This window comes from Drosophila suzukii, unplaced genomic scaffold (assembly GCF_043229965.1).
Source record: "Drosophila suzukii unplaced genomic scaffold, CBGP_Dsuzu_IsoJpt1.0 scf_22, whole genome shotgun sequence".
NCBI classification, from domain to species: domain Eukaryota; kingdom Metazoa; phylum Arthropoda; class Insecta; order Diptera; family Drosophilidae; genus Drosophila; species Drosophila suzukii.
The window spans coordinates 21,187-283,790 of NW_027255909.1; the positions used below are offsets into that span (position 1 = coordinate 21,187).

A 262,604-nucleotide genomic window follows, 5' to 3' on the forward strand; every position below is an offset into this window, starting at 1 on the left:
TTGTATTTTTACTCAAAACAGTAAAAATTATGTAGTCGGATATTTTTCGCTTTATGAAGGGTATAGGTGCAGTGGCACGCGCCAACAGCGAAGAGAAATTAAAAGAAATCATGTAAAGGGGTGAGGGGAATACTTGGTTCATTCTGTTTGAGTTATTGAAAGGGAAGCAAGCCATTTAAATTGTGCGCAGCAAATTTACTTCTTTCGTTTTTTAACGTGAAAATAATAAAGTCAGGTAAGTGTTACATTAAGTTGAAGATGTTGTGCATTGATCTTAGTTTAAAGTATTAAGGTATTCAATGGGTTCCGTTAGCCGAAAGTGGATGATGAAATGGTTTGCGCCAATAAAAATCCTGCAAAGGATGAAACACAGCTCTAAAAGGTTAATATGCAAATAAACAAATAAAATGCATTTTTAAGCATATGACCATAATTTTTATCTGGAGCGTTGGCCAAGGATTCGGAGGACCCGGACAAAGGTTTAAGGAAAGTAAAAAGCAAATTAACGTAACATAAAATAAGGCTTACTAACAATAATTGTCCTTTAACAGAAAACCTAAATAACATTATTTAATTAAAATATATTTAAAAGTATATACAAATTTATGTATTTTAAATTCTATAAGTAAAAATTCATGGGAAAAATTCTGATTTTCACAAGTGATTTCACTTGGGATGTGTCACTTGCAAGTGATTTCATAAGTGAAAACTCATGGACAAAATTTGATTTTAACAAGTGATTTCACTTGGGACGTGTCACCGGCACGTGACAGGCCATACGAAAAATGAGTATAAGGAACAAGTGAAATCCCGTGGGACTTCGAAAAATGTTCATTTGAATTTTCACTTGTGAAAATGCGGACATCCCATACAATTTTCTATATGGAGCGTCACTTGTTCTTCACTTGCTCAAGAGATTCACGGGATTCACTGTTTGTGAACACGGGATTCACAAGGTGATTCACAAGTGAAACTTTTTTTTTGGAACTGAAGGGTGGCGACACATATCTACCCAATGTACAAAGAAGGAAGCTGATAGGAACAGGACATTCAACCGTTAAAAACGAGTGGAGCAGTACAGCGTTGCAGTACCTAAAGCATGAAGCATGAACCACAGAGGACACATTTTTGAAGTCACCTTTGATTCCGGACCGGAATGCTCACTGATGAAATAAAAGCTAAGTGCTAAGTTTTCTGGTAAAAGATTAAATAATATTGTTATGTTAAAAGGCATAGGCAGTAATGGAATATGTATTACTGTACAAGTTTTAAGTAACTTTAAGATTAATGACAATTTTATTGAGATTTTGTTTCATGTAATAGACGATAATCACATGCAAAACGATATCGTCATTGGGCGTGAAATACTTAAGCAGGGTTTTGATATTGTCATTTCATCAAACAAATTTACAATTTCAAGAGCCAAAATAATTAATTTGTGTACCGGTTCTGAGCCAGCCGATATTGATACCGAACTTGACGAAGAAAATAAAATAAAACTTTATTCATTGTTGGCAAAGTACTCAGATTGTTTTATAAAAGGCATTCCATGTACTAAGGGTAAAGTTGGCGAAATGAAAATTAGATTGATTGATCCAAGAAAAACAGTTCAAAGAAGGCCATACCGATTAAACCCATGCGAACGAGATTAAGTTCGGGAGAAAATTGAAGAGCTGTTGAGGTGTAATATAATAAGACTAAGCTGTTCACCTTATGCAATTCCTATATTGTTGGTAAAGAAGAAAAATGGTTCAGATAGACTCTGCGTTGACTATAGAGAGCTAAATTCGAACGCAGTCGCTGATAAATACCCGCTGCCACTCATACAGGATCAAATAGATAGACTTCGAGGAGCTAATTATTTTACATGTTGGGTTTTCGTTCAACATTACAAAGTGTTCGTTCCTGAAAACATCCGTTCAATTTTTAGGCTACAGTGTTAGTGCTGGTGAAATTCGTCCCAACCCTCAGAAAATTTTAGCGTTAACTGCCCTTCCGCCTCCACAGTCTGTAACAGCACTAAGACAATTTATTGGATTAGCATCGTATTTCCGGCAGTTTATAACGGGCATTTAGCAGTTGATGAAATCGTTATATTTATTAACTTCAGACTAAAATAAATTTATTTGGAAAGCAGAACATGAACAGATACGGAAACAAGTTATTTCTATTCTAACCGATGAGCCAGTCCTTGTTATTTTTGACCCAATTTATGCAAGTGACACAAAATTAATAACAAACCACAGGTAATAGAATATTATAGCAAAACTACTTCACCTGCAGAGTCAAGATATCATTCGTATGAGTTGGAAACTTAAGCGGTTGTAAACTCAATTAAAAATTTTCGACATTACTTGTTGGGAAAGAACTTTACTGTTTATACCGACTGTAACTCATTGAAGGCGTCAAGAAATAAACAAGATCTGACTCCTATAGCACAGCGTTGGTGGGCTTTCTTACAGTCATTTACATTCGATATTCAGTATAGAGAAGGGAAAAGGATGTTGTTGACTTTTTGTCGAGAAATCCTATCTCACCAGGCACTACTTTTTCTCCAAAGGTAATTGAGGAGAAGAGAGTTAACTTAGCCGAAAATTCAAGTAATTGGCTCATTGCTGAACAGCGTCGAGACCCAGACCAGATTATTCTCTTCATGAAGATATTGCGAAAAAATATGAACTAAGGGCACAGGTTCTTCACCGAAAAATACAGAGGAATGGCAGAACCCGTTGTTTACCGGTGGTGCCCCGTGCTTTCAGATGGTCCGTTATAAACCAAGTTCATGAGTCGATAATGCATTTATGTTTCGAAAAGACACTGGATAAAGTTTACGATTTTTACTGGTTTGACAATATGTTAAAATACGTAAAAAAATTTGTTGACAACTGCATCACTTGCAAAATGTCTAAATCAACCTGAGGAAAAATTCAGGCTGAACTGCATCCAAGCCCAAAAGTAAATATTCCTTGGCACACAATCCACATCGACATAACAGGGAATTTAAGCGGCAAGAGTGACCAGAAGGAGTATGTTATTGTTCAAGTTGACGCGCTTACCAAATAGGTCTATCTTAGTCATACCCTTAAATTGGACAGTGAGAGTTGCATAAAGGCTGTCAAGTCCGCTGTTTCGTTGTTTGGAGTACCAAACCAAATAATAGCTGACCAGGGAAGGTGTTTTACTAGAGCAAAGTTTAGTGCATTTTGTTCAGATCACAAAATAAACTTGCACTTGATTGCCACCGGTGCTAGTAGAGCCAATGGCCAAGTGGAACGAACAATGAGAGCACGTTGAAAAATATGTTACCGGCGGCTGAAACTGGAACACATCCTGTGCTAGGAGAGGTGCAGCTAGCAATTAATTGTACAACTAATCGTGTGACGAAGACAAGTCCTCTGGAAACGCTATTGGGAAAAGTAGCACGGCCATTAGGTTTACTCCCACCTAAGTACACAGAAAATGAAAGTGTAGATCTATCGAACGTTAGAGCACAAGCTGAAAAAAATGTTTTAGTTACTGCAGTGTATGATAAAGAACGGATTGATAAAAGTAAGGCGAAAGTACGTAGACACAATGTTGGAGATTTTGTACTACTTAAAAACGAGGAAAGGCATCAAACCAAGCTGAGTCCAACATGCAAGAGCCTTTTGAAATAACACAGGTTCTAGAGGGTGACAGGTACATTTTAAAGTCATTAACTAGTAAACGAACTTATAAGTATGCTCACGAAGATTTAAGAAGATTGGGAAGTTCCCGAGGAGCTTAATGTGTGTAATGACTATAATAATGTTGAGACCGAAAATAAAAATATTTAGAATGTTGAAGATGCTGAAGAAAGTGAAGTGGCAAAAAGATGTAGTACTGCTGGCCAAAAGGAAATGGCAGAGTACAGAAATGAAAGCACAAATAAGCAAAAGTGCAGAACAAATGTTTGCTTTGATCATGGCGTGTGGTGCATTAGATATGAGAATGTATGAACTGAGTAAAAGAATTGGTCTAAAAATAAGTTTGTTTTTGTGAGATTGAAACATAATTCTTGAAAACCTGATTTGAAAATGAAAACCAAACAGAATGATAAAGTTTATGTTAAGAAGGTCTGACTGTTTTGTGAAATTAGTCATTAATGAGTTAACATAAATTAAGAAATTTCGTTGTGGAAATATTTGTTTAAGTTGTAAAAATAAAAGGTTGTTAAAAAAAAAGAGAAATAAAAAGAAAGCAAAAGAAAAACTAAAAATATAGTCTTTTATACACGAGGTCGTGTTAGAGTCAGTATGGCCGTGTCGGCGATTGGTATATCTCAGTGTATAAGGAATGCTAGTCTCTTGGAATGCTCAGTCGTAAATGACAGCATTCCAGCATGCGTTCTTTCATTATGAAATGGCATCAAAAAGGTGTTCCGGAAGTGATGAGTCTGTCCATTCTTTTTACACGGGTGCGGGACAAAAAAGAATGCACCCGTTGCATGCTTCTGGAAGCATATATTTGGAATGCACCTGGAAGTAACAAACTGAACACATTCTGGGTGTATTCTTTTTTAATGCTCCTGTAACATGTACCCAGGAATGCACCTAGAAGCATTCAAAAAACAAATATCTGGAAGTTTTCCCCAGGAATACATAAAACTGGATTTCAATTTCATATTTATTTTCATTTCAATATTCAAGAACGCAACTAATTTTTAATCGGAGTAACTCCCTTTCTGTACGGTGCTTTGGTGCTTCCTTCTTGTTTATGTACTTTTGTCATTTACGCAGTTCAGTCCTTGGTGTGCCCATTCATTTTTTGCGATTCTGAAAAATATAAAGCAAATTGAATATGATGTATTTTGAAATATGTGTATATACATTACAAATATACAATTAGGGTATTTAATTGCGTTGCAAACGTTTGAAAAGTGTAAAAGTGTAAGCAGTTTCGACAACAATTTCCATACAAAATAGTTTTCAAGGCCTACAACACCCCAGCCTATGTATACAAATCTGTTGTACTTGTGTAGAAATAGGGGGTTAATAATGGGAAGGAACTTTATCTAAAATACTAAAAATATACTGAAAAGTTGGGTTAAAATCCATGGTAATGACAGTAAAAGGAAAGGAACAAATTTGAATTTTAAATGCAAAAGAAAAATATTTGTCTTCTGTAAAACAAAATAATTGAATAACAATTTCAATTAAAGAAAAACCCTCAATGAAGAGAGCCAGGGAGGTCGAAACTAAGCGATGGTCATAGCCTTCTTCTCACAAAAATTTATAAGTTAGCTTTCTTTTTTACGTCAATATCCTACAACGATGTTTTAAAATAGAGGGCGTTCACAATTCTCGTCTGGCAAACTTACAAAGTTTACACTTTTGCAACGCAATTGAATACCCTAAATATGTTTATTTTGTATGTACAATTTACACACAAATAGTTATTATTTTATTTGTTTAATATGTTTTTAGTTTGAATGTTCAGTGTACAAGTTATCCAACCCGTGAAACGGTTCCACTTATGGAATTTATAACAAATTTTTGAATTCAATCTCAGCTATGTTACCCTTGCCTTCAGCGACATTGCCTTTGCCTTTGTCTAAGATTCTGCCTTTGCCTTTGCCATTCACTTCGAGGGCCGCACTTGACCGTCCTGCTAAGATAAATAAACCAATCGTAAAGTAAACACAAGCTTCCGTTTGAAGCCCAAACTTTTCCGTTCAAAGCCCACAGTATTGCGTTCTAAGTTCAGAACGAATTGTGTTCCGATTTTCAATCAAATTGCATCGGTCAGCATAATTTCATTTCACATCGAGATGCGACAGTTTCAGCATAAGCTTTTATTTTAAACAAAAATTAAAGTTCTGGAAGCTTAAGAAAAGGAAAGCTTCTGGCTGAGGTTCATTGGATAATTTTTTAGAATTACGATTCAGTCCTATTTTATCCGAGACCGCGATCGGTTCACAATTTTTAAAAAGTGTCTTGTATTAATTGCATTTAAGAATAAAGGTTTATCACCCAAGTTTTAAAAATAAAAAATAAATTTTTTTAATTCATCTATTAACGACGAATTTAATTTACATGTACTGTGTTATTTTATTGTGTTCATATTGAACTAAATTATCTACACTTTACTTACCTGTGAAAATAATGATGTAAAATTGGTGGCAGAAAGCAACAAACTTTTTCAAAACACGTGGCACGAACTTCACTTTTCAGAACTAAAAATGAAACTGACGAGAAATGCAAGAGACAAGAAAAACCGCTCGCTTCCTTGCATGTTCCCTTTTGTCTTTATTATTTGTTTGTCAAGAGAACAGTTCCGAAAAAAGAGGATTGTAAAAAAATGGGCATCGGCAACCTTCGGGTTTGAGTTTGGTTTTTTTACATTCCCACTAAAATGCACCTGGACGAACTATATTGAAATACACCCAGATGGCACCCAAAAGACTGCCCCCAGCACGCACAGTTGCTAGTTAAATTTGCATGCGTGCTGTTTTGCGTAAAAAAGATACGACCCAGAACTATTTCTTTCGGAATACGTTCCCGAAACGAGTGTTTGGGCATGCTTCTGGATGCATTATTCTGAAACACTTCTAGAAGGCACCGCAATAGAATGCACCCAGCACGCACATTTGGTACGACCCAGAACTATGTTTTTTTTAAAACACGTTCCGCAACTTACGACTGGGATGTCCTGCATTTTTGCAATGTCATTGTTTCTCTCTGCTCGCCTTGAAAGGTACCGTCAGAACTGTTGCCTGTGCGGCGCTACAAAAAGTGTAGCGCGTCACACAGCTGCGTTGCAGGCATTGTGGAATTTGTGGAATGTCCTATTTGAGAGGAACCGTTATAGCGAGGCGACAGCGTTGTGTCGTTGTCGCCGTGTGTGGTTCGCAGGAGCAGGATAGGCAGTTACAAGAACGAATAGTCACTCTCTGTAAATCGACGCCTGTGTCCAGACCGAATCGCACTCCGCTCTAAACCCGAACGTAATTCGACAAATATCTTTGAAATAATAACAAAATAATATATGAAAAAATAATAAAATCATTTTAAATAAAACTGTATGAATATTTATGAAATAATAACAACATACAACGTGATTTTATTGGGTTTGGGATTTTTGGGATACCACAAAAAACAAAATGGTATAAATTTTATACTATAGGCAACGGGGAATCGAATAAGTCTTATACGAAATAGTATAAAATGTATACTAACGATTTCGATAAATAGCATAAAAAGTACACTACGGCTCTCTAGATTAGTATAATATGTATACGAAATAGTATAAAACAAAGACTACATAACATAGCTTTTATATTAAATAGTATAAAAAAGTAAACTATCAGCATAAATTTCAGTACACTGAGTGAGTATAAATTGTATACACGTTAGTTTAACTTTGATAACTTCGAAAGTTTCAGTTTAATACTTTCGGAGTCATAAGGTTAATACGCATCTTATCAAGATATTTTTGACACTCAACAGTTTAGTTTTAATGTACGAATAGTTTAGTTTCTATGATCATTTTTTTTTTGGGTGTATGCTTTTTTGCGCAAACTGAATATACGAGTACTTAACGATGATGTAAAACTAGACTACCCAGATATGTTAAAGCTCGCCAGAGAGGAAGCCAAAAATAACATAAATAAGTCATTGGAATTGAGTGCCAGAAAATATAACCTTCGCAGTAGAAACATAGAACTCAAAACCGGCGACGAAGTTTTTGCACGCAACTTTACTCAAAGCAACGCCAGTTAAAAATTCAGCTGCAAATTAGCCCCTGTTTTTATAGCAGCTAAAGTTTTAAAAAATAGGAGTACGTTTTATTATGAGTTGCTTAACGCAGACGGGTAGAATTTTTGAGTTTTATCACCTCAAAGAAATTCAGACCAAAAATAAGTAGAATCCTTTCAATTCAGATAATGCTCTTTCGAACTGATCTTGTCCCATTATCTGCGGTTATAGTGTCCAACTTAGGTACATGAATATACAAACATTTCGGTCGGCCCTCGCCATGCAGTTCGTCGGTAGTTGGTGGAATGACAGAGACCGCGTAGATCATACGATATCACCGCTATGATAAAGCTTATAGTTCAGCACAAAATATTGGAAGTACAGACCCCAGAAAATGTTCCCATGGAATCATTCCACTTATATGCCTTTTATATTATATGCTTTTATTACCGGCAGTGTCAGTACTTCAAGTGAAAATAGCAAGGTTACCCACGTGGAGTTCACGTAAGCTTTATCAAAAGTGAATTGGTACAAGACCCGTAAATTAATAGTGCACCATTTAAAACAGGGAACAAACAAAAATCCGAGTGAAACATTCAGAAGGCGTAAATTCCGAATTCAGCTACCGAATCGATCGCAGAATTCTTCCACCGTCCAGGCACGCTGACAAGTGGCTAATTCGATCCGAGATTATTTTTGAACCAGCTAGGAAAACCCTTCAATTTGTCTACGGTGAAGCGGGCGGCCCACTGGACCTAGTCAGTGCAGACACGTGGGAATACGGATTAGGCAACCGCCACAGCCTTCAGTTGTCAAGAACTAGCTACCTTTTTACGAGTTCTATGCCTACGACAAAACGAAAATATAAGCAATTGTAGCGAAAACAAACATATTGCAGCAGTCATAACTGTATTCGAATACCTGCTCAAGTTCATACCTCTGTTTTGATCCTCGTTTCGTGGAACTCCAGTTTTGATTCCTACACTGCCGCTGTTGGTTGGATAAGCTTTTGTTGCGACTAAAATTTGATAAAATTATAAAAGATAACTTACTTAAAGTAGCGCATACTTGTTTATTGCCAGGTAATTATATAATTGTTTTGATTATGATTAACTGCATAATTAACTATAACTAAAATCTATAAGTACAGTGAGCAATATGCATTTGGGAAGCTAGATCATATACATAAAATATCGGAATCATCACCTAAATATATATACATTGATTTGATACCATATGTTCCACCTCAAGCCCCAAGTAACTAGTTAGTAACTGAAAACTTATAATGTTATAAATGAAGGAAGAGATATAGGTGATTAATGTTAAATATCAAAATTAAAATGGAATCTATAAAATTGTGAAATGATGGCTTAAATTATTTTGTTGTCTCTGTCGGTCGAGTACTTATGCTTATCTCACCCAAAATTCAGTAATAGAACAATAATCTGTGCATTGGGGCAACGCCACTTAAATGATCCCAGTTTCTTTTAACAGTGAGTTAGAACCAACATTATTGGCCAATGTAATCCTTGTCCCATACTGAACACTACAAAGCATCAGCACATTTTCTTACAACACAGCTCGGTACAAGATCAGGGCCCGAAGAGAAAGACAGCTTGACTGTGTGAAGGTTTTGAAAAACATCATCCTCGCTAATAAGTGGCATTAAAATACAGTTGGAGTGAGGGAAAGGGTATGGATAGGATATCGTAACTAATAGATGAGTACGTGGACTGAAAAAATTTGGCAAATAAGTTGCCAATATCGCAATCACAAGAGGTGGATGAAGTATCAAAGTGAAAAGAAGATGGAAATTGTTGTGATTTTTGATTCGAATTAAAAAAAGTGCAAATACATTTTCTTCTCAAATGCCGAAACTCCATACATGGAAATCACCTATATTCTTATAAAGTGTTGTATAAATTGTATTAAGGTTATTCAATAGAATTACAAACGTTTGAAAAGTGTAAAAGTGTAAGCACTTCCAACAACAATTTCCATACAAAATAGTTTTTAAGGCCTACAACACCCCAGCCTATGTATACAAATCTGTTGTACTTGTGTAGAAATAGGGGGTTAATAAAGAAATATTATCGAAAATACTAAAAATATATTGAAAAGTTGGGCTTAAATCCATGGTAATGACAGTGAAAGGAAAGAAACAAATTTGACTTTTAAATGCAAAAGACAAAAATTTGTCTTTTGCTACGCAATTGAATACCCTTATCGTATTGTATTGTATTGTATTGTATTGTATTGTATTGTATTGTATTGTATTGTATTGTATTGTATTGTATTGTATTGTATTGTATTGTATTGTATTGTATTGTATTGTATTGTATTGTATTGTATTGTATTGTATTGTATTGTATTGTATTGTATTGTATTGTATTGTATTGTATTGTATTGTATTGTATTGTATTGTATTGTATTGTATTGTATTGTATTGTATTGTATTGTATTGTATTGTATTGTATTGTATTGTATTGTATTGTATTGTATTGTATTGTATTGTATTGTATTGTATTGTATTGTATTGTATTGTATTGTATTGTATTGTATTGTATTGTATTGTATTGTATTGTATTGTATTGTATTGTATTGTATTGTATTGTATTGTATTGTATTGTATTGTATTGTATTGTATTGTATTGTATTGTATTGTATTGTATTGTATTGTATTGTATTGTATTGTATTGTATTGTATTGTATTGTATTGCATTGTATTGTATTGTATATCGTTGTTGAACGTTGATGCACTAAGAGCAGTACAAACAAGTGGCCCATAATTCTACGGCTTACTAGAGTAGGCAAATTAATTAATAGCAATCTACTCGAGTAAGAAGGCAACCTGACGTTTTGATCCCAGTTCAAACCACGTAAGGCAAAAAGAAGAAATCGTTTCTGTACGGACTCTATCAGTCAATGAGCACTTGATACTGAGGACTCCAAACGGAAGAACAGTATTCTAAATTAGGTCGGACAAGTGAGGTAAATAATAATTTGGTAGTGTATGGATCATCAAATTCTTTAGACCAACGCTTTATAAACCCAAGAACACTCATAGCTTTATTTACAGTAGAGGTTATGTGGGAGTCAAATTTAAGTTTAGGATCTAGGAGAACACCTAAATCGTAAACCAGATTCAATATTATAATATGAAAAACAAAGCTTAACATCATCAGCATACATTAGTACACGAGAGTGATTTACGATAGAAGGAAGATCATTTATAAACAGAGTAAACAGCAAAGGGCCGAAATGACTGCCCTGAGGCACTCCAGATGTCACGTTGATCATCTTGGAAACAGCGTTTTTGAATAAAACCCTCTGAGATCTACCATTCAAATAACTTGAAATCCAAGTTAACAGATTATTCGGAAACCCAAGCTGATCTAATTTGAATAAAAGAAGAGAGTGGTTAACAGAGTCAAAGGCTTTACTAAAATCTGTATATATAACGTCCGTCTTCAATTTTTTGTTAAATCCATCTAGTACAAAAGATGTCAATTCGAGCAGGTTAGTGGTGGTCGCTTAACAAAACCGTGTTGACACGGCGATATTAAAGAGGAGCACAAATGTTGCAACTGAGAGGTAATAATGCGTTCAAATGTTTTAGGAATTGCAGACAATTTGGAGATTCCTCTATAGTTCTGAACATTAACCTTCGCACCCTTTTTGTGGAGTGGAATAATAAAAGAATCTTTCCAGATAGTAGGAAAAACAGATGATGAAATAGACAAATTAAAAAGTTTAAGAATGGGTTTACAAATAGTTCGGGCACAAAACTTAAGAACACACCCAGGGAGTCCATCTGCCCCCGGAGAATAGGTTGGCGTTATAGTTTCTAAATCACTTAAAAGAGAACTCTCGGTGATTACAGGAAAAGAAATACAATTTGCCCTGTTTAAGTGATTAGGGTAGCTAGACTTAGACCATGAAACAGAACTGTAAGTAGATTGGAAGAATTCAGCAAATAAATTTGCAATTTCGGGATCCGTAGATGCCTCAATAGAGTTTAATCGTACGGATGATGGCAATGCTGAAGACTTTCGCTTAGCATTGACAAAGTTATAAAGTTGCCTCGGATCCTTTGAAAATTCAAATTTACATCGGTTCAAATACATGGAATAGCAATGACTGTTAAGTACATTAAAATTAGTACGAGCCATTGTATTGTATTGTATTGTATTGTATTGTATTGTATTGTATTGTATTGTATTGTATTGTATTGTATTGTATTGTATTGTATTGTATTGTATTGTATTGTATTGTATTGTATTGTATTGTATTGTATTGTATTGTATTGTATTGTATTGTATTGTATTGTATTGTATTGTATTGTATTGTATTGTATTGTATTGTATTGTATTGTATTGTATTGTATTGTATTGTATTGTATTGTATTGTATTGTATTGTATTGTATTGTATTGTATTATATTGTATTGTATTGTATTGTATTGTATTGTATTGTATTGTATTGTATTGTATTGTATTGTATTGTATTGTATTGTATTGTATTGTATTGTATTGTATTGTATTGTATTGTATTGTATTGTATTGTATTGTATTGTATTGTATTGTATTGTATTGTATTGTATTGTATTGTATTGTGTTGTATTGTATTGTATTGTATTGTATTGTATTGTATTGTATTGTATTGTATTGTATTGTATTGTATTCGTACCCAAAAATACTCAACATGACCACACCCAACAAATCAAGCAGAAGCCAAGTAGGCGCTCATTAGCACTCACTGCAGATGAGAATTGCTGATCAGCATATTATACGTCGCACTAACTCACCGTCTCACCGAATCTACGGCGCACTGACCCGCCAATGCAGTCAGCATATGTTACAGTGTCAGTACCAGCCGCTCAGTAGCACCCACTGCATATTAGAATTGCTGATCAGCATATTATATGTCTCACTAACTCACCGACGCACTACGACCGCTGAAGACAGTGGACGTGTCTTGTGCGAGCTAAATTAAATGCAAACAAAACACAAAAACTAAACAGGTTAATTTCAAATAAGCGAAAAGACGCTAAAACCCAAAGAAATTTAGGTTTCAACCCACAAAATCGGTGTAATGTCTTAAACTAGCACATAATTATTTTATCTTATAATAATAAATAAGTGCCACGCTAATAAAGCTCAATGAGCTACGAACAGAATAAAGAGCGACTCAGCTCCGCGAGCCGAAGAGACGGTTACTTTTCGTATGTCTCAACGCGTGATAGCGAAGTGCAAAAAACGACCCTACTGTCGGTCGATAGCCAAAGAGCACGATCTTGCCCACCATGCTTACTTACGGCTACCCCTACTCCGACGGCGTGGAGTCAACAATGCAAAACCCCCCCACCATCAGTTTCGACCCCTGGCGCACCAACAACATGCAACGGTAAAACTTCTGCATCCGCACTAAATTTGTCAGCAACAACTACGGCTACGGCAAAAAAACCAACGACAACCACAGCTACGACTATTTTTTTGGAATCGACTGCAACCGCAGCTCTAAATACAACGGCAACAAAAACAACGACAACAAATCAAAACCAAAACAAAATTCAGCAAGCGGGTCCGGCCATACAGACCGGACTAGATCGGTACATCCATATCAAGCGTAAGCTTAGCCCGCAGAACACCGCGGTAGGTAACTAGTCAAAAATAAACCGTGTCCAAGTAGAAGATATATTACCCGGGAGATCCGACAGCAATCGATTTGCGCTTCTAGCAGAAAATGAATCAGGACGGGCTCAGGAGACCCAACCGAAACCTAAGCCCCCACCAATTTACATTAGGGAGAAAATCTCGAACGCCCTGGTCAACAAAATTGTTGCGCTGACCGGAGACGGAAACTTTCATGTTGTTCCGGTCACAAAAGGGGATATCCATGAAACCAAGCTTCAGACCAAATCTGAAGAACATTTCCGAGCAGTATCCAAATACCTGGAGGAAGCTAGGAAAAGCTACTACACGTACCAACTAAAAAGCAGCAAGGGCCTGCAAGTGGTAATAAAAGGAATCGAGCCCGACGTAACCGCCAAGGAAGTTATCGATGCTCTTAAGGAAAAGGGGTTTTCTGCAAAGAACGTCAGTAACATTATAAACAGGAACAAGGAGCCGCAACCACTCTTCAGGGTCGAGCTGGAGCCAGACAGCAGAGTCTTGAAGAAAAATGAAGTCCACCCCATTTATAACCTGCAATACTTATTGCACCGAAGAATTAACGTGGAAGAGCCACATAAAAGGAACGGCCCAGTGCAATGCACAAATTGTCAGGAGTATGGACACACCAGGGCATACTGTTCGCTTCGAACAGTCTGTGTAGCTTGTGGAGACTTCCACAATTCGGCTAACTGCCCTGCCAACAAAGAAGACCCCAAAAAGAAAAAATGCGTTAACTGCCAAGGTAACCACACGGCAAACTACAGGGGCTGTCCGGTCTACAAGGAGATGAAGGACCGCATGCGAAAAGTGATAGCAACGCGTCATCAGAAAACCCAAAATGCGTACACTTACTCGCGTACGACGCCGGAAGTATTTTTCGGCACGGCTGCAAGATCCTCCTTTGGTCAACTAAATACCCTGACAGGATTCTCATACGCCGATGCCCTTCGATCGGGGACGGAAAACCCACTCCAGTCTAATCTAGGAAACGCTCAGCAGATCCAAGAACAGTCGCAAAGCACTCTGGAAACTATGATGGTCACCATGCAACAAAGTATGATGGAACTCATGTCATTCATGAAAACGACCATGCAAACACTGGTTCAAAACCAGAACATGGTGTTACAGCTACTTGCAGCTAAGCAGTCCAAATAATCAGATGGCAAACCTACGAATAACAATGTGGAACGCCAATGGCGTTTCACGGCACAACCTTGAAGTAACACAGTTCCTGAATGAAAATCATATCGACATTATGCTACTGGTAGCGACGCACCTCACAAACAAATACAACTTCCAAATAAGAGGCTACACTTTCTACCGCACAGACCATCCAGATGGTAAAGCCCACGGCGGAACCGGCATCCTAATCAGGGAACGCATCAAGCACCACTTTCACCAAAGGTTTTCAACTAATTACCTGCAAGCCACGTCTATCAAAGTGCAGTCAGGCAACGGAAACCTCACCATAGCCGCTGTCTACTGCCCGCCTCGCTTTACAATTTCTGAAGGACAATTCATGGACTTCTACAACTTGCTTGGAGACCGCTTTATAGCTGCAGGGGACTATAATGCCAAACACACGCACTGGGGATCACGCCTTGTGACTCCCAAAGGAAGGCAATTATACAATGCAATCATAAAACCGAACAACAAATTAGACTATGTTTCCCCTGGCAGCCCCACATACTGGCCAAGAGACCCCAGGAAAGTTCCAGACCTAATAGACTTTGCGGTGACAAAAAACATTCCCCGCAATATAATAAGCGCCAAAGCGCTTTCGGACCTGTCGTCAGACCATTCGCCAGTGCTAATAACTCTTCTTCAAAGCATAAGAACCACAGATCACCCCCTCAGGCTGACGTCGCACAGAACCAACTGGTTAAAATATAAAAAGTATGTAAGCTCACACATCAAATTAACCCCTCACTTCAACATCGAAGCGGACATCGACTGCTCTACCGATGCTCTTGAAGAAGTATTCGGAGGCAGCCACTATCTCAACACCACAAGGCAGGGACGCGCAAACCAACCACTTCAAAACTAATCTGCAAATTGAACGGTTAGTCCTAGAAAAGAGGCGCCTGCGACGTGCCTGGCAAGCCAACAGATCGCCGTCATCAAAACAACGTCTTAAGGAAGCCACTCGCTCACTAAATCGAGCTCTAAAGCAAGAAACAGAAAATGCACAGCTGCAGTACATTACAAAACTATCGCCAACCAGTACAAAACATCCTCTGTGGAGGGCTCACCCAAATCTGAGCTCTCCAATCGAAACAGTGACTCCGATAAGAAACTCATCTGGCATCTGGGCCCGCAGCGACGAAGATAGAGCCAAAACTTTTGCGTTACATCTAAGAAACGTCTTCCAGCCGAACCCTGCCACTGGTTCATTTTTCCTACCACAAATCGAATCTGAATCTATTTCCCTACCACCATTGTTTCAGCCAAAGGAGATCGCGAAAGTCATTGGGGAACTGAAACCAAAAAAGGCCCCTGGCGGTGACCAAATAACCCCAAAAATGTTAATTGAACTTCCAAACTCTGCCATTGAGGTTATCTGTAAGCTCTTCAATGGGATTATAACTCTCGGCTACTATCCGAAAAAATGGAAAAAATCTATTATCATTATGATACCGAAGCCCGGAAAAGACCACACAATTCCGTCATCCTACAGACCAATTAGTTTATTATCGTGTCTGTCTAAGCTGTTCGAAAAATGCCTTCTAACTCGCATAACACCATATCTAGGAGCACACAATGTTATCCCTGCTCATCAATTTGGATTTCGTCAAAACCATGGAACAATCGAACAAGTTAACAGAATAACATCAGAAATACGCACAGCCTTTGAGCATCGGGAATACTGCAGCGCAATATTCCTCGATGTATCTCAAGCCTTCGATCGAGTATGGCTAGATGGCCTCATGCAAAAAATCAAAACACACTTACCTGATTACACTCACAAGCTTCTTGAGTCGTATCTATACAACAGGACCTTCGCAGTAAGGTGCAATACAACAAACTCCGACGACTACATTATCAAAGCTGGAGTCCCGCAAGGAAGCGCGCTAGGGCCTACTCTGTTCCTCCTATACACAGCGGATATTCCCACGAACGAGCAGCTAACAACATCTACGTTCGCTGAGGACACCGCAATTTTAAGTCGCTCGAGGTGCCCAGGCCGAGCCACAACACAGCTAGCAAACCACCTCCTCGTATTAGAGAGGTGGCTATCTGATTGTCGGATTAAAATAAATGAACAAAAATGTAAACACATAACGTTTACTCTCAACAGGCAAACATGCCCTCCACTATTATTGAATAATACGCAGATTCCCCAAGTCAACGATGTAACGTATCTCGGCGTCCACCTTGACAGACGACTAACCTGGAGAAGACACATCGAACGCAAGAAAGTACATCTAAAACTAAAGGCCAGCAGCTTCCACTGGATTCTTAACGCTCGTTCGCCCCTGCGTCTGGACTACAAGGTTTTGCTCTACAACTCCACTCTCAAGCCCATCTGGACATATGGCTCCCAGCTATGGGGGAACGCCAGCAGAAGCAACATAGACATTATACAGCGCGCTCAATCGAAAATCCTGCGAACTATCACTGGGGCACCATGGTATATTCGCAACCAAAACATCCACAGGGACCTAAGCATTCTTACCGTTAAAGATTAAATAGACAAACAAAAAGCGTCCTACAACGAAAAACTCTCTGTGCACCCCAATCGCCTCGCAAGAGTCTTGACTTGGGTTTCCAGCCGATCCCGTCTACAACGCAACGACCTGCCAAGCCAGCTATAACTTTCGGGCCCCTTTAGCACAACATCAGTCATATGACTGTGAGTTAGATTAATTAGTCTAAGATTTGATACACTTATTGTTAGTATCCAAAGGGAGAAGATTCAATAAATAAATAGCAAAGCATTTAAAAAAAAAAAAAAAAAAACTTACTCGCCGTCTCACCGACTCAACGGCACACTGACGCGCCAATGCAGTCAGCACATGTTTTAGCCGAGCGAACTGCACCATAATCATAATTCCCTGACCTACTTTAGAATATAGCTTATTTCACTAATCATTACACTAAGCTTCCGTGTTCCAAGTAGTATATAAGCAGGTATCAAATGAAGAATAAATCAGTTATCAACACACCTCATAACTCCGCGGTTCTACTTCATACCTCTGGGGATAGGGTTCGTAATACACTATTTCAACTAGCAGCTAACCACGTTAGCTTATCCTCAGCGCAGCTCAGCATCGCCTGTGGTCCGGCATCGCAGTAACCATCGTTACCATTGCCACGACGCGATCGTCCTGCCATCAAAGCGTCCCCGTGCCAACGACAAGTGCTTATTTCCCTCTTGTCCCGCGGTGTGACCCAGAAGTGTCTACTTTGGTTAGGCACAAACATTGGTGACCCCGACGTGATCCACCAAAGGCCGAACCTCTGACTGGTGATAAGACCCGTTAAGTTCACCACATCCACCCGCCCTGGAAACCATAGCTCATCCTGCTTCACAGCATACGCTTCGTCATCCAGCGTCAAAGGATCGTCAGCTTAATCCAGCTTCACAGGATAAGCTTCCTCTTCCAGCGTCACAGGATCGTCAGCTTTATCCAGCTTCACAGGATACGCTACTTCATCCAGCGTCACAGGATCGTCAGCTGTAACCAGCTTCACAGGGTACGCTTCTTCTTCCAGCGTCACAGGAACTCAGCTTAATCCAGCTTCACAGCTTCATCCAGCTTCACAGGATACACTTCTTCTTCCAGCGTCACAGGAACGTCAGCTTCATCCAGCTTCACAGGATACCCAGCTTCATCCAGCTTCACAGGATTCTCAGCTTAATCCAGCTTCACAGAACTCAAAGCTTCATCCAGCTTCAAAAGATACGCTTTTTCTTCCAGCGTCACAGGAACGTCAGCTTCATCCAGCTTCACAGGAATATTTGTTTCCAAGACACACAATATGCCTACTTCATTCATAGAAGAAACAAGTCACACATGAATTGATTTACACAATTAAGAATGGCAAGGATTCTGCCGACCGACGCCATCGAGATTCCGGTAAGCTAAATCAGTTAAACGATCTCTGGCAGCAGTTTTGCGACCTAGATGAAGAAGTCCAGCAAGCGGCACTACCCACTGGAAATGAGTACTCTTCACGACTAGTAGCACTTAAGGAGCTGGTAGAAAAATATCAGAATATCTTTCTGGACAACATGCCGACTGGAAGCGGGCTTCCGAAGGCCCCCAGACGAACCTCGGTCAACATCAAGATCACAACAAGAGATCAAGTCCAAGAAGATTCCGCAACTGACACGGGGATCCGACAGTTGCAGAGAAGATGCAACGAATTGGAGTCATCATTAACATTACCCTCGAACGCCCCAACTGTCACCCCAGCCCTACAAAGGCACCTGGATCTCCATTGGGCGTTACTGAGGCAAGCCCACGACGAATTGGATAGCACACCTGGGGCCGCAGCTCTGGCAGAAGCAGAGCTAGCTCAATTCCACACATTATACGAGGAATACGAAATGAACCTACTTCGAGAAAACGATGCGCCAATGAGCCTAAACTTGGCACTTCCGCCAATTAGCATTCCGGAGTTCAACGGCGAGTATCTAGACTAGCCACGGTCCCATGATCTCTTTGTGGAATTGGTACATAATAAACCATATTCGGCCAGTCAAAAACTGAATATTCTACAGAGTTCGCTTCGTGGTGAAGCGAGGATCGTTTTGACAGACACAGCCTTCTCACAGGGTGGCTATTACGACACCTGGCTGCATTTAAAGGCCAAGTACCAGAACGGACAAATACTACAATATATAGTAGCCAGATACTAAACAGCTAGTAAACAACTTGTATACATCTAGTAAACAACTTGTATACATCTATTAAACATATAGAAACCAGATACTAAACAACTTGTATACATCTACTAAATATATAGTAACCAGCTAATCAGTATTGTAATTAAAGAGTTTATTAAACTTATTCAGAATCTTAGACAATGATGCCTTACTCATACAAATAGTATACAAATAGAATAGAATTAGAAAACTAGAACTAGAAAAATAGCTGACAACAAAAACCGATATTACCAGGTCCCAACACCTGTATCATAAACTTCAATCAAAAATTAAATTGAAAGACGCTCCTATGCTAACTAACGAGACTTTCGAAATATATTACAATATTATTAAGGGATGGAACAAATGAATGCTTTAAAAATAATTCAACATCTGAGAAATATTAAATTGTGAGAACAACTTTACATCTATCTATGGGAACCAACCGAAAATATGCGTTTGGACCGAAGGTTAACAACCCATATATTTCTTACAGAGGGAGGAGTCAGAAAATTAATTATATAAAAATATATATAATATATATTTAATTATTATAATATATATTACTACACCGGGTAGTCCACACTTGAAACAGAACACCTTTAACACCTCCGATTCACACGCGTTGAATGGGTGTCCCACGGATCCACAATTAAAGCATGTAAGTGGCTGTCGTTCCCTGTTGTTCTCCCAGTGTCTAGCTAATGCCTCCACTTCCTCTTGTTCTCCAGGTAAACTCTCTTCTCCGACTGATTCTGGACAAAGCTCATCGATCCTCGGTGAGTTTCGCGGTTGCTTAGATGTCGGGTACATCGAGTCGCCAATATTCCCTCCGCATCGTGGCATTCATGTCGGAGTTGATCCATGTTAGTGATGTATATCGGGTATATAATTATCGAAATCTGATCCCTAATGTTCATTTTTATCACTTTTATCAGGTCGAAGTCGGAAAACGGCGTCTCTAGTCAAGATCTGAGCGCTAGCATGGTCTGGATGTACGCCTCGATGGTTCCTCCGGGCTTTTGCTTCCGTTCTCGCAGCTCATACTCTCGCTCGAAGTTGGATCGGTGACTCTGAAACTGCTGTTGCAGCGCGTACCTCAGGTTAGTCCACTCTTGCTTCTCCGTCGACCTCACGTACATCCAGTACCACTCCTTGCCTTGTCCTTCCACTAATACGTGAAATTCTCTTAGGACCTCCTTCCACGGCACCTGATACGACCTTTGGAGATGTTCGAGGCGGAATATAAATTCTGACAAGGGCATACTTCTGGGACTTCCATCGAAACTGAGCCCCCACTTCCGCAGCTGGCCGACTTTAAACGCAGAATCGCCTGCTGCACCGCTTGACTGACGCTGATCTGGTCCTGGATTGAAGTTGTACTGTGTCCCACCGTTTCCAGGAGGATGTTCTGGGGGCGTCGTGTGAGACCCATTCCAACTTCTTGGTTCCTGCTCCGTCGACCAGGCGGTTTGCCGATACCCTTCCGATGCGTGACGATTCATCTCCTGCTTCTCCTGCGCCCCAGATGTTGGCGGCGGGAATCCCATATAGGAACGTACCCCTGGCAGTGTGATTGGCGGAGGTGGTTGTAACATCCTCGGGTCGAATGTTGGCATCTGACTCGGTTTCGCCCGCGGCTGCTCTGCAATGCCTTGAGGTGGCGGCATCGGCGTCCCCGAAGAGGGTATTTGGCCCTGTCCAACTTGTTGTCCTTGGGCCTGGCGAACCTGCGACATCTCTGCGCCACTCCGCCATGCAGTCATTAATGTCCTTCATGAACTGCAACATATCCTGCTGCATCTGCTGTTTGAACATTTCGTATGCCGTCGACATTCCCACCTGGTACGTATGTTGTGCTTGAACCAGTGCTGCGTTAACCCCTGACTTTATTTCAGATGGCAAAGACTTTGGTATGGCCCCGGTTCCGCCTGCCGACTGAAGACCACTCGCTTCTCCTGGACTTCCGCTTCCCATTCCTTCAGGATTCTGCTCCCTTACCGACTCCATGCCTTCGGGTGCCGATATGTTCTCCAATTTCTCCTCTTGATTCGCTTGTGAGCGAGTTACTGGCGGAGTCATACCTGCTGGTACCCTATTCCGGATGAACTCCAAGCTCCTCCTCAATTTTCTATATATATCCTAATTTCTTTCTTATGTATATTTGTTTTTCATATCTCTTTCTACAAATTCTGGGGGTATGGGACGTAGCTATTTACATTACCCACTAACTTTTCTCTCCTTTCCTTCAGTTCCTAATCCGTTCGTGTCAATTTTTTATAATTATTTAAACGATTTTACTAATTTACGTGATCTTTATCTTTCAGCCTCGACTTAAAATTTGCTGGGCAACGATGTCACACTTTATTCCAGTGTACATGGACCACACCAACTCCAAGCATAGACAATAAATTTAGATAAGTTATTACAAATTTACTTTACCACAGACAACATATTAAAAAGACAGTTGTTTTCTATTTCTTTCACATACTGATGTACCTCCTAGCCTGGCTTCGCATGTCCCGCCTTTACTCGGTCATGGGTCCACTTGTAGACGGTCTCCTCTCTCTCAGCAAGGATTGTGCTCAGCAGAAAGGACATTTCGGAATATCATTCACTGTGGCTACGATGGGTTCGACCCTCTAAGCCCGCCCACGGTCCAAAAAGCTGGTTTCCGATGTCGTTTTCTGTTGCCACATTCCCTGGTGAGTATTTACATTTTATGTTATGCTTGAAATATTTTACTTTTATTGATTCCATTTCATTAATTTTTTATATTTTCATTGGGCGCCATTTGTCATGTCCTGTTTTTCGCGCAGTGTAGGTGCCGGCTAGTCATCGACCGTCCCAGGGAGGGGAACAACCAACAATGTTGTCTACGCAGCGGACACAACAAAAACAAAACGGAAATTCAAACTCGGGCGACAGCAATTTCACGACGGATTTTTCTTGAACAAATGGACTGGACAACACAGCTCTTATCGTGGTCCTGGAGTCCCTCCCAACCATGAGTGCATCCTTCAACATTTTGGACACATCTCCCAAATCTGTTTTGTGGGTCATGCTACCTCGCCTAACTCATCTCACCCCCAACACGAATTTTTATTCACAACACTTCATTATGTTTTCACATTATAATTCAGAAATTTCACTTAAATTTTAACATTTAATAATCCTACCTACGGTACCGAACTTTTACAGGGAGTACATATATATATGAATAAATAAATAAATAACAATAAACAATGTTCCAATAGTTTTGGGTTTGTGTGAATAAATAGGTTAAATAAATAAATAATTTAAATATATATAAGTATGAATAAATTAATTTGGGCGGGTTACATAATCTGAGATATCAGTCTCAATTTTTATATTTTAACTTTCGGCTTGCTGACTTGGTTTGTCGTTTGCAGTTTTCGGGAACAAGTTTTATTTTTCTGTGGCAAATATAATTTTAAGGGGCGAATAAAAACCTGTGGCCATCCGTGGATGAGTGGCCAATTTGTCGAAAATTTGGATCTCCTCCTGGTGGCTGGTCTTCGTCTCTCCTTATGTAAGTCTCTTTTCCTGATCCAGGCTTATCCCTCACGGAATATAGGGTAGGAACTTGACTTCTGCTAATATTATAATTTTTTCCAACAGAACCGTCTGCGACCAGTTACTTTTGCCCTTTAATCACCCTTGCTTGTTTTATTTTTCCAAGCCTCTCTCCGCACAAAAACCACTCAAACTTTTCGAGTTTAAACCTTGGTTCATTTTGGAGTTATCCGGTTTAAGGAACCAGTTCCATGACTTGATTAAGCTGCACGACTCCCTGAGCTCACGAGTCGTCGATAGTCGTGTATCGATTTTTCGCCTATCGTTATCAGTCTTAATGTAAACATATTTGCTAAATTCCCAATTTGTGCATAGTTTTGTCGTTTAGCACATAACAAGCACACTACGGTTGCGATGCTCGTCTCGGAACAGGAGTGGAGGATGTGCGTGTGCTGCTGGTTGTTCTGCTCTAGGTAGGCCACCGCCCACAACCCTGAGATTAAAGCTTGGTGAGTGTGATTTGCTAGCCGGGCACTATTGTTTCAGATCCTTTGCATGGAAAACTCCCAAAGGATTGCCGCGCAAGTTTTCCAAAGCGTACAAAGAGTTTCCCAACGCTTTTGTGACTCGACATTTAGTATACTTTCTGCAAAATTTAGAATTCTTATTCTTGCTGAAGTCACTTAGAACAAAGTTTCTCTTATATATTTCTTGTCCCGGTGAGTATTGAATCTCTCGGGCCTTTAAGTTGTCACTCTTCGCTGCTTTCTCGTAGGCCTGATGTATCCTTTTTTTATTTTTTCTTTGGATAGCTGTTGTCGTTCCGACCTGGGCAATTGGGCTATCTCAGCTTCATTCAGGGCATTCAACTTGCGAGCCAGCGAGTAATATTTCCCATTCGTAAATATGTGCTGTCCGAACATGGCGAAGTACGGCGAAGTTCCGGTGCTGCTATGGATGGATGACCTCAGCGACGCTTGTATGTCCGCTAAGTGTTCATCCCATCGCGTGTGGTCGTCCTGGATGTTTACTCGAATTGCTGCTAACACGGATTGGTTTACTTTCTCCGAAGGATTGGATTGTGGTGCGTATCACCCTGTCTTCATGTGTGTAATCCCATATTCTTGTAGCATGTTCTCGAATTCCTTGGAGACAAATTGTCTTCCGTTGTCCGTTTGGACTGTTTCCGGAACTCCGAATTGTGTGAATATTCCTTCTTGTAGGAATCGGGTTACAGCTGTCGATGTGGCCTTCGGCATGGCTTTTAGCCACACAAACTTGGTCAAGTGATCCAACGCGATAAATAGCATGGTATTTCCTCGGCGAGACCGCGGATACTTTCCTAAGAAATCCAGGTACAACTTTTGAATGGGTCGATCTGTCCGTACTTCCTTCCCCATCACTGGTCGCTTTATCTGCGTTGTGTGCTTGTTCTCTTTGCAGTTTTCGCTTGCTGCTACAAAGTCTCGGACTTGAACTACCATTTTGGGCCAGTAATACATCTGCTGAAGTCTCGCTAAGGTCTTCGCCATGCCCCTATGCATTGCCATGTCGCCGCTTGCTGGATTAGAGTTGTCGTCAACGCTTCCGGAATCCACAGTTTCCATTCAAATTCCTCACTTTCCTTCCTATTGAAGTGTGTCTTCTTGAATAGAACTCTTTCTTCCACACGTAAGTCCGGATATTTATCTCTTCCTTGCTCTTCAACCAACTGCAGTCTTTCCAGGTATTCAGGACTCTCAAATTCCGTTGTTTCAAAATCGAAGAACTCTACTTCGGCGGTTTCATTCGGCCGAGATAGCATGTTGGCCACGATGTTGTTGTTTGTGCCTAACCGAAGTAGACACTTCCGGGTCACACCGCGGGACAAGGGGGTAATGAGCACTTGTCGCTGGCACGGGGACGTTTTGATGGCAGGACGATCGCGTCGCGGCAATGGTAACGATGGTTACTACGATGCCGGACCACAGGCGATGCTAGAGCTGCGCTGAGGGTGAGCTAACGTGGTTAGCTGTTAGTTGAGATAGTGTATTACGAGCCCTATTCCCAGATGTAGGAAGTAGAACCGCGGAGTTAAGAGGTGTGTTGATAACTGATTTATTCTTCATTTGGTACATGTTTATATACTACTTGGAAGACGAAAGTTTAGTGTAATGATTAGTCCTGTGCGCTATATTCTAAAGTAGGTAGGTAGGTCAGGGAGTTTTGATTATGGTAGCAGTTTGTGTAGATGGCTCGGCAGACACTGCAGAATGTGCTGACTGCATTGGCCGGTCAGTGTGCCGTTGAGTCGGTGAGTTAGTGAGACATATAATATGCTGATCAGCCATTCTCATATGCAGTGGGTGCTACTGAGCGCCTGGTACTGTTCCCAACTTGGCTACTGCTTGATTTGTTGGGTGTGGTCATGTTGAGTACCTTTGGGTACGAACATTCTCCCCCCCATTGAGGGGTACCCTCAATTAAGTCGTGATGTCGGTCAGCCCTTGACCGAATTGTATAGGAAGCACCTAACAAATCATTGACCAAGGTGGATCATTCCTTCAACTGCGGTTTGTGATTCAGGTCCTTCACATCTTCTTGATGCTGCTTAACACTCTCCTTTGCGATAAAATTGACATTACCGTGGGGACTGAAATTGTGCTCTCGTAGAACTTGATCATTTGGCACGTCTATGGTATGTGGACATTCTGCAATAAAACTAAGATATTTCTTGGTTAGGTTTGGACATGTTGAACCAAAGTCAGCCTTCTTGTCGGTTTTGAATTGATGAGAAGTCGGTTCTATATTCATCGGATTTTTATCTTTTGTTGACCCATAAGCAGCGTTCGGTCCTGCAAAATCACCTCTGCCCTCTACCAGAATAGGGTTGATTTCCGTATCAGATGAGGTTTCTTTATTGAGATAACCTATGATTACATAACCAAGCCTAGTGCCTTGTGCCAAAGGTTTATTAGGTCCTAGTTCAAGAAGTTCACCGGTTATTACACGAGAATACACCTCAGACCCTAAGGTTAGGTCAATGGGTCCAGGTTGCCGAAAGTCAGGATCTGCTAATGGCAGTCCCCCGGGAATATTAAGATCGTTATCAATCGATACTGACGGTTGGTCTGGAATGACTGTGGGAATAATATATACCTCTATTAGTCTTTCAAACCCTGATGTAACTGATGAGAGCTATAGTGTTGATCTAATTGCTGTTGATATTTTTCCTCCGATTCCAGATATTTCAATCGGTGACCTTTCCTTAAGAGATAGCAGATCTGCCATTCTCCTTGAGATAAGATTCACCTGTGATCCACCATCTATTACAGCGCGACATGTTTGTAATTGACCGTTTGGCCCTTGTAATGAGACCTTGGCGGTCGCGAGCAGAGTATATCCTCCTACGTCGTCGTAGCCTGCAATGGTTACTGCGCCGGCCACTGGATTGCTAGTCGGTCATTGGTGTAACAGTGAATGATGCCGTCGCTGGCAGACTCCACAAGCGGTCGGTGATCCACAGTTTTCAACCTTATGAGCTGTAGACAAACAATTTGTGCATGCTCCTACTTGAATAATGGCTTGGCGCCGTGCTTTGGGGTCCATTTGCTAGATCCGGCTACATGCTCTAAGATTATGTTGTCCTACAGCTCTCTTCGTTGTGAACTGACTGATGGCGGAGTGTTGCTGTCGGTTGAGCGCTTATCGTCTCCAGCATGCAAGCGCGCCGCTCAATAAACGTCAGTACACTCCATAACGTTGGAATTTCCGTTGGTGCATCCGCTGAATTTTCTAGAGCAGTTCGAGACTGCTGGTCTAGTTTTCTTCTGATAAGAAAACACAGGATTGGATCCCAGGATTTTGTGCTGATATCGAGGTTTTGAAGAGTACTCATTGAGTTTTTTATAGTGTCATGTAATGCCCTTAGTTTGCGCGAGGAACCGTCTATAGGCGTATGGTCAATAATTTTTGCTATGGCGGCGAATACTAGTATTTTGCCGTTCTGGTACCTGGCCTTCAACCGCAACCAGGTGTCGTCATAGCCACCCTGTGAGAAGGCTGTGTCTGTCAAGACGTTCCTCGCTTCACCACGAAGCGAACTCTGTAGAATATGTAGTTTTTGACTGGCCGAATATGGTTTGTTATGTACCAATTCCACAAAGAGATCATGGAACCGTGACCAGTCTAGATACTCGCCGTTGAACTCCGGAATGCTAATTGGCGGAAGTGCCAAGTTTAGGCTCATTGGCGCGTCGTTTTCTCGTAGCAGGCTCATTTCGTATTCCTCGTATAATGTGTGGAATTGGGCTAGCTCTGCTTCTGCCAGAGCTGCGGCCCCAGGTGTGCTATCCAATTCGTCGTGGGCTTGCCTCAGTAACGCCCAATGGAGATCCAGGTGCCTTTGTAAGGCTGGGGTGACAGTTGGGGCGTTCGAGGCTAATGTTAATGATGACTCCAATTCGTTGCATCTTCTCTGCAACTGTCGGATCACCGTGTCAATTGCGGAATCTCCTTTGACTTGATCTTTTGTTGTGAGCTTGATGTTGGCCGAAGTTCGTCTGGGGGCCTTCGGAAGCCCGCCTCCAGTCGGCATGTTGTCCAGAAAGATATTCTGATATTTTTCGACCAGCTCTTTAAGTGCTACTAGTCGTGAAGAGTATTCACTTCCAGTGGGTAGTGCCGCTTGCTGGACTTCTTCATCTAGGTCGCAAAACTGCCGCCAGAGATCGTTTAACTGATTTAGCTTACCAGAATAGTAGCCGTCTCGGTGGCGTCGGTCGGCAGAATCCTTGCCATAATTCTTAATGAGCTGTTGGATTTTCCCTTGCAGTTCGTTTTGTGTGTCTAGTAATCGATTGTGTAAATCGATTCTTGTGTGACTTGTTTCCTCAATGAATGAAGTAGACATATTGTGTGTCTTGGAAACAAAGAATCTTGTGAAGCTGGATGAAGCTGAGTATCCTGTGAAGCTGGAATAAAGCTGAAGTTCCTGTGACGCTGGAAGAAGAAGCGTATCCTGTGAAGCTGGATTAAGCTGAAGTTCCTGTGACGCTGGAAGACGAAGCGTATCCTGTGAAGCTGGATTAAGCTGAAGTTCCTGTGACGCTGGAAGACGAAGCGTATCCTGTGAAGCTGGATTAAGCTGAAGTTCCTGTGACGCTGGAAGAAGAAGCGGATCCTGTGAAGCTAGATGAAGCTGAAGTTCCTGTGACGCTGGAAGAAGAAGCGAATCCTGTGAAGCTGGAATAAAGCTGAACTTCCTGTGACGCTGGAAGAAGAAGCGTATCCTGTGAAGCTGGATTAAGCTGAAGTTCCGGTGACGCTGGAAGACGAAGCGTATCCTGTGAAGCTGGATTAAGCTGAAGTTCCTGTGACGCTGGAAGAAGAAGCGGATCCTGTGAAGTTGGATAAAGCTGTGAGTCCTTTTGTGGGAAGGGGGTTGCTTGAGTGTGATCCTTTGTTGTTAAAGGATCACGTCGGGGTCACCAATGTTTGTGCCTAACCGAAGTAGACACTTCCGGGTCACACCGCGGGACAAGGGGGTAATGAGCACTTGTCGCTGGCACGGGGACGTTTTGATGGCAGGAAGATCGCGTCGCGGCAATGGTAACGATGGTTACTACGGTGCCGGACCACAGGCGATGCTAGAGCTGCGCTGAGGGTGAGCTAACGTGGTTAGCTGTTAGTTGAGATAGTGTATTACGAGCGCTATTCCCAGATGTAGGAAGTAGAACCGCGGAGTTAAGAGGTGTGTTGATAACTGATTTATTCTTCATTTGGTACATGTTTATATACTACTTGGAAGACGAAAGTTTAGTGTAATGATTAGTGAAGTGCGCTATATTCTAAAGTAGGTAGGTAGGTCAGGGAGTTTTGATTATGGTAGCAGTTTGTGTAGTTGGCTCGGCAGACACTGCAGAATGTGCTGACTGCATTGGCCGGTCAGTGTGCCGTTGAGTCGGTGAGACGGTGAGTTAGTGAGACATATAATATGCTGATCAGCCATTCTCATATGCAGTGGGTGCTACTGAGCGCCGGGTACTGTTCCCAACTTGGCTACTGCTTGATTTGTTGGGTGTGGTCATGTTGAGTACCTTTGGGTACGAACAGTTGTCTTTCCCTTTCCTATGCTCTATGTTAAAGTCGAGTGCCTGTAGCGCTAACGACCACCGCGCCAGCCTCCCGTTCAAATCCTTAAGCGTCATAAGCCATTGCAGGCTTGCATGGTCGGTAACTATCGTGAACGGTTTTAACTCCACATAGGGACGGAATCTTTCCACGGCTTTTACTGCTGCGAGACACTCTTTTTCCTCTCAGCTTCGCCGAAAAGAATGCTATTGGCCGGTCCGATCCTTCTACGTCTTGCTGGTATAATACTGCCCCAATTCCTACATGGCTGGCGTCACACTGTATCCAGAAGTGTTTTCCAAAGTCTGGATGAGCTAATACCGGCGCACAGGTAAGTGCTTTCTTCAGCGTTTCGAGTGCCGTAGTTGCTTCCTCCGTCCACATAAATTTTGTTTTATTTTTAAGGCAGTCAGTGAGCGGCGCACTTACACCGGAGAAATTTTGGATGAATGTGCGATACCAGCCTGCGGTTCCTAAGAAGCTGCGTAGTTGTCGCGTATTTTTGGGCACCTCTATCTTCATAATCGCCTCAACTTTCTTCGGATCCGTCCGCAAGGCCCCATCACCGATTATGAATCCCAAATATCGCAAGTATTTAAAACAAAATTTTGACTTGTGTAGGCCGATCGTCAAATTTGCTTTTTTTAAACATTCTGCCACTTCTTTCAGCAACATGCAGTGTTCTTCGAAAGTCTTGGATATCATCAGCAAGTCATCCAAGTATACAAAGACGCGGCTGCGAAGACGCTGTGGAATCACCTTGTCCATTACCCTACACAACCTTTGAGCCGAATTACATAATCCGAATGGCATTCGTCGAAACTGATAAAGTGGCCTTCCAGGTATTGTGAAAGCGGTCAAGGGACGACTTTTACTCATCGAGTTCCACTTGCCAGAGCGCATGTTTCAAATCGATACTGCTAATGAAAATCGTCTCATCCGCCCGGCTTAAAATCGACTCAATGTTCTGTAGTGGGTAAGCATCCTTCACTGTAAGTGTGTTCAGTTTTCTCGCGTCTAAGCACAGCCTGTTCTTTCCAGGTTTCTGTACCAGCGTCGTTCGGTTGTTCCAGGGACTTTCACTTAACTCGATGACTCCTAACCGTAGCATTTTATCGACTTCTGCGAACAGCAGTTGTTGTTTCGCCGGAGACACGGGAAAGAATCTCTCCTTGACGGGTACGGCTCCTTCAACTAACTGGATCGAGTGTTCTTCTACCTTGGTAAGTTTTAATCCTTGACTTTCGTAGGACAGAAAACGTCCTTTTGCTTTTTCCAGTTGCTCAGTCTGTCCGGGGGATAGGACATGTGCCTCTATCGGTTCTCCTTTGGCCATAAATTCGGATTCCACCTAATGTAAGAATTCTACACCCACCACCTCTGGTGCCAATTCGAATCTTCTCCAGAAATCTATACCTAGGTATAATTTTTGTTTCAAGGAAGGACAAAGGAGTATCGGCAATCGATGTGTTACCCCATTATACGAGATGTTGGGTTGAATCTTCCCCACTCCCCGATGCTGCGTACCTCCTGCTGATTTCATTATCGATTGTGATCTCTCTATTATCAGTCCTAACCTTTCCACTGTTTCTAGGCAACCTTCCCCAAGCAAGCTTACTGATGCCCCGGAATCCAAGAGACCCACGACGTCCAGGTCTTCGATCTTTACCTGTGCGAATGGTCTGTTGTCGCCTTCCACCGCAGCTCTGATGGCCGAACAAATCATCCTTCTTTCTGCCTTTCGCTGCTGACTTCTCCTCCGGGCTCTTGCAATTTTTGGCGAAATGTTCCGGTCCGGATCATGTTTCCCAAATATTCGGTTCCTGACCTCTTGGTAATGTGCTTCCCGGACTGCTATAGGTTCACGTTTCGACCATTTAATGGTATGTACTGGTTTATTTATATTTATCAGTATCTTACTAATTTTATTCTCCTTAAAGCTATCCTTATCATTGGGCATGCAATTTGACGAGGTTTATTTATATTTATCAGTATCTTACTAATTTTATTCTCCTTAAAGCTATCCTTATCATTGGGCATGCAATTTGACGAGGCTTTCACTTGTTCGTAGCAAACGGATTGGAGCGTGGTTCCTCGTTCTTGCCCAAGCTCCTCACAACGTTTCCCGTTTGGCATCGAGTACATCTTGGAGTCCTCACACCGGGTAGTCCACACTTGAAACAGAACACCTTTAACACCTCCGATTCACACGCGTTGAATGGGTGTCCCACGGATCCACAATTCCAGCATGTAAGTGGCTGTCGTTCCCTGTTGTTCTCCCAGTGTCTAGCTAATGCCTCCACTTCCTCTTGTTCTCCAGGTAAACTCTCTTCTCCGATTGATTCTGGACAAAGCTCATCGATCCTCGGTGAGTTTCGAGGTTGCTTAGATGTCGGGTACATCGAGTCGCCAATATTCCCTCCGCATCGTGGCATTCATGTCGGAGTTGATCCATGTTAGTGATGTATATCGGGTATATAATTCTCGAAATCTGATCCCTAATGTTCATTTTTATCACTTTTATCAGGTCGAAGTCGGAAAACGGCGTCTCTAGTCAAGATCTGAGCGCTAGCATGGTCTGGATGTACGCCTCGGTGGTTTCTCCTGGCTTTTGCTTCCGTTCTCGCAGCTCATACTCTCGCTCGAAGTTGGATCGGTGACTCTGAAACTGCTGTTGCAGCGCGTACCTCAGGTTAGTCCACTCTTGCTTCTCCGTCGACCTCACGTACATCCAGTACCACTCCTTGCCTTGTCCTTCCACTAATACGTGAAATTCTCTTAGGACCTCCTTCCACGGCACCTGATACGACCTTTGGAGATGTTCGAGGCGGAATATAAATTCTGACAAGGGCATACTTCTGGGCCTTCCATCGAAACTGAGCCCCCACTTCCGCAGCTGGCCGACTTTAAACGCAGAATCGCCTGCTGCACCGCTTGACCGACGCTGATCTGGTCCTGGATTGAAGTTGTACTGTGTCCCACCGTTTCCAGGAGGATGTTCTGGGGGCGTCGTGTGAGACCCATTCCACCTTCTTGGTTCCTGCTCCGTCGACCAGGCGGTTTGCCGATACCCTTCCGATGCGTGACGATTCATCTCCTGCTTCTCCTGCGCCCCAGATGTTGGCGGCGGGAATCCCATATAGGAACGTACCCCTGGCAGTGTGATTGGCGGAGGTGGTTGTAACATCCTCGGGTCGAATGTTGGCATCTGACTCGGTTTCGCCCGCGGCTGCTCTGCAATGCCTTGAGGTGGCGGCATCGGCGTCCCCGAAGAGGGTATTTGGCCCTGTCCAACTTGTTGTCCTTGGGCCTGGCGAACCTGCGACATCTCTGCGCCACTCCGCCATGCAGTCATTAATGTCCTTCATGAACTGCAACATATCCTGCTGCATCTGCTGTTTGAACATTTCGTATGCCGTCGACATTCCCACCTGGTACGTATGTTGTGCTTGAACCAGTGCTGCGTTAACCCCTGACTTTATTTCAGATGGCAAAGACTTTGGTATGGCCCCGGTTCCGCCTGCCGACTGAAGACCACTCGCTTCTCCTGGACTTCCGCTTCCCATTCCTTCAGGATTCTGCTCCCTTACCGAATCCATGCCTTCGGGTGCCGATATGTTCTCCAATTTCTCCTCTTGATTCGCTTGTGAGCGAGTTACTGGCGGAGTCATACCTGCTGGTACCCTATTCCGGATGAACTCCAAGCTCCTCCTCAATTTTCTATATATATCCTAATTTCTTTCTTATGTATATTTGTTTTTCATATCTCTTTCTACAAATTCTGGGGGTATGGGACGTAGCTATTTACATTACCCACTAACTTTTCTCTCCTTTCCTTCAGTTCCTAATCCGTTCGTGTCAATTTTTTATAATTATTTAAACGATTTTACTAATTTACGTGATCTTTATCTTTCAGCCTCGACTTAAAATTTGCTGGGCAACGATGTCACACTTTATTCCAGTGTACATGGACCACACCAACTCCAAGCATAGACAATAAATTTAGATAAGTTATTACAAATTTACTTTACCACAGACAACATATTAAAAAGACAGTTGTTTTCTATTTCTTTCACATACTGATGTACCTCCTAGCCTGGCTTCGCATGTCCCGCCTTTACTCGGTCATGGGTCCACTTGTAGACGGTCTCCTCTCTCTCAGCAAGGATTGTGCTCAGCAGAAAGGACATTTCGGAATATCATTCACTGTGGCTACGATGGGTTCGACCCTCTAAGCCCGCCCACGGTCCAAAAAGCTGGTTTCCGATGTCGTTTTCTGTTGCCACATTCCCTGGTGAGTATTTACATTTTATGTTATGCTTGAAATATTTTACTTTTATTGATTCCATTTCATTAATTTTTTATATTTTCATTGGGCGCCATTTGTCATGTCCTGTTTTTCGCGCAGTGTAGGTGCCGGCTAGTCATCGACCGTCCCAGGGAGGGGAACAACCAACAATGTTGTCTACGCAGCGGACACAACAAAAACAAAACGGAAATTCAAACTCGGGCGACAGCAATTTCACGACGGATTTTTCTTGAACAAATGGACTGGACAACACAGCTCTTATCGTGGTCCTGGAGTCCCTCCCAACCATGAGTGCATCCTTCAACATTTTGGACACATCTCCCAAATCTGTTTTGTGGGTCATGCTACCTCGCCTAACTCATCTCACCCCCAACACGAATTTTTATTCACAGCACTTCATTATGTTTTCACATTATAATTCAGAAATTTCACTTAAATTTTAACATTTAATAATCCTACCTACGGTACCGATCTTTTACAGGGAGTACATATATATATGAATAAATAAATAAATAACAATAAACAATGTTCCAATAGTTTTGGGTTTGTGTGAATAAATAGGTTAAATAAATAAATAATTTAAATATATATAAGTATGAATAAATTAGTTTGGGCGGGTTACATAATCTGAGATATCAGTCTCAATTTTTATATTTTAACTTTCGGCTTGCTGACTTGGTTTGTCGTTTGCAGTTTTCGGGAACAAGTTTTATTTTTCTGTGGCAAATATAATTTTAAGGGGCGAATAAAAACCTGTGGCCATCCGTGGATGAGTGGCCAATTTTCTTGTCGAAAATTTGGATCTCCTCCTGGTGGCTGGTCTTCGTCTCTCCTTATGTAAGTCTCTTTTCCTGATCCAGGCTTATCCCTCACGGAATATACGGTAGGAACTTGACTTCTGCTAATATTATAATTTTTTTCCAACAGAACCGTCTGCGACCAGTTACTTTTGCCCTTTAATCACCCTTGCTTGTTTTACTTTTCCAAGCCTCTCTTCGCCAAAAACCACTCAAACTTTTCGAGTTTAAACCTTGGTTCATTTTGGAGTTATCCGGTTTAAGGAACCAGTTCCATGTCTTGATTAAGCTGCACGACTCCCTGAGCTCACGAGTCGTCGATAGTCGTGTATCGATTTTTCGCCTATCGTTATCAGTCTTAATGTAAACATCTTTGCTAAATTCCCAATTTGTGCATAGTTTTGTCGTTTAGCACATAACAAGCACACTACGGTTGCGATGCTCGTCTCGGAACAGGAGTGGAGGATGTGCGTGTGCTGCTGGTTGTTCTGCTCAAGGTAGGCCACCGCCCACAACCCTGAGATTAATGCTTGGTGAGTGTGATTTGCTAGCCGGGCACTATTGTTTCAGATCCTTTGCATGGAAAACTCCCAAAGGATTGCCGCGCAAGTTTTCCAAAGCGTACAAAGAGTTTCCCAACGCTTTTGTGACTCGACATTTAGTATACTTTCTGCAAAATTTAGAATTCTTATTCTTGCTGAAGTCACTTAGGACAAAGTTTCTCTTAAATATTTCTTGTCCCGGTGAGTATCGGATCTCTCGGGCCTTTAAATTGTCACTATTCGCTGCTTTCTCGTAGGCCTGATGTATCCTTTTTTTTTTCTCTGGATAGCTGTTGTCGTTCCGACCTGGGCAATTGAACTATCTCAGCTTCATTCAGGGCATTCAACTTGCGAACCAGCGAGTAATATTTCCCATTCGTAAATATGTGCTGTCCGAACATGGCAAAGTACGGCGAAGTTCCGGTGCTGCTATGGATGGATGACCTCAGCGACGCTTGTATGTCCGCTAAGTGTTCATCCCATCGCGTGTGGTCGTCCTGGATGTTTACTCGAATTGCTGCTAACACGGATTGGTTTACTTTCTCCGAAGGATTGGATTGTGGTGCGTATCACCCTGTCTTCATGTGTGTAATCCCATATTCTTGTAGCATGTTCTCGAATTCCTTGGAGACAAATTGTCTTCCGTTGTCCGTTTGGACTGTTTCCGGAACTCCGAATTGTGTGAATATTCCTTCTTGTAGGAATCGGGTTACAGCTGTCGATGTGGCCTTCGGCATGGCTTTTAGCCACACAAACTTGGTCAAGTGATCCAACGCGATAAATAGCATGGTATTTCCTCGGCGAGACCGCGGATACTTTCCTAAGAAATCCAGGTACAACTTTTGAATGGGTCGATCTGTCCGTACTTCCTTCCCCATCACTGGTCGCTTTATCTGCGTTGTGTGCTTGTTCTCTTTGCAGTTTTCGCTTGCTGCTACAAAGTCTCGGACTTGAACTACCATTTTGGGCCAGTAATACATCTGCTGAAGTCTCGCTAAGGTCTTCGCCATGCCCCTATGCATTGCCATGTCGCCGCTTGCTGGATTAGAGTTGTCGTCAACGCTTCCGGAATCCACAGTTTCCATTCAAATTCCTCACTTTCCTTCCTATTGAAGTGTGTCTTCTTGAATAGAACTCCTTCTTCCACACGTAAGTCCGGATATTTATCTCTTCCTTGCTCTTCAACCAACTGCAGTCTTTCCAGGTATTCAGGACTCTCAAATTCCGTTGTTTCAAAATCGAAGAACTCTACTTCGGCGGTTTCATTCGGCCGAGATAGCATGTTGGCCACGATGTTGTTGTTTGTGCCTAACCGAAGTAGACACTTCCGGGTCACACCGCGGGACAAGGGGGTAATGAGCACTTGTCGCTGGCACGGGGACGTTTTGATGGCAGGACGATCGCGTCGCGGCAATGGTAACGATGGTTACTACGATGCCGGACCACAGGCGATGCTAGAGCTGCGCTGAGGGTGAGCTAACGTGGTTAGCTGTTAGTTGAGATAGTGTATTACGAGCCCTATTCCCAGATGTAGGAAGTAGAACCGCGGAGTTAAGAGGTGTGTTGATAACTGATTTATTCTTCATTTGGTACATGTTTATATACTACTTGGAAGACGAAAGTTTAGTGTAATGATTAGTCCTGTGCGCTATATTCTAAAGTAGGTAGGTAGGTCAGGGAGTTTTGATTATGGTAGCAGTTTGTGTAGATGGCTCGGCAGACACTGCAGAATGTGCTGACTGCATTGGCCGGTCAGTGTGCCGTTGAGTCGGTGAGTTAGTGAGACATATAATATGCTGATCAGCCATTCTCATATGCAGTGGGTGCTACTGAGCGCCTGGTACTGTTCCCAACTTGGCTACTGCTTGATTTGTTGGGTGTGGTCATGTTGAGTACCTTTGGGTACGAACATTCTCCCCCCCATTGAGGGGTACCCTCAATTAAGTCGTGATGTCGGTCAGCCCTTGACCGAATTGTATAGGAAGCACCTAACAAATCATTGACCAAGGTGGATCATTCCTTCAACTGCGGTTTGTGATTCAGGTCCTTCACATCTTCTTGATGCTGCTTAACACTCTCCTTTGCGATAAAATTGACATTACCGTGGGGACTGAAATTGTGCTCTCGTAGAACTTGATCATTTGGCACGTCTATGGTATGTGGACATTCTGCAATAAAACTAAGATATTTCTTGGTTAGGTTTGGACATGTTGAACCAAAGTCAGCCTTCTTGTCGGTTTTGAATTGATGAGAAGTCGGTTCTATATTCATCGGATTTTTATCTTTTGTTGACCCATAAGCAGCGTTCGGTCCTGCAAAATCACCTCTGCCCTCTACCAGAATAGGGTTGATTTCCGTATCAGATGAGGTTTCTTTATTGAGATAACCTATGATTACATAACCAAGCCTAGTGCCTTGTGCCAAAGGTTTATTAGGTCCTAGTTCAAGAAGTTCACCGGTTATTACACGAGAATACACCTCAGACCCTAAGGTTAGGTCAATGGGTCCAGGTTGCCGAAAGTCAGGATCTGCTAATGGCAGTCCCCCGGGAATATTAAGATCGTTATCAATCGATACTGACGGTTGGTCTGGAATGACTGTGGGAATAATATATACCTCTATTAGTCTTTCAAACCCTGATGTAACTGATGAGAGCTATAGTGTTGATCTAATTGCTGTTGATATTTTTCCTCCGATTCCAGATATTTCAATCGGTGACCTTTCCTTAAGAGATAGCAGATCTGCCATTCTCCTTGAGATAAGATTCACCTGTGATCCACCATCTATTACAGCGCGACATGTTTGTAATTGACCGTTTGGCCCTTGTAATGAGACCTTGGCGGTCGCGAGCAGAGTATATCCTCCTACGTCGTCGTAGCTTGCAATGGTTACTGCGCCGGCCACTGGATTGCTAGTCGGTCCTTGGTGTAACAGTGAATGATGCCGTCGCTGGCAGACTCCACAAGCGGTCGGTGATCCACAGTTTTCAACCTTATGAGCTGTAGACAAACAATTTGTGCATGCTCCTACTTGAATAATGGCTTGGCGCCGTGCTTTGGGGTCCATTTGCTGGATCCGGCTACATGCTCTAAGATTATGTTGTCCTAGGTGACAAATCTTACAGCTCTCTTCGTTGTGAACTGACTGATGGCGGAGTGTTGCTGTCGGTTGAGCGCTTATCGTCTCCAGCATGCAAGCGCGCCGCTCAATAAACGTCAGTACACTCCATAACGTTGGAATTTCCGTTGGTGCATCCGCTGAATTTTCTAGAGCAGTTAGAGACTGCTGGTCTAGTTTTCTTCTGATAAGAAAACACAGGATTGGATCCCAGGATTTTGTGCTGATATCGAGGTTTTGAAGAGTACTCATTGAGTTTTTTATAGTGTCATGTAATGCCCTTAGTTTGCGCGAGGAACCGTCTATAGGCGTATGGTCAATAATTTTTGCTATGGCGGCGAATACTAGTATTTTGCCGTTCTGGTACCTGGCCTTCAACCGCAACCAGGTGTCGTCATAGCCACCCTGTGAGAAGGCTGTGTCTGTCAAGACGTTCCTCGCTTCACCACGAAGCGAACTCTGTAGAATATGTAGTTTTTGACTGGCCGAATATGGTTTGTTATGTACCAATTCCACAAAGAGATCATGGAACCGTGGCCAGTCTAGATACTCGCCGTTGAACTCCGGAATGCTAATTGGCGGAAGTGCCAAGTTTAGGCTCATTGGCGCGTCGTTTTCTCGTAGCAGGCTCATTTCGTATTCCTCGTATAATGTGTGGAATTGGGCTAGCTCTGCTTCTGCCAGAGCTGCGGCCCCAGGTGTGCTATCCAATTCGTCGTGGGCTTGCCTCAGTAACGCCCAATGGAGATCCAGGTGCCTTTGTAAGGCTGGGGTGACAGTTGGGGCGTTCGAGGCTAATGTTAATGATGACTCCAATTCGTTGCATCTTCTCTGCAACTGTCGGATCACCGTGTCAATTGCGGAATCTCCTTTGACTTGATCTTTTGTTGTGAGCTTGATGTTGGCCGAAGTTCGTCTGGGGGCCTTCGGAAGCCCGCTTCCAGTCGGCATGTTGTCCAGAAAGATATTCTGATATTTTTCGACCAGCTCTTTAAGTGCTACTAGTCGTGAAGAGTATTCACTTCCAGTGGGTAGTGCCGCTTGCTGGACTTCTTCATCTAGGTCGCAAAACTGCCGCCAGAGATCGTTTAACTGATTTAGCTTACCAGAATAGTAGCCGTCTCGGTGGCGTCGGTCGGCAGAATCCTTGCCATAATTCTTAATGAGCTGTTGGATTTTCCCTTGCAGTTCGTTTTGTGTGTCTAGTAATCGATTGTGTAAGTCGATTCTTGTGTGACTTGTTTCCTCAATGAATGAAGTAGACATATTGTGTGTCTTGGAAACAAAGAATCTTGTGAAGCTGGATGAAGCTGAGTATCCTGTGAAGCTGGAATAAAGCTGAAGTTCCTGTGACGCTGGAAGAAGAAGCGTATCCTGTGAAGCTGGATTAAGCTGAAGTTCCTGTGACGCTGGAAGACGAAGCGTATCCTGTGAAGCTGGATTAAGCTGAAGTTCCTGTGACGCTGGAAGACGAAGCGTATCCTGTGAAGCTGGATTAAGCTGAAGTTCCTGTGACGCTGGAAGAAGAAGCGGATCCTGTGAAGCTAGATGAAGCTGAAGTTCCTGTGACGCTGGAAGAAGAAGCGAATCCTGTGAAGCTGGAATAAAGCTGAACTTCCTGTGACGCTGGAAGAAGAAGCGTATCCTGTGAAGCTGGATTAAGCTGAAGTTCCGGTGACGCTGGAAGACGAAGCGTATCCTGTGAAGCTGGATTAAGCTGAAGTTCCTGTGACGCTGGAAGAAGAAGCGGATCCTGTGAAGTTGGATAAAGCTGTGAGTCCTTTTGTGGGAAGGGGGTTGCTTGAGTGTGATCCTTTGTTGTTAAAGGATCACGTCGGGGTCACCAATGTTTGTGCCTAACCGAAGTAGACACTTCCGGGTCACACCGCGGGACAAGGGGGTAATGAGCACTTGTCGCTGGCACGGGGACGTTTTGATGGCAGGAAGATCGCGTCGCGGCAATGGTAACGATGGTTACTACGGTGCCGGACCACAGGCGATGCTAGAGCTGCGCTGAGGGTGAGCTAACGTGGTTAGCTGTTAGTTGAGATAGTGTATTACGAGCGCTATTCCCAGATGTAGGAAGTAGAACCGCGGAGTTAAGAGGTGTGTTGATAACTGATTTATTCTTCATTTGGTACATGTTTATATACTACTTGGAAGACGAAAGTTTAGTGTAATGATTAGTGAAGTGCGCTATATTCTAAAGTAGGTAGGTAGGTCAGGGAGTTTTGATTATGGTAGCAGTTTGTGTAGTTGGCTCGGCAGACACTGCAGAATGTGCTGACTGCATTGGCCGGTCAGTGTGCCGTTGAGTCGGTGAGACGGTGAGTTAGTGAGACATATAATATGCTGATCAGCCATTCTCATATGCAGTGGGTGCTACTGAGCGCCGGGTACTGTTCCCATCTTGGCTACTGCTTGATTTGTTGGGTGTGGTCATGTTGAGTACCTTTGGGTACGAACAGTTGTCTTTCCCTTTCCTATGCTCTATGTTAAAGTCGAGTGCCTGTAGCGCTAACGACCACCGCGCCAGCCTCCCGTTCAAATCCTTAAGCGTCATAAGCCATTGCAGGCTTGCATGGTCGGTAACTATCGTGAACGGTTTTAACTCCACATAGGGACGGAATCTTTCCACGGCTTTTACTGCTGCGAGACACTCTTTTTCCTCTCAGCTTCGCCGAAAAGAATGCTATTGGCCGGTCCGATCCTTCTACGTCTTGCTGGTATAATACTGCCCCAATTCCTACATGGCTGGCGTCACACTGTATCCAGAAGTGTTTTCCAAAGTCTGGATGAGCTAATACCGGCGCACAGGTAAGTGCTTTCTTCAGCGTTTCGAGTGCCGTAGTTGCTTCCTCCGTCCACATAAATTTTGTTTTATTTTTAAGGCAGTCAGTGAGCGGCGCACTTACACCGGAGAAATTTTGGATGAATGTGCGATACCAGCCTGCGGTTCCTAAGAAGCTGCGTAGTTGTCGCGTATTTTTGGGCACCTCTATCTTCATAATCGCCTCAACTTTCTTCGGATCCGTCCGCAAGGCCCCATCACCGATTATGAATCCCAAATATCGCAAGTATTTAAAACAAAATTTTGACTTGTGTAGGCCGATCGTCAAATTTGCTTTTTTTAAACATTCTGCCACTTCTTTCAGCAACATGCAGTGTTCTTCGAAAGTCTTGGATATCATCAGCAAGTCATCCAAGTATACAAAGACGCGGCTGCGAAGACGCTGTGGAATCACCTTGTCCATTACCCTACACAACCTTTGAGCCGAATTACATAATCCGAATGGCATTCGTCGAAACTGATAAAGTGGCCTTCCAGGTATTGTGAAAGCGGTCAAGGGACGACTTTTACTCATCGAGTTCCACTTGCCAGAGCGCATGTTTCAAATCGATACTGCTAATGAAAATCGTCTCATCCGCCCGGCTTAAAATCGACTCAATGTTCTGTAGTGGGTAAGCATCCTTCACTGTAAGTGTGTTCAGTTTTCTCGCGTCTAAGCACAGCCTGTTCTTTCCAGGTTTCTGTACCAGCGTCGTTCGGTTGTTCCAGGGACTTTCACTTAACTCGATGACTCCTAACCGTAGCATTTTATCGACTTCTGCGAACAGCAGTTGTTGTTTCGCCGGAGACACGGGAAAGAATCTCTCCTTGACGGGTACGGCTCCTTCAACTAACTGGATCGAGTGTTCTTCTACCTTGGTAAGTTTTAATCCTTGACTTTCGTAGGACAGAAAACGTCCTTTTGCTTTTTCCAGTTGCTCAGTCTGTCCGGGGGATAGGACATGTGCCTCTATCGGTTCTCCTTTGGCCATAAATTCGGATTCCACCTAATGTAAGAATTCTACACCCACCACCTCTGGTGCCAATTCGAATCTTCTCCAGAAATCTATACCTAGGTATAATTTTTGTTTCAAGGAAGGACAAAGGAGTATCGGCAATCGATGTGTTACCCCATTATACGAGATGTTGGGTTGAATCTTCCCCACTACCCGATGCTGCGTACCTCCTGCTGATTTCATTATCGATTGTGATCTCTCTATTATCAGTCCTAACCTTTCCACTGTTTCTAGGCAACCTTCCCCAAGCAAGCTTACTGATGCCCCGGAATCCAAGAGACCCACGACGTCCAGGTCTTCGATCTTTACCTGTGCGAATGGTCTGTTGTCGCCTTCCACCGCAGCTCTGATGGCCGAACAAATCATCCTTCTTTCTGCCTTTCGCTGCTGACTTCTCCTCCGGGCTCTTGCAATTTTTGGCGAAATGTTCCGGTCCGGATCATGTTTCCCAAATATTCGGTTCCTGACCTCTTGGTAATGTGCTTCCCGGACTGCTATAGGTTCACGTTTCGACCATTTAATGGTATGTACTGGTTTATTTATATTTATCAGTATCTTACTAATTTTATTCTCCTTAAAGCTATCCTTATCATTAGGCATGCAATTTGACGAGGCTTTCACTTGTTCGTAGCAAACGGATTGGAGCGTGGTTCCTCGTTCTTGCCCAAGCTCCTCACAACGTTTCCCGTTTGGCATCGAGTACATCTTGGAGTCCTCACACCGGGTAGTCCACACTTGAAACAGAACACCTTTAACACCTCCGATTCACACGCGTTGAATGGGTGTCCCACGGATCCACAATTCCAGCATGTAAGTGGCTGTCGTTCCCTGTTGTTCTCCTAGTGTCTAGCTAATGCCTCCACTTCCTCTTGTTCTCCAGGTAAACTCTCTTCTCCGACTGATTCTGGACAAAGGTCATCGATCCTCGGTGAGTTTCGAGGTTGCTTAGATGTCGGGTACATCGAGTCGCCAATATTCCCTCCGCATCGTGGCATTCATGTCGGAGTTGATCCATGTTAGTGATGTATATCGGGTATATAATTCTCGAAATCTGATCCCTAATGTTCATTTTTATCACTTTTATCAGGTCGAAGTCGGAAAACGGCGTCTCTAGTCAAGATCTGAGCGCTAGCATGGTCTGGATGTACGCCTCGGTGGTTTCTCCTGGCTTTTGCTTCCGTTCTCGCAGCTCATACTCTCGCTCGAAGTTGGATCGGTGACTCTGAAACTGCTGTTGCAGCGCGTACCTCAGGTTAGTCCACTCTTGCTTCTCCGTCGACCTCACGTACATCCAGTACCACTCCTTGCCTTGTCCTTCCACTAATACGTGAAATTCTCTTAGGACCTCCTTCCACGGCACCTGATACGACCTTTGGAGATGTTCGAGGCGGAATATAAATTCTGACAAGGGCATACTTCTGGGCCTTCCATCGAAACTGAGCTCCCACTTCCGCAGCTGGCCGACTTTAAACGCAGAATCGCCTGCTACACCTCTTGACCGACGCTGATCTGGTCCTGGATTGAAGTTGTACTGTGTCCCACCGTTTCCAGGAGGATGTTCTGGGGGCGTCGTGTGAGACCCATTCCACCTTCTTGGTTCCTGCTCCGTCGACCAGGCGGTTTGCCGATACCCTTCCGATGCGTGACGATTCATCTCCTGCTTCTCCTGCGCCCCAGATGTTGGCGGCGGGAATCCCATATAGGAACGTACCCCTGGCAGTGTGATTGGCGGAGGTGGTTGTAACATCCTCGGGTCGAATGTTGGCATCTGACTCGGTTTCGCCCGCGGCTGCTCTGCAATGCCTTGAGGTGGCGGCATCGGCGTCCCCGAAGAGGGTATTTGGCCCTGTCCAACTTGTTGTCCTTGGGCCTGGCGAACCTGCGACATCTCTGCGCCACTCCGCCATGCAGTCATTAATGTCCTTCATGAACTGCAACATATCCTGCTGCATCTGCTGTTTGAACATTTCGTATGCCGTCGACATTCCCACCTGGTACGTATGTTGTGCTTGAACCAGTGCTGCTTTAACCCCTGACTTTATTTCAGATGGCAAAGACTTTGGTATGGCCCCGGTTCCGCCTGCCGACTGAAGACCACTCGCTTCTCCTGGACTTCCGCTTCCCATTCCTTCAGGATTCTGCTCCCTTACCGACTCCATGCCTTCGGGTGCCGATATGTTCTCCAATTTCTCCTCTTGATTCGCTTGTGAGCGAGTTACTGGCGGAGTCATACCTGCTGGTACCCTATTCCGGATGAACTCCAAGCTCCTCCTCAATTTTCTATATATATCCTAATTTCTTTCTTATGTATATTTGTTTTTCATATCTCTTTCTACAAATTCTGGGGGTATGGGACGTAGCTATTTACATTACCCACTAACTTTTCTCTCCTTTCCTTCAGTTCCTAATCCGTTCGTGTCAATTTTTTATAATTATTTAAACGATTTTACTAATTTACGTGATCTTTATCTTTCAGCCTCGACTTAAAATTTGCTGGGCAACGATGTCACACTTTATTCCAGTGTACATGGACCACACCAACTCCAAGCATAGACAATAAATTTAGATAAGTTATTACAAATTTACTTTACCACAGACAACATATTAAAAAGACAGTTGTTTTCTATTTCTTTCACATACTGATGTACCTCCTAGCCTGGCTTCGCATGTCCCGCCTTTACTCGGTCATGGGTCCACTTGTAGACGGTCTCCTCTCTCTCAGCAAGGATTGTGCTCAGCAGAAAGGACATTTCGGAATATCATTCACTGTGGCTACGATGGGTTCGACCCTCTAAGCCCGCCCACGGTCCAAAAAGCTGGTTTCCGATGTCGTTTTCTGTTGCCACATTCCCTGGTGAGTATTTACATTTTATGTTATGCTTGAAATATTTTACTTTTATTGATTCCATTTCATTAATTTTTTATATTTTCATTGGGCGCCATTTGTCATGTCCTGTTTTTCGCGCAGTGTAGGTGCCGGCTAGTCATCGACCGTCCCAGGGAGGGGAACAACCAACAATGTTGTCTACGCAGCGGACACAACAAAAACAAAACGGAAATTCAAACTCGGGCGACAGCAATTTCACGACGGATTTTTCTTGAACAAATGGACTGGACAACACAGCTCTTATCGTGGTCCTGGAGTCCCTCCCAACCATGAGTGCATCCTTCAACATTTTGGACACATCTCCCAAATCTGTTTTGTGGGTCATGCTACCTCGCCTAACTCATCTCACCCCCAACACGAATTTTTATTCACAACACTTCATTATGTTTTCACATTATAATTCAGAAATTTCACTTAAATTTTAACATTTAATAATCCTACCTACGGTACCGAACTTTTACAGGGAGTACATATATATATGAATAAATAAATAAATAACAATAAACAATGTTCCAATAGTTTTGGGTTTGTGTGAATAAATAGGTTAAATAAATAAATAATTTAAATATATATAAGTATGAATAAATTAATTTGGGCGGGTTACATAATCTGAGATATCAGTCTCAATTTTTATATTTTAACTTTCGGCTTGCTGACTTGGTTTGTCGTTTGCAGTTTTCGGGAACAAGTTTTATTTTTCTGTGGCAAATATAATTTTAAGGGGCGAATAAAAACCTGTGGCCATCCGTGGATGAGTGGCCAATTTTCTTGTCGAAAATTTGGATCTCCTCCTGGTGGCTGGTCTTCGTCTCTCCTTATGTAAGTCTCTTTTCCTGATCCAGGCTTATCCCTCACGGAATATAGGGTAGGAACTTGACTTCTGCTAATATTATAATTTTTTCCAACAGAACCGTCTGCGACCAGTTACTTTTGCCCTTTAATCACCCTTGCTTGTTTTATTTTTCCAAGCCTCTCTCCGCACAAAAACCACTCAAACTTTTCGAGTTTAAACCTTGGTTCATTTTGGAGTTATCCGGTTTAAGGAACCAGTTCCATGACTTGATTAAGCTGCACGACTCCCTGAGCTCACGAGTCGTCGATAGTCGTGTATCGATTTTTCGCCTATCGTTATCAGTCTTAATGTAAACATATTTGCTAAATTCCCAATTTGTGCATAGTTTTGTCGTTTAGCACATAACAAGCACACTACGGTTGCGATGCTCGTCTCGGAACAGGAGTGGAGGATGTGCGTGTGCTGCTGGTTGTTCTGCTCTAGGTAGGCCACCGCCCACAACCCTGAGATTAAAGCTTGGTGAGTGTGATTTGCTAGCCGGGCACTATTGTTTCAGATCCTTTGCATGGAAAACTCCCAAAGGATTGCCGCGCAAGTTTTCCAAAGCGTACAAAGAGTTTCCCAACGCTTTTGTGACTCGACATTTAGTATACTTTCTGCAAAATTTAGAATTCTTATTCTTGCTGAAGTCACTTAGAACAAAGTTTCTCTTATATATTTCTTGTCCCGGTGAGTATCGAATCTCTCGGGCCTTTAAGTTGTCACTCTTCGCTGCTTTCTCGTAGGCCTGATGTATCCTTTTTTTATTTTTTCTCTGGATAGCTGTTGTCGTTCCGACCTGGGCAATTGGGCTATCTCAGCTTCATTCAGGGCATTCAACTTGCGAGCCAGCGAGTAATATTTCCCATTCGTAAATATGTGCTGTCCGAACATGGCGAAGTACGGCGAAGTTCCGGTGCTGCTATGGATGGATGACCTCAGCGACGCTTGTATGTCCGCTAAGTGTTCATCCCATCGCGTGTGGTCGTCCTGGATGTTTACTCGAATTGCTGCTAACACGGATTGGTTTACTTTCTCCGAAGGATTGGATTGTGGTGCGTATCACCCTGTCTTCATGTGTGTAATCCCATATTCTTGTAGCATGTTCTCGAATTCCTTGGAGACAAATTGTCTTCCGTTGTCCGTTTGGACTGTTTCCGGAACTCCGAATTGTGTGAATATTCCTTCTTGTAGGAATCGGGTTACAGCTGTCGATGTGGCCTTCGGCATGGCTTTTAGCCACACAAACTTGGTCAAGTGATCCAACGCGATAAATAGCATGGTATTTCCTCGGCGAGACCGCGGATACTTTCCTAAGAAATCCAGGTACAACTTTTGAATGGGTCGATCTGTCCGTACTTCCTTCCCCATCACTGGTCGCTTTATCTGCGTTGTGTGCTTGTTCTCTTTGCAGTTTTCGCTTGCTGCTACAAAGTCTCGGACTTGAACTACCATTTTGGGCCAGTAATACATCTGCTGAAGTCTCGCTAAGGCAATGCCCCTATGCATTGCCATGTCGCCGCTTGCTGGATTAGAGTTGTCGTCAACGCTTCCGGAATCCACAGTTTCCATTCAAATTCCTCACTTTCCTTCCTATTTAAGTGTGTCTTCTTGAATAGAACTCCTTCTTCCACACGTAAGTCCGGATATTTATCTCTTCCTTGCTCTTCAACCAACTGCAGTCTTTCCAGGTATTCAGGACTCTCAAATTCCGTTGTTTCAAAATCGAAGAACTCTACTTCGGCGGTTTCATTCGGCCGAGATAGCATGTTGGCCACGATGTTGTCTTTCCCTTTCCTATGCTCTATGTTAAAGTCGAGTGCCTGTAGCGCTAACGACCACCGCGCCAGCCTCCCGTTCAAATCCTTAAGCGTCATAAGCCATTGCAGGCTTGCATGGTCGGTAACTATCGTGAACGGTTTTAACTCCACATAGGGACGGAATCTTTCCACGGCTTTTACTGCTGCGAGACACTCTTTTTCCTCTCAGCTTCGCCGAAAAGAATGCTATTGGCCGGTCCGATCCTTCTACGTCTTGCTGGTATAATACTGCCCCAATTCCTACATGGCTGGCGTCACACTGTATCCAGAAGTGTTTTCCAAAGTCTGCATGAGCTAATACCGGCGCACAGGTAAGTGCTTTCTTCAGCGTTTCGAGTGCCGTAGTTGCTTCCTCCGTCCACATAAATTTTGTTTTATTTTTAAGGCAGTCAGTGAGCGGCGCACTTACACCGGAGAAATTTTGGATGAATGTGCGATACCAGCCTGCGGTTCCTAAGAAGCTGCGTAGTTGTCGCGTATTTTTGGGCACCTCTATCTTCATAATCGCATCAACTTTCTTCGGATCCGTCCGCAAGGCCCCATCACCGATTATGAATCCCAAATATCGCAAGTATTTAAAACAAAATTTTGACTTGTGTAGGCCGATCGTCAAATTTGCTTTTTTTAAACATTCTGCCACTTCTTTCAGCAACATGCAGTGTTCTTCGAAAGTCTTGGATATCATCAGCAAGTCATCCAAGTATACAAAGACGCGGCTGCGAAGACGCTGTGGAATCACCTTGTCCATTACCCTACACAACCTTTGAGCCGAATTACATAATCCGAATGGCATTCGTCGAAACTGATAAAGTGGCCTTCCAGGTATTGTGAAAGCGGTCAAGGGACGACTTTTACTCATCGAGTTCCACTTGCCAGAGCGCATGTTTCAAATCGATACTGCTAATGAAAATCGTCTCATCCGCCCGGCTTAAAATCGACTCAATGTTCTGTAGTGGGTAAGCATCCTTCACTGTAAGTGTGTTCAGTTTTCTCGCGTCTAAGCACAGCCTGTTCTTTCCAGGTTTCTGTACCAGCGTCGTTCGGTTGTTCCAGGGACTTTCACTTAACTCGATGACTCCTAACCGTAGCATTTTATCGACTTCTGCGAACAGCAGTTGTTGTTTCGCCGGAGACACGGGAAAGAATCTCTCCTTGACGGGTACGGCTCCTTCAACTAACTGGATCGAGTGTTCTTCTACCTTGGTAAGTTTTAATCCTTGACTTTCGTAGGACAGAAAACGTCCTTTTGCTTTTTCCAGTTGCTCAGTCTGTCCGGGGGATAGGACATGTGCCTCTATCGGTTCTCCTTTGGCCATAAATTCGGATTCCACCTAATGTAAGAATTCTACACCCACCACCTCTGGTGCCAATTCGAATCCTCTCCAGAAATCTATACCTAGGTATAATTTTTGTTTCAAGGAAGGACAAAGGAGTATCGGCAATCGATGTGTTACCCCATTATACGAGATGTTGGGTTGAATCTTCCCCACTACTCGATGCTGCGTACCTCCTGCTGATTTCATTATCGATTGTGATCTCTCTATTATCAGTCCTAACCTTTCCACTGTTTCTAGGCAACCTTCCCCAAGCAAGCTTACTGATGCCCCGGAACCCAAGAGACCCACGACGTCCAGGTCTTCGATCTTTACCTGTGCGAATGGTCTGTTGTCGCCTTCCACCGCAGCTCTGATGGCCGAACAAATCATCGCTGCTGACTTCTCCTCCGGGCTCTTGCAATTTTTGGCGAAATGTTCCGGTCCGGATCATGTTTCCCAAATATTCGGTTGCAGTCCTCACACCGGGTAGTCCACACTTGAAACAGAACACCTTTAACACCTCCGATTCACACGCGTTGAATGGGTGTCCCACGGATCCACAATTAAAGCATGTAAGTGGCTGTCGTTCCCTGTTTTTCTCCCAGTGTCTAGCTAATGCCTCCACTTCCTCTTGTTCTCCAGGTAAACTCTCTTCTCCGACTGATTCTGGACAAAGCTCATCGATCCTCGGTGAGTTTCGAGGTTGCTTAGATGTCGGGTACATCGAGTCGCCAATATTCCCTCCGCATCGTGGCATTCATGTCGGAGTTGATCCATGTTAGTGATGTATATCGGGTATATAATTCTCGAAATCTGATCCCTAATGTTCATTTTTATCACTTTTATCAGGTCGAAGTCGGAAAACGGCGTCTCTAGTCAAGATCTGAGCGCTAGCATGGTCTGGATGTACGCCTCGATGGTTCCTCCTGGCTTTTGCTTCCGTTCTCGCAGCTCATACTCTCGCTCGAAGTTGGATCGGTGACTCTGAAACTGCTGTTGCAGCGCGTACCTCAGGTTAGTCCACTCTTGCTTCTCCGTCGACCTCACGTACATCCAGTACCACTCCTTGCCTTGTCCTTCCACTAATACGTGAAATTCTCTTAGGACCTCCTTCCACGGCACCTGATACGACCTTTGGAGATGTTCGAGGCGGAATATAAATTCTGACAAGGGCATACTTCTGGGCCTTCCATCGAAACTGAGCTCCCACTTCCGCAGCTGGCCGACTTTAAACGCAGAATCGCCTGCTACACCGCTTGACCGACGCTGATCTGGTCCTGGATTGAAGTTGTACTGTGTCCCACCGTTTCCAGGAGGATGTTCTGGGGGCGTCGTGTGAGACCCATTCCACCTTCTTGGTTCCTGCTCCGTCGACCAGGCGGTTTGCCGATACCCTTCCGATGCGTGACGATTCATCTCCTGCTTCTCCTGCGCCCCAGATGTTGGCGGCGGGAATCCCATATAGGAACGTACCCCTGGCAGTGTGATTGGCGGAGGTGGTTGTAACATCCTCGGGTCGAATGTTGGCATCTGACTCGGTTTCGCCCGCGGCTGCTCTGCAATGCCTTGAGGTGGCGGCATCGGCGTCCCCGAAGAGGGTATTTGGCCCTGTCCAACTTGTTGTCCTTGGGCCTGGCGAACCTGCGACATCTCTGCGCCACTCCGCCATGCAGTCATTAATGTCCTTCATGAACTGCAACATATCCTGCTGCATCTGCTGTTTGAACATTTCGTATGCCGTCGACATTCCCACCTGGTACGTATGTTGTGCTTGAACCAGTGCTGCGTTAACCCCTGACTTTATTTCAGATGGCAAAGACTTTGGTATGGCCCCGGTTCCGCCTGCCGACTGAAGACCACTCGCTTCTCCTGGACTTCCGCTTCCCATTCCTTCAGGATTCTGCTCCCTTACCGACTCCATGCCTTCGGGTGCCGATATGTTCTCCAATTTCTCCTCTTGATTCGCTTGTGAGCGAGTTACTGGCGGAGTCATACCTGCTGGTACCCTATTCCGGATGAACTCCAAGCTCCTCCTCAATTTTCTATATATATCCTAATTTCTTTCTTATGTATATTTGTTTTTCATATCTCTTTCTACAAATTCTGGGGGTATGGGACGTAGCTATTTACATTACCCACTAACTTTTCTCTCCTTTCCTTCAGTTCCTAATCCGTTCGTGTCAATTTTTTATAATTATTTAAACGATTTTACTAATTTACGTGATCTTTATCTTTCAGCCTCGACTTAAAATTTGCTGGGCAACGATGTCACACTTTATTCCAGTGTACATGGACCACACCAACTCCAAGCATAGACAATAAATTTAGATAAGTTATTACAAATTTACTTTACCACAGACAACATATTAAAAAGACAGTTGTTTTCTATTTCTTTCACATAATGATGTACCTCCTAGCCTGGCTTCGCATGTCCCGCCTTTACTCGGTCATGGGTCCACTTGTAGACGGTCTCCTCTCTCTCAGCAAGGATTGTGCTCAACAGAAAGGACATTTCGGAATATCATTCACTGTGGCTACGATGGGTTCGACCCTCTAAGCCCGCCCACGGTCCAAAAAGCTGGTTTCCGATGTCGTTTTCTGTTGCCACATTCCCTGGTGAGTATTTACATTTTATGTTATGCTTGAAATATTTTACTTTTATTGATTCCATTTCATTAATTTTTTATATTTTCATTGGGCGCCATTTGTCATGTCCTGTTTTTCGCGCAGTGTAGGTGCCGGCTAGTCATCGACCGTCCCAGGGAGGGGAACAACCAACAATGTTGTCTACGCAGCGGACACAACAAAAACAAAACGGAAATTCAAACTCGGGCGACAGCAATTTCACGACGGATTTTTCTTGAACAAATGGACTGGACAACACAGCTCTTATCGTGGTCCTGGAGTCCCTCCCAACCATGAGTGCATCCTTCAACATTTTGGACACATCTCCCAAATCTGTTTTGTGGGTCATGCTACCTCGCCTAACTCATCTCACCCCCAACACGAATTTTTATTCACAACACTTCATTATGTTTTCACATTATAATTCAGAAATTTCACTTAAATTTTAACATTTAATAATCCTACCTACGGTACCGAACTTTTACAGGGAGTACATATATATATGAATAAATAAATAAATAACAATAAACAATGTTCCAATAGTTTTGGGTTTGTGTGAATAAATAGGTTAAATAAATAAATAAATAATTTAAATATATATAAGTATGAATAAATTAGTTTGGGCGGTTTACATAATCTGAGATATCAGTCTCAATTTTTATATTTTAACTTTCGGCTTGCTGACTTGGTTTGTCGTTTGCAGTTTTCGGGAACAAGTTTTATTTTCCTGTGGCCATCCGGGGATCAGTGGCCAATTTTCTTGTCGAAAATTTGGATCTCCTCCTGGTGGCTGGTCTTCGACTCTCCTTATGTAAGTCTCTGTTCCTGATCCAGGCTTACCCTCACGGAATATAGGGTAGGAACTTGACTTCTGCTAATATTATAATTTTTTTCCAACAGAACCGTCTGCGACCAGTTACTTTTGCCCTTTAATCACCCTTGCTTGTTTTACTTTTCCAAGCCTCTCTCCGCCAAAAACCACTCAAACTTTTCGAGTTTAAACCTTGGTTCATTTTGAAGTTATCCGGTTTAAGGAACCAGTTCCATGACTTGATTAAGCTGCACGACTCCCTGAGCTCACGAGTCGTCGATAGTCGTGTATCGATTTTTCGCCTATCGTTATCAGTCTTAATGTAAACATCTTTGCTAAATTCCCAATTTGTGCATAGTTTTGTCGTTTAGCACATAACAATATGTTGCAGTGTCAGTACCAGGCGCTCAGTAGCACCCACTGCATATGAGAATTGCTGATCAGCATATTATATGTCTCAGTAACTCACCGTCTCACCGACTCAACGGCACACTGACTGGCTCCAATGCAGTCAGCACATGTTGCAGTTTTAGCCGAGCCAACTGCACCATAATCATAATTCCCTGACCTACTTTAGAATATAGCTTATTTCACTAATCATTACACTAAGCTTCCGCGTTCCAAGTAGTATATAAGCAGGTATCATATGAAGAATAAATCAGTTATCAACACAGCTCATAACTCCGCGGTTCTACTTCCTACCTCTGGGGATAGGGCTCGAAATATGTACACTATTTCAACTAGCAGCTAACCACGTTAGCTCATCCTCAGCGCAGCTCAGCATTGCCTGTGGTCCGGCATCGCAGTAACCATCGTTACCATTGCCGTGACGCGATCGTCCTGCCATCAAAGCGTCCTCGTGCCAGCGACAAGTGCTTATTACCCCCTTGTCACGCGGTGTGACCCAGAAGTGTCTATTCGGTTAGGCACAATCATATTTAGGGTATTCAATTGCGTTGCAAAAGTGTAAACTTTGAAAGTTTGCCAGACGAGAATTGTGAACGCCCTCTATTTTAAAACATCGTTGCAGGATATTGACGTACAAAAGAAAGCTAACTTTTACATTTTTGTGAGAAGAAGGCTATGACCATCGCTTCGATTCGACCTCCCTGGCTCTCTTTCTTGAGGGTTGTTCTTCCATTGAAATTGTTATTCAACTATTTTGTTTAACAGAAGACAAATATTTTTCATTTGCATTTAAAATTCAAATTTGTTTCTTTCCGTTCACTGTCATTGTCATGGATTTAAACCCAACTTTTCAGTATATTTTTGGTGTTTTAGATAAAATTCCTACCCATTATTAACCCCCTATTTCTACACAAGTACAACAGGTTTGCATTGTATATTTTTAGTGTTTTAGATAAAATTCCTACCCATTATTAACCCCTTATTTCTATACAAGTACAAAAGGTTTGTATTGTATTGTATTGTATTGTATTGTATTGTATTGTATTGTATTGTATTGTATTGTATTGTATTGTATTGTATTGTATTGTATTGTATTGTATTGTATTGTATTGTATTGTATTGTATATTGTTGTTGAACGTTGATGCACTAAGAGCAGTACAAACAAGTGGCCCAAACGACACCAAGCACGTGCTTGTTACGCGCGGGCCCATTTTTATTTCGGGCAAATACGGTTCGCGAGGAAGGTACATAGAACAAATAAGACAGTTTTTAGTACAGGGATAGAAGTTGAGGAACAAATTAAATGATATAGGTTGTTATAATATTAGAAAGAACGCGAAAGGGCTCATGCTGACTAAAATTAGATGAGCATCGTGGCAAGTTGATAGGATGGTAGTTTTGCATTAGTCTAACAGGAACATTGAAACTTAGGCGGCTTACCAAATCTACAGAATCAATATCGCCTCTGATAAGATTCTTCATAAAAAGCAAGCATAATTCTACGGCTTACTAGAGTAGGCAAATTAATTAATAGCAATCTACTCGAGTAAGAAGGCAACCTGACGTTTTGATCCCAGTTCAAACCACGTAAGGCAAAAAGAAGAAATTGTTTCTGTACGGACTCTATACGGTCAATGTGCACTTGATACTGAGGACTCCAAACGGAAGAACAGTATTCTAAATTAGGTCGGACAAGTGAGGTAAATAATAATTTGGTAGTGTATGGATCATCAAATTCTTTAGACCAACGCTTTATAAACCCAAGAACACTCATAGCTTTATTTACAGTAGAGGTTATGTGGGAGTCAAATTTAAGTTTAGGATCTAGGAGAACACCTAAATCGTTTACTGAGTATATTCGGTACAAGGACATGTTCTGAAGAGGGTAACTCATGAACGTTGGCGTACCCCTATAAAAAGTCATAACGTTGCATGTAAGATAGTTTAAATTCAAAAGGTTGTACTGACACCATTCCTGGAATCTATTTATGTCTGACTGCAAGCGGAAACCAGATTCAATATTATTATATGAAAAACAAAGCTTAACATCATCAGCATACATTAGTACACGAGAGAGATTTACGATAGAAGGAAGATCATTTATAAACAGAGTAAACAGCAAAGGGCCTAAATGACTGCCCTGAGGCACTCCAGATGTCACGTTGATCATCTTGGAAACAGCGTTTTTGAATAAAACCCTCTGAGATCTACCATTCAAATAACTTGAAATCCAAGTTAACAGATTATTCGGAAACCCAAGCTGATCTAATTTGAATAAAAGAAGAGAGTGGTTAACAGAGTCAAAGGCTTTACTAAAATCTGTATATATAACGTCCGTCTGCAATTTTTTGTTAAATCCATCTAGTACAAAAGATGTCAATTCGAGCAGGTTAGTGGTGGTCGCTTAACAAAACCGTGTTGACACGGCGATATTAAAGAGGAGCACAAATGTTGCAACTGAGAGGTAATAATGCGTTCAAATGTTTTAGGAATTGCAGACAATTTGGAGATTCCTCTATAGTTCTGAACATTAACCTTCGCACCCTTTTTGTGGAGTGGAATAATAAAAGAATCTTTCCAGATAGTAGGAAAAACAGATGATGAAATAGACAAATTAAAAAGTTTAAGAATGGGTTTACAAATAGTTCGGGCACAAAACTTAAGAACACACCCAGGGAGTCCATCTGGCCCCGGAGAATAGGTTGGCGTTATAGTTTCTTAATCACTTAAGAGAGAACTCTCGGTGATTACAGGAGAAACAAGGGAGAACGCTATAGTCGAGTACCTCGACTATCAGATACCCGTTACTCAGCTAAATGGAGATATGCAAGCAGCAAAGCGAGATTAAAATGCGCCACCGACCGGCGGTATACAGATTTAAGCGTTATGGGCGTTAGAGTGGGCGTGGCAAATTTTTTATTAGATCAATCGATAGGTATTGACGCGACCAATACATTTCAGTTAAAATTTTTTATCTAGCATGAAAATTGTGGGCGTCACAGGGTTTTGCGGTTTGTGGGCGTTAAGTGGGCGTGGCAAAATTTTTTTTGGGTCAATCGATGGGTATTGATGAGAACATTACATTTCAGTTAAAATTTTCTATCTAGCATCAAAACTGTAGGAGCCACAGTTTTGGGCGGTTTGTGGGCGTAAGAGTGGGCGTGGCAGTCTACTGAAACAAACTTGCGCTGCGTAGGAAGCTCAGGAATCTGCACGCCAAGTCTCAATAGCCTAGCTCCCATAGTTTCCGAGATCTCAGCGTTCATCCGGACAGACGGACAGACGGACAGACGGACAGACGGACAGACGGACATGGCAAGATCGACTCGGCTAGTGATCCTGATCAAGAATATATATACTTTATGGGGTCGGAAACGCTTCCTTCTGCCTGTTACATACTTTCCGACGAATCTAGTATACCCTTTTACTCTATGAGTAACGGGTATAAAAATACAATTTGCCCTGTTTAAGTGATTAGGGTAGCTAGACTTAGACCATGAAACAGAACTGTAAGTAGATTGGAAGAATTCAGCAAATAAATCTGCAATTTCGGGATCCGTAGATGCCTCAATAGAGTTTAATCGTACGGATGATGGCAATGCTGAAGACTTTCGCTTAGCATTGACAATGTTATAAAGTTGCCTCGGATCCTTTGAAAATTCAAATTTACATCGGTTCAAATACATGGAATAGCAATGACTGTTAAGTACATTAAAATTAGTACGAGCCATTGTATTGTATTGTATTGTATTGTATTGTATTGTATTGTATTGTATTGTATTGTATTGTATTGTATTGTATTGTATTGTATTGTATTGTATTGTATTGTATTGTATTGTATTGTATTGTATTGTATTGTATTGTATTGTATTGTATTGTATTGTATTGTATTGTATTGTATTGTATTGTATTGTATTGTATTGTATTGTATTGTATTGTATTGTATTGTATTGTATTGTATTGTATTGTATTGTATTGTATTGTATTGTATTGTATTGTATTGTATTGTATTGTATTGTATTGTATTGTATTGTATTGTATTGTATTGTATTGTATTGTATTGTATTGTATTGAATTGTATTGTATTGTATTGTATTGTATTGTATTGTATTGTATTGTATTGTATTGTATTGTATTGTATTGTATTGTATTGTATTGTATTGTATTGTATTGTATTGTATTGTATTGTATTGTATTGTATTGTATTGTATTGTATAAATTGTATGGAATTGATCTGCGCGTGCGGTCCCATTAATCGCTGAAGCGGAGATGTAGCGACCTTTCGCCATCTCTTTGTAGCTCACGTATTTCTTATTTGATTAACTAGAGGTCTCCTGATCAGCTATTATCGGATCGTAGATGGTGGATGTGCTCTGTGGTAATCAAAGATTCCCATTTTGTCAAAAATCCCAACCTTTTCTAACGGAGGGACTCTATGGGAAGAGGGTATTATGGAAGAAAAAATCACTACAGTAGAATTTGGTCCTGAAGTGTAAACCCATGTAAAAGCATTCGTTGAACTGTCGACCGTCAAACATTATAATCGATAGGTAGAATAAGTATTGTGTCGACGGTCAAACATTGTAATCGATAGGTAGAATAAGTATTGTAAGGAAAATCTAGTATTTGTTAAGTTATCCGATCCCGTATGGATCGGTAAAATGAATGCCGCCAAAAAATGTACTTCTCATTGTCTTGTGAATCGTAGGAGGGCACACTGCGGTATGATTAAGTTTGTTTGAAATGTATGAGGCTGATTTGAATTGTTCACAGAATAAAACGCACGTACGCCACGCGCACTCCGCCCTTGAAGTTCACCCTCTCTTCGGACCTACGCGTGTGGGGTAGTCGTTAAAAAGGCAACTCCATATGATGCAAGACAACTCCTTTTATTCGCAGTCCTAGGGAGGAGTCGCAGCCAGCGACATAGAGTGGCGCAGTCAGCGCCGAACACTGGGTACGGAAGGAGTCGCAGTCAGCGACAGAGAGACGCAGCCAACGTCAGTTAAGGAGACCGCAGTCAGCGGTCAGGAGGCGCAAGGAGCGCCAAGCACGGTGTCAGCAGCCAGCGGGCCAGAAGACGCAAGGAGCGTCAAGCATCGGCGGCCACAGCCAGCGGCCAGAAGGCACAGGTGCCGCCATTTTGCAGTGCGCTGAGGCAGCGCCATATTTGGAACTGTTGGGATGCAGCATTCCCCCAAGAGGGGAAGCCACCCCTACAACAACGCGAGCGGATCAGCAGCCAGCGAGTAGTGGAGCAGAAAACCGGCCGCGAGTGAACATAACCTCGGCGGCGGCCATTTCTAGCCCAGCCACTACGGTGACTACAATAGCGTCCCAACCCAGGAGTACTGCTGTCACAGCTGCGAGTTCAGAGCCGGAGGTGAGCCAGCTCAGCGCATGGATTCGTGCTACCGGGCGGGAGCACCCACAACGTGGCAACAGCATCGCCATTTGTCGGATCCTACGCCTCGATGACGCCGAATGAATCCCAAAGAGTGTATGGGCCAAGGAGGCTTCCGTACCTGCCCGTATTTGGAGGGCAGCCCGGGGAGTGGCCGATCTTTAACTGTGCGTTTGTGGAGACGAACCAAGCATACAACTGCACAGACTTGGAGAACAAGCAGAGGTTGTTGAAGGCGCTGAAGGATGAAGCATGCGAGACAGTGAAGTCGCTGCTGATTCACCCTGGGAACGTCAGCGCCGTGATGGAGCAGCTGCGCTTTAGGTTCGGCCGACCGGAGCAGCTTATACGCAGCCAGCTGAACAGCGTGCGAGAGGTGCCGCCGATTTCGGAGCAGCACCTGGCGAGGATCGTTCCCTTCGCAACCCGAGTGAGTAACCTCACGGCCTGCTTGCAGTCAGCGAAGGCGGAGCAGCACCTGCGGAACCCAACGCTAATGGAGGAGCTTGTGGCGAAGCTTCCTACGAGCAAGCGAGTAGACTGGGCCAGGCACGCTGCATCGATCAAGCCCTTTGGCTGGCTGCAGGAGTACGCAAACGTCGGTTTTGGACGTCGAGGGAAAGGAGCCGAGGCGTCGAGTTCTGCATGCAAGCGTCGGACAAAAACGGATGCGATCAACAGGATGATCGGCAATTGTCCAATTTGTGGAGGGCAACATGCTGCGACGAGCTGCAAGGAGTTCATTGGAGCTTCGCCACCGGGTAGGTGGAGCATGGTGAGGAGGCATCGGCTCTGCTTCACATGCTTACGGAGTGGACATACGACCAGATCCTGCGATGTACATGCCGAGTGCCAGATCAACGGATGCCGCAGATTGCATCACCGTCTGCTACATGGCGCGGACGAGGAGCGAAGATGGCCGGCGCAGCAAGGTGGGTTCAGGAGCCACAACGGAGGAAACCAGCAGTCTGCAGTTTCCAGACGCAGCCCGGACAGGAGGTCTTCGCCACGAGGTGGTTACAGGGACCACGAGGGGAGCCAGGGGAGTCGGCTGTCCCCAAAAACAGCCTGGAGAGAAGGGCCCCGAAGCCAGCGGAGGCGCCCGTGCAGAGGAACTTAAGCTGCGTTGACGCCGAGGGATGCCGACTTTTGTTCCGTATACTGCCAGTAACGCTGTACGGAGCTGGTCGCCAAGTGGACACATACGCGGTCTTGGATGAAGGATCCTCCGTCACGATGATCGATGACGAGCTACAGAGGGATCTGGGAGTGCGAGGCAATCATCGACAGCTGAATATACTATGGTTTGGAGGAACGGCCAGCAGAGAGCCCAGCAACGTTGTGAGGCTAGAGATAAGTGGAGCTGGGAAGCCCACTCGCCACGCTTTGAGGAACGTGTACTCCGTTTCGAGCCTGAGTCTGCCGATGCAGACATTAGGCCGACGAGATGTCCAGGGCGTGCATAAGGATGCGCGTCTGCAGATGAAGACCTACATCAACGTGGTGCCTAAGTTGCTCATCGGACTGGACCATGGACATTTGGGATTGCCACTTAGGACGAGGCGGTTTGCCAGAGAGGGACCGTATGCGGCCGCAACCGAGCTTGGATGGGTTGTGTTTGGGCCAGTAAGTGGGCAATCGACTACGCCGTCACCGAGGTCCTGCCTACTAGCCGTGTCAATGGATGATACGCTGAAACAGATGGTGGAGGACTACTTCGAGATGGAAAGCTTTGGGGTGAAGCTCGCGCCACAGGTCGCAGCCAGCGATGGCGCACGGGCACAAAGGATCCTCGAAGACACCACGGTGAAAGTGGGGCGTCGCTACCAGACGGGATTACTCTGGAAGGACGACGTTGATAACTGTTTTATTCGTCATTTGGAACATGTTTATATACTACTTGGAACACGGAAGTTTAGTGTAATGATTAGTGAAGTAAGCAATATTCTAAAGTAGGTCAGGGAATTATGATTATGGTAGCAGTCTGCGTAGTTGGCTGATACTGCAAAATGTGCTGACTGCATTGGCGGGTCAGTGTACCGTTGAGTCGGTTAGACGGTGAGTTAGTGAGACATATAATATGCTGATCAGCAATTCTCATATGCAGTGGGTGCTACTGAGCGCCTGGTACTGTTCCCAACTTGGCTACTGTTTGATTTGTTGGGTGTGGTCATGTTGAGCACCTTTGGGTACGAACACCCGGTAAGGTCCGGCTTGTGTTCGATGCTGCAGCCAAGGTTGGAGGAACCTGGACAAGGGGCCCCAGCATTACAAGACCTTGCCAGCCGTGCTCTTCCACTTCAGGGAAGGAAAAGTCGGAGTCTGCGGTGACATCAAGGAGATGTCCCACCAAGTGCTGATCCGACCCGAGGATCGATGTTCCCAACGATTCCTTTGGAGAGATGGCAACGACGATCGAGTCCCGGATGTGTACGAGATGAACGAGATGATGAGCGTTACGTAAAGGCGGTGAATGCCCTGAAGTTCCGGGGTTTCGGATACGAGGGCAGTCAAGGTTACTACGTCGATGACTATGTGGACAGTGTATCTACCCGAGTGAAGGAGATACATGCGGAGGCTGGATTCGAATTATGCCAGTTTTCATCCAGCTCACCCATCGTGGAAGCGGCGTTGGGACCACCTGGACAAGTCATGAGCGTCGGATGGGATGAGGCTGAGTAGAAGATCCTTTGAATGCGCTGGCAGGTAGCCACGGACGACTTCAGATTCAACGTGGAGTATCACCGAGTGCCAAGTAGCGATCTAAGTGGAGATCGAGTCCCTACAAAGAGGAAGTACTTGAGCCTGCTGTCAACGTTCGACCCATTAGGATTCCTGTGCTGCCTAATGATTACAGCGAAGCTATTGTTGAGAGAGATCTGGAGGCAGAAGATCCAGTGGGACAAACCACTACCAGAGGAGATAGGCAAAGCCTTTGCGGCCTGACGCAGGGAGATGGACGCCGTGGGACAGTTCCGATGCCCTCGTCACTATATTGGGCACGGAGCAGTTCGGGCCATCAAGTTGCACGTGTTCGTGGATGCAAGTCAATCTGCATTCGCGGCGGTGGCCTATTGGAGGGTCACGTACGAGGATGACAACGTGCTGGTTAGCTTCGTGTGCGCAAAGACGAAGTGCGCGCCGATGAGAACAATGTCGATCCCAAGGTTGGAGCTGCAGGCAGCGGTTCTTGGAACCAGACTGATTAACACTGTCAAGGAGGAGCACAGTGTGGACATCAGCGACACGGTGTTGTGGACGGACTCAAAAACGGTGCTGAGGTGGATCGGCGGCACCCACCGCCGGTACAAGCAGTTTGTTGGCAACCAAGTGGCGGAGATTTTGGAGTCGTCGAAGGTTTCCCAGTGGCGATGGGTACCTACAGCTGACAACGCAGCGGATGATGCGACGCGGTCGCAGAATAAGGCGGACCTTAGCCAGGAATCACGTTGGCTAAGCGGACCCACATTTTTGAGGCAGCCAGCGAGCGGCTGGCCGGCGCCTGAGAAGGGAACCGAGCGTGTTACAGATGCGCCTGATGAAAAGGAGATGCCCAGTGAGTTTGCATTGGTGCCCGCAAATAAATTCTCCATTCCGTTCCAGAGATTCTCGAGCTTCAGTCGCCTGAAGAGGACCACAGCCTGGGTCTTGAGGTTTGCGCGTTGGTGTCGCAAGCAGAGAAGCGAGATCGAGGAGTACGGACTCACTGCAACGAAGTGTGAGGCCGCGGAGAACCTGTTAGTCAGACAGGACCAGTTGGAATCGTTCCCCGACGAGATGAGGTCGGCGGAATGCGGAAAGGACGTCGCCAGCTCGAGTGAGATTCGAGGTCTGGCGCCTTACGTGGATGAACAGCTAGTTCTGCGAGTTTATGGCAGAGTTGATGCCGCGCTGTGCATGCCGTACAGTGCGAGGAGGCCCGTAATACTGTAACACAGGAACAGTCTTACGGATTTGATTGTGAGGCCCTTTCACGCCCAGATGAAGCATCAAAACGTGGATGCGACGATTGCTCAGATCCGGACGAGACTCTGGGTCACGAAGATGAGACGAGTGCTGAAGGAAGTAATCTCGTCGTGCAACGAGTGCAAGCTGCAGCGAACGCGGCCGATGCCGCCGATAATGGGACCCCTTCCAGAGGATCGACTGGAAGCGGGGGGATGGCCATTCAAGTACACCGGATTGGACTACTTTGGGCCACTGCTGGTGACTGTATCCCGTCGCCTTGTTCACGTGCTTGACGACAAGGGCGATTCATCTGGAGCTGGCGCATGACCTGTCCACGGATTCCTGCATAATAGCGATCAGGAACTTCGTTTGCCGTAGAGGACCAGTACATAGACTGCGGAGTGATAACGGCAAGTACTTCGTGGGAGCTGACAGGGAGGCCAAGCGATTTGGAGACGTGTTCGAGACGGAGAGGATACAGAGTGAGTTGTCCAGCAGAAGCATTGAATGGGTTTTCAATTGCCCATCGAAGCCGTCTGAGGGCGGAGTATGGGAGCGGATGGTGCAGTGCGTCAAACGAGTGGCTGCGCCATACCCTGAAGGAAATCGCGCCGAGGGATCATGTGTTGGAGAGTTTCCTGATCGAGGCGGACCAAGAGGCGCCGTTGACGCCAAACGATCTGCTCAAGGGAGCAGCTAACCTGCCGAATACGCCTGGATTGGATGCGTAGCTGCCCAAGGAGGATTCTACGCGAAAGGAGTGGAGGATTGCTCGCATGCTGCGAGACCGTTTCTGGAGGAGGTGGGTCCTGGAGTACCTGCCTACGCTTGTGCGCCGCGAGAAGTGCTGCCGGAAAACGGAGCCCGTCCGCCAGGGCGATATGGTCTTCGTCTGCGATCCTGCCTTGCCCAGACGAGAGTGGCGCAAGGGCATCATGGAGGAGGTCAACAGCGGAGCTGATGGAGTCGTCAGACGCGCCACTGTGCGCGTGAACGACAATGGCCGGACAATGTTGCGGCCCGTCTCAAAACTTGCAGTTTTGGATTTGAGTGAAGCGGTTCCTCACGGGGTCGGGGATGTCGACGGTCAAACATTGTTATCGATAGGTAGAATAAGTATTGTGTCGACGGTCAAAAATTGTAATCGATAGGTAGAATAAGTATTGAAAGGAAAATCTAGTATTTGTTAAGTTATCCGATCCCGTATGGATTTCTTGGCCCTTGAAGTGTGGGCCTACTAATATCGGTACAGTGAATGCCGCCAAAAAATGTGCTTTTCATTGTCTTGTGTATCGTAGGAGGGCACACTGCGGTAAGATTAAGTTAGTTTGAAATGTATGAGGCTGATTTGAATTGTTCACAGAATAAAACGCACGTACGCCGTGCGTACCACCCGTCTTTTCTTTTTTAAATTTCTCCAATTGATTTATTTTCCGTTGGGCAACAACAAGCAGCTTGACAGTACGACCATGCCACATGCATTGCGGGTGAGCTTTGAAAACTTCGGTCACACTACAAAGAATAAGATTTTTCTACCAGTGAAACTCTTAGCCGATCTGAGTATTAGGCTTAAGAAACAAAAATAAACCAAGGCCAAGAAAAATTTAAGTATTTGAAATCATTGAGTTCTGGTTAATACAAAAAACAAATCTCAAAATGACCTAAAATTTGATCTGTATTTGCGGCTACTGACAGATTTACGCGTCGTGTTCAAAATATTATAGAACTGTTTCGGATCCAGTGTAAGCTGGGTCTTGCAACGAGCTTAATTATTGGTATATCACTGGGCATTAAGCATTGTGAAATCAGACCGGGCCCTTAGGTATTGCGAAAAGGCAGGTTGTCATCCGGAAGAACTAAGCCTTTTGTAGAGGGTAGACTTTATATCTTTTAGTCGGGTCAAATCTTTGTTAAACAAAGGACGATTTTTTGACATCTGTTATCGATAGCGACTCCTGGCAAAACACATGGTTGCTTAAATACCAAAAAATATTATCTGACTTGGCATGATCGCCCGAATGTTATCCGTCCGTTGACCGGGAAAATTTGAACAACGGGGACCCGGGATTTGGGTTGACGATAGCGAAATGGGAATAGGCCGATCATAGTCAAAGTCACGGTCAAGGGCGTTTTGGTTTTCGCGGTGCACATGCAAAAGTTATATAATTTTGCAAAGTGTAGAGGCGGATTATATTCTTTGTGTATAAAAGTCTGTTAAAATTTAAGTCGAGCGGCAGCAGCGCTCTAGTAAAAACAATATAAAAAGAAAAATAAAACAAGAAATTTTTTTTAATCTAGAAAATCCAATATAAGATAAAAAGGAAAAAATTTTTTTGAGGATCCGCTGGGAAGCCGGTGCAGGAAATATCCTAGACCTGACTAGAACCAGCGAGACCCATAGAACTGACAGCTCCAAAAGTCCTGTAAGGTCCGTTCAAAGGATTATAATTACTGGCCCAATGTCTGGCGTGATTGTTCCCCCGGGCCAACAGCATATATTTGTTGGTTAATTGTCGTTGTGGAAGACCGACACGCCTTCCAAGAGGCGGCAACGGGAGCCTTTAGGCTTCAGCCAATTTTTTTTATTAGTTTTAGTATATTTAAATTATTTTATTTTATTTATTCTTATTTTTATTCTTTATTCCTATTTATTCTATTTATTTATTCCACTTATTTATTTATTCACCGACCCATGTTTTTTTGAGAATTTACTTATATTATCTACATGTATATATTTTATCTACATTCTTATTTACACACCGAATAATGTGCACGTTTATGTCAGCATCTTTTTAAGAGAGATCTCTGATCCAGTACCAGGGATTTTCCCCTTAATTTTCTATGAGTAAATATATTTGTTCAAACAAGTGTCCGCCCTGAGAGCTCTTAAGGTAGGATTAGGATAGTACTGAGAAGTCATTAAGAAGGGAGTTTGCGAATGGGTTACTCAGATCGGCTTTAAAAATACATTAATAAATTAATTAATGTACAATAAACGCAAAATTATGTTGGTGAACATGGAGTAGAGTAAATTGCATGGGAGAAGGGACCACGTAAGAATGGGTGTGTAAGTGAGTACGAGGGGATTGTAATGTTCGGGGCGGCTGCTGAACAACATAGCTCAAAGCAGGTCGCAAGGTAGGGGGATGAGCATGTGACCTCCAGTCCAGCAGGATGGTCCAGGCCATGCAAAATACCGGTAGCCCATTTGTGATGATGATGATTATATTGATAGATGTCGCCCAAATTGAAACTTCAGCACTGTGAACTCCACAGTGGAGAAAATATAATTTACACCTGCCTTAAGATATTCTTTTTGGACAGAGCGGTTGCTCGCATGACTGCTCGGTATTGAACAGGAATCAAAGACCAGGAGGTAAATAAAGAAATCAGCTTATCAAGGTTCATATCTCTTTGAGTAATTGTTTCTAGCTCACAGCGGAGTCATCCACTCGGAACATAACCGGAGTAGATTTGAGATCGATGTGATACTGTGTGATAATTTCTCAACTGTGATATACATCTGTGCTATAGCTAAAAGTAGTTGAATAGCAGTAGAATAGGAAGTACAAAATACATGGAAAAGACGGGATATGGCAGAAGCCGACGACTAGGTCACAATAAACTTTTATATTGTCTACTGCGATCGTTTCGAACGAAAATGGCCAGCTACGAAACTGGGCAGAAGAAGAATGGTTGACAGTATGCGTAGACGCTTGGCGGACGGATTTAGTTAGGCAAATATATAAAACATTGCGTCTTGTGATAAGGATGAAAGTGGGAGATAGTTTAAAAGTAAATAGGTTTAATCACACTAGTTAGAACGAATTAAATATTTAACGTAAATGTAAAAATAAATGTGATATCTACTTCCAATTTTTTCCTTTCCGGGGAAATAACCTTTCGGCATCCGACGTCCAGTTCATGTTCAAACGTTAGTCCTATGTCCTGAGGTGTAACCAGATGTCCTTTGCTCTCGCAATAAGGGAGGAAGTAGCTTCCGGATTGTGGGAGAGGTTATACCTAAGAGAAAGGAAAGTTAATTAGAATTGGGTAAAGATTTGGGATTTCTCGACTACGAATTATCAATTAAAACTGACGATTTAAACAGTCGACGAAACCAAGTTGTTCTTGTTGTGTTTAATTGGAAATGGCTACTTATTGGTATTTGGTAGGTTGCTTATGGTTCCTTTGTACCCCGTTATCCAGAATTTAGTGGACTTCCTTCTCCCATTTATCTGTGAATAAATTGATAGGAATTCCGTCAAGAATTGAAGCTGAAGTAGTTTTTTTTGTAGTCTGTACGGGTTATTTGTTTTATATTTTTTTGGTTTAACCGGATTCGAAAACACAATGAGCGACAACGAGAATTTAGAGCAAGACCAAGAGCAGGGGAAAATGGAGGATTGAAATTGACTTAGCGCACATCAAAGGGGAGCTCTTCCAAGGGGCTTGAATCTAGACGCTGCATCTACACCATATGCCACTTACTCAGACATCCAGCTAGATCCAATAGAGGAGCAATACAACGCAGAAAATTCGGCAGCTTACGGCTCTTACACCAGAGGGTAATTACAGTGGACTTGCAGCGCTTAATGGATGTCCGGATCAACGAGTGTATGCAAACAGAATTCGCCGCGTTGATGAAGAAGTTGGATCAACGGAGGAACTCACCATCGTCATCTTTATCCACGAACACTCGGCTGGACACAAAAGTCAATCCACAAGAGAATATAGACAGGCAGAAAGCTAAGGATGGAACCCATCTGGAAGGGGCCGGAAGTTCAGCAGAGGATGAAGGAAACGGTGGAACACAGGAAAGTCAACCACCAAGCGGAAAATATGTAGCAAATAGGATATTTTTCCCGAATGTTGCAGGTAATGTGTTTCAGCCAGTTCCACGCTACACAGAGGCACAAAATCGGCCATTTAATGTTTCCCAGCACAGCATGTGGTGTGGCAGTGGAATCCTACAGAGCATGCCTGTCTGGAATAACAGCCAAGTGCAAGACATGGGCAATGGGGTCAGGGGAAAGCGGCAACCCAAGGGTTTGGATCGAGGAGGAACCCATCTGCAGGAATGACAGGTACACGGATGGGGGAACCGGCCGAGGTTCTATGTCCCATTGGACAAATGTTGATTCCAATTTTCGGGAAATCCTGGAACTATGTGCGCCGAGAAATGTATCTTTAGGGTTGAACACCTGCAGCAACACTACGGAATGCCATGCCTGGAAGTGCTTAGGGATTTTCATCGCCTGATGGTGGATAACACCTCGGAGTGGTACTGGCTCCTGATCCGCACAAAGCAGCCAAGGGACTGGCCGGAGCTAAGGAATGCTTTGTAACGGCGCTACTGCGACAATCGAAACGATTATGACCGCATTCAGGACATTACTGAAAGGAAGGAAAGGCAAGGATAGTCACTAGATAATTATTTTACGGCAATTCGGCGGTTGGTGGCTTCTGTGAGGTCTAACGTTGCCAAGGATTGGGTGATAAAAACAGCGAAACGGAATCTAGCGGAGCCAATGAAACATTAGGTGTATCCTGTCCGGGTGCATACGTTGGAACATTCAACGTTGGATCACCTGCATGAGGAACGCCGATAGGCAGAAAGAGCGTTCCACCCGGATTATGGAAGGCAGCGATACCGCGTTCCACCGATATATAGACCTAGAATGGAGAGCCGAATAGGAAGAAAGGATGAAATCCTGAATCTCAGAGTGGATGACAGAGAGGCAACCGGATCGTTGGACGAAGATGTAGAGGCCATAGCTAGCGGTTCCATAAAAAAAGCTATTGTTTGCTGGAATTGCCAGAAGAAGGGTCACCTGTACAAGCAGTGTGACATAGAGTAGAAGGCACTTTTTTGATACACATGTGGACTAGCCAACACGGTCACACCAAAATGTCCCAAATGTAGCCAGGGAAACGCCTTCCGGAACTCTGGGGTGGTGGGAAAGTCGCGTTCCGGGAGAGACCCCGTGGAGAATGCGAAGTGGTAGTAAGGAAAATTGCAGCAAGTGATAAGGACCCGCTGCCAGCAGAAGCTGGACCTGACAGGGTATATCTATCGCTCCAGGAACGCCTCCGCCGATACAAGGAAGTTAGAGATCGCATATTTAATGAAAATCAGCTGTCAGGAATGACTCAGGTGACAAGGAAGGTCAAAAAAGCACGATAACGGTTTAGAAAACGACGACAAAAACGACGGGAAGTCCAGCAATCCTTAGCAGCCAAAGAAAAAGAAGCAAAAACAGATCCGCGTCCATATGCAATGGTAGAATTGGCACGAACAGAGCTAAAAGGGTTGTTGGACTCTGGGCGTAAGTTTGTTGGGCAAAGGCTGCAAGGAGCTGTTAGAGAAAATGCAAATCTGATAGCAACCGTACTGTTGGTGTTTGCATGTTCAAATATACAGAAGTCACATGGATAATTGTGCAATTCATGTTTGCATGAATGTATGTGTACGAGAGGTAGACGCACATTCCGATGTCTTGGTTTCCTAGGCAACCGCTTAAGGAAACGGGACTATCGTGCTTCTTTTTCCTATCTTCTCGTTGTTCTTTTTCTCTCTTGATATTCTCGTTCACTTCGATTCTGGCGTTGAGAGCGTGCGGTTCACACAATCTAAGCTTGCGTTATTATTTGTTCATTGGGAGGTTGTCTGTTTAATACTTAATTGTATTACATCTATTCATTAACAAAACCATAGGTTATGGGCCCAGACACAATTGCAGTGAATAAATAACAGTGCTTTAATTGTTACAATTTGAAAGTGCATAAAAGTGAAGTAATTATATGTGTGTGTGTATATGTACATGCGTGCGGGAGTGGTCCACGAAGAACAAAAAGGAATTCCTGAACAATAAAGAGGATTAAATTAGCTTTGTGTATAACGCTGCGACAAATTCGTGGCAAAACATTTTTCTATTTCCAGGAAGAAGCGCATACATATCACCAATTCGCCGTGATCTTTCTAGAACACACTTACGAATTCGCCGAGAAATCTTTCCTGAACGCACACATACAAACGCTTCGACAAATTTGCCGCAAATCTCCACGTTGCGACGGGACAGTGTTGCCAGACAGTGCTGCTGCTGAAAGACATTGTTGCTGGACAGTGTTGAGCGACGTTAATGCTGTTGAAAGTTGCTGGCCGCTGTTGCTAAACATTGCTGTGAAGGGTTGCTGTTGGTGTTGCTGAGGAGGTAGTTGTTGGGGTGCTGTTTTTTGATAGAGAACCATACAATGGATAAAGGGAAAAGAAATATCAAACCGTTTGACGGTGAAAAATATTCAATATGGAAGTTCAGAGTGAGAGCGCTGTTAGAAGAGCACGATCTTTTGAGGGTCATAGATGAAACTCATGCAGAAGTGACTGATGAGATAAAAAAGGCAGAACGAAATGCAAAAAGTTTAATAATTGAATATTTAAGTGATGCTTTTTTATCTTACGCTAACAGTGAAAGCACTGCTAAGCAGATTTTTGCAACTTTAGATGCAATTTATGAGAGAAGAAGCTTGGCATCGCAACTATATCTGCGAAAGAAACTTTTAATCATTTTAATTTCTTCGATGATCTCATTACTGAACTTATCGCGTCAGGAGCAAAGTTAGATGATATGGATAAAATTTCCCATTTACTCCTAACTCTTCCACCCAGTTATGATGGAGTTATAACCGCAATAGAGACTCTATCTGAAAGTAACTTAACATTAGCTTTTCTAAAAACACGACTTCTTGACCAAGAGATTAAGCTTAGGAATATAAGCAAGCAGTAAGTAAAAAGGAGTTAAAAGATATAAAATTTAAAAATAATCCAATGCAGAAGTTCAAGAAGATTCAGTTTAAGCCAAGTTTCAAACCGAAACCAAAATGTTTTCATTGCGGTAAGCCAGGTCATTTAAAGAAAAATTGTTTCCTTTTGAAAAGGCAGCCGAATCAGAACTTTAGTGAAAATAAAAGAAAAGATGGGCAGGCTCAGATGGCAACAGCAGCAACAGCCCAAGCAGAGTGTAGTTTTGCCTTCATGTTGAGAAATGCAACTTCCAATTCAAAGTCAAGCGAGGCTGAGTTTATCCTAGACTCAGGAGCATCGGACCACCCTATAAATGACACAGCATTGTTCTCCGAATATGAGTGTTTGCAATCAAATGTGGCCATCGAGATTGCCAAACGAGGAGAGTTTATATACGCTACGGCCAAAGGAGTGGTCAATCTTAACAGCTGCGGAAACAAAATCACCTTGCAAAACGTTTTGAATTGTAAGGATATTCCACACAACCTACTATCGGTAAAGAAGATGCAGGATGCAGGCATGACCATCGAATTTAACCCTAAATCCTAGTACTCAGATCGGCTAAGAGTTTCACTAGTCGAAAAATCTTATTCTTTGTAGTGTGACCGAAGTTTTCAAAGTTCATCCGCAATGCATGTAGCATGGTCTTACTGTCAAGCAGTTGGGTTTTAAATTTAAAAAGGAGGAGTCTGCTGGTACACAAAGAAATTAAAATAAAAGTAAATGGAATGTTCAACGAATGTTTTTATTTATGTAAATTAGTAGTGTAAAGCTTCCTTTTCGTCCCACGGATGCTTCGCCATCTTTCCCGCTCCACCGCAGTCCAGCTCCGAGTCTCATTGGGCATATTGGACCTTGAGGAAGTGGGAGCCGGATTGGGAACGGGGTTGATCCGCTGATGCTGCAGGAAGTCGCCCAGCATCCTGGCAGTGGCTGGCTATGGCTTCTCCAACTGTTCCTTAGCGGGCGCCCTATTTTCCTCTTCCCTATAGAAGTCCTAATGGAGTGGTCGTCGGAGATCGTATTACTGGTGGTTCTGCTAAAAAGATACTTCTATTAGTACAACGCGACCAAATTCTTTTGGCCAGATCTTACTTTCTTTGCGAGGACGCGCCCGGCAGGATGTCCATGTAGAGATCGAAGTCCCACTCTGCATGTTCCTTCCCACTGGGATTCTCTAGTGGATCTCCTCCAGCACTTCAACTATTCTGCGAATTTGCCCCTTTTGTGGAATTGCTTCCTGTCGGTGAAATCCCGCAATAAAGGGCATAAGCTTGGATTTGGCGTCCTATTTCATCTGCTCTGACCTTCTGGATTCGATTTTGGGGTTTTCCTTCCATTTTTAATTTTAGTTTCCACATCGCCTTTGCACGAACACCGCCAAAGATTAAATTTCCTATTCTTTGGGCCACGGCTAACGGCGTTCACCGAAAATCTGGTATTTTTTCTGGTATTTCCTTAGCTCATCTGAGTACCGCGCTGAAAAACAGACCCGACGAAAAGCGTTAGCCGCGTATTTGCCTCTCGCTCACTCCTATGGTTAGCTCGCGGTTTTCGTCGATCTGAGTACTAGGCTTAAAGGTGTAAAAGTATCTAAAAATGGTAAATTGGCCTTTAATGGAATATGTGAGTACAATGTACCTATTATAAAATTTCAATTGAACAGTAAAATATTTACGACTAAAATTTCTAATAGTGCTGAGTATCGATTATGGCATGAAAGATTAGGCCACATAAGTGTAGGAAAATTTTTAGAAATAAAACGAAATAGTCTTTTTGAAGATACTAATATATTAAAAAATATTGATTTAAACCATGAATTATGCGAGGCTTGCATAAATGGCAAGCAAGCTAGATTAAAGTTTCAAAAATTTAAAAATAAAGAAAATATTACACGACCATTGTTTTTTGTCCGTTCCGATGTCTGTGGTCCAATAACACCCTCTACCATTGATAATAAGAACTACTATGTAGTCTTTATTGATCAGTATACACATTACTGTGTGACCTATTTAATAACTTATAAGTCGGATGTGTTTTTTGTTTTCAAAGGAAACGGGACTATCGTGCTTCTTTTTCCTATCTTCTCGTTGTTCTTTTTCTCTCTTGATATTCTCGTTCACTTCGATTCTGGCGTTGAGAGCGTGCGGTTCACACAATCTAAGCTTGCGTTATTATTTGTTCATTGGGAGGTTGTCTGTTTAATACTGAATTGTATTACATCTATTCATTAACAAAACCATAGGTTATGGGCCCAGACACAATTGCAGTGAATAAATAACAGTGCTTTAATTGTTACAATTTGAAAGTGCATAAAAGTGAAGTAATTATATGTGTGTGTGTATATGTACATGCGTGCGGAGTGGTCCACGAAGAACAAAAAGGAATTCCTGAACAATAAAGAGGATTAAATTAGCTTTGTGTATAACGCTGCGACAAATTCGTGGCAAAACATTTTTCTATTTCCAGGAAGAAGCGCATACATATCACCAATTCGCCGTGATCTTTCTAGAACACACTTACGAATTCGCCGAGAAATCTTTCCTGAACGCACACATACAAACGCTTCGACAAATTTGCCGCAAATCTCCACGTTGCGACGGGACAGTGTTGCCAGACAGTGCTGCTGCTGAAAGACATTGTTGCTGGACAGTGTTGAGCGACGTTAATGCTGTTGAAAGTTGCTGGCCGCTGTTGCTAAACATTGCTGTGAAGGGTTGCTGTTGGTGTTGCTGAGGAGGTAGTTGTTGGGGTGCTGTTTTTTGATAGAGAACCATACAATGGATAAAGGGAAAAGAAATATCAAACCGTTTGACGGTGAAAAATATTCAATATGGAAGTTCAGAGTGAGAGCGCTGTTAGAAGAGCACGATCTTTTGAGGGTCATAGATGAAACTCATGCAGAAGTGACTGATGAGATAAAAAAGGCAGAACGAAATGCAAAAAGTTGAATAATTGAATATTTAAGTGATGCTTTCTTATCTTACGCTAACAGTGAAAGCACTGCTAAGCAGATTTTTGCAACTTTAGATGCAATTTATGAGAGAAGAAGCTTGGCATCGCAACTATATCTGCGAAAGAAACTTTTAGCCATGAAATTAAAAGGTGATACTTCTCTCCTTAATCATTTTAATTTCTTCGATGATCTCATTACTGAACTTATCGCGTCAGGAGCAAAGTTAGATGATATGGATAAAATTTCCCATTTACTCCTAACTCTTCCACCCAGTTATGATGGAGTTATAACCGCAATAGAGACTCTATCTGAAAGTAACTTAACATTAGCTTTTCTAAAAACACGACTTCTTGACCAAGAGATTAAGCTTAGGAATATAAGCAAGCAGTAAGTAAAAAGGAGTTAAAAGATATAAAATTTAAAAATAATCCAATGCAGAAGTTCAAGAAGATTCAGTTTAAGCCAAGTTTCAAACCGAAACCAAAATGTTTTCATTGCGGTAAGCCAGGTCATTTAAAGAAAAATTGTTTCCTTTTGAAAAGGCAGCCGAATCAGAACTTTAGTGAAAATAAAAGAAAAGATGGGCAGGCTCAGATGGCAACAGCAGCAAATTGCCCCTTTTGTGGAATTGCTTCCTGTCGGTGAAATCCCGCAATAAAGGGCATAAGCTTGGATTTGGCGTCCTATTTCATCTGCTCTGACCTTCTGGATTCGATTTTGGGGTTTTCCTTCCATTTTTAATTTTAGTTTCCACATCGCCTTTGCACGAACACCGCCAAAGATTAAATTTCCTATTCTTTGGGCCACGGCTAACGGCGTTCACCGAAAATCTGGTATTTTTTCTGGTATTTCCTTAGCTCATCTGAGTACCGCGCTGAAAAACAGACCCGACGAAAAGCGTTAGCCGCGTATTTGCCTCTCGCTCACTCCTATGGTTAGCTCGCGGTTTTCGTCGATCTGAGTACTAGGCTTAAAGGTGTAAAAGTATCTAAAAATGGTAAATTGGCCTTTAATGGAATATGTGAGTACAATGTACCTATTATAAAATTTCAATTGAACAGTAAAATATTTACGACTAAAATTTCTAATAGTGCTGAGTATCGATTATGGCATGAAAGATTAGGCCACATAAGTGTAGGAAAATTTTTAGAAATAAAACGAAATAGTCTTTTTGAAGATACTAATATATTAAAAAATATTGATTTAAACCATGAATTATGCGAGGCTTGCATAAATGGCAAGCAAGCTAGATTAAAGTTTCAAAAATTTAAAAATAAAGAAAATATTACACGACCATTGTTTTTTGTCCGTTCCGATGTCTGTGGTCCAATAACACCCTCTACCATTGATAATAAGAACTACTATGTAGTCTTTATTGATCAGTATACACATTACTGTGTGACCTATTTAATAACTTATAAGTCGGATGTGTTTTTTGTTTTCAAAGAGGGAATATCTTTCTAACGAAATGCGTGATTTCTGTGTCGAAAAAGGCATCAGCTATCATTTAACGGTTCCTCATACTCCACAATTGAATGGTGTATCAGAGCGGATGATTCGAACAATCACCGAAAAGGCTCTATCTATGATCAGTTGTGCTAAGCTCAATAAGCATTTTTGGGGTGAGGCTGTTTTAACAGCAACCTATTTAATTAACAGATCCCCAAGTAGAGCATTGCAAAAGATTAATAAAACACCATTTGAGATGTGGCATAACAAAAAGCCAACGTTGAAATATCTTAAAATATTTGGTATTTGGTATTTTGGGAAGATTCTGAGGTTCAAAGTAATACTGTTGAACAGAATAATGAATCTTTAAGTAAAGGAAATGAAGAGTTGGTTTTTCCTTTGATAGAAAATAATGAATCTGTTGATTCTGAGTCAAGTGAACAACTCAATGAAAATTCCACATGTCTAGAGAATGCCGATCCAGTTGTTAAAGCTGGTGATAAATTAAAAGAAAATAAAAGTGAAGAAGAAATCAGACGCAGTGAAAGAATTAAAAGTAGACCCAAATTATCATATCGATTTTTAGAAAGATGTCTCATGAATACTCAAATATGCTTAAATGATATTCCTAATACCTTTGATGAAATTAAGTTTCGTGAGGACAGAACTTTCTGGGAGAAAGCTATACAAGATGAACTTAATTCTCATTTTCAAAATAATACTTGGTCCCTAGTGCATAAGCCAGAAAATAAAAACATAGTTGATTGCAGATGGGTATTTAGTATAAAACAAGATGAATTTGGGAACTTAGTAAAGTACAAAGCAAGACTTGTAGCGCGGGGCTTCACTCAAGAATATATGACTGATTACGATGAGACATTTGCACCAGTTGCACGAATTTCCAGTTTTAGATTTTTGTTGGCACTTTCAAATCAATACGATTTAATGGTTCATCATATGGACGTAAAAACTGATTTTTTAAACGGAACTCTAAAGGATGAAATCTACATGAGCGTTCCAAAAGGCCTGAATCACTCTTATGAAAATAAAGTATGTAAACTTAATAAAGCTATATATGGTCTTAATCAAGCTGCTAGATGTTGGTTCGAAGTTTTTGAAAGTGTGTTGAAGGATGTTGGATTTAAAAACTTAGGAGTTGATCGGTGTATTTATATTTTGAATAAGGGAGATATTTCGAGAAATATATATGTCTTGTTATATGTGGACGATGTAGTAATTGCTACAAACAAATCTGATACAATGTCCAATTTTAAATCTTACCTTCATGACAAGTTTCAAATGACCGATTTACGTGAAATTAGATACTTTATTGGCATAAAAATTGATAGAACTAATGGAGAGATTTGTCTTAGTCAGTCAGCATATATTAAAAATGTATTGAGAAAATTTAATATGGAAGAGTGTAATTCAGTTAGTACTCCCCTCCCAAGTAAGTTAGACTATACAGCTCTGCAATCAGAAGAATTATGTGATGCACCGTGTAGAAATTTAATTGGTTGTGTGATGTACATAATGTTATGTGCACGGCCCGACTTAAGTACTTCAATAAGTATTCTAAGCAGATATACAAACAACAACAATAAGGAACTATGGCAATGCCTTAAGAGAGTTTTTAGATATCTAAAGGGAACTGTTAATATCAAGCTTAGATTCAAGAAGGTAGCTAATTTTAATAATATTCTTACAGGCTATGTAGATTCCGATTGGGCTGGAAATGAAACTGACAGAAGAAGTACCACGGGGTACCTTTTTAAAATGTTTGAAAATTGTTTGGTTTCATGGAGTACCATGAAGCAAAAGTCGGTTGCTGCTTCATCTATTGAAGCAGAATACATGGCCTTGTTTGAAGGTGTAAGAGAAGCTCTTTGGTTAAAATCGCTAGTAACTGAGATTAATCTAGAATTAAGTGGTCCTATTGATATTTTTGAAGACAACCAAGGTTGTATAAGTATTGCAAATAATCCTACTTGCCATAAGAGAACAAAGCACATAGATATTAAATATCACTTTACAAGAGAGCAAATTGAAAAGAAACTAATTTATGTAAAGTATATTCCCACAGATCTGCAACTAGCCGACATATTAACGAAGCCATTACCATCTGCCCGGTTTATTTCCCTGAGAAGCCAGCTGGGTCTTTTTGAATAATCCAACTACGAACATGGTGAACTGTTGCTGAAAATCCATCGAAGCAAAACATGAAATGAATTCCATGAAGTCATTTATGATTTTTTTTACTTACTAAGACTTAAGTAATTGAATTGAATTTGTATTCTTGTTTAATTTTTTTTTAAATGGATCTCATGAAGTACTTGTAATTAATTTCAATTTTCATATTTACTGTTTATTGCTGTTTAATTTCATTTGTCAAAGCTTTAATCATGTTAATTTTTGTATGGATCTAGTTGGGTTTTACTGGGTTTCCCCAACTCTTGCAGCAAATGCTGGATCTAATGTATCCCCAGAATTGAAAAAGATAAGAAACTCACGTCAGGAATTGAAGTGATAATCAATGTAACTTTTGAGGCGGCGTGTTGGAGTTTGCATGTTCAAATATACAAAAGTCACATGGATAATTGTGCAATTCATGTTTGCATGAATGTATGTGTACGAGAGGTAGACGCACATTCCGATGTCTTGGTTTCCTAGGCAACCGCTTAAGGAAACGGGACTATCGTGCTTCTTTTTCCTATCTTCTCGTTGTTCTTTTTCTCTCTTGATATTCTCGTTCACTTCGATTCTGGCGTTGAGAGCGTGCGGTTCACACAATCTAAGCTTGCATTATTATTTGTTCATTGGGAGGTTGTCTGTTTAATACTTAATTGTATTACATCTATTCATTAACAAAACCATACGTACCATGCAAAGGTGCGGATCGCAAACGGCGCAGCGCAAAGCATATTAGGCAAAATATCGATTCCAGTCCATTACAAAGGCACCAGTGACCCTTCTTCTATGTCCTTCTCTCGAGCAGGAGCTCTGTCTAGGAATAGATTTTTGGCGTGAATTTCGAATAGCACCTCATATATTCGACATAGAGGTAATAACGCCGGAAGAAAATGAAAAACGAAAGAAAATAGAGCCAGAACCACACGAGTTGGATACGGACCAGGAAGCACAAGTCCAGGAGATTTGGAGATCCTTTCTATCCTATGAAGAGCACGGCCTTGGATGGACGAGCGTAAAGAAGCACACATCCGGTAAAAGACCGTCATTATCCGGTGTCTCCTGCAGTGCGAAAGCTGATTTATGAGGAAATAGATTAAATGTTACGACTTTGGGTAATAGAAGATAGCGACAGCGCCTGGAATAATTGCATTACCCTAGTAAGGAAGCCAGGGAAAAAGGGTCTTTGCTTGGATGCTAAAAAGCTGAATGAGAGAACTATCAAAGATGCGTATCCTCAGCAAAACATTGAGGGTATACTGAGCCGGATAAATACTACCAAGCACATATCCACCGTAGACCTGAAACATGCCTTCTGGCAGATTGAAACGGAGGAGAGCGATCGAAAATACGCGGCCTTTACTGTCACAGGACGTCCTATGTACCAGTTTGTGGTGATGCCGTTCGGATTGACGAACGCAGCCTAACGTCTATGCCGATTAATGGACAAGAGGCTCAGGGAAAAGGTGTTCCTCTACTTGGACGACTTGTTGGTGGTGTCTCCGACATTTGACAAGGTGCTTGATGCCTTCGGAAAGCGGGTCTGACAGTCGGGTTAAAAAAGTCTCATTTTTGTTTTAAGGAGCTTCGGTATCTGGGATTCATCTTAGGCAAGGTAGTTTTAAGGACCGATCCAGACAAGGTCGATGCAAAGCGACAAAAGACGCCAAGGAAGCGATGGAGGCATTGAAAACTGCGCTAATAACAGTCCCAGTGCCTCAGACTTTGGAGTAGGGGCTGTACTGATTTAAATGGAGGAGGATGGCGTTCTTCTCTCAAAAGCTGAATCCTTAAAGCTGCAGGCGTTTCATTTCCTTATTGAGCACCGCAAAGGCTCAGAAAATGTCGTGGCGGATATGCTTTCTCGGGTTGTAGAGGAAGTGAATGTTGAGGAAAATGACGAAATCCTGGGCTTTGAGTCGACAGTGTTTGAGTCACCTGAATACAAGGAATTTCGGGAGGATGTCGAGACCAAAAAGGATATGTTACCGGACGTGAAGGTAGTCGACGGATTTATATTCAAACGGACGCAGATACGCAACGATGGGTCGGATGCAGAGGAGAACAGCTGGATGCTGTGGAGCAGCTCTGAGCGGCTCTGAGCACAACGCTGATCGAGCAAGATCATTCGCCACCCACTCGGTCACATGGAGGGGGGAAACTCTGTTTCACTTGAGACGAAGTTTTTACTGGCCGGGAATGGTTGCGGAAGTCAGGAGGTTTTTCCGAAGTTGTCAGGTGTGCATGGAAACAAAGGTCACAAACAGACCACCTATTCCCGGACTAGGAGAGGAAACAGTAACATATCGGCCGTTTGAAAAGCTATTTATAGATTTCTTTGGAAAGTATCCTCGTTCAAAAAGTGGTCATTCATACATATTCATTGTTGTAGGCCAATTTTTGAAGTTCGTCTTCCTTAAAGACATGCGGGAGGCCACAACAGCTGCAATGGTTAAGTTTTTGACTGGGGAAAATCTTCCATACATTTGGCGTACCGGAGACTCTTCACTCAGACAATGGGAAGCAATTCGTGGCAAAGAAATGTGCAGAGATGATGCGGAGTTTCGGGACACACGTAGACGGCAATTTATTTTCCCCAGTCTAATGGGGCCGATCGGGTGAACCAGTCCGTGCTGAATGCGATCAGAGCGTATTTGGGACCTATATCTGCCAGAGATAGAAACAGCATTTAGAAATTAAATTCATCAAGCCACAGGTATCACGCCGTATTTTCCGCTATTTGGGCAGCATATGTTCCCGAAAGGATCGGATTATCGATTGGCGAAGAAACTGCATTTTCTGGTGGACAGTGAAATCAGCAATATGGCGCAGGGAGATAGATTTGCCTTGCTTCCGGAGTCAATCCGAAAGAACATGCATGGAGCACATGAAACTAGTGCACGGTATTACAACTGAAACAAGCGGCAAGTAACATTGAAGCCAGGGCAAGAAGTTTTCAGGAGGAACTTCGCTCAAAGTGACTTCGGGAAGAATTTCAATGCTAAATTGGCATAAAAATTCATCAAATGTAGAATACGTAAACCGTTGGGCAACCATATGTATGAGATCGAGGATCTGACCGGAAAGTCGTGTGGAACATTTCATGTCAAGGACTTACAGCAAAAGGGAGAGGAGTCATAGATAGCCTAGAGGGGACAAGTAAAGAGGCAACCGAAATCCTGGAGCAACTAGCAACCAACGAAGAGACAAGAAGCATTAAGCTGTTACTAAATACAGATATTACACCTCTCACCCGTAACACAGGGATCGTCCCAGGGCATAACATCTGTTCAGAATCAAATGCGCGTCCAATTTGGCCAAAATCGTGGTCTGTGTTAGTGGGCGTTTTCCCTCGTTGGGCGCTTAAGGAGATACTTCGCTGTCCTGAGTGGTTCCGAATCCGTGGGTATAAAATAGTCCCAATTTGAGGCCAGTTTTCCACTGCCAATTCTCTTGTTTTGTGTGGTTGTGTGGCCGGCCTATCGATAGCGATATCGAATTTGGGCACAGGGTGGTCAAACGCTAATAGATAGCGACTCCTAGCAGAACTCAGGGTTGCAGTGTCTTGGCCAGTGTACGCTGGGTCTTGCAACGAGCTTAATTATTGGTATATCACTGGGCATTAAGCATTGTGAAATCAGACCGGGCCCTTAGGTATTGCGAAAAGGCAGGTTGTCATCCGGAATAACTAAGCCTTTTGTAGAGGGTAGACTTTACATCTTTTAGTCAAATCTTTGTTAAACGACAGACGTTTTTTTGACATCTGTTGTGGCTGGCCTATCGATAACAATATCGAATCTGGGCGCAGGGGGGTCACACACTTATCGATAGCGACTCCTGGCAGAACACAGGGTTGCTTAAATACCAAAAAATATTTTCTGACTTGGCATGATCGCCCGAATGTTATCCGTCCGTTGACCGGGAAAATTTGAACAACGGGGACCCGGGACGTTTTTTTTTTTGAGGATCCGCTGGGAAGCCGGTGCTGGAAATATCCTAGACCTGACTGGAACCAGTGAGACCCATATAAGTAGCAGCCAGGTCAACCAAGTTGGCCTGGCGATTTTTTTTTGAGGACGGGAATGATAGCTCCAAAAGTACTGTACGGTCCGTTTAAAGGATTATAATTACTGGCCCAATGTCTGGCGTGATTGTTCCCCCGGGCCAACAGCATATATTTGTTGGTTAATTGTCGTCGTGGAAGACCGACACGCCTTCCAAGAGGCGGCAACGGGAGCCTTTAGGCTTCAGCCAATTTTTTTTATTAGTTTTAGTATATTTAAATTATTTTATTTTGTCTTGTTCGTCTTCTTTATTCTCTTATTTATTCTATTTATTTATTCCACTTATTTATTTATTCACCGACCCATGTTTTTTTGAGAATTTACTTATATTATCTACATGTATATATTTTATCTACATTCTTATTTACACACCGAATAATGTGCACGTTTATGTCAGCATCTTTTTAAGAGAGATCTCTGATCCAGTACCAGGGATTTTCCCCTTAATTTTCTGTGAGTAAATATATTTGTTCAAACAAGTGTCCGCCTTGAGAGCTCTTACGGTAGGATTAGGATAGAACTGAGGAGTCTTTAGGAAGGGAGTTGGCGAATGGGTTACTCAGATCGGCTTTAAAAATACATTAATAAATTAATTAATGTACAATAAACGACAATTTATGTTGGTGAACATGGAGTAGAGTAAATTGGATAGGAGAAGGGACCACGTAAGAATGGGTGTGTAAGTGAGTACGAGGGGTTTGAAATGTTTGGGCCGGCTGCTGAACAAGATAGCTCAAGGCAGGTCGCAAGGTCGGGGGGATGAGCATGTGACCTCCAGTCCATCAGGATTAAATTTGAATTCATATGTTACGGTGCAGGTGATAGCATTGACAAACGTCGGTTTCATGGAGGTGTGAGTCCGGCGTTAAATTCTGTGAGTGTGTGATCGGACAGGGTTCGGGGATCCACGGCCCAGGAAGGTGAGCTAGCCTAGGAAACCCGAAACATCATGCAGGACCAACCAGGTCCATAACACATTGAAGGATAGATAATACGTAGGAACGCATGTATCAAATACTGGGTATTTATTTTATTCAGCGTTGAAAGTTTGCCTTACAAAAGCAGTAAATTCATGTAGCTGACTTTGTCCGATATTTTATTCAGTTTTGCACCCGTGTCGATAGTCAGCTTAATCGTTGGGTGATGTGGGTCTACAGGTAACGTAGTTGCAGACGTTCTGACTATGCAAATGGAATCTGAACTGGAAACAAGCACAAGTCCAGTAAACGTCCTAACATTTTTCGAACATGGTTTACTTGAGATAACGAAATGTCAAGCAAACCGCCAATAAAATCATGCTTCGCCGAAGAAATTAATATATTGGAAGTTTCTACGGTGTACCATGTTGCTCTATGTATATTCGAGCCAACTAAAACTATCAACTGATCCCTATCTGAAAGTTTATTTGAGATAGCCTGGATAGCGGACATCTGATTCACATATATTGGAAATTCAGATGACGGCAAAATATAGGAACGTATTATGTTCATAGAACTACCGGGAAGGAATAGTTTTATAACCAGAAATTCGATGTAGTTTCTTTCCTCGAAAATTAGTACTTCAGATGTTAATTCCGAGTCACACCGTATACGTCGGGTGTGTACTTGCGTGGAACTTCGAAACTAAGAATATAAATAAGAATAAGAAGTTAGAAGAAGAAGTTAGTAAACCTCTTGTATTCTGATAAGAAGTCAGTAGAAAACAATCTGGTTTTTTGGGATAGAAGAAGAAGAGGTCACTGTGGACGGCTCATTAGAGGGATTTGCCACTCTCTTTCAACGAATTTTCTTTTTTTTAGCTTCGTACTCTTAACAAAAATGTCTACAAGTCAAAATTTGGCGGAGCACACAGTTGCAAAATCAGCAACAGGAATACCAATCTTAGTATATGAAAATTATAATTGTTCAACCATTACATCGTCAGCCTTAAATTTTTTTGTCAAAATTCAGCCATGAAACAAATACTTGTTTCCGTTGCGGTACACAGGGTACAGGTTTTGGAACCACGCAAGTGACAGGTTTTGGTAGTACAGCATTAATGTCGGCACCATTAGTTTCAGTCGATACTCCAAGCCTTAAGTGAACATGCGGCGCTTAAATCAGTGTTGTATTATTAACCTCCGATTATTGGGGTTTCTCTGGCGGACATCTCGCGAACTGTACATTCGGAAACAAAATTTTGTTTAGCCGTCGACCTCAGTAACATTTGTGCGGTGACTGAGATTAATTGCTGTGCTGTAGACCCCGGATCGCCAGAGGGAGTTTCACTGGTGTGGGCTGTCTATCGACCGCGATCTTTTTGCGCTTAGGAGAATCAGTCTCCGTTATCCAGTAAGGATCGCCGTCTTGCATTTTTTATTTTTTAAAGCTACACATAGATAAGAGGGAGTTAAAGAGTGGAAGCCAGTAAGCGTAAGGGAGGAGATTGGGAGCGTAAGATTTTGCTGTTCGAAACAACAAAGCTTAGCGCATGAGTGCGGGAAAGCGGGTAACTACCGTTTGGACTCTAAGTGCTGAAAACAGCGTTTAGAATAAAAAGAAAAAAGGCAAAGATAAAATCAAAACAACAATCACCGCACAGAGACTAACGTTCCAAACTAAAGTTGAAAACAGCTTTGAGAATAGAACGAAAGAGACAAAGATAACACAATAACAATAATAACCGAGAGACTATTTTTATACACGTTACTCGTAGAGTAAAAGGGTATACTAGATTCGTCTGAAAGTATGTAACAGGCAGAAGGAAGCGTTTCCGACCCCATAAAGAATATATGTTCTCGATCATGATCACTAGCCGAGTCGATCTAGCCATGTCCGTCTGTCCGTTTGAACGCTAAGATATCGGAAGCTACAGTACTGGAATTAGGCATGCAGATTCCTGAGATTCCTGCGCAGCGCAAGTTTGTTTCAGCAATGTGTCACGCCCACTCTAACGCCCACAAACCGCCCAAAGCTGTGGCTCCTACAGTTTTGATGCTAGACAATTTTAACTTGAATATATTGTTCTCATCACCTAAAAAAAAGTTTTCCACGCCCACTGTACCGGTAACAAACCGCCCACAAACTTCAAAAAATCGTAATTATGAACGCGGATATCTCGGAAACTATCAAAGATAGAGAAATGGATTTAGATTCCGTAGCCCTGTATGCAGCGCAAGTTTTTTACGCAAATATGCCACGCCCACTCTAGCGCCCACAAACCGCCCAAGCCTGTGGCACCCACAATTTTCATGCTAGTTACAAAATTTTAACTGAAATGTATTGGTCTCGTCAGTACCTAACGATTGACCCAAAAATAAGTTTTCCACGACCACTCTAACGCCTATAACGCCTAAATCTGTCTACCGCCCGCCCACATAACCATATACTGAGATCGCGGGTAGGTGGCGCATTTACTGCTTGCATATCTCCTTTTCCCTTTGGTCCCTTTAGCTGAGTAACTAAAGTTGTTAATTTAAACACAAAAACAATGACAAGGCATGCGAAGCGAACGGAGGTTGTAAGAAACATAACAAAAATAAAATGTTTTAAAAAAAAAGTTTAGCCCCCGATGGTTTATTTATAATTTTTAACAGAGAATTAGCATAACGAAAAAATTAAAAAAGGAGACTGTTAAGCTAACAAGCTCTTTTGTTAGCTATTTAAAAAACAAATCACAAGGCGAGATAAATTCAATACTTCAGTTAATTAACGTTTATATACAAGGACTACGGGCTTTGCGAACACCGCAGCTTGCAAGTAACAACAACAAAACCAAACGTTTGCGCAGGCGACGGAACGTACGAGTTGAGAGGTGGGCTCAGACTATGTACTGCAATTAACAGAGAGATAAGAGGAGCCGCTTAGAAATGAGTGATTCTGACTCTCTCTTTAGGTGCAGTTGTTAGATCCTTGACAAGCTCTAAGTGCACAGCTTTGCTTGTAAAGCAGATGGTGCGGACTTCTGATTTGAAGAAGGGCCCACAATAGTCTACGCCAGAAACAGCAATGGCCCGTGCGCACTCCAAACGCTCCATCGGAAGATTAGCCATGCTTGGTTCCAGAAATTTGGGACTGGCCCAGAAGCACTCCACACAGCCTTTCACTACTTTTGAGACCGATCGCAGTCCTCTAATAGGCCAGTATTGTAGTCGGATGCTTGCCAACAAAGCGCGCGGTGAGTTGGTGGCGACGTGGCACTATTATTGGAGGGCGAGCCTCATATGCAAGTTTTTCGAGGTGTCCACCAACTCAAAGGAGGCCAAATGCATCTATGAAGGGCAATAGCGAAGCAACTTGATTTCTTAAACAATGCCATTTGAACGTAGCTCCTTTATAACCTCCCATAAATGAGCCAGTTGGACGCCAGAGCATATATATCCCACGTTGCACATCAGAGCATGCGCTGCATGAAAGGGAACGAGTTGCCATATTTGGATCTAAGGGTAACATCAACGTGAATTGACCATCAGCACCGGTTTACTTAATTCGTATGCACGGATCGTCATAATGCAGACGCGTAGGCCAATCCTTGCGACCACGAAACCAGATCTCTGAAAGCGCCAGTTGATCCGGAGTAGTGACCCTGGACAAAACGTCGGCAGGATTCAATGCAGTCGGAACATGGTGGCATTCCATATTAGCAGTCAATTCCTGTATAGAAGCCACTCGGTTTGCCACGAAGACGTTGAATTTGAAGGGCTCATTACTGATCCAGGATATAGCCACAGAGGACTCACACCAGCAATAAAAATGACCATTGAACATACAAATTTTAATTACTTCATTCATCAGCATACGGCTAACAGCACGGCGCCGCATAACTCCAGCTTGGTTGTTGTGCTTTCCTCCTATAGAATGCAATGGTGCGGCAGGAAATACTTGCAAAGGCCCACAGCCTCGGAGCTGTCTCTGGCCTTGTGGTTTACCTCCAAGTATTCCTTAATAAAGGCAACATGTTGATGTTTCAAATGGGGATTCCTTTGCAGTTCGCGTTCAAGACTAAGAATCCTTCGGTGTGCCTGTGTGTAGGAATCGCCAAGAGCTTTAGCATGGGGCTTCATTGGCAAGCGAACGGAGTAAGCGCCAGAGGGAAGACGATAGAAGTTTTTGATAAAATGATCCTCACACTCCAGCTCATCCTTGCTGGCCATTATGACTGTCCAAATTTTCGACTTCCCAAAGTTGCCTAACCAGATCCTCCAAGCGGACATGATGTAGGGTATCGCCATTTTCCAAGCCTTGAGATGCCAAAAGAGATGTATTGCCGCGAACCCTATCTCCACCACCAGTCACGATCCAGTCAAGACGAGTCTTTTGCAGTAGAGGCAATCCATGAACCAGCTTAATTTGGCCCTCGCATAACAGATCATAAAATAGTTTAGCACCAAGGAGCAGGTCAAAGCGCTGGGGGCAGTTGTGCTGTTAGAGACGCAGAGTATTCAGAAGAACCCGATTGGAGGCAGATGTTGACTGTAGATCCTTCTGAAGAAACAGCTGTATCACCAAGGCCAGTTACAGTTGCTGCTGACCGATATTTCCTTAACTGCAACTCCTGGGTGGAGCGAGATGTAATTAGGTGTAGTTGAGATCGAGAATCTAGTAAGACTCGGCAGGGAACCAGGGAACCGGCTCTGTTCTTTACAAGAACTATAGCGGTGGCCAAGAGCTCAACTGCAGAATGTAATCTTTGGGCCGCCAGAGAGACAGATGGCTGCGAGTGTGCTGGGAAACATGAGGCATTTATTTGATGAACAGGAACTTGCAACGGTGAATGGGCGTTGATGGAGCAGCGTGTGGTGTTTTTCACCGCATGTGCGGAATTGCAAGTTCGAGTGTGTTGCCCCTTCTTTAGGCAATTGAAGCACAGGGAAAGTCTTTTTACTTCCCTTTGCCGAAGACTAGGTGACAGACCGGCGAGGGAACCACAGGAGTATATTCCATGACCAGGAGTATCACAAAAGAAGCAGCTACTCTGGCTGATCTGGGCACGAAGTAACGTCCTTCTGGCAGGCCTTGGAGCTGCATGGTTAGACGCCAAGGCATGCTGAACGCTCTCCAGTTTCTGGCATCGCCCTTCAAGGTACGAAAGCAAATCCTCCTCGCTTGGAATCCTACTCATTGACAAGCTTTCCTCCCAGTTAGCTTGAGTTGCTGCATCCAATTTTTGCACAATCATGTATACAACCATGCAACCTGAGATTTGTTTTAAATCTCCCAAGGCCTGAAGCGCTCGCATATGCCAAATAATTTTGTCCGAAAAGTCCAGCAAGGCCACTGCAGACGAAGACTCGAGTCTCTTGAGCCCAATAATTTCCTTGATGTGTGCCTTGAAAACAAGACGTTTATTATTAAAGCGCTTATTTAGGATGTCCAGTCCCACACGATAATTGACACCAGATATTTCTAATGAGCGAACCGACTCCCACGCAGCTCCAGCTAAGCATGACCGCAAATGTTGACGCCTTTCTATCATTCAAGTAGGGGTCCTTATCTATCACCGAGGTAAACATAGAGAGGAAGTCAGAGAATTAGGTGAATCCACTGGAGAATGTAGGCAGCTTTACTTCGGGCAGGCGAGTCCTATACACTCGATTAACCATGACAGTTGAATGATCCAGGCTGGGATCAAGGTGCATGGTGGAAGATGTTGGCACTCGAAGCTGGCAGTTGTCAAGTTGCAGCCTCTTGGCCGATACCATGAGCATTTCAAAATTTTCGCTAAGCTCACTGCCGAATTCCGAATAATCTAGCTCCTCAAACGCATTGTAGGTAAGCCTGAAGGAGGCTTGAGTATGCTCAAGAAGTTCCAGCCGAACTGCCAACTCCGCGGACCCAAGCAGGCAAATCTTGTCTTTAGCTAGCGAATTTACTAATTTACGTACATGAAAACATTCGTTGAACATTCCATTTATTTTTATTCAAATTTCTTATGTACCAGCAGACTCCTCCTTTTCAAATTTCTCCAATTGATTTGTTTTCTGTTTGGCAACAAACCCAGCTGCTTGACGGTAAGACCATGCTTAATACATTGCGGGTGAACTTTGAAAACTTCGGTCACACTACAAAGAATAAGATTTTTCGACTAGTGAAACTCTTAGCCGATCTGAGTACTAGACTTTAGCTAGCGAAATATCCAGGCGCTTTAAGCTGGTCCTAAAAAAATATCGTATGTTATATAAACGTTAATAAACTAAAGTATTGAGTTTATCTCGCCGGGGCCTCCAAATGTTGAGCTAACAAGCTCTTTCGTAAGCTATAAAAAAAAACAAATCAAAAGGCGAGATAAATTCAATACTTCAGTTTATTAACATTTATATACAAGGGCTTCGGGCTTTGCGAACACCGCAGCTTGCAAGTAACAACAAAAAAACCAAACGTTTGCGCTGGCGACGGACCGTAGGCATTTAGAGGCGGGCTCAGACTGTGTACTCCAATTAATAGAGAGATCAGAGGAGCCGCTTAGAAATTAGTGATTCTGACTCTCCCTTTAGTTGGAGTGGTTTGCCGCTGCAACAGGGACCCTATTGTATCAAATTATACTTAGCAAGCGTCTTTTAATTACATCCGAATTACTGATTCTTTTTTTAGATTTTCATGCCAAGCCGTTTTTGATGCAGGAGCTCCTTGCTATTTTTTAGGGTCCCCTTTTATATACTTAGTATAGATTTCCTTTCCTTAAACAATCGTCTTGAACACTTCATTGAGATATGTGTTCAAAGTGCTTATTCTTTAAGCCTAGTACTCACATCGACGAAACCAGCGAGCTAGCCTTAGGAGTGAGCGAGAGGCAAATACGCGGCTAACGCTTTTCGTCGGGTCGCGGTACTCAGATAAGCTAAGGAAATACCAGAAAAAATACCAGATTTCGCGAGTGAATTTTCGATGAACGCCGTTAGCCGCGGCCCAAAGAATATGAAATTTAATTTTTGGCGGTGTTGGTGCAGAAGCAGTGGGGGATTTAAAAATTAAAAATGGAAGAAAAACACTAAAAACGGCTAAAGGAGGTCAGTGCAGATGAAAAAGGACGCCTAATCCAAGCTGTTGCCTATTATTGTGGGACTTGACCGACAGGAAGCAATACCACAACGGGGCAAACCCGGAGAATAGTTGAAGCGCTGGAGGAGATCACTAGAGAATCCCAGTGGGAAGGAACATGGGCGGTGTTCGTGCAAAGGCGATGTGGAAACTAAAAATTAAAAGTGGAAGAAAACACCAAAATCGGATGCAGGAGGTTAGTGCAGATGAAATAGGACGACAAATCCAAGCTTATGCGCTTTATTGTGGGATTTCACCTATAGGAAGCAATTTCACAAAAGGGGCGAATTCGGAGAATAGTTGAAGTGGAGGAGATCCTCTAGAGATCCCAGTGGGAAGGAACATGCCGAGTGGGACTTCCATCTCTACATGGACATCCTGCCTGGCCAAAAGAATTTGGTTGCGTTGTACTAATATAAGTATCTTTTTAGCAGAACCACCAGTAATACGATCTCCGACACCACCACACCCAGCTACTTAGCAGCTTAAGCGGCGCTGGAGGACCCGCTGGCTTCTATAGGGAGGAGGAAAATAGGGCGCCCGCTAAGGAATAGTTGGATAAGCCATAGCCAGCTACTGCCAGGATGCTGGGCATCAACGGATCAACCCCGTTCTCCCACTTCCTCAAGGTTCAATATGCCTATTGGGACTCGGAGCTGTACTGCGGTGGAGCGGGAAAGATGGCGAATCATCCGTGGGACGAGAAGGCAACTTTAAACTACTAATTTACATACATGAAAACATTCGTTAAACATTCCATTTATTTTTATTTAAATTTCTTTATGTACCAGCAGACTCCTCCTTTTTAAACATTGAAAACTCCGGTCACACTACAAAGAATAAGATTTTTCGACTAGTGAAACTCTTAGCCGATCTGAGTACTAGGCTTTAGCGCAGTACTCAGAGAAGCTAAGGAAATACCAGAAAAAATACCTGATCTTGTGAGTGGTTTTCGATGAACGCCGTTAGCCGCGACTCAAATTATAAGAAATTTATTTTTTGGCGGTGTTCGTGCAAAAACAATGTGAAAACTAAAAATTAAAAATGGATAGCCTATTCCAAGATGTTATTATATATTATTATTATATATTATTGTCGGACATGTTATTCAGCGCGGTACTCAGATAAACTAAGGAAATGCCAAAAAAAAAAACCTGATCTTGCGAGTGATTTTCGATGAACGCCGTTAGCCGCGGCTTAAAACGTAAGAACTGTAATCTTTGGCGGTGTTAGTGCAAAAACAATGTGAGCAAGGAAGAACGCAAACTTTTTCGAGTCAATCGATAGGTATTGACGAGACCAATACATAACAGTCAACATTTATTTTCTAGCATGAAAATTTGATTTGAGCTCTTTGTGGGCGTTAGAGTGGGCGTGGCAAACCTTTTTTGGTAAATCGATAGGTATTGATGAGATTAATACATTACAGATAAAAAGTTTTTCTAGCATAAAAATTGTGGGCGCCACAGATTTGAGCGCTTTATTGGCGTTAGAGTGGGCGTGGCAAACTTTTTTTCGGTCAATCGATAGGTATCGACGAGACTAATACATTTCAGTTAAAATTTGTTTCTTAGTGTGTGGGCGCCACTGGCTTGGGCGTCTTGTGGGCGTTAGAGTGGGCATGGCACCCTGCTGAAAGCACACTGCTAAATAAACTTGCGCTGCGCTAGAATCTCAGGTTTATATATATCAATTTTCGACTTTCTAGCTTTTGTAGTTTCCGAGATCTCAGCGTTCATCCAGACGGACAGACAGACGGACAGACGGACATGAGTAGATCGACTCGGCTAGTGATCCTGATCAAGAATATATATACTTAATGGGGTCGGAAACGCTTCCTTCTACGTGTTACGAGTGCAGGAGGTCAGTGCAGATGAAAATGGAGGCCTGTTCCAAGATGTTGCATATTATTGTCGGACTTCGCCGACAGGAAACAATATCACAAAACGGCAATTCCGCAGAATAGTCAAAGAGCTGGAGGAGATCGACTATAGAATTTCAGTGGGAAGATACACGACGAGTGGGACTTTGCTCAATACATGGACATCGCAAAGAATGTAAGTTCTGGCCAAAGAATTTGGTTGCGCTTTACTAATAGTAGTATCTTTTTAGCAGAACCACCAGAATGATCTCCGACGAGCTCTCCATTGGCGATCCACAGGACTTTACCTCCACCAGCTATTTCGCAGCTAAAGCGCAGGGTTCTATAGGGAGAAGGAAAAAAGGGCGCCCGCTAAGGGACAGCTGGAGGAGCCATTGCTAGGATGCTGGTCGGCTTTCTGCAGCATTAGACGGAAGACCCCCGTTCCCAATTAAGAGAAAAATTTCAAATGTGTAGAATTGCGTATAAAGTTTTGGAGCAGCGGTTGTACCTCTTGCCAAGAATGACATAAGCTGGAGGCTAATAAAATTCTCTTCACGACGAGTTCATTTGGTGAGTTCCAAGCTCGTTGAAAGGTTCTTTGCTCCTTGAAGTGCAAATACATTTTCTTCTCGAAAAATTCAGAAACTCCATGTATGGAAATCACCTAGATTCTTATAAAATAAATTGTATTGTATTGTATTGTATTGTATTGTATTGTATTGTATTGTATTGTATTGTATTGTATTGTATTGTATTGAATTGTATTGAATTGTATTGTATTGTATTGTATTGTATTGTATTGTATTGTATTGTATTGTATTGTATTGTATTGTATTGTATTGTATTGTATTGTATTGTATTGTATTGTATTGTATTGTATTGTATTGTATTGTATTGTATTGTATTGTATTGTATTGTATTGTATTGTATTGTATTGTATTGTATTGTATTGTATTGTATTGTATTGTATTGTATTGTATTGTATTGTATTGTATTGTATTGTATTGTATTGTATTGTATTGTATTGTATTGTATTGTATTGTATTGTATTGTATTGTATTGTATTGTATTGTATTGTATTGTATTGTATTGTATAAATTGTATGGAATTGATCTGCGCGTGCGGCCCCATTAAACGCTGAAGCGGAGATGTAGCGACCTTCCGCCATCTCTTTGTAGCTCACGTATTTCTTATTTGATTAACTAGAGGTCTCCTGATCAGCTGTTATCGGATCGTAAATGGTGGATGTGCTCTGTGGTAATCAAAGATTCACATTTTGTCAAAAATCTCAACCGTTTCTAACGGAGGGACTCTATGGGAAGAGGGTATTATGGAAGAAAAAGTCACTAAAGTAGAATTTGGTCCTGAAGAGAAAACAGGCTATTATACGATAGCTAAGCAATTTGAAAAATAAAGCCTAGTACTCAGATCGACGAAAACCGCGAGCTAACCATAGGAGTGAGCGAGAGGCAAATACGCGGCTAACGCTTTTCGTCGGGTCTGTTTTTCAGCGCGGTACTCAGATGAGCTAAGGAAATACTAGAAAAAATACCAGATTTTGCGAGTGAATTTTCGATGAAAGCCGTTAGCCGCGGCCCAAAGAATAGGAAATTTAATCTTTGGCGGTGTTCGTGCAAAGGCGATGTGGAAACTAAAAATTAAAAATGGAAGGAAAACCTCAAAATCGAATCCAGAAGGTCAGAGCAGATGAAATAGGTCGCCAAATCCAAGCTTATGCCCTTTATTGCGGGATTTCACCGACAGGAAGCAATTCCACAAAAGGGGCAAATTCGCAGAGTAGTTGAAGTGCTGGAGGAGATCCACTAGAGAATCCCAGTGGGAAGGAACATGCCGAGTGGGACTTCGATCTCTACACGGACATCCTGCCGGGCGTGTCCTCGCAAAGAAAGTAAGATCTGGCCAAAAGAATTTGGTCGCGTTGTACCAATAGAAGTATCTTTTTAGCAGAACCACCAGTAATACGATCTCCGACGACCTCTCCATTATGACTCCGGACACCCGCTGCACAGTGGTCCGCCTTGTATGGGGAGAGCGGCCAAAAATACTTCTAGTTGTTATATCGTTTCAAAATTTTCCCCAAAATTCTATAAAAATATTTTAATTACAGCAAAAAAAAATTTAGACATATAGCCCGACTATAGCCTATAGCTACCATACAAAATATCGAACCAAATTTCAAACGCGTTGCTATTTTCATTTTCAAACTTTTTTATTTAAGTTATATTACATTTAAGTAATATTTTAAGAGGAAGAGGAGTGGTTTATTATCCGCCCACCAATATTAATTCGTTAGTTTGGATTATTAAGTGTAAATTACATGAAAAAAGCATAACAATAATAACAAACAAAAATACAAATTATAGCAAAAGAAAACAAAATTTTAAAAAATAAATGATAACTGGATATATTTAATTTAAGTCATCGAATAGATCAAATACTGATGCTGATAAAACTGATTTTTTTGAATGTGGCAGCTTTCTTTGGCCAGTAACATAAGGATCTGAGCTCAGAAGTAATCTGTGCATCAAATCTGTGTTTGTGTCAATCCGAGAAGCGCGAGCCAGCGCGCTGGCTTCTATAGGGAGGAGGAAAATAGGGCGCCCGCTAAGGAACAGTTGGAGAAGCCATAGCCAGCCACTGCCAGGATGCTGGGCGACTTCCTGCAGCATCAGCGGATCAACCCCGTTCCCAATCCGGCTCCCACTTCCTCAAGACTCGGAGCTGGACTGCGGTGGAGCGGGAAAGATGGCGAAGCACCCGTGGGACGAAAAGGAAGCTTTAAACTACTAATTTACATAAATAAAAACATTCGTTGAACATTCCATTTATTTTTATTTTAATTTCTTTGTGTACCAGCAGACTCCTCCTTTTAAAATTTAAATTTCAAATCCAACTGCTTGACAGTAAGACCATGCTACATGCATTGCGGATGAACTTTGAAAACTTCGGTCACACTACAAAGAATAAGATTTTTCGACTCGTGAAACTCTTAGCCGATTTGAGTACTAGGCTTAAGAAACAAAAATGAACCAAGGCCAAGATATATTTAAGTATTTGAAAACCTTGATAATATTAATATTAAAAATTTTTAAAGTTTCTTGTTAGCGGACAAACAATTTCAAACAGGTTTATATATATGTAAAGCACTTAGGGGCCGTCCATATACCACGTGGACAGTTTTGACTTCGTCAAAAGTCCACGATTTTCCTCGAGGGTGGGAGGCGGTGTCGAGGTAAATGTCCACGTGGACAAAGAAAAACTTTAATTTTAACCTTTATGTTATTTATTCCACTTTTGAGTTTAAATGATAAAATGTTTCTACATACCATTAAACCTATTTATTTACCATTTTTAAAAATCTCTATAGATATAAATTTTAATAAGAAAAAAAAAATTTCAATAAAAAAGTCGACGTGGACAAAAAAAAGGGGGGGAGGGTTAGTTAAAAATCCACGATTGTCTACGAGGGGAGGAGGGGGGTTCAAAAAGTGCTTAGAATTTGTCCACGTGGTATATGGACGGCCATTTACAGAGTGGCTGATAAATTTTGCTACATTAAGAAACTTAAATAATTTTTTGTTCAGTGTATGGAATTCATTTTTCTTTTATTCATGTTAAAGCTCATTCAATTTTATAAAATATAGCTTAATTAGTTTTAAAAATAATGGAATTTAAATGCCCCCCTGCTCGTTGATGCATGTGCGGCATCTTACCAAAAAGTTGTTCATTACTGCTTGGAGAGTTGAGACAGGAATAGCCGCAATTGTTTCTCGAATGGATTGCCTTAGTTCATACAAATTTGTTGGTTTTGCTTTGTAGACTTCCTGTTTGCAATAACCCCACAAGAAAAAGTCAACTGCAGTAAGGTGAGGCGCCCTGGGTGGCCAACGGAATGTGGAGTTTCTGGATATCAGCTTACTGGGAAATTTTCGTCGCAATTCTGTCATAACAGGTTGGGCTATGTGAGGAGCTGCAACATCTTGCTGAAACCACACAGAGTTGAAAGAAATTCTCATTCGGCGTAATTCTGGATAGAAAAACTATCTCAACATGCTCAAGTAACGGTCTCCAGTAACCGTAACGGTGTGACTGTTTTCTTCGATGAAGTAGGGCCCGACAATGCAGCGTGATGAAACTGCACACCACACTGTGACACGAAGTGGATGCAATTCCGTCTCATGGAGTATCTGTGGGTTGGAAGCACTCCATATTCGACAATTTTGTTTGTTTATGTTGCCGTTTAAATCGAAATGGGCCTCGTCAGACATGAAAAGACAGTTCAACATGTTTCCATCCTCTTCCACCATTTGAAGCATCTTCTGGCAAAATTCCAAGCGAATCGGCAAGTCTGCAGCGTTCAGTTTGTTGGCCATTTGAATTTTATATGGGAATAAGTCCAAATCTTTGTGACTGTAATGACTGTCTGCTTACACCCATTTGAGCAGATAAGCTTCTTGTCGAAACACGTGGACTGTTTTGAATGGCAGCAGCTACAGCAGCGATTGTTTCCTCCGTTCGAACAAAAGGGTTTCGATGGTAAGGTCTTCTGTTGACTGTCCCATGCTCGGCAAAATTGTTAACAAGTCTCATTATGGTCCAACTGCTCGGAGGATTGCCGCCAAACGTGCGCCTATACTCTCTTTGAACCGAAACTACGGACTCCAGTGCGTGATAGCGGTGGACAATCCGAATTCTGGTTTCAGTGTCCCCGTTATCCATTTTTGTTAAAGCCTAGTACTCAGATCGGCTAAGAGTTTCAGTAGCCGAAAAATCGTATTCTTTATAGTGTGACCGAAGTTTTCAGGGTTCACCCGCAATGCATGTGGCATGGTCTTACTGTCAAGCAGGTAGGCTTGTTGCCAAACGGGAAACAAATCAATTGGATCAATTTAATAAAGAAGAGTCTGCTGGTGCACAAATATATTAAAATACAACAAGGAAGAATGCTGTAGTCGAGTACCTCGACTATCAGATTCCCGTTAGTCAGCTAAAGGGACAAAAGGGAAATGGAGATATGCAAGAGTCCTTAATGGAGAGCTCGTCGGAGATCAAGCGTTGTCCCATGTTCCTTAACACTGGGACTCTTTAGTGGATCTCCTCCAGCACTTCAACTATTCTGCGGATTTGCCCCGTTGTTGTATTGCTTCCTGTCGGTCAAGTCCCACAAAAATGGGCAACAGCTTGGAGTTTTTCTTCCATTTTTAGTTTTTAAATTCCCCACCGCTTCTGCACGAACACCGCCAAAGATTACATTTCTTATTCTTTGCGGCGGCTAACAGCGTTCATCGAAATTCACTCGATAAATCTGTTATATTTTCTGGTATTTCCTTAGCTCATCTGAGTACCGCGCTTAAAAACAGACCTGACGAAAAGCGTTAGCCGCGTATTTGCCTCTCGCTCACTCCTATAGTTAGCTCGCGGTTTTCGTCGATGTGAGTACTAGGCTTAAATGTAAAAGTCAATCTGGAAAATAAAAAAAATTAACCAGATTCATTAAATAGAAAAAAAGTTATTTAATTTTTTTTTTGTAGCGGCTTTCATTAGCCACCCTGTTCATTACATGTTTATACGGAATTTATACCATTGACATATTCTATGTTTATACCGTTGCAGAGGAGAATCAGACCCCAAAAAATTTATATGTTTTTAATCAACATCACTAGATGAGTCGATCTACCCATGACCGTCTGTCTGATTCAATGCAAACTAGTCCCCCAGTCTTAAAGCTGCCGGGATGAAACCTTCCCAAGCTTTTTTTTTTATTGTAGAAAGTATATAAGTCGCATAGGGCCGAATCAGACAACTATATCCCATAGCTCCCATAGGAATAATCAAAAAGATAATTTAAATAGTATCTTTCTAGGAATATAACTTTTGTAAAATATCATGAATGAATTAAATTTAATAAACAGAACGACTGTGTCATATAGCTGCCATATAAACGATCGGATAAATAATGGGAAAGTAACACTAGTAAACAACCAAAATATTTCATGCCTAAAACCAATTTTTCTAGGCTAATATGTCTTTCATGTACAGGCTGTTATTACTTAAAAAAAGATTCATAGAAACGCTCTTAAGATATTCGCAAAAAAGAATTCAATTATCTATCACATATTATGACATCACTTGTTGGGATCGGACTTCAGTTAACGGAGTTATTAACCAAAGAAGTTACACAATCTGAAAAAAGATAGATGAACCTTTCCAAATACATCTCACTTGTTGGAATTGGACTTCAATTAGCGGAGTTATAAACCAAAGAAGTTACCATCATTTAAATTTTCAAGCATTTTTTCAAATAGCTTTTTTTTAAGGTTTACTGCCTTAAGCCTAGTACTCAGATCGACGAAAACCGCGAGCTAACCATAGGAGTGAGCGAGAGGCAAATACGCGGCTAAAGCTTTTCGTCGGGTCTGTTTTTCAGCGCGGTACTCAGATGAGCTAGGGAAATATCAGAAAAAATACCAGATTTAGCGAGTGAATTTCGTTGAACGCCTGAGCCGCGGCCCAAAAAATAAGAAATTCAATCTTTGACGGAGTTCGTGCAAAGGCAATGTGGAAACTAAAAATTAAAACTGGAAGGAAAACCTCAAAACCGGATGCTGCAAGTCAGTGCAGATGTAATAGGACGCCAAATCCAAGCTTATGCCCTTTATTGTGGGATTTCACCGACAGGAAGCAATTCCACAAAAGGATAAAATTCTCAGAATAGTTGAAGTGCTGTAGGAGATCCACTAGAGAATCCCAGTGGGAAGGAATATGCCGAGTGGGACTTAAATCTCTACATGGACATCCTACCGGGCGCGTCCTCGCAAAGAAAGTAAGATCTGTCCAAAAGAACTTGGTTGCGTTGTACTAATATAAGTATCTTTCTAGCAGAACCACCAGTAATACGATATCCGACGACCTCTCCATTAGGACTCCGGACACCACCACCACCAGCTACTTGGCAGCTTAGGCGGATCCAGCTCCCTCTGGCTTCTATAGAGAGGAGGAAAATAGGGCGCCCGCTAAGGAACAGTTGGAGAAGCCATAGCCAGCCACTGCCAGGATTCTGGACGACTTCCTGCAGTATCAGCGGATCAACACCGTTCTCCCACTTCCTCAAGGGAAAGATGGCGAATCATCCGTGGGACGAGAAGGCAACTTTAAACTACTAATTTACATACATGAAAACATTCGTTGAACCCCACTGGGAAGGAACATGCCGAGTGGGACTTCGATCTTTACATGGACATCCTGCCGGGCGCGTTGTACTAATAGAAGTATCTTTTTAGCAGAACCACCAGTAATACGATCTCCGACGACCTCTCCATTTGGACTCCGGACACCACCAACACCAGCTACTTGGCAGCTTAAGCGGAGCTGGAGGACCCGCTGGCTTCTATAGGGAGGAAAATAGGGCGCCCGCTAAGGAACAGCTGGAGAAGCCAAAGCCAGCCACTGCCAGGATGCTGGGCGACTTTCTGCAGCATCAGCGGATCAACCACGTTCCCAATCCGGCTCCCACTTCCTCAAGGTCCAATATGCCTATTGAGACTCGGAGTTGGACTGCGGTGGAGCGGGAAAGATGGCGAAGCATCCGTGGGGCGAGAAGGAAGCTTTAAACTACTTATTTACATAAATAAAAACATTCGTTGAACATTCCATTTATTTGTATTTTTATTTCTATGTGTACCAGCAGACTCCTCCTTTTTAAATTTAAATTTCAAACCCAACTGCTTGACAGTAAGACCATGTTACATGCATTGCGGGTGAACTTTGAAAACTTCGGTCACACTACAAAGAATAAGATTTTTCGACTAGTGAAACTCTTAGCCGATCTGAGTACTAGGCTTTAAGAACAATTGTATAAATTATTTTGAGCACTTGATTCAATAGAATAGTTTTTCCTCTAAATGTCAAGACCAACTTTGCAAAAATCGGTGGCAAATCGAAAGCTTTATGGTTGGTTGAATAAAAGGATTGCTATGATGCTGACGACAATTATTTCTCATTAATTGAGTTGTTCCAAGACTAAAATCTGCAAGCACTCGATTAATAAATTTGGTTACGCATGCGGAAGTTACATATATATGTTAACAACTGTTGCTTACGTTAGTTGTCATTCATTGGCGTATGGTGCATGTACTCTGTGGGAATCATAGTCAACTCTCCTGTGTGATTGAATTTATGAAACGGTGTTTATCCACACACGAATTTGCTCATTTCATGAAATGATTTTATGAAGTAGGCATAGCATAAACACAGTAATAGTGGAGTGCCTCGACTGCTGAATACATTTTACTTACCTAATACCCCCTTCCCATAGAGTACATCCGTTCGAAACGGTTGGGATTTTTGACAAATGTGAAACTCCGATTCTCCCAAAACATATTTACCATCTACCATCCGATAACAGCTGATCTGGCTAATCGAACAAATCCTGATACTTCTTGAATGGAAGGCGCAGAAGTATCAGGATTTGTTCCATTAGCCAGATCAGCTGTTATCGGATGGTAGATGGTATATATGCTTTGGGGGAATCGGAGTTTCACATTTCAGAGAACCATCCACCATCTACCATCCATTGAACGGATGGTCCATAAGGTTTTGCCGTTCCGAAAATTTCCCAGTTAGTTCCCTATCCTTCCCATAGAGTACATCCGGTCGAAACGGTTGGGGTTTTTGACAAATGTGAAACTCCGATTCCCACAAAACATATTTACCATCTACCATCCGATAACAGCTGATCTGGCTAATGGAACAAATCCTGATACTTCTGCGCCTTCCATTCAAGAAGTATCAGGATTTGTTCGATTAGCCAGATCAGCTGTTATCGGATGGTAGATGGTAAATATGCTTTGGGGGAATTTGTCAAAAATCCCAACCGTTTCGAACGGATGTACCCTATGGGAAGGATAGGGAACTAACTGGGAAATTTTCGGAACGGCAAAACCTTATGAATGGTGGATGGTTCTCTGAAGAAAGACGATATTAAGGGAGTACAAGGGATATGGCGATATGCAAGAGGCGGCTTGTGTGCGTGGCCAAGTGAAATCTCAACCCTCTAGCTTTTACAGTTCTTAAGATCACAGCATTCACGCGGACAGATGGACATGCAGATTCCAGAGATTCGCAGTACACAGTACCTCGCCCACAACCGCCTAAAACTGTGGCCCCTCCGGTTGTAAATCCCCTTGCGCTCCCTTGAGCTGATTAACGGGTATCTAAAACCGCTCAACTTTAGCGTAGTTCTTATTTTCTTTAAACAGTGAAGAGTATCGATTTGCGTTGGGGAATTCTTATAAAATTCTTAAATAAATATCGTATCGATTAAACTAGCTGTTTAAAAGATAAAATTTAGATTTTTGAATGTATCGTCAAAAAATCTCGATATATTCACTTTGTTTTTAAAATCTTTTATTGTCAAGCAAATTGTTTATAAAAGTTTCCTGCTGCTATAAATTTGTGTCCTTTATAAATCTAAGGATGCAGAAGTGGTGATACTACATAAAATTTTGTTGTTAAAAAAACGCGTTGCTAATTAAAAAACAGTATGAAATTAAATTTTTTTTTATAGTGTAAGCGTTATTTTAACCAAGAACTGAAAATAAAAATAATTTTTTATTTAAGAACGTCAGTATTATCACTAACTCTTATCCACAAAGTACATTGAAATCATCTAAGTCTCACATAACTCTTATTTACCATTTTAAAAATAAAAAAAAAACAAGAGAGCGTTATAGCCTATGGCGTCGACAAATAAATTCCCGTTACGTTTCAAGAAAATGCGTTCAGTGATATGCTAGTCTGTCTTCCGACTGTGAGAGTCACAAACAACCCTTCAGTTCCAAAAAAAAAGTTTCACTTGTGAATCACCTTGGGAATCACCTGGGACATGTCCTCGTGCACAAGTGAAGAACAAGTGACGCTCCATATAGAAAATTGTATGGAATGTCCGCATTTTCACAAGTGAAAATTCAAATGAAAATTTTTCGAAGTCCTACGGGATTTCACTTGTTCCTTATACTCATTTTTCGTATGGCCTGTCACGTGCCGGTGACACGTCCCAAGTGAATCACTTGGGAAAATCAGAATTTTACCTTGAGTTTTCACTTGTGAAATCACTTGCAAGGGACACGTCCCAAGTGAATCACTTGGGAAAATCAGAATTTTTCCTTGAGTTTTCAATTATAAAAATATAGAATTTAAAATACATACATATTTAATTTCATTTTAATTATATGGTATTATTTAGATTTTCAAAAATTGTAGAATTATTGCTTCTGTTTTTTTGCTTCGTAAGCTTATTTTAAACGTTAGTCATCGCCGTTCTTAAACCTTTGTCCGGGTCCTCTGAATCCGTGGCCAACGCTCCTGAAAAAACATATGTTTAAAAAATGCGTTTTATTTGTTTAATTGTTTATTAACCTTTTATAGCTGTGTTTAACCCTTTGCAGGATTTTTATTGGATCAAAACATTTCGTCATCCACTTTCGGCTAACGGAACCCATTGAATACCTTCAAAATTTACGTACTTTAAACTAAGATCAATGCACAACATCTAAAACTTAACGTAGCACTTACCTGACTTTATTATATTAACTTAAAGAGACGACTAAAGTAACTCTGCTGCGCAGAATTAACATGGTGCTTCCCTTTCAATCACTCAAACAGAATGCACCAAGTCTTCTCACCCCTTTACTTGATTTCTTTTGTTTTCTCTTCGCTGTTGGCGATATCCGACTATATAATTTGTACTTCTTAAGTAAGAAATACAATACGAATTTTTTAAAAATGTTAATACTAATACTACTAATGTTTTAAATATTGAAATCAATTTTAACGGACTAATTTTCTATAATTACACTAAAAAAATATATTGTAATAAAAATGTATAATAAGTAAGCATAACATTAAAAGTAAATCCAAATTACTTAATTTTACTATAATCAAATAATTTACTTTTATAAAACAATACAAGTTGTATATTTTCGATACACAATAATGCTCCTAAAATATTAGGGCATTCACATGTCGCTGCTCCACGAAAATTTTTCCGCCGAAATATTAGTCGCTAGCCGAACATAACGGAGAGACGCAAAAAAAAATAACGGACCGGCCGAAATTTGTCTCTGCGAGCACGGAGTGCAGGCAGATTATAAAACAAGAAAGAGAGGGAAATATCCGAGTATCTGCCTCTCTTTGTTGCACGATCGTTTTCGTGGGCAGTCTTCTACGCTGCGCCGACTGCTCTGCTGACGTCAACAGCGGCACAGCGTTTTAGGCACAAAAAAAACAAAATAAGCTTTTTGCCTTGAGCCATGTCACCGCGTCCCTACTGCAGAACTGAAGGGTACATTTTAAACAATTTTGGGAGGTCGATGCGCCTTCAAATGACCATTTCCTTACTTAAATAATGTACATTTTTGCCCAAAAAGGTGCCAGGTCATCCAAAAAAAAAAACAAGCGGGAGGTTGGTAATTTCTTTAAAAGAGAGCATAGCAATTTTTTTATTCAATGTGAGAACCTGGATCCGGCACCAACAACAATTTCCTTATAACGGATTCATGGCATTTCAAATGCATTTCCTTCCCAATAAAATCCCGAAACGTCAAGTACAACAAGGAAGAACGCTATAGTCGAGTACCTCGACTATCAGATACCCGTTACTCAAAGGGAAATGGAGATATGCAAGCAGCAAAGCGAGATTAAAATGCGCCACCTACCGGCGGTAGACAGATTTAAGCGTTATGGGCGTTACAGTGGGCGTGGCAAATTCATTTTTGGATCAATCGATAGGTATTGACGACACCAATACATTTCAGTTAAAATTTTTTATCTAGCATGCAAATTGTGGGCGTCACAGGTTTTCGCGGTTTGTGGGCGTTTAAGTGGGCGTGGCAAACTTTTTTTTAGGTCAATCGATAGGTATTGATGGGAATAATACATTTCAGTTAAAAGTTTCTATCTAGCATCAAAACTGTAGGAGTTACAGTTTTGGGCGGTTTGTGGGCGTTAGAGTGGGCGTGGCAGTCTACTGAAACAAACTTGCGCTGCGTAAGAAGCTCAGGAATCAGTACGCCAAATCTCAATAGCCTAGCTCTCATAGTTTCCGAGATCTCAGCGTTCATCCGGACAGACAGACGGACAGACTGACATGGCTAGATCGACTCGGCTAGTGATCCTGATCAAGAATATATATACTTTATGGGGTCGGAAACGCTTTCTTCTGCCTGTTACATACTTTCCGACGAATCTAGTATACCCTTTTACTCTACGAGTAACGGGTATAAAAATAACTAAGCTCGTAAACAATTTTGGATAAAAACACTAAACCACTGAATCGATTTGCGTGTGCGGTATAATTTTCCGGTGAAGCTGGTTTTTCCCGTTGTTTTCTGGTACGATATTTTTTGTATGAAAAAAGTTGCTGAAGCAGAATTTTGTGAATATATATATATATACTAGTGGCAAAATATAATATATTTCAAAAATAATCTAAAAAAAATATAATTATACAAAATTGCAGTTCAGAAAATATCGCGGTAATATATTTTTAGAGGAAAAATATCGATATTTTGTTGCTGTGATATATTTTCGATATCACGTCCAGACAGTCATGTCAGTTGATGTAAATTAGAGTTTGAGTACACAAATCAGCTTAATTAAAAAGGAGAAATTTAAATGTCAAGCACTGTTTAAGATTCCTGCCTCTTTGTAACACATAAGTTGTCAAGCACGCTTTGGAGAGCGCAAGCATCACAAACTATCATCAAAAGGTAGCTTATATATATGTGAGTAAAAACTGAATGTGGGCAAAGTTAAGTTAACCCCAGGGTCCGTCTCCAGTTTTTATTCGTATCCTGTTTTATGTAGACAGAAAGAGTTCCGCCTCAGTGTAGCTGCAAATGGTTAAATGAAATAAACTTCTGTGCTGGCTTAACGGAGTGTTTACATTCATACATATATTGTTTTGCGTAAAAGGTGATGCCGAAAAAATGAAAATCCCAACAAAATCAACTCAAAATAACTAATTTTAACAATTAGGTTTTGATAAAATCCTCTCTGCAATCTAGTAGGAGAAGTCTGTTTTTTTTCCTTTCCTATAAGCCAATGCATAAATAATACATAATTTTTGTTGATAGAAGGACTGATATACAGTGGCTCACAGCTGGGTTAGCCCTCACTTTTCGAACAACAAGACTCTCATCTGCCAAAGAAAACATTTTGTTTGGGACAGTTTTGGGACTTTTATATGTAAAGTGATATATCACTAATTCCGGTTACTGGACTGTTGTTAACTTTCCGTAATATTCACACATAATGTGTTCATTTTGTTGATAATGTAGTTATACTAGGAGTAAATTTGATACAAAATTGTTGACTACCTAAGCAGCAAACTAAAAACTTTATATCCGCCTTGAGGCCGCTTTGGGAAAGTAGGCAAAAAAAATGTTCAGTTTAAAAATGTTTATTATAAAGCAAATAAAGAAAGGCTCATAAAACAAAAGAAATAACAATTAAAATTTACGTAACTTAACTTCAAAGTTTAGTTCTCTTATTTGTGATACAATTCGTAGAAATAGTCATTTTCCTGGGAATGGCACAGGTTTGTGTTGCATTTACGGCTTACAATTTCTGTTTCGGAAGTGCAACCAGGAAGCTTACAGGTTTTTTTTTTGCCAGCGCGTGATAAAAAGATCGGAAAATGCTCAACGCCATCATAATGTACATCATTAGACGGTACAAAAGTTTTCTTACCTATGCAGCTCCTTGCATTTTCAACTTGTCTTGGGCTCCCTAGTCCTTTTTGCACGTATGCGACTTCTCATCGGAAGTTTTCAGAGCGAACAAAACGTGTAAACTGACCTTATAAATTCTAAATAGATAATGTGGTTTTAAAATCCGGAACATTGCTTGATAGTCGAAAAACTACATTTGCTTCCGCACCAAGATCTGGTGAGCGGGTTTGAACAACGTTGTCCTCTGCGCCGAAATATATCTTAAAACTATAGCAAAATCCAGAGTAGTCACACAACTTGAAAAATGTCACTTCCCATTTGTGTGGTATGTCTGGTAAATATTGTCGAAGAAAGGTCTGACGAACTGATTGAAACTGGCGCCACAGCATCTTTTTGAAAACTGTCTTTAGGATCTATAGCCCTAACAGATCCTATGTACATGTTCGGCATTTGTACTTTCTTCAGCATAACCTGTGTCATAGTCAGCAGGCGCTTTGCGTTTGAATAGTTTAGGTGAATTCGATGCAATCAGGTTTGCCAACGGAATAGGAGTATATCTGACATATTGATCGCTTTTTCAATCGCCACTTAATTTTCCTGATCAACTGCAAATGCTGATTCGTTCAACAATTCTTCTCCGTACGTATCAATTTCAAAATCAATTTTATTTAAATATGTCTCAATCTCCACATTGGAAAGACAAGTCGTAGTTCCATGTCTGCTGAAGAAATTATTTAAACTTAAATATGCCTTGAGTTGATTCACTTTCAAACTTACCTTATGATGAAACCTTAATAAAAACAAAGCAAGTTTGAAAAAAAAGGCATTACCACGATTATAAACCAAAAAAAATCTGATAGAGAGTCGTCCAAAGTTTCAAAACCCCTAAGCTAAATGGTATAATGGGGACCTTTCAAGCCCCAGAACTAAAAAACATCGAACATTTTTGCAGAAATGTTAAAAAACTTTGTTTTTAATGCAAAACCGAAGAAAAAACTGCCCTTGAGCTATTTTGAAAGAACCACACAACAATTTTGTCAAGGAATGATTCTGGTGTCTAGTGACGTTAAGGTCGGTCGTTGTTGTTGCAGCTCAAGCTTTAGAACAATATTTTATTACCTTACATTACAATCAAACAAAAATTCCAAATCGCGGTATTTTTAAGTTTTTTAAGCCTTTTCTTTAAGTAGTGCTATTTTTGTTGCCGCATAACTTTGCTACTTTTTTGATAAATGTATAGAAATTTTAAAAACCATCCGCATTGTGGGCGTAACAAATTTTATTTTAGTTAATAGATATGTAACCCTACTTACCCTTAGAAAAAGAATAAAAATATTGCAAAAAATGACCCTTCTGTAGCACAAAAAAGAATTGCCTACACATTGGTGCTATTTTTGTTGCCGGAGCTGTATATACACTGCTGGTCTTGGGTTAGACGCACTCAGTTTTCCACACAAATTAGTTTTATATTTATTATTGTAATATATATATATATATATGTATATATAAAAGGTCATAAACCTACCACAACTTTTGAAAAATAGTTTCAACTTGAAGTTCCCTGCGATTAAAACATGCCCAAAATTCATGGAAAATGTAATATAATTTTTAATGATTTTTTCAATTTTTTTTTGTCGATAGGCTTTAAATTTAATTTGTATCCTAGGCGGCGACATGTTAACTAAAATAAGTGGTGTTGACAGTTGTTTCGAAAATAGCCAAATCACATTTATGTATAGTATTAAAGGTTAGGTTAGATTGGAACGACTGTCAGACCTTAGTATCACACACTTTGACCACTTTTGTAAAACCGTATAATACGTTTGAATACGTTGGTTAACATTCTTCCACCTAGAGGATTTTATGAAAGTATTTAGATTTTTAATTTAGCCAGTTCGTATAGATCGTTGATAAAGGGGAACCTAAGTGTTTCGTTAATAGGGCTGGACAGGAGCAGAGAAAGTTTTCTATAATTTCTTCTTCCTCTTCATCCCTGCAGCTTCAGCAGAAATAATTTTTTTTGCGGAATTCAGCCTGCCAGCATGTGTGCCGACCAGCCACGCTGGCCTGTTATAATTCCAATTAGCATCACGGACTCCGTGCGGTTGAAATTGAGCAGTTCAGCTGCTCAGCGCGGGCCATGTCTGGTAAAAATACGAAAGCGTGGTGCCCTTTGCCAGCGAATGTTGGCTATACTTTTGTTCTGATTTTTTTATATTTAGCATGCATGTTGCCATATGCATGCCGACATTTTCCTTTTCTTTAAGGAGAGGAATGACATATACTGTATACTAGATTCGTCGGAAAGTATGTAACAGGCAGAAGGAAGCGTTTCCGACCCCATAAAGAATATATGTTCTTGATCATGATCACTAGCCGAGTCGATCTAGCCATGTCCGTCTGTCCGTTTGAACTCTAAGATATCGGAAGCTACAGTACTGGAATTAGGCATGCAGATTCCTGAGATTCCTGCGCAGCGCAAGTTTGTTCAGTAATGTGCCACGCCCACTCTAACGCCCACAAACCGCCCAAAGCTGTGGCTCCTACAGTTTTGATGCTAGAAAATTTTAACTTGAACATATTGTTCTCATCAATACCTATTGATTGACCTAAAAAAAAGTTTTCCACGCTCACTGTAACGTTAACAAACCGCCCCCAAACTTCAAAAAATCGTAGGTATGAACGCGGATATCTCGGAAACTATGAAAGATAGAGAAATGTGATCTCAGATTTAGATTCCGTAGCCAAGTTTGTTACGCGAATATGCCACGCCCACTTTAACGCCCACAAACTGCCCAAACCTGTGGCACCCACAATATTCATGATAGATACAAAATTTTAACTGAAATATATTGGTCTCGTCAATACCTATCGATTGCTCAAAAAAAGTTTGCCACGCCCACTCTAACGCACATAACGCTTAAATCTGTCTACCACCCACATAACCATATATTGAGATCACGGGTAGGTGGCTCATTTTAATCTCGCTTTGCTGCTTGCATTTATCCATTTCCCCTTGGTACCATTAGCTGAATAACGGGTATCTGATAGTCGGAGTACTCGACTATAGCGTTCTTCCTGGTTTTTATTCCGTTTTTATACCCGTTACTCGTAGAGTAAAAGGGTATACTAGATTCGTCGGAAAGTATGTAACAGGCAGAAGGAAGCGTTTCCGACCCCATAAAGTATAAATATTCTTGATCAGGATCACTAGCCGAGTCGATCTAGCCATGTCCGTCTGTCCGTCTGTCCGTCTGTCTGTCCGGATGAACGCTGAGAACTCGGAAACTATGGGAGCTAGGCTATTGAGATTTGGCGTGCAGATTCCTGAGCTTCTTACGCAGCGCAACTTTGTTTCAGTACAGTGCCACGCCCACTCTAACGCCCAAAATCCGCCCAAAACTGTGGCTCCTACAGTATTGATGCTAGAATAAAAATTTTAACTGAAATGTAATGTTCTTATCAATACCTATCGATTGACCCAAAAAAAAGTTTGCCACGCCCACCCTAACGCCCATAAACCGCCCACAAACTTCAAAAAATCGTAAATATGAACGTGGATATCTCGGAAACTATCAAAGATAGAGAATTGGGATTTCAGATTTAGATTCCGTAGCCTTATACGCAGCGCAAGTTTGTCACGCGAATATGCCACGCCCACTCTAACGCCCACAAACCGCGAAAACCTGTGATGCCCACAATTTTTATGCTGAATAAAAAATTTTAACTGAAATGTATTGGTTTCGTCAATACCTATCGATTGGTCCAAAAAAAAATTTGCCACGCCCACTCTAACGCCCAAAACGCTTAAATCTGTATACCGCCGGTAGGTGGCGCATTTTAATCTCGCTTTGCTACTTGCATATCTCTATTTAGCTGAGTAACGGGTATCTGATAGTCGAGGTACTCGACTATAGCGTTCTTCCTTGTTCTATTTCATTTTTGGCGAAGTGTCGAAAAATTTACGGAAAAAACTCGCGCTTCCTCCTTTAAACGAGTTTTGTTCATCTGAAACACATTGTCGAGGATATGCTCACAAATAAAAGCGAGTACGGCACTCTGCTTGTCGCGGCCGTACGTGTGCTTGCGTCACACTTTTAACGGCCGCATTGGCAATCGAGAGGTTGCTACATAAAAAATTAATTTTTGCAAAAAGTCGCAAAAAAGTGAAGATTAAGGCTGGATTCTTTACACCAGGAATAAATCACTCTACAAGATGGTCTAAGACACTCACTCAACAAATGTCAACATTTTTTGTAAACTCTATTCAAAGTGGATCGCGTCTAAAGTGGACTTTCCTTTCCGGAAGCCGAACTAGTTAGGGGAGAGGCCGCCAGCAGCTTCGATTGCCAGATTAAGTCGCTTGGAAATTAGCTTTTCAAAAACCTTGCCAACTGTCTCGAGCAGACAAATTGGTCTGTAGGAGGAAGCTTCTCCTGGCGGCTTTCCTGGTTTGTTCAGAAGCAACAGCTTCTGGGTTTTACACCCACGGGAAAATGTTCCCTCTCGCTGACAGCTTCAGCAACCTCGACCTCCGTTACTTCGCTGATCTCCATTGTAGGACCCATTTCATGTCGTGTTTGCTCCTTGGCGCTACCCGTTTTAAACAAAGTGCGAACAATCTCATATAGGTTTTCGTGGTTCGTAGGAGAGCGGTGGCCTGCAGTTACCCCCAAGGGTCCTGTTCTGCTGCGTCGCATAACTTCCGGAAGCATTCCCGTTTGTTGTCCTGGATAGCGTGCTTTAGGGACGACCTCCTGGCTTATTTAAAGGCGGCGTGTGCAGCCTCGGCCCTGTCCGTCCTTTTCGACCGTTGAAGAGCTCTTCTGGCTCTAAGGAACGTTCTCTTGAGGGTACCGGCTCGTGGTCTCTTCTAAACGGTTTGCCCTGCACGCGTCCTCCACGCCGGCTGCAATCCCTTCAGAATTGGAGTTTGGGTCTGTCTCCGGGTCGAGGTGCATGTCCGCAAAGCGCCTACTCATCTTTGGAGCATTCAACGTCTCCTGGCGTTAGCCCTTGGCTACTCTGTTCGGGACGTACAGAGGATTGCCTCGTGGTCGCCGTGAATAATTTGCGGATTCTCTAGTGCGAACGTCGGTCTATCGTGGCGCTCACGAATGTGAGTTCTATAATAGAGTCAGCTCCTGCCCGATTAAACCTTTCCTGCGTTCCGTCGATCAGCAGCGCGACTCTGTAACGTACGCCCCCGGATGTTGGTGAGAGGACACCCCCACGCGATCCACGCGTTGAAATCACCGGCATTGATGGTTGGGTAGCGGCATCGAAGACCATCATGTCCAGTGCTCGGCTGAAGGATTCCAGTGGTAGACTTGGTGCTAGATAGGAACTGTATACCCACGTCTCTCCTATTCAAGCTCGTACAAATCCCGCTTCTTTCCGCACCTCTAGAAAGGATCTTCCGGATTCTCCTGCACAGTTACAGCGCAGCCTGTCTGTCGTCTTTAACGTTGTGACTGCAGAAGTAAGTCCTGCTCAGCTCGACAGTAATTCAGGTTAAGCTGGATCACTTCCATTCGCGGGGTTGTCTACGACTTTCTTTGCAGCGTTAGGGCACCGCCTGCCTCTTGCTTGATGGTTCGTCGACGTTGGTCCTCCTTCACACTCCCTTGCAGCGTTTTATGCAGCACCCGCTCCTGTGGACTTTACTATGGCACTATAGGGCTATATGCCCAATCTCCAAACACTTGTAGCACCTGGGCTACGAGTGCCCCTCCTTCACTCTGCGAATAGACCATCCTAGCCTGATCTTTGCTTTGTCAAGAACAGCTTCGGCATCTTTGCTGGGCAGACCAACCACTGCCGTCTGGGTATCTCTATAGAATGGACGTAGGCTCCTCACTTTAACTAAGTCGGCGTTCACGGCCAATTGGACCACCAGAGCCTTGATAACATCGTTGGCCGCTTCTAGTGAATCTTGGTCGCTGATCATCACCGTCTTGCTCCTCGAGCTTTTGGATAGCTCGCCCCCCTCCGCCGCTTCTCCTAGGACACCCTCTGGTGTCCTCGCTTCTGTTGAGCTCTAGAAGGAGGTTTTCATTTGCTGTATATTGGACCTTGTTGACTCGGGTGGTTAGGTTTTGCAGCTTGCCGTCGTCCCGTCGGATGAACATAGCTAGGACTTCGCTGTAAGTTTTACCAGCCGACGCCACGGGTGTGTTTGTGCGGCGCTGGTGGTCGTGTGGCATTTGGTTACATAACGCCAGAAATCATTTTGTGTGGCGTTTTCCTCTTTATGACTATAAGGTGTCTGCTGCTCTTTGTGCACTCCGTGGGCCCTTTTTGGAGCTCTGGGAGGAGGTTCCAAGCTTGACTGAGTGCATTTGTGGCGGCTTCCGTTGAGAGACTTCATTGTCGAGAACATTGTTTTTATAGTAACTTTGACGCACCTGCATGTCATTCGTGAAGCAAATGACTTCGTCGAGGAGCGCTCCAAGCTCTGCGACCTGTTCCGATCCTGTGAGCTCCTGGTTCGCTTTCGCTGTCTTCGCAGAGTTATTTTTCTGCCCGCCAGTTGGGCTTGTCGGTTCCGTTTGGGTGCTTCCGGCGCGACATCCTCTTCCCAAGAGGACGATTGACCTGTGGTTTTTTCAGCAATGGTCACCTCATGATTTTCGTGCTGCTTTTAAACGCCGCGGATGGTTCTGCGGCTTTATTTCCGTAGATCGTACCTAAACCTAAACGGCCGAGTTCGCCACCGCCTCGCCATTGTTTGTTGATTGGAATGGGATTTGGAGTCTCCAGAATCCGTGCCCTGGCCGTGAGGGTTTTCGCGCGTGGTTGCCACCTGAAGTAGTATCGTTATTAGTCAACATTCCTTCCATGTTGTGAATTTTATACCTACTGCCAGGTTGGTTGCATTTTAAACCTGCTGCCAGGTGTCGTGACAGCCGGCCAGTTTGGTACAGACGCAGACCATATAGCCTCCCAGTGTGGGAATTCGGCAAATAGCTCGGTTTGCATGGTTCAGAGTTTCCACCGAAGGCCTGGAATTTACTCTCGACTTTTCCAATGACGGTTATACCGCCGCAGCTTGGTCGCCAGGGCCCCCTTTTACGGTGTTCGCGTAAGCGGGGGGAATGGTAATTGGTCAGCTCCGTGACCTTTAGCACCGGATAGTTCTCTGCCGTGCAGAAGAGCTGTCACTCGCCGTGTTCTGGACTCCTTGCGGAGGAGCTAGAGCAGCCACCCTTAAAGGTAAGCTACAATCCTAGCGCAGATCGGCAAGTGCAACCTGCAGCATGTAGATATTGTCTTTAGGCATCAGCGCACAACTGTAGGCAGTGGACTGATACTGCAACCAGTGTACCAAAGCGACTTTTATCTCTGAGGACTCGAAACTCCATAGCGAGGGGCTTTAGACATCCTCGCCATGCGATCAGTTGATTCTTCTGGCATTGTGCAACACTGCCCGAGCCCGCTGAGTCGACTGCGGCACGAGAAATGAAAGTGCCTTTATGCGCAGAGACAGGCAAGTCCATGGACCGACCGCAGGAAGCCTCTACCCGATCCGCCGCTGCAAGCGAACGTTGCTAGCCGCTTTTTCTACGGAGCGTTAAATTCCGCACATTCACTCACTACATGCACTTTTCACTTTTCACAGTCCGCTATTGTCTAAGAGTTTTGTATTTGTCGAGTAAATCACCTTGATAGTCGCATTGCTATCACTATAAATGTTTGGGAGTCTGTGCTTCTTTTATAGCGTAGACCACCGCTTGGAAGTAATTCAGAAGTCGAAAAGACTGCCAGTTTCTTAATTCTAATACCAGCCCTAAGTGTCTAGCCTAATCACTAAAAGAGAGATTGCAATGTAGGTGGGTTAAGTACTTATTGAAAAGGACGAATTTGTGTAAAAATCTACTTTTTAAACTTTTTTTCTCGTCGTGAAAACTTCGGATTGCCAAAGTTAACTTCCTTTCTTGTTTAACATATAACCTCCTACGCTTGGAAATAACATTTTTTAATTAGTTTTGAATTTTGAATTAAATTTTATTTTTAGCTGCCAAAGGAACGTTTGGAAAATTGGTGGGAAATAATATGAAACAAATTATAGCTTCGGTGTTTTTATACCCTTGCAGAGGGTATTATGATTTCCATAAAGTATATATATTCTTGATCATCATCACTAGACGAGTCGATCTAGCCATGTCCGTCCGTTTCTACTCAAACTTGTCTCTCAGTTTTAAAGCTATCGGGCTGAAACTTTCCCAAAAGTCATATTTCTTTTGCAGGTAGTATATAAGTCGGAACCAGCCGGATCGGACAACTATAACTTATACCTCCCATAGGAATAGTCGGAAAAAAAACTAAAAAAAATTATATCTTTGGAGTTTTTAGACATATAACCTACGCTTGGAAATAACATTTTTTAATTAGTTTTGAATTTCGAATTTAATTTTATCAAAATCGGACGACTATATCACATAGCTGTCATAGGAACGATCGGAAAATTGGTGGGAAAATAATATGAAACAAATCATAGCTCCGGTGTTTTTTGACATATTCTCTTATACTATTGGGAATAACATTTTGAGTATTTTTAATAATTTCGAATTAAATTTAATAAAAATCGGACGACTCTATCATATAGCTGTCAAAGACCCTTGCATGTAGTATAGGGCCTTCTGTTTCTACTGAAACTTTCCCAGAAGTCTTATTGTTTTTTTTGCACGTAGTATATAAGTCGGAACCAGCCGGATCGGACAACTATATCTTAAAGCTCCCATGGAATAATCGAAAAAAAAGAAAAAAATTATATCTTTGGTGTTTTTATTTAACATATAATCTAAAATCTATAATCTAACCAACGCTTGGAAATATCATTTTTTAATTAGTTCTGAATTTCGAATTTAATTTTATCAAAATCAGACGACTATATCATATAGCTGCCATAGGAACGATCGCAAAATTGGTGGGAAATTAATATGAAACAAATTATAGCATCGGTGTTTTTTTTCTACATATTATCTTATACTATGGGGAATACCATTTTTTGTATTTTTAAATTTAATAATTATAGCTGCAAGGGTATACATACTTCGGCTTGCCGAAGTTAACTTCCTTTCTTGTTTAACATATAACCTCCTACGCTTGGAAATAACATTTTTTAACTAGTTCTGAGTTTCGAATAAATTTTATCAAAATTGGACGATGAAACAAATTATAGCTTCGGTGTTTTTTGACATTATTTAATTTAATTTAATATTTTTTTTTTTATTAAATTTATTTAGTTTTCACTTCTTCCTTTTCCTTTCTCATATCTTCGCCGCCATTAGTTCACTTACCTGTCGTACAGAAACAATACGCTTAGGAGTTGAAGCATTTTCGATCTCCTGGTTCGAGTCTGGTTGCGCCAATTACAGTATATATGTGTATACTGTCCAAGTGTCCAGTGTGCAATTCCAGTATCCAAGTATATCGCCTCAGAGTCCAGTGTATGATTTTTGGTGAACAGTGAATAATCGCCGTTTGAATAAAGAGAAATAACCTTGTCCGTTGACAGTCAGAATTGTAATGCCCCTTTCTGGTTTCGTAAACTAATAACTAAGTTATGGTATCTGGTGGAATGTATGAGAATTAAATGGAAAGGGGAGTGGGAACTGCATAGCTGGCAAATTGGAGTGAGGAATGCAAATCTGCATAGTCGGAAGATTTCGTGTAGCTTTCAATGTGGCTGGCTTCGTTCACTGCTGAGGCGGCTGACTCCGTTCTGCTGAGGCGGTTGGCTCTGCTCACTTCCGCAGGTTTCCAAGCTCAGCGTTTATGCACCCATTGTATGGGTTAATGACCATTTAGCTGTCGTCGAGGTTTGGGGGGCTGCTGTAAGTCCGCAACGACGTGTGCGGTAACTCGCACAGTGGCCCTATTATCGAAACTATTTGAAAACACCCAATCAATGGGCGTATCGAAATTGGTTGTGGGCGAATCAAAATTTAGCAATGAACTAAAACCTTTTGCATCTGCTAAAAAATCGAAAATTTTCCTAAGGCTGCAATAGATGGTTTGAAGGCACAAATTAAAATCTCTTAAAACTAAACCATTCCTTTTTAAAAACGTGTGCCGTTGAAATAAGACCTCAAGCTCTCTTTCAAACTTTATCAACGGATAAGTCGATTTCTTACAAATAACAATAATCCCTAAAGACTGGTACCTAAAGATGGTGAACTCGAACACCGGAAAGGCTAAATTTGTAGATTTTACCAAAAAGCGACAAGTTGAATAAAATACTAACATTATCAAAAACCAGAAAGGCCAAATTTATAGAATTTGCCAAAAAGCGACCACTTGAACCAAAAGACAAGCATTCTCAAAAAGTTCGCTACAAATGAATACGAAAATGCCTTTTTGGCCGAGCTCCGCTTGCTACTGGAGGTCGAAAATGATGCTAAATGGCGTATAGGAGGCACTACCCATCATCAAAGGGCGGAATCATTTCCAGGCGGTCTAATCCCCCAAAAAATCACTCGCACCATTTTATTTCGTTTAAGTAATTACATTTAATGTATTCGAGCTATGAATTTTATCCTAAACATCAATACTTCTTTACTTGACCCGAGACGCAATTTAACCGCCGATTTATTATTTTGGGGGGTCAAAACAGCGATTCGAGTGACGCGGAACGTCGACTACAGACGCCTGCAAAATTTAACGCCTGGCATTAGCCCAAGCGGAGAACACGGCACTATAATGTGGAGGGGTCTCCTGATCCTGAGGAACTCCGAAGAATAAGACGGGACGTGCGATAAAAAAATTAAGAGCGCGCTGCAATTGTCTTTAAATTAACTCATTTCTCTGTCCAGATTTTACAAAAAAAAAAGGTTGTACAATTCGGGACCGCAGACAGAAAATCTGCATTAGTTCACAAGCAAAATTTTGCTCTAATACAAACGACGGATTTACCTTAAACTAATTTGATTAATTTTCCTGGTAAGAGTAGCTGATCGCGGGGCTGCCGCTGCTAGCGAAGATTGGCCGGTATGCTCTGAATAGCCGCTCAACAGTCTAACGTTTGACGTCCAAACAATAATGGAGTGTCCATCATAATGGCCTCTGAGAAATCTCCCCGGTGGATAACCCCGAGGCTACTCTGACTGACCGCGAGTTTACGGCGGTGGATGTAGCTGGTCCGCCCAAAACGAATTTACCGACACGTTTTCCAACGAATGATCGATGGCGGTGTCCAGGAGCTAGTGCTCCTCGTTGGAGGTCGTGCTGCTGCCGTCCGAGATTTCCAAGAAACTTTTGCCAGGAGGTTAAGTTCAGAAGTGCTATGGGAAACGATAAATAAAAATGAAATTAGCCTTTTACCACTACCTAACTTTATTTAATTTTCATCACAAGCGTGCTTTAAATGGGATTGCAATCTCACCAAACCGGGCGCTGTCAACAGTGGGTCATTAGACGATCCAAAATCACTTAAGAGAATCCCCAAGAGCGATCTCGGATTCATTTAAATAGCCAGTTCGCCCAAATGGCCAACAAAGGTGGCGTCACCGGTTTTGGCGTTACCCCGCCTACGCTATCTGCCAATACGAGGGGAGTCCGATAAGTACTTAGTATCACCGCCCGATGGCGTCACTATCGCAATAGAAATTTAATATCGTGTAGTACGTTCTCGTAGACGGCTACTGTCGAAATTTCAGCCGAATCGGACTCGCAGTTTTGTTTGACTACGTGTGGAATCGGACGTGTTCGCGGATTTTAGAAAAATGGAGAAAGAGCAAAATCGGTCTGTGATTCGATTCTTGTTTTTGGAAGGGAAATCGCGCAGCGAAATCAAAGAGAGCTTGGATGCTGTGTACGGTGACTCTTCTCCTTCGATGGCGACCGTCAAAAATTGGTTTAACGAGTTTCAACGTGGGTCGCACGTCTGTTTTTGATAAGCCAAGCCCAGGTGCCCCGAAAACGGCTACCACGGAGGATAACGTGACAAAAATCCACGATCTCGTATTGGCAGACCGCCGATAGAAGATACGCGAGATTGCTGAGACAGTAGGCATGTCAAAAGACCGCGTGGGTTATATCCTGCATGAAATGTTGGGCATGAGAAAGCTGTCGGCGCGATGGGTTCCGCGTTTGCTCACTCCGGACAACAAACGCAACCGTGAGACCACTTCAGTGTGGCAGTGTTTGACGCTGTTTAAGCGCAATCCAAAGGAGTTTCTGCGTCGTTTCGTGACCGTCGACGAAACATGGATCCTCTGGTACGCACCAAAGACCAACATCGACTACCTGGAGAAGGGCAAAACGGTCACAGGGCTGTACTATGCCGAACTATTGGGCCGATTCGCCGCCAAATTGCAGAAAATACGGCCCCATTTGGCGAAGAAAAAAGTGCTCTTCCATCATGACAACGCACCGGCTCACACTTCCGCCCTCGCCAAGTCAAAATTGGTCGAATTGGGCTACGAACTGCTACCCCTTCCACCATATTCTCCAGATTTGGCCCCGTGTGACTTCTTTTTGTTTCCAAACTTAAAAAAGTCACTCGCTGGACAGAAATTTGCGCCGAATGAGGAGCTCGTCGCCGCCACAGAGGCCTATTTTGCAGACCTCGAGGAAACGTATTTTTCAGACGAGCATCGCTGGGTCAAGTGTACCGAGCTAAAAGGAGATTATGTTGAGAAATAAATCGCCACTTTTCCAAATTTTTCGTTTTTCTTTTGGAGGCTAAGTACTTATCGGACCACCCTCGTACTTCCAGCCAGATCCAACTTAAAATGCAACACCACTTAAGAATTTAAAGACACGTCTCCAGGTCTGAAGCCACTGAACTAAATCATTAGGAGCATTTGAATCCTTTTCTGGTAAACCTGGACAATCACTTGCTGTTGGTGACATTATTCTTTTGCATTTGTTTACTTTTTGACGCCCGAACATTTTTGGCGTGGTAAACTCCTTGCAAGTCTTCCAGCTCGTAGGCATTGTTTCCGACTGTTTTTACCACTCGAGCTTTAAAGAATTCCCAGCAAAACTTTGCGTTCATTAAGGTCAAAGAGGGTATACTTCCTGACCTGGAGTGGCCAAGAAGCTCCGAGCATATTGATCACATTGTTGGCGGCTTCGATCGTATGCCGTCAACAGATTTTTTCGGACCTTTTCCTGGATCACTCAGAGTTTTTCCGGATGTAGCGAGTATACTCGTATAAAAGTCGAGGCACTCGACTTTAGCGATTTCTCTTGTTTAATTTTTTTTGTGTTGGTTCTTTTCGATATTTAAAGCACCGTTACTCGACAGCAGGAAAGTTTCATATATCAAGAAAAAGTCATGCTATATTTTTACGGGAGTTTTAGTGGCAGTAGATGTGTTAGTCAAATGCAACCACCCAACCAAGGATGCCGCGCTCTCAATCGGTCCTCAATGGGACCTCAACTTCTTTAGTTACAATTCACTTTAGTAAGGTAGGTTAGGTTAGGTTAGGTAGGAGTGGTTGGAGACTAAATATTAGTCCCCTCACTTAGGCCACAATGGGCCCCTTGTGATACCACATGATCTCTGAAAAGATCCGTTTCCCTAGCTCATGGGTTATCTGCTTTCGCGAAGTATTCTGTTTTTCTTAAGAAACATAGTAGTTTTTGAATGCTTACGTCCTGAATGGCCGCAAGGTTCGGAAGTGTGTAGCTACCTAGGGTTTGAAAGCGCTTTAGGTTATGCGCTGGGCAGAAGCATAGGAGGAGTTCGATGCTCTCCTCTTCGTCTATCTGTTTGCAGCTGCGGCAGAAGTCGTGGTTACTTAGACCCAGCCTTATCGCATGAGTCCCTATAAGACAGTGGCCCGTGAGGGCATTTAAGAGAGTGGAGATGTTCTCCCTGCTACATTGTAGGAGAGTTTTTGTTCTTTTCGTGTTGTAGTTTGGCCATGTGAGTCTAAATTTGTGGCATGTTGAGATTGAGTTCCAACGGTTGTTGGAAAGAGTATACAATCTCTGCCTGAGATGGAGCTTGCAGGTAGCCATGGGCATCCCTACCGTGACCTTATCGCGAAGGATATCGGCGGTTGTCCCCTGTCTTGCTAGCTCGTCTGCTATGCAGTTGCCCTCAATGTTGCGGTGTCCAGGCACCCAGATGAGGTTGATACTCAGATGAGTGGCCATCTCGTTAAGAGATTTGCGGCATTCAGAGATTGTTTTTGAGCTCGTTGTGTAGGAGTCGAGGGCCCTGAGGGCAGCTTGACTATCCGAGAATATGAAGATATCTATGTCTTGATGTACAGACGTGTTCAGGTGGGTAGTGGCTTCCTGAATTGCAATCACTTCCGCTTGGAAAACACTACAGTGGTCTGGTAGGCGGAAAGAGACTTTTAAGTCTAGTTCGGGGGAAAAGACTCCCCCACCTGTTTGGGAGTTAAGCCTGGAGCCGTCAGTGTATGTTGACGGCGTTTACGAATTGATGTGGGAGGTTGTCCCAGTCTGAACGGGTGGGTATATAAATGTTGTATCTTCTTTCGAAGTCGACTATGGGTGGGACGTAGTCTGTATAAAGTGGTAGGGGTGAATGCTTTGATAGGATATTGGAGTGGACCGTGGAGCCTGTTGTCCATGCCGCTGCTTCACGGAGCCTCAGCGCTGTGGCTGATACCCAGCTTTTGGCAAGTAGGTCCAGGGGTTGGAGATCGAGAATTGTATTTAGTGCCTCAGTGGCGGTAGTGCGCAGTGCCCCACTGATGCAGAGCTCTGCGCATCTTTGGATCTTGTGAAGGATCCGGAGGTTACAGTTTTTATCTAGAGAAGGCCACCAAACGATGTTTCCGTAGAGTAGAATGGGCCTGACTATTGCAGTATATAGCCAGTGAACTATCATGGGGGAGAAACCCCACTTCCTCCCTATGGCTTTTTTACAAGCGAAGAGGGCTATGGCCGCTTTGCGTGTGCGATCTAGGATGTTATCAGTCCAGAGAAGCTTTTTGTCAAGAATGACACCAAGGTACTTTGCTTGGTTGCTAAAGGTTAGGCGCGTTTGGTGTAGTTTTGGGGGAACTAGAATTGGTACCTTGTACTTCCTTGTAAAGAGAACTAGTTCGGTTTTTTCCGGGTTAACTCCCAGTCCACAGCCAGCTGTCCACCGGGAGAGGGTGGATAGGGCTGTCTCCATTAGATTGCAAAGGGTTTGCGGGAATTTACCCTGCAGTAGGATAACCACGTCATCCGCGTAGGCTACCACTTTTGTGCCCGCCTCTTCTAGGAGTGAAAGCAGTTTGTTGACCACTAAAACCCATAGAAGAGGTGAGAGTACGCCCCCTTGTGGGGTTCCTCTACTGACGTTCCTGGTCGAGTGGGCCGGTCCCATAGTGGAGTGCACTACCCTGCTGGTTAGCATGGTGTGTATGAGTCCCACTATGGGCCGCTCAATGCCCAGTTTAGTCAGAGCACAAGTAATCGCCGTTGGGGTGACGTTGTTAAAGGCGCCTTCTATGTCTAGAAACGCTGCAAGAGAGTATTCCTTATTGCGGAAGCCTCGTTCTATACTGTACACTAGAGAGTGGAGGGCGGTATCGGTTGACCTACCCTTACGGTACGCATGCTGTGCGTCAGAGAGTAGGCTATGGTCGATGGTTAGTCTGATGTGGGTGTCGATTAGCCTTTCCAGGGTCTTCAACAAGAAGGAAGAGAGACTGATCGGGCGGAAGTCCTTTGGGTTGGTGTGGGAGGGCTTGCCGGCTTTCGGTATAAAAATTACCTTAACGTCCAGCCACCTTGTTGGAATATGGTTTAGAGCAAGGCAGCCGTGGAAGATGGCTGTCAGCCAGGGGAGGGACATATCTAGTGTCCGTTGTAACTGGGCCGGGAAGAACCCATCTGGGCCAGGTAATTTGAAGGGCTTGAAAGAGTTGACAGCCCACTGAATGCGGCCAGGGTTTGAAATGTTGTCAATACTCTGGTCGTCTAAATTCTCCTCTATGTGGAGGTCCTCCACTACATGGGTGTTCTTAGGGAAGTGGGTGTCTAACAGTAGTTCAAGGGTTTCCTGACTGTTTTCCGTCCAGCTGTCAGCATTGGTTTTAAGATAGCCAATGGTCGCTGGAGCTTTAGCTAGAATTTTTCTGAGTCTGGATGCCTCCGCAGTAGATTCTATATTACTGCAGAAGTTAGCCCAGGCTCTTCGTTTTGATATTCTAATTTCCTTTTTGTATAGGCTTAGTTTTGTATGATATAAATTCCAGGAGGATTCGCTATTGTTGTATTTAGCTTTATTGAAGTAAGTTCTACACTCTCTTTTAAGGTTCGCTAGGGTTGGGTTCCACCATGGGGGTTTGTGCTTTGATTTGACTGTTCTACTTGGGCAAGCCCTTTTTAAGGCCTCACCGCAGATATCAGTAAAAGTGTTAACTAGGCTATCTAATTCTTGACGGTTGCGTATGTGTGTCGGAGGAGCGGGTAGGTTCCTGTTGAGGAGATTTTTATAGTATCCCCAGTTGGTTAATCTTAGATTAGTTATGTTCTCGGCGGGAGGATGTTCTAGACTTATTGTAAATTCTATGTATCGGTGGTCCGAGAATGAGTGTTCGATCCCCACCTTCCACGCGTCTAGCTGGTTAAGTAAGGGATCAGATATTAGAGTAATGTCTAGTACTTCCCTCCTATTTCTAGTGATGAAAGTTGGGTCATTACCTTTGTTGCAGATGAATGATGATGAATGAATTAGTAAGGTAAGTTGTGTCACTTTTTATAACTATTACTCGTAGAGAAAAAGATTATACTAGATTTGTCGGAAATTATGTAGGGTCTAAACCGTTTAGTTGCTAGAGCAGCAGCGTAGCGCTCCTTCTCCGTAGGGCTATAGTTTCGCTGGCAAGGATTGAGCTTCTGGGAAAATAAAGCTATCGGGTGTTCACATTTCTCCGCGAAAAATCTCTTCTTAAAGTCTGTATGACATAATACGGGCGCAGTCATAGATTTCCTCGTAGATCCGCTGCTGCTCTGCTCTGCTGGAGAAACCAGGCACCAGGTCTATGGCGTGCTTAGTCTTCGCAGTTCTCCCCAGTCCATTTTCTTCAAACGACAGAAAGGATTTTCGGACCACCTCCAATTGCTGTTGCTCTGCATTAATAATTCCTTACATTACAGTTCGGAAGTCAACTCCCTCGCGAAGTCGAGCTTAAATGATATAGGCTTGTCCGCCACATGAACTTTTTTGTTCTAAGGGACCCTCTATTGGTGAATCTGTCAAGGCACAAATTGAAATATCTTAACACAAAGCCATTACTGTTTAAAAACGTGTGCCGTTGAAATAAGACCTTAAGCTCTGCTTCAATCTTTATCAACGGATAAGTCGGTTTTTCTTACAAATAACAATAATCCGTAAAGACTGTTACCTAAAGAGCTAAGTTTGTAGAATTGGCCAAAAAGCGACTACTTGAACAAAAGACTAACATTCTGAAAAAGTTTGCTTCAAATAAATACGAAAATGCCTTTTGGCCGAGCTCCGCTTGCTACTGACGGGAAATCTAGTCGCACTGCTGTGTTAAAGCTAGGGATATCATATGCTTTACCTGAGTATGTGGACGCCTTAACGAAGCACAAAAGAAAAGGCCTAAGCATTACCTGATCGGAACATACATCGCTAATGTGGCAGTGCGAGCTTTCCGTATTATGGAACAAGACATGAAGGTTCGAACCATTGAATAAGCAATCGAAATGGGTTTTCAATAACTTAGCGGAACGCAATTCTCTGAGCTCTTCTTCAGATGCTGAACCCTGACCAGACCTTTTGGGGATGAATGGTACAAACCCCTGCTCAGTGGCGGATCCAGGACTAAGTTGTGGGAGGTAATATCAAAAAAAAAAAATTAAGTAGAATTCAAAAGAATTCCAATTGTTTAGCAAATTTATTTCAATTTAAATTGAACTTTATTAATAACAAGTGCTACAAGTATGTTTACTTATAAATTAATGAACCAGATATGATTTTTTTATTTCTTGAAATTAATGGACTTAGTTAAGTAAATTTTGTTAAAGCCCTAAAAATTTTGAACATTTTGTGTTGTTGAAGTCTTTTAATAAAAAAAATATATTTTCTTTATGTTGGACGGCTAAACCATTTTAGTAACTTAAATGACAAAGCTAAAAATTCTATACAAAATGTGAAAAATATTTTTTTAATTGCGTTTAATATAAAGACTGTTGGACAAATTCATTTTTAAATCATTCGACTTCCTCAAAATTAGGTATTGCTAGCTTTATTCAAATTTTAATTTTGAATTTTCGGCGCAATATTTTAAGGAAAATAGTGATCGATTGTGCTACAATGCATCTCTTGCTATCGAACTGTTTTTATTGTTGGCAAGAAGCCAGCTGAAAGTGAACGTAAATCCCCCTTGATTGGATGTAACAAACAATTATGAAAAGAACATTATGTTTTTATTTTCATCGAACTGATCCTGACCCCCAAGCAGACAATGTATGTCAAGAGAAATCGTTACGTTTAATATGGTATTCTTGATATAAATTCTACTCCTGTATCAAATAGCGAAAGCTATCCATTGCAGATTCGCCAGCAGAGCAGCTCGCGTCAGAAGGTTCTACATCAACGACTTCAGAAAACATCGTAACAACAACAAACAACATTAATAATTTCCCACATAATTATTTAGGAATAATAGTTGAAAAATTCGGCGGAACAAAAAACTCAGCAGAATCATTAAAAGTGATGAATGGAACGTAAGTTCCTCCGGCACTGGTGGAAATATGGCTGTACAATTGGGAACGTTTGTCAAAAAACTATTTCGTCAATGGTTTAATTAAAAAAATACCGAAAAAATGGGAAAAAAAACCGCGCCCATTAGAGCCACGATTACCATAAGAATTCGATTTTGGGTATTGAAAGACTGCGCAATATTGAGCTTGGCAAAATAACATCAATTGATTTTAAACTAGATCAGCACAAAGAGGGGTTAAAACCAATATTTCACATTATACTTTTATGTGGAAGGCAAGGAATTGCACTTCGTGGTCACAGAGATGATGGAACTAATGAAAAAGGAAATGATGGACATTTTCGTGCTATTTTACGACTCATAAGTCAAGACGATGATGTCTTAAAAATTAATATAATGTCAATGCCCAAAAACGCCACAGCAAAACTATACAGAAATAATTGAAATATGTCATGAATTAATAAAAGAAAAAATCGTAAGTAACGTGAATAAGGCCATAAGTCTAATTATATTTTAAGTGTGGAACAGCTTTCACTTTGCGTACGATACTTGGACTCGAATCTTAATATATGTGACAATTTTCTCGGGCCTGTAGCAGTAACTGACGTTTCTGGAAAAGGCTTGGCAGACACTATTAGACTTTATTTGAATAACACAGGCGTACGGTCAGGGATATGACAGAGCTCCAGCAATGAGTGGGGTATTTAACGGAGCCCAGGCCCATTTAAGGTCATACTTTCCTCAGGCGATATATTTTCATTGCGCCGCACATAGCCTTAGTTTAGCGATAAATGCAGCCTGTGATGTTTTTGAGATAAAGAACGCGTTGGGAACAATTGGAGCGGTTCAAGCTTTTTTCCACTGGCCTAAAGAACAAACCATCTTAAAACAAGAAATTTCGATAATGTCTAACAAAAGTCAGAGAACAAGATAAATTAAAGTCAATTTGCCCTAAGAGGTGGGCTCAGTGGCATCAAGCAGTTGCAACATATGTGGAGCTACAACCTGCGAGGCCTTGGAAGAGATAAAAACTTGGAAAGACCGAGATACTTCTCAAAAGGCATTGCAACCCTCAACAGCTATTTATACATTTGAGTTTTAAATCGTTTGCCACATTATGGAATCTGTTAGTTCCGATGTGCTGCCTTTAAGTCGAGAACTGCAACTGTTAAGCTAGCTGATGATGCTTTCAATGATTATTGTCAAAAAAGAGAAAACTCCGGCTTTCATTTTCTTATTATTTATGAAACAGTCGTTTCATTTTGCACCGAATACGATAGTGCTATAAAACTACCTCGTCGCAGTTCTGCAGAAAATGTCGAGGATTATTATCGGACAGCCTTTCTCATAACCTTCTTGGATAACTTCTTAAGTCACCTTAAAAGCCGATTTCAGAAGCATAAATCCGTTTTTCAAAGCAAATTTTTGGCCAATTATTCCTCAAACAACCTTTTGATGAAGTAGAATGTGCCGAACTCTATCAATTTTACCAAGACTTTTTAGATAGTTCCGAAACTAATTATACCCGTTACTTGTAGAGTAAAAGGGTATACTAGATTCGTCGGAAAGTATGTAACAGGCAGAAGGAAGCTTTTCCGACCCCATAAAGTATATATATTCTTGATCAGGATCAGTAGCCGAGTCGATCTAGCCGTGTCCATCTGTCCGGATGAACGCGGAGATCTCGGAAACTATAAGAGCTAGGCTACTGAGATTTGGCGTGCAGATTCCTGAGCTTCTTACGCAACACAAGTTTGTTTCAGCAGCGTGCCACGCACACTCTAACGCCCACAAACTGCCCAAAACTGTGGCTCCTACAGTTTTGATGCTAGAATAAAAACATTAACTGAAATTTATTGTTCTCATCAATACCTATCGATTGACCCAAAAAAAAAATTTGCCACGCCCACAAACCGCCCAACCCTGTGACGCCCACAATTTTTATGCTAGATTAAAAATTTTAACTGAAATATATTGGTCTCGTCAATATCTATCGATTGATCCAAAAAAAAAAATTTGCCAAGCCCACTCTAACTCCCATAACGCTTAAATCTGTCTACCACCGGTAGGTGGCGCATTTTAATTTCGCTTTGCTGCTTGCTTATCTCCATTTCCCTTTGGTCCCTTTAGCTGAGTAACGGGTATCTGATAGTCGAGGTACTCGCCTATAGCGTTCTTCCTTGTTTTATTTCCCAATTGCACAAGTGGCTATGGTACAGGTACATTTTCTCTGAATTAATTTTGACTGTTTGTCTCTTTACGTAGAACAAAGCACTACTAATGCTCTAAAATAATTCGGCATATCTGTATTAATATTAATTAATTATACTCAGCTTATTTCTTTCTCTAATAAAGGCAAGCGCAAAACATACTTCTCTTAAAATCTCGTTTTATTGTTTAGCTTTATTGTCACTATTTGCCCCATGACGAGTTCTTCGTCAGTTTTTTTAAAACTCATAATTTGCAGCGAAATCGGCAAAATCAGCAATCCGTTTTGAAAGATGTCAGTAGAATTCTGAGGCATATTTTGCAGGACGCTTGTAGGTCTTAGATTACAAACACGTTGATCTAGAGGGAAGGTGTAGATATAAACGCATTTATTGCTAGTTTCTGACAACGCCATTCGCAGACAACAATATACGTCCTCTCGAGCACAGATCTTAGTGCCCGAAACAAATTTGTTACTGTAGCTTTTGACGAATGCTTGAATTGCCTCTTCGAATGCCATAAGCTGCTTTTCATTGTAACTTCGAAATACATCTGTGGGATTTGTTAATATAAAAAATAATGTAGCTACAGCAAGCAAAAGGGTCTACAATTATCTGGATGTCCATATTTGCCCTTTGCGTAGAAAGAATGTGTTTCTTATAATGTTAACTTGAATTTCTGCAAATGTTCTTTTCAGAAAAATCTGTGGTTTTTTCAAACTAGACCTAATGACATATATGTAATCCTCGTAACTGAGGCTCATTCAAATATGCTAAGATGGCTCAATCTCTTGATTGATCACGAAGCAAAAGACTGCGAATTTTCTGAAAGTTTTTGTGGTGAAGAGAAAAATTTGGAGTTTTAATATTTCCGTTCCGGGCATTGAAGGATATGGAATACCGAATCGACAAACAGATTGTCCGCGCACCTTTTTAAGACTGTCTCAGCTATCTCGCGTATCTTCAATCGGCGGTCTGCCAATACGAGATCGTGGAATTTTGGTCACTTTATCCTCCTTGGTAGCCGTTTTCGGGGCACCTGGGCTTGGCTTATCAAAAACAGACGTGCGACCCACGTTGAAACTCGTTAAACCAATTTTTGACGGTCGCCATCGAAGGAGAAGAGTCACCGTACACAGCATCCAAGCGCTCTTTAATTTCGCTGCCCGATTTTCCTTCCAAAAACAAGAATCGAATCACAGACCGATATTTCTCTTTCTCCATTTTTCTAAGATGCGCGGACACGTCCGATTCCACACGCAGTCAAAACAAAACTACGAGTCCGATTAGGCTGAAATTTCGACAGTAGCCGTCTTCGAGAGTGTACTACACGATAGTAAATTTCTCTTGCGATAGTGACGCCATCGGACGGTGAGGCTAAGTACTTATCGGACTGCCCTCGTATTTTAAATTTGATAACATATAGTGTTCATGCCCAAGGGGCGTTTAATTTCTGGAGGCAGTGTCGAGCGGCAGTTTTCTCAAAATGTCTACATCTTGCGCGCTCGCACTGCCCTCTGCTCTCCGTCTCTCCGCAAAGTCTCCGCTCCGCTCTGCAGCGATTAAGCCACCCCGCCCCAGCATTTTGTCCTTCGAGCCGGATTTAAAAATTTTTGGATTTTCCTTTGCTGGAGTTTCTTTGGATTTTTCCCAGCAGGCTTGAACCGCTTCATAATAAAACTATTATTTGCCGGTCATACAGACAGTTTTTTAACCCTATTTCGACTGAAGTTTTGTATGATATATTGTCTAAATCCGACGCAACAACATTTAGTATATGTATTTCAATTCCGTTATTTTTGCCCGACAATATTCCAGTTACGCTTAAAACAATTCCAATAGATATTCCAGTGCTACAATTCAACTAAATATATTGCTCAAATATATTTGTAATTCCACTTGTGTGTAAAATATAACTCAACCACAGTAAAAAAAATTGGCTTTTCAAAATTTTTTTTTGAAAAAAACGCGTTTTAGGGTTTGCGAATTGGTTTCAAAACTTATACGCACTGTTTCCCTTGATCAAATATATTATTTTCATATGAGTGGCATTGACTTTTATTTCTCAAATTCGTTTGCCACCTTTCCGAACTACTTTGAAAGCTTTAAAAGGCCAGAATTTACATGGTCGTACAAGATCAAATTGGACTTAATTTTTGAAAATATTGACAATAAGGTATTAAAATCCTCGGGTTGCAAAATAAGTCATTTAAAGCATTTCGCAAATAATTTTATTTATTTTTGAAAAAACCTTTTCATAAATGGACCTTCTGTAAACACTTATATATATTATTTAAAAACAAATTAGCAAAAGTAAATAATTGTAGGGGACTTTTGCTGTCGTTTGCTCGCTTCGCTTTATATGGCGCGACAGCAGATGAAGATGCCATGGCATGGTTGATATTAAAGCGTTTATTTAACATGATTCTAAAACTGCTTTCCGTCTTTCGGTGCTCTCCTTTTAAACATTTTTTTAAGGCTAAACCAATCTTTGTGAAGCCGCGTTATGGATTTAATAATATGACAATGAGGCCGGACTGAAATTCCCCTTTGACCCCAAATGGTAACTAGCAGTTGTGTTACATCTTTGGCGCTTTGTAACAATGTTTTTCCGGAAAATGTAGTAATATAGAGAACACTAGATAATACGGATCTCTAAGATGGTAAAGCCGTTGTGTCAAATCCGGATTTTAGATGTTCAACCAAAAACATTTCGGAATTGTCTATTTTTTTTCTAATATTGACTGAGTTTAGAATGTTGACTAAGTTGGGGGTGGGAAACCGATTTTTTCGAATAAAGTTCTGGCTAGAACACATGTCGTATGAGTATTTTTAAAGCAAACTTTGAGGACGATTCGCAAGGTCTTAGCCTCAACAAATTTTTTTTATTTTTGATTACATTTTTTACAGACCTTAATCTACCGTGTAAAATGGTGAGAACCAGTGTACATACATACCGATATACCGAAAGGGCTCACAATACATGTTCCTTCCAAAGAAACAAAATTAACGTCCGTAATTATTTACATAAATCCAACCATTCGATATAATAAATATTTATTACGTTTGCTTTGACCGTATATTTTTACGAACTTCGATTGGTTCAAAAAGTCCAATTAGTTTCTTTACGTCTGAATTAAAATTCTAAATTATTTTGCGTCATGGCAACATATGCAAAATCCGAGTTAGCCCGATGTATGGCCACAGCTGACTATCTAATCCCCTTTGAGGCCACTGTGAACGCTCCAGTTGCTCCTACCCTAACCTTATCCGCCTGTAAAATCCGTTGCGATCATTTTAATTTCTCATGGCAAACGGCTGTGGCTGCAGGCGAGAACGCCGCAGGCACCAAATCCATACTTCAATCGAAGTATTACCCAACGTACTCCATTTATGAAATGTTTTCCGCGCAGCTCGTGGAACAAATCCAACAGGGCTCCTCCGAAATACCTCAAGCTTCAGTACCTCCGTTACAAAATTCCAAGTCGGCTCCCTCCTATCGACACAGAGGTTTTTTCTGGCGATTATCTTCGCTGGCCAACTTTCCGGGACCTTTTCACGGCAATATACATAGACAATCCGAGTCTAACGCCCGTTGAAAAATTATTCCATTTAAACTCAAAAACAAGTGGCGAAGCTCACTCCATAGTTTCGAGATCCCCACTCACCAATGATGGCTTTCGCTCAGCCTGGAATAACCTAACTGAGCGTTTCGAAAATAAGCGATTGCAGGTGAACAGTCACCTGAAAACACTTTTTAATGTGCAATCCATAGCACAGGAGTCGGGAGCAGCCTTAAAGGAACTTCAACGCACTTTTCAAGGTTGCTTAACTTCCTTAAAATTTTCCGGTGTTAATATTGAGAATTGGGACCCTATCCTGGTTTATATGTGCTCGACAAAACTACCAAAGCTCACTCTCTCATTATGGGAGCAATCCATCCAAAATAAAGCCGAAATTCCTACGTGGCTTGAGCTTGATTCATATTTGACGGAGCGCCATCTAACTCTTGAGGCCGTCGATAGCTTCCGATCTGCCAATTTCGACCACGTCCAGTCCAAAGACACAAATCGAGAGGCAGAATTTCCAAAAATAAATTCAACACAAGGTTAGTTCCGATAACCAAAGGCTGCGATCTGTGTTCGAAGAAGAACCACCCCGTGCGTATATGTCCACGCTTCCTACAGATGACGGTAGAAGATCGCTTAGCCTATATCCAAAGGAAGCAGTTGTGGTCCAATTGCTTTGCAAGTAGCCATCAATTCCGGGATTGCACAAGCGCTCACAACTGTCTCACTTGCCAAGATCGGCATCACACATTGCTGCATCGAAACAGCGGTCCTACTACTCCGACGATTCCATCCGACCCTCCAAGGCCAGTATCCGCCTCAGTTCCACACATCATTTCGTCCTATTCAACGCAAGTTTCCGTACAAAAAGTTCCTCCTAAGAATACTCCATCCGAATATTGGGTTCCATACCCCGCCTTGGATGGCAGACGTACTCGAGGTATTAAATCCTACCAATGCCGAGTCTGCCAAAAGATCCATCCTCTACGGAAGTGCCACCACTTTCTACGGCTAAGCCCCCAGAATCGGCTTCAGGAAGTACATGTCCAGAAGTACTGCTCCAATTGCTTGGCTCACAATCATTCCAAGGACTCCTGCCGCAGTGGTCATCACTGCCACAAGTGTGGAAAGGCCCACCACACTCTCCTACATACGGACGACCGATCTACACTTCCAACATATTCCTGAGCCTACTATCCTGAGGTTCTTGCTACGGGTGTCCTCGCAAGGGGGGGGAGAATGTTCACGCCAAAAGGGCGTTTAATTTCAGGAGGCAGTGTCGAGCGGCAGTTTTATCCAGATTTCTATATCTCGCGCGCTCGCACTGCCGTCCGCTCTCCCTCTCCATCTCTCCCCAAAGTCTCCGCTCTGCTCTGGAGCGCTTAAGTTAAGTTAGGCTTAAGCAGTTCATGTTTCAAAGTGTACTAATAAACACCTACGCACGTCGCGTAAAAACCCAAAAGTACCCGCGTATTTTTATGCGTACCACTCGATATTGGGGCTTCAACTATTTAATCGATCAAGCCGCACCGCCCCAACAGATGGAAAGAAGGCTCATTTCAGTAAACCTTTGCAAAATTAAAATCAATCACATAAAAACCGTCATATATTTTACTATCTTTAAAGTTATATATTTTAGTGCAGATAACAACATAATCATTCCACAAGCCCATAGAGGTATGCCATATCGGAATTCGAGTCCTTTTGACCAAGTTATGGGCTTTAAAGATGGAAAGAAGGCCCATTTCAGTAAACCTTTGCAAAATTAAAATCAATGGCATAAAAACGGTCATATTTTTTACTACCTTTAAAGTTATTTATTTTAATGCAGATAACAAAATAATCATTCCACAAGCCCATAGAGGTATGCCATATGGAAATACGATTTCATTTGACCAAGCTATTGGCTTTTAAAGATGAAAAGAAGGCCCATTTCAGTAAGCCTTTGCAAAATTAAAATCAATGACATAAAAACTGTCATATTTTTTACTACCTTTAAAGTTATATATTTTAATGCAGATATCAACATAATCATTCCACAAGCCCATAGAGGTATGCCATATCGAAATTCGAGTCCTTTTGACCAAGTTATGGGCTTTTAAAGATGGAAAGAAGGCCCATTTCAGTAAACCTTTGCAAAATTAAAGTCAATGACATAAATACCGTCATATTTTTTTCTACATTTAAAGTTATATATTTTAATGCAGATAACAACATAATCATTCCACAAGCCCATAAAGGTATGCCATATCGAAATCCGAGTTCATTTGACCAAGTTATGGGCTTTTAAAGATAGAAAGAAGGCTCATTTCAGTAAACATTCTCAAAATTAAAGTCAATGACATAAATACCGTCATATTTTTTTCTACATTTAAAGTTATATATTTTAAAGTTATATATTTTAATGCAGATAACAACATAATCATTCCACAAGCCTATAAAGGTATGCCATATCGAAATCCGAGTTCATTTGACCAAGTTATGGGCTTTTAAAGATAGAAAGAAGACCCATTTCAGTAAACATTCTCAAAATTAAAGTCTATGACATAAATACCGTCATATTTTTTTCTACATTTAAAGTTATATATATTTTAATGCAGATAACAACATAATCATTCCTCAAGCCCATAGAGGTATGCCATATCGAAATCCGAGTCATTTTGACCAAGTTATGGGCTTTTAAAGATAAAAAGAAGACACATTTCAGTAAACCCTCGCAAAATTAAAATCAATGACATAAAAACGGTCATATTTTTTACTACCTTTAAAGTTATATATTTTAATGCAGATAACAACATAATCATTCCTCAAGCCCATAGAGGTATGCCATATCGAAATTCGAGTCCTTTTGACCAAGTTATGGGCATTAAAGATGGAAAGAAGGCCCATTTCAGTAAACCTTTGCAAAATTAAAATCAATGACATAAAAACGGTCATATTTTGTACTACCTTTAAAGTTATATATTTTAATGCAGACAACAACATAATCATTCCACAAGCCCATAGTCCTTTTGACCAAGCTATGGGCTTTAAAGATGGAAAGAAGGCCCATTTCAGTAAACCTTTGCAAAATTAAAATCAATGACATAAAAACGGTCATATTTTTTACTACCTTTAAAGTTATATATTTTAATGCAGATAACGACATAATCACTCCACAAGCCCATAAAGGTATGCCATATCGAAATCCGAGTTCATTTGACCAAGTTATGGGCTTTTAAAGATGGAAAGAAGGCCCACTTCACTAAAACTTCGCAAAATTAAAGTCAATGACATAAAAACGGTCATATTTTGTACAATCCGTTTCCTTACATCAGAATTAAAATTCAAAATTATTTAACGTCATGGCAACATCAGTAAAATCCGCTTTAACCCGATTTATGGCCACAGCTGACTGTCTGATCCACTTTGAGGCCACTGTGAACGCTCCAGGTGCTCCTACACCAACGTTATCCGCCTGTAAAATCCGTCGCGATCACCTCAGTTCCTTGTGGCAAACGGTAAAGGCTGCATACGACATATGCTCCGACAGCATTATAGCTGCAGGCGAGAGCGCTGCAGACACAAAATCCATACTAAAGTCCAAGTATTACCAAACGTACTCCACTTACGAAATATTTGCCGCGCAGCTGATGGAACAAATCCAAAAAGGCTCCTTCCAAATACCTCAAGCTCCAGTATCTCCGTCCCAAAATTCCACGTCTTATGGCTGTCGGCTCCCTCCTATCGACACAGAGGTTTTCTCTGGCGATTATCTTCGCTGGCCGACTTTCCGGGACCTTTTCACGGCAATATATATAGATAACCCGAGTCTAACGCCGGAAGAAAACTTATTCCACTTAAATTCAAAAACAAGTCCCGAAGCTCATTCCATAGTTTCGAGTTCCCCACTTACCAATGATGGCTTTCGCTCGGCCCGGAAAAACCTAACTGAACGTTTCGAAAATTAGCGATTGCAGGTGAACATTCACCTGAAAACTCTTCAATATGCAATTTATAGTGCAGGAGTCTGAAGCAGCCTTAAAGGAACTTCAACGCACGGTGCAAGGTTGCTTAACTTCCTTACAATTTTCCGGCGTTAATATTGAGAATTGGAACCCCATGCTGGTTTACATGTTCACGACAAAACTACTAAAGCTCACGCTCTCATTATTGGAGCAATCCATGCAAAATAAATCCGAAATTCCCACGTAGCTCGAACTTTATTCCTTTTTGACGGAACGCCATAGAACTCTTGAGGCCGTCGATAGCTCCCAATCTACCAATTTCCTCCACGTCGATTTCAAAGACACAAATCAAGTGGCAGAATTTTCAAAAATAAATTTCTTCAATAGAAGGGTAGTTCTTATACGTGCGTATATGTCCACGCTACCTACAAATGACGGTAGACGATCACCTAACCTTTATCCAAAGGAAGCAGTTGTGCTTCAATTACTTTGCAAGCAGCCATCAATTCAGGGCTTACCAAGATCGGCATCACACATTGCTGCATCGAAACAGTGGTCATACTACTCCTCTGTTCCATCCGACCCTCTAAGGCCGGTATCCGCCTCAACTCCACACGCCAATGTTCACGCCAAAAGGGCGTTTAATTTCTGGCGTCAGTGTTGAGCGGCAGTTTTCTCCAGTTGTCTACACCTCGCGCGCTCTCTCCCCTAAGATTCCGCTCCGCATTGGAGCGCTTAAGTAAAGCTCTATTTTCAAAGTGTCCAAATAAACACCCACGCACGTCGCGTAAAAACCTTAAAGTACTCCCGCGTTTTTTCGTACCTTCGTTCTTGGGACTTCATCCAATTTCAGCGATCAGGCCACCCCGCCCCAACAATATTTAAGAACTCCAAAACCGTGCAACGGTACAAGATTGAAAGTAAATCTCTTCATAAGTCTTGTAGAAACTGTAAAATTTTGAAATTAGAAGTACAAATTAATACAATTTTTTATACCGCGAATACTCCTAATACCATCAAATTTACCCTTTCGGCTTAAAAGCCTACAATTCCCTGTAAAAGCTTGCTTTGCATTAACAATCAGACCTTCAAGATTGCTGGACTAGACGATTGTTTCACTCATGGTCAGTTTTATGTGCTTTTATCCGCTGTGTTATCTTAGTTACTGTAGAAATTAGGAGGCAGAACTATACTGAGATGCCTTTTGGCCAAAATGCAGGTTCGGATTTTACCTTCTTCGGGGTCAAGCATTAGTTTGTATTTTTTCGTTCCTAGTCCAGACACCTGGCTTCCAACCACCTAAGTCTCCTGTACTAGGACCAAGTTTCCTCCGCCGTCTGTCAGGCGGAGCAAGAGGGCAGCGGACGCTGTCTTACTGTGGTGGAGGTTTATCTGCAGGAGTCTCAGTGACCCTCCACCACAGTGACGTGGGCCTCATCGATGTCGCTCAAGAGGTCGTCTTCTACCGCTAATTCTAGCACTCGCATCGCTCTGCTTAGCAAAATAGCCGACCTCCGCCCCAAAAGGCGCCTACGGCACAGTTGCCTACGGCTTTGGAGCCGGAGCACTAGCCGAATAGGTCTAATGCGGTATTCTAGTTATACAGGTTACTCGTAAAGTAAAACGGTATACTAGATTCGTCGGAAAGTATGTAATAAGCACAAGGAATCGTTTCCGACCTTATAAAGTGTATATTTATCAGGATCACTAGCTGAGTCGATGACCGTTTATACGTCTCTCCGTCTGTCCGGATGAACGCTGAGATCTCGGAAACTATAAGAGCTAGGCTATTGAGATTTGGCGTGCAGAGTCCTGAGCTTCTTACGCAGTTTGTTTCAGCAGCGTGCCACGCTCAAAACTGGCTCCTACAGTTTTAGTGCTATCTAGATAACAAAAATTTGCTGCTTGCATATAGTTATATAATTTTGTTAACACTAAGCGTAAATCCACCAATTATCCTTCCTCGTTATCTTTTGAAAATATTACCGCAACAACTGATCAGGCAAAGTTTTTTAAACGACATATTCCATTTATCACATTCTTCACAACCTTATTCTTACACTGTATCCAAGTCGAATTTAATATTCTGTCCCACCTTAAATTATAACTTTCTGCTTGTTGATCTTCAACGTGTTAAGCCCGTCTATTTCCCTGGTAACGATGGAATTTCTGGTTGCGTGCTTAGATATTGCGCGGGGGTCTGCAAGCCCCTTCTCAAATTGCTTACCTTGTCTTAAGAATCTTCACTATTTCCCCTTATGTGGAAGAAGAGTAGCAAAATGGAAACAATCAATTATAGAGGTATCTCTAAATTGTCAGCGAACACAAAGCTCTTTGAAAATATTATTACTCCCCATTTGCAGCACATCTGTAGGCCAGATATATCTCCGTGTCAACATGGGTTTATAAAACGTAGATCAACAACATTCAACCTTTGGAACTTACCTTATTTGTGATAAACGAATTTAAAAACCATCTTTAAGCAGACGTCATTTGCACTGGCTTTAGTAAAACATTTGACTGAGTAAATCACGTTCTTCTGGTTAGAAAACTCGATTTAATCTGACTTGCAGAACACAAAAAGTACATTTTAAAAATTCTCTCTCATGTATACTCCACGTTACCGCTACTTTTACTTTATTTATAAATGACCTTTCCTCACTTATTACTCTTCCCCGTGTACTAATATACGCAGATGATGTTAAATTATGCCTTCAGTACAAGGATTCTTCTTGCCAGTCCAACATACAATCCGATTTGAATAATTTACCTTTTTATTCTAGTAGATCGCTTCTAATTAACTTTCCCTCCCAAGCCAACCGCAGAACGATGCTTGGAATAATCTTTATTTATAATCTTATTCGAGGTGAAATTAAATAAGATTAAGGGTGAAATTGAAGGTGAAGGTGAAATTCGAGCCCCGACTTGATTAGCCAGCTAAATTTTTCTGTTCCATGCAAATTAACAAGAAATTACCTTCTCCTAATTTTAAATCATGAATCATGACTTGTATGAACCTTTCAAAGTATTATGTTCTGGTCAGAGGACTGGCAGAGGAATGCGAAAAGCTTGGGAAAGGTTTAGTAATAGCCTGTGACGCCAACGCATTCTAAATTCGAACCTATTCTTATGCAATCGGGGCAATGTCCCTACATTCATAACTAAAACTTGCCAAATTACCATAGATCTAACTTTGGTATCAGGCTCACTCGTAGGCGCAGTCAAAAACTGGGCAGTCTCTGACGAGCATAAATTCACAGAAGCATGCAACACTGCCTTCAAAGTTGCGTGCCCCACAGGGAAACCAAGGGGAAGGAAAAAAAACCCCCTGGTGGACCCAACAACTATCAATCCTCAGAACCAACTGCAGATGCCTGTTTAACAGAGCAAAGGCGGGAAACGAGGACACTAACTGGCCGAACTGCAAGCATAAACTAGCCTCTTACAAAAAGGACATTAGAAGTGCGAAACGAACTGCATGGCAGACCTTCTGCTCTGACATAGAAAAAACGACTGATGCCGCAAGGCTCAGGAAAATACTCTCTAAGACAGCCGCGCCTTTGGACTATCTTCAGAATGCAAATCGATCATGGTCAGACTCCAGTTAAGAGTCCTCCGAAAAAAAGTGTCGGAGAGGGAATCGAATTAGATCCTCTCCTATCAGAACGCAACATGAAATGGTCCATTCAGAGTTTCAAACTATACAAATCGCCGGGACCGGTCGGGATAACACCGGCACATATCCAACAAGCAGAAAAACTAGCTGTAAAGTGGCTAAAAAAAATCTTCCACTCCATCCTGGCGGTAGGAGAATAACCAACAGTATGGCAAGAAACGAAAGTGGTTACCACAGCAAAGGGTTTTAGACCAATAATTCAATTCATTCCTGTTAAAGAGCTTTGAAATTATGACAAGCATACACATAAGGGCCACTCACAGAACTAGGGGTTGAGCCGCCAATGGTGAGGGTGATCCATAAATTGCTGATCAGCAGAATGGTCACAGCCACACTAGGGACCTCAACCCAGACTAGACTAGTGAACAGAGGCACCCCGCAAAAAGGTGTACTATCACCCCTCCTCTGGAATATCGCAGTAAATAAACTTCTGCGGATTTATATTTTTCATCATATTTAATGGAAAATATCCACAAACACTTTGCGATCTTATGACCGCTCAACTAAAAATACTATCGGAATGGACGATACAGACCGGACTTGGGGTAAATCCCTCAATATCTGAACTTGTTCTATTTACAAATAGATACAAAGTCCCACAACTCAACGCACCTATTCTAAACAATTGTAAACTCTTCTTTAGCGATCACGCCAGATACTTGGGGTTAGTATTAGATAAGAGTCTCAAATGGGGCTTAAATAACCAAGAGAGAACCAAGAAAGCAACCATTGCCCTTTACTCCTGTAAAAAAGCAATTGGGCTAGGATCTGGAATGTCCCCTAGAATAGTCAACTGGATATACACAGCAGTCGTCAAACCAATCCTACTATATGGAGTGGCTCTGTGGTGGACCGCTCTACACAAACAATGCATATTGACTCCCCTAAACAAAGTACAGCGAATGGCGGCTTTGTGTTTTAGTAGAGCCCTTCGAACCACCCCGAATAAAGCGCTGAACGCGATCTTGAACCTCCCTAGCCTGGACTTAGAAGGCATGAAAAGGGCCAAATCGGCAGCTATTCGACTGAGGGATACCGGGCGGTGGAAAGCCCAATTTTATGGCCATGCTAAAATTCTCCAGCATGATATATCGATCTATGCAAATCCCTTGAATACAGTCACACACCCTTTGAGGCCCTGATTCCAGACAGAGCAATGGGAGCAGGGCCGACTGGGCACGACTGACGCAATCTGTTTCTATACAGATGGCTCCAAATTAGAAGGCTAGTCAGTATACTATCAGCCTTATATGGGTTCCGGGTCACCGGGATCTCGCAGGCAACTGCATAGCGGACGAGTTAGCCAGGCAGGGCACCATCATGCCTCTCCTCCCAGAAAAGGAGAACGTCGTGCTTATGGCAACTTGCAAGTTGAATATAAAAAACTATTTTAAAAAACTATCCAACATCCATTGGCAAAACGCACCACAGTGTCGTACCTCTCACCAGACATAACCTGTGATAAAAAACAAATAAACCTCGAAACAACTCAAATTCAGCCGCACAGAGTATGGCATGCTGATTCGAGCTCGTACAGGTCACTGGCTCGTCGGCACACATGCCGGCAGGCTTAAAGCCCCAAAAAATGATTTCTGCAGAAGAAGTGGAAACGGTCCTATGCAGATTCAGACTGAAACACTTAGGAAACCCCTCCATCGATGATCTTACCGAAATATCGGAGATTAATCTTAAAAACATAAGTGCTTTTATAAAATCTTCCGGGTGGAAGACATGCTCATCAGCTTAACACAGGTTTAACTTACAATATATGGAGGAAGGAAGGAAAAACGAGATCATGCGGTATCACAATGGACCCACAGAGGTCTAAGTGTGTCGAACCATATTCCGACAGCCGCCCTAACCTAACCTAACCTATGTTCTGACTATAATAGATTGTATTATCTCAAAATCGCACTCTCTGCCTCTCTTTAAGCGGTGAATGTTACATTTAATAGCACACAACTAGATCCTACTTTTTTTCCGCGAACCAAATATTTATTTTTCTACGCGTCTATAATCTCGCCAATTTGTGTCGTACGACACACGCCAGCGGCCCTTCGGTTGGGTGGGAAGAGTAGCCGTGGAATCCCACGCGAAAAAAAAACAACCATTGGTTTTTGTTTAATTTTGCGGCAAAAGTATAAGGAAATCAAAGTATAGTAAATGTAAAATAACGTAATGTACAACCAAAAAGAAAGATCTGAAATTATTTCGGGTCTTTAAAAAAAAACAAAAAAAAATGTATGGAATTAATTTTTTTTTTTTAATTTTATTAAATCATACGCCAATTCTGTTTTTGCCCGAAGAACAGTAACGATTGAAATTATGTGTTCCCCACATATATTATCATCCCTCAATGCATATGCCCTTAATTAATTGTTATACACTGCTACTTGCATGTATTTATTCCAATTTATATAGTACTATTTATAAATACATGCCATATTGTCTTCCCACATCATCCTTCTCACGATTTCTTACCATGTCCTTAGAAGTAACTAAAATATAATACAATTTAGGAACTAATAAATTTCTCAAGATTGTGTAAGAAATGAAAGCTAAACATTTTGATAGGATTTGACACTGTATTATGCAAACTTTAATGCTTTATTGTGAACGGTCGTGTTTTTTTCAGAATTTTTGTTCATAAACCAACCATCGGCGTTTAATTCATATTTTTCTACATTTATATAACTTGTTATGTCCCTAACAAACGCTTCGCGTGTGCATAATGATTGTTTTGTGTTTAAATTAACAATATTAGTTTGCACGTCTAATCTTTGTGCAGTGTTTGTTGTTATTGTTTTTTCTAATACTCTTTTTTTCAAAACGCTTTTTGGAGCGGCTAGAGTGAGAATCGACACGAGAAGTGGCTTGCGCTACTATTGTGATGAATGCATTGCTTATGAAACCCAGGCACTCTCTATAAGGCGGCTTACAAAAAGCACTGTTACGGAATTAATCCGGATCTGCATGTGACGCTTGAGTCGTAGCTAACTAGCCGTATGCTATGTGAGCCCGATTCTCCAAAGCGTAAAAAGATCGCGTTCGATAGACCCACGGTAGCCGCTAGTGAAACTCTCTCTGGCTATACGGGGTCTGCAGCACAGCAGTCGATCTCAGGTGCCGCACAAATGGTACTGAGGTCGAAAGCTAAAAAAGATTCGGTTTCCGAATGCAAAGGACGCGAGACGTGAGACGTCCGAAAAATGTGTTATAAATAATACAATAATAATTCCAACGCCGCATGTTGACTTAACGTCTGGAGTACCGACTGAAGCTGGTAGAGCAGCCACCTGTGCCACAGTCACCTGTATACCGCAGCGGAAACAAAGTTTTGTTTCTCGGCTGAATCCTGACCTTTCATCCCTGGACATTTCGACCTATATCCGTAACAAAGTTCAGATTGATGATCTAAAGGTTGAACGTTTTAATTTTCCATATGCTAGGAAAGTGTCATCATTTAAGATCGGTGTTCCCTGTTTACATTTTGCAACTATGTGCTCAGCCAATTTTTTGCCTGTAGGCATTTGTGTTAAAGAGTACGAAGTTGGAAATCCCTTTAAAGAGCCATCCATATCTACAGCTGTGTTCATTAAAATAGCAGTGCGACAGAAGCAACACTATATAACGGTTTATTAGCATAGTCCTTTTTGTTAGTAAATTTTTTTTTGTAAAATGGATCGTAGAGATAAGTAACAAGTAAAAGTCCCGTTAGATCTGGTTAGTTTTTGGGTTATTTTCATATTTTTACACACGAGCACAACGTTTTGGCTGTTCACTGAAATAGCAGTATTTGATTTTCTCCCACGAAAAGTGCCGAAAACTTTTGTAATTTGGTGAAAAGTGAGTTTAATTAAGATCATTGTTACAAATTATACGACAATACACAATAACTATGGAATAAAATTATTTTAGTGGGAAGAGAGCCTCATTGTTCCAAGGGAGAAAGAGAAAAAATCATTGAGCTTAAAAAATGTTTTGCCAATGCTGTAAAATATGAATGGAAGCCCGAAAAACGAGGCGCGACACCCAAAACCACAATTTTAAAGGACCGGCGCATAGTGCGCTTCAGCAAAACTAATCCTTTTGCATCCTCTAGGCATATAAAAGCGAACCTGAGTTTGAGAATCAGTGATGTGACTATTCGCCGAAGACTGTTGGACAAAAATTTAAATGCGCGAAGCCCGTGAAAGGTGCCATTACTTGGTAAAAAACATCTCAAAGCCAGGATGGAGTTTGACAAACGCCACTTGAATTGGCCACTATCCAAATGGAGTAATATCCTTTGGACAGATGAGTCCAAGCTGGTGTTATTTGGTGGAACAGGCTCAAGACAGTATGTTCGTCGACCACCAAACACCGAGTACCACCCAAACTATACGCTTAAGACCGTTAAGCATGGTGTCCTTAAAATCATGTTTCACATACAGCGGTGTGGGCCCCATACATGTGGTCGATGGTATCATGGACCAACAGGTGTATGTAAATATATTGAGATACGTTATGATGCCTTATGCTGAGGATGAAATGCCCCTAATTTGGACATTTCAGCAGGACAATGATGCAAAATATACCAGCAAATTGGCCAAGGAGTGGTTTAGCCAAAACCAAATAGACGTAATGCCGTGGCCAGCACAGTCCCCTGATTTAAATCCGATCGAAAACCTGTGGGAGAACTTTAAGCGATATGTGTTGAAGAAATCCCCGACTTCTAAGCCGCAGCTTTGGCAAGTGTTGCAGGAGGGATGGGGCCAGATTCCCCGCAAACGTTGCGAGGACTTAGTGGACTCCATGCCACGTAGGTGTGAGGCTGTAATAGCCAATAACGGCTATTAAACAAAATATTAGATCGTAATCAAATCGTTATTTATTGGAATAAGTTATATAAAAGCTACATTGGATTTTATCATATTTTTCTTTTAGCACTGCTATTTCAATGAACACCATAAAGCAGTCCTTTTTGTTTGTTATTATCCATATTTTCTTTAATATTGAAGTACCTAAGATGAACAAGTAGTTAAATTATTTAAAAATAAATATATTAAGCTGTTATAACTAAATTTGGTTTCAAAGTTGTGTTTATAATAGTATTTTTCAAATGTAAACGTGTAGGTCGTAGGCACTGCTATTTCAGTGAACACAGCTGTACATCCTCATCTATCTCAAAAAAACTATATTCTTTTCTTCAGCTTGTAACGAACACGACAATGTGTGCGGCTATCTGGCAGCGTACTCTGCCTACAGGGTCGGCTGTGCTCAGGGAAAATGGGAGTGGGGTTTTGCTACCTAGAGAACCGCGCCGTCACATAAACTTAAATAGTAGACAGAGTAGGGAACTATTGAATAACTAAACCAAAGCTCAAAGAATCTAATTTTATACTAAGTGTGAGGAATTGCAGATGTCCTTTAATTCCTCTTCAAAAAACCCACCCAACCTTGCATAGGCTCGCTTTGCGTATGTGGTCAATGCCCTTATTACTGATGCACAGTTACTTCAGGTGTCCCAATTCGCAAACAAATTCACTTCATTTTATACTTCTTTCTCAAATACGTACCAAAATTCAATTAAAGATAAGTTGCCCATGGCGGCTGCTTATGATTTTCTTAACGTTAGCTTGCCCATGGCAGATTAACCATATAATGGGTACAAATGACTTCATTTATGTTCTTCATTCAAAAATTTACGTTAACAATTAAGTTTTAAAAAGAAAAAAGGTAGTCTTCAACAAAATAGCACGGGTGTCGAAACTTGAATCTATAGTTATTCTATAGTTAGAGTCCCGGGTGTCTGCTTATCCGCGATACGCTCGTGTTGGACGTGTCGATGGCTAACCATCAGTCCGGGGTTAGGTTACTCGCAACTGGTCAGGAGAATATGGCGAACAACACGTGTATCAATCTAGGAACGGCAAACATAATAACTAACTGGTCAAGGCTGGGTTTACTTTTATTTACCTTAAGTTTTCCTTCGTCTTACATCGGTTGGAAAGCTTGGCTCGAAACTTAAATTTGCACTGGTAAACTGTATGTGGCTCGGCTCGAGTAGTCCCGCTCCACGTGTTGGCAGCCAGAGTGGGCCAAAACGAGCACCAGGCGATTTGATCAAATAGCGCTGCGCACTCCTACTTTCGTTTATCCATTAGTACACAATTATTGAAAAATATTAAATTCCCTATGCTCACCTAATTAGTTTTTCAACTATAAGTTGGATGTTGCGATCGGTGCCAGCTAAATTACGCCAGCCACTTTGGGCGTTTGGAAATAGCTTTGTGGTGGTTTACTTATTAGTCTTTTGTCTTGTTGGGCGGTTATTAAGCCCGATATGGTGCATATATATATACACACGTGGACTTAGCACTTCTTTGCAAAATTCGATTTGATTTAAAACGCGTGTGCTTTGGCCGAAAGATCAGAAATAAGAGAACGAAAAAACGCAAATGGCGGGTGCAAGCCCTCTGACAAGCAGTGTTAGAAAATACGAAATTATCGTTTAGTATTTTCTAGGATGTGTGGTTGCCACCAGGTTGCGGAACCAGTAGCGCTATTTTATATTTAAAAAAAATACAAGAATCTTTTCCTAATAATTTCACACCCCTACAGCACAGGATTAATCTTTAGTCTTTATGACAAAGATAAAACCTGAAAAAGGGTGTCTACTGTTACCAAATATCCTTTGCATGATATGTTCCTAATTCCTTTCCGTTTAAATCCTCAAGTAAATAGAGAGAGTTTCCCAGTCTTTGCTTGACACGGACCTTTATTCCTACCGGTGCAAGCTTAGCATTAAAGTGGTCGGCGGCATTGCTTAGGGCGAAGTTTCGTTTAAGTACCTCGTCTCCTACCTGAAAAGATCGAGGCCTAGATCGGAGGTTATAGGATTGCTCATTCTTTTCATAAGCTTTGTCTAAATGCTTTTGGAGGTCAAAACGTAACGTAGAGAATTGGTTTTGTCGGTTTAGTCGTAAGGAACTTTCATTAAGCAAATTGAGATTTTTGAGTAATTTATAATCTTTTCCGTGACAAATCATATGCTGCCCGAAAACAACAAAGAATGGAGATTCAGCTATTGACTGGTGTATATGACGACGCAGAGAACAGTTTATACTACTAAGATCTTTATCCCATTCTCTCTGATCGGATCGGGTATAGGCTCTCAATGCAGCATTAATAGACCTATTAACTCTTTCTGCGGCATTGGACTGCGGCGAATAGGCTGCGGTGCAAGTGTGGGTAATGCCATGCTTAGAAAGAAAAGAAGAAAATTCATGACTTTTGAATTGCGAACCATTATCGCTTACTATAACCTCAGGCGTTCCGTAACAATCAAAAATTTCCTCTTTCAGGTATGACACGACGACTTGAGTTGTAAACTTCTTTACCGGTTTAAGAAACGTGAATTTCAATAGATGATCGAGTACTATAAAGATTCCTATATTACCTCTTTTCGTCCTTGGGAAGGGACCAATAAAGTCTATATAGAGTCTTTGAAATACTCGTTCGCTAACAATTTGTTGTCCTATTGGTGGTTTAAGTTTCTGCGTGGGGTATTTTGTAGTCCTACAAATCTCACAGTTTTTGATGTAATTGCGAACGTCTACAACCATACGCGGCCAGTAAAACTTTCTTCGAATATTTTCCAAACATTTAGCTATACCGCAATGAGAAGAAGACGGCTGATCGTGAGCTGCCTTGATTACACCTTCTCTAAGCTCGACCGGAACCACAAGCTTCCAGGAGTCTTCCGGATGCTCGGAGGAACTGTTAGAGAAACCAACCCGGTGATAAAGAAAACCATCTATTACTTGAAAATCCGGTAGTTGAGACTTCGTTAACTTTTCTTTAAGTTGCGAATAGCTGGAGGATTGAAAGAATTCGGATTCCACATCAATTTCTGGGAGAACATCGATATCAATTGTGGCAAGGCCTTCATCCGATTCAAAAGATCTTGAAATGGCATCGGCTACTACATTTTCACTACCTCGACGATGTTCTATGCTAAAATTAAATCCTTGAAGTTTGAGTGCCCACCTAGCAAGTCTTCCTTGAAGGTCTTGCTGCGTCATGAGCCATCGGAGACTTGCATGATCAGTCACAACAGTAAATTCATGACCCTCAATATACATTCGAAATCTTTTAATAGCTAAAACTACTGCTAAGCATTCAAGTTCCGTAGTAGAGTAATTCCTTTGAGATCTATTAAGCTTCTTAGACATATATGCAATAGGGCGTTCTATTCCGTTTTCATCACATTGAGCTAGAAGCGCTCCCACACCATTGATCGAGGCATCACACTGCACTATAAACGGTTTTTCGTAATTAGGATGTACTAATAATGGAGCAGTTGTCAGAGCCTTTTTCAATTGTTCAAACGAAACTTAGGTGTTATCATTCCAGTGAAATTCTTTTCCTCGCAACAACTCGGTTAGGTGGAAGGTTTGTTCCGAATATTGGTTAATAAACCGTTGATACCAACCGGTCATCCCGAGGAATCTCTTAAGTTGACGTTTGGTTTTTGGAACAGGAAAGTTGGACACGGCGGTTACTTTATTGGGATTCACTTGCAAAGTTCCCTCTCCAACAATGTACCCTAAGTAGTCCATTTTCTTTAAGCAAAACTGACTTTTGGCGATATTAATAGTAAGACCTGCCTTTCGAAGTTGCGTAGCGACTTCGGCCAGATGAGAAAGATGCTCTTCGAAACTTGAAGACATGACTAATAGGTCATCTAAATATACCATCACGTGTGATTTTATTCTATAAGGTATTAATTTATCCATAAGTCTACAAAGTGTTTGCGGAGCATTAGTTAGTCCGAAAGGCATTCGTGTAAATTCATATAAAGGACGGTTGGGTATAGTTATTGCGGTTTTTGGTTTCGATTCTTCGTCTAGACATATCTGCCAAAACGCATCTTTTAAATCAATTTTCGATATGCAGTGTACTGGACGTAAGCGACTTAGTAAACCTTCAATAAGAGGAGTAGGATAAGGATCCTTTACTGTAACAGAATTAAGCTTCCTAGAATCTAAGCAAATTCTCACTTTGCCTGGTTTTACGACCAAGACTGCCGGAGAAGACCATGAGGACGCGGGCGCTTCTTCTAGTACTCCCAGACTCATCATGCGGTCCACTTCTTGGCATAACTGAAGCTCTTTGGCTGGAGATAGGTTGTAATATCTTTGCTTAATTGCTTTTGCTGCACCGGTGTCAATATGATGTTCAATTAGGGTTGTTTTACGTAAACCACTTTTTTCAGACGATGGAAAGAATTCGATAACAGCTTGTAATCGGTTTCGGTCGGTTGCATTAAGCAAGACTGTGTCACTTAAATCATTGGAGTCAGAAATTTCGGAAATAGTCGTTGGACTGGATATTCGAAGACCAAATAGTTTCCAAAAATCCATTCCGCAGATTATATCTTGTTTAATACTGGGTACTATTAAAAATTCTACATACTGAGATAAGGAGTTATAGTGAATCGGAACGACAATGGTAGCGGTGACGTTTTGATTTTGTCCGTCGGCTGTACGAACATAACATTTTAACTTCCTTAACCCTGGATGATCTGTAGGAATAAGCTTAGCCAATTTACCACCTACTACGCATTTGTTAGCTCCACTATCAAGCAAGGCCAAGAAGGTTTTGTTAAATAATTCCAAAGCTATGTAAGGACGGTTGTCATTGTCCTGCCTAACAATAGAGGATACGACATATTTCTTCATTTTTCGCTGCTGTTTCCAAAATGAACACATTCGATTAGCCGATCGAGATTTGTTGGCGGAATTAATTCGTAGTGTAAATATTTCTGCTCTGCGTTGATAATAGTTACGTACTCTTTCATGGTAGGGGATAATTTTAAAGTTTCGTGAGGGCTCTGTAGTGTTTTTAATTAACATACTGTTGGGTTTGTCTAATTCTGGGTTATATGTTGTCGAGTCAGGTTGAGAGTTACTTAAAATAGAAGATGGAAGATGATTAATACCTACTATTGATGCTGAGTTTGAAACAGGATATCCACCAGTCAGAATTGATGGACATCCTCTTACGAGTTTTCCGACGGGGGATTACATTTCAAGCAACTAGGCTTATAAGTGTCAAGACGACCACACCCATAGCAAAATATGCGTCTGGCTTTGAGGCAATCATGATATCTGTGTCCGGTTTCCTCACAATTCCAACATTTATAACGCTCAGCATTGCGCATCGCATTTATTTCTACGTCGTTCAATGTTTGATAATTCTCTTCAACCTGCACTAGCTCATTTACAAATCGCCGGTTTGGAGGAGGCCGGGTTGCCGATCTACCTGCCATGCTAATGAGAAATCGTTCGTGTTTGTGGCACTCTGCTCTTAAGGAGGCAATGTTTGGGGTCAAAACATGTAATAATTCTAGTCGTAATTCAGGTTTAAGGTTCTTTTTAACGTTAGTAACTAGTTCACTGTCGGACATAGGCTCACGGAAAGCATCTGCAATCGTTAGGATAGCATCTAGAAAATCGTCAAAATTTTCTCCGCTTTTCTGCTTCCTATGTCGAAGAGAGTCTTTAATCTCTTCGTCAGTGCGCTGTTCTCTATACCGTTCACGGAGACTTGTACACAGGTGAAACCAATTCGGTTCACTTGAAGTTCTCTGGAAACGCCAGTAAAATTGTAAAGCTGGTCCGGAAAATAGTACGTTGGCAAATTGGTATAGCAAATTCCAGTTTGCGTTTAGACATTGTATAGTCAAACTATTTATCCTATAGATGAAGTCTTCAACAGGCATGTCATTTGCCATGCCAGTAAATTTCACATTCCAATTAGAAATAACGCTTGAAACTTTGTCAGGACGATATACGGCTTGTGTCAAAGGATCACCTGAAGGCAATCGTATACAAGAGCCTTGATTACTATCAACTCTGCTTGCATTGGATCGATTTAAGTTACCAGGATTTTCTACAGGGATATTTTTCGCAGATTTTGGGAATTATTAGCCAACTGAAAGTTTCGCATCGTATTACTGATCTCATCCGCTACTGCTGCAACCATGCTAACGCGAAAGGTTTCTAAGGAGTCTGTGATTAACTGCTGTACTCGAGTTTCGGAAATGATAGAACGTTCAGTTGATCTATGTGTTGTGTTTTGGCTTCTCAAGCTAGAGTGTGCTCTCTGATTCGTTGAGTTCTGATGGGAATTCGCTCTTGTGTTTGGTCTAGTTCGGTTAACGGTGAGTATCATTAGTAGACCTATTCGGTTGAGCAGCAGGAAAGGTTATCAGTTGTACCAGGGTACAAGCACTTCGACAAGGCGGACAAGTTTCATTAGTTCCTAACCACAGTACCACGCATGTTCTGTGAAATTTATGTCTACAAGGGGTTTCTGCAAGTTCAGTATCTATTACCATAGTATCATTGCAAATAACTCGACTGCAACCTCGTCTCGAATAGGCTGAACTGACATGTTGTAGTATTATAATAATTTCTCAAATATTGTAAATATAAAAAACTCTGATTTAAAATTGGGACTATCCTTTAGTTACCGTGCATCAAATGAATATTAATATAAAATTAGGGTTTCTGTTGAGCAAAAGACTTTTAATATTAGGAAGCAAGTGCACTACTGCTGAGTGTCTTTCCAAAAACTATTCAGCTAAACAAATCTCAAAGCAGTAATAACTTAATGTTTGATCTCTAAAAATATAATCATGAGTACTTGCTAGAAATTTCCAACAAAGTAAATCTCTAACGACTTTTCTTAGGTGTATCGAATGTGATTAATAAAAGAATAATGTTGTTTGGTGCGAATTCGAGCTTTTCCCCAAATCTCACATTCCGAAGCAATTCATTTATTTTTGATATGGGAATTAGGATTGAGCGATAACATAATCTAGGTTCAGCACCTGCAAGAACGCGCGATGTCTGAATTCCAAAGTATCACATTAAGGCTCAAATTAGGAAACTATACAAAAGAAATTGGATTTTACTTTAGAATATTGCATTGGGTAGCGACACGAAAAATTAACTCTGTTATCTTCTCAAGATACGGTATTTTCCTGATTTCCGATCGCCCCACGTTGGGCGCCAAAGAATATTTAACGAACACGGCAATGTGTGCGGCTATCTGGCAGCGTACTCTGCCTACAGTGTCGGCTGTGCTCAGGGAAAATGGGAGTGGGGTTTTGCTACCTAGAGAACCGCGCCGTCACATAAACTTAAATAGTAGACAGAGTAGGGTATTGAATAACTAAACCAAAGCTCAAAGAATCTAATTTTATACTAAGTGTGAGGAATGGCAGATGTCCTTTAATTCCTCTTCAAAAAACCCACCCAACCTTGCATAGGCTCGCTTTGCGTATGTGGTCAATGCCCTTATTACTGATGCACAGTTACTTCAGGTGTCCCAATTCGCAAACAAATTCACTTCATTTTATACTTCATTCTCAAATACGTACCAAAATTCAATTAAAGATAAGTTGCCCATGGCGGCTGCTTATGATTTTCTTAACGTTAGCTTGCCCATGGCAGATTAACCATATAATGGGTATAAATGACTTCATTTATGTTCTTCATTCAAAAATTTACGTTAACAATTAAGTTTTAAAAAGAAAAAAGGTAGTCTTCAACAAAATAGCACGGGTGTCGAAACTTGAATCTATAGTTATTCAATAGTTATATTACTTGGCTCAGATTGATGTTAACAGACGGTCGGCTATGCCGTACTTACAACATGAATACTTTAAATCTGTTTCCAGTGCAGTCGACAGGCCTGTGGACGGTGTGTGTAAACGAGGATGTGTGTATGCTGAGTGAACTACAAAGTATTATTAGTTAACAGTCAATCTAAGTCCAAATATACATACTGTACCCGTGTAATAAGCTTAATTTCTATAAAATTTAAATCTATTCTAAAAACTACAAAAGCGATGCAACAGTCAGATCGGCTGCCGAGATCGGGAGTGAATCCTTAGCTGCGAGGCGGCAGATTCAACAGCTAGAACAAGAGTCCCGGGTGTCTGCTTATCCGTGATACGCTCGTGTTGGACGTGTCGATGGCTAACCATCAGTCCGGGGTTAGGTTACTCGCAACTGGTCAGGAGAATATGGCGAACAACACGTGTATCAATCTAGGAAAGGCAAACATAAAAACTAACTGGTCAAGGCTGGGTTTACTTTTATTTACCTTAAGTTTTCCTTCGTCTTACAACGGTTGGAAAGCTTGGCTCGAAACTTAAATTTGCACTGGTAAACTGTATGTGGCTCGGCTCGAGTAGTCCCGCTCCACGTGTTGGCAGCCAGAGTGGGCCAAAACGAGCACCAGGCGATTTGATCAAATAGCGCTGCGCACTCCTACTTTCGTTTATCCATTAGTACACAATTATTGAAAAATATTAAATTCCCTATGCTCACCTAATTAGTTTTTCAACTATAAGTTGGATGTTGCGATCGGTGCCAGCTAAATTACGCCAGCCACTTTGGGCGTTTGGAAATAGCTTTGTGGTGGTTTACTTATTAGTCTTTTGTCTTGTTGGGCGGTTATTAAGCCCGATATGGTGCATATATATATACACACGTGGACTTAGCACTTCTTTGCAAAATTCGATTTGATTTAAAACGCGTGTGCTTTGGCCGAAAGATCAGAAATAAGAGAACGAAAAAACGCAAATGGCGGGTGCAAGCCCTCTGACAAGCAGTGTTAGAAAATACGAAATTATCGTTTAGTATTTTCTAGGATGTGTGGTTGCCACCAGGTTGCGGAACCAGTAGCGCTCTTTTATATTTTAAAAAAATACAAGAATCTTTTCCTAATAATTTCACACCCCTACAAGCGTTCCTATCAGAATACAAGAAGTTTACAAAATAAGTTGATTAAATTGTATACTGATAGTTTTTCCTTATCTTCCCATGTTATTGTGTTTACAGAAACCTAGTTAAAACCGGAAATTCTAAGTTCCGAAATTTTTGCAAGTAAGTACACAACTTACAGGCTTGATCGTCCGTCCCGACGTGGAGGTGGAGTTTTAATTGCAGTTGACTCCAAATTAACGTCTGAAGTAATAACGTCCGACGAAATAAATGACATTGAAAAAAACTAAAACTATCCCTTCCGGGTATTTCTATATACATAACATGTTCATATATTCCGCCGTCATCTGAATTCCCAATATATGCGAATAGTTTGTCCGCTATCCAGTTTATTTCAAGTAAACTATCAGATAGGGATCAGTTAATAGTTTTAGGTGACTTTAATATACCAAGGCGACATGGTCCACAGTCGAAACCTCAAATATATTGTTACCTTCAACGCAGCATGATTTTCTTGACGGTTTGCTTGATATTTCATTGTCTCAAGTAAATCATGTTTTATCTATGCTTTGTTTCCAGTCCAGATTGTGTCTGCATAGCTAGAACCTCTGAAATTACTTTACCAGAAGACCCATATCACCCAACGCTAGAGCTGACTATTGACACTTGTACTAAAGTGTATGAACTATCTGAAAAGTCAGCTAAACGCATCCCGTGCTTTCGTAGAGCGAACTTTGTACTCATTAATAGCCTTATAGCTTGCTCGGATTGGTCCAATCTGTACTTATGTACTAATATAAATGAAGCGGTTAATATATTTTATAACGTATTAAACGAAGTTTTTGATACATGCGTTCATACGTATTATCCTAAAATTTCAAACCAACCCCCGTGGTTTAACAAAGAGCTGGCACGACTTAAAAATGTAAAGTCTAGACTCTACATAAAATTAAGAGCTTAACAAGCTGACTTTTCCCGATACTTAAGTGCTTGGTCTGATTTTAACGCCCAGTGTTATAAAAACTATTAGGCTTGTTGCAAGACCTAGTTTACACTGGATCCAAAACATTTTTATAATTTTGTTACACAAAGCCTAAATCTTCTAGTTACCCATCATCACTTAAATGTGAAAATTCGGAAGCAAACACTGATCAGATCTTTTTGCACAGGTGGTTTACCTATTTAACATCAAGTCCTCCAGGTGAGACTGATCTGGAGGACTTGATGTGACATGCCTAAACCAAACTTTATTTTTCGCCCTGTTATAAGTGAAAGCTCACTTCTTTTAGATTTGCAAAGGGTCAAACCAGTCTACTCTCCGGGTCCTGACGGAGTCCCTGGATGTGTGCTTAGGTATTGCGCTGAGACTTTGTGCAGACCATTGCACAAACTTTTTACTTTGTCTTTAGAAACGTCCGATTTCCCACACAAATGGAAGGAGTCGTTTGTTATCCCGCTTCATAAAAAAGAAGAACATTATAACACCCCATTTACAACACAGTTGTAGGTCTCTTCTTTCCTCTTGTCAACACGGTTTGATTTATTTATAAATGACCTTCCATTAGTCTTAACGAAGTCACGTGTACTTATGTACGCAGATGACGTGAAGTTGTGCCTGCAAAATATTGACCCCGCACAAAGTTGAGCGTTGCAATCTGATCTCAATGTATTTATAACATGGTGCATGGACAATGAATTAAATTTAAATGGTTCCAAGTGTAAACTAATGACCTTTTTTCGTGTCAGCCCTCACTGTTAAACTAATACTTTGAGTGGTTGTGTGTTAGATAGGATAACGCATGCTGACGACCTTGGAGTCTATATGGATCCCAAACTTAAATTTTCTGATCACATTACTCCTATGGTAAGTAAAGCCAGGGGCGTGCTTGCATTTATCAAAAGGTCGAAGGAATTCGATGATCCCTATGTCGCAAAGAGATTGTTTATTTCATTAGTTCGACCAATTCTTGAGTACTGAGCTTCTGCTGGGAGTCCCCAACAAGGGGTGCATACAGACCGGATTGAGTCTGTGCAAAAACACTTCTTAATATTTGCCTTACGGAGACTCAACTGGGATACTAGCCTAATACTACCATCCTACTTACCATCATTAGCTAACCGTGGAACTATGCTTGGTATTACGTTTATTAGGAATCTTATTCATGGTGATGTGGAGAGTCCCCAGTTACTTACATTTTAATACGCCAAATAGATTCACTAGAAACAATTCCTTTAGTATATCTCACTGTATCTCTAATTATGCAATGCATATACTTTGCAATGAATGTAATCGACTATATCACCTTATATCTACTACCGCCTCACTTCCTATCTTTAAATCAATAATACTATCCTACCTAGTAACTAATTAGTTTTACTTTATGTATCTTGTCTACTCGTATTTTGACCCGTATTTTTAATTTTCTAACAATAGATCGAATATTGTCTTTTTCTTTGTCCGCGATTTTGTTTACTCGCCCAAAACGGTGAAGGGTTTCGCGCGTAACAAGCATTGCTTGGTGTCGTAGGGCCACTTGTTTGTACTGATCATATTATGAATAAAATGTACAGATTTAAAATGTACAACTGCTAACTTATTACAAAAAGAGTCATGTCGAACGGAAATGTTGTAGGGTATTAGCAAGAAGGCGACCTTGAATTGAAGGACCATTAAATATAAATATATGTGTTATTGTAAGCCCGCAAAAAATGGTCAAGGTTGGGTGGACTTCTACCAGTTGCTATAACAACAAAAACAATACAGATAAATGGGAAGTTCGTAACATAGTGTGTCTTGACTCAGAGAAAGCCAACATCTTTGTTAATTTGGATAGACGGTAATATCATTCTAGTTATATAGCTATTGAAGACTTTTAGTTTCGAAATATCTATCGGACCTAGCTAGATTGTTTTTGTTGTGTTCAGTTTTATTCCTGCTTCATCTTGAAGTTTTGATTTTTTAATGTATAAAACTCTGACGTGCTATATTACTACTAAAGAGATCTATATAAAACTAAAATCCATTTTTTGTGTTCTTCTAATTAACTAAAATAATTGTAGCATGGCCCAAGTAATTTTGATACTATTTACCAACACTTTGATTAAATTTTTATTTTAGTTGGATTTTATACTTTTTTTATTTCTTTAATTATTTAACAATGCCTTTAACACGCAGTCCAGAGATCATACAAAAAGAAGAGAGAGCAGTACATTGCTTTATCTGACCAAGCTCTATTGAGTATTTAACTTCTTTTCCGTTTTTCTTCAGTATGGAAGTCCATACAGTGACGGTGAACAGCCTACATTGCACTGTCACGGAGCTTTCCTCCCTCAAAGCTTCGACATCTGCACCTGCCTCGCCCAAGGTCACATCAAAGAAGAATATTTCCAACAATGCTGTCTCCGAGGCTACTATCATTGAACGCCTGAACCATAGTTCAACCTGTGAGCTGGAAAAGGAGTATAATGAACTTAAGAACTGGCACGGTTCTTTAACAGGCAATAAAAGTGTGGGAAAAAGGAATGGCTCGTTAAGTGGCGACTCCTCAACCACGTCAGCCACGCCCGGAACCAAAACAATGGAAAGTGGTGTTACGATGAGCTCTGCTAGTGCGATGGCATCCTTGACAGTTGCACCCGCCGTCGTCCAAATTAAGAAGCGTATCTCGAGCAGCCGAACTCCGGCACGCAAAGCGCATCGTATCAAATTCTTCCGCAATGGGGATCGTTTCTATTCCGGCATAACAATACCTGTCTCCAATGAACGGTACCGATCCTTCGAGAGTCTTTATGAAGACTTAACCCGGTTGCTTGAGGAGAGTGTAAAGATACCTGGGGCTGTTCGCACAATATACAGCATGTGTGGGAAAAAGGTGCGTACTCCTCGGTGTTGCCTTTACACTCATATAGTCTCATGCTTTTGCTTTTTTAGATAAACACTCTCGATGAGTTGGAGGACGGTCAGAGTTACGTTTGTTCCTGCAATAACGAGCAATTTAAGAAGGTGGAATACAACACTGGCTCCCAGCCTTTGGTTAATTTGACGTTGTCCAACAACAGTCGATCAAATAATCAGCGATTGGCGAAAAATTATAGACCCGCCTCTCCCTTAAAAAATGGATCATTAGCAATTAGCAATGGACCAATTACAGTATGTGGCGGAGGACCGGACAATAGGATTCCGTTGAACGCGTCCCGTCTTATCAACCGTGACACTGTGGTTCATCCTCGTATAGTTACGCTGATACGTAATGGTACTAAGCCCCGCCACATTATGCGTTTGTTGTTGAACAAGCGTAACAGTCCAAGCTTCGAACACGTTCTGACCGCCATTACCCAAGTGGTTCGCCTAGATACGGGATATGTTAGAAAGGTATTTACCCTTTCAGGTATATCGGTGGTTCAACTCGCTGATTTTTTTGGACCGGATGATATTTTCTTTGCATATGGGACAGAGAGAATCAACACTGCGGAGGATTTTAAGTTGGAAGCGGAGGAGCAGCGTGCTATTAATGTCATACGCAAGACCCTGCGGACGGCAGGGACCACCTACAAGGGACCCAAGCCCAAGATGCCTATCAAGAGCAAAAAGGCTTATCCCCCGTTGGTGGATTCGGAGGAATTTAAAGCAGCTCCCGCGCCCGATGAGCAAAGAGAGGCTGCTTTACTTAAAAACCCTGGCATAGAGCTCGATGATTTGCCAGTAGATATAAGGGACAGTTACACGTTGGGACAAATTATCGGCGATGGGAACTTTGCCATTGTCCTAAAGATCATGCACCGTCAAACGGGAAATTTATATGCCTTGAAAATAATTGATAAAAACAAATGCAAGGGCAAGGAGCACTACATTGATGCTGAAGTACGAGTCATGAAAAAGTTGGATCATCCGAATATAATATCACTTATAATGAATGTGGACAAACATTCAAATATGTATCTTGTACTGGAGTATGTAAGTGGTAAGCGTTGATTGCTGTACAGTTTCTACCAGCTAAAACAAGTAGTTTTATTATTCTAGGTGGCGATCTGTTCGATGCAATAACTCAGGCCACTCGTTTCTCAGAAAGTCAATCGCGAATTATGATAAGGCATTTGGCGTCAGCCATGTCATACCTGCATTCAATGGGCATTGTGCACAGAGATATTAAGCCTGAGAACCTCCTGGTAGGAGCCTTGTAATTTGTATTAATCATCTGTTATACAGATAATGATTAAAACCATTCACATTACAGGTAGAACTAGATGAACATGGAAACGTCCTTGAACTAAAACTCGCTGATTTTGGATTAGCATGCGAGGTAAACGATCTTCTTTTTGCCGTTTGTGGTACCCCCACCTATGTCGCGCCAGAGATATTGTTAGAAGTCGGATATGGCTTAAAGGTGAGAAACTAAACTAAATCGTCATAAAGTAAGTTAAATATTCCCGTTTTTGCATCCAAAAGATCGACGTGTGGGCCGCTGGGATCATTTTGTACATACTACTGTGCGGGTTTCCACCGTTTGTGGCGCCCGACAATCAACAGGAACCACTCTTTGACGCCATTATATCGGGCATTTACGAGTTTCCAGATCCATACTGGTCCGATGTAGGTGACGGCGTACGTGATTTGATCGCCAATATGCTGCAGTCAGATCCAAACGTTCGCTTCACAAGCGAAGACATCCTTGATCATTATTGGACGATGGAAAATGAGCAAAACGAATGCAAAAATTATAGTAGATGAATTGTGACTGTGTAGAATGTTTACATAAACTACATTTCCACTCCACAGTATTTATGCGGGATAAATTTTTTATTATGTATCTTAAAAAGCTATTATAAAAGCCTTTATTTATTTGTACTTTTAACCGCAATCGCTATTCGTGAATATTCATGTAACTATATCTACAAATTAAACACGACCATTCAAGAGTACTGACGAAAATAGCCGAAAGCATTTCCTAAATTCCAGTTATGTACATAATTAGGTGAATTCTCTGCTACTGAGTGTCGTGTAATGACTGGGAAACTTAACGGGGTTATCAGCATACACAAGTAAACGCAATTGGGAGTTACAGCCCAATGTCAGGATCAGAGACTGCCAACTTGTTTTGCGGTAGATATATAATAACTTTTAGTACCCAGATGAGGAATTCTGTAAACTTCGTATTTCGACATGACCTGCGAACAACTGGTAATTCCGATTGAAACTGAATTCCTCGTAAGGCTTCTTTATCAAGTGTTTTTCTGCGCCAGTTTTGTATTTCGTTTGTGCGGTTCCGTTCGATCTTCGTCTAAGGCAGACTGATTGGATAGGGGTAAAAGTCATCGATGTTGATTATTTATTTATTTATTTATTCTCAGACTAAAAGGCAATTGAGAAATTACCTATAGCCTATGCTTTTCATTGTAGTTATAGCTACTGTGGCCTTAAGCTACGTTTGTTATATATAATTTACATTTTTACATATAGACTATGTCTAGGTTTTAAATTACATGGTATAATTTTATTGCCTTTAAGAAATTCATGGAAGCTATGAAATTGGGGGTGTTGGGGGTAAGGAGTTCTGACGGGTTTGAGGGTAGGAATTTGTTTCTTTCCGATAGAAAGAGAGGACATTCTAGGAGAATGTGCTTGATGGTAATTGATGTGTTGCAGCGCTCACATTGCGGTGCTGCTTGTTTGTTTATCATGTGTTCGTGCGTGAGCTTGGAGTGTCCCAGCCTTAGTCTTGAAAACTTAACCAAGTCTTGGCGATTAATATCGTTTGCTTTAATGTTGTAATTTTTTAGAGATAGTTTGTTGGGGCTTATAAGTTTATAGTGGTCTGAAGTATTTTCCCATAGAGATGCGAATTGTTTTTTGAATTTCTGTTTGATAAATAATTGTGTGTCCTTGTAGTTGTAATTGTTTTCGTAGAGGTGTGGAAATAAGTGAGCTTCCTTGGCAGCTGTGTCGTTTCCAGTTATGTTTGTGTGTCCTGGGATCCACAATAATTTTATGTACGACTGATGGCTGTTGAGAATATCTCTGATTCGAGCGGTGTAGAAGGATTGGTTGCTTATGTTGGCTACTGATTGCAGTGACGATAGTGAGTCCGAGCAAATGACGAATCTCTTCTTTTGTGATACAGCGTAATCGCACGCTGCATAAATAGCTGCCACTTCTGCCGTGAAGATAGAGCTATGTGCTGGTAGGAGTGCTGCTTTAATGATGCGTGTGTCCGTAGTGATGCTATAAGATACTCCGTGTCCAGACTTGGATCCATCTGTGTATATGAATGCGTAGTTATTGTAGAGTTCTTTAAGGAAGAGGAATTTTGTTTGGAAAACAGTTGCAGGAGTATTCGATTTAGTTGTGTAATGTAGTGTCTATTTTATCTTCTGAGAAGGACCATGGTGGGTGTTTCTGTTTCCTTAATTTAACTGAAGTGCTGTTTATTCCATTTTCGAGAACGAATTCTGACGCTTTATGTAGGATTGAAGGGATTCTGGGTGTTCTTTTGGCGTTCTTTATCTTTTGAAGGACGGTTTGAAGTGGCGTATTTTTGGCGAATGAGAAAACCTTACAAATCCGCGCAGTGGTCAGCTCAATTCTAATCTCGATAGGTGTAATATCGGATTCAATAAGAAGGTTATTGATTGGAGTTGTGCGTGGTGCTCCAAAAGCAAGTCTTAAAGCTGCATGGTAGATAGTTTTGAGTTTTCTTAGACAAGAGAGAGGGCAATTCCCATAAAATGGGAGACAGTAGTCAATCTTGGACATTAAGAGAGCGTTTATTGTATTTATAAAAGATCTGGTGTCGCAGTTGTATCTACGATTGCCTAACCATTTAATTATGTTGAGTCTTTTTGATAGTTCTACTGCCAGAGTGTCTATGTGATCTTTCCACCTGTACCTACTTGATATGGTAAGGCCAAGGATTTTAAGGGAATTAGCTTGGTTAATAGGGTATGCTTGTGATGTGATTGTAAAATTACACCTATGTTTCCGGCAGATATGCAGATGTTTGCATTTTTGCACAGAGAGTTTCGCTCCTGAATAGTCACACCAGCTTAATATGTCTGTGAATAGGCTGTTTATAGACATTGTGTTTACATTTTTATGAATTTTCTTCAGTATAGTGAAGTCGTCTGCATAGGAAAAGAATTTGAATCCCCTATGGACTTCAATGGTGCGGAGAATTACGGACAGTGGTGAGCCTTGAGGGATCCCATTGTACAGTGGTCTGTCTTCAGAAAAAGAGTTGCTCACCTTGACTTTTATCTTGCGATTGGTTAGGAAGTTCTTTACGTAATTCAACAATTTTGGTCCGATTTTCCATCCCTGTAACTCGTCTATTATTGCGTGAATTCCTATTTTGTCGTAAGCTTTTTCGAAGTCGAGACTAATAATTGAAATGTGGCTTCTGGTTGATAGGGCTGCGGTAGTCCGGTAGTCTAGCAGAGTTAGGCATTCAGATACGGACATGCCCTTTCGAAAACTGAGCTGTCGACTATCGAGGAGTTTGCAGTTTATTGCAAGCCACCAGAGTCGGTTTGCTATGATTTTGTCTAGCACCTTCGAAAGACAAGGGTTGAGCGATATGGGACGATACGAGGTTACAGATGTTTTGGGAGTATTGGGTTTATGGATCGGTATTACAATACTGTTTTTAAATTGCTGAGGGATGTGGCTGTCTAGGATTTTGTTGTATAAATTTATTAACCGGCTTGTTTATGGCTGACTGAAGTTTTTAAGCATTGGGTATGATATGCGATCAAGATCGGGTGTCTTTCCATTGAGACTTTTTAGAGCTGCTTTGAACTCAATCAATGTGATTTTAGATTCTATTGAAATTGCTTCCGGTGATGGATTGTGGGATAAATTCATTGAGTAGACTCTGTTCTTATTAGTTTGGAATAAATCGGTAAATTTAGAGTCCGATGACGATTCTGACCAGTGAGTGACGATGACTTGGGCTATGGATTCTGAATTTATAATGTTTATGGATGGATCTGAGGGGGATGTTAAGCAGTGTATATCATTTCTGGTTTTTCTTCCGCAGAATGTATTGATGTTTGCCCAGATTTTTGAGTGACTTGAATTGGGGTTTATTTCTGTAGTAAACTTTTGCAGAGAGCTGGGTTTTGCTTGTTTCAGTTTTCTTCTAAACAAAGCCTTGTTTTTCTTGAACTGTATGATGTTTTCGAGAGATATACTTCTTCTTAGCAAGTACCACGATTGGTTTTTATTGGTTCTAAGTTGTTCGAGGGATGTGTTCCACCAAGGGACGGTTTTCTTTTTATTAAGTGCTGGGTTTGATTGCGGGATTGCTGTACTTGCGCTTTGATGGGTTATTTTTATAATGTTGGCGGCTTCTTGATTTATTTGGCTGCTTGGTGGCCTTTTGTTGTGAAAAATATCTGTGAGTGATGTGAAGAGGGGCCAGTTTGCGGTTTCAAGTTTGTATCTGGGGATCTTTTAGCTTTTACTGGAATTTTCATTATCAAAAAGATTAATATGGATGGGAAAATGATCACTACCGAAGAGTTCATGATCGGTTTTCCATTTGGTCTGAGTGGCGAGGTTCGGGGTAATTATTGTTAGGTCCACATGTGTCATTGTATGGTGAGTTGAGAAATGGGTTGGGGAGCCATCGTTTAGGGTAATTAGGGTAGATTGTGAAATGTATTTAAAAATCGTACATCCCTTTCTATTATTGTTAGGCGATCCCCAGCTTTGGTGCCAGCTGTTGAAGTCACCTGCAATGATGGTATTTTCATTGGGATTACCATACATATTTTCCAAATTTCGTAGTTCAAAATTCTTGTTTGGGGCAATGTAAGTCGATATGAGACGAAGCTTTTGTTTGGAGTGAATAATAACTCCTACACATTCGAAATCGTTGTTAAGATTAACTTCTTCGTTCTGAATTGAGTTGTGGATTAGAATTCCTACTCCACCGTGGGAGTTGTTTGATGTGTTTTTATGTATGAAAGTGAAGTTGATAGGGATGGGAATGTTATTAAGGGAATGTAAATGGGTTTCTTGCAGGCAGATGGCTTTTGGGTTATAACATTTAAGTAATAATTGTAGTTGGTCGTAATTGTTTATGTAGCCGTTACAGTTCCATTGCAGGATTAATGCCATGGTGATTATTTAAATAGTCTTTTTTTTATATATCTACTTAAAGTTCTTCCTCAGAGCTGTTGTGATTGGCTAGTCTACTTAATTCGTTGGTATTTATAGGCTTTGATTTGTCTGATTTATCTTTGGCTTATTATTATTTTGGCTTCTAAGCTTACGGTCGGATTCAGTCATCTTCTTTTTTGGGAGGGTCGTAGTGGAATCTGATGAAATCTCAGTCTCCATTTCTTCAATGACGGTGCGTTTGGACGAAGTGGTGGGTTGGTGATCCATGATGTCGGTGTATGACCTTAACTGACGGTTGGTGCTTGTGCTGGTAGGTGCTTGGGTGCTGGCAGTCTTTTGGGCTTCGCTTACAGTGGTCGTAGGTTGATTGGTGGACGTTATCTTGGAGTACGGAGTAGATTGATGGATGTGGCGCATATTATATATTCTTGGGGCGGTTTTGTGGTCAACTTTTTGTAGGGTTTTTATTGTTGTTATTTCTTTTTGTTTTATAAAGGCGGGGCATGTTTTATCTAGTGGGCTGTGATTGAACTGGTTGTTTATGTCATACTTGCAGTTTATGCAAAACTTAGGTTTGTCGCATTCGGTGTCCTCTGTGGTGAGTGCTTCTGCGGAACAGTTGGAGCAGGTTTTGGGGCTTCTGCAGAATTTGGTCGGGTGTCCAAACTTCAGGCAGTTACGGCATTTCAGTGGGTGTGGAATATGTGGTCGAACTCTAACTCTCTCGTATCCTATCATCAAGGTTTCGGGTAGAGTTGTTGATCCAAAAGTGACGGTTATGAGTCCTGATTCTTGTCGAATATTGTTCTTCATGATACGTATTTTTTCAATGTTGATTACCTTTTGCGACTTAAGCTCGTTTAGTAAATCCAATTCATCTATGTTGCGAAGTTCATTAGAGTAGAATACTCCTTTTGAGAAATTTAGAGTTTCATGGTCCGTTACGGAAACAGTGAAGTTGTGGAATTGCGTTAGCTTTAGTAATCTATATGCCTGGTTTGCGCCTTTGGTTTTAACTAATAAGGTTCCGTTTCTATTCTTGTTACAAGACTCCACTTCGCCACCGCAGGTGAAGTCAATGACCTTTTTAATCACGAATGGTGATACTTTTTCAAATGTCTCATTGTCCGTTCTGGTGATCGTGAGAAATTTCGGTTCGAATAGTGCTGTTCTTGTAGACAGAGGGGGGAAGTCTAAGTCCGGTGGTCGATGCATTGTTGTTGTGCCTGGACTACCTCCCGCTGCACAAGGCACTTGTGCGCGTTTGTAAGGGTTGCGATGTGATTTTTGTTATTGGGTTTTTTTGAAATTTTCTTTGAGCACTTGTTTGTGTTTACAAAAATTGTTAGAATTTTGTATTTGTTACTGCTGGTACTCGCGGAGTTCTGCTGATAGCACGTCTTTACTCCATGAGGTTTGGACTGGTACTGCATCGATGTTGATTATAACTTATCTTCCAACCGTACGGCATACCAGGTCGGTCCTGTCTGAACTCAAATTTGACCGGTGATTTACTTTGGTCCAGCGATATAGTTTCGTACCTAAGCCAGATCGCCTGCAATGAAAAGTTTGGAATTCTAAAAATATGAAGTGTCACTGGCGGACCGGTATAGCGGCCAAGTTTCGATGAGAACACGTATTATCACAGCTCGCAAATAACTGTCGGCCGATACGTGCGTTTGCAAAATTAGTTTTTTCACTCAGAATTTGAGCAATTGATCATATTAAAATTTGTTTGCTCTCAACTGACGAGAATTTTTTGCCCGTTTTTTTATGCTTGGCCTATTCTTGCACATGTTGCGTTGACTTTTACAGTGATCGGTCTTTTAGTAAGCCTCTCTGTGCAAGCGTCACTTGTATCTCTAATTGTGCGATATTTAGGAAGAGAGCGTCGCACAACGTAAACAGAAAACCAAAACGAAACGGAGGGTAAAGGAAAAAATGGCCAACAGTTATTTGCGAGCTATGCTTACTATAGATTTCTTATAGGCTGGATAACGTATTTTTGTGTCCGAAATTAATAACTTCAAAACCAAACTAAATATTTGGGTTTATAATAAACAAATGAAAACGTATTGACAAATAAGCCTTGGCAAGGCAGGAATTACATTGTTGTCATTAAAAAAAGAATAAAACTATTGTCAATGACCTCGACTGTTAGACTGTTAGACTGTACGAGAGGTATGGAGATATGCTTAAGCAACTCTGTTATTTTCACTAAAACATATTAGTGAAAACAGATTGATTTCTGCATTCTCGACCAATCTCGATTAAATTGCAAAATATTGATTATTATTTGGTTATAACTTTTTAGTGACCGAGTTCAATAATTTTTGGCGTGTAGTTAGGTATTGATAAGAAGAACAAAAAAATATTAAACAAGGAAGAACGCTATAGTCGAGTACCTCGACTATCAGATACCCGTTACTCAGCTAAATAGAGATATGCAAGTAGCAAAGCGAGATTAAAATGCGCCACCTACCGGCGGTATACAGATTTAAGCGTTTTGGGCGTTAGAGTGGGCGTGGCAAATTTTTTTTTGGACCAATCGATAGGTATTGACGAGACCAATACATTTCAGTTAAAATTTTTTATTCAGCATAAAAATTGTGGGCATCACAGGTTTTCGCGGTTTGTGGGCGTTAGAGTGGGCGTGGCATATTCGCGTGACAAACTTGCGCTGCGTATAAGGCTACGGAATCTAAATCTGAAATCCCAATTCTCTATCTTTGATAGTTTCCGAGATATCCACGTTCATATTTACGATTTTTTGAAGTTTGTGGGCGGTTTATGGGCGTTAGGGTGGGCGTGGCAAACTTTTTTTTGGGTCAATCGATAGGTATTGATAAGAACATTACATTTCAGTTAAAATTTTTATTCTAGCATCAAAACTGTTGGAGCCACAGTTTTGGGCGGATTTTGGGCGTTAGAGTGGGCGTGGCACTGTACTGAAACAAACTTGCGCTGCGTAAGAAGCTCAGGAATCTGCACGCCAAATCTCAATAGCCTAGCTCCCATAGTTTCCGAGATCTCAGCGTTCATCCGGACAGACAGACGGACAGACGGACATGGCTAGATCGACTCGGCTAGTGATCCTGATCAAGAATATATATACTTTATGGGGTCGGAAACGCTTCCTTCTGCCTGTTACATACTTTCCGACGAATCTAGTATACCCTTTTACTCTACGAGTAACGGGTATAAAAATGGGGGCGCTGGATGGGTTTTTGTGTTATGGTTATGGGCGTGACACTCTGCCGAAACAAACTTGCTCTGCGCAAGAAGCCCAAGAATCTGCATGCCAAGTCCCAACACTCTAGCTCTTATAGTTTCCGAGATCTCAGCGTTCATGCGGACAGATGGAAAGACGGACATGGCTAGATAGACTCGGCAAGTGATCCTGATCACTTTAAGGGGTCGGAAACGGCTGTTTACCTGTTTTATACTTTCCGACGAATCTAGTATACCCTTATACTTTACGAGTAACGGGTATAAATAGATAAGGAAAAATTTAACTTGAAAACCAAACGTAATGTCCAGATATTTTGTTTGTTTATAATGAAATAACGAACATATTTTGAGAAAACTAGTATTTAAAAGTCCTGAAAGGTAAAATATAAATAATTATGGTATTGAAACATCTTCTTCGGTGTCAAGTTCCATATTAGAATGGTATCAGAGCTTCTTAAGAGACTATCGAGCAATTCTAATTTTTCCTTTGGAAGACGCCGTCGATGTTGTACTTTTATACGATTAGCTAGACTTAACGATGATATCGGATCTGAGGTGTCAAAAGATCTTTGGAATACGTCCTACAAAGTGTGGCTTCGACTGCTTTTCCTCGCCTTATTCAACCTATCCGACTTATAGATTTATTTCCTGGCCTCAGCTGCCTTCTCTCCGAAATAGAACATAGGATGTATTGTGTTTTCAATAATATCACTTGCGGGAGCGAGGATTTTATAAACCGGTGCGGCCATGGGTAGCCAAGAATATTTGTCTATAATTATTTATGCTGTGAAATAGCAAATGTTTTGGAATTTGTTCACATTGATCGGCAATTGGCACGATAAACGTATAAGAATATTATTTAAGTTTTTATAAAGATAAGATCAAAGTCTGCAATCTCCGCGAAAATCTCTGGTGCATTTCCCAAATTTAATTTCATTTGCAAAGGAGTTACTTCCATTGACAATACACTTCTACATATTAACGGGGGACCTTGCTTTAGCAGCGATTTTTTGGGAAGGAAATATTTGTTTGATTGAAACGAAACTTTCAGCTTTAATTGTTATATATGTCAACAGTCTTCTCAAATTTTTTCAATTAAATATACATATGCTATATTATGCCTGGTACAAGCATTTTGCCGAGGCGCCTCAAGTGTGCAAATGTCTTGCGGCGGGAAAGATGCAGGTCGCAATTTCCATCCAAAACAAACAAAACCAAACAATTCTGTATGTCCAATAGTGTAGCTACTAGTTAAACCTAAAAAGTTGATCAAAAAGTAAATATTTCAAAAAAATCAATTACAAATTAAAAAAAATAATCACTTCAAAAAATTTACTTTAGATTGTGCAAAAAGTGGGTTAATCGTAACTTTCATAAGTTTTTTTTTTTTGTTAATTTTATCACGAATACAATAAATGTTGTCTCGTTCCGACAGGACCTATACTTTTTTTAATTTTTTTATTCAGTTTTGACCCCGTGTCGAAAGTCAGCTCAAGCGTTTGGTAATGTGGGTCTTCTGGTTAGGTAATTGCAGAGGATTCAACAATACAAACCTCTGAGCACAAGCAAAAACAACAAGCGAGAGACGTCGATGGAAGTAGCGCAACAAGCGAACAAGAAGGTCAAGACAACCAACCGCGGCACATGGTCGATGTCCTTTGCGGACGTGGTAAAGGAAAAGATCATTGCCGTCATCTACCAGAACGATGAAGGCGGAAAAATCCCAAGAAACCAGTAGGGTCTGGTTAGACGGGGACTTGCGACAGTGGGGTTGAAAGTGCTGGACGAAAATCCAGGTCCTCCCCCAGATTGCATAGATGCGGGGTGGTACCAGGGTAACGTGAAGCTAGTGACTACGAAATATCGATAGCGCTTTACAAGGCTGCCATCACTGCCAAGCTGACGGAGACTGCAGACATCCCGTCTCTACCGAGAGCGAGGGTGTGGCCGCCGCCTCTCTTCTGAGCCAGGGGCTATTTTTAGCCTCCTGACAAGGTTCAACCCGACGCTTCCGACAGAAGGTTGGAAAGTGGTTAAGGTGGAGAAAACCGAGCGCGTCACCATGAACGTGGTGATCCTCCTTAACCAGGCATGTTTAGAACCCCTCGCAGCGCAGCAAACCCGGCTGAACTATGGGTTCGACAAGGTGCCACTCCGCATCTACGATACAGACAAACTAGCGGCAGACAACCTGGCTGCCGGCGCGTCCTACAAGCCCCCGAGTGACGACGAGATGGAACACGAGGAGGCCAACCATACAAGGTAAGTGTCAACTGACTTAGAGCTCACCGAAAGCCTGAAACAGCTGTGCACGCATCGCACGACCCGACCGGGGCGCACTGTACTCCAGGACTTAGTGGATGAAGCGAAGGGTACCCAGCCTTAAAAATGGTGCAGTTTCTGCAGATTAATCTGCATTATTCTATGAATATTTCCTTCAATCAAATCTACTTATTTGCAACAAAGGTAATGACCCAACTTTCATCACTAAAAATAGGAGGGAAGTCTTAGACATTGCCCTAGCCCTGCTTAACCAGCTAGAAGCGTGAAAAGTGAGGGTCGGGCACTCATTCTCAGACCGGTACATAGAATTTTCAATAACTCTAAACTGTACTCCCGCCGAGAACATTACAGATCTAGGACTAACCAAATTTGGTTACTACAAAAAACTCCTCTCAAGAAACTTAACACTCCATCGACGCAAGTACTTAACAGTCAAGAAATAGATAACCTGTTCAATACTTTCACTGACATCTGCAGTGAAACCATAAAAAGGCTTGTCCAAGCAGAACAGTCAAAACAAAGCACAAGCCGCCTTGTTCGTACACAAACCTGGCGAATCTTAAAAGCGAGTGCAGAAATTACTTCATTAGAGCTAAGTACAACAACAGCGAAGCTTCTTGGAACATATACCATACGAAGTTAAGCCTATACAAAAAGGAAATAAGAATATCGAAACGAAGAGAATAAGCTAACTTCTGCATTAGCATAGAATACACCTGGACGGAAAACAGCCAGGAAACCCTTGAACTCCTGCTAGACACCCATTTCCATAGCCAATATGTCAAACCCTGACCGCATCAAGTGGGCTATTAACTCTATTAAGCCCTTCAAATCCCCCGTCCCGGCCCAATTACAACACATCCCTCCCTTGGCTGACAGCCATCTTCCACTGCTGCCTAGCACTAAACCACATTCCATCCACGTGGCTGGACGTTAAAGTAATATTTATACCGAAGGCCGGCAAACCCTCCCACATCACCCCAAATGACTTTCACCCAATAAGTCTCTCTTCCTTCTTGTTGAAGACCCTGGAAAGGCTAGTTGACACCCACATCAGGCTAACTACCAACCCAAGCCTACTCTCAAACGCACAACATGCGTACCGTAAAGGCAGATCAACAGATAGCGCCCTCCCCTCCCTAGTATCTTGTATAGAGAGGGGATTCCGCAACAAGGAAAACTCTCTGGCAGCTTTTCTAGACATAAAAGGCACCTTCAACAACGTCACCCCAACGTCACTGGTGCTCTGACTGAACTGGGCATTGAGCGGCCTATGGTGGGACTCATACACTCCATGCTTACCAGCAGAGTAGTGTACTCCACTATGGGATCAGCACACTCGACCAGGACTGTCAGTAGAGGAACCCCGCAAGGGGTGTACTCTTACCTCGTCTACGGGTTATAGTTGTCAACAAACTACTATCACTTTTAGAGGAAGCGGGCACTAAAGTGGTAGCCTACGCGGACGACGTGGCTGAAACTCTCTGCAGTCTGATAGAAACAGCCCTATCCACCCTCTCTAGGTGGACAGTGAAATGTGGACTGGGAGTTTACCCCGAACCGAACTAGTTCTATTCACAAGGAAGTATAAGATACCAAGTCGAACTCTCCCAAAACTACACCAAACGCGCCTAACCCTTAGCAACCAGGAATAGTACTTAGGTGTCATTCTTGATAAAAAACTCAACTGGATAGACAACATCATAGACCGCACACGTAAAGCGGACATAGCACTCTTCGCTTGTAAAAAAGCTATTGGAATGAAGTAAGGTTTCTCTCCCGTAATTGTTCACTTGCAATAGTAAGGCCCATTCTTATTTACGGTAACATCGTCTGGTGGCCTTCCCTAGAAAAGAATTCTAACCTCAGGATCCTTCACAAGCTGGGACTCAGCAACCACGACTACTGCCGCAGCTATAAGCAGGTAGGCGAAGAGGAAAGCATTGAACACCTCCTATGCTTCTGCCCAGCGCACAACCTCAAACGTCTTCAAACCCTAGGAAGCTACACAATTCCGAACTTTGCGACCATACAGGGCGTAAACTTTCCCAAGCTCCTATGTTTCCTAAAAAGAACAAACTGGTTCGAGAAACCCAATAACCCATGAGCCAGGGAAAAGGATCTGTACAGAGATTACGTGGTATAACAAGGGGCCCAGTGTGGCCTAAGCGGGGGGATTAGTTTCTAATCTCCAACCATACCTACCTAACCTAAGTGTCATCCCCAAATATAGTCATTCCTTCTAAAATAAATTTGTTGGTCAATTTAACTCGCTCATCGCCGACTCAAAGCGGTTTTGCCTTAGTTTTCGGTAATCTTAGTTTTAATTAAAGGCTTAACTTGGAGACGAGGTATTTTAATGAGCCTTACTAAAAATACCAAAAATGTACCGTATTTCCTTTTTTGCCTTAAGCTTTGATGCAATTTTTCGCGTCAAAATTTGATTTTAGTTTGCCCAATATCTAAAATCGTTTTTTTCCTTTATTCACTCCTTTTACTTCCGATTCCAAACAATCGTGTTAATTTTCGATATATAAATAAAAAAATTGTCTACTTTTTAGCTCTTCTCTAGAAAATGTTATTAATTTCTGTCATTCCGTGTTTAAAATCCGAGGCCAGCACGCCATGTCTATCTTGAAAAAAGCGGTAACTGCGGATATCTTTAGTTGCTAGTTTTATTGCATTAAAATCTGACATTTCAGATGACAATTGTATTAAGTCTATAAAACTTGAAACTTGCAATCTGAGATCCGAATACCATGTTAAAAGGAATAGTTTTTAAAAATCAAGTATCGATTTTAAAGAACGTCATTCGGCTAAATTCAATATTCTTATTTCCATGGCCTCAAAATGTGATCTATCCGAAATTAAAGTTTTCGGAAATGTCTAACCGGTCGCATCATCGAGAAGTTTGCCTTCTTGCTGGTATGTTTGCGGTCATTATCTTGTTGGAAGACCCACACGAGCGGCATTTCATACTCTGCGTATGCTAGCATAATGGTATCCATGATATCCACGTATACGTGCTGATCCATGATGGCCTTGATCCAATGTATCGGGCCTACTTCGTAATAGGAAAAGCGGGCCCATATCATCACACTACATGCTTTATGGTCCTTGTGGTGTACTGGGGCTTAAATTCCGAGTTCTTTGGACGTCTGATAAGATCTGGATCCTTTTCCACCAAACATAATCACCTGGCTCTCACCTGACAGTAAAATAGTCCTCCAATGATCGGGTGACCAATTTGCATGATCTGGCATTTAAAAGTGGTACTTTTATTGGGCTGCAGATTTTTAGGTTAGGTTCCCTGAGATATGTACGCACAGTTAGCACCGTCGCATTTATTTTAAGCTCCTTTTTAAGCTCAGTAGCAGATTTGAAAGGATCCTTCTTGCTCTGACGAATCAATCGATTGACATGAATGGGGGTCATAGATTGGTTTCGTCCTCGTGTTTCAGGTTTTTCTTTATATTTTAGAGCGTTCTTAATCATTTTATTTAAACATCCGACCAATCGACCAACTTCTCTGTAAGATTTTCCATCCTTTATCAATTTTTGGATGATATCACGCTTTTCCTTAGTGCAATGCTTTCCACGTCCCATTTCAATGGTATTATCAAACTTTTTATGTTCAAAATATTTAAATTATAGATAAATTTAATTGACCCGTGCTTTGTATTAAGGCTATTCGGCAAAATATGGGGTTTTTGCTAATAAATGTTGTAGTGGTGCTATTATTTTTTCGCCTTTTTTGGGCTTTTTTAATAAAACTCTTAAAAATAAATTTATAGGCAGGATTGAAAAATAAGCTAACACATTTTTTCGTTAGAAAGAATACTAAAGAGTACAAAAAATTGTGTGTTGAAAAAAAACAAACACTGAAAACAATTTTATTTTACCCAGAAGAAAATGAATTGAAGTGGTGCTATTATTTTTTTCGCCACTGTAAGTGTCAATATAATAATAATAATTTACAGAATATAAAATATAAGTGTCAATATAATAACAGAGCTGAAGTTAAGCTACAAGCTTTTGTGAATCACACGGCCCAGCGGCTTTTAAGTGCATGGACAGGATGAAAGTCTCTTCGCAACAACAATTATTCCTCTTAAAATTGTTCTTGAATCACCTTGCCAAATAATTTCGAGCAACCGAAAAATCAGACATGTCAGAAGGCAAAAAGCTTTTTTTTTGTGCCTAAACGCTTGACGTCGACGTCAGCAAAGAAGTCGGCGCAGCGTAGAAGACTGCCGACTGTCGGTTCGTTATTATACCCGTTACTCGTAGAGTAAAAGGGTATACTAGATTCGTCGTGTTACAGGCAGAAGGAAGCGTTTCCGACCCCATAAAGTATATATATTCTTGATCAGGATCACTAGCCGAGTCGATCTGTCCGTATTAACGCTGAGATCTCGGAAACTGTAAGAACTAGGCTAATGGGACTTGGCATGCAGGTTCCTGAGCTTCTTGCGCAGCGCAAGTTTGATTCCGCAGGGTGCCACGCCCTCTCTAACGCCCACAAACCGCCCAAAACTGTGACTGTGACAGTTTTGATGCTAGAAAAAATTTTAACTGAAATGTTTTAGTCTCGTCAATACCCAAAAGTTTGCCACACACACTCTAACGCCCATAGCGCTTAAATCTGTCTACCGTCCACATAACCATATATTGATATCGCGGGTATGTGGCGCATTTCAATCTCGCTTTGCTACTTTCATGTCTCTATTTCCCTTTGGTCCCTTTAGTTGAGTAACGGGTATCTCATAGTCGAGGTACTCGACTAAAGCGTTATTCCTTGTTTTTTTTTGCGTCCCTCCGTTATTTTAAGCTAGCGACTAACATTTTGGCGGAACAATTTTCGTCCAGCAGCAACATGTGAATGCCCTAGTATTTTAGGAGCATTATTGTATTAAAAAAAAAAAATTTTTTAAGTACATGTTTTGATCATAGTAAATTTAGTTAATTGACTTTACTTATAATGTTTTGTTAACGTATTGTACAATATTATTACACTATAATTTTTTAGTTTACTTATAGAAATTTAGTCCGATAAAATTTATTTAAATATTTAAAACATTTTAATACAAACATATTTAAAAAATTCATAATGTATTTTTTACTAAAGGAGTAAGAATTATATGGTCGCATACTTTTTTTTGCTTTAGAAAGGGTATAGGTGCAGTGGCACGAGCCAACAGCGAAGCAAAAACAAAAGAAATCAAGGAAAGGGGTGAGAAGAAGACTTGGTGCATTTTGCTCTAGTAATTAAAGAGAAATGCAAACCATTTGAACTGTGCGCAGCTAAACACATTTACATATGTATTTTGTTTCTAAAAGTGAAAATAATAAAGTCAAATAAGTGTTACATTAAGTTTAAGATGTTTTGCATTAAACTTACTTTAAAAGTACGTAAATTTTATAACTATTTTATGGGTAAGTATCGAGCAAGGACGACTTGTATTTGCTTTTCTATGTTTATTTTTATTTCTATTAGCATACAAAGAAAATAACAAAAATAATAGGAAACGAACGGCTGTAAAAGCGGTTTAAACTGTTAATGGCAGGAAATATTATTATTGAATATAATTTGGACGGGTCCAACGGGAAGAAGTCCTTAAGATCCCGAAAAGGGTTACACAAGTAAAACGCATTTTTTAAACAAATGCCCTTTCATTTTTTCAGGAGCGTTGACCGAGAAATTGGAGGACCTGGACAAATGTTTAAGGAAGCCTATGTAAAATACAAACTAACGAAACAGAAAACTAGGCTTACAAACAATAATTGTTCTTCAACAGAAAACCTAAATAACACAATTTAATTAAAATGAAGTAAAAAGTAAATATAAATTTATGTATTTTAAATTCTATATTTTCATTATTGAAAACTCATTAGAAATATTCTGAGTTTCACAAGTGATTTTACGTGGGACGTGTCACTAGCAGGTGATTTCATAAATGAAAACTCATCAACTCAAACCCTTCAGTTTCGAAGGTAAAGTTTCACTCGTGAACAACCTTGTGAATAACACGTGACATGTCAGCTTGCACGCGTGAAAAACAATTAACACTCCATATAGACAATTGTATGGGATGTTCGATTTTTCACAAGTGAAAATTGTAATGAAAATTTGTTAAAGGCACTCGTAATTTCACTTGTTACATGTCGTAAAAAAAAAATTGTTAAATTAAGTAAAAAAAAAAAATTGTTAAATTAAGTTAATAAATACGTAGCCGAAGGTCTCGTAGCTAGCACTACACCCCTATGTTAGTATTAGTTTTGTAAACTTTACTATCATTTTGAATAAATAATTAACTCAAACAGAATGCACCAAGACTTCTTCTCAGCCCTTTACTTGATTTCTTTTGTTTTCTCTTCTCTGTTGGCGCGTGCCACTGCACCCTATACCCTTTCTAAAGCGAAAATTATGTGACTATATAATTCTTACTCCTTAAGTAAAAAATACAAAATGAATTTTAAAAAAATTATAATACTAAAATGTTTTAAATATTTGAATAAATTTTAAAGGACTAAATTTGTATAACGTATCTAAAAAATTATATTGCAATAATAATGTATAATACGTAAACATAACATTATTCGTAAGTTCAATTAACTTAAATTTACTATGATCAAAACGTGTACTTTTAAAAAACAATATTATTCGTCTTTTTTTTAAGTACAACAATGCTCCTAAAATATTAGGGCATTTACATGTCGCTGCTTCACAAAAATTGTTCCGCCAAAATGGTAGTCGCTAACTGAACATAACGGAGGGACGCAAAAAAAAATAACGAGTAACAGACCGAGCGAAATTTGTCTCTGCGAGCGCAAAGTGCAGGCAGATTATGAGACAAAGAAAGAGAGGGCAGTCTTCTACGCTGCACCGACTTCTCTACTGACGTCGACAGCGACACAGAGTTTTAGGCACAAAAAAAAAACAAAAAAGCGTTTTGCCTTCTGATATATCACACCAAGCCTACTCCAGAACGAAGGGATACTTCTGTAAAAACTTCAAAGAATAGCAATTAACGTTAAAAAATTAAAAAAATATTTTTCACAAACATTTTTTATTTAAAATTTTGATAATACAAATCTAAAGGGATAACAAAAAAAATATTTCATTTTGTTAAGTCGATTATTGAATAAACGTTAATGCGGCAGCCCCCGAATGTAGCAATTTCTAATGTTCATAAATCCTAAACGAATTAACTTTTCTTAGAGGTGTAAATATTTTTAGCTGCTTTTCGCTCATACTTGGATTTGGATTTGGTGCGTTCTCTATTTATTTAAAAAAATACAAGGAAGAACGCTATAGTCGAGAGCCTCGACTATCAGATACCCGGGAATTGGAAATATGCAAGCAGCAAAGCGAGACTAAAATGCGCCACCTACCCCTAATCTCAATATATGGTTATATGGGTGTTAGAGTGGGCGTGGCAAACTTTTTTTTGGGTCAGTCGAAAGGTATTGACGAGACTAATACATTTCAGTTAAAATCTTTTCGTATGAAAATATTGGGTGCCACAGGCTTAGGCGGCTTGCGGTCGTTAGAGTGGGCGTGGCATAGTCCCGTAACAAACTTCCGCTGCCTACAAGGCTACGGAATCTAAATCTGAAGTCCCAATTCTCTGTATTTGATAGTTTTCGAGATATCCGCGTTCATATTTACGATTTTTTGAAGTTTGTGGGCAAATTGTGGGCGTGGCAAACTTTTTTTTGGGTCAATCGTTTGGTATTAATGAGAGCAATTCATTTCAGTTAAAATTTTTACCCTAGCATTAAAACTGTAGAAGCGGCTTGTGGGCGTTAAAGTGGGCGTGGCACGCTGCTGAAACAAACTTGCGGTAAGGTAAGGGCTCAACATTTTTCTTCCTGAAACTCAATCCTTGCCAGCGAAACTATAGCGTGACGGAAGAGTGCTACGCAATTAAACGGTTCAGACCCTACATCGAAATGATGCCGCTCACGGTGATTACTGACCACTCGAGCTTGAAATTGCTGATGTCACTTAGGACCTTAGTGGCAAACTGGCAAGATGGTCGCTGATTTTTTTTCTTTAACGTGCAATCAAGCAGCTAGGGGCGCTAGGTGACGTCGGTCTAGGTGACGGTATAGGCTAGGTGGCGCTATAGGCTAGGTGTGTTAGTGAAAAAAGCACATCTCCGTCCCTCTCGCACTCCCTTAAGCTGAGTAACAGGTAAATAATATTCGAGGCCATCGACTGTTGCGTTTTCTCTTGTTTTTAATGCACTTTAAAGAATTTGTAGTATTTTTATTTTTGTTAGAAGTGTTGTCCACCCTTTAAGTTATTTATTATACCCGTTACTCGTAGAGTAAAAGGGTATACTAGATTCGTCGGAAAGTATGTAACAGGCAGAAGGAAGCGTTTCCGACCCCATAAAGTATATATATTCTTGATCAGGATCACTAGCCGAGTCGATCTAGCCATGTCCGTCTGTCCGTCTGTCCGTCTGACCGTCTGTCCGTCTGACCGTCTGTCCGTCTGTCCGTCTGTCTGTCCGTCCGGATGAACGCTGAGATCTCGGAAACTATGAGAGCTAGGCTATTGAGATTTGGCGTACAGATTCCTGAGCTTCTTACGCAGCGCAAGTTTGTTTCAGTAGACTGCCACGCCCACTCTAACGCCCACAAACCGCCCAAAACTGTAACTCCTACAGTTTTGATGCTAGATAGAAAATTTTAACTGAAATGTATTGTTCTCATCAATACCTATCGATTGACCTAAAAAAAAGTTTGCCACGCCCACTTAAACGCCCACAAACCGCGAAAACCTGTGACGCCCACAATTTGCATGCTAGATAAAAAATTTTAACTGAAATGTATTGGTGTCGTCAATACCTATCGATTGATCCAAAAATAATTTTGCCACGCCCACTCTAACGCCCATAACGCTTAAATCTGTCTACCGCCGGTAGGTGGCGCATTTTAATTTTGCTTTGCTGCTTGCATATCTCCATTTCCCTTTGAGTAACGGGTACCTGATAGTCGATGTACTCGACTATAGCGTTCTTCCTTGTTTTTAGTTTACTTCTTTACTAAATTATTCATTAGTTTCTATACCCATGCAGGTCGTTCCAATGGGACCATTGTAGGTACAGATTCTTAGAAAACTAAAAAGTAATTACAGAAATATTAAGATAATGGTAAATTTTAATTAACTACCGTATATGCTTACCGAAAACGAAATATAACGGTCTTTGTGTTATTTTGACATTTATTTCCTTTCTATGGCAGCTATATGATATAATAGTTCGATTCGAATTAAATTGAATTCTTAATTTAAATAATTAATTCTTAAATATTAAAAAAATAAAGTACTGGAGTAGAAAAGAATATGATAAAAAATAACGAAGCTATAATTATTTTAATATTATTTTCCCCTTAATTATCGGATAGATCCTACGGCAGCTGTATGATACAGTCGTCCGATTTATTTTTAAGTTGTAATCGAAATTCTGAAATATTAAAATAATGATATTACCAAGAGTATAAGTTGTATTTTTTTTTAAAATTATTTTTTGTTTATCATTATTATTGGAGCAACAGTGTGTAGTTTTCCGATCTGGCTCGTTGCGACTTATATTCTATCTGCAATAGAAATAAGACTTTTAGTCCACCGCGGAGACCCAACAAATTGTTGACATATGAGTGTGCTACGTGATGTTGTTTTGGTTGTTTTTTAATTTACATTTTAATGCCAACGTGCAGCTTACTGTATTGTTAAATGGTGAGCCTCCATTCATGTGAGTCGACGTTATATTTATCGTTGTAGCGGGGCCCTGGATTTAGCTAGCCCGGCAAAAGCTCACAGAACCACGCAGGTTACTATAATCTCCGCTCTAATTTAGAGGGGAGATCGTTCATTAATAGAGGGTCCCTAAGATAAAAAGTGTTCGCGTGGTGGATAAGCTCGACTAAGCAACGGAGTTGACTTGCGATCTGTAATGCAAAGAAACATTTTTACCATATGTGATGTAAGCCTATGATATAGCCATATTTAAGTATATAGATATAATAAATATAGATTTTATGGATTAACAAGACCGAGACAGAAAGTAGCCGACGACTATGTCAGATATTTTAAACTGTCATATCGCAATCAGCAAAAAGGGGGAAAATAACATCAGACTGACACGGAAGGTTAGGGAATCCACAGATTTAAGATATTCATTGCGTCTTGTTATTATTAATATTATTTATTTATCTTTCTAGCGCTAAAGTTAAAAATTCAACTTAAATATAAAGCACTAGTCACAAGAAAAGATTCACAGTCTTACAAAAAGTTTTACAAAAATTACTTTAACATATACGTTTTGATTATTTTATAGGTAATGGTTATTAATCGTACAATTTTCAAGTCTTATCTAGTGTAATGTTGAATGTATAATTAGTTGTGTGTGATTGGGGGTTAGTTATTTTTTAACTTTAATAATAATTCCTTCCGAAACTGTATAGCAGTTCTTGAATTCTTTAAACTGAGTGGTAAATTATTCCAAAGCTTAACAGCCCGTGCAAAGAAGTGATTTTCTGGAGGAGTAGTGGTTTCTTGTTGGTATTATATTATTAGTTCTGGTTGATTGTGTAAAGTAAAGTAATTCGGTTCCTTGGTCGTGACTATTTTGTGGAGAAGAATCGGTGTCCTAAATTCGACTAATGTGGAAAAGTCTAGTCCAAAGATTTGTTTAGCATAACTCAAAAAGATATCGTGTGGCTTAGTATTGAAAATAAATCTTGCTATGTTGTTGTAATTTATTCCTACTTATTGAGTCACACTTTTCAAATATTTCAACGCAGTATAATAATGATGGAATTATTATTGACATTGCTAGTGCCATTTTACTATGGGTTGGTAAAATGTTCTGGATCAGTGTTATTTGCCGTAGTTGACAATAAGTCTTACCAACCATATAATTAATATGGTTGGACCACGAAACACAATTCCAAGATTATTTGCTTGACTTACATGTTTAATCTCATCAGTATCAACCCTGAGCATTTGCATTGTTGCGTTTATTTCTTTTTTAGAAATAACCAAACATTTAGATTTTTTTGAATTTATTTGAAGACCATTGTTCATTGCTCAATTGCTTATTATTTTAAGTTCACTATTAATGACGTCAATACATATACATATACAATATGTATTCAGATATACAGACTTAACTCGGTGGTAGTTTTTTTCCAGGTTCTCTTTGCTGGCGATGGTGGAATGTTTAGGCAGTTTGAATTTAAAAATTGTTATATTTGATAAAAATAAGCTAGCTGCTACAGCATGAACTCTTTTAATAGTCACACTTCAGCGGTGGTGTGATCGTGCAGTGTGAATGGCGACAACAGCTGACCTGGTTCACCACTAGTTCTTGGCTTTGTAGTGTCACGCTTTCTGGACTCAGGAGAGAGTTTCCGCCTTTTGCCGTTTTCAATCGTTTTTGCGACGCTTTGAGTGGTCTTCAGTGATTTGAGATGTTGTTTGCGACGCGAAGAAAATAGTTTTAAGCTTTAGCATGTGCAGACTAGTTAGGCTCCGGCGCAATTTGTTAACATTAATTGATCGCAGTAACAGTAGCGGCAAAATTATAATTATGACTGTTGGGGCGCTGGTGGCTTGTATCGACTTTCTTGTTCCCTGGTTGGCTGTTATAGGTAAATATAAATTAACTGTAACGAACTGATTTTTGTGGTCTGCTCGCTACGAGATTCGTGCGGCTAGCTGAGTAGATTGTGTGTTCGTCCCACCAAATTTATATAAACGTGACCGCCCAGTAGCTCAGTGAGAAAGCACAGAGTTCACGGGTTCGTAGTGGGTTTATTGCGGGTATATTATTACAAATGTCGATTGGCCTTGACTCGTCACTTGTGACCTTCGGTACTTCCGACGGTCCTGGTTGTCTCGACGACCTCTCGCCTTTTTGACTCGGTGCTCCAGTCCTGTAGCTCCCTGAAGATCCTTGCAGCTCCCTGAAGATGCTTGCTCGCTGCTCGCCCCTGACGCGTGACTGGTGACTGCTGGTGACGACTCGGACTCGCGAGGGGGATCAGCCGTACGGGCTTGCTCTGTCCCGGATGGTCCCACTGGGGTTTCTGCTCAGCCCGCACGGAGGCGGCATCTTAGAAAATTCCCTCCTACACTCCGGTTTCTTTTGCCTTAACAACGGCTCTCCAACTTACTCTCATAACCCATCCTATAGTTCAACACTCGATCTCACTTTCATTAATAGTAGTAATCTTGGTTCTAACTGGTCCTCAATAAATTCTAAAATATCAAATAGCAATCATTTCCCAATCTTAATTGAAATAGACCAAATTTCTGCCTCGACTAATATTATTAAATTTAACCATAAAAAAATTATTAAAGACTTTTCCAAAATTCAAATTACAACGTTAGATAGCATTTCCAACTCATCCCAAACAATACACTCTAATAATTCAATTAAAATAAATACGAACAATAGATATGTTCCAAAAAAGTATTGGGACGAGGTCTGTGAAAAATTGTTTAGATTAAGAAACGCGTGCAGACAAAAATATTTTAAATCCAAACTACAATCTGATGCTATTGCCTATATTAACAGTAATAAAAAACTTAACAGCTTTTTTTATAAAATGAGAAAAGAAAACCTCAATAAGCTGGCAGAAGACATTTCCAACCCCTCTTCTCTGAAAGATATGTGGAACAAAATCAAAAATCTGAAGCTTTATAAAGACTCAGAACATAGAGACTTTATCAATCAAATAGCCACAACCAATAGCCTGACGTATCTTTTTCTCCTGATCTGCTTTATAGATATGCCAACTCAAGTTTCTCTGCGCGTGAACTTCTTGACTTCCTAAACTCTCGTAACCCAGACTCGGCTAAGGGTCTTGACAACATTTCATACAGAATGCTTTTAGCTCTACCCTTAAATCAAATAGAAAAACTGGTATACCTGCTAAACATTACTTTAGACAATGGTGTTATACCTGTTCCCAAAAAAAATCTTGACTCTTCAATTATTACCAACAACAGACCTATCTGCCTTCTAAGTGTGACTTTTAAGTGCTTAGAAGCTTTGATTAAATTGCGTATGGAAGAGCACATTAATAAAAATAAAATTCTGCCACCAAGATCCTATGCGTTCAGGAAAAAACATTCTACTGCCCAATGCATCAACGATTTGCTAAATAACATAGCCAACCTAAAAGCTCGTGGTTTCCACGTTACCGCAGCTGTTTTAGACTTAAGTAAAGCCTTTGATGCCGTCAATATCCCTATTCTGGGTAGCAAATTAGTTAGTTTGGGTTTCGACCGCAATCATATTTATTTCATTATAAACTTCCTTAGTAAAAGAGTTCTCACTATGGGTTCTGCAGAGGTTACTGTAAACAAAGGAGTTAGTCAAGGTAGTTGTCTGAGTCCAATCCTCTTTAATTTATATACAGCTGAGCTTCACAGCTTAAGTAATGACCATGAGAGTACTTTGTTCCAGTACGCTGACGACTTCTTTCTAGTCTGTTATGACAAAGTCTTTTCGATGGCTGAAGAGAAATTAGAACAAAAAGTAAATAGATTTATGGAACTGTGCAACATTAATAATCTTACTTTTAATCCAGACAAATCAGCCACCATTCATTTTAATTTAAGGAAAAAACCTTTAAGTGTAATAATATTATTTTAAAAAATGTAAATAGCATAAATTATTTAGGTAGAGTCATAAGTTCAAATAACTCGTCTGTTCAGCATGTAAATAAAACGATCTCTAAATCTAATCAAACGAATATGTTTATTCAAATGCTCAGTGGCTGCCGCTTCGGCAGCTTTTGAAAAATACACACTTTCCAAAATGAAAGTTTACGATAACGCCCTATGCGATTCGTGCAACATTAATGAAGACATTTCGCATATTTTGTTAAATTGCTCAAAGTATACACCAACAAGACAGAATTATCCAACACTACTTAAATATAACGATATTTATCGTTTACTTGGAAATGAACCAATTGAAAATTGGACACCGATTACCAGTTTCATTTGGGTTGCTAATCTTAATATCTAATATATCACACTCCACACTGCTCATTTAATACACTATAACACCATTCACGCGTATACCAACTCACAAAATCTTAAAATTAAAATTTCTCACACACATTGATAACATTTTCATCGCTTATCGTTCATCGTCATCATAACATCACCAGAAACTACTGCACGCTATTTACATAGCTGTCCATTTAATTTTGTTTTTCTTGAAATTTAATTTCATACATTGGCGGTGGCGTTAACCCGTTCCAACGGGACGGCCAAATAATTCTTCCCTCTTCACGGAAGGAAGTAACTTAATATATATAAAAAAAAATCGTGAAGTCTTTGAACGACTCGCTGAAGCCCTGCTTCCGTTGCCTGACCTGATCCGCCAGCCTGGTGAAGAAGTCTCTCGGCAGAAGTATATGTGGAAACTATCTTTGAGCTCCGCCCAGGTTTTCCATTGTTTGTTGTTGGCGATAAACCACTTCAGAGCCCTTCCTAACTTCATGTCTAACTCCAAGCCGTATGTGTTGGCGGACCATTCCACCTGCTCCAGGAACTCGAACGGTTTTTCCACCCCGTAGAACCTGAACGACCATTCGCGGACCTGTTTGGCGATCCTTGCATAGTCTGACTGACTGGGTCTCGAGACCAGCGCTGTTATTTTCCTGTCTTGGCTTGATTCTCTCCTGTTTGCCTCTTTTTGTAGGTTGTCAACGTTCAGGGTTGCCACTAAGTTGTCCCCTTCGGCGTTCGTTAACGTGATGCTCGGGCCGGCTTTGTCGTGGTATGTAGCTTCCAACTCGGCCCAGATGTCAACGAGTTGTGGGTCATTATCCGTTTCTGAGTAAAACTCGGATAATGCCTTTCTCATGTCTTCTAATCTGCCGTCCAGGGTGATATTAAGCCTCTGTGCGACATTCTCGAAGTCCTCCTTTTTAAGCCGGTAGATCCACTTCTTTCCCATTCTGTTTAAGTTGCTTTTACTGCTGGGACAATCACGTTGGGCGCCAGATGTAACGAACTGATTTTTGTGGTCTGCTCGCTACGAAATTCGTGCGTCTAGCTCCCACCAAATTTATATAAACGTGACCGCCCAGTAGCTCAGTGAGTAAGCACAGAATTCACTTGGTTGGCCTTGACTCGTCACTTGTGACCTTAGGTACTTCCGACGGTCCTGGTTGTCTCGACGACCTCTCGCCTTTTTGACTCGGTGCTCAAGTCCTGTAGCTCCCTGAAGATCCTTGCAGCTCCCTGAAGATGCTCGCTCGCTGCTCGCCCCTGACGCGTGACTGGTGACTGCTGGTAATGACTCGAACTCGCGAGGGGGATCAGCCGTACGGGCTTAGGGAAGCGTCACCGTTCTCAGACTAGGGTGAACAGGATCACTCCTTTCGACACACCGCCGCCTGTCCCTTGCTCTGTCCCGGATAGTCCCACTGGGGTTTCTGCTCAGCCCGCGCGGACAGTCAAGGCGGAACGCCAAGAAGCTGCCTCGCGCTTTACTTCGCTTCTACGCCTAGTGTAAACGAACGTTCCACACTAGCCTCACTCTTCTGCGTGTTGTCCGGGACGTTTCCGCGTGGCTCGCTCTGTGTTGCGCGGCTTTCGTGATGTGGTGGCTGGCCTGCTGCTGACGCTATCTTGCGCACTGCTCCTGGTGGTGCTGGCTGCGCGGCTGGACGTAGCGAAGCTTTTGGTGCTCGGGGTTCGGGTGTTCGCCGCTCCGGGACCTCGCAAGTCGAAACCGTAGGGCTCTCCTGGACAACTCCACTCGAGACCGTACCGATCCACCGCTCTTCCTTCTGGCTTGTTGTCTTTGGGATTCGGACACGCCGCTCCGGGACCTCGCAAGTCGAAACCGTAGGGCTCTCCTGGACAACTCCACTCGAGACCGTACCTATCTACCGCTGGCTTGTTATTCTCGTTATCCTCCAGGCGTAACACCAGGACTTTGTTGATAGGGTTAAATCGACCGCCTTGACCTAGCCGTGTGATGCCCTCTGGACCTCAGCTACCTGCGTCTCATTTCGGAGATTCCTGGTATCCCAATCCCGAACGTCTCGACGTACCAATCTTGCTCCTTGTAGGCTCCCATGGCGCTGCTTTTCCGACGACTCGACGTGCTGTTGCTCCCTTGTAGACTATCTGGTTGATAAACTGTTCACTTTGGTATCTGATTGATCTTGACGGTTTGACTCCTCGTGATCGACTGATCCAGCTGCCAGGGCCTCCGGAACCGATATTTTTCTTTTGCGCACGGCCCGCTGGATCAATCCACTCCGGGTCCAAAGTCCGTGACTCCTGGTTGACCCACTTGTCCTTCACGTACCGCTTCCAACCGATATTCTGCCCACTGCTGCCCTCCCGCTGATTCCCGTGATGCTTGTGGCACGCCTGTGTGCCACTCCACCGCCCAGATGTGGCACTTCTTCTCCCGGTCCAAAGTTGACGGGAGGGTCCAAAGTACGGTGGAGTTCCGTTATCCCCACATGGCACTCTTGCTCTGGCCGGCAAGTCTCTACTCTCTCCTTATCCACTCCTTGGTCTCTAAACTCTCTGGATCTCCATCCTTGGTCTCCAAACTCTCTCGATCTCCATCCATGGTCTCCAAACTCTCTCGCTCTCCATTCTTGGTCTCCAAACTCTCTCGTTCTTCATCCTCTCCTCACCGCGCCGTTACTACGCGAATTCGTCGCTTATCTGGTAAGCGGCCGGCCATCTGCTGCTCATATTTGTGAGGACTTATTCAACTCCTCACATTCCCCCCTTACTTCGGGAAACATTTAAAACCTTTTCCTACTCCCCGGCGTTTCCTTGCATATCCTAGCCTTCGAGTCCTTGTGTTGCTCCCTCCGATTCCCCCGGCGCTCCTTCGTTGCTTCCCTGATTCTCCCTCGACGCTCTTAACTATATTCAGTTTCTACAGCGCTGGTCATCCTCCTCGTAGCAACTTGAAATCTCCCGCGCCGATATTTCCCATACTTCCACTGGGACATCGATACTCATGGGCTATCGATCCCCAGCTCGCCGCTCATTGCTGCGTCCCGCTGCTTTCCACGGATCCTCCGCCTGGTCACACCATCCGTGCGTGATCGATGTTTCTGCGACTATCGATACCGACGGTGCGGCGTTGCCACCTGCTCGTTGCGATATTTCAACCTTTTGCCGATATTTCCATTTTCGTGTGCCCATCGATCGCACTATCGTCCAGTGCCAATCGATCGCCTATCGAGGCGCCCCCTTCCCTGGCAAGTATCGGCAAAAGGTGATTTTGCAACTTTCCATCTCCCGCACAGCTTCTAACTGATCTGTCTTTTCCATTTTACTTTCTCAGCTCCTTCCAGCCTATGCCGTTCGTTTTGCTTAACCCCAAGTACAATGGCCCCAGCGGCTTTGAACAGCGTTTGACCATCGTTTGCAGCAGGGCTTTTCTACCCGTAGTGAGTTGCACTTTTGGCATTTATTTCTCTTCGCTCGTCGGTTACCATGAATGCGCCTCTTCTGCTGCCGCAAGTAATTCATGTCTAGAACATTTCATTGGATTTGTCTCACGACTATGGGTACGCATTTGCCGTTTGGGGCTGGAATTTTTACACACTGTTTTAAGACAGATATGGCGTGTTGGTTTCTTGGTCCGCTCATCGGTTACCATGAATGCACCTCTTGTGCCGTCGCAAATAATTCATGTCTAGAACATTTCATCGGATTCTTCTCCCCATTGCGGGCACCAACTCAGTCCACTTGGAGAACCGGTCTATCAATGCCAGCAGCATTTGGTTGCCGTGCTTCGAACGCGTAGCCCATGGTTCCTCTGGCATCTGCGTCAGCATTTTCCCAGCCATTTGCATCTGATTCGGATTGAATCTCATGCATGTCTCGCATCCTCGCACGTGGGCTCAGGCGTCTCTGTGCTTTCCTGGCCAGTAATACCGGGCTGCCAGACGTGCTATTGTCTTTCGGCTTCCTACATGGCCAACCGTTTCCCGTAGAGCTTTCGGGACGCACATCTTCCATGTTGCGACATCCTCGCTGCCCGCTCTGTGAGGTATATTCCTGTACAGGGTGTTACCCTCCATCACGTAGTCCGGATACTTTTGCGGCTGGGTCCTTATCTATTCGCGAAATTCCAGAATCCAGCTGCATGCTTCAGAAGCTTCCGCCGCCGACGTCTCCTTGATCCCTCGAAGCGTTTCCGGTAGTGGCTGCCTTGACAAAGCGTCTGCCACCACGTTGAGTTGTCCTTTCCTGTACGCTATTTCGAAGTCGTACTGCTGCAACTTCGGGGCCCATCTGGCGATCCTCCCTGAAGGGCTCTCTATGCTGTTGAGCCACTTCAGCGCCATGTGGTCGGTTACTACTTTAAAGTGGTAACCTTCCAGATACGGCTTAAGCTTTCGGATCGCCCAGACGATTGCCAAGCATTCCTTCTCGGTCGTTGAGTAATTCTTCTCCGCGCCGTTGAGCGTTCGGCTCGAGTAAGAGATTACCTTTTTCGCCTCGTTCAGTTTTCTGGGTCAAGATTGCCCCGATGCCGTAGTCGCTCGCGTCAGTTTGCAATATGAATGGTTTGTCGAAATCCGGGCACGCCAGTACGGGATCTCCGACGATGATGTTACGCCCAAGTTCTGTCGGAGCTCTCTTACTGCTGCTGCATTTACCGGATCCGTGCCTATTCCTTTGCTAGTCACTCAATGACCAAGATACAACAGCTCTTTCTGAAAAATTGGCACTTCTCCGGGTTTAACTCCAGATTTGCCTCCCTTAGCCGTCGGAACACTGCCTTCAGGTTAGCCTTGTGTTCTTCCAGCGAGCACCCGATCACTATGATGTCATCCTGGTAAGCAAATGCGTTCTGCGACATTTCGGGACCGATCACCCGGTCCAGCACTTGTTTAAAGGTCGCAGACGTCGAATGAAGTCCGAATGACATTACTCTCCACTGGAATAAGCCTTTCTCCGGCACTGTAAACGCCGTGTACTGCCTGCTTTCAGTGGGATTTGCCAGTACCCATCCTTTAGGTCCAAGCTGCTGATGTACCGTGCTTCTCTCAGGTGGTCGAGAATATAATTTATTCGGGGCATCGAGTAGGCATCATTTATCGACTTGGCGTTGATTTGCCTAAGGTCGACGCATTGGCCGTCTTTTTTTAACCATCACGATGGGAGAGCTGTATGGGCTTGTTTAGTGTTCTATGTATCCCATCTGGAGAAGATCGTCCACCTTCGCATTGATCTCCCCTTGAACTTTCGGATTCTTGGGGTAATATCGCTGCTTTATTGGTTTGTCGTCTTTCATCGTGATCTGATGCTCTGCCATGTTCGAAGTTCCCTTCATGCTGCTGAAACTCGATAGCTCTGCCTCCAAAAATTTCGTCGTGTCGTCATCTTCGCTTGCCCGTTGTACGACTGCCACCGATAGCTTCTCCTCGAGCCATCCCTTGTGTCGATTCCTGGCCGGTTTTATCACTTCGTGTCCAGCGCACTTAATCTCGGTACCGACTTGTGTTAGAAAGTTCCATCCCAACACCAATGAATTCACTACCCCTGGTAGTATCTGCAGGCTCATGCTCAGTCGCTTGTTCCCGATCGCGATTTCCACCTCCAGCTGCTCATCGATTCCGCCACATCTCCCGTCTGCCAACCTAACTTGGCGTCGTAGCCTCGTGATCTTCCCGAGAGCAACCAGGTTGTCCGCCAGTTCTTTGCTTATAAAGCTTGCTGTTGCCCCGGTGTTGATTGTGGCTTTGTATGTGTATGCTGCTCCTCCTCGATCAGCTTTCCCGTTAGTTTGGAGAGGTAGCATATTGCGACCCCCGCTCGCCTCTCTGCGGCTGAGATCGCTGGGCATTTCCCGCCTGCTGGCAGCATTCGACGATCCTGACTCCTACTCTCCCGCACACCCAGCAGAACAACAGGCGTTGGCGCAGACATCCCCGCGCCCAGTGTCCATGACCGCCGCACTTTCGGCAGGCCTCCTGGGGGTCTGTGATGTGTGTCGTTTCACGTTTGTGTTGTAGTTGGTGGCCTCCAAACAGTGTTTGCCGGCTGCATCTGTTGCTGTTGTGGTGGTGTCCATTGGCCTCCGCGTGGTGCTCCTGTTGCCTGCTGCCGTGGGACTCGGTTATGTGGCGACCATTGGTCGTTTCCCCGTGTGTCCTGGGTTCCTGTCTCTTCGCATCTTCTGCATGTTACATGCATTGGTGATGCCGACTTGGTCTTCGAGAATTTGTTTTCTTGCGCGTACGCTTCCCGCTCCTTTTCGAGTTCTTCATACTCATCTGCTAATATCATCAGCGTGTCCAAGTCCGACACTTTGTACGCCCTAAGAAGGATCCTTAGACTTGGGGTGCAGTTTTCCTTGATGATCCTTGGGGTATCTTTCGCGGAATAATGAAGTCTCCGTCGTCTGCATGTCAATCATGTAGTCTTTGAACGACTCGCTGAAGCCCTGCTTCCGTTGCCTGACCTGATCCGGCAGCCTGGTGAAGAAGTCTCTCGGCAGAAAGTATGTGTGGAAACTATCTTTGAACTCCGCCCAGGTTTTCTATTGTTTGTTGATGGCGATAAACCATTGTTTGTTTTCCATTGTTTGTTGTTGGCGATAAACCACTTCAGAGCCCTTCCCTTAAGCAATTCAGGCATCGCTCGGGGAATCATGTCTAACTCCAAGCCGTATGTGTTCGCGGACCATCGTCTGCATGTCAATCATGTAGTCTTCATTCGCGTGCTGACTGTTGCGTGCAACGGAGGTATTTGAGCAGTATGTGATACTAACCGATCGTACTTTTTCTGTTTTTTTCAAAACAAAAATATAACGAAAGGTATACGTTTAAATACTGTTTATAAATATTTGTTTATTGTTATTGGTTAAATAAATAATCAATTACGGGTAAAGTTACTCCAAGAAAATTGGCCTCCTCCTAGGCCCAGGGTAAAAACCCTTACTCGGAGTTCAGCAACGTTAAAAGCCCAAAATATCGTCCTTAAATAATAAGAAAAAACCTACGGATAAGAATTTAGTGGAATCGGAAAGCGAAGAAGTTGAGATGAAAGAAGTCAATGACCCTGTAAGTCATCCGAGTCCAACCAGCCAATTAAGTGGGTGTGCTATAACGGATCCTGCTAGCAAAGAAGAGAAGAGAGAAAGTGTAAATTTGGAAAACAACGGATACTCGTACAGCAGCGCTCACAGGGGACCCTTTGTGGTCTACATAGACAAAATTGGTGAAACCAATGGCGAAAATCGACCTAGAAGAGTTCCTATAAATCCACTTGAAATAAATGCTGTCTTGCTAAAATTAAATATTAAAGTATTTCTGTAAATAAGATTGGTTATGGGCGCTGCAAGGCTGAGTGCAAGTCAGCAACGGCAGCTAATAGCATCCTGTCCTCTAATCTTAAAAATAATGGTTACGAACCTAAAATTCTTAAGCATTTCATTTTTAAAATGGGTATTATTTTTAATATTCCGACAAAATTTTCCGACTTTGAACTTAAGGAGTACATATCTTCTCCAGTACCTATACAAGAAATAATTCGTGTGAAGACTAAGGACCGAGACAACAAGGATATTTTTAACAACACTCCTAGGGTTAAGATTCTGTTTAAAGGCACTCAAATTCCCAACGAGATTGTCTTTCTGTACACTAAAATTAATGTTAGTCCATTTGTTCCTTTTAGTCAATGTTTTCGTTGTTTTAGATTTAAGCATTTTGCTCAACATTGTAAACAAACTGAGCAAAAATGCAGTAAATGTTCTCTTTCGCATTCAAGAGAGCAACAATGTAGTCAACTCGTTTGTACCAACTGCAAACAAAATCACTCAGCCACCTCTCTTGAGTGCCCTGCTCGTAAGGGAGCGTACGCTATCCAGAAATGTATGACTCTTGAAAATTTATCACGAAATGAAACGAAGATTAGATACCCCTCTCTCTTCCAACTTTTAGATGAAGTCGACACCAACGACTTAAACCATTTCCCCCAGCCAACATGGCAAAGAAAATCGGCCATTCCAGTGTTACAAAATAATACCAAAATAGCTACCCAACAAATATTTGCACAAAACCCTTTTAATAAGGTTGTTAAGAACTCTCTTAGCAAGAAAAACGAAGAGAAAAATTCACGCGACGCTATGATCAGCTGAAAAGCTGCTCTTCGTGAACAAGAGTACACTCTAACCGAAAAGTTTTTCACATTCATTCTAATCCGCCTAGTTCCTCACCCTCTAGTCAACCTTTCTTGGACAATCCAGCTCTTGAATAAAACATAAAATTACATTATTTAAATGACAATAAAAATCGTACAGTATAATATTCAGAGCTTAACTGCTAATAATAACAAAACATTACTAGAACTATTCTTAGTAAACAACTACATAGACATAGCAATTTTATCAGAGATATGTAGTGGTCAGTTTAAATAGAAAGTACAAATACCTATGCTCTTAATGTTCTCTTTATAATTTCCATTGAGTGAAACTTCTGAAGTATAAGACATTTTATGGTTCATATGCAGAAAGCTTCGCCTTGCAAGAGTGCATCGAGAAAACGCTCATATATGATAGATAAGCAATAAGCAGGTAGAAAATCGTATGATTCCTCCGTTATCGCCCCGGCTTGAGTAATTCGGTGTCGGCAGCTCTGCACGAACTCTCAAAAGCTCGGTTGCGAGCCCAAAACTTCTTTAAGCGACAAAAGACAAATTCATTACCGCCGATCGAGTCATTGCGAACACAAGTGCGAACACAAGTTGTCCAAAATCCATTACATAAAGCAACCTCGTGTCACCCGGAATCTATTATTTAATACTCCAATCCGAATAATCGTTCGCATCACCTTACCGGTTAAAAGGGATTAAAAACCAAAGATCTTTCCTACTCGGGAGTTGCCGTCTAAGGCCGTGTACTCGCCTGACCCCTTTGAGGGCCTGATACTTTTCGACGGGGGACTTTTAATTGGAAACAACTAAACCTGGTTTTATTGGCTAGTGGAACCGCAGACCCCAAGCTATCGGAGAGGCTTATTCTTCACGCCGGATCCAGGTCCGGATCAAAGGTCGTAAGCTGCACGTGGTCATGATTACATAAACCGTCAGAGCAACCCCACTAACAAGAAGAAATAGTGCTCCAATGACCCCATAATTGTGACCTGTACTACTCCTGATCGTCTTCAGGGAACCCGGATGACAATCACGCTTCGCTAAAATCAGTTTTGGCCAACACATCGCCGCCTCTCAAACTGTGCCAATGTGGCTACGGGAGTGGCTTTAAAATCGAAGCTGTATGCGCAAGGCAGTTGCTCTAAAACTGTTGCTGCTAAAGATGGACTGCTGTTCGAGACTTTTTTTTTTCTTTTATAAATAATATTTAGATTGTTAGCCTTTACGTTAATTTTGAACTTAAGTATAGTGTCGAGGATGGTACGTGAATAAGGGTATGAAAACAAAATAATGAAGTATATTTCTAGTTAAGAGTAGGCCTTGTTTTACTTATAAATCTTTTTGATTCCCTAATACAGCACTCATCAACCACCGTCATCCTTGAGCTCAACGGTCACGCTTGGAAATTGATACAAAAAGTAAAGAGTGAGTTACAGTAAGAATAATAAAAAAAAAATGAATTAAATCCTCTAAATTATATATATACTTGCGCCCCATTCTTAACTAAAGATACAAAAAATGAAATCCTAATATCCTAAATACATACTATCGTACAACTATTTAGTTCATCTAAATTTTGATAACTTAGCTTATAACTATTTTTCTTTCTTTATAAATATAAAATTATATACGCTAAAAACAATATTGGAAAACTGTGAGAATTACTATGAATAGTTTTGACACTTGTTTGAATTATTAAAATGTACTCTTAACATTAAAATGATCGCCTAATTTCTTTATTTACTCGTCCCGAGTAGAGTATGTGTAGGGCAGTGTTAATATGACTTAAAACTAGAACCTTTAAAAGGGTCATATTAACATAGAATATGATAAAGGAAGGGAGGGTAAAGAAATGGGATAACTAACATCTAATTCCAAGTCTGAAAAAACGAAACACCACTTGGCTATAGTCGATAGCCGATTACAGTTATTATATTTGCCAATCCCACAACTTTTAATAGTCATAAATTCGCAGTCATACGTGTACCTAAAATATTATGCTAATGGGATCGATTGGCATATAGGAGAGTACAAAGACCCCACGACAATCCGGCGAGCTAGTTTGAGCACAGCAAGAGGTACACTTCTCGAAATCCTGTCGATCGTCTGTGTCGTCCGAAATCAATAGCTTTTAGCTGTTTCCTCTACAACATCTTACTTTTTTTTTGACACAGGGAAACCACCCACATTACATAATTGGCGCCCGAACGTGAGGCCTTTGAAACCAGGAGAAAAATTAAGGTTTTAGATACCGCAAATAAAGCTCTTCCAATCCCACCCAAAAACAATAGTATTTTGCAAATAGTCATGCTAAACTGAGTCTGTCCCTTTTAAGTTCTGGATGATATTAACGGATATGCGAAGTTTAATTCAAAATTGGATTAACCGACCTTTATTAATTCAGGGTATAAGTGGATACAAACTCAGTAAGGCTGACAAGGTAGACATAGATATTTAGGTCAATTTTAGTTTGCGATTTTACGTCATCCATTCGGAGTATCAGGATAAGGCGTCCAAACTATAAACCATATATCACCAAAGTTTGTGTTTGTGCTTGATTGAAGGCGTCGTGTGCGGCCTCGGCCCTGTCGGTCCTTCTTGACCGTTGAAGAGCTCTTCTGGCTCTGAGGCAGGTCTTTCTGAGGGTCGCTATCTCCGAGTTCCACCAAGGTACCGGCTCGTGGTCTCTACTGTATGGTTTGCGCATCAGCATCCCTGTCCTACACGCATCCTCCAAGCATGCTGCTATCGCGTCCGCGTTGGTGTTTGCGTCTGCTTCCGTGGAGCAGTGCATGTCGGCGAGGCACCTGCTCATCGCCTCGGCGTTTAGCGTCTCCTGGCGGTAGCCCTTGACTGCTCTGTTGCGGGTTCCTGGTCCTGGCCGTGTGCCCACTGTGCACAGGATTGCCTCGTGGTCGCTGGCCGTGAAGAAGTCGCCGATTCTCCAGTGAGAGCGCCGAACTAACGCGGAGCTCACAAATATGAGGTCTATGATAGACCCAGCACCAGCCCGATTGAACGTCTCCTGCGTCCCTTCGTTTAGCAGCGTAACGCCTAGCGTTGCAAAGGCATTGAGTAGGGTGTGCCCCCTTATGTTGCTGCTGGGGCATCCCCATTCCTCGGCCCACGCGTTGAAGTCGCCTGCGATGATATCGGGGTAACGGCCCCTTGCGTCAAAGGCGATCGTGTCCAAGGCATGGCTAAAGTCCGTCGTGGAGAGGCTAGGTGCTAGATAGCAGCTGTAGACCCACATTTCGCCTATACGAGCTCGGACGAAACCCGGGCCCTTGTGCACGTCCAGATTTGCCGTTTCTTTTGCACAGCCATATCGCGGCCTTGCCCGATGTGTCCGTTATCCAGTCGCCGTCGTCTTTGACTTTGTAGGGTTCACAGGAGTAAGTCCTGCGCAGCCCGGCAGTGATTCAGGTTTATCTGGATCACTTCCGTTCGCGGGGTTTGGCTACGGCTACGGCAATGTGCCCAATCTCTAGGCACTTGTAGCACCTGGGCTGCGAGTCCGTCTCCTTCACCTTGCAGATAGACCATCCTAACTTTATTTTACCCTTGCAGAGAACCGCTTCTGCGTCTCTGCTGGGCAGTCCAACCACTGCCGTCTGGGTGTCTCTGTGTGACGGACGTAGACTCCTTAATTTGACCGATTCGGCATTCACGGCTCATCGCCACCGTCCTTGTCCTCGCGCTTTCGGATAGCGCTCGCACCGCAGTCGCTTCTCCTAGAACCGCCTCAATTCTCTCTTTTATTGCCTCCGTGCTGGTGTCCTCGCTTCTGTTGAGCTCCAGAAGAGGGTTCCCGTTCGCAGTGCGCCTGACCTTGTTTACACGGGTGCTGAGGCTTTGCAGCTTGCCGTCGACCCTACGGGCTACCATCGCTAGGACTTCGCTGTAGGTCTTGCCATTTGCCTCCGCTATAAGGGCGTCCGGGCGGTGAGGCTTTCGCGCCCGCTTTTTTGGAGCAGCCTTTCTCCAGGCGGTGGTCGCGTCCTTTCCATCGTCCTTTCCAGCGCTGCCTCCCGCGGCTGTTTTTTCTCGGGGGCCTCGGTTTTTGGCATGCTCCTCTGGATTTCTCCTCTTTTTCTGCTGGGATCCCGAAGGAGCTCTTCGCGCAGACGATTGCGCTGGTGGAGTCGGGGGCTCTCCCCCGTCTAGAACCGTGCCGGGTTGGCATAGCCTTCGCCACGGGTCTGTTTGCGCCGCGCTGGTGACCATGGGGCCTTGTGTCGCGTTTCGCCAGAACTCCGTTTGAGCGGCGCTGTCCTTTTGAAGACAAACCGGAGTCTGTTGCTCCTTGCTCTCGCTGTTTCGGAGAGGGCCTTTGCATTTGTTGCACTCCGTGGGCTCTTTTTGCCGGTGGGAGTCTCCAACTCGGTTGAAGAAGATCACTGCACCTTCTTGGAGGGAATCTCCGCGAGCTGTTCTGGTCCAGTGAGCTCCTGGTCCGCTTTGGGCCTCTTAGCAGAGGCAGTTCTTTGCCCACCGGTTGGGCTGCCTGGGTCTCTTTGGCGCTTGGCCGCGTCCTGCAACTTATCATCTTCCCGCGTGGACGGCTGGCCCGCGGGCTTTTCCTGGACTGGTGACCTAAGAAGCTTCGAGCTGCTCTTGAACGCTCCGGCTGCTTCCGTACCTTTGTCTTCGTTCCTCCTGCTTAATCTTGGTGCATTCACTGTCGATACGGCCAAGTTCGCCACCGTCTCGCCAGGTTTGTTGTTGGGAATGGGATTTAGGGCCGCCAGTATCCTACTGCCAGGTTGTTTGCATTTTATACCTGCTGCCAGGTGACGTGACTGCCGGCCAATATGGCACAGACGCAGACCACGCAGCCGCCCAGTATGCGTCAGACGCTACGTGGGTTTTTGGCGATAAGATCGGTGTGCGCGGATCGAGGTTTCCACCGGTGGCCGCGAATTTCCCCACGACTTTCCGATGGAGGTTATACCGCCTCTACTCGGTCGCCAGAGCCCCGTTTCACGGTGTACCGCGTTAGCGGGGGGGTTGGCAATCAGTCTGCTCCTTGACCTTTGGCACCAGGAAGACCTCTGCCGTGCAGAAGTGGTGTCCCTCGTTCGGTCCCGGACTCCCTACCAAGGAGTTCGAGCAGCAGCCCTTAGATGTATGCTACTGCTGAGCGCCGATCGACAAGTGCAACCCGTAGCGGGTAGCAGTCGTCAGCTAGCAGCAACGCTCAAATGTAGGCAGTACATTCCTACGCTGGGTGCCGCACCAACATGACATCTACATGTAGGGTCTCGGTCTATCATGGCAGGGAGCTATTGCCAGCTTGCCCTACGATCAGCTGGGTCTGCTGACGTTGTTCAACACTGCTCAGGCCAGCTGAGCGTAATGCGGCGCAAAGCGTGGGAAGCTGGAGAGAAGGTGCAACAACAATATTTACCCGCCATCTAGAATCGCTCAAGAGAATGCTCCTTGGTGCCGCTTGGTTCCTGAGGAATCTCGATGTCAGCCTAGATGCCTTTTGGAGTTCACGGTGCCTTTATGTGCGGAGACAGGTGAGTCCCTGAGCCGCGCCGCTGTATGTGGACGCTGCTGGCCGACATTTTCAGCGGAGCGCTGGATCCCACACCTTCACTCACTGCACACACTTCTTCTTGAGTCTAATAATGTACATGTATGTATGTATGCATAAAGTATAATGTTGAATGTATAATTAGTTGTGTGTGATTGGGGGCTAGTTATTTTTTAACTTAAATAATAATTCTTTCCGAAACTGTCTAGCACTTCTTGAATTCTTAAAAATGTGTGGTAAATTATTCCAAAGCTTAACAGCCCATGCAAAGAAGTGGTTTTCTCGAGGAGTAGTGGTTTCTTGTTGGTATTATATTATTAGTTCTGGTTGGCTGTGTAAAGTTGAGGAACGAAAACAAGTAATTCGGTTCCTTGGTCGTGACTATTTTGTGGAGAAGAATCGGTTTAGATTTTTTTGGATTTTTTTGCTCAATTGCTTACTATTTTAAGTTCAGTATTAATGACGTCAATACATATACATATACAATATATATTCAGATATACAGCTATAGGGACGGCTCACATACATATTTGCATATCGTCAGCATACATCTGCACTTCACAATTAGACCAGACCAGTAATGTGACCGAAAACAGTAATGTTCCAAGGACCGACCCTTGGGGGACACCGCGCTTAGTAAATAGAAAGCCGGAGGTCTCAGACTGCTTTACAAAAAATTGAGATCGGCCCATTAGGTATGTTCTTATCAAGCTTATAGCTTGAAAAATTGTATAGTTTTTCTATTTTAGTGGAAAATGTCGAAAGCCTTACTATAGTCTAGCAGTGTATGAAATGTAACTTCCCTATTATCAGATTTCATGCGAATATCCTATGAGACTTTTAAGATTGCTGTTTTACAACTAAGGTTTTTCCAAAAGCGATGTTGTCGTGTATTCAACAGTCAATTATCGTGAAGATACATATTAATTTGTGTGGAGACTAGTAGCTTAAATGCTTTAGATAAAATGAAAGTATAGATATCGGTCTATATTCTCCCTTTGTTTTTGGTATGGGAAGTAGTTTGGCTGTCTTCCAACATTTTAGAAATGTAGAAGATGTTATTGCGGTATTTAAAATGTGTATTTTGTTAAGAGTAGCCGGGGGACAAATACTAGTAAAAATTTTGAATGTATATTATCGAGACCTATTGCACTTGATTTTATTCTTAACATGGACTGTAGGACATCACAGTTGTTGTTTGGCAATGTACGGATTGTTAGTTTAATCAGGTACTTAAGGTTGTGATTTTACAAGTGTGTTATTTAATTCACCAGCATTAATATGGCAAGCTGTCTCTTCTCGTTGTTTTTCTACTTCAATACTTGTAATATTCTTCCTGAATTCTTTTCCAGATGACTCATTATTAAATTTCTGTTGATAGAATTTCCTTACAGCTAACCAGAATGACTTATTTACTTCTATTCTGAAGGAACTGTATTGCTTATCCAAGTATTCTGTTTTGTAGCGTTTCCACTTTCTATAGGTCCTATCACACGCATTTATGGCATTTCGTATTTCCGTGCTAATCCATGGGTGAAGACTCGGCTTAGAAACTCAATGTTACTGTTAAAGAATTCTAACTGTGAATCAACATTGGGAATTGTATACAATGCTTGCCAGTTAAAAGAGTTAAATTAGTTTGAGTATGGTGGTACAGATACCTGGTCATATGAAACGATTTTACTTGCGCCATCCACGAAAAATGCGTGAAGTTAGGTTTGTGAGGATTTTGAAAAATGGGTAGGAAATGTGACATTTGTTCGCCGAAGTCGGAGGGATCATAGTTCTGCGCAGAGACTAGATTCAGTGAAAAGATTACTGTTGAAATCACTGGTTAAAGCAACATTTTTGTAAGTCCCTGTTAGGGCAGTCAAATTGGCAATTAGATCTGAGTAGCAAGTAGTACGATTTGGTCTATAGGCAAAGCCAATAGGAATGTATTAGTTCCTCGTACTTCTACAAATAAGTATTTTATTGCACTCTCTAACGATTGCTGATACATAAATTTTCATTTAAATTGTTTACGGACAAAATGGCAACACTACCGGCATGATTTACTCTATCAGAACGAAACAGATTGTAATCAGCAAAACGAATATATGAAATACTAATATCGGACGTGAACCAAGTTTCGGAAACACAGATGATATCGACTTTTGAATTTTCGAAAAGGTACCTGAACTCATCGATCTTATTAGTCAAACTTTGCGCGTTTATGTGACATACTTTCAGACCAGTTGTTTGTTTATAAAGAATTCTGATAAATGCATGGCTGTTAAGGTTTTAATTAGGCTCGATTCAAGGCAAAAGTGATAACAATATGAGTATTTTGAATTGCTAAGGCCTGGAACAGCACACAGAACCATACATAATATAACAAAAATACGAATTGCAATTGAAAGTAAATTTAAATAGAGCTAATAATACTTTAAAATTAACATTTAGAACATTTAGACGAGCTGCATTAACGAAAAAAATAAGGTGTCGCTCCTTCCTTCGTTGAGTCAGTTTCAGCAGGTGTTTTATGCAGATCAGGATTAATGTCGTAAAGGGCCTTCATGTTGTCAATGTATAGGACCTTATTACTGCCCGTCTTCTTTACGTGGACTGTTGCTCGACGAGTAAAGACAGCCGATAGGACCTTCAGACGATTCATGTACATGGCTGTTTTAAAAATTTGTTTTAGTTAACTGTTCGTTCAGATAGATTGGAGTGGGCGAATCTATACCAACGTAACTTAGACAAGCTGGCTTTTCGTTTCACGCCGTAGTGGACCCACGGTACGCATCAGGTTGTCTTCAGGTCTTATCTTCAGGTTTATCGAACTTGATCATTATTATGGGGTCAACAATAGAATGACCGTTTCTAGGGGGTTTCATCCGGAAGATATCTCGAAGTCTCGGGGTAGGAGTAACTTTAAGGTTTAAGCAATAGGTGTGAAATAATGCCTACACACCTTCGCCTTGATTAAATGGTACCCCATGAAGGCGGAGATCACAAGCTACCCTTTCATTTTTCTGAAACTCAGATGCAGATTTTAGGCGGGTCTTGCAAGACCCGGATTTCCGCGACGCCACTCTCCAAACGCTGAACTCTTTTAATGAGTTCCGACATATCACAGTTAATAGCGTCTAGCGTAACAGTAATTTTGGTCGTGATGCGATTCTCCAGTTCAGCCATATGGGTTTTAAAAGAGTCAGTTTGTTCAGCAAGCTTCTGTCATATTTTTTTCCAAAGCCCATCTGCTGGAGGACTTAACTCAGTGGAAGTTTTTTCCAGGTTCTCTTAGCTGGCGGTGGTCGCATGCTTAGGCAGTTAGAATTTAAAAATGGTTATATTTGATGAAAAATAAGTTAGCTGCTACAGCGTGAACTCTTTTAACAGTCACACTTCAGCGGTGGTGTGATCGTGCAGTGTGAATGGCGACAACAACTGACCTGGTTCATTCTAGTTCTTGGCTTTGTAGTGTCACGCTTTCTGGACTCAGGAAAGAGTTTTCCGCCTTTTGTTTTTCAACCGCTTTGAGTGGTCTTCAGTGATTTGAGTTATTGTTTGCGAAATTATACATTTTCAGATTGTGCTCATTTGAGTTTAAATATTTTTGCGCTTGGTGTTTTTTCTTTATCCGTCTTCTACCAGGGAATAAGGGGGCCGATAGAGCGGTCAACAATGGGCAATTGTCCCGAGGACTCTAAATCTGGACCCACAGTCCAGTCCGTATGGGATATTATCGCATACACAACTAGATCCCAATCAGGAAAAATATAGTATGGAGAAATTTGGAGCACACCGATCCCAAAATCGCGGGGAATTCCAGGCTGAAAAACAGGCCTCTCAGGAACAAATAAGGGTCGATTGACACACCCTATTGATGATTGGATCGGTTAGTGCATGCGGGCTGGATTTCTGGATTTGATGAATAGCAGCTTCGACAACGTCGTCAACGGGTTCAGTTGTTTCAGGGAATTGAAGGGGTCGAGCAAAATGATCAGGGCTTTCCAGCGATGAGCTTCTGGCAAAATTGTGGACAAAATGATGCTCGGAACTCCTCGTTTTTGTCCCACGTGGTTCCCCAAGAGATAACGAACTGCGTATAAAGCCTAGGATTTGCGCTTACACAGGGTAGTAATAAGGGTCAGGGATAAGAATAATACAAGTTTGGAAGATACCAAAGCGCCGATTCCGGATTCACTTTCAGAAAAGGATATTACAGGAATTACCCAGCGATTCCAGATGGTAGACCGACAATCGTGCCTTTCCAAAATGTGCCTTTGGACGATAGGGGCTTTCATTTTTCAGGCCGAGGATATCCTCTTTAGAATAGAGCATTTGCGAATCGAGTTTTTACTTTAGAGCACCTGCTGGAGGAATAGAAGGAAGCGGAAAGGGCATTTGGTCCGGAATATGGAAATGGATACGGCCGAATCTCTGTGGTACCCCGACCATGACATGATGGCAGATATGGAAGAGACGACGAGAGAACACCATGATTGTAAGATTGATTGAAACAATGAAATGTTGAAACTGTCAGAAGTTTGGACACTTTCTTAGGCAATGGTTCTTCACCAAAGTACGTCCGTTTTGGATTGGCAGACACGCTGACAACCTATTGCCCCAATTGCAAGCAGGGAAACTTTTTCCGGAACGCAGTGTCAGCGGGATATCAGCGTTCCAAGTCCCCGAGATTTTAAAACCAACCAAACTTAGGATACCGAAAAGGATTCCTAAAAACGAACGATTCAGGCCGGAAAATTCCAGTTAACAAGGCTTACATGTTCCTACAGGAAAGAGTACGGTGATACTCGTATAAGGAGGTACGGGGTCGTTTTTTAAGGAGAAAAAGCTGGCTGGCATGACGGTCATCTCAAAAAGGGTGAAGACAGCCATAGAATGGTTTAGAAATCGTAAACCTTACTTGCAAAAACCATAGCAGGATAAGGGCAAAGAAGATCCGCATCTATATGCGATAGTTCAAGTGGCAGGATAAGTGGTGGGTTCTGGTCAATAAATTGAACAACTCATGGCGACCATTTCACGGTTCGGACAGTAATCTTGGGTGCCCACTATGTCTTTATGTCCTACATTGGAGCCAGAGCTGGACCTGTGAGTGGACTTTTGAAAAAGTTTTAACGTAGCACCGAAATTTTTGGGAATCGTGAAGATCTTAGACACCCTATAAGTGGAAAAGCCGCCTAAGACGACCGAACCAAAACCTCAGAAGCTGAATGCAGAACAACAGCAGTTTGAGGTGGTCCGAAAACGAGATGCTCCACCACAGACGATCACCACAGACAATCACCCCAGTAAGGAAGCCAAGGAAGAACCGCGTAAGATTGAGTGTATGAGTCATACAAACTTTAAGAAGAAATTTTTTGTCCAATGCAATGCTTCGGAAGAAGCGTAGGAATTTATATTGTATTTTTGAACGTTGATGCATTAAGAGCAGTACAAAAAAGTGGCCCAAACAACACCAAGCACGTGCTTGTTACGCGCGGGCCCATTTTTATTTCGGGCAAATACGGTTCGCGAGAAAGGTACATAGAACAAATAAATACAGAACAAACAAGGAAGAGTGGGCGTGTCAAATTTTTGTATTGACGAGACCAATACATTTCAGTTAAAATTTTGTATCTAGCATGAAAATTATGCGCGTCACAGGTTTGGGCGGTTTGTGGGCGTTAAAGTGGGCGTGGCAAACTTTTTTTATGTTAATCGATAGGTATTGATGAGAACAAAATATTTCAGTTAAAATTATTATTCTAGCATCAAAACTGTAGGAGCCACAGTTTTGGGCGGTTTGTGGGCGTTAGAGTGGGCGTGGCACTCTGCTGAAACAAACTTGCGCTGCGTAAGAAGCTCAGGAATCTGCACGCCAAATCTCAGTAGCCTAGCTCTTATAGTTTCCGAGAGCTCAGCGTTCATCAAGACAGACAGACGGACAGACGGACATGGCTAGATCGACTCGGCTTGTGATCCTGATCAAGAATATATATACTTTATGGGGTCGGAACCGCTTCCTTCTGCCTGTTACATACTTTCCGACGAATCTAGTATACCCTTTTACTCTACGAGTAACGGGTATAAACATAGACCAACTAAGACTAAAGCAAATGAGCTTAGAGTTTAGTTTTTAATACAGGGATAGAAGTTGAGGAACAAATTAAATGATATAGGGTGTTATAATTATTAGAAAGAACGCGAACGGGCTCGTGCTGACTAAAATTTGATGAACATCGTGGCAAGTTAATAGGATAAAAGTTTCGCATTAGTCTAACAGGAACATTGAAAGTTAGGCGGCTTTCAAAATCTATGGAATCAATACCGCCTCTGATAAGATTATTCATAAAAATAGTACCAAGCATAGTTCGACTTAGTAGAGTAGGAAAATTAATTAAAAGCAATCTACTCGAGTAAGAATGCAACATGTAACGTAACGTAAGGCAAAAAGAAAATAATTTTTGCCGTACCCCTATAGAAAGTCATAACGTTGCACTTAAGATAGTTTAAGTTCAAGAGGTTGCAGGAGAAACAATGATGAACGCCATAGTCGAGTACCTCGACAATCAGATACCCGTTACTCAGCGAAAGGGACCAAGGGGAAAAGAAGATATGCAAGCATCAAAGCGAGATTGAAATGCGCCACCTACCCGTGATCTCAATATATGGTTATGTGGGCGGTAGGCAGATTTAAGCGTTATAGTGGGCCTGCCAAACTTTTTTTTGGATCAATCGATAGGTATTGAAGAGACCAAAACATTTTATTTGGCATGAAAATTGTGGGCGCCACAGGCTTGGTAGGATTCGCGTAACAAACTTGCGTTGCGTACAAGGCTACGGAATCTAAATCTGAGATCCCAATGCTCTATTTTTGATAGTTTTCGAGATATCCGTGTAATATTTACGCTTTTTTGAAGATTGTGTGCGGGCTGTGGGCGTTAAATTAGGTATTGATAAGAACAATACATTTCATTTTATTCTAGCAGCAAAACTGTATGAGCCACAGTTTTGGGCGGTTTGTAAGCGTTAGAGTGGGCGTGGCACCCTGCTGAAACAAACTTGCGCTGCGCAGGAATCTCAGGAATCTGCATGCCTAATCCCAGTATTGTAGCTCTTACAGTTTCCGAGATCTCATCGTTCATACGGACAGACGGATATGGCTAGATCGACTCGGCTAGTGATTCTGATGAAGAATGTATATATTTATAGGGTCGGAAACGCTTCCTTCTGCCTGTTACATACTTTCCGACGAATCTAGTACTCCCTTTTACTCTACGAATAACGGGTATAAAAAAACCGAAAAGTATGCAATTTTTTTGATTTTGGCTTTGATTATGTATGTTATATATCAATCTAAAACATTTTATTTTTAGTTTATAAAAAGTTAAATCTTTTAAGAAATAATGGCAAAAAGCTGATATTTTCTAACTATCCTAGGGAGGAACTTACATATTTTTGGTCAAAAAAAGGAACTTTCTGGCCCAGTGTGAATACTAGGCTGTACAGCGAGTGGGTTTCCAATAAAACTGTCAGAAGCCGCGTAACCTATTTAAGCATTGTGGCTCCGCTAAAGTACGTCAGTTTTGTTACAATAGTGTATTGACCGTCATGCCGGCACCCCATTCCCCCAATTGCAAGCAGTTTTTCGGAATGTTTTTAGCATGTTCAGCGGACAATCAGTGTTCCAAGAAAGAGGAGGTTCAAAAACACACACCAAACTAAACATAGCGAACTGGATTCCAAACATGAATGTATCGGGGCGGGAAATTCCAGTTAACAAGGTTTACATATCCCTATAGAGCACGGCGATAAAAAGAGGTACGGGGTCGATTATTTGGGGAGAATCAGCTGGCTGGGATGACGGACATCACAAAGAGGGTGAGGAAGTCCTGAAAGTGGCTTAGAAAACGTTAACGGGACAGACAGAAACTACAGCTAATAGTGACAGCAATCGGGATCGCAGGATATGGGCAAGGAGGATCCTCGTCCATATGCGATTGCTGGACTGGGGAGCATCAGTGAGCTTGCTGGAAAAACGGTTTTCGGGTGCTGGTCAACAAATTGAACACCTCATGGCGACCATATCACGCAATGGTACGAAAAGCAAACGGGTCGGGGTACAATATATTGGGTGGAATCGCTGTGCCCACTACTCCTAAAATCAGAACAGTGGACATTTATCTATTCGTATCCTTACATTGGAGCCAGAGCTGTACCAGTGAGTGGACATTTGGAAAAGTTTCAACGTAGAATCGGAAGTTTTTGGAAATTGAGAAGATCCCAGCCATCCCATAAGTGGAAAACCCGCCTATAATGACCGAACCGAAACATCAGAAGCTGAGGACAACAGCAGTTGGAGGTAGTCCGGAAATACTTTCTGTCGTTTGAAGAAAATGAACTGGGGCAAACTGCGAAGATGAAGCATACCATAGAGCTGGTGCCAGGTGCCACGACCGTCAAAGGTCGTCACTATCCGGTTTATCCAGCAGAGCAGCAGCTGATCTACGAGAAAATCGATGAGATGCTCCGTTGGTGTCATAAGAGCCAGGAAAGAACCGCATAAGCTTGAATGCTAGGAAGCTCAACCAGAGGACCGTTAAGGATGCATATCCGGAACAGAACATTGAAGATATTTGGAGTAGCATGAGCATAAGGACACTCTGAGGGAAGTCTATCCATGCCCGAATGAAGCAGGTCTGACTACCGGGCTTAAGAAGTACCACTTCTGCTTTAAAGAGCTTCGGACTTTGTTATTCTTTAGTGGCATAGGAGTTTTAAAAATTGATCCTGGCAAGGTGGAGGCGATCAAAAATAAGCTTATTCAAAGGAGTTGCAAGGAGGTTTTTCCAAAATTTTGCGGAGTTGGCAGCCCCACTGACGTACAAAATGATCAAGAAGACCATGGAAGCTATAAGACGACTGAAGGAAGCGTTCATGACAACGCCAGTGTTGCGTCATACAGACTCTAAGAAGATATATTTTCTCCAATGCAATGCTTCGAAAAAAGCGGAGGAAGGTAAAGGCTCAACATTTTTCTTCCTGAAACTCAATCCTTGCCAGCGAAACTATAGCGTGACGGAGGAGTGCTACGCAATTAAACGGTTCAGACCCTACATCGAAATGATGCCGCTCACTGTAGCCTGAAATTGCTAATGTCACTTAAGAACCTTAGCGGCAAGATGGTCGCTGATTTTTTTTTTTTAATCAATCAAGGAGCTAGGGGCGCTAGGTGACGTCGATCTAGGTGACGGTATAGGCTAGGTGTGTTAGTGAAAAAGCATAGTTGCTCCATCCCTCTCGCACTCCCTTTAGCTGAGTAACGGGTAACTAATAGTCGAGGCCATCGACTGTTGCGTTTTCTTTGTTTTTAATGCACTTTAAAGAATTTGTAGTATTTATACCCGTTACTCGTAGTGTAAAAGGGTATACTATATTCGTCGGAAAGTATGTAACAGGCAGAAGGAAGCGTTTCCGACCCCATAAAGTATATATATTCTTGATCAGGATCACTAGCCGAGTCGATGTAGCCATGTCCGTCTGTCCGGATGAACGTTGAGCTCTCGGAAACTATAAGAGCTAGGCTATTGAGATTTGGCGTGCAGATTCCTGAGCTTCTTACGCAGCGCAAGTTTGTTTCAGCAATGTGCCACGCCCACTTTTACGCCCACAAACCGCCCAAAACTGTGGCTCCTACAGTTTTGATGCTAGAGTAAAATTTTTAACGCCCACTCTAACGCCCACAAGCCGCCCAAACCTGTGACGCCCACAGTTTTCATGCTAGATAAAAAAGTTTAACTGAAATGTATTGGTCTCGTCAATACCTATTGATTGATCCAAAAAAAATTTTTGGTCGTTCCAATGGGACCATTGTATGTACAGAGCGGTTCGATTCTTAGAAACCTAAAAAGTAATTACAGAAATATTAAGATAATGGTAAATTTTAATTAACTACCGTATATGCTTACCGAAAACGAAATATAACGGTCTTTGTGTTATTTTGACATTTATTTTCCGATCCTTTCTATGGCAGCTATATGATACAATAGTTCGATTCGAATTAAATTGAATTCTTAATTCTGAAATATTAAAAAGATAAAGTACTGGACTGGAAGAGAATTTGTTAAAAAATAACGAAGCTATACATTTTTTGATATTATTTTCCCCTTAATTATCGGATAGATCCTATGGTAGCTATATGATACAGTCGTCCGATTTCTTTTTAAGTTGTATTCAAAATTCTGAAATATTAAAACAATGATATTACCAAGAGTATAAGTTGTATTTTTTGTTAGATTTTTTAAAAATTATTTTTTGTTTATCATTATTATTGGAGCAACAGTGTGTAGTTTTCCGATCTGGCTCGTTCCGACTTATATTCTATTCTATCTGCAATAGAAATAAAACTTTCAGTCCACCGCGGATACCCAAAAAATTGTTGACATATGAGTGTGCTGCGAGATGTTGTTTTAGTTGTTTTTAATTTAAATTGTAATGCCAACGTGCAGCTTACTGTATTGTTAAATGCTGAGCCTCCGTTCATGTGAGTCGACGTTATATTTATCGTTGTAGCGGGGCCCTGGATTTAGCTAGCCTGGCAAAAGCTCACAGAACCACACAGGTTACTATAATGTCCCCTTTGGGAGATCGTTCATTAATAGAGGGTCCCTAAGATAAAAAGTGTTCGCGTGGTGGATAAGCATATACCTTTTAAGCTCGACTAAGCAACGGAGTTGACTTGCGATATGTAATGCAAAGAAACATTTTTACCATATGTGATATAAGCCTATGATATAGCCATATTTAAGTATATAGATATAATAAATATAGATTTTATGGATTAACAAGACCGAGACAGAAAGTAGCCGACGACTATGTCAGATATTTTAAACTGGCATATCGCAATCAGCAAAAAGGAGGAAGTTAACAGCGACATGGCTAATTCGCGCGAGTTAACAAAATAATATCAGACGGACACGGACGGTTAGGGAATCTACAGATTTAAGATACTCATTGCGTCTTGTTATTATTAATATTATTTATTTATCTTTCTAGCGCTAAAGTTAAAAATATAACTTAAATATAAAACACTAGTCACAAGAAAAGATTTACAGTCTTACAGAAAGTTTTACAAAAATTACTTTAACATACACGTTTTGATTATTTTATAGGTAATGGTTATCAATAGTACAATTTTCAATTCTTATTTAGTATAATGTTGAATTTATAATTAGTTGTGTGTGAATGGGGGCTAGTTATTTTTTAACTTTAATAATAATTCTTTTCGAAACAGTCTAGCACTTCTTGAATTCTTTAAACTGTGTGGTAAATTATTCCAAAGCTTAACAGCCCATGCAAAGAAGTGATTTTCTCGAGGAGTAGTGGTTTCTTGTTGGTATTATACTATTAGTTCTGGTTGACAGTGCAAGGTGACTATTTTGTGGAAAGGAATCGGTGTCCTAAATTCGACTAATGTGGAAAAGTCTAGTCCAAAGATTTTTTAGCATAACTCGAAATTGAATCGTGTGGCTTAGTATTGAAAACAAATCTTGCTTTGTTGTTGTATGTTACGGTCAATTTATTTCTACTTATTGAGTCACACTTTTCAAATATTTGAACGCAATATAATAATGATGGAATTATAATCGACTTTGCTAATGCCATTACTATGGGTTGGTAACATGTTCTGGATCAGTTTTATTTGCTATAGTTGACAACAAGTCTTACCAACCATATAATTAATATGGTGGGACCACTAAAGGGTACTGTTAAACACAATTCCAAGGTTATTTGCTTGACTTACATATTTAATCTCATCAGTATCAACCCTGAGTATTTGCATTGGTGCGTTTATTTTTTTTTTAGAAATAACCAAACATTTAGATTTTTTTGGATTTATTTGCTCAATTGCTTACTAGTTTAAGTTCAGTATTAATGACGTCAATACATATACATATACAATATGTTTTCAGATATACAGCTATAGGGACGGCTCACATACATATTTGCATATCGTCAGCATACATCTGCACTTCACAATTAGACCAGACATTTGGAAGATCATTCACATATATCGAAAACAGTAATGTTCCAAGGAACGACCCTTGGGGGACACCGCGCTTAATGAATAGAAAGCCGGAGGTCTCAGACTCCTTTACAAAACATTGAGATCGGCCCATTAGGTATGTTCTTATCAAGCTTATAGCTTGAAAAATTGTATAGTTTTTCTATTTTATTGCAAAATGTCGAAAGCCTTACTATAGTCTAGCAGTGTATGAAATGTAACTTGCCTATTATCAGATTTCATGTGAATATCCTATGAGATTTTTAAGATTGCTGTTTTACAACTACGGTTTTTCCGAAAGCGATGTTGTCTTGTATTCAACAGTGAATTATCGTGAAGATACATATTAATTTGTGTGGAGACTAGTAGCTTAAGTGCTTTAGATAAAAATAAAAGTATAGATATCGGTCTATATTCACCCTTTGTTTTTGGTATGGGAAGTAGTTTGGCTGTCTTCCAACATTTTAGAAATGTAGAAGATGTTATTGCGGTATTTAAAATGTGTATTATGTTAAGAGTAGCCTGGAGACAAGGACTAGTAAAAATTTTGGATTTTATTCTTAACATGGACTGTAGGACATCACACTTGTTGTATGGCAATGTGCTCAAGTACGGATTGTAAGTTTAATCAGGTACTTAAGGTTGTGATTTTACAAGTGTGTTATTTAATTCATCAGCATTAATGTGGCAAGCTGTCCCTTCTCGTTGTTTTTCTACTCCAATACTTGTAATATTCTTCCAGAATTCTTTTCCAGATGACTCATTATTGAATTTCTGTTGATAGAATTTCCTTACAGCTATCCAGCATGACTTATTTACTTCTATTCTGAAGGAACTGTATTGCTTGTCCAAGTATTCTGTTTTGTAGCGTTTCCACTTTCTATAGGCCCTATCACACGCATTTATGGCATTTTGTATTTCCGTGCTAATCCATGGGTGCTCACTCGGCTTAGAAACTCAATGTTACTGTTAAAGAATTTGAGATTTGGCGTGCAGATTCCTGAGCTTCTTACGCAGCGCAAGTTTGTTTCAGCAATGTGCCACGCCCACTTTTACGCCCACAAACCGCCCAAAACTGTGGCTCCTACAGTTTTGATGCTAGAGTAAAATTTTTAACTGAAATGTATTCTCCTCATCAATACCTATCGATTGATCTAAAAAAAAGTTTGCCACGCCCACTCTAACGCCCACAAGCCGCCCAAACCTGTGACGCCCACAGTTTTCATGCTAGATAGAAAATTTTAACTGAAATGTATTGGTCTCGTCAATACCTATTGATTGATCCAAAAAAAATTTTTGGTCGTTCCAATGGGACCATTGTATGTACAGAGCGGTTCGATTCTTAGAAACCTAAAAAGTAATTACAGAAATATTAAGATAATGGTAAATTTTAATTAACTACCGTATATGCTTACCGAAAACGAAATATAACGGTCTTTGTGTTATTTTGACATTTATTTTCCGATCCTTTCTATGGCAGCTATATGATACAATAGTTCGATTCGAATTAAATTGAATTCTTAATTCTGAAATATTAAAAAGATAAAGTACTGGACTGGAAGAGAATTTGTTAAAAAATAACGAAGCTATACATTTTTTGATATTATTTTCCCCTTAATTATCGGATAGATCCTATGGTAGCTATATGATACAGTCGTCCGATTTCTTTTTAAGTTGTATTCAAAATTCTGAAATATTAAAACAATGATATTACCAAGAGTATAAGTTGTATTTTTTGTTAGATTTTTTAAAAATTATTTTTTGTTTATCATTATTATTGGAGCAACAGTGTGTAGTTTTCCGATCTGGCTCGTTCCGACTTATATTCTATTCTATCTGCAATAGAAATAAAACTTTCAGTCCACCGCGGATACCCAAAAAATTGTTGACATATGAGTGTGCTGCGAGATGTTGTTTTAGTTGTTTTTAATTTAAATTGTAATGCCAACGTGCAGCTTACTGTATTGTTAAATGCTGAGCCTCCGTTCATGTGAGTCGACGTTATATTTATCGTTGTAGCGGGGCCCTGGATTTAGCTAGCCTGGCAAAAGCTCACAGAACCACACAGGTTACTATAATGTCCCCTTTGGGAGATCGTTCATTAATAGAGGGTCCCTAAGATAAAAAGTGTTCGCGTGGTGGATAAGCATATACCTTTTAAGCTCGACTAAGCAACGGAGTTGACTTGCGATATGTAATGCAAAGAAACATTTTTACCATATGTGATATAAGCCTATGATATAGCCATATTTAAGTATATAGATATAATAAATATAGATTTTATGGATTAACAAGACCGAGACAGAAAGTAGCCGACGACTATGTCAGATATTTTAAACTGGCATATCGCAATCAGCAAAAAGGAGGAAGTTAACAGCGACATGGCTAATTCGCGCGAGTTAACAAAATAATATCAGACGGACACGGACGGTTAGGGAATCTACAGATTTAAGATACTCATTGCGTCTTGTTATTATTAATATTATTTATTTATCTTTCTAGCGCTAAAGTTAAAAATATAACTTAAATATAAAACACTAGTCACAAGAAAAGATTTACAGTCTTACAGAAAGTTTTACAAAAATTACTTTAACATACACGTTTTGATTATTTTATAGGTAATGGTTATCAATAGTACAATTTTCAATTCTTATTTAGTATAATGTTGAATTTATAATTAGTTGTGTGTGAATGGGGGCTAGTTATTTTTTAACTTTAATAATAATTCTTTTCGAAACAGTCTAGCACTTCTTGAATTCTTTAAACTGTGTGGTAAATTATTCCAAAGCTTAACAGCCCATGCAAAGAAGTGATTTTCTCGAGGAGTAGTGGTTTCTTGTTGGTATTATACTATTAGTTCTGGTTGACAGTGCAAGGTGACTATTTTGTGGAAAGGAATCGGTGTCCTAAATTCGACTAATGTGGAAAAGTCTAGTCCAAAGATTTTTTAGCATAACTCGAAATTGAATCGTGTGGCTTAGTATTGAAAACAAATCTTGCTTTGTTGTTGTATGTTACGGTCAATTTATTTCTACTTATTGAGTCACACTTTTCAAATATTTGAACGCAATATAATAATGATGGAATTATAATCGACTTTGCTAATGCCATTACTATGGGTTGGTAACATGTTCTGGATCAGTTTTATTTGCTATAGTTGACAACAAGTCTTACCAACCATATAATTAATATGGTGGGACCACTAAAGGGTACTGTTAAACACAATTCCAAGGTTATTTGCTTGACTTACATATTTAATCTCATCAGTATCAACCCTGAGTATTTGCATTGGTGCGTTTATTTTTTTTTTAGAAATAACCAAACATTTAGATTTTTTTGGATTTATTTGCTCAATTGCTTACTAGTTTAAGTTCAGTATTAATGACGTCAATACATATACATATACAATATGTTTTCAGATATACAGCTATAGGGACGGCTCACATACATATTTGCATATCGTCAGCATACATCTGCACTTCACAATTAGACCAGACATTTGGAAGATCATTCACATATATCGAAAACAGTAATGTTCCAAGGAACGACCCTTGGGGGACACCGCGCTTAATGAATAGAAAGCCGGAGGTCTCAGACTCCTTTACAAAACATTGAGATCGGCCCATTAGGTATGTTCTTATCAAGCTTATAGCTTGAAAAATTGTATAGTTTTTCTATTTTATTGCAAAATGTCGAAAGCCTTACTATAGTCTAGCAGTGTATGAAATGTAACTTGCCTATTATCAGATTTCATGTGAATATCCTATGAGATTTTTAAGATTGCTGTTTTACAACTACGGTTTTTCCGAAAGCGATGTTGTCTTGTATTCAACAGTGAATTATCGTGAAGATACATATTAATTTGTGTGGAGACTAGTAGCTTAAGTGCTTTAGATAAAAATAAAAGTATAGATATCGGTCTATATTCACCCTTTGTTTTTGGTATGGGAAGTAGTTTGGCTGTCTTCCAACATTTTAGAAATGTAGAAGATGTTATTGCGGTATTTAAAATGTGTATTATGTTAAGAGTAGCCTGGAGACAAGGACTAGTAAAAATTTTGGATTTTATTCTTAACATGGACTGTAGGACATCACACTTGTTGTATGGCAATGTGCTCAAGTACGGATTGTAAGTTTAATCAGGTACTTAAGGTTGTGATTTTACAAGTGTGTTATTTAATTCATCAGCATTAATGTGGCAAGCTGTCCCTTCTCGTTGTTTTTCTACTCCAATACTTGTAATATTCTTCCAGAATTCTTTTCCAGATGACTCATTATTGAATTTCTGTTGATAGAATTTCCTTACAGCTATCCAGCATGACTTATTTACTTCTATTCTGAAGGAACTGTATTGCTTGTCCAAGTATTCTGTTTTGTAGCGTTTCCACTTTCTATAGGCCCTATCACACGCATTTATGGCATTTTGTATTTCCGTGCTAATCCATGGGTGCTCACTCGGCTTAGAAACTCAATGTTACTGTTAAAGAATTTGTCGTGTCCTGCTTTTCGCGCAGTGCAGATGACGGCTAGTCAACGAACATCCCAGGGAGGGGAACAACCAACAATGTTGTCTACGCAGCAGACACAACAAAAACAAAAACGGAAATTCAAACTCAGACAACGGCAATTTCACGACGGATTTCTCTTGAACATCTGGAACTGGACAACACAGCTCTTATTGTGGTCCTGGAGTCCCTCCCAACCATGAGTGTATCCTTCAACATCCTTTGGACACATCTCCCAAACCTGTTCGGTGGATCGTGCTACCTCGCCTAACCCATCTCACCCCCCAACACGAATTTCTACTCACACGACTTCATTTCTTTTCACGTTATAATTCACAATTTTCTCTTAAATTTTAACATTTAATAATCCTACCTACGGTACCGAACTTTTACAGGGAACACATATATATATATATAAATAAATAAATAACAATAAACAATATTCCAATAGTAAATAAATAGGTTAAATAAATAAATAATTTAAGTGGATATAAGTGGGAATAAATTAATTTGGGCGGGTTACATAATCAATAACAGCAGTCTCAATTTTTTTGTATTCATTTTTGGCTTGTTGAATTTGTTTGCCGCTTGTAGTTTTCGAGAACCTTTTGCTAATTCTGGGTGGCAAATATAAGGGGCGAATAAAAACCTGGGGCCACCCGGGGATGAGTGGCCAATTTTCTTGTCGAAAATGTAGATCTCCTCCTGGTGGCTGGTCTTCGTCTCTCCTTACGTCAGTATATTTTCCTGATCCAGGCTTTTCCCTCACGGAATATTCTATAAATATTTATATTTCAACTCCACTCACATTAACAAGGATTTTTTTATCACTCACTGGGTAGGAACTTGACTTCTAATCTTATATATATTTTTTTCCACCAGAACCGTCTGCGACCAACTATATTTGCCCTTTAAACACCCTTGCTTGTTTCAATTTTTCAAGCCTCTCTTCGCCCAAAAACCACTCAAACTTTTCGAATTTCAACCTTGGTTCATTTGGGAGTTATCCGGTTTAAGGAACCAGTTCCATGACTTGTCTAAGCTGCACGACTCCCTGAACTCACGAGTCGTCGATAGTGTTGTATCGATTTTTCGCCTATCGTTATCAGTCTTAAGGTAAACAGCTTTGCTAAATTCCAATTTGTGCATATTTTTGTCGTTTAGCACATAACAAATTCTAACTGTGAACCAACATTGGGAATTGTATACAATGCTTGCCAGTTAAAAGAGTTAAATTAGATTGAGTATGGTGGTACAGATACCTGGTCATATGAAACGATTTTACTTGCGCCATCCACGAAAAATGCGTGAAGTTAGGTTTGTGAGGATTTTGAAAAATGGGTAGGAAATGTGACATTTGTTCGCCGAAGTCCGAGGGATCATAGTTCTGCGCAGAGACTCAGTGAAAATATTACTGTTGAAATCACCGGTTAAAGCAACATTTTTGTAAGTCCCTGTTAGGGCAGTCAGATTGGCAATTATCAAGAATGTATATATTTATAGGGTCGGAAACGCTTCCTTCTGCCTGTTACATACTTTCCGACGAATCTAGTATACCCTTTTACTCTACGAATAACGGGTATAAAAAAACCGAAAAGTATGCAATTTTTTTGGATTTTGGCTTTGATTATGTATGTTATATATCAATATAAAACATTTTATTTTTAGTTTATAAAAAGTTAAATCTTTTAAGAAATAATGGCAAAAAGCTGATATTTTCTAACTATCCTAGGGAGGAACTTACATATTTTTGGTCAAAAAAATAAACTTTCTGGCCCAGTGTGAGTACTAGGCTGTACAACGAGTGGGTTTCCAATAAAACTGTCAGAAGCCGCGTAACCTATTTAAGCATTGTGGCTCCGCTAAAGTACGTCAGTTTTGTACAATAGTGTATTGACCGTCATGCCGGCACCCCATTCCCCCAATTGCAAGCAGTTTTTCGGAATGTTTTTAGCATGTTCAGAAAGAGGAGATTTAAAAACACAAACCAAACTAAACATAGCGAACCGGATTCCAAACATAAATGTATCGGGGCGGGAAGTTTCAGTTAACAAGGTTTACATGTCCCTATAGAGCACGGCGATAAAAAGAGGTACGGGGTCGATTATTTGGGGAGAATCAGCTGGCTGGGATGACGGACATCACAAAGAGGGTGAGGAAGTCCTGAAAGTGGCTTAGAAAACGTTAACGGGACAGACAGAAACTACAGCTAATAGTGACAGCAATCGGGATCGCAGGATATGGGCAAGGAGGATCTTCGTCCATATGCGATTGCTGGACTGGGGAGCATCAGTGAGCTTGCTGGAAAAACGGTTTTCGGGTGCTGGTCAATAAATTGAACACCTCATGGCGACCATATCACGCAATGGTACGAAAAGCAAACGGGTCGGGGTACAATATATTGGGTGGAATCGCAGTGCCCACTACTCTTAAAATCAGAACGGTGGACATTTATCTATTCGTATCCTTACATTGGAGCCAGAGCTGTACCTGTGAGTGGACATTTGGAAAAGTTTCAACGTAGAACCGGAAGTTTTTGGAAATTGAGAAGATCCCAGCCATCCCATAAGTGGAAAACCCGCCTATAATGACCGAACCGAAACATCAGAAGCTGAGGACAACAGCAGTTGGAGGTAGTCCGGAAATACTTTCTGTCGTTTGAAGAAAATGAACAGGGGCAAACTGCGAAGATGAAGCATACCATAGAGCTGGTTCCAGGTGCCACGACCGTCAAAGGTCGTCACTATCCGGTTTATCCAGCAGAGCAGCAGCTGATCTACGAGAAAATCGATGAGATGCTCCGTTGGTGTCATAAGAGCCAGGAAAGAACCGCATAAGCTTGAATGCTAGGAAGCTCAACCAGAGGACTGTTAAGGATGCATATCCGGAACAGAACATTGAAGATATTTGGAGTAGGATGAGCACTAGGACACTCTGAGGGAAGTCTATCCATGCCCGAATGAAGCAGGTCTGACTACCGGGCTTAAGAAGTACCACTTCTGCTTTAAAGAGCTTCGGACTTTGTTATTCTTTAGTGGCATAGGAGTTTTAAAAATTGATCCTGGCAAGGTGGAGGCGATCAAAAATAAGCCGATTCAAAGGAGTTGCAAGGAGGTTTTTCCAAAATTTTGCGGAGCTGGCAGCCCCACTGACAGACAAAATGATCAAGAAGGCCATGGAAGCTATGAGGCGACTGAAGGAAGCGTTCATGACAACGGCAGTGTTACAGACTCTAGGAAGATATATTTTCTCCAATGCAATGCTTCGAAAAAAGCGGAGGAAGGTAAAGGCTCAACATTTTTCTTCCTGAAACTCAATCCTTGCCAGCGAAACTATAGCGTGACGGAGGAGTGCTACGCAATTAAACGGTTCAGACCCTACATCGAAATGATGGCGCTCACTGTAGCCTGAAATTGCTGATGTCACTTAAGAACCTTAGCGGCAAGATGGCCGCTGATTTTTTTTTTTTTTAATCAATCAAGGAGCTAGGGGCGCTAGGTGACGTCGATCTAGGTGACGGTATAGGCTAGGTGTGTTAGTGAAAAAGCATAGTTGCTCCATCCCTCTCGCACTCCCTTTAGCTGAGTAACGGGTAACTAATAGTCGAGGCCATCGACTGTTGCGTTTTCTTTGTTTTTAATGCACTTTAAAGAATTTGTAGTATTTATACCCGTTACTCGTAGTGTAAAAGGGTATACTAGATTCGTCGGAAAGTATGTAACAGGCAGAAGGAAGCGTTTCCGACCCCATAAAGTATATATATTCTTGATCAGGATCACTAGCCGAGTCGATGTAGCCATGTCCGGATGAACGTTGAGCTCTCGGAAACTATAAGAGCTAGGCTATTGAGATTTGGCGTGCAGATTCCTGAGCTTCTTACGCAGCGCAAGTTTGTTTCAGCAATGTGCCACGCCCACTTTTACGCCCACAAACCGCCCAAAACTGTGGCTCCTACAGTTTTGATGCTAGAGTAAAATTTTTAACTGAAATGTATTCTCCTCATCAATACCTATCGATTGATCTAAAAAAAAGTTTGCCACGCCCACTCTAACGCCCACAAGCCGCCCAAACCTGTGACGCCCACAGTTTTCATGCTAGATAAAAAATTTTAACTGAAATGTATTGGTCTCGTCAATACCTATTGATTGATCCAAAAAAAATTTATGGTCGTTCCAATGGGACCATTGTATGTACAGAGCGGTTCGATTCTTAGAAACCTTAAAAGTAATTACAGAAATATTAAGATAATGGTAAATTTTAATTAACTACCGTATATGCTTACCGAAAACGAAATATAACATTTATTTTCCGATCCTTTCTATGGCAGCTATATGATACAATAGTTCGATTCGAATTAAATTGAATTCTTAATTCTGAAATATTAAAAAGATAAAGTACTGGAGTGGAAGAGAATTTGATAAAAAATAACGAAGCTATACATTTTTTGATATTATTTTCCCCTTAATTATCGGATAGATCCTATGGTAGCTATATGATACAGTCGTCCGATTTCTTTTTAAGTTGTATTCAAAATTCTGAAATATTAAAACAATGATATTACCAAGAGTATAAGTTGTATTTTTTGTTAGATTTTTTAAAAATTATTTTTTGTTTATCATTATTATTGGAGCAACAGTGTGTAGTTTTCCGATCTGGCTCGTTCCGACTTATATTCTATTCTATCTGCAATAGAAATAAAACTTTCAGTCCACCGCGGATACCCAACAAATTGTTGACATAAGAGTGTGCTGCGAGATGTTGTTTTAGTTGTTTTTAATTTAAATTGTAATGCCAACGTGCAGCTTACTGTATTGTTAAATGTTGAGCCTCCGTTCATGTGAGTCGACGTTATATTTATCGTTGTAGCGGGTCCTGGATTTAGCTAGCCTGGCAAAAGCTCACAGAACCACACAGGTTACTATAATCTCCCCTTTGGGAGATCGTTCATTAATAGAGGGTCCCTAAGATAAAAAGTGTTCGCGTGGTGGATAAGCATATACCTTTTAAGCTCGACTAAGCAACGGAGTTGACTTGCGATATGTAATGCAAAGAAACATTTTTACCATATGTGATATAAGCCTATGATATAGCCATATTTAAGTATATAGATATAATAAATATAGATTTTATGGATTAACAAGACCGAGACAGAAAGTAGCCGACGACTATGTCAGATATTTTAAACTGGCATATCGCAATCAGCAAAAAGGATGAAGTTAACAGCGACATGGCTAATTCGCGCGAGTTAACAAAATAATATCAGACAGACACGGACGGTTAGGGAATCTACAGATTTAAGATACTCATTGCGTCTTGTTATTATTAATATTATTTATTTATCTTTCTAGCGCTAAAGTTAAAAATATAACTTAAATATAAAACACTAGTCACAAGAAAAGATTTACAGTCTTACAGAAAGTTTTACAAAAATTACTTTAACATACACGTTTTGATTATTTTATAGGTAATGGTTATCAATAGTACAATTTTCAATTCTTATTTAGTATAATGTTGAATGTATAATTAGTTGTGTGTGAATGGGGGCTAGTTATTTTTTAACTTTAATAATAATTCTTTTCGAAACAGTCTAGCACTTCTTGAATTCTTTAAACTGTGTGGTAAATTATTCCAAAGCTTAACAGCCCATGCAAAGAAGTGATTTTCTCGAGGAGTAGTGGTTTCTTGTTGGTATTATACTATTAGTTCTGGTTGACAGTGCAAGGTGACTATTTTGTGGAAAGGAATCGGTGTCCTAAATTCGACTAATGTGGAAAAGTCTAGTCCAAAGATTTTTTTAGCATAACTCGAAATTGAATCGTGTGGCTTAGTATTGAAAACAAATCTTGCTATGTTGTTGTATGTTACGGTCAATTTATTTCTACTTATTGAGTCACACTTTTCAAATATTTGAACGCAATATAATAATGATGGAATTATAATCGACTTTGCTAATGCCATTACTATGGGTTGGTAACATGTTCTGGATCAGTTTTATTTGCTGTAGTTGACAACAAGTCTTACCAACCATATAATTAATATGGTGGGACCACTAAAGGGTACTGTTAAACACAATTCCAAGGTTATTTGCTTGACTTACATATTTAATCTCATCAGTATCAACCCTGAGTATTTGCATTGGTGCGTTTATTTATTTTTTAGAAATAACCAAACATTTAGATTTTTTTGGATTTATTTGCTCAATTGCTTACTAGTTTAAGTTCAGTATTAATGACGTCAATACATATACATATACAATATATTTTCAGATATACAGCTATAGGGACGGCTCACATACATATTTGCATATCGTCAGCATACATCTGCACTTCACAATTAGACCAGACATTTGGAAGATCATTCACATATATCGAAAACAGTAATGTTCCAAGGAACGACCCTTGGGGGACACCGCGCTTAGTGAATAGAAAGCCGGAGGTCTCAGACTCCTTTACAAAACATTGAGATCGGCCCATTAGGTATGTTCTTATCAAGCTTATAGCTTGAAAAATTGTATAGTTTTTCTATTTTATTGCAAAATGTCGAAAGCCTTACTATAGTCTAGCAGTGTATGAAATGTAACTTGCCTATTATCAGATTTCGTGTGAATATCCTATGAGATTTTTAAGATTGCTGTTTTACAACTACGGTTTTTCCGAAAGCGATGTTGTCTTGTATTCAACAGTGAATTATCGTGAAGATACATATTAATTTGTGTGGAGACTAGTAGCTTAAGTGCTTTAGATAAAAATAAAAGTATAGATATCGGTCTATATTCACCCTTTGTTTTTTGTATGGGAAGTAGTTTGGCTGTCTTCCAACATTTTAGAAATGTAGAAGATGTTATTGCGGTATTTAAAATGTGTATTATGTTAAGAGTAGCCTGGAGACAAGGACTAGTAAAAATTTTGGATTTTATTCTTAACATGGACTGTAGGACATCACACTTGTTGTATGGCAATGTGCTCAAGTACGGATTGTAAGTTTAATCAGGTACTTAAGGTTGTGATTTTACAAGTGTGTTATTTAATTCATCAGCATTAATGTGGCAAGCTGTCCCTTCTCGTTGTTTTTCTACTCCAATACTTGTAATATTCTTCCAGAATTCTTTTCCAGATGACTCATTATTGAATTTCTGTTGATAGAATTTCCTTACAGCTATCCAGCATGACTTATTTACTTCTATTCTGAAGGAACTGTATTGCTTGTCCAAGTATTCTGTTTTGTAGCGTTTCCACTTTCTATAGGCCCTATCACACGCATTTATGGCATTTTGTATTTCCGTGCTAATCCATGGGTGCTCACTCGGCTTAGAAACTCAATGTTACTGTTAAAGAATTTGAGATTTGGCGTGCAGATTCCTGAGCTTCTTACGCAGCGCAAGTTTGTTTCAGCAATGTGCCACGCCCACTTTTACGCCCACAAACCGCCCAAAACTGTGGCTCCTACAGTTTTGATGCTAGAGTAAAATTTTTAACTGAAATGTATTCTCCTCATCAATACCTATCGATTGATCTAAAAAAAAGTTTGCCACGCCCACTCTAACGCCCACAAGCCGCCCAAACCTGTGACGCCCACAGTTTTCATGCTAGATAGAAAATTTTAACTGAAATGTATTGGTCTCGTCAATACCTATTGATTGATCCAAAAAAAATTTTTGGTCGTTCCAATGGGACCATTGTATGTACAGAGCGGTTCGATTCTTAGAAACCTAAAAAGTAATTACAGAAATATTAAGATAATGGTAAATTTTAATTAACTACCGTATATGCTTACCGAAAACGAAATATAACGGTCTTTGTGTTATTTTGACATTTATTTTCCGATCCTTTCTATGGCAGCTATATGATACAATAGTTCGATTCGAATTAAATTGAATTCTTAATTCTGAAATATTAAAAAGATAAAGTACTGGAGTGGAAGAGAATTTGATAAAAAATAACGAAGCTATACATTTTTTGATATTATTTTCCCCTTAATTATCGGATAGATCCTATGGTAGCTATATGATACAGTCGTCCGATTTCTTTTTAAGTTGTATTCAAAATTCTGAAATATTAAAACAATGATATTACCAAGAGTATAAGTTGTATTTTTTGTTAGATTTTTTTAAAAATTATTTTTTGTTTATCATTATTATTGGAGCAACAGTGTGTAGTTTTCCGATCTGGCTCGTTCCGACTTATATTCTATTCTATCTGCAATAGAAATAAAACTTTCAGTCCACCGCGGATACCCAACAAATTGTTGACATATGAGTGTGCTGTGAGATGTTGTTTTAGTTGTTTTTAATTTAAATTGTAATGCCAACGTGCAGCTTACTGTATTGTTAAATGTTGAGCCTCCGTTCATGTGAGTCGACGTTATATTTATCGTTGTAGCGGGGCCCTGGGTTTAGCTAGCCTGGCAAAAGCTCACAGAACCACACAGGTTACTATAATCTCCCCTTTGGGAGATCGTTCATTAATAGAGGGTCCCTAAGATAAAAAGTGTTCGCGTGGTGGATAAGCATATACCTTTTAAGCTCGACTAAGCAACGGAGTTGACTTGCTATATGTAATGCAAAGAAACATTTTTACCATATGTGATATAAGCCTATGATATAGCCATATTTAAGTATATAGATATAATAAATATAGATCTTATGGATTAACAAGACCGAGACAGAAAGTAGCCGACGACTATGTCAGATATTTTAAACTGGCATATCGCAATCAGCAAAAAGGAGGAAGTTAACAGCGACATGGCTAATTCGCGCGAGTTAACAAAATAATATCAGACAGACACGGACGGTTAGGGAATCTACAGATTTAAGATACTCATTGCGTCTTGTTATTATTAATATTATTTATTTATCTTTCTAGCGCTAAAAATATAACTAGTCACAAGAAAAGATTTACAGTCTTACAGAAAGTTTTACAAAAATTACTTTAACATACACGTTTTGATTATTTTATAGGTAATGGTTATCAATAGTACAATTTTCAATTCTTATTTAGTATAATGTTGAATGTATAATTAGTTGTGTGTGAATGGGGGCTAGTTATTTTTTAACTTTAATAATAATTCTTTTCGAAACAGTCTAGCACTTCTTGAATTCTTTAAACTGTGTGGTAAATTATTCCAAAGCTTAACAGCCCATGCAAAGAAGTGATTTTCTCGAGGAGTAGTGGTTTCTTGTTGGTATTATACTATTAGTTCTGGTTGACAGTGCAAGGTGACTATTTTGTGGAAAGGAATCGGTGTCCTATATTCGACTAATGTGGAAAAGTCTAGTCCAAAGATTTTTTTAGCATAACTCGAAATTGAATCGTGTGGCTTAGTATTGAAAACAAATCTTGCTATGTTGTTGTATGTTACGGTCAATTTATTTCTACTTATTGAGTCACACTTTTCAAATATTTGAACGCAATATAATAATGATGGAATTATAATCAACTTTGCTAATGCCATTACTATGGGTTGGTAACATGTTCTGGATCAGTTTTATTTGCTATAGTTGACAACAAGTCTTACCAACCATATAATTAATATGGTGGGACCACTAAAGGGTACTGTTAAACACAATTCCAAGGTTATTTGCTTGACTTACATATTTAATCTCATCAGTATCAACCCTGAGTATTTGCATTGGTGCGTTTATTTATTTTTTAGAAATAACCAAACATTTAGATTTTTTTGGATTTATTTGCTCAATTGCTTACTAGTTTAAGTTCAGTATTAATGACGTCAATACATATACATATACAATATATTTTCAGATATACAGCTATAGGGACGGCTCACATACATATTTGCATATCGTCAGCATACATCTGCACTTCACAATTAGACCAGACATTTGGAAGATCATTCACATATATCGAAAACAGTAATGTTCCAAGGAACGACCCTTGGGGGACACCGCGCTTAGTGAATAGAAAGCCGGAGGTCTCAGACTCCTTTACAAAACATTGAGATCGGCCCATTAGGTATGTTCTTATCAAGCTTATAGCTTGAAAAATTGTATAGTTTTTCTATTTTATTGCAAAATGTCGAAAGCCTTACTATAGTCTAGCAGTGTATGAAATGTAACTTGCCTATTATCAGATTTCATGTGAATATCCTATGAGATTTTTAAGATTGCTGTTTTACAACTACGGTTTTTCCGAAAGCGATGTTGTCTTGTATTCAACAGTGAATTATCGTGAAGATACATATTAATTTGTGTGGAGACTAGTAGCTTAAGTGCTTTAGATAAAAATAAAAGTATAGATATCGGTCTATATTCACCCTTTGTTTTTTGTATGGGAAGTAGTTTGGCTGTCTTCCAACATTTTAGAAATGTAGAAGATGTTATTGCGGTATTTAAAATGTGTATTATGTTAAGAGTAGCCTGGAGACAAGGACTAGTAAAAATTTTGGATTTTATTCTTAACATGGACTGTAGGACATCACACTTGTTGTATGGCAATGTGCTCAAGTACGGATTGTAAGTTTAATCAGGTACTTAAGGTTGTGATTTTACAAGTGTGTTATTTAATTCATCAGCATTAATGTGGCAAGCTGTCCCTTCTCGTTGTTTTTCTACTCCAATACTTGTAATATTCTTCCAGAATTCTTTTCCAGATGACTCATTATTGAATTTCTGTTGATAGAATTTCCTTACAGCTATCCAGCATGACTTATTTACTTCTATTCTGAAGGAACTGTATTGCTTGTCCAAGTATTCTGTTTTGTAGCGTTTCCACTTTCTATAGGCCCTATCACACGCATTTATGGCATTTTGTATTTCCGTGCTAATCCATGGGTGCTCACTCGGCTTAGAAACTCAATGTTACTGTTAAAGAATTTGTCGTGTCCTGCTTTTCGCGCAGTGCAGATGACGGCTAGTCAACGAACATCCCAGGGAGGGGAACAACCAACAATGTTGTCTACGCAGCAGACACAACAAAAACAAAAACGGAAATTCAAACTCGGACAACGGCAATTTCACGACGGATTTCTCTTGAACATCTGGAACTGGACAACACAGCTCTTATTGTGGTCCTGGAGTCCCTCCCAACCATGAGTGTATCCTTCAACATCCTTTAAACACATCTCCCAAACCTGTTCGGTGGATCGTGCTACCTCGCCTAACTCATCTCACCCCCCAACACGAATTTCTACTCACACGACTTCATTTCTTTTCACGTTATAATTCACAATTTTCTCTTAAATTTTAACATTTAATAATCCTACCTACGGTACCGAACTTTTACAGGGAACACATATATATATATATAAATAAATAAATAACAATAAACAATATTCCAATAGTAAATAAATAGGTTAAATAAATAAATAATTTAAATGGATATAAGTGGGAATAAATTAATTTGGGCGTGTTACATAATCAATAACAGCAGTCTCAATTTTTTTGGATTCATTTTTGGCTTGTTGAATTTGTTTGCCGCTTGTAGTTTTCGAGAACCTTTTGCTAATTCTGGGTGGCAAATATAAGGGGCGAATAAAAACCTGGGGCCAACCGGGGATGAGTGGCCAATTTTCTTGTCGAAAATGTAGATCTCCTCCTGGTGGCTGGTCTTCGTCTCTCCTTACGTCAGTATATTTTCCTGATCCAGGCTTTTCCCTCACGGAATATTCTATAAATATTTATATTTCAACTCCACTCACATTAACAAGGATTTTTTTATCACTCACTGGGTAGGAACTTGACTTCTAATCTTATATATATTTTTTTCCACCAGAACCGTCTGCGACCAACTATATTTGCCCTTTAAACACCCTTGCTTGATTCAATTTTTCAAGCCTCTCTTCGCCCAAAAACCACTCAAACTTTTCGAATTTCAACCTTGGTTCATTTGGGAGTTACCCGGTTTAAGGAACCAGTTCCATGACTTGTCTAAGCTGCACGACTCCCTGAACTCACGAGTCGTCGATAGTGTTGTATCGATTTTTCGCCTATCGTTATCAGTCTTAAGGTAAACAGCTTTGCTAAATTCCAATTTGTGCATATTTTTGTCGTTTAGCACATAACAAATTCTAACTGTGAACCAACATTGGGAATTGTATACAATGCTTGCCAGTTAAAAGAGTTACATTAGTTTGAGTATGGTGGTACAGATACCTGGTCATATGAAACGATTTTACTTGCGCCATCCACGAAAAATGCGTGAAGTTAGGTTTGTGAGGATTTTGAAAAATGGGTAGGAAATGTGACATTTGTTCGCCGAAGTCCGAGGGATCATAGTTCTGCGCAGAGACTCAGTGAAAATATTACTGTTGAAATCACCGGTTAAAGCAACATTTTTGTAAGTCCCTGTTAGGGCAGTCAGATTGGCAATTATCAAGAATGTATATATTTATAGGGTCGGAAACGCTTCCTTCTGCCTGTTACATACTTTCCGACGAATCTAGTATACCCTTTTACTCTACGAATAACGGGTATAAAAAAACCGAAAAGTATGCAATTTTTTTTTGATTTTGGCTTTGATTATGTATGTTATATATCAATCTAAAACATTTTATTTTTAATTAATAAAAAGTTAAATCTTTTAAGCTGATATTTTCTAACTATCCTAGGGAGGAACTTACATATTTTTGGTCAAAAAAATGAACTTTCTGGCCCAGTGTGAGTACTAGGCTGTACAACGAGTGGGTTTCCAATAAAACTGTCAGAAGCCGCGTAACCTATTTAAGCATTGTGGCTCCGCTAAAGTACGTCAGTTTTGTTACAATAGTGTATTGACTGTCATGCCGGCACCCCATTCCCCCAATTGCAAGCAGTTTTTCGGAATGTTTTTAGCATGTTCAGCGGGCAATCAGTGTTCCAAGAAAGAGGAGATTTAAAAACACAAACCAAACCGGATTCCAAACATGAATGTATCGGGGCGGGAAGTTTCAGTTAACAAGGTTTACATGTCCCTATAGAGCACGGCGATAAAAAGAGGTACGGGGTCGATTATTTGGGGAGAATCAGCTGGCTGGGATGACGGACATCACAAAGAGGGTGAGGAAGTCCTGAAAGTGGCTTAGAAAACGTTAACGGGACAGACAGAAACTACAGCTAATAGTGACAGCAATCGGGATCGCAGGATATGGGCAAGGAGGATCCTCGTCCATATGCGATTGCTGGACTGGGGAGCATCAGTGAGCTTGCTGGAAAAACGGTTTTCGGGTGCTGGTCAATAAATTGAACACCTCATGGCGACCATATCACGCAATGGTACGAAAAGCAAACGGGTCGGGGTACAATATATTGGGTGGAATCGCAGTGCCCACTACTCTTAAAATCAGAACGGTGGACATTTATCTATTCGTATCCTTACATTGGAGCCAGAGCTGTACCTGTGAGTGGACATTTGGAAAAGTTTCAACGTAGAACCGGAAGTTTTTGGAAATTGAGAAGATCCCAGCCATCCCATAAGTGGAAAACCCGCCTATAATGACCGAACCGAAACATCAGAAGCTGAGGACAACAGCAGTTGGAGGTAGTCCGGAAATACTTTCTGTCGTTTGAAGAAAATGAACTGGGGCAAACTGCGAAGATGAAGCATACCACAGAGCTGGTGCCAGGTGCCACGACCGTCAAAGGTCGTCACTATCCGGTTTATCCAGCAGAGCAGCAGCTGATCTACGGTTTATCCAGCAGAGCAGCAGCTGATCTACGAGAAAATCGATGAGATGCTCCGTTGGTGTCATAAGAGCCAGGAAAGAACCGCATAAGCTTGAATGCTAGGAAGCTCAACCAGAGGACTGTTAAGGATGCATATCCGGAACAGAACATTGAAGATATTTGGAGTAGGATGAGCACTAGGACACTCTGAGGGAAGTCTATCCATGCCCGAATGAAGCAGGTCTGACTACCGGGCTTAAGAAGTACCACTTCTGCTTTAAAGAGCTTCGGACTTTGTTATTCTTTAGTGGCATAGGAGTTTTAAAAATTGATCCTGGCAAGGTGGAGGCGATCAAAAATAAGCCGATTCAAAGAAGTTGCAAGGAGGTTTTTCCAAAATTTTGCGGAGCTGGCAGCCCCACTGACAGACAAAATGATCAAGAAGGCCATGGAAGCTATGAGGCGACTGAAGGAAGCGTTCATGACAACGGCAGTGTTGCGTCATACAGACTCTAAGAAGATATATTTTCTCCAATGCAATGCTTCGAAAAAAGCGGAGGAAGGTAAAGGCTCAACATTTTTCTTCCTGAAACTCAATCCTTGCAAGCGAAACTATAGCGTGACGGAGGAGTGCTACGCAATCAAACGGTTCAGACCCTACATCGAAATGATGCCGCTCACTGTAGCCTGAAATTGCTGATGTCACTTAAGAACCTTAGCGGCAAGATGGTCGCTGATTGTTTTTTTTTTTTAATCAATCAAGGAGCTAGGGGCGCTAGGTGACGTCGATCTAGGTGACGGTATAGGCTAGGTGTGTTAGTGAAAAAGCATAGTTGCTCCATCCCTCTCGCACTCCCTTTAGCTGAGTAACGGGTAACTAATAGTCGAGGCCATCGACTGTTGCGTTTTCTTTGTTTTTAATGCACTTTAAAGAATTTGTAGTATTTATACCCGTTACTCGTAGTGTAAAAGGGTATACTAGATTCGTCGGAAAGTATATAACAGGCAGAAGGAAGCGTTTCCGACCCCATAAAGTATATATATTCTTGATCAGGATCACTAGCCGAGTCGATGTAGCCATGTCCGTCTGTCCGGATGAACGTTGAGCTCTCGGAAACTATAAGAGCTAGGCTATTGAGATTTGGCGTGCAGATTCCTGAGCTTCTTACGCAGCGTAAGTTTGTTTCAGCAATGTGCCACGCCCACAAACCGCCCAAAACTGTGGCTCCTACAGTTTTGATGCTAGAGTAAAATTTTTAACTGAAATGTATTCTCCTCATCAATACCTATCGATTGATCTAAAAAAAAGTTTGCCACGCCCACTCTAACGCCCATAAGCCGCCCAAACCTGTGACGCCCACAGTTTTCATGCTAGATAAAAAATTTTAACTGAAATGTATTGGTCTCGTCAATACCTATTGATTGATCCAAAAAAATTTTTGGTCGTTCCAATGGGACCATTGTATGTACAGAGCGGTTCGATTCTTAGAAACCTAAAAAGTAATTACAGAAATATTAAGATAATGGTAAATTTTAATTAACTACCGTATATGCTTACCGAAAACGAAATATAACGGTCTTTGTGTTATTTTGACATTTATTTTCCGATCCTTTCTATGGCAGCTATATGATACAATAGTTCGATTCGAATTAAATTGAATTCTTAATTCTGAAATATTAAAAAGATAAAGTACTGGAGTGGAAGAGAATTTGATAAAAAATAACGAAGCTATACATTTTTTGATATTATTTTCCCCTTAATTATCGGATAGATCCTATGGTAGCTATATGATACAGTCGTCCGATTTCTTTTTAAGTTGTATTCAAAATTCTGAAATATTAAAACAATGATATTACCAAGAGTATAAGTTGTATTTTTTGTTAGATTTTTTAAAAATTATTTTTTGTTTATCATTATTATTGGAGCAACAGTGTGTAGTTTTCCGATCTGGCTCGTTCCGACTTATATTCTATTCTATCTGCAATAGAAATAAAACTTTCAGTCCACCGCGGATACCCAACAAATTGTTGACATATGAGTGTGCTGCGAGATGTTGTTTTAGTTGTTTTTAATTTAAATTGTAATGCCAACGTGCAGCTTACTGTATTGTTAAATGCTGAGCCTCCGTTCATGTGAGTCGACGTTATATTTATCGTTGTAGCGGGGCCCTGGATTTAGCTAGCCTGGCAAAAGCTCACAGAACCACACAGGTTACTATAATCTCCCCTTTGGGAGATCGTTCATTAATAGAGGGTCCCTAAGATAAAAAGTGTTCGCGTGGTGGATAAGCATATACCTTTTAAGCTCGACTAAGCAACGGAGTTGACTTGCGATATGTAATGCAAAGAAACATTTTTACCATATGTGATATAAGCCTATGATATAGCCATATTTAAGTATATAGATATAATAAATATAGATTTTATGGATTAACAAGACCGAGACAGAAAGTAGCCGACGACTATGTCAGATATTTTAAACTGGCATATCGCAATCAGCAAAAAGGATGAAGTTAACAGCGACATGGCTAATTCGCGCGAGTTAACAAAATAATATCAGACAGACACGGACGGTTAGGGAATCTACAGATTTAAGATACTCATTGCGTCTTGTTATTATTAATATTATTTATTTATCTTTCTAGCGCTAAAGTTAAAAATATAACTTAAATATAAAACACTAGTCACAAGAAAAGATTTACAGTCTTACAGAAAGTTTTACAAAAATTACTTTAACATACACGTTTTGATTATTTTATAGGTAATGGTTATCAATAGTACAATTTTCAATTCTTATTTAGTATAATGTTGAATGTATAATTAGTTGTGTGTGAATGGGGGCTAGTTATTTTTTAACTTTAATAATAATTCTTTTCGAAACAGTCTAGCACTTCTTGAATTCTTTAAACTGTGTGGTAAATTATTCCAAAGCTTAACAGCCCATGCAAAGAAGTGATTTTCTCGAGGAGTAGTGGTTTCTTGTTGGTATTATACTATTAGTTCTGGTTGACAGTGCAAGGTGACTATTTTGTGGAAAGGAATCGGTGTCCTAAATTCGACTAATGTGGAAAAGTCTAGTCCAAAGATTTTTTTAGCATAACTCGAAATTGAATCGTGTGGCTTAGTATTGAAAACAAATCTTGCTTTGTTGTTGTATGTTACGGTCAATTTATTTCTACTTATTGAGTCACACTTTTCAAATATTTGAACGCAATATAATAATGATGGAATTATAATCGACCTTGCTAATGCCATTACTATGGGTTGGTAACATGTTCTGGATCAGTTTTATTTGCTATAGTTGACACCAAGTCTTACCAACCATATAATTAATATGGTGGGACCACTAAAGGGTACTGTTAAACACAATTCCAAGGTTATTTGCTTGACTTACATATTTAATCTCATCAGTATCAACCCTGAGTATTTGCATTGGTGCGTTTATTTATTTTTTAGAAATAACCAAACATTTAGATTTTTTTGGATTTATTTGCTCAATTGCTTACTAGTTTAAGTTCAGTATTAATGACGTCAATACATATACATATACAATATGTTTTCAGATATACAGCTATAGGGACGGCTCACATACATATTTGCATATCGTCAGCATACATCTGCACTTCACAATTAGACCAGACATTTGGAAGATCATTCACATATATCGAAAACAGTAATGTTCCAAGGAACGACCCTTGGGGGACACCGCGCTTAGTGAATAGAAAGCCGGAGGTCTCAGACTCCTTTACAAAACATTGAGATCGGCCCATTAGGTATGTTCTTATCAAGCTTATAGCTTGAAAAATTGTATAGTTTTTCTATTCTATTGCAAAATGTCGAAAGCCTTACTATAGTCTAGCAGTGTATGAAATGTAACTTGCCTATTATCAGATTTCATGCGAATATCCCATGAGATTTTTAAGATTGCTGTTTTACAACTACGGTTTTTCCGAAAGCGATGTTGTCTTGTATTCAACAGTGAATTATCGTGAAGATACATATTAATTTGTGTGGAGACTAGTAGCTTAAGTGCTTTAGATAAAAATTAAAGTATAGATATCGGTCTATATTCACCCTTTGTTTTTGGTATGGGAAGTAGTTTGGCTGTCTTCCAACATTTTAGAAATGTAGAAGATGTTATTGCGGTATTTAAAATGTGTATTATGTTAAGAGTAGCCTGGAGACAAGGACTAGTAAAAATTTTGGATTTTATTCTTAACATGGACTGTAGGACATCACACTTGTTGTATGGCAATGTGCTCAAGTACGGATTGTAAGTTTAATCAGGTACTTAAGGTTGTGATTTTACAAGTGTGTTATTTAATTCATCAGCATTAATGTGGCAAGCTGTCCCTTCTCGTTGTTTTTCTACTCCAATACTTGTAATATTCTTCCAGAATTCTTTTCCAGATGACTCATTATTGAATTTCTGTTGATAGAATTTCCTTACAGCTATCCAGCATGACTTATTTACTTCTATTCTGAAGGAACTGTATTGCTTGTCCAAGTATTCTGTTTTGTAGCGTTTCCACTTTCTATAGGCCCTATCACACGCATTTATGGCATTTTGTATTTCCGTGCTAATCCATGGGTGCTCACTCGGCTTAGAAACTCAATGTTACTGTTAAAGAATTTGAGATTTGGCGTGCAGATTCCTGAGCTTCTTACGCAGCGCAAGTTTGTTTCAGCAATGTGCCACGCCCACTTTTACGCCCACAAACCGCCCAAAACTGTGGCTCCTACAGTTTTGATGCTAGAGTAAAATTTTTAACTGAAATGTATTCTCCTCATCAATACCTATCGATTGATCTAAAAAAAAGTTTGCCACGCCCACTCTAACGCCCACAAGCCGCCCAAACCTGTGACGCCCACAGTTTTCATGCTAGATAGAAAATTTTAACTGAAATGTATTGGTCTCGTCAATACCTATTGATTGATCCAAAAAAAATTTATGGTCGTTCCAATGGGACCATTGTATGTACAGAGCGGTTCGATTCTTAGAAACCTAAAAAGTAATTACAGAAATATTAAGATAATGGTAAATTTTAATTAACTACCGTATATGCTTACCGAAAACGAAATATAACATTTATTTTCCGATCCTTTCTATGGCAGCTATATGATACAATAGTTCGATTCGAATTAAATTGAATTCTTAATTCTGAAATATTAAAAAGATAAAGTACTGGAGTGGAAGAGAATTTGATAAAAAATAACGAAGCTATACATTTTTTGATATTATTTTCCCCTTAATTATCGGATAGATCCTATGGTAGCTATATGATACAGTCGTCCGATTTCTTTTTAAGTTGTATTCAAAATTCTGAAATATTAAAACAATGATATTACCAAGAGTATAAGTTGTATTTTTTGTTAGATTTTTTAAAAATTATTTTTTGTTTATCATTATTATTGGAGCAACAGTGTGTAGTTTTCCGATCTGGCTCGTTCCGACTTATATTCTATTCTATCTGCAATAGAAATAAAACTTTCAGTCCACCGCGGATACCCAACAAATTGTTGACATATGAGTGTGCTGCGAGATGTTGTTTTAGTTGTTTTTAATTTAAATTGTAATGCCAACGTGCAGCTTACTGTATTGTTAAATGTTGAGCCTCCGTTCATGTGAGTCGACGTTATATTTATCGTTGTAGCGGGTCCTGGATTTAGCTAGCCTGGCAAAAGCTCACAGAACCACACAGGTTACTATAATCTCCCCTTTGGGAGATCGTTCATTAATAGAGGGTCCCTAAGATAAAAAGTGTTCGCGTGGTGGATAAGCATATACCTTTTAAGCTCGACTAAGCAACGGAGTTGACTTGCGATATGTAATGCAAAGAAACATTTTTACCATATGTGATATAAGCCTATGATATAGCCATATTTAAGTATATAGATATAATAAATATAGATTTTATGGATTAACAAGACCGAGACAGAAAGTAGCCGACGACTATGTCAGATATTTTAAACTGGCATATCGCAATCAGCAAAAAGGATGAAGTTAACAGCGACATGGCTAATTCGCGCGAGTTAACAAAATAATATCAGACAGACACGGACGGTTAGGGAATCTACAGATTTAAGATACTCATTGCGTCTTGTTATTATTAATATTATTTATTTATCTTTCTAGCGCTAAAGTTAAAAATATAACTTAAATATAAAACACTAGTCACAAGAAAAGATTTACAGTCTTACAGAAAGTTTTACAAAAATTACTTTAACATACACGTTTTGATTATTTTATAGGTAATGGTTATCAATAGTACAATTTTCAATTCTTATTTAGTATAATGTTGAATGTATAATTAGTTGTGTGTGAATGGGGGCTAGTTATTTTTTAACTTTAATAATAATTCTTTTCGAAACAGTCTAGCACTTCTTGAATTCTTTAAACTGTGTGGTAAATTATTCCAAAGCTTAACAGCCCATGCAAAGAAGTGATTTTCTCGAGGAGTAGTGGTTTCTTGTTGGTATTATACTATTAGTTCTGGTTGACAGTGCAAGGTGACTATTTTGTGGAAAGGAATCGGTGTCCTAAATTCGACTAATGTGGAAAAGTCTAGTCCAAAGATTTTTTTAGCATAACTCGAAATTGAATCGTGTGGCTTAGTATTGAAAACAAATCTTGCTATGTTGTTGTATGTTACGGTCAATTTATTTCTACTTATTGAGTCACACTTTTCAAATATTTGAACGCAATATAATAATGATGGAATTATAATCGACTTTGCTAATGCCATTACTATGGGTTGGTAACATGTTCTGGATGAGTTTTATTTGCTGTAGTTGACAACAAGTCTTACCAACCATATAATTAATATGGTGGGACCACTAAAGGGTACTGTTAAACACAATTCCAAGGTTATTTGCTTGACTTACATATTTAATCTCATCAGTATCAACCCTGAGTATTTGCATTGGTGCGTTTATTTATTTTTTAGAAATAACCAAACATTTAGATTTTTTTGGATTTATTTGCTCAATTGCTTACTAGTTTAAGTTCAGTATTAATGACGTCAATACATATACATATACAATATGTTTTCAGATATACAGCTATAGGGACGGCTCACATACATATTTGCATATCGTCAGCATACATCTGCACTTCACAATTAGACCAGACATTTGGAAGATCATTCACATATATCGAAAACAGTAATGTTCCAAGGAACGACCCTTGGGGGACACCGCGCTTAGTGAATAGAAAGCCGGAGGTCTCAGACTCCTTTACAAAACATTGAGATCGGCCCATTAGGTATGTTCTTATCAAGCTTATAGCTTGAAAAATTGTATAGTTTTTCTATTCTATTGCAAAATGTCGAAAGCCTTACTATAGTCTAGCAGTGTATGAAATGTAACTTGCCTATTATCAGATTTCATGCGAATATCCCATGAGATTTTTAAGATTGCTGTTTTACAACTACGGTTTTTCCGAAAGCGATGTTGTCTTGTATTCAACAGTGAATTATCGTGAAGATACATATTAATTTGTGTGGAGACTAGTAGCTTAAGTGCTTTAGATAAAAATTAAAGTATAGATATCGGTCTATATTCACCCTTTGTTTTTGGTATGGGAAGTAGTTTGGCTGTCTTCCAACATTTTAGAAATGTAGAAGATGTTATTGCGGTATTTAAAATGTGTATTATGTTAAGAGTAGCCTGGAGACAAGGACTAGTAAAAATTTTGGATTTTATTCTTAACATGGACTGTAGGACATTACACTTGTTGTATGGCAATGTGCTCAAGTACGGATTGTAAGTTTAATCAGGTACTTAAGGTTGTGATTTTACAAGTGTGTTATTTATTTCATCAGCATTAATGTGGCAAGCTGTCCCTTCTTGTTGTTGTTCTACTCCAATACTTGTAATATTCTTCCAGAATTCTTTTCCAGATGACTCATTATTGAATTTCTGTTGATAGAATTTCCTTACAGCTATCCAGCATGACTTATTTACTTCTATTCTGAAGGAACTGTATTGCTTGTCCAAGTATTCTGTTTTGTAGCGTTTCCACTTTCTATAGGCCCTATCACACGCATTTATGGCATTTCGTATTTCCGTGCTAATCCATGGGTGCTCACTCGGCTTAGAAACTCAATGTTACTGTTAAAGAATTTGTCGTGTCCTGCTTTTCGCGCAGTGCAGATGACGGCTAGTCAACGAACATCCCAGGGAGGGGAACAACCAACAATGTTGTCTACGCAGCAGACACAACAAAAACAAAAACGGAAATTCAAACTCAGACAACGGCAATTTCACGACGAATTTCTCTTGAACATCTGGAACTGGACAACACAGCTCTTATTGTGGTCCTGGAGTCCCTCCCAACCATGAGTGTATCCTTCAACATCCTTTGGACACATCTCCCAAACCTGTTCGGTGGATCGTGCTACCTCGCCTAACTCATCTCACCCCCCAACACGAATTTCTACTCACACGACTTCATTTCTTTTCACGTTATAATTCACAATTTTCTCTTAAATTTTAACATTTAATAATCCTACCTACGGTACCGAACTTTTACAGGGAACACATATATATATATATAAATAAATAAATAACAATAAACAATATTCCAATAGTAAATAAATAGGTTAAATAAATAAATAATTTAAATGGATATAAGTGGGAATAAATTAATTTGGGCGGGTTACATAATCAATAACAGCAGTCTCAATTTTTTTGTATTCATTTTTGGCTTGTTGAATTTGTTTGCCGCTTGTAGTTTTCGAGAACCTTTTGCTAATTCTGGGTGGCAAATATAAGGGGCGAATAAAAACCTGGGGCCACCCGGGGATGAGTGGCCAATTTTCTTGTCGAAAATGTAGATCTCCTCCTGGTGGCTGGTCTTCGTCTCTCCTTACGTCAGTATATTTTCCTGATCCAGGCTTTTCCCTCACGGAATATTCTATAAATATTTATATTTCAACTCCACTCACATTAACAAGGATTTTTTTATCACTCACTGGGTAGGAACTTGACTTCTAATCTTATATATATTTTTTTCCACCAGAACCGTCTGCGACCAACTATATTTGCCCTTTAAACACCCTTGCTTGTTTCAATTTTTCAAGCCTCTCCTCGCCCAAAAACCACTCAAACTTTTCGAATTTCAACCTTGGTTCATTTGGGAGTTATCCGGTTTAAGGAACCAGTTCCATGACTTGTCTAAGCTGCACGACTCCCTGAACTCACGAGTCGTCGATAGTGTTGTATCGATTTTTCGCCTATCGTTATCAGTCTTAAGGTAAACAGCTTTGCTAAATTCCAATTTGTGCATATTTTTGTCGTTTAGCACATAACAAATTCTAACTGTGAACCAACATTGGGAATTGTATACAATGCTTGCCAGTTAAAAGAGTTACATTAGTTTGAGTATGGTGGTACAGATACCTGGTCATATGAAACGATTTTACTTGCGCCATCCACGAAAAATGCGTGAAGTTAGGTTTGTGAGGATTTTGAAAAATGGGTAGGAAATGTGACATTTGTTCGCCGAAGTCCGAGGGATCATAGTTCTGCGCAGAGACTTAGTGAAAATATTACTGTTGAAATCACCGGTTAAAGCAACATTTTTGTAAGTCCCTGTTAGGGCAGTCAGATTGGCAATTATCAAGAATGTATATATTTATAGGGTCGGAAACGCTTCCTTCTGCCTGTTACATACTTTCCGACGAATCTAGTATACCCTTTTACTCTACGAATAACGGGTATAAAAAAACCGAAAAGTATGCAATTTTTTTTTGATTTTGGCTTTGATTATGTATGTTATATATCAATCTAAAACATTTTATTTTTAATTAATAAAAAGTTAAATCTTTTAAGCTGATATTTTCTAACTATCCTAGGGAGGAACTTACATATTTTTGGTCAAAAAAATGAACTTTCTGGCCCAGTGTGAGTACTAGGCTGTACAACGAGTGGGTTTCCAATAAAACTGTCAGAAGCCGCGTAACCTATTTAAGCATTGTGGCTCCGCTAAAGTACGTCAGTTTTGTTACAATAGTGTATTGACCGTCATGCCGGCACCCCATTCCCCCAATTGCAAGCAGTTTTTCGGAATGTTTTTAGCATGTTCAGCGGGCAATCAGTGTTCCAAGAAAGAGGAGATTTAAAAACACAAACCAAACCGGATTCCAAACATGAATGTATCGGGGCGGGAAGTTTCAGTTAACAAGGTTTACATGTCCCTATAGAGCACGGCGATAAAAAGAGGTACGGGGTCGATTATTTGGGGAGAATCAGCTGGCTGGGATGACGGACATCACAAAGAGGGTGAGGAAGTCCTGAAAGTGGCTTAGAAAACGTTAACGGGACAGACAGAAACTACAGCTAATAGTGACAGCAATCGGGATCGCAGGATATGGGCAAGGAGGATCCTCGTCCATATGCGATTGCTGGACTGGGGAGCATCAGTGAGCTTGCTGGAAAAACGGTTTTCGGGTGCTGGTCAATAAATTGAACACTTCATGGCGACCATATCACGCAATGGTACGAAAAGCAAACGGGTCGGGGTACAATATATTGGGTGGAATCGCAGTGCCCACTACTCTTAAAATCAGAACGGTGGACATTTATCTATTCGTATCCTTACATTGGAGCCAGAGCTGTACCTGTGAGTGGACATTTGGAAAAGTTTCAACGTAGAACCGGAAGTGTTTGGAAATTGAGAAGATCCCAGCCATCCCATAAGTGGAAAACCCGCCTATAATGACCGAACCGAAACATCAGAAGCTGAGGACAACAGCAGTTGGAGGTAGTCCGGAAATACTTTCTGTCGTTTGAAGAAAATGAACTGGGGCAAACTGCGAAGATGAAGCATACCATAGAGCTGGTGCCAGGTGCCACGACCGTCAAAGGTCGTCACTATCCGGTTTATCCAGCAGAGCAGCAGCTGATCTACGAGAAAATCGATGAGATGCTCCGTTGGTGTCATAAGAGCCAGGAAAGAACCGCATAAGCTTGAATGCTAGGAAGCTCAACCAGAGGACTGTTAAGGATGCATATCCGGAACAGAACATTGAAGATATTTGGAGTAGGATGAGCACTAGGACACTCTGAGGGAAGTCTATCCATGCCCGAATGAAGCAGGTCTGACTACCGGTCTTAAGAAGTACCACTTCTGCTTTAAAGAGCTTCGGACTTTGTTATTCTTTAGTGGCATAGGAGTTTTAAAAATTGATCCTGGCAAGGTGGAGGCGATCAAAAATAAGCCGATTCAAAGAAGTTGCAAGGAGGTTTTTCCAAAATTTTGCGGAGCTGGCAGCCCCACTGACAGACAAAATGATCAAGAAGGCCATGGAAGCTATGAGGCGACTGAAGGAAGCGTTCATGACAACGGCAGTGTTGCGTCATACAGACTCTAAGAAGATATATTTTCTCCAATGCAATGCTTCGAAAAAAGCGGAGGAAGGTAAAGGCTCAACATTTTTCTTCCTGAAACTCAATCCTTGCAAGCGAAACTATAGCGTGACGGAGGAGTGCTACGCAATTAAACGGTTCAGACCCTACATCGAAATGATGCCGCTCACTGTAGCCTGAAATTGCTGATGTCACTTAAGAACCTTAGCGGCAAGATGGTCGCTGATTGTTTTTTTTTTTTAATCAATCAAGGAGCTAGGGGCGCTAGGTGACGTCGATCTAGGTGACGGTATAGGCTAGGTGTGTTAGTGAAAAAGCATAGTTGCTCCATCCCTCTCGCACTCCCTTTAGCTGAGTAACGGGTAACTAATAGTCGAGGCCCTCGACTGTTGCGTTTTCTTTGTTTTTAATGCACTTTAAAGAATTTGTAGTATTTATACCCGTTACTCGTAGTGTAAAAGGGTATACTAGATTCATCGGAAAGTATGTAACAGGCAGAAGGAAGCGTTTCCGACCCCATAAAGTATATCAGGATCACTAGCCGAGTCGATGTAGCCATGTCCGTCTGTCCGGATGAACGTTGAGCTCTCGGAAACTATAAGAGCTAGGCTATTGAGATTTGGCGTGCAGATTCCTGAGCTTCTTACGCAGCGCAAGTTTGTTTCAGCAATGTGCCACGCCCACTTTTACGCCCACAAACCGCCCAAAACTGTGGCTCCTACAGTTTTGATGCTAGAGTAAAATTTTTAACTGAAATGTATTCTCCTCATCAATACCTATCGATTGATCTAAAAAAAAGTTTGCCACGCCCACTCTAACGCCCACAAGCCGCCCAAACCTGTGACGCCCACAGTTTTCATGCTAGATACAAAATTTTAACTGAAATGTATTGGTCTCGTCAATACCTATTGATTGATCCAAAAAAAATTTTTGGTCGTTCCAATGGGACCATTGTATGTACAGAGCGGTTCGATTCTTAGAAACCTAAAAAGTAATTACAGAAATATTAAGATAATGGTAAATTTTAATTAACTACCGTATATGCTTACCGAAAACGAAATATAACGGTCTTTGTGTTATTTTGACATTTATTTTCCGATCCTTTCTATGGCAGCTATATGATACAATAGTTCGATTCGAATTAAATTGAATTCTTAATTCTGAAATATTAAAAAGATAAAGTACTGGAGTGGAAGAGAATTTGATAAAAAATAACGAAGCTATACATTTTTTGATATTATTTTTCCCTTAATTATCGGATAGATCCTATGGTAGCTATATGATACAGTCGTCCGATTTCTTTTTAAGTTGTATTCAAAATTCTGAAATATTAAAACAATGATATTACCAAGAGTATAAGTTGTATTTTTTGTTAGATTTTTTAAAAATTATTTTTTGTTTATCATTATTATTGGAGCAACAGTGTGTAGTTTTCCGATCTGGCTCGTTCCGACTTATATTCTATTCTATCTGCAATAGAAATAAAACTTTCAGTCCACCGCGGATACCCAACAAATTGTTGACATATGAGTGTGCTGTGAGATGTTGTTTTAGTTGTTTTTAATTTAAATTGTAATGCCAACGTGCAGCTTACTGTATTGTTAAATGTTGAGCCTCCGTTCATGTGTGTCGACGTTATATTTATCGTTGTAGCGGGGCCCTGGATTTAGCTAGCCTAGCAAAAGCTCACAGAACCACACAGGTTACTATAATCTCCCCTTTGGGAGATCGTTCATTAATAGAGGGTCCCTAAGATAAAAAGTGTTCGCGTGGTGGATAAGCATATACCTTTTAAGCTCGACTAAGCAACGGAGTTGACTTGCGATATGTAATGCAAAGAAACATTTTTACCATATGTGATATAAGCCTATGATATAGCCATATTTAAGTATATAGATATAATAAATATAGATTTTATGGATTAACAAGACCGAGACAGAAAGTAGCCGACGACTATGTCAGATATTTTAAACTGGCATATCGCAATCAGCAAAAAGGATGAAGTTAACAGCGACATGGCTAATTCGCGCGAGTTAACAAAATAATATCAGACAGACACGGACGGTTAGGGAATCTACAGATTTAAGATACTCATTGCGTCTTGTTATTATTAATATTATTTATTTATCTTTCTAGCGCTAAAGTTAAAAATATAACTTAAATATAAAACACTAGTCACAAGAAAAGATTTACAGTCTTACAGAAAGTTTTACAAAAATTACTTTAACATACACGTTTTGATTATTTTATAGGTAATGGTTATCAATAGTACAATTTTCAATTCTTATTTAGTATAATGTTGAATGTATAATTAGTTGTGTGTGAATGGGGGCTAGTTATTTTTTAACTTTAATAATAATTCTTTTCGAAACAGTCTAGCACTTCTTGAATTCTTTAAACTGTGTGGTAAATTATTCCAAAGCTTAACAGCCCATGCAAAGAAGTGATTTTCTCGAGGAGTAGTGGTTTCTTGTTGGTATTATACTATTAGTTCTGGTTGACAGTGCAAGGTGACTATTTTGTGGAAAGGAATCGGTTTCCTAAATTCGACTAATGTGGAAAAGTCTAGTCCAAAGATTTTTTTAGCATAACTCGAAATTGAATCGTGTGGCTTAGTATTGAAAACAAATCTTGCTTTGTTGTTGTATGTTACGGTCAATTTATTTCTACTTATTGAGTCACACTTTTCAAATATTTGAACGCAATATAATAATGATGGAATTATAATCGACCTTGCTAATGCCATTACTATGGGTTGGTAACATGTTCTGGATCAGTTTTATTTGCTATAGTTGACACCAAGTCTTACCAACCATATAATTAATATGGTGGGACCACTAAAGGGTACTGTTAAACACAATTCCAAGGTTATTTGCTTGACTTACATATTTAATCTCATCAGTATCAACCCTGAGTATTTGCATTGGTGCGTTTATTTATTTTTTAGAAATAACCAAACATTTAGATTTTTTTGGATTTATTTGCTCAATTGCTTACTAGTTTAATGACGTCAATACATATACATATACAATATGTTTTCAGATATACAGCTATAGGGACGGCTCACATACATATTTGCATATCGTCAGCATACATCTGCACTTCACAATTAGACCAGACATTTGGAAGATCATTCACATATATCGAAAACAGTAATGTTCCAAGGAACGACCCTTGGGGGACACCGCGCTTAGTGAATAGAAAGCCGGAGGTCTCAGACTCCTTTACAAAACATTGAGATCGGCCCATTAGGTATGTTCTTATCAAGCTTATAGCTTGAAAAATTGTATAGTTTTTCTATTTTATTGCAAAATGTCGAAAGCCTTACTATAGTCTAGCAGTGTATGAAATGTAACTTGCCTATTATCAGATTTCATGTGAATATCCTATGAGATTTTTAAGATTGCTGTTTTACAACTACGGTTTTTCCGAAAGCGATGTTGTCTTGTATTCAACAGTGAATTATCGTGAAGATACATATTAATTTGTGTGGAGACTAGTAGCTTAAGTGCTTTAGATAAAAATAAAAGTATAGATATCGGTCTATATTCACCCTTTGTTTTTGGTATGGGAAGTAGTTTGGCTGTCTTCCAACATTTTAGAAATGTAGAAGATGTTATTGCGGTATTTAAAATGTGTATTATGTTAAGAGTAGCCTGGAGACAAGGACTAGTAAAAATTTTGGATTTTATTCTTAACATGGACTGTAGGACATCACACTTGTTGTATGGCAATGTGCTCAAGTACGGATTGTAAGTTTAATCAGGTACTTAAGGTTGTGATTTTACAAGTGTGTTATTTAATTCATCAGCATTAATGTGGCAAGCTGTCCCTTCTCGTTGTTTTTCTACTCCAATACTTGTAATATTCTTCCAGAATTCTTTTCCAGATGACTCATTATTGAATTTCTGTTGATAGAATTTCCTTACAGCTATCCAGCATGACTTATTTACTTCTATTCTGAAGGAACTGTATTGCTTGTCCAAGTATTCTGTTTTGTAGCGTTTCCACTTTCTATAGGCCCTATCACACGCATTTATGGCATTTTGTATTTCCGTGCTAATCCATGGGTGCTCACTCGGCTTAGAAACTCAATGTTACTGTTAAAGAATTTGTCGTGTCCTGCTTTTCGCGCAGTGCAGATGACGGCTAGTCAACGAACATCCCAGGGAGGGGAACAACCAACAATGTTGTCTACGCAGCAGACACAACAAAAACAAAAACGGAAATTCAAACTCGGACAACGGCAATTTCACGACGGATTTCTCTTGAACATCTGGAACTGGACAATACAGCTCTTATTGTGGTCCTGGAGTCCCTCCCAACCATGAGTGTATCCTTCAACATCCTTTGGACACATCTCCCAAACCTGTTCGGTGGATCGTGCTACCTCGCCTAACTCATCTCACCCCCCAACACGAATTTCTACTCACACGACTTCATTTCTTTTCACGTTATAATTCACAATTTTCTCTTAAATTTTAACATTTAATAATCCTACCTACGGTACCGAACTTTTACAGGGAACACATATATATATATATAAATAAATAAATAACAATAAACAATATTCCAATAGTAAATAAATAGGTTAAATAAATAAATAATTTAAGTGGATATAAGTGGGAATAAATTAATTTGGGCGGGTTACATAATCAATAACAGCAGTCTCAATTTTTTTGTATTCATTTTTGGCTTGTTGAATTTGTTTGCCGCTTGTAGTTTTCGAGAACCTTTTGCTAATTCTGGGTGGCAAATATAAGGGGCGAATAAAAACCTGGGGCCACCCGGGGATGAGTGGCCAATTTTCTTGTCGAAAATGTAGATCTCCTCCTGGTGGCTGGTCTTCGTCTCTCCTTACGTCAGTATATTTTCCTGATCCAGGCTTTTCCCTCACGGAATATTCTGTAAATATTTATATTTCAACTCCACTCACATTAACAAGGATTTTTTTATCACTCACTGGGTAGGAACTTGACTTCTAATCTTATATATATTTTTTTCCACCAGAACCGTCTGCGACCAACTATATTTGCCCTTTAAACACCCTTGCTTGTTTCAATTTTTCAAGCCTCTCTTCGCCCAAAAACCACTCAAACTTTTCGAATTTCAACCTTGGTTCATTTGGGAGTTATCCGGTTTAAGGAACCAGTTCCCTGACTTGTCTAAGCTGCACGACTCCCTGAACTCACGAGTCGTCGATAGTGTTGTATCGATTTTTCGCCTATCGTTATCAGTCTTAAGGTAAACAGCTTTGCTAAATTCCAATTTGTGCATATTTTTGTCGTTTAGCACATAACAAATTCTAACTGTGAACCAACATTGGGAATTGTATACAATGCTTGCCAGTTAAAAGAGTTAAATTAGATTGAGTATGGTGGTACAGATACCTGGTCATATGAAACGATTTTACTTGCGCCATCCACGAAAAATGCGTGAAGTTAGGTTTGTGAGGATTTTGAAAAATGGGTAGGAAATGTGACATTTGTTCGCCGAAGTCCGAGGGATCATAGTTCTGCGCAGAGACTCAGTGAAAATATTACTGTTGAAATCACCGGTTAAAGCAACATTTTTGTAAGTCCCTGTTAGGGCAGTCAGATTGGCAATTATCAAGAATGTATATATTTATATTTCCGACGAATCTAGTATACCCTTTTACTCTACGAATAACGGGTATAAAAAAAACGAAAAGTATGAAATTTTTTTTGATTTTGGCTTTGATTATGTATGTTATATATCAATCTAAAACATTTTATTATACCCGTTACTCGTAGAGTAAAAGGGTATACTAGATTCGTCGGAAAGTATGTAACAGGCAGAAGGAAGCGTTTCCGACCCCATAAAGTATATATATTCTTGATCAGGATCACTAGCCGAGTCGATCTAGCCATGTCCGTCTGTCCGGATGAACGCTGAGATCTCGGAAACTAGGGGAGCTAGGCTATTGAGATTTGGCGTGCAGATTCCTGAGCTTCCTACGCAGCGCAAGTTTGTTTCAGTAGACTGCCACGCCCACTCTAACGCCCACAAACCGCCCAAAACTGTGGCTCCTACAGTTTTGATGCTAGATAGAAAATTTTAACTGAAATGTAATGTTCTAATCAATACCTATCGATTGACCCAAAAAAAAGTTTGCCACGCCCACTTTAACGCCCACAAACCGCAAAACCCTGTGACGCCCACAATTTTCATGCTAGATAAAAAATTTTAACTGAAATGTATTGGTCTCGTCAATACCTATCGATTGATCCAAAAAAAAATTTGCCACGCCCACTCTAACGCCCATAACGCTTAAATCTGTATACCGCCGGTAGGTGGCGCATTTTAATCTCGCTTTGCTGCTTGCATATCTCCATTTAGCTGAGTAACGGGTATCTGATAGTCGAGGTACTCGACTATAGCGTTCTCCCTTGTTTTTAGTTTATAAAAAGTTAAATCTTTTAAGAAATAATGGCAAAAAGCTGATATTTTCTAACTATCCTAGGGAGGAACTTACATATTTTTGGTCAAAAAAATGAACTTTCTGGCCCAGTGTGAGTACTAGGCTGTACAACGAGTGGGTTTCCAATAAAACTGTCAGAAGCCGCGTAACCTATTTAAGCATTGTGGCTCCGCTAAAGTACGTCAGTTTTGTTACAATAGTGTATTGACCGTCATGCCGGCACCCCATTCCCCCAATTGCAAGCAGTTTTTCGGAATGTTTTTAGCATGTTCAGCGGACAATCAGTGTTCCAAGAAAGAGGAGATTTAAAAACACAAACCAAACTAAACATAGCGAACCGGATTCCAAACATGAATGTATCGGGGCGGGAAGTTTCAGTTAACAAGGTTTACATGTCCCTATAGAGCACGGCGATAAAAAGAGGTACGGGGTCGATTATTTGGGGAGAATCAGCTGGCTGGGATGACGGACATCACAAAGAGGGTGAGGAAGTCCTGAAAGTGGCTTAGAAAACGTTAACGGGACAGACAGAAACTACAGCTAATAGTGACAGCAATCGGGATCGCAGGATATGGGCAAGGAGGATCCTCGTCCATATGCGATTGCTGGACTGGGGAGCATCAGTGAGCTTGCTGGAAAAACGGTTTTCGGGTGCTGGTCAATAAATTGAACACCTCATGGCGACCATATCACGCAATGGTACGAAAAGCAAACGGGTCGGGGTACAATATATTGGGTGGAATCGCAGTGCCCACTACTCTTAAAATCAGAACGGTGGACATTTATCTATTCGTATCCTTACATTGGAGCCAGAGCTGTACCTGTGAGTGGACATTTGGAAAAGTTTCAACGTAGAACCGGAAGTTTTTGGAAATTGAGAAGATCCCAGCCATCCCATAAGTGGAAAACCCGCCTATAATGACCGAACCGAAACATCAGAAGCTGAGGACAACAGCAGTTGGAGGTAGTCCGGAAATACTTTCTGTCGTTTGAAGAAAATGAACTGGGGCAAACTGCGAAGATGAAGCATACCACAGAGCTGGTGCCAGGTGCCACGACCGTCAAAGGTCGTCACTATCCGGTTTATCCAGCAGAGCAGCAGCTGATCTACGGTTTATCCAGCAGAGCAGCAGCTGATCTACGAGAAAATCGATGAGATGCTCCGTTGGTGTCATAAGAGCCAGGAAAGAACCGCATAAGCTTGAATGCTAGGAAGCTCAACCAGAGGACTGTTAAGGATGCATATCCGGAACAGAACATTGAAGATATTTGGAGTAGGATGAGCACTAGGACACTCTGAGGGAAGTCTATCCATGCCCGAATGAAGCAGGTCTGACTACCGGGCTTAAGAGGTACCACTTCTGCTTTAAAGAGCTTCGGACTTTGTTATTCTTTAGTGGCATAGGAGTTTTAAAAATTGATCCTGGCAAGGTGGAGGCGATCAAAAATAAGCCGATTCAAAGAAGTTGCAAGGAGGTTTTTCCAAAATTTTGCGGAGCTGGCAGCCCCACTGACAGACAAAATGATCAAGAAGGCCATGGAAGCTATGAGGCGACTGAAGGAAGCGTTCATGACAACGGCAGTGTTGCGTCATACAGACTCTAAGAAGATATATTTTCTCCAATGCAATGCTTCGAAAAAAGCGGAGGAAGGTAAAGGCTCAACATTTTTCTTCCTGAAACTCCTTGAAATCCTTGCCAGCGAAACTATAGCGTGACGGAGGAGTGCTCCGCAATTAAACGGTTCAGACCCTACATCGAAATGATGCCGCTCACTGTAGCCTGAAATTGCTGATGTCACTTAAGAACCTTAGCGGCAAGATGGTCGCTGATTTTTTTTTTTTTAATCAATCAAGGAGCTAGGGGCGCTAGGTGACGTCGATCTAGGTGACGGTATAGGCTAGGTGTGTTAGTGAAAAAGCATAGTTGCTCCATCCCTCTCGCACTCCCTTTAACTGAGTAACGGGTAACTAATAGTCGAGGCCATCGACTGTTGCGTTTTCTTTGTTTTTAATGCACTTTAAAGAATTTGTAGTATTTATACCCGTTACTCGTAGTGTAAAAGGGTATACTAGATTCGTCGGAAAGTATGTAACAGGCAGAAGGATGCGTTTCCGACCCCATAAAGTATATATATTCTTGATCAGGATCACTAGCCGAGTCGATGTAGCCATGTCCGTCTGTTCGGATGAACGTTGAGCTCTCGGAAACTATAAGAGCTAGGCTATTGAGATTTGGCGTGCAGATTCCTGAGCTTCTTACGGAGCGCAAGTTTGTTTCAGCAATGTGCCACGCCCACTTTTACGCCCACAAACCGCCCAAAACTGTGGCTCCTACAGTTTTGATGCTAGAGTAAAATTTTTAACTGAAATGTATTCTCCTCATCAATACCTATCGATTGATCTAAAAAAAAGTTTGCCACGCCCACTCTAACGCCCACAAGCCGCCCAAACCTGTGACGCCCACAGTTTTCATGCTAGATAAAAAATTTTAACTGAAATGTATTGGTCTCGTCAATACCTATTGATTGATCCAAAAAAAATTTTTGGTCGTTTCAATGGGACCATTGTATGTACAGAGCGGTTCGATTCTTAGAAACCTAAAAAGTAATTACAGAAATATTAAGATAATGGTAAATTTTAATTAACTACCGTATATGCTTACCGAAAACGAAATATAACGGTCTTTGTGTTATTTTGACATTTATTTTCCGATCCTTTCTATGGCAGCTATATGATACAATAGTTCGATTCGAATTAAATTGAATTCTTAATTCTGAAATATTAAAAAGATAAAGTACTGGAGTGGAAGAGAATTTGATAAAAAAATAACGAAGCTATACATTTTTATACCCGTTACTCGTAGAGTAAAAGGGTATACTAGATTCGTCGGAAAGTATGTAACAGGCAGAAGGAAGCGTTTCCGACCCCACAAAGTATATATATTCTTGATCAGGATCACTAGCCGAGTCGATCTAGCCATGTCCGTCTGTCCGTCTGTCCGTCTGTCTGTCCGTCCGGATGAACGCTGAGATCTCGGAAACTATGGGAGCTAGGCTATTGAGATTTGGCGTGCAGATTCCTGAGCTTCTTACGCAGCGCAAGTTTGTTTCGGCACAGTGCCACGCCCACTCTAACGCCCACAAACCGCCCAAAACTGTGGCTCCTACAGTTTTGATGCTAGAATAAAAATTTTAACTGAAATGTATTGTTCTCATCAATACCTATCGATTGACCCAAAAAAAAGTTTGCCACGCCCACTTTAACGCCCACAAACCGCGAAAACCTGTGACGCCCACAATTTTCATGCTAGATAAAAAATTTTAACTGAAATGTATTGGTCTCGTCGATACCTATCTATTGATCCAAAAATAAATTTGCCACGCCCACTCTAACGCCCATATCGCTTAAATCTGTATACCGCCGGTAGGTGGCGCATTTTAATCTCGCTTTGCTGCTTGCATATCCTTATATAGCTGAGTAACGGGTATCTGATAGTCGAGGTACTCGACTATAGCGTTCTTCCTTGTTTGATATTATTTTCCCCTTAATTATCGGATAGATCCTATGGTAGCTATATGATACAGTCGTCCGATTTCTTTTTAAGTTGTATTCAAAATTCTGAAATATTTAAACAATGATATTACCAAGAGTATAAGTTGTATTTTTTGTTAGATTTTTTAAAAATTATTTTTTGTTTATCATTATTATTGGAGCAACAGTGTGTAGTTTTCCGATCTGGCTCGTTCCGACTTATATTCTATTCTATCTGCAATAGAAATAAAACTTTCAGTCCACCGCGGATACCCAACAAATTGTTGGCATATGAGTGTGCTGCGAGGTGTTGTTTTAGTTGTTTTTAATTTAAATTGTAATGCCAACGTGCAGCTTACTGTATTGTTAAATGTTGAGCCTCCGTTCATGTGAGTCGACGTTATATTTATCGTTGTAGCGGGTCCTGGATTTAGCTAGCCTGGCAAAAGCTCACAGAAACACACAGGTTACTATAATCTCCCCTTTGGGAGATCGTTCATTAATAGAGGGTCCCTAAGATAAAAAGTGTTCGCGTGGTGGATAAGCATATACCTTTTAAGCTCGACTAAGCAACGGAGTTGACTTGCGATATGTAATGCAAAGAAACATTTTTACCATATGTGATATAAGCCTATGATATAGCCATATTTAAGTATATAGATATAATAAATATAGATTTTATGGATTAACAAGACCGAGACAGAAAGTAGCCGACGACTATGTCAGATATTTTAAACTGGCATATCGCAATCAGCAAAAAGGAGGAAGTTAACAGCGACATGGCTAATTCGCGCGAGTTAACAAAATAATATCAGACAGACACGGACGGTTAGGGAATCTACAGATTTAAGATACTCATTGCGTCTTGTTATTATTAATATTATTTATTTATCTTTCTAGCGCTAAAGTTAAAAATATAACTTAAATATAAAACACTAGTCACAAGAAAAGATTTACAGTCTTACAGAAAGTTTTACAAAAATTACTTTAACATACACGTTTTGATTATTTTATAGGTAATGGTTATCAATAGTACAATTTTCAATTCTTATTTAGTATAATGTTGAATGTATAATTAGTTGTGTGTGAATGGGGGCTAGTTATTTTTTAACTTTAATAATAATTCTTTTCGAAACAGTCTAGCACTTCTTGAATTCTTTAAACTGTGTGGTAAATTATTCCAAAGCTTAACAGCCCATGCAAAGAAGTGATTTTCTCGAGGAGTAGTGGTTTCTTGTTGGTATTATACTATTAGTTCTGGTTGACAGTGCAAGGTGACTATTTTGTGGAAAGGAATCGGTGTCCTAAATTCGACTAATGTGGAAAAGTCTAGTCCAAAGATTTTTTTAGCATAACTCGAAATTGAATCGTGTGGCTTAGTATTGAAAACAAATCTTGCTTTGTTGTTGTATGTTACGGTCAATTTATTTCTACTTATTGAGTCACACTTTTCAAATATTTGAACGCAATATAATAATGATGGAATTATAATCGACTTTGCTAATGCCATTACTATGGGTTGGTAACATGTTCTGGATCAGTTTTATTTGCTATAGTTGACAACAAGTCTTACCAACCATATAATTAATATGGTGGGACCACTAAAGGGTACTGTTAAACACAATTCCAAGGTTATTTGCTTGACTTACATATTTAATCTCATCAGTATCAACCCTGAGTATTTGCATTGGTGCGTTTATTTATTTTTTAGAAATAACCAAACATTTAGATTTTTTTGGATTTATTTGCTCAATTGCTTACTAGTTTAAGTTCAGTATTAATGACGTCAATACATATACATATACAATATGTTTTCAGATATACAGCTATAGGGACGGCTCACATACATATTTGCATATCGTCAGCATACATCTGCACTTCACAATTAGACCAGACATTTGGAAGATCATTCACATATATCGAAAACAGTAATGTTCCAAGGAACGACCCTTGGGGGACACCGCGCTTAGTGAATAGAACGCCGGAGGTCTCAGACTCCTTTACAAAACATTGAGATCGGCCCATTAGGTATGTTCTTATCAAGCTTATAGCTTGAAAAATTGTATAGTTTTTCTATTCTATTGCAAAATGTCGAAAGCCTTACTATAGTCTAGCAGTGTATGAAATGTAACTTGCCTATTATCAGATTTCATGCGAATATCCTATGAGATTTTTAAGATTGCTGTTTTACAACTACGGTTTTTCCGAAAGCGATGTTGTCTTGTATTCAACAGTGAATTATCGTGAAGATACATATTAATTTGTGTGGAGACTAGTAGCTTAAGTGCTTTAGATAAAAATAAAAGTATAGATATCGGTCTATATTCACCCTTTGTTTTTGGTATGGGAAGTAGTTTGGCTGTCTTCCAACATTTTAGAAATGTAGAAGATGTTATTGCGGTATTTAAAATGTGTATTATGTTAAGAGTAGCCTGGAGACAAGGACTAGTAAAAATTTTGGATTTTATTCTTAACATGGACTGTAGGACATCACACTTGTTGTATGGCAATGTGCTCAAGTACGGATTGTAAGTTTAATCAGGTACTTAAGGTTGTGATTTTACAAGTGTGTTATTTAATTCATCAGCATTAATGTGGCAAGCTGTCCCTTCTCGTTGTTTTTCTACTCCAATACTTGTAATATTCTTCCAGAATTCTTTTCCAGATGACTCATTATTGAATTTCTGTTGATAGAATTTCCTTACAGCTATCCAGCATGACTTATTTACTTCTATTCTGAAGGAACTGTATTGCTTGTCCAAGTATTCTGTTTTGTAGCGTTTCCACTTTCTATAGGCCCTATCACACGCATTTATGGTATTTTGTATTTCCGTGCTAATCCATGGGTGCTCACTCGGCTTAGAAACTCAATGTTACTGTTAAAGAATTTGTCGTGTCCTGCTTTTCGCGCAGTGTAGATGACGGCTAGTCAACGAACATCCCAGGGAGGGGAACAACCAACAATGTTGTCTACGCAGCAGACACAACAAAAACAAAAACGGAAATTCAAACTCGGACAACGGCAATTTCACGACGAATTTCTCTTGAACATCTGGAACTGGACAACACAGCTCTTATTGTGGTCCTGGAGTCCCTGCCAACCATGAGTGTATCCTTAAACATCCTTTGGACACATCTCCCAAACCTGTTCGGTGGATCGTGCTACCTCGCCTAACTCATCTCACCCCCCAACACGAATTTCTACTCACACGACTTCATTTCTTTTCACGTTATAATTCACAATTTTCTCTTAAATTTTAACATTTAATAATCCTACCTACGGTACCGAACTTTTACAGGGAACACATATATATATATATATATAAATAAATAAATAACAATAAACAATATTCCAATAGTAAATAAATAGGTTAAATAAATAAATAATTTAAGTGGATATAAGTGGGAATAAATTAATTTGGGCGGGTTACATAATCAATAACAGCAGTCTCAATTTTTTTGTATTCATTTTTGGCTTGTAGAATTTGTTTGCCGCTTGTAGTTTTCGAGAACCTTTTGCTAATTCTGGGTGGAAAATATAAGGGGCGAATAAAAACCTGGGGCCACCCGGGGATGAGTGGCCAATTTTCTTGTCGAAAATGTAGATCTCCTGGTGGCTGGTCTTCGTTTCTTTTCCTGATCCAGGCTTTTCCCTCACGGAATATTCTATAAATATTTATAACTCCACTCACATTAACAAGGATTTTTTTTATCACGCACTGGGTAGGAACTTGACTTCTAATCTTATATATATTTTTTTCCACCAGAACCGTCTGCGACCAACTATATTTGCCCTTTAAACACCCTTGCTTGTTTCAATTTTTCAAGCCTCTCTTCGCCCAAAAACCACTCAAACTTTTCGAGTTTCAACCTTGGTTCATTTGGGAGTTATCCGGTTTAAGGAACCAGTTCCATGACTTGTCTAAGCTGCACGACTCCCTGAACTCACGAGTCGTCGATAGTGTTGTATCGATTTTTCGCCTATCGTTATCAGTCTTAAGGTAAACAGCTTTGCTAAATTCCAATTTGTGCATATTTTTGTCGTTTAGCACATAACAAATTCTAACTGTGAACCAACATTGGGAATTGTATACAATGCTTGCCAGTTAAAAGAGTTAAATTAGTTTGAGTATGGTGGTACAGATACCTGGTCATATGAAACGATTTTACTTGCGCCATCCACGAAAAATGCGTGAAGTTAGGTTTGTGAGGATTTTGAAAAATGGTTAGGAAATGTGACATTTGTTCGCCGAAGTCCGAGGGATCATAGTTCTGCGCAGAGACTCAGTGAAAATATTACTGTTGAAATCACCGGTTAAAGCAACATTTTTGTAAGTCCCTGTTAGGGCAGTCAGATTGGCAATTATCAAGAATGTATATATTTATAGGGTCGGAAACGCTTCCTTCTGCCTGTTACATACTTTCCGACGACTCTAGTATACCCTTTTACTCTACGATTAACGGGTATAAAAAAAACGAAAAGTATGCAATTTTTTTTTGATTTTGGCTTTGATTATGTATGTTATATATCAATCTAAAACATTTTATTTTTAGTTTATAAAAAGTTAAATCTTTTAAGAAATAATGGCAAAAAGCTGATATTTTCTAACTATCCTGGGGAGGAACTTACATATTTTTGGTCAAAAAAATGAACTTTCTGGCCCAGTGTGAGTACTAGGCTGTACAACGAGTGGGTTTCCAATAAAACTGTCAGAAGCCGCGTAACCTATTTAAGCATTGTGGCTCCGCTAAAGTACGTCAGTTTTGTTACAATAGTGTATTGACCGTCATGCCGGCACCCCATTCCCCCAATTGCAAGCAGTTTTTCGGTATGTTTTTAGCATGTTCAGCGGGCAATCAGTGTACCAAGAAAGAGGAGATTTAAAAACACAAACCAAACCGGATTCCAAACATGAATGTATCGGGGCGGGAAGTTTCAGTTAACAAGGTTTACATGTCCCTATAGAGCACGGCGATAAAAAGAGGTACGGGGTCGATTATTTGGGGAGAATCAGCTGGCTGGGATGACGGACATCACAAAGAGGGTGAGGAAGTCCTGAAAGTGGCTTAGAAAACGTTAACGGGACAGACAGAAACTACAGCTAATAGTGACAGCAATCGGGATCGCAGGATATGGGCAAGGAGGATCCTCGTCCATATGCGATTGCTGGACTGGGGAGCATCAGTGAGCTTGCTGGAAAAACGGTTTTCGGGTGCTGGTCAATAAATTGAACACCTCATGGCGACCATATCACGCAATGGTACGAAAAGCAAACGGGTCGGGGTACAATATATTGGGTGGAATCGCAGTGCCCACTACTCTTAAAATCAGAACGGTGGACATTTATCTATTCGTATCCTTACATTGGAGCCAGAGCTGTACCTGTGAGTGGACATTTGGAAAAGTTTCAACGTAGAACCGGAAGTTTTTGGAAATTGAGAAGATCCCAGTCATTCCATAAGTGGAAAACCCGCCTATAATGACCGAACCGAAACATCAGAAGCTGAGGACAACAGCAGTTGGAGGTAGTCCGGAAATACTTTCTGTCGTTTGAAGAAAATGAACAGGGGCAAACTGCGAAGATGAAGCATACCATAGAGCTGGTGCCAGGTGCCACGACCGTCAAAGGTCGTCACTATCCGGTTTATCCAGCAGAGCAGCAGCTGATCTACGAGAAAATCGATGAGATGCACCGTTGGTGTCATAAGAGCCAGGAAAGAACCTCATAAGCTTGAATGCTAGGAAGCTCAACCAGAGGACTGTTAAGGATGCATATCCGGAACAGAACATTGAAGATATTTGGAGTAGGATGAGCACTAGGACACTCTGAGGGAAGTCTATCCATGCCCGAATGAAGCAGGTCTGACTGGCATAGGAGTTTTAAAAATTGATCCTGGCAAGGTGGAGGCGATCAAAAATAAGCCGATTCAAAGGAGTTGCAAGGAGGTTTTTCCAAAATTTTGCGGAGCTGGCAGCCCCACTGACAGACAAATTGATCAAGAAGGCCATGGAAGCTATGAGGCGACTGAAGGAAGCGTTCATGACAACGGCAGTGTTGCGTCATACAGACTCTAAGAAGATATATTTTCTCCAATGCAATGCTTCGAAAAAAGCGGAGGAAGGTAAAGGCTCAACATTTTTCTTCCTGAAACTCAATCCTTGCCAGCGAAACTATAGCGTGACGGAGGAGTGCTACGCAATTAAACGGTTCAGACCCTACATCAGGGTTAAGGAGAACTTTCAGTGAACGGTCGTGTTTTTGTCTTGCGCTCCGAATTTTTGTTCTTTTTGTCCATAAACCATCGGGGTTTAATTCATATTTTCATACGTCTATATAACTTTTTATGTCCCTAACAACATCCGTTCGCTTCGCGAGTGCATAGTGATTGTTTTGTGTTTAAATTAACAAAATTAGTTTGCACGTCTAATCTCTGTGCAGTGTTTGTTGTTATAGTTTTTTTCTAATTGCTTTCTTCTTTTCTTCCAAACGCTGTTTGGAGCGGTAAGTGTCTAAACGGTAGTTACCCGCTCCTCCGCACTCCCGCTTATAACCTTGTTTTTGGAACATCTAAAACTTACGCTCCCCCAGCTTACTTACTCCCGCTCATTCTCTCCCGCTCTCTAACTCTCTCTTTTACTTGCGTAGCTTTATTCTCTTTGCACTGTGGTTCGGAATATCGCGATAATGGCTGTCTGCAATTTAAAGAAATGCAAGTCGTTAATTTCGGCTGGACAACAGAGCATTCCGCGCCATTCGTGTGAGAATATTTTTCATGCAAAATGCCTTGGCTATTCGGGCCTGGTACGCGATGCAATCGACATGAGAAGTGGCTTGCGCTACTATTGTGATGAATGCATTGCTTATGAAACCCAGGCACTCTCTATAAGGCGGCTTACAAAAAGCACTGTTACGGAATTAATCCGGAACAGCCGTAAAAATACGGATCTGCTTGTGGCGCTTGAGTCGCAGCTCACTAGCCGTATGCTATCTGAGCCCGATTCTCCTAAACGTAAAAAGATCGCGGTCGATAGACAACCCACGGTAGCCGCTAGTGTAACTCTCTCTGGCGATCCGGGGTCTGCAGCACAGCAGTCGATCTCAGCCGCCGCACAAATGGTACTGAGATCGAAAGCTAAAAAAGATTCGGTTTCCGAATGCAAAGGACGCGAGATTTTGCCGCATGAGACGCCCGAAAAATCTGCTATAAGCAATACTTTAATAATTCCAACGCCGCATGTTGACTTAACGTCCGGAGTACCGAATGAAACTGGTAGTGCAGTAAATGCCGTAGTACCTAAAACAGTCACCTGTGTACCGCAGCGGAAACAAATTTTTGTTTCTCGGCTAAATCCTGACCTTTCATCGCTGGACATTACGGCCTATATCCGTAACAAAGTTCAGATTGATGATCTAAAGGTTGAACGATTTAATTTTCCATATGCTAGGGAAGTATCATCTTTTAAGATCGGTGTTCCCTGTGCTCATTTTGCAACTATGTGCTCAGCCAATTTTTGGCCTGTTGGCATTTTTGTTAAAGAGTACGAAGCTAAAAAAAAGAAAATTCGTTCAAAGGAAGTTGGAAATCCCTTTAAAGAGCCATCCACATCTACATCCTCATCTATCTCAAAAAACTAGATTCTTTTCTTCAGCTTTATTATCAGAATACAAGAGGTTTACAAAGTAAGTTGACCAAATTGTATACTGATAGTTTTTCCTTGTCTTCCCATGTTATTGTTTTTACTGAAACCTGGTTAAAACCGGAAGTTCTAAGTTCCGAAGTTTTTCCAAGTAAGTACACAACTTACAGGCTTGATCGTCCGTCCCGACGTGGAGGTGGAGTTTTAATTGCAGTTGACTCAGAATTAACGTCTGAAGTAATAACGTCCGACGAAATAAATGACATTGAATTTCTGTGTATAAAACTATCCCTTCCGGGTATTTCTATATACATAACATGTTCATATATTCCGCCATCATCGGAATTCCCGACATATGCGAATCATCTGTCCGATATCCAGTTTATTTCAAGTAAACTATCAGATAGGGATCAGTTAATAGTTTTAGGTGACTTTAATATACCTAGGGCGACATGGTCCACCGTCGAAACCTCAAATATATTGTTACCTTCAACGCAGCATGATTTTCTTGACGGTTTGCTTGATATTTCATTGTCTCAAGTAAATCATGTATTAAATTTCTTAGGACGATTACTGGATCTATGCTTTGTTTCCAGTCCAGATTGTGTCTGCATAGCTAGAACCTCTGCAATTACTTTACCAGAAGACCCTTATCACCCAACGCTAGAGCTGACTATTGACACGGGTACAAAAGTGTATGAAGTATCTGAAAAAATAGCTAAACGCATCCCCTGCTTTCGTAAAGCGAACTTTGCACTCATTAATAGCCTTATAGCTTGCTCGGATTGGTCCAATCTGTACTTAAGGAATAATAATAATGAAGCGGTTAATATATTTCATAACATATTAAACGAAGTTTTTGATACATGCGTTCCTACGTATTATCCTAAAATTTCAAACCAACCTCCGTGGTTTAACAAAGAGCTGGCACGACTTAAAAATGTAAAGTCTAGACTCTACAAAAAGTTTAGAGCTTCAGGTTCACAAGCTGCCTTTTCCCGATACTTAAGTGCTCGGTCCGATTTCACCGTGCTTAACGCTCAGTGTTATAAAAACTATTTAGCTCGTTGCAAGACCCAGTTTACACTGGATCCAAAACAGTTTTATAATTTTGTTAACACAAAGCGTAAATCTTCTAGTTACCCATCATCACTTAAATTTGAAAATTCGGCTGCTAGCACTGATCAAGCCATAGCCGATCTTTTTGCACAGTTTTTTCAAACCACCTATTCTACATCAAGTCCTCCAGATCAGTCTTACCCATATGTCATTCCTAAATCAAACTTTATTTGTTGTCCTGTTATAAGTAAAAGCTCACTTCTTTTAGAATTGCAAAGGGTCAAACCAGTCTACTCTGACGGAGTCCCTGGATGTGTGCTTAGGTATTGCGCTGAGACTTTGTGTAGACCATTGCACAAACTGTTTACTTTGTCTTTAGAAACATCCGATTTCCCACACAGATGGAAGGAATCGTTTGTTATCCCGCTTCATAAAAAAGGGAGTAAATTGAACGCATGTAATTACAGAGGTATTTCAAAGCTATCAGCTATACCGAAGCTCTTTGAGAACATTATTACGCCTCATTTACAACACAGTTGTAGGTCCCTTATTTCCTCTTGTCAACACGGATTTATAAAACGTAGGTCAACGACAACCAACCTTTTGGAGTTTACTTCATTTGTTATAGGAGGTTTTAGAAAGAATCGTCAGACTGATGTGGTCTACACTGATTTTAGTAAGGCGTTTGATTCTGTAAGTCACCCGATTTTAGTCCGGAAATTTGACCTTTTAGGGTTTTCAGGTGATCTTCTTAGGTGGATTTTAAGTTATTTGAATGATAGGACTCAAAGGGTCATTTTTAAAAACTCTTTGTCATCCCTAATCCGAGTTACTTCCGGTGTACCACAAGGAAGTCATCTCGGTCCGCTCCTGTTTACATTATTTATAAATGACCTTCCATTAGTCTTAACGAAGTCATGGGTTCTTATGTACGCAGATGACGTTAAGTTGTGCCTGCAATATAATGACCCCGCACAAAGTTTAGCTTTACAATCGGATCTAAATGCATTTCAAACATGGTGCATGGATAATGAATTGAATTTAAATGGTTCTAAGTGTAAACTAATGACCTTTTTTCGTGTCAGCCCCCACTACTCAACGTATACTTTGAGTGGTTGTGCGTTAGATAGGATAACGCATGCTGACGACCTTGGAGTCTACATGGATCCTAGACTTAAATTTTCCGATCACATTACTACTATGGTAAATAAAGCCAGGGGCGTGCTTGCATTTATCAAAAGGTGGTCGAAGGAATTCGATGATCCCTATGTCACAAAGACCTTGTTTATTTCATTAGTCCGACCAATTCTTGAGTACTGCGCTCCTGTTTGGAGTCCCCAATATGGGGTGCATATAGACTGGATTGAGTCTGTGCAAAAAAACTTCTTAATATTTGCCTTACGGAGACTTAACTGGGATACAAGCCTAATACTACCATCCTACTCTAGTAGACTACTTCTAATTAACTTACCATCGTTAGCTAACCGTAGAACTATGCTTGGTATTACGTTTATTAGAAATCTTATTCATGGTGATGTAGAGAGTCCCGAGTTACTGGGTCGCCTGCATTTTAATGTGCCAAATAGATTCACTAGAAACTATATTCCTTTAGTATTAAATCACTGTATCTCTAATTACGCAATGCATGAACCTTTTAGAGTACTTTGCAATGATTATAATAGACTATATCATCTAATATCTACTACTGACTCACTTCCTATCTTTAAATCAATAATACTATCCTCCCTAGTAACTAATTAGTTTTACTTGATGTATTTTGTCTATTCGTATTGACCTGTATTTTTAATTGTCTATTGTTACATTGTGTTTTTCTTTGTCCGCGATTATGTTTACTCGCCCAAAACGGTGATGGGCTCCGCGCGTAACAAGCTTTGCTTGGTGTCGTAGGGCCACTTGTTTGTACTGACCATAGTGCATCAACGTCCAAGAGATGATGCCGCTCACTGTAGCCTGAAATTGCTGATGTCACTTAAGAACCTTAGCGGCAAGATGGTCGCTGATTTTTTTTTTTTTTTAATCAATCAAGGAGCTAGGGGCGCTAGGTGACGTCGATCTAGGTGACGGTATAGGCTAGGTGTGTTACTGAAAAAGCATAGTTGCTCCATCCCTCTCGCACTCCCTTTAGCTGAGTAACGGGTAACTAATAGTAGAGGCCATCGACTGTTGCGTTTTCTTTGTTTTTAATGCACTTTAAAGAATTTGTAGTATTTATACCCGTTACTCGTAGTGTAAAAGGGTATACTAGATTCGTCGGAAAGTATGTAACAGGCAGAAGGATGCGTTTCCGACCCCATAAAGTATATATATTCTTGATCAGGATCACTAGCCGAGTCGATGTAGCCATGTCCGTCTGTCCGGATGAACGTTGAGCTCTCGGAAACTATAAGAGCTAGGCTATTGAGATTTGGCGTGCAGATTCCTGAGCTTCTTACGGAGCGCAAGTTTCTTTCAGCAATGTGCCACGCCCACTTTTACGCCCACAAACCGCCCAAAACTGTGGCTCCTACAGTTTTGATGCTAGAGTAAAATTTTTAACTGAAATGTATTCTCCTCATCAATACCTATCGATTGATCTAAAAAAAAGTTTGCACGCCCACTCTAACGCCCACAAGCCGCCCAAACCTGTGACGCCCACAGTTTTCATGCTAGATAAAAAATTTTAACTGAAATGTATTGGTCTCGTCAACACCTATTGATTGATCCAAAGAAAATTTTTGGTCGTTCCAATGGGACCATTGTATCTACAGAGCGGTTCGATTCTTAGAAAACTAAAAAGTAATTACAGAAATATTAAGATAATGGTAAATTTTAATTAACTACCGTATATGCTTACCGAAAACGAAATATAACGGTCTTTGTGTTATTTTGACATTTATTTTCCGATCCTTTCTATGGCAGCTATATGATACAATAGTTCGATTCGAATTAAATTGAATTCTTAATTCTGAAATATTAAAAAGATAAAGTACTGGAGTGGAAGAGAATTTGATAAAAAATAACGAAGCTATACATTTTTTGATATTATTTTCCCCTTAATTATCGGATAGATCCTATGGTAGCTATATGATACAGTCGTCCGATTTCTTTTTGAGTTGTATTCAAAATTCTGAAATATTAAAACAATGATATTACCAAGAGTATAAGTTGTATTTTTTGTTAGATTTTTTAAAAATTATTTTTTGTTTATCATTATTATTGGAGCAACAGTGTGTAGTTTTCCGATCTGGCTCGTTCCGACTTATATTCTATTCTATCTGCAATAGAAATAAAACTTTCAGTCCACCGCGGATACCCAACAAATTGTTGACATATGAGTGTGCTGCGAGATGTTGTTTTAGTTGTTTTTAATTTAAATTGTAATGCCAACGTGCAGCTTACTGTATTGTTAAATGTTGAGCCTCCGTTCATGTGAGTCGACGTTATATTTATCGTTGTAGCGGGGCCCTGGATTTAGCTAGCCTGGCAAAAGCTCACAGAACCACACAGGTTACTATAATCTCCCCTTTGGGAGATCGTTCATTAATAGAGGGTCCCTAAGATAAAAAGTGTTCGCGTGGTGGATAAGCATATACCTTTTAAGCTCGACTAAGCAACGGAGTTGACTTGCGATATGTAATGCATATGTGATATAAGCCTATGATATAGCCATATTTAAGTATATAGATATAATAAATATAGATTTTATGGATTAACAAGACCGAGACAGAAAGTAGCCGACGACTATGTCAGATATTTTAAACTGGCATATCGCAATCAGCAAAAAGGAGGAAGTTAACAGCGACATGGCTAATTCGCGCGAGTTAACAAAATAATATCGGACAGACACGGACGGTTAGGGAATCTACAGATTTAAGATACTCATTGCGTCTTGTTATTATTAATATTATTTATTTATCTTTCTAGCGCTAAAGTTAAAAATATAACTTAAATATAAAACACTAGTCACAAGAAAAGATTTACAGTCTTACAGAAAGTTTTACAAAAATTACTTTAACATACACGTTTTGATTATTTTATAGGTAATGGTTATCAATAGTACAATTTTCAATTCTTATTTAGTATAATGTTGAATGTTTTTTTTTTGTATTCCATTTTTTTTTTTAGCTTTATTACTACAACTAATAAATATACATTTAGAAGATAAATGGGCGTAAACTGCAGATGTTGTGCGGTACGGCCGCAAAGCAATGCTTCGCACAACCGCGGCAGCTTACGTGTCCAGGCCTCTCCTCTCTCTCTCAGCTATCCTGAGTTTTCGCATTACAGACGCAGCGAATTTGGTTGTCGCGTCCCACTCCGTTTGGCCTCTTAGCATGGTTGGCACTAGCGTGATGGGGCTAGTGCTGACACCGGTCGCTATTTCCAGGGCGGTCCTGTCCTCTACGAACCGCACGCACTCGAACGGGACGTGGCGTGCGTTCTCCTCGATTCCAGAGCCGCAGGATGGGCATCCGTCACTCGTGTCGTGACCGTACTTCTTCAGGTACGACCGGAAGCATCCGTGCCCACTCAAGATCTGGGTCAGGTAGAAGTCCACCTGCCCGTGCCTCCTTTCCAGCCACGGACTCAAGACGGGAATCAGATCGTGGGTCCAGCGTCCAGAGGTTGCGGAATCCCACCTCTCCTGCCACCGAGAGATGGATCTCTCTCTCGCGGGCCGTCTTGCCTCGCGCCTAGTTTGGTCGTCCGTGGTCGTGACCGTTTCCTCCACTTCTACCGCCTCTCTTACCAGTTCTTGCACCGGAACTAGACCAGCTATGACCAGCGCAGCTTCCTCAGAGATTGTCCGGAAGGCACACGATATCCTTGTTGCACATAGTCTGTGCGTGCGAGCCACGCCACTCATATACGAGGGCGTCGTGGCGGCTTTAGCCCATACCGGGGCGGCATAAAGTACTTGGGACGTGACGACGCTCGCTATGAGTTTCCTCCGTTCCTGCTTTGGGCCCCTTGTGTTCAGGAGAATCCGCGCGAGCGATCTGGCGGTCGCAGCGGCCTTCTTATTGGCGTACTCTAGGTGCTCTTTGTAGGACAGCCTGGTGTCTATCATGACGCCTAGGTATTTTATGGCTCTTTGCGAGACTATGTCAACCCCTCCGACCGTCAGCTTGGCCGTCTCGACGAGTTGCCGGCTGCTTATGAGAACGGCCTCTGTTTTATGTGCCGCGAGTTGGAGCCCGGCGAGTGAGAGCCATGATTCCACCTTCCTCACCGCAGTGTTTGCCATGTCCTCCACTTCGGCTATCGTCTTGGCCACGATCGTGATGGCGACGTCGTCCGCGAAGCCAGTCACGTGGACGTTTGCAGGCATGGGAAGCCTCAGCACTCCGTCGTACATAGTGTTCCACAACAGGGGGCCCAGGACCGATCCTTGTGGAACCCCAGCAGTTACGCAGTACTCTTTCGGGCCGTCGCTCGTATCGAAAAGCAGCACCCTTTCGCCGAGGTAGCTGTCGACTATCCTGGTGAGGTACTCCGGAATCCGTAGCCGCCTTAGTGCCTGCATGATCCTCGTCCAGTTCGCCGTGTTGAACGCGTTTTTGATGTCGAGCGTGACCAGAAGGCAGTACTTCTTTGTGCCGCCTTTCCAACGCTTCCCGCGTATGGCTTCCGCAGCTGTCCCGGTGACCATTCGGATCGCGTCCAGCGTTGACTTTCCTTTCCGGAAACCAAACTGGGCGGTGGATAGGCCACCAGCCGCATCTACGGCCAGGTTTAGCCGTTTCGAGATGAGCTTCTCGAACACTTTGCCAATAGTGTCAAGCAGACAAATTGGCCTGTAGGAGGAAGCTTCACCAGGCGGCTTCCCAGGTTTGTTGAGTAGAAGCAGCTTCTGTACTTTCCATCTCCGGGGAAATGTTTCCTCGCGCAGGCAGGCGTTGTAGAGGTCCGCGAAAGTGCCCGGCCGAAGCCCAAGCGCCAGCTTCATTGCTCTGTTGGGCACTGCGTCGGGACCTGGGGCTTTGTTGTTCTGCAGGCTGCGTCCTGCTTCAGCAACCTCGGCCTCCGTGACTTCCTCGATCTCCCACGTAGGAGCCGTTTCGTGCTGTACGCTTTCCTTGGCGCTACCCGAAGGAAACAGTGTGCGAACAATATCGCTAAGTGTTTCAGGGTCCGTTGGAGAGCGGCTGCCTGCGCTTACTCGCTTTACCACGAGTCTGTAGGCCCCACCCCACGGATCCTGTTCGGCTGCGTCGCACAGCTTCAGGAAACATTCCCGTTTGCTGTCCAGGATGGCGTGCTTCAGGGTCCTCCTGGCTTGCTTGAAGGCGACGTGTGCGGCCTCGGCCCTGTCGGTCCTTCTTGACCGTTGAAGAGCCCTTCTGGCTCTGAGGCAGATCCTTCTGAGGGTCGCTATCTCCGAGTTCCACCAAGGTACCGGCTCGTGGTCTCTACTGTATGGTTTGCGCATCAGCATCCCTGTCCTGCACGCATCCTCCAAGCTGGCTGCTATCGCGTCCGCGTTGGTGTTCGCGTCTGCTTCAGTGGAGCAGTGCATGTCGGCGAGGCACCTGCTCATCGCCTCGGCGTTTAGCGTCTCCTGGCGGTAGCCCTTGACTGCTCTGTTACGGGTTTCTGGTTCTGGCCGTGTGCCCACTGTGCATAAGATTGCCTCGTGGTCGCTTGCCGTGAAGAAGTCGCCGATTCTCCAGTGAGAGCGCCGGGCTAACGCGGAGCTCACAAATGTGAGGTCTATGATAGACCCAGCTCCAGCCCGATTGAACGTCTCCTGGGTCCCTTCGTTTAGCAGCGTGACGTCTAGCGTTGCAAAGGCATTGAGTAGGGTGTGCCCCCTTATGTTGCTGCTGGGGCATCCCCATTCCTCGGCCCACGCGTTGAAGTCGCCTGCGATGATATCGGGGTAACGGCCCCTTGCGTCAAAGGCGATCGTGTCCAAGGCATGGCTAAAGTCCGTCGTGGAGAGGCTAGGTGCTAGATAGCAGCTGTATACCCACATTTCGCCTATACGAGCTCGAACGAAACCCGAGCCCTTGTGCACGTCCAGAAAGGATTTACCGTTTCTTCTGCACAGCCATCCATCACAGGTATCCAGTCGCCGTCGTCTTTGACTTTGTAGGGTTCACTGATGACAGCCAGGTCCGCCTTACATTCCCTCGCTGACTGCAGGAGTAAGTCCTGCGCAGCCCGGCAGTGATTCAGGTTTATCTGGATCACTTCCATTCGCGGGGTTTGGCTACGGCTCTTTTTGCGGCGTGACACCGCCTGCTTCCTGCTTGGTGGTTCCTCGACTTCGGTCCTCCTTCGGTGCATATAAAGCATACGCTCTCGTTGGGACACTGAGCGATTTTGTGCCCCGTCTTGCCGCACTTAATGCAGCACCCACTTCTGTCCACTTTGCTATGACACTTTATAGCAATGTGGCCAATCTCTAGGCACTTGTAGCACCTGGGCTGCGAGTCCCTCTCCTTCACCTTGCAGATAGACCATCCTAACTTGATTTTACCCTTGCAGAGAACCGCTTCTGCGTCTCTGCTGGGCAGTCCAACCACTGCCGTCTGGGTGTCTCTGTGTGATGGACGTAGACTCCTCAATTTGACCGATTCGGCGTTCACGGCGAATTGGTCCACCAGAGCTTTGGTGACATCTACGGCCTCAACTAGCGGGTCAAGGTCGCTAATCACCACCGTCCTTGTCCTTGCGCTTTCGGATAGAGCTCGAACCGCAGTCGCTTCTCCTAGGACAGCCTCAAGGCTCTCTTTTATTTCCTCCGTGCTGGTGTCCTCGCTTCTGTTGAGCTCCAGAAGAAGGTTCCCGTTCGCTGTGCGCCGGACCTTGTTTACACGGGTGCTGAGGCTTTGTAGCTTGCCGTCGTCCCTACGGGTTACCATCGCTAAGACTTCGCTGTAGGTCTTGCCATTTGCCTCCACTATAAGGGCGTCCGGGCGGTGAGGCTTTCGCGCCCGCTTTTTTGGAGCAGCCTTTCTCCAGGCGGTGGTCGCGTCCTTTCCATCGTCCTTTCCAGCGCTGCCTCCCGCAGCTGTTTTTCCTCTGGGGTCCCGTTTTTTGGCATGCTCCTCATGTGGGTTTCTCTTCTTTTTCTGCTGGGATCCCGCTGGCGCTCTTCGCGCAGACGATTGCGCTGGTGAAGTCGGGGGCTCTCCCCCGTTTAAAACCGTGCCGGGTTGGCTAAGCCTTCGCCACGGGTCTGTTTGCGCCGCGCTGGTGACCATGGGGCCTTGTGTCGCGTTTCGCCAGAACTCCGTTTGAGCGGCGTTGTCCTTTTGAAGACAAACCGGAGTCTGTTGCTCCTTGCTCTCGCTGTTTCGGAGAGGGCCTTTGCATTTGTTGCACTCCGTGGGCTCTTTTTGCTGGTGGGAGTCTCCAACTTGGTTGAAGGAGATCACTGCACCTTCTTGGAGGGACTTCATCCTCGAGAACATCGCTTTCATGGTCACATTGATGTGACGCACCTGCATTACGCTCGTGAGGTGGAGGACTTCGTCGAGAAGCGCTCCAATCTCCGCGAGCTGTTCTGGTCCAGTGAGCGCTTGGCCGCGTCCTGCAACTTATCATCTTCCCGCGTGGACGGCTGGCCCGCGGGCTTTTCCAGTACTGGTGACCTAAGAAGCTTCGAGCTGCTCTTGAACGCTCCGGCTGCTTCCGTACCTTTGTTTTCAATCCTCCTGCTTAAACTTGGTGCATTCACTGTCGAGACGGCCAAGTTCGCCACCGTCTCGTCAGGTTTGTTGTTGGGAATGGGATTTAGGGCCTCCAGAATCCGTGCCCTGGCCGTGGGGGTTCCCACGGGTGGATTTCCACTTGTGTGGTTGCCACCTGGAGTAGTTTCGTTTTTTGTCGACATTCCTTTCATTTGTTGCATTTTATACCTACTGCCAGGTTGTTTGCATTTTAAACCTACTGCCAGGTTGTTTGCATTTTATACCTGCTGCCAGGTGACGTGACTGCCGGCCAATATGGCACAGACGCAGACCACGCAGCCGCCCAGTATGGGTCAGACGCTACGTGGGTTTTTTGCGATAAGTTCGGTGTGCGCGGATCGAGGTTTCCACCGGTGGCCGCGGATTTCCCCACGACTTTCCGATGGAGGCTATACCGCCTCTACTCGGTCGCCAGAGCCCCGTTTCACGGTGTACCGCGTTAGCGGGGGGGTTGGCAGTCGGTCTGCTCCTTGACCTTTGGCACCAGGAAGACCTCTGCCGTGCAGACGTGGTGACACTCGTTCGGTCCCGGACTCCTTGCCAAGGAGTTCGATCAGCAGCCCTTAGATGTATGCTACTGCTGAGCGCCGATCGACAAGTGCAACCCGTAGCGGGTAGCAGTCGTCAGCTAGCAGCAACGCTCAAATGTAGGCAGTACATTCCTACGCTGGGTGCCGCACCAACACGACATCTACATGTAGGGTCTCGGTCTATCATGGCAGGGAGCTTTTGCCAGCTTGCCCTACGATCAGCTGGATCTGCTGACGTTGTGCAACACTGCTCAGGCCAGCTGAGCGTAATGCGGCACAAAGCGTGGGAAGC

At 41.3% G+C, this 262,604-nt stretch overlaps 8 protein-coding genes and 14 long non-coding RNA genes across 47 annotated transcripts; 17 read left to right on the forward strand and 5 right to left on the reverse strand.

The window, feature by feature from the left end:
* Positions 1-8,066: 8,066 nt before the first annotated feature.
* On the forward strand, positions 8,067-9,090 carry LOC139354770 (uncharacterized). Its single transcript, XR_011605623.1, has 2 exons — positions 8,067-8,219; positions 8,284-9,090. It is a non-coding gene; the product is annotated as an uncharacterized lncRNA (long non-coding RNA).
* Positions 9,091-20,342: 11,252 nt separating this feature from the next.
* Positions 20,343-22,571, forward strand: LOC139354785 (uncharacterized). 2 transcript variants are annotated; one of them, XR_011605645.1, is made up of 4 exons: positions 20,343-21,106; positions 21,160-21,351; positions 21,589-21,966; positions 22,081-22,570. It is a non-coding gene; the product is annotated as an uncharacterized lncRNA (long non-coding RNA). The 2 variants fall into 2 exon arrangements; XR_011605644.1 differs by having other exon boundaries at positions 21,160-21,966; positions 22,081-22,571.
* Positions 22,572-23,136: 565 nt separating this feature from the next.
* LOC139354792 (uncharacterized) lies at positions 23,137-24,457 on the forward strand. 2 transcript variants are annotated; one of them, XR_011605648.1, is made up of 3 exons: positions 23,137-23,307; positions 23,611-24,153; positions 24,242-24,457. It is a non-coding gene; the product is annotated as an uncharacterized lncRNA (long non-coding RNA). The 2 variants fall into 2 exon arrangements; XR_011605649.1 differs by having other exon boundaries at positions 23,611-23,882; positions 24,242-24,455.
* Positions 24,458-28,906: 4,449 nt separating this feature from the next.
* LOC139354791 (uncharacterized) lies at positions 28,907-30,277 on the forward strand. 3 transcript variants are annotated; one of them, XM_070999036.1, is made up of 5 exons: positions 28,907-29,240; positions 29,315-29,496; positions 29,579-29,751; positions 29,806-29,885; positions 29,951-30,277. In XM_070999036.1, exons 1-5 carry the CDS (start codon positions 29,113-29,115, stop codon positions 29,994-29,996), a joined length of 609 nt encoding a protein of 202 aa, XP_070855137.1. In that variant the 5' UTR covers positions 28,907-29,112; the 3' UTR covers positions 29,997-30,277. The 3 variants fall into 3 exon arrangements, with proteins under 3 accessions (XP_070855137.1, XP_070855139.1, XP_070855138.1); XM_070999038.1 differs by having other exon boundaries at positions 29,094-29,240; positions 29,315-29,500; positions 29,951-30,257; XM_070999037.1 differs by having other exon boundaries at positions 29,094-29,240; positions 29,315-29,500; positions 29,579-29,885; positions 29,951-30,258.
* Positions 30,278-31,234: 957 nt separating this feature from the next.
* Positions 31,235-33,671, forward strand: LOC139354786 (uncharacterized). Its single transcript, XR_011605646.1, has 5 exons — positions 31,235-31,364; positions 31,437-31,601; positions 31,692-32,343; positions 32,397-33,203; positions 33,318-33,671. It is a non-coding gene; the product is annotated as an uncharacterized lncRNA (long non-coding RNA).
* Positions 33,672-40,157: 6,486 nt separating this feature from the next.
* On the forward strand, positions 40,158-41,529 carry LOC139354790 (uncharacterized). Of its 3 annotated transcripts, none has more exons than XM_070999032.1 (5): positions 40,158-40,491; positions 40,566-40,747; positions 40,830-41,002; positions 41,057-41,136; positions 41,202-41,529. In XM_070999032.1, exons 1-5 carry the CDS (start codon positions 40,364-40,366, stop codon positions 41,245-41,247), a joined length of 609 nt encoding a protein of 202 aa, XP_070855133.1. In that variant the 5' UTR covers positions 40,158-40,363; the 3' UTR covers positions 41,248-41,529. The 3 variants fall into 3 exon arrangements, with proteins under 3 accessions (XP_070855133.1, XP_070855136.1, XP_070855135.1); XM_070999035.1 differs by having other exon boundaries at positions 40,344-40,491; positions 40,566-40,751; positions 41,202-41,509; XM_070999034.1 differs by having other exon boundaries at positions 40,344-40,491; positions 40,566-40,751; positions 40,830-41,136; positions 41,202-41,510.
* An 868-nt stretch (positions 41,530-42,397) lies between these two features.
* LOC139354782 (uncharacterized) lies at positions 42,398-42,992 on the forward strand. The gene is made up of 3 exons (XR_011605639.1): positions 42,398-42,535; positions 42,608-42,772; positions 42,863-42,992. It is a non-coding gene; the product is annotated as an uncharacterized lncRNA (long non-coding RNA).
* A 30-nt stretch (positions 42,993-43,022) lies between these two features.
* Positions 43,023-45,107, forward strand: LOC139354784 (uncharacterized). 2 transcript variants are annotated; one of them, XR_011605643.1, is made up of 4 exons: positions 43,023-43,514; positions 43,568-43,759; positions 43,997-44,374; positions 44,489-45,107. It is a non-coding gene; the product is annotated as an uncharacterized lncRNA (long non-coding RNA). The 2 variants fall into 2 exon arrangements; XR_011605642.1 differs by having other exon boundaries at positions 43,568-44,374.
* Positions 45,108-45,548: 441 nt separating this feature from the next.
* Positions 45,549-51,829, forward strand: LOC139354787 (uncharacterized). Of its 4 annotated transcripts, none has more exons than XM_070999029.1 (13): positions 45,549-45,719; positions 46,023-46,565; positions 46,654-46,875; positions 46,931-47,370; positions 47,445-47,630; positions 47,709-48,015; positions 48,081-48,459; positions 48,634-48,947; positions 49,018-49,152; positions 49,225-49,389; positions 49,480-50,131; positions 50,185-50,991; positions 51,106-51,829. In XM_070999029.1, the coding sequence occupies exons 4-6, from the start codon at positions 47,243-47,245 to the stop codon at positions 47,824-47,826; spliced, it is 432 nt and encodes a 143-aa protein (XP_070855130.1). In that variant the 5' UTR covers positions 45,549-45,719; positions 46,023-46,565; positions 46,654-46,875; positions 46,931-47,242; the 3' UTR covers positions 47,827-48,015; positions 48,081-48,459; positions 48,634-48,947; positions 49,018-49,152; positions 49,225-49,389; positions 49,480-50,131; positions 50,185-50,991; positions 51,106-51,829. The 4 variants fall into 4 exon arrangements, with proteins under 4 accessions (XP_070855130.1, XP_070855132.1, XP_070855129.1 ...); XM_070999031.1 differs by having other exon boundaries at positions 47,709-47,881; positions 47,936-48,015; positions 50,185-51,829; XM_070999028.1 differs by having other exon boundaries at positions 50,185-51,829.
* Positions 51,830-57,694: 5,865 nt separating this feature from the next.
* Positions 57,695-60,306, forward strand: LOC139354795 (uncharacterized). Its single transcript, XM_070999040.1, has 4 exons — positions 57,695-58,385; positions 58,453-58,728; positions 58,793-59,436; positions 60,025-60,306. Exons 1-4 carry the CDS (start codon positions 57,695-57,697, stop codon positions 60,304-60,306), a joined length of 1,893 nt encoding a protein of 630 aa, XP_070855141.1.
* A 273-nt stretch (positions 60,307-60,579) lies between these two features.
* LOC139354796 (uncharacterized) lies at positions 60,580-61,899 on the forward strand. The gene is made up of 2 exons (XM_070999041.1): positions 60,580-61,545; positions 61,606-61,899. Exons 1-2 carry the CDS (start codon positions 60,580-60,582, stop codon positions 61,897-61,899), a joined length of 1,260 nt encoding a protein of 419 aa, XP_070855142.1.
* Positions 61,900-68,011: 6,112 nt separating this feature from the next.
* On the forward strand, positions 68,012-76,101 carry LOC139354773 (uncharacterized). Its single transcript, XR_011605627.1, has 3 exons — positions 68,012-68,786; positions 70,839-73,353; positions 75,865-76,101. It is a non-coding gene; the product is annotated as an uncharacterized lncRNA (long non-coding RNA).
* Positions 76,102-76,481: 380 nt separating this feature from the next.
* Positions 76,482-79,782, reverse strand: LOC139354774 (uncharacterized). Its single transcript, XR_011605628.1, has 3 exons — positions 79,222-79,782; positions 76,662-77,044; positions 76,482-76,609 (listed from the first exon to the last, which is right to left on the reverse strand). It is a non-coding gene; the product is annotated as an uncharacterized lncRNA (long non-coding RNA).
* Positions 79,783-84,763: 4,981 nt separating this feature from the next.
* LOC139354771 (uncharacterized) lies at positions 84,764-87,066 on the reverse strand. 3 transcript variants are annotated; one of them, XR_011605624.1, is made up of 3 exons: positions 86,577-87,066; positions 86,395-86,503; positions 84,764-86,338 (listed from the first exon to the last, which is right to left on the reverse strand). XR_011605624.1 is itself a non-coding variant. In XM_070999017.1 (2 exons), exon 2 carries the CDS (start codon positions 85,239-85,241, stop codon positions 84,861-84,863), a length of 381 nt encoding a protein of 126 aa, XP_070855118.1. In that variant the 5' UTR covers positions 85,242-86,503; positions 86,577-87,066; the 3' UTR covers positions 84,764-84,860. The 3 variants fall into 3 exon arrangements, 1 of the variants encoding a protein (XP_070855118.1); XR_011605625.1 differs by having other exon boundaries at positions 84,764-86,503; positions 86,577-86,881; positions 86,948-87,058; XM_070999017.1 differs by having other exon boundaries at positions 84,764-86,503.
* Positions 87,067-88,346: 1,280 nt separating this feature from the next.
* Positions 88,347-92,847, forward strand: LOC139354772 (uncharacterized). The gene is made up of 3 exons (XR_011605626.1): positions 88,347-90,104; positions 90,163-90,481; positions 92,407-92,847. It is a non-coding gene; the product is annotated as an uncharacterized lncRNA (long non-coding RNA).
* On the forward strand, positions 90,953-92,384 carry LOC136117626 (uncharacterized). The gene is made up of 3 exons (XR_010655154.2): positions 90,953-91,608; positions 91,676-91,820; positions 91,877-92,384. It is a non-coding gene; the product is annotated as an uncharacterized lncRNA (long non-coding RNA).
* Positions 92,848-95,467: 2,620 nt separating the features above from the next.
* Positions 95,468-97,549, forward strand: LOC139354779 (uncharacterized). The gene is made up of 3 exons (XR_011605636.1): positions 95,468-96,755; positions 96,815-97,146; positions 97,213-97,549. It is a non-coding gene; the product is annotated as an uncharacterized lncRNA (long non-coding RNA).
* A 23-nt stretch (positions 97,550-97,572) lies between these two features.
* Positions 97,573-98,523, reverse strand: LOC139354777 (uncharacterized). The gene is made up of 2 exons (XR_011605633.1): positions 98,032-98,523; positions 97,573-97,958 (listed from the first exon to the last, which is right to left on the reverse strand). It is a non-coding gene; the product is annotated as an uncharacterized lncRNA (long non-coding RNA).
* A 1,601-nt stretch (positions 98,524-100,124) lies between these two features.
* Positions 100,125-102,384, reverse strand: LOC139354778 (uncharacterized). 2 transcript variants are annotated; one of them, XR_011605635.1, is made up of 4 exons: positions 102,257-102,384; positions 100,505-100,680; positions 100,349-100,438; positions 100,125-100,294 (listed from the first exon to the last, which is right to left on the reverse strand). It is a non-coding gene; the product is annotated as an uncharacterized lncRNA (long non-coding RNA). The 2 variants fall into 2 exon arrangements; XR_011605634.1 differs by having other exon boundaries at positions 102,165-102,327.
* Positions 102,385-102,538: 154 nt separating this feature from the next.
* LOC139354775 (serine/threonine-protein kinase GE16371) lies at positions 102,539-237,960 on the forward strand. Of its 11 annotated transcripts, XR_011605629.1 has the most exons (12): positions 102,540-102,699; positions 152,785-153,388; positions 153,448-154,477; positions 154,537-154,682; positions 154,751-154,900; positions 204,848-205,057; positions 208,359-208,568; positions 215,711-215,920; positions 219,203-219,412; positions 226,602-226,811; positions 230,093-230,302; positions 237,451-237,960. XR_011605629.1 is itself a non-coding variant. In XM_070999020.1 (6 exons), exons 2-6 carry the CDS (start codon positions 152,786-152,788, stop codon positions 204,959-204,961), a joined length of 2,043 nt encoding a protein of 680 aa, XP_070855121.1. In that variant the 5' UTR covers positions 102,540-102,699; position 152,785; the 3' UTR covers positions 204,962-205,351. The 11 variants fall into 11 exon arrangements, 9 of the variants coding, with proteins under 9 accessions (XP_070855123.1, XP_070855126.1, XP_070855124.1 ...); XM_070999020.1 differs by lacking the exons at positions 208,359-208,568; positions 215,711-215,920; positions 219,203-219,412; ... (1 more) ...; positions 230,093-230,302; positions 237,451-237,960 and having other exon boundaries at positions 204,848-205,351; XM_070999021.1 differs by lacking the exons at positions 204,848-205,057; positions 208,359-208,568; positions 215,711-215,920; ... (2 more) ...; positions 230,093-230,302; positions 237,451-237,960 and adding an exon at positions 193,379-193,477.
* Positions 148,702-149,680, reverse strand: LOC139354780 (uncharacterized). The gene is made up of 3 exons (XR_011605637.1): positions 149,121-149,680; positions 148,894-149,060; positions 148,702-148,837 (listed from the first exon to the last, which is right to left on the reverse strand). It is a non-coding gene; the product is annotated as an uncharacterized lncRNA (long non-coding RNA).
* Positions 161,801-171,053, forward strand: LOC139354776 (uncharacterized). 3 transcript variants are annotated; one of them, XM_070999027.1, is made up of 2 exons: positions 161,801-165,129; positions 170,836-171,053. In XM_070999027.1, exons 1-2 carry the CDS (start codon positions 164,930-164,932, stop codon positions 170,969-170,971), a joined length of 336 nt encoding a protein of 111 aa, XP_070855128.1. In that variant the 5' UTR covers positions 161,801-164,929; the 3' UTR covers positions 170,972-171,053. The 3 variants fall into 3 exon arrangements, 1 of the variants encoding a protein (XP_070855128.1); XR_011605631.1 differs by lacking the exon at positions 161,801-165,129 and adding an exon at positions 165,137-170,586; XR_011605632.1 differs by lacking the exon at positions 161,801-165,129 and adding an exon at positions 165,137-170,558.
* Positions 237,961-262,604: the final 24,644 nt, after the last annotated feature.

Bases quoted from the DNA above. Each gene is read 5' to 3' on its own strand.
- LOC139354791 (XM_070999036.1), top strand. From the start codon at position 29,113: ATGCTATTGGCCGGTCCGATCCTTCTACGTCTTGCTGGTATAATACTG. The intron at 29,497-29,578 runs GCAAGTATTTAA...CACTTCTTTCAG, and splicing joins GATTATGAATCCCAAATATC to CAACATGCAGTGTTCTTCGA. The intron at 29,886-29,950 runs GTAAGCATCCTT...TGTTCTTTCCAG, and splicing joins GACTCAATGTTCTGTAGTGG to GTTTCTGTACCAGCGTCGTT.
- LOC139354790 (XM_070999032.1), top strand. From the start codon at position 40,364: ATGCTATTGGCCGGTCCGATCCTTCTACGTCTTGCTGGTATAATACTG. The intron at 40,748-40,829 runs GCAAGTATTTAA...CACTTCTTTCAG, and splicing joins GATTATGAATCCCAAATATC to CAACATGCAGTGTTCTTCGA. The intron at 41,003-41,056 runs GTATTGTGAAAG...TCCACTTGCCAG, and splicing joins CTGATAAAGTGGCCTTCCAG to AGCGCATGTTTCAAATCGAT.
- LOC139354787 (XM_070999028.1), top strand. From the start codon at position 47,243: ATGCTATTGGCCGGTCCGATCCTTCTACGTCTTGCTGGTATAATACTG. The intron at 47,371-47,444 runs GTAAGTGCTTTC...TTTATTTTTAAG, and splicing joins GAGCTAATACCGGCGCACAG to GCAGTCAGTGAGCGGCGCAC. The intron at 47,631-47,708 runs GTATTTAAAACA...CACTTCTTTCAG, and splicing joins ATGAATCCCAAATATCGCAA to CAACATGCAGTGTTCTTCGA.
- LOC139354795 (XM_070999040.1), top strand. From the start codon at position 57,695: ATGACGCCGAATGAATCCCAAAGAGTGTATGGGCCAAGGAGGCTTCCG. The intron at 58,729-58,792 runs GTGCAGAGGAAC...GTATACTGCCAG, and splicing joins CGAAGCCAGCGGAGGCGCCC to TAACGCTGTACGGAGCTGGT. The intron at 59,437-60,024 runs GTGGGGCGTCGC...ATTCCTTTGGAG, and splicing joins TCGAAGACACCACGGTGAAA to AGATGGCAACGACGATCGAG.
- LOC139354796 (XM_070999041.1), top strand. From the start codon at position 60,580: ATGGACGCCGTGGGACAGTTCCGATGCCCTCGTCACTATATTGGGCAC. The intron at 61,546-61,605 runs GTAATACTGTAA...TTTCACGCCCAG, and splicing joins CGTACAGTGCGAGGAGGCCC to ATGAAGCATCAAAACGTGGA.
- LOC139354771 (XM_070999017.1), bottom strand. From the start codon at position 85,241: ATGGCGATACCCTACATCATGTCCGCTTGGAGGATCTGGTTAGGCAAC.
- LOC139354775 (XM_070999018.1), top strand. From the start codon at position 152,786: ATGGAAGTCCATACAGTGACGGTGAACAGCCTACATTGCACTGTCACG. The intron at 153,389-153,447 runs GTGCGTACTCCT...TTGCTTTTTTAG, and splicing joins ACAGCATGTGTGGGAAAAAG to ATAAACACTCTCGATGAGTT. The intron at 154,683-154,750 runs GTAGGAGCCTTG...TTCACATTACAG, and splicing joins TTAAGCCTGAGAACCTCCTG to GTAGAACTAGATGAACATGG.
- LOC139354776 (XM_070999027.1), top strand. From the start codon at position 164,930: ATGAACGTGGTGATCCTCCTTAACCAGGCATGTTTAGAACCCCTCGCA. The intron at 165,130-170,835 runs GTAAGTGTCAAC...TCATTTTTTCAG, and splicing joins GAGGAGGCCAACCATACAAG to GAGCGTTGACCGAGAAATTG.